This window comes from Sparus aurata, chromosome 7 (genome assembly GCF_900880675.1).
Source record: "Sparus aurata chromosome 7, fSpaAur1.1, whole genome shotgun sequence".
NCBI lineage: Eukaryota > Metazoa > Chordata > Actinopteri > Spariformes > Sparidae > Sparus > Sparus aurata.
In genome coordinates, this window is record NC_044193.1 from 25,627,868 (window position 1) to 25,857,366 (window position 229,499).

At 41.8% G+C, this 229,499-nt stretch overlaps 12 protein-coding genes and 1 long non-coding RNA gene across 37 annotated transcripts; 6 read left to right on the forward strand and 7 right to left on the reverse strand.

Annotated features, from left to right (window-relative positions):
* Positions 1–30,744: 30,744 nt before the first annotated feature.
* Positions 30,745–76,527, reverse strand: mib2 (MIB E3 ubiquitin protein ligase 2). Of its 9 annotated transcripts, XM_030422382.1 has the most exons (21): positions 76,379–76,527; positions 75,178–75,421; positions 67,003–67,173; positions 62,456–62,851; positions 60,767–60,938; positions 52,001–52,107; positions 50,393–50,587; positions 50,037–50,179; positions 49,600–49,707; positions 49,385–49,489; positions 48,439–48,601; positions 47,668–47,801; positions 45,536–45,684; positions 44,818–44,974; positions 43,553–43,707; positions 37,778–37,904; positions 37,419–37,679; positions 34,688–34,866; positions 34,387–34,580; positions 34,216–34,281; positions 30,745–33,632 (listed from the first exon to the last, which is right to left on the reverse strand). In XM_030422382.1, exons 3-21 carry the CDS (start codon positions 67,010–67,012, stop codon positions 33,391–33,393), a joined length of 3,063 nt encoding a protein of 1,020 aa, XP_030278242.1. In that variant the 5' UTR covers positions 67,013–67,173; positions 75,178–75,421; positions 76,379–76,527; the 3' UTR covers positions 30,745–33,390. The 9 variants fall into 9 exon arrangements, with proteins under 9 accessions (XP_030278242.1, XP_030278245.1, XP_030278239.1 ...); XM_030422385.1 differs by lacking the exon at positions 75,178–75,421; XM_030422379.1 differs by lacking the exon at positions 67,003–67,173.
* A 1,664-nt stretch (positions 76,528–78,191) lies between these two features.
* Positions 78,192–83,253, reverse strand: ubiad1 (UbiA prenyltransferase domain containing 1). Its single transcript, XM_030424396.1, has 3 exons — positions 83,037–83,253; positions 81,241–81,859; positions 78,192–79,153 (listed from the first exon to the last, which is right to left on the reverse strand). Exons 2-3 carry the CDS (start codon positions 81,800–81,802, stop codon positions 78,666–78,668), a joined length of 1,050 nt encoding a protein of 349 aa, XP_030280256.1. The 5' UTR covers positions 81,803–81,859; positions 83,037–83,253; the 3' UTR covers positions 78,192–78,665.
* A 2,324-nt stretch (positions 83,254–85,577) lies between these two features.
* On the forward strand, positions 85,578–96,507 carry mmp23ba (matrix metallopeptidase 23ba). The gene is made up of 9 exons (XM_030423343.1): positions 85,578–85,632; positions 85,996–86,426; positions 89,953–90,089; positions 91,252–91,391; positions 91,878–92,045; positions 92,176–92,340; positions 93,886–93,996; positions 95,908–96,034; positions 96,110–96,507. Exons 2-9 carry the CDS (start codon positions 86,292–86,294, stop codon positions 96,282–96,284), a joined length of 1,158 nt encoding a protein of 385 aa, XP_030279203.1. The 5' UTR covers positions 85,578–85,632; positions 85,996–86,291; the 3' UTR covers positions 96,285–96,507.
* A 1,127-nt stretch (positions 96,508–97,634) lies between these two features.
* Positions 97,635–111,357, reverse strand: cdk11b (cyclin dependent kinase 11B). 11 transcript variants are annotated; one of them, XM_030423341.1, is made up of 20 exons: positions 111,298–111,357; positions 110,238–110,368; positions 109,593–109,732; positions 109,372–109,499; positions 109,133–109,274; positions 108,475–108,611; positions 107,980–108,105; positions 107,765–107,863; positions 107,311–107,442; positions 107,164–107,238; positions 106,186–106,403; positions 106,003–106,093; positions 105,794–105,915; positions 105,593–105,698; positions 105,304–105,425; positions 104,205–104,312; positions 103,718–103,834; positions 102,453–102,601; positions 99,264–99,453; positions 97,635–98,249 (listed from the first exon to the last, which is right to left on the reverse strand). In XM_030423341.1, the coding sequence occupies exons 1-20, from the start codon at positions 111,341–111,343 to the stop codon at positions 98,157–98,159; spliced, it is 2,472 nt and encodes an 823-aa protein (XP_030279201.1). In that variant the 5' UTR covers positions 111,344–111,357; the 3' UTR covers positions 97,635–98,156. The 11 variants fall into 11 exon arrangements, with proteins under 11 accessions (XP_030279201.1, XP_030279200.1, XP_030279202.1 ...); XM_030423340.1 differs by having other exon boundaries at positions 108,475–108,647; XM_030423342.1 differs by having other exon boundaries at positions 109,133–109,277.
* Positions 111,358–112,070: 713 nt separating this feature from the next.
* LOC115585167 (uncharacterized) lies at positions 112,071–113,381 on the forward strand. Its single transcript, XR_003984670.1, has 3 exons — positions 112,071–112,255; positions 112,411–112,561; positions 112,933–113,381. It is a non-coding gene; the product is annotated as an uncharacterized LOC115585167 (long non-coding RNA).
* A 3,801-nt stretch (positions 113,382–117,182) lies between these two features.
* Positions 117,183–122,814, forward strand: szrd1 (SUZ RNA binding domain containing 1). Its single transcript, XM_030423346.1, has 4 exons — positions 117,183–117,336; positions 118,700–118,749; positions 119,628–119,897; positions 120,678–122,814. Exons 1-4 carry the CDS (start codon positions 117,289–117,291, stop codon positions 120,778–120,780), a joined length of 471 nt encoding a protein of 156 aa, XP_030279206.1. The 5' UTR covers positions 117,183–117,288; the 3' UTR covers positions 120,781–122,814.
* A 104-nt stretch (positions 122,815–122,918) lies between these two features.
* Positions 122,919–141,751, reverse strand: atp13a2 (ATPase cation transporting 13A2). 3 transcript variants are annotated; one of them, XM_030423329.1, is made up of 29 exons: positions 141,590–141,751; positions 137,820–137,896; positions 137,204–137,371; positions 136,289–136,347; positions 136,121–136,187; positions 135,952–136,031; positions 135,698–135,775; positions 135,548–135,617; positions 135,294–135,428; positions 135,123–135,189; positions 133,876–134,004; positions 133,017–133,178; positions 131,194–131,304; positions 131,004–131,050; positions 130,706–130,894; positions 130,413–130,619; positions 129,989–130,099; positions 129,688–129,844; positions 129,432–129,543; positions 129,204–129,328; positions 128,937–129,115; positions 128,474–128,566; positions 128,167–128,246; positions 126,859–127,011; positions 125,088–125,184; positions 124,613–124,836; positions 124,358–124,509; positions 124,064–124,236; positions 122,919–123,225 (listed from the first exon to the last, which is right to left on the reverse strand). In XM_030423329.1, exons 1-29 carry the CDS (start codon positions 141,600–141,602, stop codon positions 123,058–123,060), a joined length of 3,483 nt encoding a protein of 1,160 aa, XP_030279189.1. In that variant the 5' UTR covers positions 141,603–141,751; the 3' UTR covers positions 122,919–123,057. The 3 variants fall into 3 exon arrangements, with proteins under 3 accessions (XP_030279189.1, XP_030279188.1, XP_030279190.1); XM_030423328.1 differs by having other exon boundaries at positions 133,876–134,007; positions 141,590–141,750; XM_030423330.1 differs by lacking the exon at positions 141,590–141,751 and adding an exon at positions 138,731–139,074 and having other exon boundaries at positions 133,876–134,007.
* A 1,398-nt stretch (positions 141,752–143,149) lies between these two features.
* On the reverse strand, positions 143,150–147,359 carry LOC115585165 (succinate dehydrogenase [ubiquinone] iron-sulfur subunit, mitochondrial-like). The gene is made up of 8 exons (XM_030423344.1): positions 147,159–147,359; positions 145,936–146,069; positions 145,736–145,821; positions 145,496–145,632; positions 145,224–145,340; positions 144,910–145,011; positions 143,794–143,916; positions 143,150–143,699 (listed from the first exon to the last, which is right to left on the reverse strand). Exons 1-8 carry the CDS (start codon positions 147,219–147,221, stop codon positions 143,619–143,621), a joined length of 843 nt encoding a protein of 280 aa, XP_030279204.1. The 5' UTR covers positions 147,222–147,359; the 3' UTR covers positions 143,150–143,618.
* A 1,652-nt stretch (positions 147,360–149,011) lies between these two features.
* Positions 149,012–159,808, forward strand: LOC115585496 (ATPase family AAA domain-containing protein 3-A-like). Its single transcript, XM_030423903.1, has 16 exons — positions 149,012–149,310; positions 150,775–150,851; positions 150,980–151,081; positions 151,188–151,247; positions 151,330–151,399; positions 154,238–154,403; positions 154,578–154,647; positions 154,790–154,945; positions 155,142–155,198; positions 155,301–155,426; positions 156,001–156,125; positions 156,364–156,415; positions 156,501–156,571; positions 156,679–156,846; positions 157,185–157,293; positions 157,383–159,808. The coding sequence occupies exons 1-16, from the start codon at positions 149,121–149,123 to the stop codon at positions 159,120–159,122; spliced, it is 3,339 nt and encodes a 1,112-aa protein (XP_030279763.1). The 5' UTR covers positions 149,012–149,120; the 3' UTR covers positions 159,123–159,808.
* Positions 159,809–160,850: 1,042 nt separating this feature from the next.
* tmem240a (transmembrane protein 240a) lies at positions 160,851–181,334 on the reverse strand. The gene is made up of 4 exons (XM_030422465.1): positions 180,391–181,334; positions 179,889–179,995; positions 174,226–174,434; positions 160,851–162,171 (listed from the first exon to the last, which is right to left on the reverse strand). Exons 1-4 carry the CDS (start codon positions 180,445–180,447, stop codon positions 162,017–162,019), a joined length of 528 nt encoding a protein of 175 aa, XP_030278325.1. The 5' UTR covers positions 180,448–181,334; the 3' UTR covers positions 160,851–162,016.
* Positions 181,335–184,566: 3,232 nt separating this feature from the next.
* On the forward strand, positions 184,567–190,489 carry otud3 (OTU deubiquitinase 3). 2 transcript variants are annotated; one of them, XM_030422462.1, is made up of 8 exons: positions 184,567–184,755; positions 185,817–186,039; positions 186,734–186,882; positions 188,385–188,497; positions 188,627–188,749; positions 189,047–189,179; positions 189,410–189,597; positions 189,778–190,489. In XM_030422462.1, the coding sequence occupies exons 2-8, from the start codon at positions 185,834–185,836 to the stop codon at positions 189,940–189,942; spliced, it is 1,077 nt and encodes a 358-aa protein (XP_030278322.1). In that variant the 5' UTR covers positions 184,567–184,755; positions 185,817–185,833; the 3' UTR covers positions 189,943–190,489. The 2 variants fall into 2 exon arrangements, with proteins under 2 accessions (XP_030278322.1, XP_030278321.1); XM_030422461.1 differs by having other exon boundaries at positions 184,600–184,755; positions 185,736–186,039.
* Positions 190,490–191,322: 833 nt separating this feature from the next.
* On the reverse strand, positions 191,323–198,519 carry bcas2 (BCAS2 pre-mRNA processing factor). Its single transcript, XM_030422463.1, has 7 exons — positions 198,320–198,519; positions 195,071–195,163; positions 194,907–194,977; positions 192,915–193,076; positions 192,782–192,832; positions 192,598–192,678; positions 191,323–192,497 (listed from the first exon to the last, which is right to left on the reverse strand). The coding sequence occupies exons 1-7, from the start codon at positions 198,410–198,412 to the stop codon at positions 192,371–192,373; spliced, it is 678 nt and encodes a 225-aa protein (XP_030278323.1). The 5' UTR covers positions 198,413–198,519; the 3' UTR covers positions 191,323–192,370.
* Positions 198,520–199,776: 1,257 nt separating this feature from the next.
* On the forward strand, positions 199,777–228,182 carry trim33 (tripartite motif containing 33). 4 transcript variants are annotated; one of them, XM_030423062.1, is made up of 21 exons: positions 199,777–200,399; positions 206,471–206,589; positions 207,431–207,590; positions 208,670–208,802; positions 210,136–210,252; positions 210,414–210,528; positions 211,232–211,378; positions 211,941–212,058; positions 212,349–212,644; positions 214,474–214,668; positions 215,697–215,753; positions 216,003–216,203; positions 216,495–216,627; positions 218,439–218,502; positions 221,073–221,223; positions 221,439–221,851; positions 222,004–222,115; positions 222,197–222,271; positions 224,186–224,338; positions 226,301–226,351; positions 227,400–228,182. In XM_030423062.1, the coding sequence occupies exons 1-21, from the start codon at positions 199,820–199,822 to the stop codon at positions 227,622–227,624; spliced, it is 3,615 nt and encodes a 1,204-aa protein (XP_030278922.1). In that variant the 5' UTR covers positions 199,777–199,819; the 3' UTR covers positions 227,625–228,182. The 4 variants fall into 4 exon arrangements, with proteins under 4 accessions (XP_030278922.1, XP_030278923.1, XP_030278924.1 ...); XM_030423063.1 differs by lacking the exon at positions 226,301–226,351; XM_030423064.1 differs by lacking the exon at positions 215,697–215,753.
* The last annotated feature ends 1,317 nt before the right edge of the window (positions 228,183–229,499 follow it).

Consider the following 229,499-nt stretch of genomic DNA (forward strand, 5'->3'; position numbering starts at 1 on the left):
TCTCATCCTGGCAGATGACTTTTTTTTTTCAATGTTGCAACACACAGTTCGGCCTCTAATAAAGCGCCGTTGTCAAGTCTGTTTCGACAGATGTTTTGTGGAATGGAAGAAAGGAAAAGCCAATTTTTCTTTTCTTTTTTTTTTGTCTGTTATTCGTTGGTGGACCTCTCAGGCCGCTGTCTTTGTGTTTGCTGAGTGATGAAAGGCTGATGGAATGCTGCTCGGCTCAACCTGAGCCGACGCCGTGTGTGCAGAAGGTCACTGAATCAGCCCTCGTTTACTGAATAACGTGGATCATTCACAGGTACACCGCGTGAAATCCTCACACCTCAGGCTCGCATTTTCATCCACATTATTGTACATTAAAGCGGTATCTTATCCATTAAGCAGTCATTGTGCATTGTGTATTAAATGTAGGCCGATATATACTTTGTTAAATAGCATCAATACCGGAGAGTTCACTACATTTCTGTTTAAACCAATTAATTTTAGACCTCTCTTCACAACAGGCGACTGAAATGAGAGAGAAACCCACGTGAAAAGAAGAGACATGATTGTGTCCTTCAAGAAAGAAAAGGTTTACAGTCATCCTGCATGCACCGCAAATAGTAGAGCACAAGAGAGAGAGAAAGAGAGAGAGCGAGGGGAGGGAGAGGGAGAGAGAAAGAAAAGAGAGTCTCAGGGAGGGAAAAGTTCAGGAAGAGAAGGTGGAGAAGGAAAATGGAGAATGCACCTGTAACCTTACCGTCATGAAAGGTACCCCAAGGAAAGAATGTAACAAAACCGAAGTAAAGTGAGTACGATTGGAGAGAGGTGGAGGGTGGGTGGGGGGGCTGAAAAAAAAAAGAAAAAAGAGAAAAAAGGTCTTGAATTTCCAGCCCGCTGCCTGAGAACGCTCCGTCTTCCTCCTGGTCAGTCAGACCCCATGAAATGAGAAAGCCAAGCAGACCTGCTCTCCCAGACTCTATTTAGTTAATCATCAGCATTATAAACCAGTGCTGCAGGCCCTCTGAGGAAGAAAAGAGGGAGAGAGAGAAGGAGTGAAAAAAGATTAGCCCAGAAAATTCAAGCTGGTAGAGACAAGCTGTGGAAAAAAAAAAAAAAAAGAAAAGTAGAGCATGTCTGGTGTTACCTTTCGAGATAATCTAACCAACAACAATTTTTCCTCCATTAGTCCAGATACTTCCTCCTCTGCTCCTCTGGCGGTTACATACAGCAGAATGTGTCCCATTGTTGCACATGGCGCTCTGCAGTGGGAGTCTCAGCCGCTTACGGCTGCCCGCGCTTTTTGCCTGTTGGAAGTGAGGCGTGCTCAGGTAACTCTGCCCTCTGTGCTGGAATGTGACTCTTCCGTGAAGTCAACAACCCAATAGGTAAACTGGCCTGGCCCTTAATCAATAGTCGCTGTCTTTGTGAGAAAACAATGGCAGGGAAACCCAAAACCTTATTTAACTCGGGGGGCCTTATCTCCGCGCAACCTAATTGGGCCTTCAGACTCCTGAGGAGCAGCCCGCTGAGCGTGATATTCAGGCCGTGATGCTGCTTATCATCCAGCTACTAGGATGTGTTTCTATATGTATACCCGGTAGATTTACATTTGTAAAGTTAAAGGCTAGTAGCTCCTCCCCTTGTCCTTTCACCTTTCTGTTTTGAATATTTCAAATTAAGGACTAAAATTTTCAATAAATTTGAATATGAAAACTGTCCATCCTGCCCCTCTGACAGGTTCTTTTTGCACTTCCTGACTTTTGAAAAAAAATGTAAAAACTGTAAGAAATTTGAAAATTAAAATGATTAATTATTAATTATATCCATGTTGACATCTCCCTGAGGGCCAACATGGGATGTTACATCTGTTAAAGTTAATTAATGCGGAAAAAAAGAGAAGAAAATGAGTTGACTCTCATTACCTAATCCCCCATGGCCTCTTAATGATAAAAGTCAACAGTTAAAATGTTAGCATAGCATTAACTTAAAATGGCCCTGGCCCATAATGCACTGTCATTCACCCTATCAGCTGAATCAAACCGCAGCTTTAACTTAACCTCTCACCCCACCAGGTGATAAGACCTACAGTCCTCTTTCATTTCCGGCCTATGACTCAAGCGCGAGCAAACAACATAAAAAGAGTCCACCATTAAATCCCTCTTTCTGCTGAAATTCTATTCCCGCCCTGTTTCCATACACAAGGCCGGGCGCCCAGCGCTCATGTGACTCGCAGCTATTCAGGTGTATGAAAGAAAATGAACAAATGTTGCTCTTTCCACCAATCACAACCTTCCACCTTGCGCTGCAGTCGCCGCTGTACAGTAACACGGTCGACATTTTCCCTCCATTTTCCCCCTCTCCTTTCTGGACTGAAACAACCCTTTTCTGCTTAAAGAAAAAAAATATCCTCAGAGCAGCCGAGAAAACTTAACACCGTATCTCCCGTCTATCTAAGAGCCTCTGCTCTGATAAGTCCAGCGCTGCTGCCGTCTGTCCTAACATGCAGCAAGAGCTCAGAAGGCGAGGAAAACGGATGAGCAGACATTTTAGGTCGGACACACATCCCCCTTCATAACAGACTTCCCTTTTCTCTTTTTCGTTTCAAATCTCTACAGCAAAAAGCCAAAAAAACTAAATGAGCAACAGCTAATTCGTGGAAATAAAAACTAGAGAATATCTTAAAGGCTTTACGGTTCAACAGGTTGTAAAGAAAAGTTGCTAAACGAGTTCTGAAAACTCTTTAACATATTGTTAAACTAATAAAGGTATCACTAGTATATTATTGGTAATTGGTAAAGCTGTTTCATACCGTTGACGTCTCCTTCGAAAGTGCATTTAACGCTCTAAAAGAAGGAGTCAGCCTCCGTCTTCATATCCTTTGACAAGTCTGGCAGTTTGCCTTTACCTGCCCCAACTGGTCTATCCAGTTTAGGAATGAGCGTTGGCTTCTATTGTTTCCTCTTCTTTCTCTCGCGTTAAAAGGAGCCGGAATTCGATACACGTTATTTTTGCTTCCCATCGAAACTACCTCGACCCTCCTATACAATCGCACGATCGCAGAGGTGCCTCGCGCGATGACCTAATTTGTCTAGTCGCACATTTCCTGATCTTAGCCGATGAGCGAGCGTCCGCAAACTTTTAACTCTAGCGTCGCTGAGCAACAGGTTGTGACGACAGCTCGAGCCCTTAATGATGGAGAATGAAGACAAAGAAGGTATCACGTTTGTGAATTTACCCCAGTCTTTCCCAGGTGCGGTCACCGAGCCAGAAACCGAAGACAAGAGGCATCATTGTATGAGGGGCTCTTGACGCCCCGTTGGCTAGCCTTCCTCTTTCCTGCTCCTGCTGAAGGACGGTCGACCTCTGGAGTGGCGGTTTGGAAGAGAGAGAAAAAAAAGCCGTCCCTTTCAGGTAGATGCAGCCGTAGAGCCAAACCCCCGGAACAAACCCAACCAGTTTGAAGCGCGTCAGCTCTCTTCCTTCCTGCAGCCCAAGCAGAACTTGTTTTTTTCCAGGAGCTCCCGTCTTGTCGCCGGTGTTCGACGGTTAAGCTCCTTGAGAAGACAGACGCTGAATTTGTAAAGGGCTTGGTTTACATGTAGCCTGACCCCCCCCGCCTCCCCGTCTTCCCCCACAGGTGTAATTTTCAGGTCGCAGCCAATCTCCTTAGCCTCTGGCGCTCACAGGTGTGTCCCCCGCGCTGTCTTTAGCCAATGGCGTTTGAGACGAGACCTCCCCCTTCCTACCCACCGACTCCCACCTCACCGGTTCGCTCACCTCTACGCCCCCACCCTCTCCCTCATCAGCCCCCAGGTACCTTGTTGTGTGTTTTTTATGATGTCAGCTCAGGCTTCTGTGGGAACGACCTCTTCTGTTCCTATTACAACACAGACAACAGCTAAACCACCATCACCCTCAACTGCCGAACACACCCATCCTGTCCAAAGCAGAGAAAAATGCATCATGAGGCCGACACAAGCATTCAAAAATATGTATCTGAGAGGTATTATCACCTGCATAAACCTTTGCCTACTTCTGTGCTGTATAAGCCCGCCTTAACCTGAAATACCTGCCCTTTGCTCTTCATGCCTTCCCTCTTTGTGTGTCCACACACCTCTTTTTGTCCTCACAATAACCTGGCTGGGTTACAGCGAGAGCGGCAGGTGAACAAAGTGCAGGTGAGTAAAACTTGAGAAAGACACACCAGCAGTTTGAGGTCAGGTTGAGTAGTTGGAGATGTGTGTGTGGGGGGGGGACACTGACAAGGGGGTCAGAGGGGCTCTTGGCCCCCAAGGGCAAACAGGGGGGCCTAAAGAAAGCCAGGATGGGGTTTGGCTGGATGCTGGGCGAGGCAGCCACTTTCGGTCTCGAGGTGTAATTGTCGGGATTAGTCTCTCAACAATGAGCACAATGCCAGAACCGTATCCTGTTTCAGCAGGGGCGTGGCGCAGGTTGCTGAAGAACTACGCTGGCAAAGATGGAAGAAGGCGATTGTTTGAATCTATAAGCTGTAAAGCAAACAGACCTCTGTGAAATACTGACCCAAACTGCAGAAAAATCACTTATTAAACCTCAATCGAAGAGTTTTACCTTTAAATTCTGAGATAGTTATTACATTAAAGGTCTATGTTCAGCCTCAGTTCCCTTTGCACTGAGGATAATGAGCTGATTCAGGCTGCTTGGTTATCTCTCCTCACAGGTCTGCAGCACCTGTTTCCCCCCAAAACTCTGAATATTAAAACAAGCTGAAAATCTTTCCTGTGTTATATTTAAGCCTACAGTTGAAGAAAATGCTTCTAGATAAACGATTATACTTTACAATTAATGAGCTGTAGAAGCCATCGTTTACTCTCCCAGCCCACCAGACTGAGGCCTGCTCGCTGTGACAGGAAGTCTGTGTTTGAGCATAAAACTCTAACCTGTCATGTTTTTTTTTGCAGATCCTGAGTGAAGCTCCTGCTCTTCAAAGGAAGCAGTTCGCAAATTGCTGTGCTCTGAAAGGTTTGCTTTGTGTTGCCTTTACATTTGCATACCAAATGAGGTTCGGAGTGAAGCACAGGGGCCTGACCTGAACTTATTTGGGTACTGATGGCTATCTGGCTGGCCTGGTCACGCAAGGCAGGATGTGAGGACATCCATCAGAGGCGCTGATCCAACAGCCTCAGACTACGAAACAACCAGAAGGAAATACATCTGCTTGCATACACCTGCTGAGACTCCCCAGCTGCTAACATGGGGCACTTGAAGGCATCTGAAAGAAAATGTGAAGTAAATTTACAGAGCCAGTGAGGTGTCATGGAGGGAAGTGAATGTGTTGTAAAAGATAACTGAGTCATAAAAACTTTGATGACACAATTGTCCTCCGCTTCATATAAACTTATTATCTGGTTTCTGGATCACTTCATGAATGTCTTCTTTGTTGTAAGTCATTTGTAAAGATGCAATATTTAAACAATTACAACAAGAAATAAAATGAACTAAAATTGTTAAGTAATTACAGTAAAAGTTTGATGTTGAGTCAAAGAAATTTAAAAAAGATATATATGTGTTTTGTTGCGGTTATATCTACTGAAGTTAGCATGCTAACCAGCTAGCCCTTTTCTCCCAGCGGTCCAAAGCTCCTGTGCTAGCAGTGTAAACACCAACACTCCCCCAGTAGTAACAGAGCTAACAAGCTAACAATTATTCAGTTGACCAAGCCGGCTAACTTCCGGTTTAGCGCCCCGCTAACTTGGATGGGAATAAAAAATGTAATCTTGCAGTTCTTCTAATCTACACTTTCCAAATTTTATTGAACCAAATGGTTCAGACTCTGATAGTGAAGCGAGTCATTTTGCAGGGTTGTGTAGCTAAAAAATATTGGACACTCTTTTACAGACACTTCTTTCACAATGTAAGCTTATGACAAAAAGGCAACAGTGCATCACAGGATGATGTAATTACACAGTTTGGCCACTAGTAAGACTGGCTCAAAGCCAGGCACTATTCCTGGGGGCTTGGTATAAACAAAATACTGTTAGCGGCAGTTAACATTTACTGTGGTGAAAAGCTGCCCCATGTTGTTGGAGGTACTAATTCAATTCTTTGCCAGTTCTTACATATTAGACCTTTAGAACTTTTGGCTGACTGGATGTATGCACCCCCTCATTTATTTGTACTTTTTTCCATCATTATTTCAAAAACACAACTTTTTGCACAATGATGCACACATAGATTTCCTTTTGTTCCACGTCATCTGGCATCCTTTGTATAAAACAGACACACAGAGATACATTCCTTTTTTCTTCGAAGGATACTTATAATCTGCCAGTTTTGTAATTTGGCCGGTGATTTATGATGCACTTATCCCTGACTCACCTCCCACAGCTTCAGTTCTTGGTTTTACGTCTTCACTGATACACTGTAATCCTGACTGGGTCGGTGTACTAGATGGATCTTCAGTCCCAGATATCCTGAGGATTAAAAGATGAGATGGGGCGCACCATGCTCACAAGTTAACAAGAGACTGTGCAGCAGGGTTTTATATGCATGCATTTGCCTGTACAGTAACCTGACAGCAGACGTGTGGATCACGGTCTGGACCCATGCCACAGCTTGTCAACGGAGAAAAGGAAAACAATGACTCATGTTTGTTTTATCTCTCACCATGTGCTGTTGCAGAACATTTCCATGTAGCCCTTCACTTACTGCATTCAGTATCCAAGGTGACCAGTAAAGCTTGATGTGTGTCTTCCCTCAGGCCTTTAACTGGAGTCATGATGTCGTTTTTTATGGTGCTCAGCCAACTGAAAATCTCAACACACACAAAAGGTGACCTTGGAGGACACTCTAACCCATCTTAAACACAAGGTAGTCTGAGTGGGTGGTGTTGACCCATGAAACATATCCACCAACTACCACTTCATCATTTTGTTGGATCTCTGAGCACACTGTGTGTGAAGGCAAAAGCACACTGAAAGCAGGTGCAATGCGGAAAGAAGGAAGCACATTCAAATATGTAAAACGTTGTGGTGCCATTTGTAAAATTGGTTAGTTGTGATGTAAAGCAGTCAGTGAGTCAGCTTGTGGTAAATTAATTACCAAACACAACGTCTATAAAGGTTATAAAATAAATGTTTGCTAAGAATTTCATGGCAATCCATCCAAAAGCTGTTCAGATATTTATGACCAAAGAAGGTGACCTACAGAAAGACACAACCAACATTGCCTTCACTATAACCCTAGCTTTATTCCTTTAGGGGACTTCAAATTGCTTGTAGGAAGGCTGATGAGACAGTCTGTGGGGGTCTGCACATGTACATAACCACTCCTATTCTATTCTTCCTTGCACTTTGTAGTTTGCACTATACTACTGCAATTTTTTTTGTGTTCTGTGTTGTGTCTCCTGTATGTTCAGTTAGTCTGTAACTTTGTGTTTTGCTGCTGCCTGCCTGGAACAGGTCTCTCTTGTAAATGAGACCCTGGGTCTCAATGAGATACCTGTATAAATAAAGGTTAATAAAATAAATTTAAAAAAGCTAAAATAAATGAGATAACAACTCCAGGGTGAAAAGTATACTGTAGGCTAACACAAGTGGACATCATGCAGGGGAGGCTGAAGATGTGATGGGCAACCCCCCCAAAAAATGAAAGTGCTTAGTGCTCTTAGATTCCCCTTCGGTAGATGAAACATTATAAAGTGCCCTCGAAGTAGTCCTTTCAGTGGACAAAACATGGTGAAGTCGCCTGTCTTCCCTGTAACACATATCACGCTGGTGCAGCACCACACACAGCCGCTGCCCTTTTTATTTTTTCACCCCTGCCCTCAAACCTCCTGAGTCTGCCACTGGGCTACCTTATTAACTATGACAGTGTGACATCTATCTACATCTATGCTTAGAATTACGCGTCTAAAATGTGGACTCTATATTGTTACATGACAAAAGGCACTGTGGAAAATAAGTATTACACCTACACCTATAAATGACACAGGACAGTGCAAGTGACATTAGAGAAAGGTCTGAGTCACAACACCCTGAAGAGTCCTGTGTAAGTCACAACTCCACGAAGATTAGTCTCAAGACTAACAAAAAAGTCAGACCAAGGCAAGTCTGAGTCACAGCAGCAGCAAGACACAAGCTCGAGTCAGCAACCATATGACCAAGACAAGTCAGAAATTGCAAAACCAACAAGACATGTCGTAAGTCTCTTTTTAAAACAAGTCTGACACACAAACCCACGAGACAAAGACAAATTCAAATCACACCAACACCAACAAGAGACAAGCCTCATCCCATGTACAAGTTTCATAAAACGAGGGTTAGGGGTTGTTTTCAGCAGAGTTGGAACGGAGTTTATGTCATGAGCTGACATTTCCAATGCGGCGTCTGCAGCTGTGGTGATTTCTCTTGTACTACAGTGACACTCCAGGTATTTTCAAAATGCCATTTGCCATTTATCTGATGGAGGTGGAAAAGCACTGACGATTGCACTTCGTTCACAACTCCATGCTATCATCACACAAGGAAGAACACTGCTTTGTTACTTGTTGCCGCGCAAGCATGCACTGATATTAGAGGAGCTGTACCAACTGCAGCAACTTCGCTGCTGGACTTTGATTACATTTCAGGTGTCATATGCCATCAAAAGGAAGGATGCAACATTGAAATAGGACAAAATGTTGTCATGCACAAATCAGTAACAAAAGTGTATGTTAGCGAGCTAGCTAGTGCGCTACCGAGACATCAGCAAACATCCACGTAGATCCAACACTTCTTTACCCTACCCCTCTATCCAAACTAGAATCGGGACACCCAGTCCCTAAACATAAACATGCAAAATGGAGGTGTAGGTCTACGTGGTAGAGGTATGGGGTTTATAGGGATTGGGGCCAAGTCACAGCAACCAGAATACCAAGACAAGACCCAATAACACCACCCACAACAGACAAATCCAAGAGGCAACACCCACATGACAGAAACAAATCAGAGATGACGGAAAAACCATCTAAAGACTTTAATTGATCTGAAATAAAACTGTACAGCCCAGTAGTATTTTGGGTCCTCACATAAACACTGAAGATATTACGTATCACATATTCAGAAACAAAAAAAAAAAACCTTCGCCAGTGTGTTAACTGTATGAATATGGGCAGAAATAGATTAGAATAATTAAACTTGTAAATGTACAATGTAATGGATGACAAACACCTTTTTTTGACGGGACTGTATGATGATACTTTGCTTCGTATGTCTTGTAGTAAAGAGACACCTCGTACTGTAAACCAGACAGCCCGTGAAACTGATCTGGAACAATATCCTGTGCGTTATAACATATTCATCACTGATGAATAATGAATAACAATCTTTCCATGGTGTCTGAATGGTCATAGACGACAATGTAAAGCCACCTATGTGAGCCGTTCTCGTAGGTTTTCCCAACCATGCGGCCTATTGACTCCATATGCAGCATCTGTCTGTTCCGTCCTTTCTGTTGTTTTATCCACCTGTCTCCTTGTTCTGGCCTTCTGCTCAGGTGACTATGGGATAATTACAGAGATTTACATTGTCTTAGAGGAAATTGGAGGACTTAGCCCAGGTGTGATGTTTAAAGGCCCCTCATTACACTGATCAGCACTCAACCACTGATTTCTACCAAGTCTCTCGCCAATTAGCTCCCTGTCTGCCCCGCTGCCGGGGCAGCAAAGCCCCCCTACCACCTTATAGTAGATGAAGAAAGTGTAGAATGCATAATTTTTGTGCATGTTTTTCTACATTACAATATTTAGTATTGTAAACTGAACTTTTGCCTTTGCCTGGCCGTGATGGGAAACAAGCCTCATGTCTTTTCACAAAGCCAGAGAATCACCAAGGGAGCAGCGCGCTCCGTCTAGCAGCCACAGCCGTGCTCTGACTTGCGGCCTGCCACCAGCAGCGAGTAATTGGCCCCAGAGGATTTGGGGCGGGCTGGTGTGTGCGGATGGCGCGGCCGTATCCCATAATCTCCAGTGGGGCAGTTGCCATGGAGAAACGAAGTGAGGCACACCAATTATTACTGCATCTTATTCCACAACACACCTGTTTGGCTCATCTGCTGGTTTAGAAACAAACTGCTGCTGTGATCAGCCCAGCGTCAGTGACAATGGAGTAACACAGAGTGACCAAACACGCCTGAACATTGTTCATAGGAATCATACTATTCTGCGTGAAACAACATTTAAATGCATCTCTTTGAGCAAAAAAACACGCCTGTTTGGAGAGGTACTTTGCAAGCCGAGCATCACATCAAACACAATGTTCATAATGTGCATATCTGTGAAAACAACAACAAAACAAAAACAATAATTCCTTCAGTGTTGATATACTATAATGAAAAACCAGTTTTAGTTAGTGAAGATTAAAAACTAAACCAACTTCAATGACAACCTAACAGGATGTTATTCAAGATCCTGTAACTGAAGGCAAACATCACCACCCCGACCTTCACACGCCACACTGCACACGCGTTACACTACTTTCTGCATGGCACGGAATATTTGAGCTGGCTGTAACTTTTTGTGGAAATTATACTCAACAATTAAAAGTTATACGTTCTTTGTGAGGAAATTCGTCCATCCATGCTATGTTCTCCGGAAGTAAAGCCTGTTTTGTTCACGCCGTTAGCTAGTAAGCTCAGTAAAGTGTGCAGCCGGTGCCCATATCAGCTGACTCTGCCCGTACCAGGAGCTCAGAGCGCCGGGTGATGTTTACAATCGGACCTCCTGAGGTACACAGTGGCTAAGGGCTAGCTGGATAGCATGCTAACTCCAATAGATATCCCTCCAACAGAATACATACCCCTTCGACATAATGTAGAAAGGGATTTTCTTCACATTCCGTTAAACACTTTTGAGTGTTTTAAACTACAACTCTAACATATTGCACCTACAAATAGAATTTGGCATAATATGTGATTTTCGAATACATCCCCTGCTTCTTCTATTTTAGACAAAACATCCAACAAAAAGAGCGGAGGGACCAGGATTACAGCAGCAGTGACATGTCACAGTGTATCAGAGATAAGACCAGTCTCATCACGCTTGTCCTGCTGAATAAAAGTGGCGCTGATTCTCATTTTTTGTACCTGGCCTGACTGAGAAAATGAAACCTAAGGGAGGGGCAGTCGTGGATGTAAATCTGGTCATCATTCATGCAAATATTAGTCACCACCCAGGTCAACGCTGCATAATGTGCAGTGACAAAGATGCATTGTTGCTGTCAGTGAGAGGCAAATCCTTTTAAGTTTTTGTTGGTGAAGTTCAGCTTCTCTCAGTGGATCCCTGTCTCATGTGCAGTCACTCACTAACACACACACACACACACACACACACACAAACACACACACACACCCCCACACACCTAAGTTTGACTCTCGTTGCCTGTCAAACACAGCTGCGGAGCCACTGATCGGGTTCAAGTTTCAGTCATTCACTGGTGAGACGTTAAAGTTTGTTTAGGAAATGAGCGTAAATGCTGACCTCAAGGTCATCGTTCATTGTGCCCCACTTTTAAAATAGCGTGTCAGCCTCGCCTGCCTCACTGCCAGAATTGGCATTGTGGAGCTTTGAAGGGTTTGTATGTGCTCAGTTTGAGGGCATTATGAGGCGCTATGACAGCGTACCGTCTCCAAACACACCTGCCTGTTTCATCCAAAAGAGTCTCTGTTTGGTCTGGTGTAATTAGCTCAATGTGTAATGTGTTTACGGAGGCATTAGCATGCAGCGAATGACAATGATTTTCAGGGGAAGAGCTATTTATGCTTCAGTCTGTGCTCATATTGAAGTCATCCTGGTATGTAAATGATGAATGGCACCAACAGAAGGTGAGTGCCCATCACACGGACCTTTCGAGTCCTCAGGGCAGAGATCATTTAAAGGGAAACGTCATTCTCTGAATTTGTACGTTTGGCTGATGACCAACATTGAGTTGTCTCTGTGAATTAACACTACAGCAGCAGAAAGGCTTTGGGAAAAAAAAACTTTAGCACCATAGCTTTACCACTCCATTTAGGGCCATAGCATGAGGATCTTAACTGGTTGAGAACAGTGTGATGAAATCATAGCTTTATCATGAGAAACAGACGGTTGCTTTGAGGGTGACAAGGATTGAAATAAAGTTACTGCTGTTCATTTTGATTTTCAACGTCTGTCGAACTCCATATTCCAACATCATTTGTGTGGTAACTAGCATTTGTCAGAAGGATTTCTTTGCCCTGCGTTAGATGCCGGTGTTCATTTACAATTGGAATGGGGACATCATGTTATTTTTCTGTAATCAAGTGTACAAGTCGTTTTTATCAAAGAAATGACACCAGGAACTAAGAAGTCCCTGAAACGAAGGTGGGAACCAAATCCTGTTTGTGTTTCCTCCACATTTACAGCCATGACAACAGCTTTGTTTGAGGCCTCGAGCGGCCCGTTGACAGATGTGCACCTGATAGGAATTTGACTACTGTATGAATGTCAATGAATACTACAAGAAACATCCTCCCCTAGTCCTAATATCGATACTACAAGGGAAGCATTTGCTGTCTAACTGTTTGAATGAATGCCGCTGTTGTTGTAGCAGCTTCAAACGTTGTATTCAACCAGTCAGGTGAAACTTCACCTTAGCTATCTGAAGGTGCTACCTCTGGAAAAGGGACTCTCTGATTTGATGTAATAATCAGATTTTAGAACACACTCCAACAGCAGCAGCTGTCATTTAAACACCTCAATCTCAGTATCTCAATTCCTTAAAGTATTTGAACACTAAACCAGTTCTTTAAGTTACAGATTTTATTGGTAAGACAGGTCAAATTAATGTGAGTTCACAATGGCAGCAAGTCATTTTTTCCATTTTGGATCCCAAACAACAATAATATGTTGTTGTTTTTTTTATCTGTGACATTTTCTGTTTTTTACTTTACTCATTTCTTGATTTTTCTCTTGGGAAAGTGTTCAGTTAAAACAGTCACACTTTGGTGAAACTGGTCACAACTGCTGGACGTACTTTGCAACCATGGACCGAGTTTAGAGGGAGACATTGTTTTATTTTAAGGGGACACAAGCCGAGAAGATCAGGATCCGTTACAATAGAGTATTTTCAAAGAAATTCAGTATTTACCAAGAAGAACTGGACCACCTGAGTCAGTAGGAACTGATCACTGACATCAATAATTGTATGAGATACTTATATGAGATACGTATATGAGAATTTGTCAGCTGTATATACAGCTTACACACCATTAATGACTTAATATATCACTTTATTCTAAGTTTTGAAACTTGAACCAGATGCCCATCACAGATCTAATGGAGCAAACATTACCGAAAACAATAGGTCAGCAGCTACGGACTGGGTTGATAAGGGGTCATAAAGGGGCCAAACAAATGTTTTTAAGATTTTCACACATCATTTTCTGAGTCTGACTTCTTTCTAATGCATTTATTAGGTTTCTCTTACTGCTTGTTCTTTGTAGTGTTACAACCTTTCATGTAAAGCACAGTCTTTACGTCTCACTGTTCGATACAAACCCGTACAGCACGCTGACTGTGTGCCGGGTATCGGCTGATCTCTCCCACAGAGTGTATCATGGGGTCTGGCTGCAGGGCAACAGCAGGTCCTGCTAATGATGCAAGATGTGTTTGTGATGTGGAGGCACTCTGGGGAGGCAGGGTTCAGGTGAAAGCACAGCCAGGAAGTGGCCCACTGGGACCAGTTACTAAGGTGGAAACACACGGCACCCCCACTCCCACCTCCTCCTCCACCACCACCACTCCCCACCTGTCCTGCACCTCATCACTTCCTCTGTGTGTCAGGCCGAGAGCCACAGCAAAAACAAAATGTGTAGCGGACATTTTAAGGTGACTAAAGAAAAACGGAAGTCAGTCACTGAAATGTTATTTGAATAAACGCGCAGGTGTCATTTTAAATAAAAGAGAAACACTAGAATGTAATTTCTACGTGAGTACACTTCCCAGAACTCTCCGAATCAGAAACAAATGTTCTGGTGACCTGGTAAAAATGTCCCTTTTCTCTGTTTGTGTTTGATAACAATGCAGCACAGAAAGCCCTCCTGCTCACACTATTACATACAGCGCACGAGCAGGTAGAAACTGTCGCTGATGGTCTTGTACATTTATGATTATAACCCTGATATCTCCTATTAAAAGTCAGTACTCTTTCTCACAAACAGGGACAAATTAAGAAGCAAACACTCCTCTGGTGATTTGGCCCAAAGAGGCTCATCCCATTTCAACACCCATGATCTGAAGTAAAAAGTTTGTCCATCATAGTTCAACGTCCAAGACAATCGAAAAACTCAACAGTAGCTTGTTTCTATATACTCATGTTTAGACAAATCTTTGATTTACTGGATCTACTTGTTTATTATTGTTGATTTTTCAGTGCTGCAATAATTATTTTCACAACGGAAATCATGTAATTCTACTCAGGAAGTAGCAAACAGCAACAAACATGAACTGCATAAGTCACACATTTACTTATAACAGACCAATTTTGCTGTTTAATGTTTCTGTATCATATAAAATCATCATGTAAGCATTGTTTCTCATCACTGTCTGTTGGCAGTAAATTACTGCTGAGTAATGGAAAAAAAAAGGTTGCAATTAAATGAGATTTATTGCTATGACATATTTACTCTTCATGGTTATGCTGACGGCCAAGGCCAAAATATACATCTGACCTCAGCAACGAGTAGGAGAGGGAGATACCAAGGCCCTCAACCTACAAATCTGACAGAATGATTCAAGGGTAGAGAAAATCTGTAGAGAGGGCCGAAAAAGGAGGTAGAGCAACTATCCTCACTGACTATGTTGATTATTATAACGGTCGACGTGAATAACGAGCAGCACGGATTCCTTCTCAATTGAAAGTGGCACTTTTGTATCACCTGAAGTGAAAGTGCACCATATCTTATCTATGCAGATAAAGTCAACGACTTCGGTTACATCTGTGGTTCTGTTCTCCATGCAGACACTGCTCAGGTGACCATGAGGCTTCAACTCAATGTGAAGAAGAGTTCAAGAAAATTTACCTATTTAATTATATATGGAGGACAAAATGTGCACAATTGTCTTGTTGCACCGACTGGCGACACTCTTTGTATTATTTGCATATATATTAACCAGACATGTGATTAAGGTCATTGGGTTCAAGTCTCAAGCAGGTTCCAAGTTATTTTGTTCATGGTTAAGTCCTTAGTTAAGAAAGTCTGATCTCATTATAGAGAATGGACCAGGTATTAGAACATGTATAATAATGATTTTATTATTATTGTAAATGTGTATTCTAATTATTGATATTTAGTGAAATAATTTTAATCAAGCACAAAAATAAATAACATTACAAAAGCTCATTTTTTTCTAAGTTCCTCAATCAAAAAGTGTTTCCTCCCCATCCCTCTTAAAGGGGCAATATGTAAGGATTGGCCGCTTGTTGAATTCACACTTAAAACATACCTGAAACAAGACTTGCAGCTAACAGCCCAGAGTGGGAGCTTAGAAAGTGTTGGTGTTAACATCACCAGCACAGGAGTTGGAGACCTGGTTTGGCCGGGGCTAGCTGGCTAGCACGCTAACCTGATATCTAACTAGACTTCTCTGCAACACATTACACAGTCTCCATAATGTCATAACTGTTATTTCGTCACATCCAGTCAATAATTTTGTTGTTGTTTGTTTTTTTTTCGACTTCTTACACGCTGCAAATTCATCAACAGTGAAATACTGACAGCCAGACAAAACATCATGTCTAAAGTCAAGTTGCAAGTCATCAAAACAGTGACTCAAGTCAAACAGAGTCTAAGTCACACTTACTCAAGTGCACATCTCTGCTATTTACTCTTACCTTCTATTTCATGAACTACAGTTAAAATATTTGATTTCTACAAAGGGGTGAGTGGAACACAGTTTAATATAGATCACTGTTGAATAGAGCCATCCCAGTCTGGAAAATCCCCATGTCAGCAACCCAGAATGACTCTGACTCTGTCCCGAACTTATTCGGGTTAGTATGCGAGTAAATGATTGGCATATTTCATTCTTTTGTATGAATCAGGAAGAAATGGGTATCAAAGTCCACGGGTCTCTCTGCATTACAGCCCTGTCACTATGCGAGAGCTACACATTAACACATTCAGCTCTCTCAGAGCTCGGCCACAGTTTTACAACCCTCCGTACACACCCTGTGGATTTGGGCGCCACTTTGTCAACATTGCATGTTCATCCGGCCAATGAAAAAGAAGGGACACGGTCCCGTGAGAGCCTATGGGAGAGCAGGTGCCATGGAGACCAGCTGCTCGTGCAACAGCGATGGGTTGGACGTGGTGAGGGTGCAGGTAAAGGTGGTATTGCTCCACTGACCTGGTGTGATGCAGGTGTTTTATGGCCAATGCACTGTACACAGCAGTGTGTTTATAGAGTGTGGTATCAGGAAGAGGCTGGTGTTAAAGAGGCTTTGAATCAATATCCTGGAAATTAGCACACTGCAGACAGAAGAGCCCAAAACACATCCAGTGTTCCATAAAAAAAACGCTTGAATTTGCCTCCGACTGCACTTCACCCCTGTTTCTTCTGGGTAAAATATGAGCGGAGTTTGCCAACGAAGCCCCTGTCTGTGCATTTGCCCTCAGTCAAACATCCCTGCTCTATTTCCACGCTGTTTCCCGTCAGCTCGGACGGTACAGATAGACAGACACTCTATAGATGTGGGAACTCCTCCAGCTTTAACCCCAGCTGACCTACCTCTTGATGAACGTGACCTCTGCCCCCTCGGAGGATCAACCAATCACTCCACCTCCTCAGAGACAAAAGCAGGCCGAGAGGGAATCTTCAAACATGTCGCCCTCGACTCCTATCTCCTCCTAAAATGGGTCAGAGCGGGGAAATCCAGCTCATCCAGGGCCGTGAGACACACCGTATTTGAGATGTGAACTGGGAGAAAAACCAAGGCAAAGATGTTGGCAGCTGTGATGTGTGTTGAGAGGAATGCACCGTTGTTATCACTCACTGAGTTATGCAAGAGTGGTTCGGTGGAAACCTTTGCCTGGTACAGTGTTGGGCCTCAGCCTCCTTATGCACAGGCTAAACACACACTCAACGGCATGCTGGTACACACACACACACACACACACACACACATCACACACAAAGAGCCAAGCAGATCATGCCCTGAAGATTTTCTAATTACCCTCAGTGAATGGGAGGCAGTCAGACACAAGGAGGGCCGACCACCTGGGTTATCACACATACCACCAAGACTCCCCGTCCTTCCTCCAAATATACTATTTTTAGCTTTCATCTATGGCTTTGTTTTTTCCTCAGAGGGCACGAGGTGTATGTGAGGCATAGCGAGGAGGATGCTTTGGTGTAACTTCGCAGCCCGAGCCAAAATAAAACCCTCTTTTCTTTAAAGCTTTTCTGCCAGCTGCTTCGCCCTCACATCCATCAGTAGATGTCTCAGAATAAAAAATTAAAAAAAAAGAACAACTAGTGACTGACCCGAATGAACGGAAGCCTTGACATTTAAGAGTAAACGCTCTCAAATCGACAGAGGATAAAACGCCGTCATGTGATCGGCATCGAGGTCAGATGTTGTATATGCGGCTACAAGCTTCTTTTAGGCCATAATACCTGACACTATGACTGTCTTAAAGCAACATTATGTAGAAATTGCGGGGGAGGCGGAAGAGGCTGAGACAGAGATACCTTTCATCCTGTTACAACACACTGTGCCATCAATGTAACTTGCGAGGTTGTTTGGAGGTGTAAATGTTAGATATCCCCGACCTTATTTCGGGTGCACATTTGGAGGCGACGGGGCTGTAATCTGCCGCTGGCCCGCTGTCGAACCCCCAGTGAACCAGCAGGAATATTAATCCAGCCTCGCTCACCAGGTACCAGACGAAGGGTCGAATGCCGTAAACTGAAAACACCATATTTTCGGTAAATTCTTTCCAGAGTCTGTCACAGTTCTCTGAGAAAACTATCTGCCGGAACCGTGTGATGTTTAACACCTGTGGCTGAAGACTTTTGTGTGTTCTCAAACAATTTTGCCAACTTTTTTCCAAACCCGGAGTAGAGAAATACTTCGAATGCTGAACTGGAATCTTTAAAAAAAAAACCTTTCAGGACATGTGGAGTGCAATATCTGTGTTCAACAGATCATGGATCACAAGATTACAATACTGCCACACTCAAACTACCAGATACAATGCGCCAAAATGGCTGCATGCGGCAGATGTTCCTCCTCTGCTGCTGTGCACTGTGTCACACAGTGGCGACGCACTGAGGCACCACCGCACGCTGACATATCAAAACTGAAAATAACATACCACTATATATTACTATCGTTGCATTCATTGACATTCAGCACCCACAAGCTTTATCAGCAACGGCTAAGACACATCGAGGTGGAGAGGTTTTTTTTTTTCCCCCTCTCAGAAACATTCAGAGGAAGCGAGCGAGTCCGTGGTGCTCCAGAGGTTCAACTCGGCGTGGTAACAGGCTGCAGCCCCGGGGCCCACGGGAGCTGAATGGAGTGACAGTGAGGTGAGGAAGAGCCGTATCAGATGAACACATGAAAGAGGGAGGGCGCTGGATTTAAGGCTTTTTTTGTTTTTGGGTTTTTCAAAGGAGACAGCTGTCGACTGCACAAGGCTGGGCTCTATTCATGTGGGGGGGGACCGCAGACAGAGACCACGCCAACGTACACACACACACTTCAAAGGGAGATGTGCGTGCGTGCGTGTGTGTGTGTTTGTGTGTGTGTAACCCAGAACTTCTCCCGGCAGATTCACACTGTTATTATCAGCATTTCTTTATTCAAGTAATCAGAAGTGCATATCTGCTCGCATAGCTGTAATTTCATCCATGTATTATTTACACAGAGAGCGTGTAACATCCACAGTGTTGCTAGGTGGTGTAGCTTACCTCCAGCACTCAGACAGGACTCAGACTTTAAAGGAACAGTCCAACATTTAGGGAAATACCCCCGTTTGTTGCCCTGCTCTCCGTAAACTTTCATCTCCGTGTCCAGTACAGAGAACATGCTGCCTGAGCTCGAAAGACTGGAGGCACTCATTACTGTCTTACTCACACGCTACATCTTGTTCATCCATCACACATGGAAATAACATTTAAAAAAATTAGGGATTAAGGTCTAAATGCTCTTAGTTAACCCATTTATTTGTCCGGCACTTGTCGGCAGGCCCCAGGCGGAGGGACGCTCAAAACGAAACTAGTTCGTACGACATACAACAGACCATGTATGCAGGAGTGACACTCAATGGCAAGGCAAAAAGCCCATTGTTATGGAGAGGGGTTGGGTCCAGGCGATGAAGTGAACTAACGTGTTTAATGCACTCTTTTTGACAGTCTTTCCTCAAAGCTGTTCATGACGTTGCAGTTGTTTGTGCTCATGGAAAAGTGAAGGAAGCAGTTGAGGGAACGATGAAAAGACGCTTCAGAGAATTTCACGTCCTTTGAACGATCTCACCAGAACGACGGGCCAATCGCTGCACAGTGGGAGTGACTTCCCCCCCCCCAGCACATACATTGTCAAATATACTTTTTTCCAGTGCTGTTGATTTCAAAAGCTTTTTGTTTTTTTGTTATCTTAGAGTCATAGTTGTATACGTTTCTTGATAACAGATAATTATGTTTAAAAACTGTCTGACATTATTCCCCCAGTCTTCCATGCTCTCGACCCAAACCATCGTCCCGCTTCACCCGCTGCCTCTGGACCTCATCCCCCCATCACGTCATCACTTTGTTTTTTGTCCTCCAGATTGCAATACAACAATATATGACCAGTGCCTATTTGTTTACTCACACAATATCATGGTAGTCCATTACTACATCTACTTAGATGCAAACTACTTGTGTACTACTCTTACACCAAAGGAATACATTAAAGCATCCTTTCATAAACTATAAAGTGGGCTTGAAGTACAGAACCATTCCAAAGTTCACTTATATAATTCACAGGGAGGTAGCAGGACGAAATAAAACATAGATGTAAACTAGCTGTGTACTCAAAGTTTACAGATCTTACACTTAAAGTATACATAAACTAAAAAAGTGGGGAAATTGGTTAGCACCATGTCAGAAAATAGACCACTTTAATAGTTACACAATTCATAATTGTATTATTATAGAACCCAGGCAACTTAGAATTTTATTACCACTTCTTAATGAATTGTCCCCCATCTTTACTATCTCCCATTTAGGCTATAGTTGAGATAATTTAGTTAACAATGGGTGAAAAATGACTATGAATACACTTTCACCAGCTGCATTGAATATCCCTGTTGGATATACAGACAGTCAAATCTGTCTCTACTCTGCCTGAAGCAACGTTTCTCTGCTGTGTCATCCATCACTACACCGGTCTTCAGTTGATATTTGCATTTAAGGCAAATCAGCCAGCGTCTCTTGGTGGGAGTGATGGCGTGTCCGGAGCTGTACTTTTCTAAACCACAATGATTCACAGCAGTCGTAGCGACACACTTCTGTCCGAGCTTCAGTTTTTACAATGACTATTTAGCTGCGATGCGCCTGTACATCACCATCAAACTCCTCAAAGTGGAGCTGTTGAATGGCTCAAGTCAGACTAGTGGACGTATGTCAAACAGCTGTAAAACAACTTTTAATAGACTATTGACACAGGATAATACAGACAGATTATCACTGAACATTGTGTTGCTAAAATTCAGTTTGAAAGTGAATCTGCCTGTGGAGGTTCACACTCAAGCCCCCCTACTCCCAAATATTTCACTCGTATTTTCCTATGCAAATAACTTTGCATTGACTGAGCGGATGCAGTACCAGCTGCAGGAGACAAGGCTGCTCTGTCATGCTCACGTCTCTTCCTGACCTCTTTTGTTCAAATCAAACCATGATGCAAAACCGGGTATAGCAGCAGACATAGCTAATTCAACTTTTGTCTACTACAGCTTGTACAAGGAAACTGACAAAGTCAAACCAACAGTGAACCGCGTTGAACTGCTCAGTGAAAACAAAGTTCACCTTTTTTAAGGTCCCACACAAAGAAGTGTCAGCAGGAGCCTCATCACAAAATGATGTCCTGTGTGTCCTAGCTTAAGTTTCAAAGACAGGAGAAATCCTTTTACAAACATTCTCTAGATTCGGCTATGTCCTGTCTCAGACTGTGCGTTTTATCTTAATTGAAGAAATCCTAACCACAACTAGTGTAAACTTGACTAGGGCTTACGACTGCCGCTTCTATCTGTGTCTAGAATGTAGGCAAGATTTACTTGGCTAGTTAGCTTGGTACAACAGATAAGACAAGACAGGCATTACATTTTTGCTCCAATGAATCTGTGTGTAAGCTTCTTTGACAGGTTAACATTAGTGTTAGCTTGTCCAGGAGGCTAATATCTGTGTTAGTTTAAGGCTAACATCAGTGTTAGCTTCTCAAACAGGCTAATGGCAGTGTTAGCTTCCCCAACAGGCTAACTGTCTTAGCTTCTACAAAAGACTATCAGTGTTAGCTTTTCCAACAAGCTGACACCTGTGCTATCTTCTCCAACAGACTAACATCAGTGTTAGCCTAGCTTCTCCAATTGGCTAACATTAGTGTTAGCTTCTCCAACAATTATAGTTTGAGAAGTCTTTCAATTACATTGTTTTTCATGTTGTTCTCTTATCGTCTTATCATCACCATATTGACCTAACAACGGTGGTGCTGCCATTTTTGGCAGTAATAGTCACTTTATCACAAAGTCCATGTTATCCTAACTTAGTAAACAGTTATGACCGTGCTGTAGGTCTAATAGCCAATTTGCGATCCTACGATCTGGGATGGGTTAAGATGTAAAGCTGTTAGGAAACATGTTCCCAAAAACCTAAATGTATTCTTAAACTGAGATAAAATAGGATTCCAGACTTCAGGAGCTTCTGTTTTAAGATTGCCCGAAGGTATTCTAAAACAGACATTATCTGGCGTTACTTATGGTTAATAAACAATTTAACAGATTGGACTTTAAATCACTACAGCATATTTCCGTTTAGGTCTGATAATCTCGGAAGAAAGGGCAACACATGTAATCTGGGTGTCATCAGGCCCTTAATTACCATGCTTCCCATCCACTTTACCCATCTGCTGTGGTGGGTCCCTCTACATATGGGCTGTATTCTCCTATAGGAGATGTAATGACCACCTTCTTAACAAATCCGCAGTAGCTCAGGCACTCTGAGCCGAGGCGACAGCAGGCTGACTACAATGAGGGCAGGTTGGAGGAGAAGGAGGAGGCGGGTGGGGTCGCAAGTTGTGGCATGGGTGAGCTATTGAAGTGTTAAGCAGCAAAACAAAGGTGAGGTTGGTCTGCAGGGAGCTGAAGAAGGCTATGCATTGAAAACATGGCTGCCCGGATGACTTATGTCACATTAGAGCAGTATAAATGGGAGAAAAGTGTGATGTGTTCTTCACAGACGCTCGAACACTCACAGAGAAACAAGCATGTCATAAGCAAAAACACCTCAGACCAAAATTAGACTATGCCAGCGTACCCAGAGAGTTGAGCTGATCTTGGCTGATATTGCATCAGTGGGAATTCCATCATAGCAACCAGGTGCCTGCAGCCAGCCCCGGAGGATGGAGAGAAAAACAAGCTGCTCACAGTGTATGACAACAGCTTCATCATTTCAAATGTACAAAAAACTCCTTTCTTATCGTTAGACGAATGTACGTTTATTACAATTTTTTTTACTAGTGGTGCTCTGATTTGGATTCAACAGCAAAGAATAAAATCACCCTTAACCTGAGGATCATTAATAATTAAGCTAAGGACAAAGAATTGACTGTGGCTGCCAATAGTCAGTCAAAGCAGGAACAGAACACAAGTCTAGAAAGGTTAAGATTAACTCAAAGTCATAAACAGCGCTTCATCTTTTGGCAGCACATTCATGCAGCTATTGTCCATGTCAAACACAGTTCCCCTTCTGGCTGTACGCTGGTATGATTCCTCAGCAGCAGAGCCTCAAGCTTCTCCGATAATCATGTGTAGGACAGTCATGCGATGAAGTAATGACATCCCTCCAGGGTAACACTTCATTATAAGGGCACGAATCAGATAGTTAAGTAATGCCTAACTGATGCATGACTTTATGTGGACAAATCCCACAAAGTCAAAGAATTTTTGTTAAAGGTGAGATACAGGAAGTCATGACACGCCCCGTATTAACTAATGCGTTTAACCATCGTTAGTTAAGCATAAACGTAAAGTTTATGATTTGTACCTTTATTGTAAAGTGCACACCATCCCTGCTCTTGTTTAAGGTGAAAGTGTGGCTGTTTGTCTATTTATCTACTGATGGTTGTGCCCTCCTGTCCACATGACCAAGTGCCCCCTGAGCAAGGCATTAAATCCCTAATAGAGGCAAAATGCAGGTTGCTTTAGGGAAATGGTTTTTCCAAATCAGTGTAATGTAATGTCACCCTTGGGTGTTGATGGCTGACGGGATATGGAGTAAGCGTTGATTGGCTATAGAGTAACGACACAACGGTGTTCAGATTGCGTTCGTGCGAGCCTCGCTGTCATTGAGCGGTTCTGTCTGCCATCAGGCACGAGATCTAGGGAACGTTAACTGGAGATCCAGTCAGGCGCTGCTTCTATCTGCCTTTACATCTCCATTAAAGACTGAGTGAATGTATAAACGCACGCCTTGACTTGTTGGCTGTTTGTGGTTGCTACTCCAAGGACAACACTGCCAACAATAATACCGCTCTAGCATTTTCAGTTATTCACATGTGCTCTCAAAGCCTCATCCACACTAATGAAATCACCAGGGTTATTTTCATTTATTTATTTTTTTAGGATTTTAGAAACTCTCCAGCCACAGAAGAAACTATACAGCTGTTTTTCATAGACTGATCCTCATTCGTCAAATTGGTCGAGTGCCCCTTTAAGTGACAAGATGTATTGAAAGCTAAACATTAAGTAGGACTCTGACCTAAAATAGGAGAGCAATCCCTCTTTAACAAGCTTTAAAAATCCCATAAATCTCTGTATCCATCCTCGGTGAAAGCCATTTTTAAGTACTTGTGTGTTCAGAACCATTGCAAGCAGATATTTTGTCCATTTTAGGCTGCGCAGCCGACAAAAGTAATAACGTGGTTGTAGCAATGAACTTAAAACGTTCAGTTAAACATCATCTTGATGTGAACAACCAGTGCACGTCATTCTCCAACCGTTTGGCTCAAAGCTGTTTGTGTGGTTCTGCCATCTTTTATAATCAACTTCTGCTCTTCTCCCCTCGGTCCTGTTGCTGTAAGGTGAAACTCGGGCACCCCGCAAGGAACACTCAGCAGCAAGCAATGACACCATCTCCCTCCACCCAAACCACCACACCGCCTCACAACACAAACCACATCAGCGAATCGTCAGTGACACTCGAACTGCTGCTGATTTTTAATTTTTTTTTGCTCATATTGGGAATGAAAAGCGACCGATGCGGCGCAACCTGTTGATGGAACAACAGGTGTTTAGTGACAGTGTAAACAAAGCCACCTCATCTTGAATTGCTGGTTTCTTCCAGCTGCAGGGGAGTTGATTCACTAAACCCTACGCTACGGAAAAGTCCTGCCGTCTTGTGTTATTTTCCACCAAAACATCTAAACCTGTATAAAGTTCATAGACAAAGAGGGCAAAGACATGATTTCATCAGATAAGATCTCAAAGAAAACATTCACCCTGAATTTATAATGTTTTAATAAATGTTTTATAAAGTAGATTCGAAGGGTTTCATTACATTTTGTTGGATGTTTGTTTTATGCTGTAATGGTTAAACTCCAGGAGGAAATGTGGACTCAGTCTGGGTGCCACACCTTTTGACAAACAGCAGAGTCTCGGGGGATCACGACTCTGCCAGCAGCTTTGCACAGTGCGTCTCTAGCATTCAGCACATTTACATGTATGCACCAGATTAATAATAAATTAGTTTTGCCCTAATCGTAAATGCTCCCTCAGTTTTTGTTGGGTTTTTCTCTGGAGTCGGGAATCAGCAGAGATAGCTCTGAAATATTTATGAATCCTCTGCTCTGCTCATAACGTGCAGAAAGTGCAAAAGGAGGCAAATTCTTCGTTTGTCGTCTGTAGAACAAGTCACCTCAAACTGCTGCAGTGAAAAATAAATCATATTTTATCGTGCCGAACATGAACCCAATACTACAGCAAATCACAAAAAGTCGGGTTTTGTGTGACATGAATTACTGCCGCGCAAACATTTCAATTTAAGCCGTATTTTTTCTTTTACAGGGCCGAAAAACTGAAAACATTTATTTACTTGAAAGTGAAACTCTCACCAAAAAGCAACCAAGGCTTTATTTGTGATTGTATATGAGTCAAACCTTCGTGTAAAAGCATAATTACGACAAAAGAGGCACTTTTAAGATGTACCGTAGTCTCAGTTGCTTTTTGGCAAGAGTTTCACTTTAAATATCAACAGAAAGTGAAGAAATAACAGTTTTGACATTTTTACGTCTCTGTGCCGTATTGAAGAGATACCTTCTGAATTTACCATGCTAACCAGCTAGCCCATCTCTGTCCAAAGCTCCTGTGCTAGCACTGTAAACACCAACACTCCCCTGGTGCTCTGAGTTCCCAGTCGGGACCGCTACCTTCTTGGCTAACTGAGCTAACTAGCTAAGTGTAGCTACAGTTAGCAGCACTTAGCAGTTATTCTGGTGATATGCTGCTCCCCATTTGTTTTAAGAATGTATTTGACATTCTTACATATTGCAGCTTTAATATCAACTTCAGAGGAGGTAACTACATAACATTTTTGAACTTGAATGAAGAGCAACTTGCAAGGGGCAGTCCAAGAGCACAGCTGTAACTGCTAACAAACACTATGTCATTGTGTTGCCACCTGCAAACACTGGTTGATGTTACCCCCCCACTGTCCCACCTCTGATTCACTCCTTTGGCTTTTTTATCACTCAGCTGTGATAAAACATTCAAAACTCAGGGTTCAATGACTGGTCAACAATGAGTATAACATGCAAACCAACTGGACCTGTCATTCACCGTAACTGAGCAATAGTGTAAACATTGGATGAACGAGCCGATTCATTTCTTTAAAGCAGCCAGGCGCTATGATTCTTAGCAGTCGTGACTCAAACAGTATTAATGATGTATTTGTTGGGGACTATTTTCTTGTGCGGATTAGCACACATTAACAGTATAAGTATAAACTGCAGCAGGGCCGTCTATGTGTGATTTAACATGAACAACCTTGTGGTAATAAAGGGACACCTCGACCAGTGCAACAACACTGCGGCTCATTGTTGGCTTTTAATAGGTTCTGGTTAACAATGGAGCTCTGTGGCACCACAGAGTGAGATACATCAGGCTCTGGCTGAACAGACAATTCTTGTTTGTGGGATTCATTGTTGGACTTTGGTGTTTTCTGGGATTTAAAAACAAAAAAGAAAAAAAAAAGAAATTTAAATCACAAGAAACCTTACTGAATGAATTTCCAAAAAAGTTCTTGTAAACCTGCGGCTTGGTTTCATGCTGACAGTCACTGACACTGACCCACAGCCTCCGTCTGCCAGATAATATGATAGAGTATATACACAGTAAAAGGCATCATTCACATCCATTAACCCCGACAGCTCGGTGCTAACTGTGAAGCTGTGGGTCAAAGTTTGATTTCTTTTAGAAAGAAGGCAGAGTTGTTAAAATATTCAAACCCTGAGCCGGAGTGAAGAGAGCTGTAAACGATAATAAGCAGACTCGAGCCAATTGTTCCCGAAACCTGTTTTGTTTTTTGGGGGGTTTTTTTGTTTTGCAACAGGAGATTTTCAGTTCAACTGTACTGATAAGATGTTGTGCAGCGACAGTTGGCCAAGTGAAAACGAGACAAACCTCTGATAGTCCTCCGAGGCTGCTGGACCAGATTTTTGTGTTCTGTTCGCGATATATCAAACTCTTTTTAATCATTTCGGTGAGATATGTAGCCTAAAACCTCTAAACAAAATGATCCCGCCCTCGTTATCTTTAGACAGAAAACAGGAACAACGGACTGAACACCAGTCAACAGTTAAATTAATCTGGCCAGAAAAAAACTTTAAATAGATAATGTGTAAAAATGATTCAATGTCGAACCTCCCGTAGAGAAGTCACCGCTTCCTTGTTGAGCCTGGAACCGATGGATTCCTGTTAGATTACAGGAACATAAACAAGAACTGCTACAATAATGCTGTGTTCCTCTGAAGGAAATACTTTACATACATGCTAATTTACGACGGGGGAGAAAACATCTTTTCACCACATACATTCCAGGATGAGAAGCGCTCAATATGCCCTTGTTCACTTTATATACAGATGAAATTTCACCTCTCTCATTAGCTGGAAGACTGTGAGCAGAGGGAAACTGCTAGCCTGGCTCTGTTAAAAAACATCAGCTGCTTTATGGCTCACAACTGAGTATCTTAGATCTTATAACATCATACCAACAGTGTAAAAATTAGGTGGGGAACCAGCTAGGCACACGTTAGCTTTATTGTGAGCTAAGCTAAATGCCTCCTGGTTTTCATTTGGCATGCTAGGCTGAAAGAAATTGAATTATACAGAGGAAAAGCTAGCACGACTCTGTCCAAAGGTCCCAAAATCCATATAGCTACTCGCTAAACTTGCTAATTAACACGTATTTACAAAAACTAAAAAGTGTCAGATTGTGGTATTAGGGGGTTCAGGTTAAGTTAAGCCAACAAGCTGCTTGTTGTAGCTTCACAGAGACATTAGAGTTCTTATACTTAAGGCTAACTCTCGACAAGAAAGGAGAGTTTTTATTTTTTACTTATTGTCAAAAAAATACAAAAGTACATACATTTTAAATATTCCATTACTTGTAGGCCATTTAGCCTTCAATAAAAACACATCTTCTTAATCTGGCTGAAACCTTTGATAAGGTTTTATATTAAGTTATTAGGCTGACTGATAATGGCCCATAAGGATTTGTTAAGCCAAACAAGGTTTTAATCTCGCTTTAGATCCAGTCACTGCAAAAAACCTGGGTAACTGCTAATAAATACATGATAAAGTAGGCTATGTCTGAATCTTAGTAAGGCAACAGAAAATCTTAGGAACTTTGCTTTGCTTTAATAAACAATTATAGGAAACTCAAAAGTCTTTATCAATGTTCCCTAAGCAGTCTGTTAACAAGCATTTAATCAACATGTGTCGACCTTTAAATACAAATAGTCATCTGATAGAAATTTCAAGGGCCTTATTAGGCCCACCTGTTATCTAATCTGTTTGCTTAAATACATTCTGCTTAAGTTAGAGTTTAATCAACAAAAAGACAGTACACACTGATGACCTGAAGTGTCACCTTATTCACCTTAACCATAATATTAACAGCAGTGTTGAGTTAAATGCACAGTGTAGGAGTAGATGCAGGTACCAGGGTACCAGGAAAATACTGAGGGAAAAAAAGTCAGTTGGTTACTGGGAAGGCAGCCTCTGCACACATGGAGCTCAGGAAGCAGTTCTGTGACCAAGTGCGCCCCCTGTAGGACCCTGAGAGTGATGGGCTGATGTTCCTCTCCTCTCTTCAGCTGTTGTGACCTCAAGCTCCATGTTTAGTCCTCTAAAGCCAAAAAACAAAACAAAACAAAACGTGGATGTAAATCACATTTTGTGTGTGTGATGGTAAAAATGATTCAACAAATTGATAAAACTTAAGAAAAGTTTCCCCATGTAGATTTGGGGATCTTTATCGACTGATATTTTTATGGCCAAACAAATCAAATAAACAAATTCCGAATAAACTAAATTAACGAACTGACCATAAAGGACGACACAATTACATACTGTTTGACTTTGCTTGTATTTGGCGGACCCTGCCACCTTTATAGCATCAAACAGCTTGTTTTTTTTTAAGACATGGAAAAAATCAATGTTTCTGAGTTTGTATTATTACCTCAGTTATATTGTAAATATTAAAACACACTGAGTTGGAATTTCTCCTCATAACCTGCATGGTGCCCCTTTAAGCATGACAGGCTCGGTTAAGGCGGTGACCTCCGAGAATATCTGCATTTTCTTACACATCGTGCTCATTTGTTTTCATTTGTTTGTCGGTTAGATTATAATCAGTGAGGTTACATAACAGGAAACATTATTATATATACATATATATAGTTTGGCATGCATGCACCACTAGATGGCGCTCTTGTCACATCCTGTCCACACAAGCTCTGCTACTCTTAAGCCACACACGGGTGGACAAAATAATAGGACCATGTAACCTGCAAACACAACAGTTTGTTATATGTTGCTAACGAGGGGCAGAATCAGTTTTTTGTTCTACTGTTTTAGATTGTATATGGTGGGCAATGACATCCTCCTGATGTCCTCCTAGAAAATATATTAGAGAACTTAACGAATGAGAATTCATCACAAGGACAACAAGAAGAACAGCAAATTAATACAGCAAAATTAATACAGAGGAGGTAAAATAGAAAACAGCAACAAGAGGACACTCGGCACATAACATTTAATTTGAATATTAAAAATCTAATCTAATGCCACTTTCTTCACTATAAATACAGAAAAATCCTTATAATGGCAGGAAAATGTATGACCTTATATAAATGTATAAATCTTATAAAATTAATATTTTTCTTTCATCTTTCATGTCTGACTTACTTAGTCACATTTTAATGTTCCAACTTAAAGAGTAATTCATCTGTAAAGTGACCCTGTTGCATTCTTGGCTCACCAACACTTCTTGTGTTAAGATTTGCGTAGATTAGGTTTAATTTCATATTTTCAAAAGTTCACGTGAAAAAACATACAGGTGTCTTTTGCTCAATATTTTCCCATAAAGACACAAGGGGAAAACAGACATTTGTTGCAGATGTGTTGTGGCGCTGTAGCTTCTCCCAGTGTTCAGGGCTGTCATCCTGTTCTCAGAGAAGACGTCACGGCTAAAGCGCTGAGTCATATGCCAAAGCCATCTGAGCCGTAAGACAATTAGGGCTAAGAAGTGGCACACAGCAGCATTTAACTGGAGACGCTGCACAGATACCGACCAGACTAAGTGTGTTAGAGCAAACACAACCTGCGCGCCAGCTGTTTACCTGAACTTGCGTGGGAGGGGGGTGCGAATATGAAATAGGTTAAGAAATGTTAAAAATATATATTTAACATTCATTTTCTTGTTCCTGTTAATTCAGAACATGTGTTTACATTTCAGTCCAAACTGGAGTCAGGGGGAGGATAACATTGTTCACTTTATAGAAACCTTAAGGTGCTTAAGATGAGTAGTTACCACTTTGATTTGGGGGAGTTGATTTATGAATAAATTACAATAATATACACTTATTATGATTCTTTGCTGCATCTCCCAGCTCTGCGCAGCCAGGACAGAAACCCGCTTGTTCATCTCACAGGACACGACAGGAAGAGCGCCTTCTTCCTCTATCTTATTAAGATACCAATATGTTTGTCCTCTTCACGCTGGGTTTGAAACGGGGGAATGTTAATAGATAGAACGCTTCACATCGTCACCATAGTGTCATTTGTTTAAAGCAGGAACCTGGTGAAATCTCATCAGTGGCTATGATTTTTTTTAATATATGAGCCAAAACATTTTCATTCAAAGTTCCTATAGGCAGCCTACATGTGTGAGACAATTTAAAGATTTCTTCTCAAGATTTCCCGGAAAAGAAGAAGAACCAAAAGAAAAGCCCCGACCGTGCCAGCTCCTTAGAAAACAGTTCCATATTTATTGCAAAATATTTTTTTACAGAATACAACTGAAAAAACATCAACAGAGGAGGAATGGACAGTAAGGCCAACATCAGAACTCCAAGAGCTGAAATGTACAAACACCAATAATAACTTTTGCTGCTTTAATAGTAATAGTTGTTTTTTTTTTATACATAAATTGTTTCACAGCCACCTCCTTCAGGGGGAGAAAAAGAAAGAACTCAAACATCTTTCCCATTTTTTTTCTAAAACATTATTGCCTTTGCCTGTAAACCAACCTAGATCACCAACGGACGATGCTTAAAATGCTGAAACCTCTGTAAGAAACTTGTCCCTTGATTTGATAATGTCTCACAAAATATAAATATATATACTTGTAAAAAGCTCCAAACAATACGGGACCGTCGCGTTTTCAAAGTGAGTGTTGCGTCACTTGTCATTGAGAACATGAGGAGGCTCAGCGCATTACAGCTAAAAGTTAGGAGGCTAACACCATTAGCTCAACTTCTAACACCAGTAACTGAGTGTGCCGAGATAACACTTTGGATCTTTTAACTAAATAAAATATCAACGTTTTGCTTTTAGTTTACTCACACTGCTGGAATAATTGAACCCTCGCCTGAGCTTGGAGGGGTTTAGCGTAGTGCGTCTACATAAATTCGGGCGTGCATGCCCATGCACATCCTCATGCGATTTGGCACTGATGTAAAAGTTCTTTCCTCAAAGTAAACCGTGTGGTAAACACGTCTCAGTCTCTCCAGCTCCTTCTCTTACATCTTTTTTCTTTACACATTAAAAAAAAGGCAGAGTGAGACAGGATACATATTTTTTTTTTTCCCCGACATTCAAATGTACATCTTTAACATTGGCTCTCCCAAAATGTGGGATCTAATAAAAACAAAAAAAAAAACCCCTCCTGTCTCCGGAAGTTCAATATAGAAAATAAAAATTAAATAAAGATTAAAATAGATAAGATTTTTTTTTTCTCATATGCATAAGCCCTTCAAGAAAACACACCAAAACATTAGAGGATGAAGACGATGTACAATCCAGAACTCCAGAGAAGAGAGAGGGTTTGTTTTCTTCTGACACGACTTGACTAAGAAGGTAGACGTGAAACGAGAGGTGCAACGCGACAATGTCTTGTTTTTGCCCTTCTGATTCTATATCTTACAATACATGTGGTGGATGACTAACAAAACACGAGTATCCTCCTTTAAAGTGTGAAGCCGCTGCTGGTCGGGGTCTCTACACCGGCCGAGTGACAGACAGACTGTGGTCTTCGGACACGACCCGGCAGAACGACACAAAGCTTTCTTTTTCTCAACTGCGTCTGGGAGGCTCTATGGACCTTTGTTTTTTGGGTTTTTTTTGCGTATTTTGGAGGAAAAATTTGAGTTTTGTTGCAGAAACTCTTCTACAAACATTCGTTACACTAATGAGAATGACAATTTGAAGGTTGATAAAGTAAACTGAGTATTTCTTTTGCCATTTTGTGTCACTATGCACGACTTTATGACCGGGTTATTAATGACCTTTTCTTCCAGTGACCCAGCACCAACATGATCCGACACACTGTAGCTCTGTAATGTTATGTGTGTGTGTGTTTGTGTGTGTGTGTGTGGGGGGGCTCTTTAACCTTTTATGGATATCACAAGTGCTATCAATGATTTGATACCCTGAGTAGAGGACATAGGCTTGGGGTGAATTTCAGTAGAAACAAAAACATTTTTGCCAAGCAAACGCCAACTGAAATAAAAAGACATTACTAAGTAATACCACCTTTCACACATAAATAAAAACCATACTTATCGGTACATTAGAAACCACAAATGTAACCAGAGAGAAATAAAACAACAACAACGACAGATCACCCATGACAACACAGTCATTTTCAGCTTTACAATATGCATATATTCATGCATATATAGTGTGTATTTCCCCTTGCATACAGGCGAGTGGTTGGGGACTATATAGAGAGCCTTTAGTTATACCAACTCTCTCTGCAGAGACTAACACTGATTATTAAGAGATCAGTACAAATGAGAGCAAACATAATTCACGGGACAGGCCGGGGGGGGAGGGGGGGGGGAGAAGACGGGCGGACTGATTCTGCGCAGCCTTGTAAACAGAGGAGGCCAGACAGCCAGAGAGAATGATGGGTAACAGACATCCACTTAAAGCAGCAAAGATAGGACAGATTACAGGAGGTGGAGGCTGAGTGGGGCCGAGGAAAAAGAAGAGGCAGGGGGCCGTTTTCTTTCAGATTACCAATCAGACTACTCAAAGCGGAAGCATCACCTCGCAACGCCGCCTTCGTCTGCTTCTCGTCAAGCTCGGCGGAGCGTCAGTTCTGACGCTGAACATCAAGTTACGTTCCTGCTCAGGTGGGGAAATACTCGAAATGTAACAAACAGTAGACTCTCAGCGATGTAACACAGCGTCTTATAGTAAAGCAACCTATGGGCTGAGTGAGTGTTCGATCACTGGGTGTGGGGGGGTGAAGCGGGAGGGTGCGACAGGCAGATATACGGCTCCGGGTTTTCAAAGATATAACCTCTGCCCCCTTCCACCCTCGCTTCTCTCCAGCCCCCGCCGACATCCTGTTTGGGTCGGTAACAGCAGAGAGGACAGAGATGCTCAGACAAATAGCTGGATCCGCTCGCGGATGGTCTGCCGGCAGATGGGGCAGGTCTTGAGCGCGGCACTGCAGTCGATGCAGGAGGCGTGTCCGCACTGGAAGACCAGCTTGATGTGGTTGTCGATGCAGATGGGGCAGGTGATTCGCTCCTCCATCTGGCGGTAGCGAGACTGCAGCTGCTCCAGCAGGTTGTGCTGCTCCGAGTTCTCGGTGCCGGGGCTGCAGTCCACTTCTGTTTGGTCTGTGGGAGGGGGGGGGAGAACGATGACATATGTCAAAGCAATAAACAACTGAATCCACAGACAGTAACTGTAGGTTATTATTTTCCAATGTTAATAAAAGCTTTGCGAGGTTGTGCTACTGGTTGAAAGATAATAAAGCTGAATGCTAAAGCAGCCATGACCATGAATACAGCATGATTCAAAATATCTGAGAATTTCATTGGAGGCTCGTCCTCGACACAGAGGTGCTTTAATCAGACGCCTCAGGAACAGTGATCACTGCTCATACAGAGACAAATTCTAAAGTCTGCACAGATGAGACTTTAAATTCATTAAAGAAACTCATGAATTAACTAGGGCTGCAAATTATAATTATTTTGCTTGTAATTCTCACTATGGATCAGTCAGCCCATTATTTTCATGATTCATTGGTGAATCTTTTAGTCTATAAAATGTAAAAATAAAAATAAAAAATGGGGAAAAGGCTTATTGCATTTTCCGAGAAGAAGAACACCTGTGTTGTTTCGTTGGAAAATGTGTCATCACATCCGTGTTCTATTCACACATTCCAAACAATTCTAATAATACGAGGTTTCTTCTTACCTTGTCTAATTTTCTTGGTGATTGTGACTTGGCATTTGATGCATTTCTTCATTCGATGAGCACACTCTGTTTACACAAAGACAAGGTCAGCGAAGAGGTAGAGAGGAGATACAGAACACAAGCATTTTGACCAAACGTGGACTGATACATGCATGTCGAGCCTCCACCCACCTTCACAGGCCACACTGTGCTGGCAGGGGCAGAAGAGAACCAGCAGTGCCAGCTCGGAGCAGATGAGGCATTCGCTGGGCCCTGGCGGTGTGGGAAGAACCAGGTTGGTCATGGTGTTGGGCGTCGTGTGGACCCGCCGGAGGCTGGCACTGCTCAGGCCCTGTCCGCACGTGATGGCCTGCAGACGCTGCAACCTGTCAGGCAACAAACAACTATAACAACGCACAGATGCATCTTGTTTCTCACAAACAAAACTCTTTTTCGTGATGAATTTTAGCGCCTCTTTTAAAAGAGGTCTCACCTGTGTTTCTCAGAGAAGCTCTTGATAAGCTGCAGCATGCCGCTGTCTGCCACCAGGTCCAGGGGACTCTTGCCCTTGTGGTTTGCGTAGTTGATGTCAGCACCTTCCTGCGCTAGAAAACAAGCGATGGCTGAACCGACGCTCAGCTCGGTGTTCCCCAGGAGGCCTGAAGCGTTCAGCTGTGGACACACATGAGGATGACAGGAAGAGAGGATGGGGAAAATGAGGGAGGGAGAAGAAGTTGGAGTTAAAACAAACACTACTCGTATTATAAAACAATAATAAGGCGGAGCACGGATCATGTGGGCAGAGTGGGGGTTGAGACAATGCATTTGAAACTTAGGTCAAGGACGCAGGTGATCGCGAACAACAAAAGCTAATTAAAATGAAACGAGGCTGATGCATAAACTCAAATCTAATCAGCACTGAAGAACTCCTCCAATAACTCATCTGCTGACAGCGGCCAAAACAGTCAGGCCACCTTCATGCTTCTGTGTTGTGTGTGTGTATTTGTGTGTGTGCTGGTTTGGCAGGTGCCCAGGATGTTGACTGGAGCTGCAGCGTTTGCGGTCATGTAGACTGGAAAGGACATTCTCCGCCGGTGCGATGATATCAACGCCGACCGATGTAACAGGAGTTTAAGTGCTCGTATAAAAAAGTGCTGCACACAGTGCGGAGTCGAGCCCTCTCAGTGAGGAATATTTAACTAGTTCTTGTGGGTAAACGGCTCTCTGGGAAGCATGAAGGTGATTTTTAAGAGCTTTGACCTCTGGTGGATACCAACAATGTTAACATCCACTGAAGAAATCCTTCAGCAGGTGTAAAGTTAAATATTTTTTATTAACGATAGGAGTGCTTGTTATGTTTAATGTGAGCGTTTTGGCTTGTGAACTTTCAATTCAGACTCACTGCTCTCTTCAGCAATGTTTTCGGTGAGAAGGACTTAGCCGACTGTAGCGACTAGCTGGCGAACATAATGGAGCATTTAGCAGCTAAAGATCCAAATATTTTTCACAGGAGATGGTGGAGACCAAAGCAGGGCTACAGAGTGAATATTGGACTACCATTTCACAGGTCACCGGACCGCTATTGTTGATCTGTTCCCGCTGGATGTATTAAAAGGAGCGATTAGCATATCAACTGTCCAACGGTCTTCCCCAAAATGCAGAAAAAACGGCCGCTTTAATGATATTACTTGATAAAATCAGCGTATCATATGACAATGTGAGATCAATGTGACGATGTAAAGAGGTCACTGACAGTGATACAGAGAATTGGCAACAGAATCTACAGCTTCGCTCAGTTTCAAAGTCAATTTCAGCTCATTGTTCCTCTCCCATGCTGCAACTTCACAGTTTCGATTCGCTCTCACTGCTCTCCCAGCATTGTTTCTGGCCACAGCAGGAAGCGGTTTTCAGTGAAAGCGCTCTAAAAACTGTAAACAACAGCAGACAGACAGAAGGTTGTTTACGTCAGTGTCAGTGTTCAGGGCCCAGAAAATTAATTAAAAGTGGATTTAATGTTTTGAAGTCCGGCAAATAATCATATGCATCCTCCACGTTTCATTTAAATAAAATGTCTGTTAGCAGCAGCATTGCCCTTTGTTCATAATGAATACAAACATTGCTGTGGGTAGTCGTTGTTGGCTGCAGTGGAAATACACAGGATCTCCCAACCACAAAATGATTCACAGAGAAAAAAATGGGTGAAATTCAAAATGTCAAAGCGTCACATTAAGATTAGACCGATCGAGGGAGGCCTGAGGTCAGTAAATCTAGTTCCTCTGAGGATGAATACACCACATGGCTTCTTTTAGATTCTTTGGATTGATGGAGCGTGCTCCTTTCCAAGTTCAAGACATCCTCCTCTAGGGAAGGATGACATGATGTGTTTACACCGCACTCCTAATTTATCACAGACATTTCAATTTGATCTCCCTCCAGATCTATATTTCTACACTAAGTGGGCCCTCTTCACCTCTCAAGCATTCAACACTTTCTCTCTCTCTTCATTCCACCACCGTTCTCAACGTCTTGCCAGCACTTTCTCTTGGAGCAAGAGAAGAATATGAGATTAAAGTCAAGGTAAGGTGATCTTCAGTTCTAAGAAAATAAATCCGACACGTTGAGACTTTATTGCGGTATAACCTTTTTCTCTGTAGATGTAACGGCTGCTTTAGCGCCACGTTAGTTCACTCCCATCTGAGCACTTTCTCCTCAGTTAACCCCTCTCTCTTGCCTCGTTTACATAATGAAGCAAAGCCCTTTTTACTCGGTCATCACCCTGTCCTTGAATTCCACCAGACTTCCTTTCCCCGCTCGTCATTCACCTAGAAAGCCATCTGCTTTATCCAAGATTAACCCCCCCCGACTACAAACAAACATGTTTACGTACCTTAACTCTTAATTTTGTTTACTATTCTCTCCTTGCTTCAATATCAGGTCTGCTCTTATCCCCTAAGTCCTTATTTACCCCCACTATGAGTCTGTTTTTACCTCCTTAAGACTGCATTAATCCTTTTTACTCACCGTCAGTCTGTTTGCCTTCCTGTTAGTGTCTATTTACACCTCATTGAAGCTTTATTTACCACTCTTTTAATGTTTCACGTACTCTTCCTTTAGTCCTCTCTATTTAGTGTGGATTGTCTCTTTAGTAACCGTCTCTTCTGGCTTTATTTAGCCGTTAGTCAACAACCCGCCACCTCCCCTGCCGCCTCCCCGTCTGCTCTCACCCTGCAGTAGAGCGATGTGGTGGAGCAACCCTCGCCGCTCTCCTCTGTGCTGCTGGTGCCCACGGCGGGGCTGAGCATTACGTTGGCCAGCTGCGGGCGGAGGAGGGCCACGTGCATGGCCGTGTCTCCGTCCTCGTCCTCCATGTTGACGTCGGCGCCCTCGGCCACCAGCAGCTGCACCAGTTCGGTGTGGCCCTGCGTCACCGCCAGCTGCAGCGGCGTCTGGTTCCGGTTGTTGCGGATGTTGATGTCGCAGCGTCCCTGTGGAGGAGGAGCAAGGGGGGACAAAATTGTAATGTTTTATCAAATGTATTAAAAAGATTTTGTGTTCATTCCACACGTGAAAATCGTCAGCTCACTTCCTTGACGAGGATCTCGGCCACATCACGGTGGTTGTTCAGGGAGGCCAGATGCAGCGCGGAGAAGCCATCCTCCTTCTTAACGTCCACCAGCTGCCGTGCCCGCGCCAGGATCTTCTCTGTGGCCCTGCCGCCAGGACAAACAACGCAAGACTCCATTAGGCAGAGAGCACAACACTGCTCGCGGCTTAAATTAGGAACAGTTAAGTCTGCTATAGCTGCCCCGCTGCTTCTCAGAATATGAAGCTAATTTTATTCTGCGCTGCAGTGTACTTTACACGGGCTTGGACGGAGACGCAGCTGCTGTGGAGCTGCTAACAAGCCTTTCTAACGAGAAAACAGTGACACAACAGGCGGCCACTTCGCACCAAATGCAGCCAACTGACCTCCTGATGTTCCTTTAATAGTCCACTACCCAGAGTGTATATTGCTGTTTTAAGCTCATCCTCGCAGCTTTCCGCTATACTCGGTATTCAGCCAGTGTGCTATAACACAGACGGAATATCACCAACAATTCAATCATCACCTGACAGCTCGATGTCCAAAACGAGGACGTAAGATCGTCAAATCTTTCAAGGTCAAAAATGGTCCCCATCCTCTTTTGTCATCCATCTACTTGTGTTATCATCACACTGAGGGATGACAATTCAGTCTGAAGGATTAGATCACATTCGGTGAAGTGAGACTATTATAACTTTTTTGTGTGTTTCGCGCAGCGGGCCGATGCTGCAGTGTGAGGCCAGGTTGCACTGTTCAGACGTCCTCTGCTCCGTAGCTGAGCTTGCTTTATGACGTGTGAAATTGAAGCCGACAGCCTTAGTGAGCACCCGGGAAGCCGGCATGCCACTGCGGAGGCTCGGGTACGGCGTCACCCAACCTTTCTATGGATGTTAGGACACTTTTAACGTTAATGAGGTAGATAGATGAGGCTGGTGTCAATCTCAGTCGCTTGTTATTCACCCTCATGAATGAAGACAAAAATCTGATGTGATATAATCTAAAAGTACAAGTCAAGCGAAGGCAAACCAGCCGTATAAAAAGAACATTGTTATATAACAAAACACTGTTGATAAAAAAAAAGTAGCTCATGCAACAGGGGGAAAAGAACGTCCCCACAGAGGACATGACTTTGAGCTGGGACACAGATGACAGATGTAAAAATGTTAAAAATGGATCGGACCCTATAAAGACACGTTTCCTTACAAGTTTCCTTGTTAGTCTCTTGGTCGGTCAGACTTTATTATAACCATCACTAATAAATGGTAAATATAGAGTTAATTAAACTTCAGCTAAAAGTTCTTTAACTGTTAACAAACGATGGAATTATAAATAACACATTTATTAAGCAATTATAATTGGTTTCAAACTATACTTCCAGCAAATGACAGTATTTATGGTTTCTTATCTACCTAAAATTGCCACGCAGTTGTGTTACGTACAGCCCATGATGTATCTGTGTCTGCACATTACTTGTTTTCTCGACTCACCAGCACAACCTTTGACAAAATGTTTAAATATGGTTGCAATACGTACTGGGGAGGAATATGTTCTATCTACCTTTCCTTTTCAGTTATTACGCAATGAAAAAAATAAATAAAAATCTCTACCTTTTCAAAACGCTCCAACAAAAACAGCCATAAAAACAACAGCATCATCACAGACGAATCTGAAACAGTGTTGTCATTCCTTTATTACACCTTATGAACGTGCCGCTGAGAGAACGACGCAAGTGCAATTATTTTTCCGTCAGTGTGAAACGGGACAGTTTTTATGCGGCTTTAATTATAGTAACTAAAAAATTACAGCGTTTACAGGCTCATTAGCAGCAGATCGCTGATACATTTTAAAATTCATCACAGAGGTCCAGACCGCTGAGAGTACAGTATGGTCGGGATCTCCTCTGGGCGTTTTATAAGCGATGAAGAAGAGACATTGTGTTGGAGGTCACTGGTACCTGCAATGCAGCTCCGTCTGTGTGTGTGTGTGTGTGTGTGTGTGTGTGTGTGCGCGTGTGTGTGTGCGGTGACAGTATTGATAGAGGGAAATATCGCTCCTGCTTTAGAGTTGTCTCCAGGCCGCCGTTGTGAGCTAAAGAGCTCACCCTCGCAGGTCTGAGGCAGACACGGCTGTGTGAGTGTGTCACCTTTGTGTCCACGACGCCTCTCTACATTATTTCCATAATCGTTACTCCTGTGTGTTCATGAATATTCAGTCCTGGGCCGACATTCTGGGGCAGTTTTGTACAAACATGCCTTTACACACAACAGCTAGAGGGCACGCTGGTCACGACTTCTCTGGAGACTGAAGTCATCGTCTGGTTATTTTTGGGAGTTTGCATCATGCTTGTTTGTGAACTGCTTCTTAATCGAAGCTTGATAAAAGCAGGAGAAATGCACCGTGAAGAGTACCAATTACGTGACGTACTTGCGAAATCCGGCGTGTGTCAGACAGTTTACATTTTACCCTCAAAAGGCTCAGTGTTACTCCAGAAAGACAGGATTAAATAGGGAGAGGATGAGTTGGAAGAATGGAAGAAACCGCTGTGGAACAAAAGGGATCTGGTGAAAGCGAGGCGCAAACAAAGGAGCTTCGAGGAGGTGGGATTAGATGGAACAAATTCAGCCAAGTATTACTTCTTTTCAATAAATATAACACACAGACCGTAACCGTCCTCCACGTCCATTTGCCTCTTCTGTCAAGCTGAAAACTCAGAAAGAAATCTGGCAGCTTGCCCCGTTTCTTTTCTTTCCCAGGACTGTTTGTGAACTTGGCCTCTTGCCCCTCTTTTTCCATTTCCTCACAATAAATAAATACTCTAATAAACAAAACATTCTCATCTTTCTGTCACACAAAAAAAACAACAGAGGGCCACAGCTGCTCGGAGGAGCCTTACGACAGCCAAAACCGACAAAAAAAAAAAAGAAAAAAAAAAATCACAATTTGCTAGGTGTAAATTAAAGGTGGATGAATATCAAAGAGCAGAAGAGTCAGGAGAATCTACAACCACAAAATACATCAGATGAATTTTGAATTTACTCCACAGTGATTAATCTCATTTAAATTGGAGGTAAACTGTGATGAGATGTGTGTACCCTCAATCCATTGGCTGCACACGGTCAAACTTCATACTATAATTGGTATTAAAGCCAGAACAAACACACCTGGGCTGTATCATTGTAGTGTAGGTCTGCCGGTGATATATGAATGAACCGGTGGAGCGAGCTAATCCTCAACACTGTAAATCCTGCGTCCCTACTTCTGGCGCAGCGGCTGATGTCAGGCTAAATGAATGCTGGGGAGTGTGGCCTCAACTCCCAGCACTGCACATATGACACTTGCCAGAACAGATCGGACATTTTATTAAATGACTGTCTGCCGCGGCCTCTGCTCCCCTCCCTTTTTCCTCTCTCGCTTGCAGTTATTGCTTGCAGACTGTATTTTTTATTCTCCGACTCAGTCGACATGAGCGTGTGCACTGCCCTCACGTACACGTCTGTCCCGGTATTATAACTGCGATTTCAAAAGGCGAGTAAGTTGGCTGGTTGTTGGAGTGATGAGGGAATGTGGGGTGAGGGGTTTTTAATGGCTTGGTGAAGTTGCTGGATACCGAGTTGTGTGACAAAGCAGCACTTTTTAGAGGCGCCTTTAATTCTGACGAGTCCAAAGCACACCTCCTGATAAACCACACCTGTCAGGAGGACAGATTATCTTGTCAAAGGAGAGAGAAAAAAAGCCTTGTGTGTGCATAAAAGGAATATTGTCTTCCTGCTAGAAAAGTGTTTGTAGTTTTGTTGAGTTAAGCACTTTAAAACATTCCCTTGATGAGAATAATGGTTTGACTTATGCTCTCTGACTGGTTTAGTACTTGACAGACTGGCCTGAGTAGATATTGGAGAGTTTGTAGGCAAATAATCAGAGGACCAATCCATGGTGATCGACTCACAGCCTGGAAATCATTACTGATGACAATAACAGGGTTCCGGCCCTTTTGGAATATACATTTTGTGAAGATATTATCTATTAAATTTGAGTGAAACCTTGAATGAAGTGGCATGGCTTCTGGGAGGAAATTTATGTTGGGAGCTGGTGTTTTTTTTTTTCATCCGTGCTCTGTTTCCTTCGTGGCACCTCTTTAAAAAGAGCCAGGGATGATTTTCCATTACATGCTTTGGTTATAATTTGGGAAGGAGAGTTCATACGAGGTCGTAAAAGCCCTGGAGCAAAGAAGAAGGAACCTCACCATGGTCAGGGCAGACTTGGGGCGCTGTGAAAAATATCAACTCCAAGACGTCACTCAAATCTGTGAGGGAACTAACTGTATTTTATAACACAGGTGGAAAAACTGACACTTTCTCGATCGTCCTTAATTCTTACTTCTCTAGAAATAACTCGGACATGATATTTGAATAGGTCAGAAACTGAACTTAGGACAAACTTTAGAGGTTGATCTGAGTCACGGGCACTAAAACGTAACATTAAGATTTTAAATGAATCAATAACATCGTTTTAAAATAGAGTACTACTGAGATACATTCACTTTCGGTGCTCTCTCTCTACGTTTTCGAGGCTATTTGTGGTGTGTGGGAGCCGGTGTGATGCAACTTGGACAGAGGAGGACACTGGCACACCAAAAATACAGAGTTGTGTTTGAGGCACGAAACCTTATCATTGTGAGAACATTCAGCCATGCCTGGTCAGTGCGCCATCCAGGCTGAGCTTGTGATTGAGCACCTCCAGTGTCAACCAGCCTAAAACCAACAGAGTCAAGAGACAATGGAGCCTTTGTGACAGGTGTCAGCCAGGCAGGCCTGACGTTTGGCCTCGAGCACCTCGGTGTAGAGTGAAATGGCTGAGCTGATCTTTCACCAGCTGCCTATTGGTGTCACTGAGAGGTATTCAATATAGCGAGCCATTTTGGGAAGGAATACAATCAAAATCTTTGATTCTTTCGTTAATATAAAATGTGTTCTCTTTATCCCTCTCAGTAAGCACTGTGACAAAACCCACAGCCAAGTCAAGCTGTGCTGAGTAGTTCTTCCCCTGGGAAAATCATCTTCTAAAATGTGCACAGTTTGTTTGGATTTCTTACATTTTTGTCCACTCATGAAACCCAGGCCTCTGCATTGCTGAAAAATGACAAGACTAAATGTAGTTCGGGAGGAATCTGAAGGACAAGTCCATGTTGAGGAAAACAGGATGCAAAAGTAAATGTTGCATTTTTGCCTGATATTGACTGCCAGCCTGCTGACAGCAGCAGAAGCTGTGTGGGAGATGAGCTCTATCTGTAACGGATAGTGTTGAGAGTTGACCTCTGAGTCCTCATTTAACCCCCCCCCCCCCCCCCCCACACACACACACACACACACACACACACACACACACACTCACAGAGAACCATGATTTCCATTCCTCACATCAGAAACTATAAAGAACTGAGAACAACTGAGCAGCCTGACAATAACACATGACACCGTTTTTCTTTTTCTTTTCTTTAAAGCGGGATTTTTCTGGTGCACACATGCTAGATTTAAGATGGGGACAGAGAAAAATATGGCTCTTATTTGTCCACATTAAGTGGCTAACAAGCTCATATGACCTCCAGATTTGTGTTATAACTGTAAAAACATATTTGAAATGACACTAACGATCCTGAAGACCATGACAAGTCTTCCACTAATCCCTCTCGACTTCAGTATCTAATTCCACTGCTTTTAACATGTCTGGGTCATCCAAACACCAAAGTTTTAACAGGTTTTGCATATGACGTCTACTCACAGTTTGTTTCCTTTGAGGGCAGCATGGTGCAGCAGGTTGAAGCCTCGGTGGTTCTGCTGGGTGAAGTCGATGTTGGGCACCAAGACCAGGATCTCTATGATATTGCGGAAATCTTTAGAAATGGCGTCATGGAGCGGTGTGTCCCCGTATGAATCCTGATTGGGGGAGAAAAGCAGCACATTGAGTGGGGCTGTTGCACATATTGGAATTAAACTAGTTTTGCAGGTTTTTGAGACATTTCTTTGGGCATGTTGAGACATGACACACATGTTCTGAGCCTGAGTGAGAGGAAACACCTCTCCACACCACCATATAGCTGTAGCCTGTGGATATACAAATGTTGCTATGACAAGGGAGCGTTTTTGTTATCACTCTCATGTATATATCCACTTCTAATTATGAATGTGATAAAATGTTGTGAATTGCACTTGAAAAAGGAGGTGGAGGTGAAAAAATAAGGAGAAACTGCGCAAAATAAATGAAATCATGGACACTGCAGTTCTTCCTGCGCACTGTTTTGCTACGCTGAACAGCCAGTCAGAGTGACTTCTTACAATGACGGGGTCCGCCACAGACGCTACATGTTCAACCGGCTACCGTCATAAAAAGGGCTGACGCACACCAACGGAGCGGGTCACAGCGCAAACGGAGTTTCTATCATCTATAAATTATTTACGGCAGCTATAATATCAATGAAATCTAGACCGCGCACACTAATTATGGGTCTATATTAGCCGTGTGGTGGATGCTGCATTTCATTTTGACTGTATGTGACACACACAAAAACAAACCCTGGGCTGCTTCTTCATGCTTTAGTCGAGCAGCCTACTTCTACTCAGGCAGAGAGAAATACAAAAATATGCAGTCAATGAATGCCAGGCACGATGGCAGACATGTTAGACAGTCTGGAAAATACCCTGAAACACACACTAAATTGAATTAATGAGGCTGAGGGCTGAAGTGAAGCGGTCAAATACCCTAAATGTTTCAATTTGTGTTTACAGCTGCATGAAAGGACAATGTGTGAGTTACTGATGACGTGACCGACACTGTAAGAGAAGCTCAGCTCCAGAAATATTCTGTTGGCTACAAAACTCTTCACGCATGGGGGTTAGTAGATGATGACTTTCATTTTTATGGTGAACCTTTCCTTTAAAGTAATCAAAAAACATGTAAGGTGTGAAAACATGGGAAAAACACACTAAATCTTCAATGGGGTTAATTAAAGGCCAGTCTTTAGTATGGGACACTCTAGGTCCTCTCACCTGGAGATTGACGTCAGCCGAATGTTCAGTTAGCACTCGCACCACGTCGGTGTAGCCCTTGTTGACGGCAATGTGGAGCGCCGTGCACATCGAGTTGTTCAGGAGGTTGATGTTTGCCCCCTTGCTCAACAGCAGCCGTGCGATCTCTGCCTGATTCCTACAGAGAAAGACACCATAAGCAGAAAAAAAGACAAATACAAAGATTATTCCTCACTGTTATATGGTTATATTGAGTGATTCAACCTGTCTGAGCAGTGCTTTTTATTAAGTTCATTCAAACCAGTGTATAAAAGCACAAAAGCTTATTCTAAAAGCCTTCTGGGAGCTTCACAAAGCACAAGGTTTGCATGTTAAGTTACTCTTAGTTAGTTATCATCATCTTTTTTTATAGCCTGCTGCCTCGTCTGCACGGTGTGCCACTGCTACAGGCCAGTATCCATTCCCGTATAGATTTTGTCAAACTTCCTGGCCATGTGTTAACATCCGGAGAGGATGAGATGTGCCTGGCTTATTGGACGTCACTACTTTGAATGGATTATCACATTACAAGGAAAGAGAACGGCAGGAACTCTACTGTACATCTGTCAGTCACTTCTCTACAGCCACAAAGATCTGAGATGCATCCTGTTCAAAACTCAAGTATGGGCTCTGTGTGTGTGTGTGTGTGTGTGTGTGTGTGTGTGTGTGTGTGTGTGTGTGTGTGTGCGCACGCGCTCACCCGAAGGCAGTGTAGTGCAATGCAGTATCGCCGTCTTCATCCTTGACCTCGATGGAGCCGTTGGCCTGCAGCAGGGCCTTCACCACCTCCATGTGGCCTTGGTGAGCAGCGACCTGCAGTGCAGTTTTGCCCTGGTTCTTGATATCCACCTGCCAGGAACACAAACGCGGTCGCAGATTCATTAGAGGCGGCGATGGTGCGGACGCGAACAGAGCTGAAGATAGACTGGCTGGAAATAATCTGAGCATGAACAACAGATATGTTCGTCACACACCCGATACATAATCCCAATTAGTAGTGGTCATCATCCCCTACGTACAAATGTGGTCAGACACATGGCTAAATTAGAGTGGCAGCAAGTAGAGCGCAAACCTCCGCCAAGGCCCAACAGTCCCCTTTATTTCGATCAAGCCTAAGCCACCCATATCTGCTTAAACATAATTTAACAACCACTAGGACAACAAAATAATGCAGTTGGGATCATAATCTCCAAAACAATAATAAATTAACTAAAAAAGACTGAAAAGTCTGTAAAGATTGTGCTGGTCCAAAGATTAGGAACCGAACCGCTTCCCTCCAGCAAATGAAAGCTTGTTTTTCTCAGTGCTTCACTTTTAATATGAAGATGCCAACCAGATTATCATCACCATCTTGTTGCTGCTGTTTACATTCACCTACTGTAGACGGAAGTTTAGCATACACAGTACAGAATTATTTCCTGGGTGTGTATGGACATAAATAACTACATACAGTATATGTTCCATGTTTGCGTAGCAAGAAAGAAATACAAACTTTTTTTTTCGTTATGCAGCAATGTGTTGTACAATGACAAGAAATAACCTTGTTATTTTGGACTTTGTCAGTGTACAGTTTGGATTACATATGATTACAGATGTGAGGGTTAATCCGTGTTCTTCTTATCTTGTTGGAACAATCATCATTGCAGCGAATATTTTGGTTTGGGATCTCTCGATATCTTCCTGTTGCGCAAGCTGCACAAGTCGAAATGAAATCGGGCAACAGACAGAAAAGGCCGGGCACGAGAAAAGGAAAAAATTACAGGCTGCTTCTTCCGTTCCTCCTTAAGCCAGACCTCCTCACCTCTTATATTCTCCTCAATGACAGTACAGTGCCCAAATGGCTAATAGTGTGTATGCTGGTAGACAACATCTAAACACACACGCACACCTTTTTTGCACAATCCCTATCCCAGTAAGAGTCAAATTCAAAAGCATTGCTTGGTTGCAGGCCTCTGCCAAAAACTGAAAACAGAGTCCAAAACTGATTCTATCCAAGACCGGCCAAAATCTGTTTTACGCCTCATAAAAAACTCTTTCTGCTGTGAATTGCATCATTTCATTTATTCAAATAGTTTGTGTGTGATCTTATTAGTAAAAATATATAAATATAATATATTATAGCAGTGAACATGAAAGTCAATTTTACATCTATTTCCACTGCAATACATGTCATGTTTGATGTCATTTATTAGCGTAATTGTGACAGTTTTGGGGAATGTACTCTCCCTTTCATACACAGTAAGACATAAAATAGAGGTATAGGGGTATGCTTCACAAATCTCTTAAACAGCGAAATATATTATTTTTTCCCTAATCATCTCAGCTCTCTTCATCGTACCTCGCCCTGCTTTAATTTAAACATTACCAGTCTAAGTGGGTCTTGATCAAACAAGCCAAAGAAATTATAAGAAGCATTTTCCAAATTTATTACCAGGCACACATTTTACTGACAATGCCATTTCCACATTTTTCTCTGTACATCATCTGTGTAAATGCTGTCAATTAAATGCTATGTATGTATTAAAGAAGTTGTTGCCTCTTGTGTGTGTGCAACTCTAATATGGAAGAGTGGAAATAAAAAAAAACACTCTGCCCTGTTTTATGGCTGAATGCAGCATGAGTCTAAAGTTTTGAGGGATATTGGAGTGGTGTGTTGTGAGAAAATTTGGACAGTGAATCAGACAGACTGGTGTATAAAATGTCCCTTGCCTTATCTGGCTCACTAAGACTCTCTGGCCCTTAAATTCCCCACCCCCAGTCTTGGTGTCCTGGTGGGAAGAGCTCTTGGAACGAGCAGTGGACTGCAGCAAAGAGAAGGAGTGCTGCACTAACCTTGTCAGGATACTTCTGCACCAACTCCCGCACTTTGTTGGCACTGCCGTGTGCTGCCTCGATGACCAGCCGGCTGGGATTGTCCTGCTCTGTGGACTGGGACAGCAGCTTCTCCAGGACTGAGATGACAGTACCTGAACGGATACATAGGTAGATGGGGAAGGGGCACAAAAAGTGAGACACAAAGGATAGATTTAGTTTAATCTGTTTAATGTAAAAAAAAAAAAAAAAAAAAAAAGATTTGAAATGGTGCCGTAAAGCCTTCCAAGAGACCAAAATGGTAAAACAAAGACACACTGGTTAATAGGTTTGTCAAAGATGGGCTTAGGAATGAGTCAAAATGTCCCTCCATGCAGTAAAATTTGGCCACACACACACACACACACACATTGCTCTGTTGTCCCATCCACAGAGGTGAACACATGCACAGAATAGATTAAGTCATGATTATGATGAGAACGTCTGACATGATGACAAATGTCGGCTTTGCTGCAAAAGCCTCTCGCTGTCAACATGCAGGATTGTGACATGCTATAGAGAAGAACATTTCCAAAAATAACACCAGGTATACACACTGCTGAAAAAAAAAAGATGCAGACAGGGAACGGCTGTGATCATAAAAGCCACAGTTGCAGTTTGCATGTGAAAGCATGCATAGCAGAGACAGAGCAGGAATGAGGGCAGGGAGGAGGACGAACGACTGCTTGACGGAGGCAAAGCTGGAGCAGCAGCATTAGAGATGAAGCCCCCACGTCCCGGCAGAGGCCTTACTTCCAGATTCGTTGGGATTCTCGGCCGTCATGAGGTTGGCATCCACCTCCACAGGCTGGGCTGAGAGGCACGCTGGGTTAAATGTCCACGTCTGGCCACCGAACGCCACCCGTAGGTCACCGTCCGCATACACTTTTAGCACCTTCCCGACCTGGCCAAGCACCTAGGTAAAAAAAAAAGAGAAAAAAAGTTAGGTAATAAAAAAAAAACAAGGCAGAAGGTTGACACTGACACATAAAGAATAGAGTGTGGAAAAACTGATTGACCAGGAACTATTCATGGTATTTAAGGCCAACTGCTGTGCCTCTCTAATTTAAGTAAATAATGAGGCTGCATTTGAGGAAACGGCTCTAAACTTGATTAGTTCCTGATGTACGCCCAATATTCAGGAAGTAGGTCACTTATTTCAGAGGGGTGTCTGCCAAATAAAGGGTTTACTTTAGCAAGTGACACAGCTAACTTCACGCACACACACACAGGGAGTAACCTGAAGGTACCTGAATGCAGAGGTGAGACAAAGTTATCAAGTGTCTCGCTTCCAGATAATATCCACATCCAGATAATGCTTCATCGGGATCCTTTTATAAATCTCGCCTGAAAACCTATGTCTATATAAAAGCCTAATTGTTGTGAACATTTGATTCATTTTTTCATTGCTACTTTATTTGACCCTTTTGTGTTATTATATCGCTCTATAAATGCAACTTTAAACCGTTTACCTTGTTTGTGAACTATGCTTTGAAAAGCACAACATAAATAATGTGAAGAGTCATCGGCGGGAAAACCAACAAAGAACCTAATCAACAAGTCATCATGACCTTAGACTAAAGATTTGTGTTTAGATGATCAGTTTCTCAAATCCAAGTCCTGTGACTCGAGAAGACTCCTCTGCCACAGCATGAATACAAAGTATCAGAGTGTATATTATCAGGCTGAATGAGCATACGGGAGCCATGCTGTCAGTCCACTCTCCGTGGCCTGCCTGCAGTCTCTTCACACTCTCCATGTCCTCCAATACTCTTACTAGCTCGCCGACTCCAAAAGTGTTCACCTAGTGGAAAGAAAAGGCGGACAAACTGTTAACAAACATGTTGCGTTATTAAAATCAGCTGAAAACATACTCGTAATCCAACTGAATCTCTTATCTCAGTAACTCAGTACCTTGGTGAGGGCCCCAGGATGGAAAGTCCAGCGGATGTTGTTGCTGTACTGGACTCTGACATCTCCTCGGTCAGTGATTCTATGAACAGTCCCGATCCGACAAATGTACTGCGAACACAAATAGGCTGTTTCACCCTGGGTCTCCCTCCGCATGGCTGTGACCTTAATGTTCCCTTTAGCAGCTGTGATTTGAGAGTTGGATGCTCTGTTTCCTTTCACTCTGTTGCACGCCAATGACCATCTGAGCCCCACACATAAATATTCTGTATGCTACGTTCAGGAGGCACATGTGCAACATAAAGAGTGCAAAGTATAAAGAGTTCATTGTAACTAGGGCAGTTCACTTTGTACTTTTACTTTACAGAGGAACCCAACGGGGAGTTATGCAAAGCTGTCTACTGTTATGTTTGTGTGAGCTGTCTGTCTTTCTATAATACCTCAGCCATTTTGGGGTTCCAACCTCCGTGACCCTCCTGCATCTGCCGCAGGATGTCCACCTCCAAGAGACATTTAACCTTGTCGCCCTGCTGGAAGGAGTGGCCGTCAGCACTCTCCTGGCGCTGCAGCTCTGCGTGCTCTCCTGGATTGAAGGGTGTTAGCATCAACAAATTAGCGGGAAAAAACACACCAATAGTGTCTACATTTTCTGCAAACAATCATATTTACATCACTGATATGTTAAAAATACCAAATGTACCACCAAACAAGTATTATATAATGAAATATTCCAGAGAAATAAATATCTTAGATTCCTGTTTCAATGCACGCATGCTTTTGAATCAGTCTTTCTTACCTAATTTTGGTAGATGGTCTTTGTAATAGAAGCCTCCCTGGCCGTCAGACACGTATTTGAGGTCCACCTTGCCCTTGTGTCCCATTCGGTAGACATTGGTGGTGCCATTAGACCAGGTGACACTGGCCACGCTGCGGCCGGACTCTGTGTCCCAGCCGCGAATGTCCACTACCTTCCCAACCTTACCCTCCCCGCCTACACACACGCAAGGAAACAATAATGGATCAGTGTGTGGGAGAAAGGGGGCGAGACAAAGCGAGGAAAGATGATCCATTAAAGAAAGGGAAGATGTTAGTTTAAGAAAGTCGATTCAGGTCAGTTTGATCAGGGGAAAAATGGGTGAACAGTGTAAACATGCAATCATCCATGGTTAAAAAGTTGACAAGCACAATGTGAACACATGAAACAAATGAGATGACAGAGACAGAGGTGTGTGAGAAACATTTTCTCTGCAGGGTCACAAGTGTCAAAGTCAATCACTTCTGTTTTCTGGCACCAGCTCAGTCTTAATGAATCAAACACCTGACAAAACACCATTCCCCTTCTTGATTTAAATACAAAAAAACCCCCCATCAAATTAAAAAAGAAGAGGAACCACCATTAAATAAAACATTTCCGCTGCCACATTATTAGGCCGCATGTTTTATCATAAGATGATTTCAGACCTCTACATCAGGCTTTATGATGTTGAGCCATTAAAGTCATCAGGCTGCCTCACTGCCGAACCACACCAACTAAACCAGTGACCCGTAAGACTACATGGTGGGCCGGGGGTTTCTGAGCATGCTCAGAGCATCCCATATGCACTTACACCATTTAAGGTTGATGAGTGACTTAACCAAACCCCAGGGTGTTGATTTCAAAGACACCAAAAGGACATTTTGACTCATTCGCTCTAGCCCAGAAAAGGGAGCATTGCTATTCTCAGAGACAACCATGACCCCAGACCAGGAAACATAGAGATATATTAGCATTCCTGCTTTCCCTAAAGGGAACAATCAAGGGCTTTCATTTGGTCTGCTGATGTGAAAGATGTGCATTCTATTACTATTCAAGCTATTTTCAACCATCATGTGAAAGTGAGCATATTTCTCAAAACAGCAACAGAGTGGACTCGTCCTTTGCCACATAAAATAAAGCCGAAAACATTCATGGAAGCCACCAAAACACAATTCGCAACACAATCATCTACTTTCTCAACAGCCGTAAACTACATGTTGGCCGAAGTTGCTTCTCACTCTGTGCCACCACGCAGGGCTGGAACTAGAAAAACAAAGGAACATGAATGTTGCTGAACAGGGACGCTGCAGAGACACACACATACAGGCACATCTGTGGAACAGACTCAGATGAGTCACTGGCAATATAAGTGCATGCAGACACATACTAAGACGACATTTTGCGGGTTAATGAGACGTGAGGTTAGAATGTTATTATGGGTTGTGGATGGTGAAACACTTTGAAGAGGTACAGCTTCATGGCTCAAGAAGGTAGGGGGCCTGCTGAGTTGGCAGGGGCAAGTTAGTGTTCAGGAACAGACCTGAACCCCCCCCCTCCCCCGCACGCACGCACACACACACACACACAGACACACACACCACAACTCACCGTCTTGGTTACCCCAGTCCCAGTCAGGTCCACGAACCACTTTAACCCCCTGGAAGATTCCTTTGAGGATGATCCGCGGGAGGTTCTGCCTCGGTGCCAAGCTCACTCTGTGATAAGAGCATGAAGACACAGCTGAGCAAACGGCTCGACACACCATCTGAGACAATGTGGCCGTGAAATCCGTCAAACAAAACTTTTTAAGTGTGCATTAAAACCCCAACAAAACATCCCTTCTTATATTAAAGCCAGCAATGCATGAAAAAAAAGCAAATACATACAAATGTATTTGTCATGTTTGTGAATGTCCTTTGTCATTCATGGAATGTGAATCTTTACAAACGTTATTATACACAAATCAAGGTAAAACATCCTTGATAGCCAATGGACAATAGGTTGCCCAACCCACACTAATCAAAAATCAAATCCAACAAAATGCTGCCTGTCACACAAGCTTCCAATAACAGATGGACAAACAGTCCATTAACAGATGGACAGAACAAACAGATTCATCATGTGCAACTAAAAGCTGTCATACATAAAATAAATATGATGAGACTCAATATCCCCGAGACTAAAGTCTAACATATTCATGTAGCAATGAAATAGTCTACTGTGTTCTCCTGACAACTGACCGAAAGGTACCTCGCAGTACATGTGTGTCACAACACGCTCAAGATATTTTCTGCCCTATAAAAACCTCAGAAACCATAACATTATCTTATTTTCCTCTTTTATTTAATTTACTTGTACATGATTATGCATCGAGACCCCTCAGGTCACTTGGGACAGGTTTACTCAGTGTCTCAACGATCAAAACCAAGCAAGCTGAAGCACTTTCCTGAATACCTGAGGTCCACTAAACAACTCTTGATTAAAATCAGGGCTTAAAACATTTCCGCTTAGTAAATAGATCTATAATTTCATCTTCATCTGTAAATATTCTTCGCATTCTTTCTTTCTTTCTCTCAATGAAATTCTATGCCCCTGTAAAGCATCTTGCTTTGCCTTGTCTGAAAAGTGCGATATAAATAAACTTCCACTGCCTTTTATCAGCAGCCAGCTATCTGCTTCATGTCATCTGGTATATGTACGGCCTCGTGTGTACAATGTTAGAACATGGCAGCCTCTAAAAAGCGTACCAGGTACAATTTAATGATAACCATCCTTGATGACTTCTACTCTCATACTCTGTTTTCTGCTCCATCAACTCACATCTCATTAGTGAGCGGTCTGTTCTGGAGTAATTCTTCCACAAGCAGGATACAACTCACTGTACGACAATCTCCTCTTTCTGATACAATTCCATGATTGTCACCAGTTTAACTTAAAGAACACAGACAGAAAGCCTACATCTGTGTCAACACTCTCCAACCTAACACAGTGACCAACAACCGCAACAAACAAATTCTCAGGTGCTTAGGTGAGACAATCCTTACCTTATGGTAAAGATTTGATCAGATCTTGGTGCAAAGGAACTGCCAATTCCCATACTTTCTTGACGAGATCAAGCTTCCATTCAAACCCAAGAGCTTTCTGGATCGACTCAAAGTCATTAAAAGTCCAGTGTGATCAAAAGCAGAAGAGCCCTGTGAGAGCTGTCATCCTTAGAGAGTCTGTAGAGGCTTTGCTGCTCCCACGTGTCTCCTGCACTGAGCTTTTCACTTATAGTTAGCCTTGGCTAATGTTATCCCCCATTATTTGCCAGATTTTTCCAGGTTCCTGGGATCTGCAGCAGGAAACAGCCAACTTGGAGCCAACTAACGGTAAATCTCAGCAAGGGATTGAGCTTGGGTCTGCTTTGAGAACTGTGTGACAACAGAGCTTTGAGCCTAATCCCTGGATGACAGAGCTATCAGAAAGCAGGCCACCTTAGGGCAACGCACACAGCACGTATATGCTTCCATGTGTTAATGTCTGTGTTGAAATACACCATAACGGATGCAAGAAAAACATGCCGTACATACAAAGTAGTACTGCATGTTTCATACGGTACAATCCCACTGCTCTGCATTGCTTCCATGCATTAAATTGCTTGTATTGCTTTGTTTTAAAACCTTTTTTTTGGCAGGCTATAAATTGTACAATTGTGATACCACTAATTAAAACATTGCTGTTTATAGTGGAGTACAGACTTCCCGAACTCCTAGTATTAGGGGCCATCGAGAGAATGTAGCAGGCAGGGTCGATTTCCTGATGACACAAAGCACATTTAAGACTTTAAGGAGTGTCTGAATCGCTACAAAGTGAACTACACAGCTGATGACAGGAGAGTCAGTTCACTAAGAGAAAAGACTATTCTTAAAACCAAAATGATTCAGTAATGGCGAGCTACGTAAACTGACAGATGTCTCTATTCCATGACAGAGAAGGGTGACCTCAGTGTTGTTGACGTGTTGTTTCTTAACGCAGCTACTCTGAGAAAGGCACCAGCTCTTTCAAGGGATCAAGATTTCTAATCTCACTCGGCCAAATGTTATCCTGCTCCCAGACAGGATGAGGACAGGAGACCTACACCTACAGACACGGCAGCCGGGTCAAAGTCAGCCAAGGGTTGGCTCTACTGTCTGAAATTAAGGAGATGGAATTCACAGAATTACCATTTGTTTTCAGGAAACAAAAGCACCAACAAATTCACAAGATGATAACAATTTACATTTAAAAAAATAGTAGCTGTCAGGGACACGGTGAGGCTATGAAATTGTGAACTGATGCCAGCTGTGGGTGGCATGATGGCACCCAGCTTTCACCACAAAGTAAGACGGTCCTCATTTACAAGGTCAGCCCTGCTTGCATTTACAGTTCTTACTGTAATGTGCGTGTGGTACTTTTACTACCGTGAAAAACGCAAATCCAGACTAGAGCACACTATGCTTAATTAGACACATCTCACTTACATCAATACATTGCTTTGGTCCATATTTCACCTACCACAGCGACACAATCATTTTCAAACATAAGTGAAGAGTTTAGCAGTTTCTGGTGGGAGTGGAAATTAAGAAGAAGTGCAAGAAACTGCACACATACATGTCAAGAAATGAGCTGAGTAATTAAAAGTTACTAAACTACAAATAAAATTAAGTGGAAATTTTAGGCTAAGTGACAAGAGAAAGACGCAGGAAAACTCTGCAGGCCAGCAGCGGGTTTGTTTTGGATGTGCCTCAGACGTGACTTCAGGGTACATGGATACAATGGAATTTAGGCGGTCAGGTGGGGCAGTGTAGCTTGATGTGCAAAGAAAGGATTAAGCATGGAGTTGACCTAGGGACTGCATGTGTGTTGTTTATGTGTTGAAGAGCCGATTAACCAGCTGCATACCACACTTCTCCTCGTAAGCATATGGTCCACACATATGCTGCCCTGAGCACCGTCGACACACACGTCTCAATGCATTATTCAACATACTTAACCAAATGCAGGACATCATTTCATAAAAGATTATGTCATCAAACGCTGGAATTTTGTATTTTTTTCGGCAACAATTATACTGTAGAGTTCCATAAAACTAATATGACAGAATTAGATTCATTCTAAAATGAAAATACTATAAATAATGTGTATTATTATGTTATTATTACATTTCTTTTTTTATTTAAATAACACTTATAAAGTTGAATTCCACTATGTTTTAATAACACTAATATGGTTGAATAGTACAGTACAGTCTTACAGAATCTGGACTGCTAAGACAATATTGCAACCACAACTGAATCAAACTTAAGACCTTAAGATTCAGTGACAAAAAAATGCCATAAAAGGTGTTGAGGGAACGCACAACAGTCGTGTGTTGTGTACACTGGTACACAACTTACGTGCCACTCGTTTGATTGCACCCTGTATCTACTATAATCTGATACCTTCTATCTAATACATGTCTTCCAGGAAGTTGGAAATGTAGAGATGCTAATCTGCACATCTGACAATGTTAGCATGCTAATCCAGTTAAATCTGATGTAATTACAATGGAACACTTGTGTACAGTACATCCGGCTCACGGTCTCACATCATGTTTATGATGGTACAGCTCGAGTGTCAGCACGCTGCAGCAGTTTATAGTGTTTACACCTTCCCATTGTCCCCTCAGGCCACTCATAAAGTTTCTGCCTGAAGAGTGTCTGTAAACTACAAATAGATCAACCCTGCTTGAGATGCCATTAAGCCCTCACACATGTTTGGTCCACATGAAAGGAGCCCTGCTCAACTATGCCGAGCCCAGACCCAAGTCTCTCTACATCAGTCACTGCTGGCCCAACAAGCATCGCCACTCACAATTGAACCGAGCTAAAACCGCCTGTTCCAGGCAAATATCAAGTGTGTCCCATGACTGCCAGATAATAAATTAGTCTTTTGAAATGCTGTCAGTGAAATATGGGTCAGTGTTGTCTGGAAATAAAGAAGTACTGTGTGTTTGGCAGCACATAGTTTAGAGTGCTCCTCTATTTCATTCATCTGATGAGAAAAGAAGCGACTTTCATGTGATGTTCTCCCTGATGTACACTCTGTCCCACTGCTGAGAAACAATCGCAATCCATTTTCACTGAGATTATGTAAAGAAGGCTTTGATAAGTGGATTAAGAGGGCAGGCGAAGACTGAATGTTGTCAACTCAACAGAATGTATGTTTATATGAGTAGCAGCAAGCTGTGAAATAGATTGATCAGAATCTCTTTTTTGATTTACATGTACAGTATATTATCTGCAGACACTCTCTCGTTTCTTTATCATAACCAGGCAAGCTCAACACTCACTATGAAGTGACAGCTAATGCAAACAGACTAGATTAATTATAACATTTTGATGTAAAAAATAATATTTGATCCAATGTGCACACAAACAGATCAAAGGTTAGCAATAAAAAAAAAAACAGTTTGTTTGAAAACTTGGACATAGCTAAAAAAAAAAGACAAAGAATAATTACAAAACGTATTTAATATTTGTAGTTGAGATTCAATTTCATCCACAGTCTACAGCTTCAAGAAAGGTTGAACCAGTCTGTTAAATATCTACCTAATTTAACACCACAGTGTAAAATTCCAAAAACATATATCTGTTCTCAGATATTTAATACTTGCACAAAACATGTTTCCTAACAGCAGGAACTTCAGCTGTAGTACAAATATAAATAGGACATAGGTTGGGAAATCAAAGGAATAATTGGAAAACGCAGTGGAGCAAAGTTCGGCTGAATAAGTTCATAACACTGCTGCCATTAACCAAATATGGACCTTGGACACTTGTACACAATAGTACTCAATAATAATCACGTAACCAACTTCCAGGCTTCTGTATTAATACTCTATACCCAAGTTGGACTGGTGATGAAGATTTCATTCACACAGCCTTCAGCAGAGTCTCAAGTGTTTCATGCCACTAATGAACATTAATATACCATTCATGTTTTAGACTCTGTTATAATAATCTCCCTAAGAGGCATTATAGAGAGAGGCCCAGTGTGTTATCAGTGACGTTGATCCATTCAGAAGTGTTGCCTTGAATGGAGCTACATTTTCTCAATATCATTCAGAGCAGTGAAACTAATTACAGAGATGCCAGCATTTTGAAAGGCTATAGTCATCCATTTATGTAGTAAATGGACTTCACTTTTGCAGTGTTTTTCTACTTTAGGAGACAAAGTGCACAACCAATGGTCTCTCATTTGCCCATTCACACTGGGCTGGCCCAGGAGGGTCTTACGGTCTTACCCGTTTTTTTTCCTGCCATAATCATCTACTCGGACCTCAAACTGATCCCCACATTACATTGCCTAAAATCAAATATGTTTGAAAAAATTCCTCTTCATCTGAGCCCTTATTGTCCCCACGCATTTTCAACACAAAGTGACCCCCTTTGGCGCCACATTTGAAGAAATGTGTTAGTGAGTCTCACGGTATCTTACAGTTGTTTCTCATTTTTAATCTCATGAGTTTTATATAAAATAGATGTATTTATTTAAATGAAACATTCATAGGGATTTGGTTGTTTTTAATTGGCATTTTAAATGATTCATTACAAAGTATCTTTTGCTTACCAAAACTGTAACTGCAAGTTAATCCACATTTTACCTTTACCTCAAAATGTGACCCCAATGTCACACATTTAAAACTATAAAAAATTTCCTCCACTATAACACTACAGAACAACAGCAAATTCTTACTGTAGGAATGAGTATTACATGTCTAAATACAAAAGTGTCTCAACCAAAAGTCTTTCTTTAGACTTATTTTTAGTTTTCAAGGTTTAGCCTTGTCTCACTCAGATGTTGGTGTCACAAACAACCTTTAAATAAACTCAGATTAAAGTTGTGGATGTTCATAGTCTCAAAGCAATATTTGACACATTTATCCACAAAGGCACATTGCTGTATTTCACTGTGCATATTTCTAACCAATGTCAACAAGGATGAAACACATCTCATCTTGATCTTTGAGTTCATACAACTGTTTTCTATTTTATAAATGATTACACCTTGTTATACTAATGTGTGTGTGTATATATATATATATATATATATATATATATATATATATATATATATATATATATATATATATATATATATATATATATATATATATATATATATATATATATATATATATATATATATATATATATATATATATATACACACATATATATACACACATATATACACACACACATTAGTATAACAAGGTGTAATCATTTATAAAATCTTACGGTTAAATACATTTAAAAAAGAGCTGTCAGTGAGAACAAATGCCTATTTGTTCAGCGTGCACAGATGGGAGGCAGCGGCCTGTTTCGAGGGTCACACAAACACCTTAATGAAGGACACTGCTGAGCCAAACAACATTATGCCTCAATGACAAATCAATACCTCAGAAGAGAAACTAGGAGACGGAATGAGATTCCAGTTTCTGTCAGAAGGCTAAATGATAACTGCACTATTTTGACTCACTGGCAGAGGCCAGGTTTCACTGAAAGCCAAAATCTGTGGTCTGTGTTCTGAATCTGTGAATGGTATGCAGGTCCATTCTAATTGAAACCAACAGAGTCAAAATGGTCTATTATCAAGGAGAACTCAACCAAAATTCAAAAACAGATTCATGTGTAGTTAGAAAGTGATCGCAGAAAAGGCTAACAGGAAGTGAAAATGAAAGCAGCAGAGATATGACCAGGTCAACATTTGGAGCTCGGTGTGTAATAATAACTTTGTTCCGCTGTTAAACTAAACCAATCAGAACTGAACTCTTGAACCTCGTCTTATCTAACCTTAACCTGAAGATGTGATCAAATCGAAGCTTAACGTAACAAGTCAGGAATTTAACCCCTGTTCACACCATTCGTTAATGGAAAATGAATGGAACAGTGTTGGACCTGGACCAGGCTAAACTATAGAAGAAATCTGGGTCATACATATCACCTCGTTAAAATGAGAACAGGCCATCCAGCTGACATTCAGACAGTGCCTGAAGCGGTTTGGAGCTTTACTGTGAACTGATGCAGAAGAGTGGATTCTGAAGGGAGAACTCACTCCAGTAAATACGGACACTTGGAATCAGCTAAGTTAACTAAACTAAGTTTATCCACAGTGAGGACAAGTTTGGTTTGCCTAAGTTGACTCAACATGCAGAAACTATCACGGATTACAAATGTGGTACAAATTTTCAGAGCCGCTTTTGTTTTATAAAAACATTATCTACGACGTATTTCAACAATCTCAAGCTGTAGCTAGTAGAACAGCCTTACTTTCATTTTTCTGTTGGCTAGAATGGACTGTGACTGAAAGAAATACAATGAAGCCTAATTCAACCGCAGAGAACAAGGGCTATTGGGTGAAAGCTTCAAAAAGGAAAATGCAAATGCAAATGCAGAAAATGCTCCGTGCAATCCCTTCAAAATAAAGCAATGACCTAAGAAAATCCTGCGCGTATTGCTGCTAGAGCTAATCGATTAATTGATTAGCCAACAGACAGTTGGTTACCAACAATTTAGACAATTGATGAATGATTTTAGTCATTTTTCAACATATGCTGGTTCCAGACTTTTATATGTAAAGATTTGTTGCTTTTCTTTGTCATTTATGGTAGTAAATGACGAGTCTGGGTTTTGGACTGTTGGACAAAAGAAGCAAACTGAAGATGCCTCTTTGGGCACGAACATAATACTGACTCCACAATTGATCAGTAAGTTGTGAAAAGAAATCGGCAGAATAATAGATAATGAAAATATTTGTTAGTTTTAGCCCTTCTGATGGTGTGAAAGGATTAAAAATGGTAATTCTACCTGTATTCAAACCCCTGCTCATGACAAAGGCTTAAGGATAAACTGAAGCTGCTCTTCTTTGATATTCCCATGTTAAGAAACAACTCTCAACAATGTTATCCCACTCATGTATGCTTACACTGTAGGCTAATATGGCTGACCATTAACTTTGAAAAAAGTCTTTTGAAAACAAACCCTCATAATATCTAGCCATGTCACTGAGCCAGGCAATATATTAGTTTACCAGTAGAAACACAGCAAACAGACTTGAACAAAAGGGTCAAACATGATGATACTGCTGTAAAAAGCCTAGACCTGCCTGGACCTGTAAGCCTGTATAGACGCACACCAGACTAATGAAAGTTAATTGGAGGAAACAACACTAATAAGGTCTCACTTCCTATGAGCGGAACAGGATTTGAACAGAGCAAGCTGGTCAAACAGAGACATTGTACTGGACGACACCGTAATTAATTTAACAGACAATCAGTGGTTGCAGGGCAGGTGGCAGTGCTGTACTCACGGCTGGGAGTGTGCTGTCTCGTATCGCTCGAAAGCGTGGCTGAGGTCGTGCTTGTTGTTCATGTAACACTGGGTGCACAGGTCATAGTCAAAGCACACTTTGCACTTCCACCGCATTCCCATGATGCCATGCTTCTTGCAGCTGTCGCAGATGATGTTGGAGTGGCGCACACCTGGAGGGGAAAGACAGGTAGTTCAAGGAAAGTGAGCAGAGGTTAAATTCCTGTCATACCTGAGGTTTCTATTTCTATTGTATTTCGGTGCAAAGAAAAACAAATTCTGAGGGACTTGTGTCTGGTATCGCAGGATGCAAATACTATTCTACGACGCATCTTCTATATGCAAGCCACTAAAGCATACAAGGCATATGTCATGTCCTTACCAATGCAACTTATCACGAAGGCTAATATCATGAGATGGAGTAGAACTGAGGCACAAACAGCATGACAAAAATATCCCCACCCCCTTAGCTCCTCATCTCTTCTCCTCCTCTTCATTCGCTCCATTAATTGAAGGGCAAGCTTGTGAGGCAGAAAAATGTCGCTTTATATGGAGTAAAATGCTAATGAGTCCAGCGTTAATGTGTGTGTCATTCAAGTCCAAAATAGAGCTGGATGGCTGACGATGAGAGACAGCCTTTACTGTAACGCGCTCATTCAAAATGAGCTTTGTGAAAGCTGCACGAGCCACCACAATGCCAAACAGGCCCAAATATTAAAGATAAACACGTGGAGACGGCTTTTCAACAAAAACGTGTGGCCACAGCAGCTGACAGGGAAGCAAATGAGGACACTTTTTCTTTTACACTTCTTTAAAAGTGTGTGTTTAAAGCCTGGTATTTGTGTAGAAAGTGAACTTCTGTGAAACTCTGAGACCAAAAATGACAATGACCGGTCAGGTCAGGGCAAGTGCTCTCACTGCTGACCACATTTTAGAGTTGATCAAGGGCATGCGGGCAGCTGCAAATTGATTGAATTGAAACACTGATGTGACTTATTATGCTTATTAGGGATGCACCTTTAGTGCAATCCTGGGCCAATACAGATAATGATGTTTAAAATGGCTGGGAACAAAATGGCTGACAGCTGATGCAGGTACCTTTTTTTTGGTTGCAGTTTGTTTAAATATGTATTGTTATTAATCCCCCCTCTTGTGCCAGGAAAACAATAAAATCTTCATTATTAATAAAAAAAAAGGATTGTAATGTATTGAAGTCATGCGGCCCTTCATTCTGTTAAGAGCACAAATTCAATCATACAAATGTTGGAGACAAATTTAATCTTTACTTCTTCACATGAAAAATAATCTTTTTTAAAAGACTAACTGCTTCAAAAGTTTTTTTTTAGCCTGCTGTACAACTAATAACTCAATCAGAAGATTTTTTCAGTACAATATCAAGGCCAATAAGGCCAATATCTGGTAGCCCGTCCGATCAAGACACATTTTGTCTTGATCGATACCAAAAACTCAATTATTAAATTATTGGTCACATTTTTAGCCCCTTTTACTTATTCTTTGTTAAGATACTTCCTAATATGTGTAATTATTTAACTGGTTTTGGACTTATACATTTTATATATCATATATTAAATATCGTTTTGGTAACATATCTAGCCTAGGTATTATAATCATACTGGCACTCACACTGAAGTAGCTCTAGTTGACCAGATGTTTTAGAATGTGTGCTTACCAATTTGAGCATTATCATAAAGCAGCAGGTCGTAGGAACCCTGGTAGCCTGTGCGGTAGTTGGTTCGTGTTCCGCTGTCCCACTGTACCACCACCGTCTTGTCTGGCGTGGTGGTGCTGCCCTGCCGTCCAATCTCCACGACAGTACCTACGTGGCCCTCGCTGTCATCTTGGTTTCCCCATTTCCAGTCCAGGCCACGCACCACACGCATGCCCACCTCCATGCTGCCTCTGCTGGGGCCTGGCCTGGGGGCTGAGCGCAACGGCCGGGGCCTGGCAGCGCTGTCAGTTCCGCTGCTGCTGCGCCTCCGGGGCTTATGAGGGATGGAAGTGGCTCGCACCGATATTGCAGTCAGGGAAGGCACCAGGGATGTTTCCGGGAACAGATCAGGGGTGACTGGAGGTTAAAGAACATATAATTCAAAGAGTGAAAAACACCGCAATGACAGGATACTACAAGTACAAATGAAGGGTGGAAAAGTTAGAATACTGTCATCTTCTTTTACCTAATCAATATGAAACCTAAGTAACAGCTCAGCCTTTGCCTACTTGTAGAGACTTTTGCATTCATCCCACTGCTTTTAAACAAGGAAATCACACAGCCAGTGTGTTTTCTGATGACATGTCTGTCAGTGGCTGCTGAGGGACTGTAAAAGCAACACACCATATGTCTCATTAATTTCATAGCAGTGTTTTTCTCTTTGCTGGTGGATCATTCACTGGAGGCCTTGCTGTGTATCATGGCATGCTTCTGGAGAGAGCAGCTGGGCACAATTGCTATGCCCTGCTGCGCTAATCAAGCCCTGACCTGATGCACACACACACACACACACGCACACACACACACACACACACACACACACACGCACACACACACACACACACACACTCTTAGATCCTTGGCTGGACAGTTTATTGGCTTCATGTCCTAAAACTCAACTACTTAAACCTGACTTAAGCTAGTAATCTTAAGGTTGTAAACATCTAAACTGCATATCCAGTCTTAATACCAAAAGTTTGGACTACTGGACAAAAAGTTTAAGCTCCCATTCTTCATCAAGAAAAAAACATCTCAAGTGGTGGCCATTTACTGATAACACATCTCAGGTGTCCATTGTTAATGCTACAACCCACAGCTGAAATCCTGAAATGTTCTCAAGAAGACATGAAATAGTTAAACGCTTGTCACAAAGACAGGCATAGGAGAACTCACGCATTCACACCCTCGACTGATGACTCCAGTGTTTCTGAATGAATACCACTGGGTGCTAGAAACAAGAACTAAGGAAGAGAAGCAGCATTTATGTGGCAGCTTGAGTCAGCAATATAGATATAAACTATTGCTGAGTAGCATGACCATCAGCAAGACATCCAATCGCATCCAAGATTCAAAACACATTTAAAGCACTCCTTGTTGATACTGCAGTGCTATTTCTGTCCAATCAGACAACAAAAGAATCTTTATGAGGTTGCAGAAAAGGAAAACTGCAGGCTTGTAAAACTGAAGGACAGTGTGTAACATTTGTCCATATGTACAATCGCTTTAAATAACAGCCCAACAGAATGCACACTGTGGTTGTGTGCCTGTGTTTGTGTCTTTCCTAAAACAGTGTTTAACGGACACCTATAACATTTTTCTTTTTTTTCCCCTTTCCTTCCGTGTTTTATATTGAGTAGTTTGTTGTGTATGTAAAAGATCTTGAAAGTTAAAAATCCCACAGTCAGCACCAACAGGAGCCCCTCTCTCCCACAGAAAACACAACGGCACCATGTCACACATTTATGCCTATTACTCACAATAAAGGTGAAGCACACTGGGGGCTGAAAAAATGAGCGGTGGTGGCTCAGGTGTGTGTGAGCTGACCAATCAGACTGGGTTTTTCGGGAGTGGGGCCCTAAACAGACAGGAGCTAGGACGGTAGCTAATCTCCCTGAAACAAACTGCTGAAATTCAACCAGCTTTGTAGCACTACAATTGCTGTAGCAAAATCAAATTAATAATGGTAAACTTCTTTGTTTTTTTGCATTTACTTGACACAAAACACGTCATCTGGCGGATTTTAGGTCTGTTGCACACATTGCACAGATGCAGATTGTACTTGCTTTTTTGTATGCAAGAATCCTCGGACAAAAATAACACAATCAGATCTTCAATCTCAAATCAAAGTGTAAAATATGGCAGTGCCGAGAAATACTTTACCAAGATTCTGTTACTACACTACCTAGTTCTGATTTAAAATGCTTTAAGAAACATTGTAGTTGACCATTTACTTTTAACAGAGAAAGATTGTGAACCATGTGGCCACAGTATTGTTCCAGTATAGTAAAAACAGAGGCTGAAAGAATTGAGATCAAACTGTAAAATTGGGCAATGTTTTCAGAAATATTTTTTAGAATTATTTTTCATTGTAATACCATATTTTTTGTTACCAGCTTGCCGCCATACTGCTTCCTGTATAAAAATGGATGATGAGCGAAAGAAACGCACCGCCTAACTTGCAGTGCATCAGCCATCAGCCTCTTTAATAGCCCAGTGCATTCTGACTGTTGTAGGTTTTCTATCTTTTAAGCAAAAGGGAATACCACAGGCCTTTTTCTCTGAAAGCCCAGTTTTATGCAAGGGCCATCTTTCCAGCAGTGAAATGCTTCTTTTAGTAATGTTTAACAAGGCCAATGCGCAGACAGACTCACACCGACAGGTCCTGCTGTGTATTAACACCCCACAGGAATAGTAATACCGAGGGAGTCTTCACATGATTGTAATAACTTTTCCAAACATAAAAACCAACGTCCCCTTTCCAGCAACATTAAGATGACAACAGCCCGGGAGTTACCATGAGTGTCGGAATCATTTATGACCCTCAATCAAATGGTTATTTTTTTTACTTGTACAGTAAAAAGACAAATCAGTAATACACTTGTATGATGTGACTCTCACCTATGCTGTATGTTTACATGTAGTCAAAGAGCAGTGCTTACCCTGAAATCAAGTGCCATGTTTGTCAAACAAGCCTACACATCTGACCACATTCCTCAGCAGATGGTGGTGTTAATCCATCATTTGCATGTTTACAGCCAACATTAATCTTAAGTGGAACGACAAAGAAGAGACTTGAGCGTTTTATTTGGACAGCAAATATTTAGTCAATGATCTATAAATGCGGGCGTAGACAGAAAACTTTCAACATGTAAATGCTGTTCTAAAGTCTATCTACATTTGTGCGAATATAGGCTGAAACTCACCAAAGACCTTCCATTTATCTGGTAACCTTCTCCCAGTATGGTTTGAGCATAAAGCCTTGATAGAACAGTCACAGGGTTTGGTTAAAAAAAAAAAAGTTCAATAATAGGGCAGACAGATGTCTGTACTGCGGCTCTGAGATTACACTAGCACGCTTATCGAGATTACAATGTCATTTTGGTATTAAAAGGCATCTGGTTAAGCATGAAAACATATGGGATGTAGGGATCAAATGAGGAAAAGCCGGCTGCTTATACTCAATTTTCTGTCAAAAGTGACAGCTTAGCCTCTTTTATGTATTGAAATAATGTCCCAGCCAATGATCTGACATTTCAGCATGCAAACAGAGGAGCTGTCACAGGCAGTGGATGGCTTTGATGCAGCTTGCAGCATTCTGGGTGTGAAAGGATGTAAAAAATGCCAAGTAGATGTTTCAATAACTGACACTACAATCATGATCAATATCTCAAAATGACCTAAATTGTTCCACACTAAAACCTTGGGAGGAGAAAGAGCATTACTTCAAATATTGCAGTAGAGCAGGCCTACAATCTAGCATTCTGGTTCGAGGAACTGTTTTGTAGACACAGAGAAAAAAAGAAAAAAAAACTCGACCTACCACCTACATTTAAAACTGTTCTCCTACCCACCGCCTCCCACCCAGCTGCCCCCACATTGTGCTGTTCCAGAGAGAATTCAAGCCTAGCACGCTGATATCTTATCATTATTAAATAGACCAAGACTGGTACTGACAAGGAGACGCGGCAACTGGGGGATTCAGGGGATGACTCCACCTACACAACAAGCTCCTACCATTTCTTACTGTTGGCTTTTTCATCCGGTGAATAGTGTGAATACACACTTCAAGCTGCACTTGGCACCAATATTCAGTAAAAACACTCTCATCTTCTTAAATCCCAATGCACAAGATTTTTTGGTGATGACAGATGGCCACTGCCAGAAAATAAAAGTGAATCCCAAAACAGAAGTGAGGGATTACTACGTACCGACAAAGCTATTACCTCTTATTGAAATTTGGGACCGCTAATGTGTGAAATAAAGCAGCCTCACTAGCTTTGAAAATCACAACCCAGCAACTATCACGGAAAGAACACACAAGTTGTACCAATTGAAACCTGTCAATTCAATTTTTAATTAAGTTTTAGAAGCACAGCTAGAGGAGGTATTTGAAAAGACTTCAGATGTGAAAAACATTCACATTCTCCACAGTGAAAAAACACACGTATGGTCTGAACAGTGTGTACTTCAACTGCACTTTTCGTATTTACACTTCAATGTTTACTTACGCATTTCCATATCTTGTGTTCTTGTGTGTAATGTTATCTGCAAGGACCAGCAGGCCAAACTCCACGACTGAGTCGATGGACTTGGTGGCGAAATTGGTGTGGACTGTTTACGCGTTGACTGACAGGAGCTCAGGAAAAGCTGAACCTAAAATCTCTGCGATAACCAAGATGCTGCAATGAAGACAACAACGACCATTACCAATAATAATATCCAATAATAATCAACAGTTTTCTTAAAGGAGGTATTACATAACACTATTTACTATTATCAGTGTCCAAATGTCAAATAGGAGTGTGCAAAATGACTTATTTGAACTGGACACAGTCAGCTGGTCTTAGATGTTGTAATCATAATGATTGGCGAAAAAAAAATCATAGTTTATAGATAGACTGAGGCCTAAAACAGGCACGATTACAGCTCAGTGCCTGCAATAACAGATGGGCTGGCTTCAGTCATACAACACTGCTGAGGGCCAATCTGGGAGGGCAACGTCAACCTCCTTCACATAAACAACCAGACAGCCGTTTGGCCACAACACGAATAAACACACGACCATAAACAAATGCACACAGTAAAAAATTGCTCAGCAGTATTATGTAATGACCGTGAAGTAGGTGTATTATGCTACTGAAGGTTCAACTTGAAAGCTTTTCTTTTGGACTACCTCTCATGGCATTTAAAAGATCGATATACAATGACAATGTCAAGAAATCATGAAAAACTATAGATAAGAGCCCGGCCAATATATTGGCCTATCACAGATACATCCATATCGGCATACATGTTGCCCATTGTGCACCGATATGAAAATGTTTTTTAGAGATAATACTGCAGACGGAAGTTGCCTGGGGTGATTCATACTTTCCCACTGAACTTTACCACTTCAGTGCACTACTGTTATTTAGACAATACACTGTGTAATTTCCTGTTACATATCTTTGTCAGAAGAGTTTTATAATAATATGTTATGAATCATTGCAAAAAGTCCATATACTGATACTGCAGTATTTTACTCCTTTATATCGGCATGGGTATCTGCCCTAAAAAGCAAGTATCTGTCGGCTCCTATTATGGATGCACTACAAATTAAAAACACAGCTAAAGTGAGTGTATAGTGTGCAATCAGGAGACAGTGTGAGATCGTAATGCTCATGTGCAACTGAGGTACTGCACCACTTCATCTACAGCAAACTGCCTTTGTGGTGTAAGCCACATCAGCACATTTCCTCTCAAATGTGACCAGGGGCCACACAATGTAAAATGTAGCATAACGCCGGTTGACTGTCAAATGAGGTGTATCAATTGCATTGGGATCCCACGTGATCAGAACCTCAAAGGAAGCAAGAGGAAGTGAGACAGCGGATCTGTGGCAGCATGTCGTTGGTCTCCTCTGAGAGTGACCGTCTGGTTGACGTGATTAAACAAGATATTTCAGAACCATCTGTAAAACTATCTACAGAACACGGATGTTTCGCTGAGCAGAAATAGCATATTTCAAATTATTTACCCAACATGCAGGTAGAACTAGATCAGCACACTGATAATAACCCCTGAGCAGCTTCAAAATGAAAAATGAGTCAGGAGTATTATTATTGGCGGACCCAGTGCCATCAGATACGTGATACTGTGAGAGGCAGCGAAGACCTGTATATCCTGCGACACGTGCTCTCACCGGCTTATATCCCTGCTCTAATGTCTAATAAGAAGAGGCTGTTTGCCTGTGCTGGGTTTTTCATATCACTGTCACTGGACCCGAATGCTTAGCAAAGTGAAAATCTCCACACAGCGACCTATGACTTCAGCCTCATCAGCTTTAACATCAGAAATGAGTGAAAAACCTGCTGAAACTGGTTCAAGTCGGACACATCTGGTGGCCAGAGGACTTTGGGGAAAATCAATAAGGACCCTGAGTAAACAACACATTTACAAAGATTTCTCTAGAGTGGGTGACAGGCCTAAAATAAGACTCTAGATTTTCCATGTCAGGCCTCTATCTGGCCTACCTACTCTCTTTTTTTCAAACCTCACTCCAACAAGTGCTGTGTACTGTGGAGTGTGGAAATTCACAATGACCACGTTCAAATAAACAAACTACAACCTAACAAATACAACATGTATATTGATATCTGAAATTGTTTCTTGACAGCTTTGACCAAAAGCATCCTTACAAAGCTCTTTCGAAATTTGCAGAACGATTTCAGCTCTTTATATAATCAGGCAAAAGGAATGTGTTAAAAGATGATTTTCATTTCACATTTTTCAAATGTGTTATGAAAATACACCAAGTTTTAGGTTCACTAGAACAAGGGAATATTTTAAGGAAATAGTTAATAAGTGTATTGTCTGTCAGTCTATTTTAACCAAATGTTGGAGGGACTGAGATAAAACTAGATTGAATTAGAGGTTTAGCAATAAGTCAACAGATCAATTACTCAATCAAAAGAAATCTTATCACCAACCATTTAGATAATTGATTTATCGATTCAGCAATTCTTCAAGCAAAGATGTCAATTATTTGCTTGTACCAGTTTCTTCAATAAAATTTTTGCAGCTTTTCTCTGTCATTTATGACAGAGAATTGAGAGCCTTTGGGTGACTGTTGTTTGACAAAAGAAGAAATTTGAAAGATGTCACTTTGGGCTCTGGGAATTGCAATCAGCATGTCTCGATTGATCGATCGCTAAATCGTGGAAATAATCCGCAGATTCACTGATAATTAAAAAAATCACAGCCCTAGACTGAATAACGGTTTCATGCTACATATCAAGCTTCACTGGATGTAAAAATGGCTGCAACAACAGATCTAAAAAGCAACTTGATACCAGCAGAATTGTTCCTCTCAGCAAACTTCATCCCTGGAGCCTTTTACAAAAAACTCTACCACAGCAAACCACACTCCCTGAGAACACTTACTGTACGTCTGATGACACTGTGCTGACATTATCACATCAAATTTGAGTGGATTATCATACTCACTCCCCACGATCTTCAGCCCACATTTGAACATGTCGTCAGCTGTATGATTCCAGCGTGCCGTGACACCACGAGCTCTGCTCCGCTATTATCCCAGGTCAACCAGCAGCACCATCTGAATCCTGAGTGCTATGATGCTGTAATCCTACTAACAGGGGAGTCAACACTTTCTGGCCTTTTCTTAGTATTTGGTTTGGTGTGAACTTTGCTCTTTGTTTGGGAACATGTGGTTCTTTTCTCCTCCTGCTTTTTTCTGACAGATGTTGCTCAAGGACTGGACGACCTTAATGCCTTATCTGAAAAGAGGGATACTAGCTGAGTAGGGTAAAGAAATAACTCACAAAAGAGCTGTGTTTCAGTTAAAGCTCCTGTTTGTAAGATGGTAAAACTGACGCTTTGGGTTTCCCAACTCGTCAGATACTGACGCTTTAGGATTGTAGGTCGGGTCGCCCACCATCTGAAAGCGTCAGTATCTGACGAGTTGGGAAACCCAAAGCGTCAGTTTTACCATCTTACAAACAGGAGCTTTAAATACATTACTTTGTGTAATAATGGGGCATTGTTATGTCACACAATCAGTACTGAGGGCACACTTTGATAATTTCTGGTGTCTGCTAAGGCTTTAGCCTGGTAAAACAGGCTAGAATCACCTAAGTGTAAGATCAAGCTGATGGGCTCAGTCCAGGCCTACACCTCAAGTCAAACGTGTTTTTCAAATTCAATATTGAGTAACATGTTGCCACACGCACACTATGCTCTCAAACCCAATTTGTCCCAACTCCACCTAAAACAAACAAATCAATCAGTCTTATCTCGGCGGCCGGGATAGGATCATTTCATCAGTGCTTGACATGAAAAACACTAGTTTTCTCAGCAACACAATCACCCTCCTTGAATGACTCCTAAACTATATGATTAAAAACCCCTCACTGATCCTCAAAGCCCCATACCCACTGTCTATGAGTAATAAGTACCCCGTGTTATAATAGTTACATCTAATTAACTCATTCACATCTAACCTAGGCACTAAACATGCTACGATTCGATTATCTGCAGTCCCTCCCTCAATACCCTCACAACAGATCCCTGCACTACTTGCACAACTTTGACATCACCACACATGCAAGATTATTGAGATAGAGCCTCTATAGGTCAACATTTTTTGATCATCACCAGTGATAAGAGCAGCCAGGCAAACCAGACGTCTGCCCGCCTGCTGAGCACGTCTACTAGCTTTACTACTGCAATGACATGTGGCACAAATTGTAGCAGCATGGCCATGGATGTGACCGGCCTGCACGCGTGTTGTCTTTGCACATGTGTGAGCAACAGTGAATTCCAGCCCATTTGTCCACTATGACAGCCAGATGAAAACAAAAGCAGCCATGTTTGTTTTTTCAAGAAAAAGACACTGTAGGGCTTTTCCCATTTCTTCTTCTTCTTATCTAAACCGCCAGAAACAATACTGCCCTACCTTGAAATATGAACAGCATCACCACCTGGATCTCTCACAAGAAAGACGTGCGAGTATTACCCAAACAGACACGACTGAAACGGCATCAGCTGACAAATAAAGCATATCCTGTTTGGCTGCTTTACCTGTTGTTGGTACACTGATGTGCAGCAGGGTGAATAGAGAGACCGACAAAAGGGAAGCAGCTCCTACCTCCTGCTACATAAACACATCAGATGGTGAAAATAAAAGAATCTGCTACCAGTGGTCCTACCAGCTTCCAGCGAGGCAGGGAAAAAAAAAAAAAAAAAACGCCTCCTCAGGGCTGAAGCCCTGTGCTGATGCGCTCCCTGAATGAACTGGCCGAGGAAGAGGTAGAGGAGGAGGGGATACAGGGGGCGGAGGAGGAGGGCAGCCAGGCCGGTATTCCAGAAATGTGATGTACAGTCGCACAGTCTTACAGAAACGGCATCCTGCTGTACAGCCGGGCTGACGAGGATCAGAGCTGGAGGAGGCAGAAGAGAGAGTCCTGCTGCTGAAGGATGCACCAAGTATTTAGTCCTTTGTGCGTTGTGTCAGCAAGGATTACCACCGTGGAGGAGGAGAGGAGAGGAGAGGGAGGAGAGGGAGGAGGATGGCCAGGGAGAGCGGCTGTGCGACGAGCGCTGCATTCAGGTTGACGCTCCCCTGCTCCTGCATGAAAACAGGCCAATGGGCTTTGCTCCGCATAGGACTCCTCTGATGCTATATTCCATCAGCAGGGACGTGAGCACCAGCAACTCGCGTGTGAAGCCGACACACTGTGTTTACTGATCAATATGCACGAACACATGCGCACCAAGCGCCACATAAGGATGCACGGCCCTCTCTTTCATAGCCCGTGGGGACACTATTCGCTCTGCTGCCAATGAGCAGACAGGCACAGGACAGAGGGGAGGGGGGAGGGGAGGTACGATTCGGGGGGAGGGTCTGGGTGTTGTTATTTTTTTAATTTCTTTTGGTAGGGTGTGTTGGGAGGGGGAGAAAAAAGGGGTGGGGTTGGAGGAGAGTTTGATGAATGGGCACCTGCCATGATCCTCAATTTTTGCCGAAAACTGGTTTATGCAACCACTGCTGGTGAGCTGGCAGCACCACAGTCTCCTCCAGGCGCGCACCGAAAGAAGGAGAGAGGAAGATGTGTGTGTGTCCGTCTGTCCCAATGAACAATGGTCCTCAATGTGACCACAGCTGTGGGAGACACGGACAATATGGTTCCAAAAAACAAGCCGGGACGCCATTCTGTTTACGCTGGCACACACACGTGAATGTACAGCTGGTGTTGCCATGACATGAATAACCAATGAATTAATGGGAGCTTAGGAAGTGGTTGAGGCACAGGCTTATAATGCAGTTCATTACACCGCTCTCCCATCTTGTAAACAAAGCTGCTGCTGTTCATGTAATAGACTTGTTGGTCCATATAAAAAGGAAGCTCTCATTCACACGGCGCCGCTTTCAACAGACAGCGACACACACACACACACACTCAAGAAACATGAATATGGCAGTCATCAGACTAAGAGGACTGCTGAAATACGGGCTTGCTGCATGCTGGGATAGAACTGTCAGGTGTACCTGATCAACAAATCATTGTGGCAGCTCCTCATGCACTCAGCTCTATTCCTGTCCTGTGTACTCTGACCCCGACTGCATGAGCTACCCATCATTACTGCACAGGATAAAAGCCCGCATCATCTATGCGTAGTGATTTCGCACCTCACTATCATGGTATGTCACCCTTTACCTCATGTATCAACAACACAAATCCATGCTAACTTTTCTGGGCCGGCTGCTCCAACTGTACACATTCTTACTGGATCCACTCACAAACTGCTGCCATTAGAACCGAATATTTTCACAAAGATCAATGACGTTTGTTCAGTCTAAATCAAACTGGATGACTCGAAGGTGCCGACTCTCTCAGGACAGCACGCTTACATTTGCCACTCAGACTGTCATCTTAGTAACTATCAACAGGACTGGCTTGTGGCCAGAAGGCTGTTAGTCTGAATCCACGGTCAAGCTGGGAAGATCCTGGTAGGAAAACTGTGAGCAAATTATCATCTCGCTTCATCAACTGCTGTGGAATGGAAAGCAGGCCAAGTTTGGGTTCTTCTTCTCTATTTTGATCACTATACGGTGCCATTTCTGGAAATTCAACTGGGCAACTGATTATAGACAATACTACAGGGTGGGAATGTCTGATTTCAGCAGAATCAGATACCTGTCAAATCGATGCATATCACGTTGATCCAAAAGCAATGCTAACGTACTTTGGTCATGCAGCAGTCCAGCTCATTCTTTTCCAACATTGTCCGGTGAATATATGAATAGGCTAGATATCTCAGTATAAGTCAACCATTGGTAGCAGCCTATATCATCATGTTGCCTAACAAACAGGCAGAAATCAGCAGGTCGTTCATCCACAGTGTAAGACTGGCTGTGCTGGTAGAAGACAGGCTTTAAGGGCAACTCCACCAATTTTACTGCTTATGTGAGAAAGTTGTACAAAGCCCTTTCTGTGGCTCCAGAGGAAGGGGCATGTATTCTGATAAACCGCCGCAAGTGATGTGACTCAGTTGCTTGTTGCATTGTGGGTAAAGCACCAGGTTTTGAACAAGATGAAGAATGCTTGGAATAACAATGATATATCTCTTCTTTCTACTGGTTTCATTTAACAGCGCAATACTGCTCCATCAGTGGCATCCAGTAGATATACTTCTCGTATAATAAAGTAACAGTACTGGCTGCCAACCAAGATTTTAATCTGCACTCGTTCAAAAACAATATTTCATTTGTTTCACACGAGCGCTTGAGTGACCTTGAAACTATTTCAAGAGGCTTTTCCACCCCAAAAGGAATTACGGACCTGATTCCAAAACAGTAGGTGATGTAGTGAGATAAAAACGCTGTAAAAACTACTACTAATAATAATAATCATATTAATAATAATATAACAATGCTTAGAAAAATGAAATCATTTTCAAACTAACTGTGTTTACCATCAATGGTTCGTGAAAGTGTTCCTTAATCAATGTGGTAATATCTTTAATACAGTCATATGAACCTCACTCCGTCCTTGCTTGAAAAAACTCTTTTGAATTCAGTGTTGATTGGAAAATTAACGCATTCTCTTTTAAACGTGTTAGACAGCGTCACAACGTGTTTTTAATCTGGGTTCTAGGTTCACCTGGAAAACAGAACAATCTGAAGAAAGTGGTAGCTCTGCTTTCGCCAATCCCTGTCAAAAAACACTGGTTTTGGCCTGTGGCTAACCATACTTGTTACTGTGAAAACTGTTACTGTACTCTGGTGACAGCTAGTGTCAAGATACATATCTGTATATCAAGCCAGTCTGTTAGCCAGTAATGTCTTTTTCTGTAAATATTTAGTCCAATTATTTCCTTAATTAGCACACGGTATGTTTGACGAGTGGCATGTAAACAATGTAAACATTCCTCATTCAAACATCTGCTATCATCCACAAGCTACTGATTTACTTGAGCCTATAGTTATGGTGTGCATATCTGTATGAAAGTTAGAATCTCCTAGTACATGCTCTAGACACAGGGTCGGGAGAAACTATGTAGATTTTCTTTCCTTTAGTCTTTAACTCGCTAAAAAAAAAACATGCTTGGTAGCATTTATTGGAAAGGGTCCATGTAGAGACCAAGCACACAAGTACCAGAACAGACACAAAAAGTCTTACCTTCAGAATTTCCACACAACATTTCCCCCATTTCTTCTCAGTTGCAATCAACCGATGGCTTCAGTGTCTCTGGAGCAGTAAAAACTTCTGTGGTGCAAGCCAGTAAGTATTTCAAGCTTGATTATTGTGATTTTAGATGTGTTGAGCAAATAAGGAGCAACAAGACAAAGCTCTGGAGTAGGTGTGGCTGAGAGCAATCCTGACTGACCACTTGAAGCTCCAATGTGGCAGCTGCAGCTGGACTCTGCTTCACCAGCAACAAATGAGCAGAAACATGACAGGTGTGAAGGGTTAGGTCTCGTTTACCAGCTACAGCACTTCATACAGAATACTGACATGTCTCTAGCACATGTCAGTTCGGCACATTACTGCCAGACGCAGGAAACAACTGCAGGCAATTATATATCTAACAGTGCTCGATGAAGGGGTTCAAGTGTGTCTTCTAAACCCCCTATAATCCTGACTTGTTTAGCTCGAGTTAGGTGTCAGTTGTGAACAAACGAAAACACAATGTGAAGTACAGGCTGACAACTTGGCTGACAGGTGACTAATACTGTCACACAACCATGACACCCCACAGGACAGCTAACCGAAGTTAGCTTACTTGCTACTCAAGCACAAACCAAGCAGCTGTCTGTTCACTCATGTGCACGCAGCGTCACCACCAAACCTCGTTCATAATTTATCCATTTAATTATATTGCTCACTGCGAACGGCGCTTATACGATATAAAGAAGAGAGACGTTTGACGAACTGTTACATGAAACGCATCGGTTCAATCGGCAAAGATTTAACCACCGTTATTTTTTGTTATAGATGATGTCAGTTCCTAAGATTACCAACAAACGTTAAGAACCGGCTCAAGCTGCCTCCCATCGCCCACCATAACATAACGTTAGCGATATTTTGATTAAGGAATATTTTTGACAGGCGAATTAACTGGCTGCGATGTATCTCTATAGAAGTGAAGCGCTCCATGAAAATCCATTATGAGAAAGCGGTATGCTGTAACATATGACGACAATCAGGGTCACGTTAAACTGGCTAAACTGTGAACTGAATTCTGCGTGGCTTCATAATAAGATAGGGTGGTGGGATTGTGCGTACTACTAGCTTGTAAAACGTTGACGCTAGCTAGCTAACTCATGTTTGGTCATCCTTTATTGGTATAAAAAACGTCTTTCGTGGTGTAGCTACTTACCGGACCTCTGTCAAGAATGTTTACTTTGATGTTAAATAATATTCCATGTCGCTGTCCACCACCAACGCTGACATGGCCTGTTTTAGGACAATTAAGTGTTTACTATATTGAAAGGTTTTGCAGCACACAGCCATGACAACACGCCCATGTGTTACGTCACTATGAATGCTGCCTTCACGTGCTCCTCGTAATAAACATGTCCTGAATTCAGCGACGTTTGGTTTCAAGTAACCGAGTCGAAGAAGAGAGGAAACATATTGTCAGATGGACGTGCTTATGCTTGTCATTACTGTTAAATTAACCTCCCTAGCCAGTGTTATAAACGTAGTAGAGGTAAGTGTTTGATGTGTATGTATTTTCAGTCAAATACAAAAAACAACAGCACAGAAAGATGACACAAGTTTCCAAGTCTGGGGGGATTAGGGTTGGGGTTGGGGGGGGGGGGCCTTCAACAGTCAGCCATTTAGCTGGCTCATGCCTCAGGCATGATGTGTGTCCTTCTCATTTCTCATCATGTTGAATTAACAAAGTGCTCCATTCATTTCATGTCTGCAAAGATGATTATAACAACATAGCTGTTATTTAATTTCACAACATGATCATGATGATATAACGTATATTCTGAAACACAGTCAAAGGCTGATGTGAACGTGTGTATTAGGTTTTTTTTTTTTTAATTAACCATTAACCATATTTACAACATGGGAGTGGCAATTTCTAATTAATCCCCCTTACATGTCTCAAGGCTGTGGGTGGAAACAGAAGCACTTCCAGAAGTGCAGTGAGAAGTCAGGTCATTATTAAAATGAAGCTTCTCACTAAAACCCTAGTAATGTATTTTTGGGTTTATGTACTCAAACAATGTGACTGTAATGAGAAGGCAAATGTGTGTGCATATGATTAAAGGACAATGAACAGGACACGCCACAGGACTGAATGCAAATTAATATGAATATTAAATCAGATTTAATGATTACACAAGTACATACTGTAAAAGCCGTTCATCTGTCTTTGCTTTCAGCTGTCTTCTAAATATAACCCTCTTTAAATAGAGTTTCTGAAAGATGGCATAAACAACCATATGCTGTACATGACAGGTCAGTAAAAAAAAGGCAACAACTCAAAGATCAAGAACAAATAATGAAGGTCTAATGAAAGGTTGTGTTGCAGATGTGGTACATAGCCATATCAAAGTGTTGTAGATGTACATTAAATTTATTACTGTACATTTTTGAAGACACTGCACGTGCAAGTAATTAGACCAGTTGCACTAACATTTCTGACCCTACAACTGTGCATTTTACAGGTGTTACGCAAAGCTCGTGAACGTTTCTTTGCATGTTGGCTTAATAGTTGTCCAATACCGCCCCCTGCTGATGAATACTCTGATACACAAACCCAGTGTTGCTGAATGTAACCTTTACAGATGAAGTGACTGACATTTCATCGTCATTGATCATTAGTAGTTTACAGTATGCGTTTTACAGAATAAGGGTGGCAAGTTAGCCATCACGTCGTAGGTAATACACAACATGACTAAAATTAGGTCCTACATTTAAGGTAAAATTTGGAATCCATCTAACCAGTCTGACAGCCACTTAGCTAACCCTAACCTTAAATGAAACCTCAATGTTTTTACATGTTTGGATATCTATTAACCATGTAAATCAACACTGTTCCTTCATTTGTCTTGAAACCAATATTCAACATCAAACTGCCCACTTTGCAGGTTATACTTTACTGTCGTATTTGTTTAGGCCGGTAGGACACCACTTCAGCTTTGATTCAAAATGAAGACATGTTACATCAGCCATCAGCATCTGTGAGTTTTATTACAATCCAATGAAATACTATTTGGCTCTCCAGAAAAAGAAGAGAAAAAAAGAAACACAATGAACAAATGAACAGTATGTACCATACAGAGAGTACAATGTTGAGAATATGAGCATAATGGTTTATTGATGATTTTAGGTGTCAGTGTTGCGCTGTAAAAAGAAATACAAATATGGCCACTGTAGGTTTATTGTCTGTCCTGGTATGATAAAAATGTCATCTACCTCTACAAATGACACCAACAACTCTTACTTTTACCAACACATTACAGCAGGCTTAATACTGAAAGAACATCTGATTATGCCTTCAGTCACAGAGGGCCTTAACTAAATGTCTGTTAAACTTATAAATTAGACAATAAATTAAAACTTGTGAAAGCCCTCAGATAGCGTCGTACAAATTCAAAACTAGTCTGTATTAAAAGAACAAAATGTCAAATATCAAAGCTAATTAATCACAGTAACGGCAAGCTGCCAGGAGGTGCCAAAATAATCCCGAACACGTAGAAAAGTCCCATTAGAAGGTTGAGCTTGGCCGTCTTCTGGGGGATCTTGGCATAGCACCTGCTACGAAACTGCTTCTCCAGGGGGAAGGCCATGGGCAGCGTGAGCAGAGGCAGCGCCATGCTGATGGTGTAACGGGTGGCGAGGATGCAGAAAAGCACATAGGGGACGAATAGCAGGAGGTTGTAGAGGACGTAAGACAGAGTGGGCCCTACGAGGATGGCCAGGGTGACGATGCCCGCCTGTTTGTCAGAGTCCATGTCTCTAGTGTTGTTGCTGTGGAGGATGGCTTCTGTGTTGAGGGCCAGCGGGACGGCGTACACCAGCGGCAGCACCGACAGGTAGCCGACCTGCACTGCATGGGCGAACATGACTGCCAGCGGGCCAAAGGTGATGAGGATTACCACGTCTCCCAGGGCCACGTATTTGAGGCCAATGCCTGAAGGAAAGAGTACTTTTCATTAGTGGTTGCTTACGCAGTGCAATTAAATCCTGACAGTAGGTATAGCCTGTTTTCACTGTTTCATTCAATCTCTGTTTCCAAATGTGTGATGTACTGAATCTCACAGACAAACTCTGAACAATCACCAATACAAGTACAAATATGAGTGCGAGGTATACGGATTACTATTAATATTAATTTACATTAATAGGTTTCTCACTGAGTGTGCTAATAATTAAAAAAGGAGTATACCAGCAAGAAAGGACTGCATTCAAGTTTGGGACAATAGAGTTCCTTTGCTCATTTGTTTTTGTTTTCTAAAGAAAAAACAATGAGGCAAATCAATGCTGCAGCGTCTTTGATATCCTAACATTCAGTCTTCAGTATGGGTCAAACTAAAAAAAACACTGGATCCTACATTTCCCATAATGCAACAAATATCTTTTCATTCTGCCTGCTGAACACAAAGGTCTGCTACAATTATTATTTTATTTCATTTTATTTTTTTCTAGGGCTGGGCAACATATCAATGTTATACCGTTATCATGAGAGGAGATGTGTATAATGCACTTGTTACAATCAAACTTTGAAAAGTGCCACCAACTGTATTTATTTATTTTTGTTTTAATAGTTTTTATTTTATTCTTATTCAAATTGTTATTTTATTCTTTCCTTCTTATTTCCCTCTGTACCGCTGTGTTACCAGTGAATTTCTCCCAAGGGGGATCAATAAAGGAACATCTTATCTTGTTATTGTCATCATTTCCTTTTTAATGGCTTTATTGGACAGGAGAACCTGAAGTGTGACAGGAAACAGGAATGAGAGGGGGGGGGGGGGGGGAATGACAAGTGGGCCACAGGTCACTGGGCCCTGCGGCGAGGACACAGCCTCTGTAAATGGGACGCACACTCTACCAGCTCATGGGGCGGCCCACCAATATTAATCATTGGCTGATATTGGCCTGTCAAAGCAGTATCAGGTTATATGTTGTTCAATATGCATTGATATTAAACCTACTTTTTTGAGATTACAATAAAGAAAAAGATGCCTTGGGGAATTCAAGTTTCTATTTTAGAAATAGAAAATATTTTATATTTAAAAATATTATATATTTCATATTATATTTATATAATATGTTGTTATCCTATTATTCCAATACTTGTCTTTACCTTCTCAATCGTTCCTTACTGATGATTTACCAAAAAATGTATTTCGTCACCAAGTCCCCAATTAATCCGATAATTTATTCTGGCAATAATGCTTAGCCTCACCTTTTCATTGAACTTGATCAGGATAACATTAATTAGGTACAGAACACACCAACACAATATTAGTCTGAATAACACAGTAACCCTGCAAAAGAAATCATTAAAATAAGCTGCAGGATTCTCCCCGTTTTTTCAAATGTAAATACTTCTCCATCTGTAGGGAGTGATGAATCAACACTCAGAAAAGCACCTCACCACATTACGGAATGTAACACATAAATGTCATACTGCCTTAAAAAGGGCCAGTTCAACAAAAATCCAACAAACTGTAGCTCAGTTGGTAGGGTCAGGAGCTGTTGCTGCTGACAGCATGTGTCAAATGTAAAAGTAATAATTCTTTCTTTCTTACCATCTAGCCATGCAGATAGTTTGAGTTTTATGTGTGCAGGTTTTCAGAAACATTTGCCACCAAAGACAGAGTGTTTGACATGTACCATTTCAGTGCTTTGAGCAGCAGAAGTGAAAGTCACCTCTGCTTTTTACTCGCAGTGGACGAAACGTTTCATTATCTCAAAACCTCGACACGTAAATCTCAGACTATTTGCCTTGATGGATACCACAAGTGGTAAGTGAGACACATTCTCTTTTGTATAAAACTGACCAAGGAAAAATGTCCTTACCAGTATTCGTTTCTTTGTCCTTTGGTATAAACATATGTCAGAGTGACCACAACGGTAAACATGAATGTGCTGTACCCGTTTTTACAACACCAACATTTTGCTTGCACCTGGAGCCACCGGCATGCAGTGTTGCAGAGTGAATCTTAAACCTAACAAGTGTGTGTGTGTGTATGGTGAAGTTGATATTTAACTCACCTCCAGTGTACAAAAACGAGCTGGAGAGTCCCCCGAAGTAAATAAGAGCTAGGTGCTCCAGTCTAAGTGTGGACAGGAAGTAGAGCAGGGTGGCACACAAGCACCCTAAAGAGTACAACAATGCTCCGAACATAACAACATCCTGCGGTGCCAAGATTTCATCCACAAGAGTCCTGTCATCACTCTTCTTGTGGTCAATCCCTTTTGAGAAGTCATAGTAGGTGTTTACGAGGTTGCCTGCCCCGTGGACTACGAGGACAGCCACCGCGCACACCAACAGGATGACCAAGTCCACGGAGCCATCCAGTTTGTACGCCAGTGCGCTGCCGAGGGCAACTGGCGTGAGTGAGGCGCTGAAGCTCCACGGCCTCAGCGCCAGCACGTAGGCCGCGCACTTGTGTCGCACATCTGAAGCAACGCGGGCCATCCTGGACGTGTGGTTAGTGCCAGGAGACTGACTAACCAAGTTGTTCAAACTAGTCTGCCATTGTTGGCCGTTGTGACCATTTGATCCAGCCAGCACAAATGTCTCTGCCCTGCTATGTCTTTGCTCTTTGGCCATTCCTCTGCGAGGCGTCTACAGTACCAGCAATGTTCCCAATTTCAGAGCCTGGTGTTCCTGCAGCAAGAGAAGTATTCAATAAAATGACAACACAGCACAGCATTGATACAGGCTAGAACATTACTCCTGTATAAAGTAAGACTGAGGTGCAAACTCCAATACAATATAGGAGTGATAGAAATGTGCCTGTTGAGTTATTAGGTAACAGTATTGATCAACGCAGATGCTTTCAGGAGTTTGGCATATTTCGTTACATAAAACAAGGTTACGTCATGTTTACATAATGCGAAGGTAGTGAGGAAAGTATAGCATTGGCATACAAAGGCTCAGTTATCACAGGTGATAACATTATGTTAAAAAGGTGCAACACATAAGAACTGGCCAAGTTGAATTCGTGCTCCAGATAAATTTGGGCAGCATATCTCCAGCGTACCTGCTTACTGCTGCTGACTGTATTCTGTGGACACATCCTATAGACTGTAGCTACTGTTAGCTTGTTAGCTCAGTTAGGCCTGCAGCATGCTAACATCAAAAGATATCTCTTCAGCACAATACATAGAAATCTTTGACATCACGTCAAGGCTGTTCTTCCACCACACTCTGTTGAGAACTTCATTTTATTATTGTTTTAAAAATTCTTACATATATTGCACCTTTAAGATTTTTAAAGATAAAAATGTGAATTGCCCTAATTGGGAATTTCCCTATAGATGTCTACAGTTCACAGTCCTTTATTTACATAGTCACTTGATTCTTCTTTATTTCGTCCAGACAACTTAAGACTATTCTCAGACTTGCAGACGTCGATATGTTATAAATTCTCTCGCAAAGTATATTAAGTAAGATTATTAACAGCATGGTGACTGTTGTTGCTGCAGCAGGTGAAAGCAGGACATCTGTCACTCGGGGAAGGGTCAAACCGCGGCAGTGCTGTACCGTTACAGTAACGGTGATGGCAGCGACTCTGAATACAAGTCAGGTGGGCGGTTTTTAAACTGAACCAAAACTGGACCTTACTTTAGCTTCCCAATACACGTGGCATTTCGTAAAATAAAAAAAAACGCACTCAAATACTGAAGAAACTACTTTCGGGGGCCAGCAGGTTAAGGACACCTCAGCCGGGAGGGGCAGAGACAGCCTCAAGCTAACTACTGAGATTATGGGATTAAAGCTAACTGGTAGCCACCGAGCTAACAGGGACAGAGGGGAGGAAATGTCTGACAGCAGCTCTTACCTGTTACGTCTTCACCATCCGACACAAACTGGGCTTCTCTCCGCTTAAAAACATAGTTCTGAGCCCGCTGAGCCTTTTACGATGAGAGGCAGTGAGGTAGCTTACGTGTCAACTTCGAGGGTACTTGACTGGTTGGCCACTGTAAACCCCGCTGCACCTGACGGGCGCCATTTCCTCCTCCAGAAGTGCAACAGCGCACAGAAGTCGAAGAAACCGCATGAGGCACAATGGTTCCGACTACCGATTTGTTCCTACAAACATGAAGAGTGCTATTTAAACATTATTATTATTATTGTTGTTGTTGTTGTTGTTGTTGTTGTTGTTGTTGTTGTTGTTGTTGTTGTTGGCACAATATGAAAAATGGACCAACACAACAAAAATTATACAATTTATACTGAACCTAAGTGAAGTACAATAGTTTCTCGGCAGATTATAAATAACAAGGGCTTGCAGTAGTTTGTGCATTATTTTATAAATGTGGTTATGGTCAAGGCTAGGGGTTAGAATTACATTATTCTTTTCAAATAATTTATTCTGGCAACAATAACAAGCGTTTTTAGTCACCACAGATCACAGTTTATATTTGTGTAGTTGAACAGGGCCATAATTGCAGTTTACACTTTTTAATGCCATCATTTTAAGACCACAAGTTTTAGTTATTCTGAGATAACAGGTGGTTGAGATAAACTATCACAAGAAAACGGCCTTAACCATCAGAGTGAACCGTGCCATGACATACACACAGAGGCCCACCATCAGGAGAGGCAAACCAGGCAAATGTTTGGGACCCCCAAAAAATAAATTTGGGAAAAGGGACGTCTGATAATGACCACTAATATTGGCACATTTTCAAATGACAACATGTCCCATAGTGGCACTATGCTGCGCATCACTGCTGCCTCAAAATAAATGCTTAATGTTCTCAGGATCACTGGCCTGATAATGTGGGTTATTTACAATTCAGCAATTGATATTTATATTTTAAAACTCTAATAATGTGAATGATATACATTTTAAAAAGGTTTAGATAAAAAAAAAAACTTTAAAAGGTGCTTGTTGGAGAATTTTTATGGTTAATTTCTTTCAGGGAGAGGCTTACATACAGTGGTCAACTTAAGCCAAACTGCAAGAAATCCATCTCAGTGTTGGTGGACTGAGGGTAGACTGGAGGCTACAGTGACTCATTATTGCCTTTTGTGGTACAAAGTGGTGCCATGAGACAGGACAATACTTGAGCTAGCTGGTTAGCCTGCTGACGTTTATTAAATATCTCTGCATAACAATACTAGATGTTTTTGGCTCAACGTCAGAGTTGCTATTTCTTCAGATTCTCTTGAGAATGTCAGTTGTTCTCTTTTTTTTTTTTTTTTTTTTTTTTTTTAAGTAACATTCGTACCTTGAAAAGACATGTTCTATTCAGTATACCAAAAGAATTTCCCCAGTCTCTGGAGACAACCATGTGTTTTGCCCTTAAGTTATTTTGTGGGCTAATCTGACACGAATGTCTGAATGTGGTGTGCTGCTTCCCAGCAATTGTTTCCAACCACCAAAACTCTCTATTAGGACAAGAAAAAAAGTTGACTGCCAAAGGAAAAAAAGATTTATATTCTATTCAGAGCTGATAGAGTGGCCCATTCCCTGGCTGTCAGTGGGATGAAAAGTGGACCTGCAGTTTCTTTCTTGTCTTTAATAAATGGAAAGTGGCAAAAGCTGCTGATGAACAGATGTAGGTTCAACTGCAACATTTCTGCGTGCAAAACACCTGTTAATTCTTTTCTGATGAGGCAGACAGGTCCATTTCACAACAAACACTTTCACTTGTCACAGGTAGGAAAAGAACAGGTGTTTGTAAATTCGTAATTAGAAATGACTGTTCCATTAACGTTTCCCATAAATCAAACCAATCACTCAGCACGCACGCTGCCAGGATCGTGGAACTTAGAATAACACTTAACTATTACACCTGTGCTTCTCCTACTTTTAATTGCCAAGAATGTAAGTTGCGACCAAATATACTTTACCATCTGGGCCATGACTATTCCTGCAGACGACAGTGGCATGCACAGGGCGTGAGGTGTCATGGAAGAATGATGGGGCCTCATGATATAGTATAAACATCATATTGTGATTATGCTTGATAGATGTTGCGATTCCAAATTTAATCATGAATACTGGGATTAAGGGATCATTTTTGTATCAGTAGAAAAAACTATTAAAGGAGACCTGTTATGTTTTTTGTTTTGTTTTTTAATTTCCCCTTGTGCCAGATATTTTCTTGTGCATGTAAAAGATCTTGAAAGTTTAAAAAGTCCACACCATCGGGGGCTCCTTTCTCCCACACTGCTCCTGAAATGCCTGAAACGCCTCGTTGGGGGTCCCGCGTTTAATTCTGTGACTTTGTGACATCATAATATGTCACCATGTCACACATTTGCATAATTTATGGCTATATTCATATTCGAGTTGGGGAAAAAAAATGACAGAGTGACGTGTGTGTGAGCTGACCAATCAGAGCAGATTTGGTATTTGTGGGGGGGAGCTTAAAGAGACAGGAGCTAAAACAGAGCATGTCAGACAGAGAGGGAATACAGAGCAGGTAATTATGAAAAAACTGACGCTTTTTTGATAATTAAGCATGTAAACCTAATCTAGTAGTACCAGCATGATATGTCTCCTTTAAGGAAGACCTGCAGTATTTTGCAAGATAGGCCTCAGAGCAATATGTAACCTGCAGGATGATGGCCTGTTTTGTCTGTGCATGCCACAGTGGGACAGAGTGAAGACAAAACTACTTTCCTCCCCAGCAGTATAACATAAACCGCAGAAAGTCATGTTCAAAACAAGCCATCAGATTCCGCTTTAAGTGAGCCCTGGCGGCTACAACAAGTGGTTTTGACGGACAGAGCGCGTTTGGTTTTCATTAGATTGTCTCGACACTGACCCCCTGCCCCATCTACAGTAATATGAAACCAGCCCTCTGGCAGGCGCACTGTGCGGAAGAGAGAGCCGAGCGGAGCTGATGCAGTCTGCACTGCTTCCACTACCCGGTCCGCAGGCTGGACTGCGCCGCCGCCGCACTCAGCACCAGGAGCCACTGTAACACAGCACCGGAACGTGCAATGGCCAAGACGCTGTGTTGACACGAGCACCAGACGGTGAATCTATGTAGTCTTCTCTGAGGGATTATCTGTGTGTGTGTTGTTTTTTTTTTTAGTTGTTTTTTTTAACTTGTCCTGGAGGTGTGATATCGCAGCCATGATGTGCTATCAGACTCCCAGAAGTTTACGCAGAGGCGACTGGGGCTTCGCTCCTCTGCTGGCTGCTGCTCTGCTCAGTCTGCTGGTCGCAGGGATGCAACAAGCCACAGCGTTTCCCTCCTGGAGGTTAGAGGTATGCTGTGACCACTGTATGACATGTAGCAGCTGTCACCGCAGCTCGAGTAGTTATTAGGTTTTATAAGTTTTTTTTATAGTGTCCTTTATAGTTAAAACAAAAAACAAAAACATCACGCCAAACTCCATTTAAAACGTATGTGACTTAACGTTTAACCTACGTGTCTGTGACGCTACATTCTAGGATTGTCATGGCTTGACATCTCTTTTAATCACTCAAAGCCACTTTTCAATTCGGCACACACAGCATTGTATTACACGCGGCGGCACTTAATTCAAACAGTAACTCATTGTTGCAGGTAAATGCCTCAATTCACAATCGAATGGCCTCCAAATAGAAAATATGTTGAAATAAAGTGATGCTTGTTGGGTCTTTTATACCCCGAATTCACCACAAAAACACTGAGATTAAAAAGCTGCCTCACCTTGAGTTATTAAAGCTATATACATTTCACAATCATTAGAATAAAACGTAATTATAACGTTTTTTGATGAAGTATGGTCTTGAGGACAATCACAGGTAAGAACAAGAGTAAACGTAAGATTTTTTTTTTTTTTTTTTTTTAAAGGAGCCTATCATTCATGTAATCTTCTTTCACTGTTATTATACATAAGTTACCAGCTTTTAAAGACTTTTAATAAGCGAGCCACTGTCCATGCAATTTGAATCATTTCTCAGAACGTATCATTAGTTGGACATCAACGTCTGAAATCACTCAGTTATAGCTCACCCATGGCAGTATGCATCATACTCAATCAATGTTCGGTCAAGGTGATGAAGTTAGAGGAGTACCATATTTAGGTCGGGCTTTGGACCGGATCCCTGTACAGTAATGTCTTGCCTGAATTGGATAAATGTGTTACTCCATCACCTCCACCCGCTCGCCGTGATACAGAGCCTGACGGATAACTTTATGTAATTTCCTTTGCCACACGCTTTCATTATGTGTCCATCAAGGAGACCGCTGCCTGGGATTACATAACTGCCTTAGATAAGCTTCTTGTGGGCAATACCACAACGCATTACAGCATCAGTGATGGACACACTAGAGAGTAAATGTATCAGTAAGTTAATGGAGTGAGGTCAAAATGCAGTCAAAGATCATTTTCAATGTGTTTTTTTTTTTTTCATATGTTTACTGATAATGATAGGGTATTTGTGAGCAGAAGTTCAAATCACAGTGTGTATGTTTTAAAATGATAGAAAACAGCCATTGTTGAACCTTTCTGAGGCTCACGGTAGAAGTCATAATCCCCGTTTAAACTGTCTCTGAGACTGAGAGGTTAAACTCTTCCAGACTCTTCCCCCCATGCAGGATCTGCGGGGACTTGTCCTCAAATGTTTCTGCCCTCCGAGTCAGCGCTCACCACTGGTTTCGAGGTTTAGTCTAGCAGGCTTGTTTCAGCCCTTGTGGTTTACGGTTCATCTTTTTATCCGTGCCAAAGTGTGAGATTGGATTTGCAGTGGATATAACGAGAGGCGACGCGGAAAGAACTGCGCTGGCCGTACTACGTTAAACACCTCATAAATCACCGAGCACAAGACTCCAGTGTGTTTGCTGCCGAGGTCAAGCAAGCAACTGTCGCACAAAACAATGACCCGCGCGCATAGCGTGGTGCAGGAACGTTATATTTAACATCAGAGGAAAGAGATGTCATCAAGTTCATTCAGGACAGCAGTGTGAGACAGTCTGCCAGACTGCCTGCCCCTGTCTCACTATTTTGGTACGGAAATGAAGGAAGTACCGGATCTATTTGTCTTGACTGGGCGAAGCAGAAACAGGAACCAGAGGATAGGGTGTAGAATACAAAGTGAAGGGTGTGGCTTTGATATGTGCTCTCCATCTTCAGTTCCAGCTCAGAGCCATAGGTCCAACGGGTTACAGTGAAGCCAGATCTTCCTTGCAAAGGCTGTTTTTGAATGATGTTTTTGTGTTCTGATGATCAAATTCAAGTAAAGATTTATGATGTTTGTAAGTCAAAAAGAGCTGAAGACAAAATCTTGAAAAAGACATCGAAACCCTGCCTTTTCTCCCATCCCCACACACCTGGCAGTGGAGGTTTGATAGCTGCGCAAACTGGCCGTGCTCGTCTGTTTCGGAAAGTTACAAAGCTTGACGGACGCAGCCCCCACAGTTCCGCTGTTCAAAAAAAAAAAAGAAAAAAGGTGGAGGAAGTCTCAGACGCTGTTGGATGACCAGACAGGCCCTTCAGCCTCCTCTTGTCTGCATCCTGCGGCTTCCTCCATCTCTCTCTGAGGACTCCCGTCCTTTGTGTGTCTTTGTAGTCTCCACACAATGAGTCCTACAAATGGAGAGCACGCACATGTTTGGACGGTCTCTCCGAGACGGTATTCACGACGGTTGGACAAAGTTGTGAGAGCAGTTTTTTAAAAAAAAGAGAACTTGAGAGGGATGTTTGAACTGTGATGTCAGACGCTGTCACAGCTCCACGCACCTGGTCGATCCCTGGGTAAAGTCAGTGTGTTCGTACGATCGTCTTCTTTGGGAGAACTTAAAGGTCCCATATCGTGCTTGTTTTCAGGTTCACACTTTTAATTCAGGCGTCTTCTGGAGAATGTTTCCACGCGTCAGAGTTCAAAACAGTATTGTTCTCTCGGCGTTGTTGCAGCACCTCTATTCAGCCCTCCGCTGGCACGGCTAACGGCTGAGCAGAAGGGTCCGATGAGCTGAGCGGACGAGTCTACCTCCCGTTTATCTTCACACACATAAACGTGGAATAATAAAAGATTTTGAAAAGCAATACAATTCGGGATAAAGATAAGAGAGAACATTGCATGCAAACAATGATTTTAAAAAAAGTTCATGTAATAAAAAATGGATACAATGATAGCAATACCACAGTAAAATTTAAATTGGTGTAAGCACGGGGGCAGCCGTCCTCTGCAGGCCTCCACTGCGTCCATTAATTCCTCAATTACGGGCCCGTCGTCAGGCACTGTGCCTTACTTATCAGTCTCCATTCACATAGTTATGGGTAAAGGAAGTACTGTTGCACATTGTAAAGAAATCAAGGGTTCATGGACAGCTGTATGTGTCTTCAGCAGTTTTTCCGTTTCAGCGTACGCCTCCTTAATTCCTCCGTAGATGTATCAGTTAGGACACGATGCCTTCCTGCTCTCAGGCACAAAATGGGCTCCCTGGACCAGAATTGTGGCTCATGCACCTTCAGGTGTTGGAAAGTGGATTTATGAGTTAAGTTACCATCCCCATAAGGAGTTATAGATATTATCAAGTGGTCCTTAACGTCGCAGCCGAGACAAACCACAACTTAACTTCAGTCACAGAGTATTTATGAAGGTGCTGAAATGCAAAGCACCCATAGACAGACACTGAGAGCTGGAAAAAAAAAAAAAAATAGCCTAGCATCCAGGTGTGGTCACATCATACTGTATGTTTGGAAAGCACTTTTTACTGCTGACCACAATGACCATTACAATCTAATTCTGTCCCTAACTTCCCTTCAATGCGAGGTGACTAATTAAAGGTTTTTCTTTGTCCAAGGAAGAAGCTTATACCACTGTGTTGCTCATCGGAATCCGCAAAGAGGCCCGCTCGCAAGTGCTGCACCTCTCCAGGAACAAGCGCTACACCCTCACCCGGGAGCAGCTCAAGTGGGACAAGTTCAAGCTGACATACAAGTACTCATTTGCAATTCTTCCTCCGAGCAACGCAACAGCGCAGTACAGTTGTAGAAAATGGGAAAGGGAAAACACATCCTCGGAGAAAACTCCAGAGAGTTAGACTGATGTTGGTTTTGGCAGAAAAACACAAGGACAGATATTTTTCGGTTGAAGCGGGCCAAGTTAAAGTTCCTGAGATCAGACTGCTGTCGGTGTGGCTTAGTTGCACCTTAGTGGAATCATTTAACTCAAATTCAATAACTTCTCAATGTCTTCTCCTCTCATGTCCGTCAAGACGACCATTTTGGACCAACATGCGTCATCTGACAGTGATCACTCTGCGCTTGCAACCCCAGAAAAGGGAAAATAAAGAAGCATATGGTGGAATTTCGCACCCGCACTGCAGCCGCCTGGCCGCAACACATTTGGATTGTGTTGTGTTAACCATTTGGAGAAGATCCAGCGATGCTTTATTCTTTCTGGAGCTGGGTGACAAAAGAGCCTGTAAAGTTTAAGGAGATTGGGTTGAACTAAAGAGATTCCATCACTGGGTTGTTTAGCAGGCCAACAAACTTATAGGAGAAGTTCAAACAAAAATAAAAATTTGGTCATTATCTTGTCCTGCTCACGCTGATGGAAAGTCAGGTGAAGTTTTGTCTCAGGGCTCCTGGATACTTCAGTTACTCTGTTTTTGTGGGGATTTTTGCTGAAATGTAATAAAAACAAAACCCAAACATAAACAAACATTTTGCCTGTTTTTTAACGTTTCAAAACCATCCCCCTGTTTCCTCCCCCGACTTTCCATCAGCATGAGGGTGATTAATAATGACTGCATTTTTATTTTGGGGTGAACTTATCCTTTAAGTGGCCTGGAAACGGAAAATGATCCAAATTTCAGTCATTCCTGCGTTACTGAAATTATGTCTTCATCTCTTTCACGTTGACATTGGATGGCACCAGCTGATCGATATCTGGTTCTTATTAAAAGCACTAATATCAGTCTAACCCTCGCCGAGATATAAGAGAATATCAGGTCTCAGTAATGGAGCTGTACTTGAAGTGCTTGTGGGAATTGTGGTCTGTCTGAACAGTAGCCATTGTGTTTTGGCAGATAGCTCGTCTGTAGTGGAATGTGTGTGGAGACCAGTATTAACTACATAATGCTGTTGTTTCTGAGCAGGTTGCTCTCCTTCCCCACTAACTTGATAAATGCCAGCGACACGCGTCGGGGCTTTGCCAAGGCCTTTGGCATGTGGAGCGATGTCTCGCCGTTCAGCTTCAGAGAGGTGCCAGCGGACCAAGAAGCAGACATTAAGATCGGTGGGTACTCTGCATGTGGCTGTGTCAGGCCCCGACAGATGTTCCTTGGCCCCGGGCTCCGGGCTTCTCCTCTGTCGTTACTGTATTTCTCTCCGTGCTGTCTACGCCGAAAAGTCTTAGCCTCCAATCTCATTAAATCACACCACCGCAACTATATTACCGAGCTTATATTCGACATGATTCACAATTCCGAATGAAAAAAGTAAATGCTTAACAACTTCCATACATGTCAGCCCATGGTGGAGCGGTCTAAATGATGCTTTATCGGTCCCTTTGGATGCAAACTCCAGGGCTCCTGCATAAATTCTCGGTGACAGTGAGAGGGATGGTTGTCATCCTGCGGGGTGAAGGCTGAAGAAAAAAAGCTCAGCCTATAGCAATCCATCATCCCCCCCGCTGTAGTCAACGCGGAGCAGAAATAATGGGAGCGAGGGTTTCCCTCCTCGGCTCTGAGGTATGTGTCTCTCTCTCTCTCTCTCTTGGCAGGCTTCTACCCCATCAACCACACGGACTGTCTGCAGTCGCACTTGCACCATTGTTTCGACGGCATCACGGGAGAACTGGCTCACGCGTTCTTCCCGCCAACCGGTGAGATCCACTTCGACGACCACGAGTACTGGATTCTGGGAAACATGCGGTTTAGCTGGAAGAAAGGCACGTGTCTTTATCTATCGCGATGTTTAACCCGTGAGGTGATGGATGCGCCAGACGCCGACCTGGACGGCTCGTAGGGGGTTTTGCGGCGAACTGAGAGAGAAAATAATCAGAAGTGTCTGTGTTGCAGGGGTTTGGCTGACGGATCTCGTCCATGTGGCGACTCATGAAATCGGCCACGTCCTGGGACTCATGCACTCCATGGACCCGAAAGCCATAATGCACCTCAATGCAACTCTGACGGGGCGGAAGCTCATCACACAGGATGAGGTGTGGGGTATGCACCGTCTCTACGGTACGATCTTACGCTTCCTCCCAGAGCACAAATAGAAACATTTTGGGCTTTGACATCTGCTAACACACCTGATATCGTTGTCAGTCACCCAGGGAACTTCTGGAGGTTGTAAACGAGTCGACTTGTTTGGCCTCGAAGTCATTTTGAAATTCATCCAAAAGTAGAAGCACTAGATTAGCTTCTAGATAGAATGGAAAATGTACAAAGGACCTACGCTGCAAATCCAGTTCTAATGCCGGGATCAGACTCGGGGTTTTCAGTAACAAAAATGCATTGCTCATTCTACCCTAAGATGTCTGTCATAGAGGAAAAACAACTGACGCAGCATCCGAGAAGCCGCACGACATCCAGAGCTCTGTTGGACGACCGGGCCAACGTGCCAAGTGAGAGCGAGGGACGATGTTGGTCTGGTTGGTCCCTGGCACCGCCTTCCCGGTCACGTGCACTTCGTGAAAGACAGCGAGCTATGATTGGTCGGGCTCCAGTGTATCGTCTGTCACGTCTCCCAGCCAAGACAGGGCAAGAAGTCAAGAATTTAAAGGATAAGTTAACCCAAAATCTAAAATCCAGTCGTTATCTGCTCACCCTCATGCCGATGGAAAAAGTCGGGTGAAGTCTTGTAGTTCATACAATATTTCTGCAAACACTGTTGCAGTATTCACCTAAACTACTGAACTAGATTGGGACTAAAGAAAACAACGGAACACAAAGAGCATAAAATGGCTCCATGCAGCTCGTCCGGAGCAATCCAAGTCTCGGGAAGCTCCGAGGTCCTAAACTGATTTGCAAAGACGATATTTACACTCTCAGGCGGTCAAGCTCGTGCTACCACTTCAGACGCTTTCAGCCTAGCAGCTTACAGTGAATATTTCAATGTTAAAAGAGGTTGAAAATAACATCTTTTCAAAACAATTTAGGATAGCAGGGTTTCTTGGAAGTCTTGGATTACTCCAGACGAGCTGTATGGAGGCGTTTTTGTTTACTTCAGCCGTGTAGCAGAATGCCGTTTAGCTGTGACGCTCCAGAAATGTTTTGTGGACCACGAAACTCTCCCTGACTTAGTTTCCGCATGGCCGTGAGTAGGTACTGACGGAATTTAGATTTTCGGGTTGAACTTCTCCTTTAAGCGATGGCTTAATCCGAGACAGTGACCATCTCAAAAGGCAATAAAAAAAAAATGCCCGTGCATTCTGATTCCAGCATTAGAAGAATTAAATCGAGCTCCACTTGTGATGAACCAGTAGTAGAAAAACCTATGACCCCATTTTTGGTGACATTTGGCCAGAATGTAGACCACAGTGTTCGTCTGACACCGGAGGCCAACGTGGCATTAATGAATTTCGTATAAACTACTCATGAGTCAACATTAGTGTGTATTATGGTGAGTCATTGTCATTGGAACCAAAAGTTAATCAGCGATCCAAATTCCTCTGCCGCTGACTGAGAGCTGTTGTCTGATCCCTCTCCTCCTCCTCCTCCTCCTCACTCACTCACTCACTCCATCTTCTCTCTCTCTCTCGCTCTCTCTCTCTCTCCCTGCTCCAGGATGTTTGGACCGGTTATTTATCTGCCCGGCCTGGGCTCGGAAAGGCTATTGCGACAGCAAGCGCAAGCTGATGCAGAAGCACTGCCCCTCCAGCTGCGATTTCTGTTACGGTAAGACGCGGCAGCAGAAAGCAGAAAGCAGCAGCAGCGGTCCAGAGGGAGAAAAAAAAAAGAGAAAAAAAAGGTTTTCTCTCAATTGAGCAGCGCAAGGAGCCGCTGTGAACCGTTTGCCAATGGAGCAACGGGAGCCAACAGGTCCAGCCAGGCTGAGCAGCGATGGGGGTTTTCAGCAATCTGATTTGAGGGGAGATTACACTTGCCACTGGAGGCGTTTGTGTGTAGATCTGGAGGATACCAGCATCCCCGGGGAGCCAGTGTGTGTTTTGGCTCTGAATTCAGACCGAGCAGACCAGGTACCTGCTGACTGTTGGCCGTCTCAACGCTGAGCATTGATAGCACATCAACAAACTGACAGCTTGGGCCTCTTTAAGTTCACTGTGGGACTCACTAGCACTGTGGTCTCCTGTTGCACAACAGGAAATGGTTCCTCTTAACCATCACAGCCCATAGATTGTTGTGGCTTTCTGCGATTTTTTTATTTTTTATTTTTTTTGTCAGCAACAAGGGACAGTGCGGAGAGAGGCAGGAGGATACGATTCCTGGCTCACAGTAATCTGTTCCTCATTGTTGATTGGGAGACGTTGTACGGCTGTGGAAAATTCCTGAGTGACTCCAAACCGCTGGAATTTCAGACTGTGGCTTGAGGGTTAGAGACACACAAGGTCAATTTGGATTTTTGCGGCATTAACGAGAGCGACTGTTTCTTAAGCAGACTTTCGAGTTCGATCACGAGGCGGTTCTGTTGTGTTTGTCAGACGCCAGATGGGAGATATTATATTGATAAGACAGCCGCGGGCGCCAGCAGGTCAGAGGTTGTGAAAAGCGGAGCGTATTCAGTGTCTGACGTCTGTATCAAAACTCTCGACAGTAATCAGTGTTTCCGCGAGGTGTTTGCGAGGGAGAGCCGTTACATCTCCGAATGATGTAATACTCTGTGGCTGCAGATTATCTCTTTTTTTTTTCTTCTTCGAGCAGATTCTTCTCAGATGATTTTTGTATGGTCAGGATCATTAGAACTAATGTTTGCGCGTCTTCTTTTAAGAGCATACGCTTAAAGGATACGTTCCCTCAAAAATGAGAACGTAGTCATTATCTGCTCGCCATCACGTCGACGGAAAGTCAGGTGAAGTTTTGCAGCCAGCCAAACATTTCTGGGGCTTGACAGCAAATCAGCGCTGCAGCATTCTCCTTAACAACTGAAGTAGATGGGGACTTGTTTGAAAGTGTAAAACAACAACCAAAAAGAACATATAATGGCAGTTTACACAGCTCAGCCACGTAATCCGTATCCCCGGAAGCTTCAAGATCCCACATTATTTTGATAAGACAATTTTTACACTCTTATTAAAGCCGAAATCTTCTGTAGCTGCTAAGCTAGAAGCGTTAGCTAAAACTTCATCTCAAGTGGGAGCAGGGGCTTGACCACAAGTTGAGGGTGTAAATAACGTATTTTTGAATTAATTAAAAAGGAACATAAAAGGGTTGTCTGGTGTAATCCAGTCTCCAGAAGCCCAAAGGATCCTGAATTGAAAGGATATTTACACCCTTATTGTGGCCTTTAGCTTAGCAGCTTCAAGGAAAATTGTGGCTTTAAGGAAAGGTGTAAATAACGTCTTTTCAATTTAATTAGGGACCTCGGGGCTTCCGGAGATTTGGATTACGCCACATGAGCTGTATGGAGCCTTTTTGCTTTTTTCTTCCAGTTGTGTTTTGCATTTAAAACAAGTCTCTGTCTACCTCAGTTGTTGGGGAGGAAAACCATTTAGCTCTGAAGCTCACCCAACTTTCCATTGGTGCGTGGGTGAGAGGATAAGCAAATTATCACTTTGAGGAGAACCTTGTCCTTAACCCACTGATATTTGTGTGTCTAATTTTGCAGTGTTTCTACTCACTCCCCTTCAGAGTTCCCGTTCCCCACTGTGGCTCCCACCCCGACCCCCCTGAGGACCAAACACAAGCTGGTCGTCGAGGGCAAGAAGCTCACTTTTCGCTGCGGGAAGAAGATAGCGTCGAAGAAAGGCAAAGTATAGTGAGTATCTACCCTCCTGACCGCAGTGACGCCACAGTGCGATTGCACCGTCTCAACGTCCGACTTCTGTTTCAGCTGGTACAAGGACGGGGAGCTGCTGGAGTACTCTCACCCCAACTACATCTCCCTGAAGGACGACCACATAACCATAGTGGCCAACGCCATCAACGAGGGCACATACACCTGCATCGTGAAGAAAAAAGACAAAGTTCTCACAAACTACTCGTGGAGAGTACGTGTGCGGTTCTGAAGGGCCCCCCCCCCCCCCTCCGTCGGCTCCTCTGCACACTGAACAGGACACATTCACACACGTGGTCACAAAGAGACCTCATTCACAAGGGCACATATGTTTTTTTTTTTTTTTTTTAAATACTGTTTCTCCTGTATCTTCCACGTATAACTGTCTACCATCGATTATCATGTGTGTTAAGGTGTTTTGATATGTGCAAATAAATGTTCTGTGACAAGGAGAATCTCAGTGAAAGCATTACCTGACTGTGAAAAGCTGCTCATGACAGATGTTGCGGTTTGCATTTTTTTTTATTCGGTGATGAGAGATTCTTGCGGCTCTCGTCAGCTGTTTGGGACAATAACTACATCTACTTTGGATTCATCCAGCCTGGATTTCTTCAAAGCAGCTGCTGCTTTAAAAAAAAAAAAAGTGGGTTCCAGGGCCACCCAGGAATCTGGAGTGTCTCCAGCACACAAATGGGACCCAAATAATGATCACCGTCATTCAATTCAATTAGAGAATGTATAGGAGTGTATTCACAGAATCTTCCACTGAAGGTCCCTGAGGAAAAGCCACCTCCAAAAAATATCCATGTCCCCGAAGTGTGTCTTTTTATGGGCCTGAAAAGTTACAGAAGCCTTTGCTTAGATGCATGCCATTTGAATAATTTACGCACTTACCAAACTAAGCAACCAAAGCCAGAATAAGCAATGTTGTCTACAGCCTTTGGAACTATTTGGACCTTAAACCGCATATGGAACACCTCAGACGTCTAGCTGACTTTACTAGGCTCGCATCGAGGCCAGCAGTCTGCCTCCAGAGACGGAGCAGTCAGTTCCACTCGCAGCTCCCCTTCCAAGCTTATTCAACACATCAGGTGTAATAATCTGCAGAAGGGCTCCGGTGGGGGCAGGGGATAGATAAAACTGATTAATGAACATTTCCATTCGGTGCTGGCTCTGTACGTCCCAAGACGAGGGGATTTTTTTTTTTTTTCTGCACCCGTTCCAGTTAAAAGCGGCGAGTGGTCTTGCAGGGAATGAAACTGTACTGTTTATTTTTCTTCAGCCCAAAATCAAAGAATTTATTGGTTTAATTCAGAAGTCGCAGTGCCGTTTAAAAACAAAGGCAGAGTGAAGTCTGGGCCTCTTTTCCCTGAAAGAACAAAGTACTGAGACAAAGTGTGCAGTGCAAAGCATGACATCACTTTTGGACAGCGACTACCAAGCCGGGTTCAAGGCTGGATTTCTTTTTTTTTTTTTTTTTAGAGGCTCGACTTCCTTTCATTTTTTTCTCTGCTGGCAGAGTGCGGTTGTGTTTGCATAGCTTGGACGGAGATTATAAATATATGGAAAACAGCAGACAAAACAAAGTTTCAAACTTTATTTCTAGCAAAAACATCGTCCCCCTGTCATCAAGTGGCCTGACAGTCCTAAGTCGATCTCTAACATATTGTTGGATGGAAACACAGCCAGTGCTGCATCATTATACAGTAGCTCAGGCAGCCAGGAAATACCAGCCATTTATAAAATCTGGTCCTCTCTCATGAAATATAAAAGGGAAAATAAAACAAATGTCAAACGTGAGAGCTAAACTCCTAACAGATGTATGGTTGTCTCCTCTTTAAAAGCTTATATGGCCACATTTAAATGGTGAAATGGCTTGAAAATAAAGAGAAGAAGAGATTCTAGAAGTTCAACATGTTTGAGCCACCAGTCTTGCTGTGAGACAGTCCTGACTATTTGGTAACAGTTGTAATGATCACATATTGATCGGGTTTACAGTTGTAAACCAGCGACACTGTCCATTTCCAAAAGAACAACCGGTCCCAGAACTTTTGCTCTCTTTCTTTCTTGACGAGACAGCCAGGTGTCCCTGCAGGTTTTGGGCTCAGAATTTGAGACTGAATCCTGGACCGACTGCAGACGCTCCCTGGTTGCTGGTCGTCAGGTGGAAGCCTGTGTCCTTTAGGTCGTCATCGCCCTGCAGAGATTAGGGAAACAGGTAACCCATAATTAATGTCCACAGTCAGTTTCCACCGTTTATTGTTTCATTCTTTTTATAGAACTGATCAATCCTACACTGGCTTCCAGGAGTTGAACGATTCTCCAAATCGTCAATTTGATTTCACTTTTTTAAGGATTTTAAGGACGCAATGTGATTCAAAATTAGATTTGATGTTCTCTCGCATCTGGAAAGACTGTAAAGATCAACTGATCATTGGTTTTGTGCCCTGACTATTGTCCAGTGCATTTTCTAATTCTTCTTTGAAGAGATACAAACAACAGCATGACTTTATACTGGTGGCTTAAAGTTAGGCAAATTGAAATTGAAAAGTAAGAGACTAAAAATACAACTACACACAGCAAAAAATAGAAATTCAGTTTGTTACAAAGTTTGGATTCTAAAATATGTCCGAAGTGAACCATCTTCCCAAAAAAATCAATAGATGATCTTTGAAAAAGAAACTAAACCCAACATTGTTTCAGCCTTTTCTTTTTCTTCTTATTCAGGTGCAAATAAGTGGACGGGGGTGAAGAAAATACTGGTGGAATCAAAGACCTTGCTTTTGATTTCTATGAGTGAAACGGAAGCTAATTTTGATTGATTTATCATTTAGAATCGAAATCGTAACCCTGAATGGTTACCTTTGGGAAATTCCTTAACAGGAATAGCTTCTAATGAAATCTGTTTCTAATTAAAACTGACATAAACCATCCTATACATTTGGAATTAAATGGTCATGTGTTTGTAGGACAGCAAATATCAACACTAACTTTCAGCGAAATATATCAATGTCTGCCTTAAGCTTCTGGGTGGGTTAGGATCACTGCTGAAAACATTAGGGACTAAAGGGCGCTCATCATGGAAAACACAAGGAGGAAATACCCAGACACAAAGCAGAAGCCTGTAGGTCTGTAATCTCTTTAACACAGACAGCGTTCAGAAAGCCTGGTAGCTGTATGTAATGGAGAAAGTAGAGCCTAATGTCCTTACCAGGTGACTGTAGCCCAGGCCTCCCTCGGGTGGACGAGGACTGGTGCCTCTCTTCACCCTCTGCTGCTCGCTCTTGGCCGGCCAGGTGGGGAACATGGACGGGTCGATGGGTAGCGGCGTCTCGCGAAAGTACTCATGCTTGAGCCCCTCGTCTGATAAGATCCTCTTACTCGGGCAGTAGGTGAGGAATCTGGAAAACAGTAAATGACCGAGTTCATGTGGAGATGTAAATACACAACATTTGTTTAAGAAGCAGAGGATTGTTGTGTAGACACTGATTCCTTATATGAAAACCTGCGTGTGTGTGTGTGTGTGTGCACGCAGTACTGCTTTAAAAAAATTACATTTTCACTTTGAGAGAAGTAAGAGGTAACCTGGCTCCAGACCCCCGAGGTCACTCTTCTACAATTTTTTCAACTATTGAAATAGGCCTGGTGTTTAGCTCATTGACGGACGTTCCTCCAGTTGGAAAACCAATCAGAGCTTTGTAGGAGGGTTTTACTATTGAGGCGTCATCTTTCACTGCCGGAGCCAGAAAAAAGTGACAAGAATACGGACAAAAAAATGACACAAACCGGGATGAGATTGACGCAAGTTAGCTGAACATCGCATCGACTGCTTCTGTGCTGACTAAGATGGTTCTGTATGATACACATTTGATGGCTGCGAATGAACCAGCCGAGGTTGATTTGATTATCTAGAAGTGTAGGAATCCCCATCAAGAAAAATCCATTAAAATATATACAAATATGGCCTAGTGGAGAAAATTTTTATATCAGTTGTACTCACTAAACTACATCTAGACAGTGGGGCTGCGTAAGATTATCTTCATTATCGATTAATCTAACAATTAGTTTCATGCTTAATTGTTAATGGTCAAAATGCATTTTAAAAAGCTCATATTAGAGGCCAAACTGACAACTTCAAACTGCTTCTTTTGTCCATCCATCAGTCCTAAACCCTTACTTTACCATCATAAAATACAAAGAAAAGCAGCAAAGTAGGAATTTTTGGACATTAATGCTTGAAAAATGACCGAAGCAACTAACCAATTATCAAAATAGTACCTTTTAATCGACTCATCATTGCAGACAATCTGGACACAAGATGCAGCCCCGACATGAGGGGCCAGTGGGTTTGTGCAACGAGTCCTAATTGTATATGACAGGATCAACACAGCATAATGGGGAGCTGCTCAATTGTGATAATTGGCTTTCTAACCGTGTCTGATGGGAATCCTCCACGCATGAGCGGGGTCAGTGTGGTAAATGATTAACACCCGCCTGACAAAACTTCATTAAACAAATCCTTCAAGCTTCTATGTGGAAGGAATCCCTGAGAAGGTTTGCTGACTGGGATCAGACTGACACCAGCTTTATGACACACTGAAAGGGACAATCCTCCTCTTGTGTTCAGATCATCATTTTTGTTTTGAAATTCCAAGAATGTGTGCTCTTCTTTACACCTGTGAGCCTCCTCCTCCTCCTCCTCCTCCTCCTCCTCAGGACCCCACAGCCCTACTGGTTTTCACTTCATCCATACAGATCTATCTCTACCTTGGATAAGCGTTGGGGGTACCTCGTTACTGGTCCTTAATAGCGGGCCTGTGTGCGTGTGTCGACTCACTGTCGCAAATGAGCAAGAAAGCACAGCTGGTATCCATATCGGTAATGTTGAAAATGAGTATTGATTACTGTTAGACTTAGCTTTATATTCTTAACTGGCAACAACGTGACAATGCATCTAAGGTGACGTTGCAGAGTAATGCAAAGTAATTTAACAAGCTGTGTGGTAAAATATTGTCTATGGGCAGTAAATAATTTAAAAGTAAGGGGCAATGTGCAATACATCTGTATATTTGGAGAAACGACGCCATCACTTCCGGGACACGAGATGAAGGAAACTGGTTATTTAGAAGGATAAAAAACCAGCAGTGTGTGCGACCAACCCCATTGTGGAATCAGAAATCAAAGCCCCTTCAAGGCCCTCCTCAGGTTGGACACCAAAGGCCCTGATCTTTAAACTCTTTCCTACACAGGGGGGTGTGATATTCCAAACAGCTATGTGATGTCTACCTGCCAAACTCTACCTCTGAACTTCTGCTAAGCTGCTCTCACTCTGTCTGAAGCTTTACAAACAGCACTTCCTCGATGTGTTGACCTCCTGCTGTCTGAATCTGTCCCTGGGTAAACGTCTTGCGAGTCTTTTGACAGCTGGAAGGTTTCAGCTGCACTGGACAGGCGCCAAACTTCCACTGAACCGTGATCCCTGTGGCATCACAGTGGACCTCCTGTTACCATCCTCTGCAGCTGTGAGGTAACCCAGCCGTATGGTTTTGTCATTTACAGGTGTAGGCATAAGGGCGCTGTGGGTGGGTGAAGATCTGTGAGGAAAAGCTCGTCTCTGTTCTTTGCAGCTGCTAAACAATGCGGATCGTCGGAATGTGCTCGAAAGACTTATGAACCCCATTACGCTGTGTGTGAAAATAGTTTTCCGTGCTAAATGTGTGTTTTCTAAAACATTTTCCTGTAGTGTGGAGCATCACCATGGTGAGCGTGTGTGTCTGTGAGAAATGGAACAAGGAGATGGAACGGGGCTGCTGCAGAGGCATGTTGATGAATTACCAGTCCGCTACCGTTGTCATGTTTTAAGTCGGCTTGCCAGAAATGCACTGAGTGAATAAAAAAAGCTGGAAAGAGGAGCAGACTTTGACAGGGTAGCAATGCGTTCATCCAAGTAAGGCAATTTCCACTGCAGGAGTCATGCTGATTGTAGCTGCTATTAGTGTTCAATATTTGTCTTTCATTGATATTCACCTGTGTTTCATCAATATTGGATGGAAAATAATTCCATGTCTATACTGATTTTTTTTTTTAAGACTATTTCAATATTTCCAACCTTTGAGAATTCCACAAATTACCCCCAAATTATGCTGAAAAACAGTAAAACCATTGAAAGACATTATTTCAAGCTGATGTTTTTTTTCTTCGTAATTTCCTGGACGTAATCATGTCCTCATCGTGCCTCATAGCTACAGTGGTTCTGTCAACAGGCAGTTCTCCACATACACCTACAGTCACACACAGACAGAAAACCGTTCCAATACCACAGTCAGCCTGGCTGTAGTGAAGCAAAGGTGCAATGAAGCGTGCATGAGGTGTAACGTTGTGTGAAAAAGAAGAATCCTACTTGTTCATGAGGTCAAACCCCTGGTCTGAGAGCAGTGCTCCAAAGCGCTTTCGCAGGTTGTTGTAGGGATACTCTGTGAAAGTCATCTTCTTCACAGCGGGCAGCTCGCTGTAGCCAGGCCAGATCTTCTCGCTCGGTGACCCCAGATCCTACAGACAGCGCACGCACAAGTCAGCAGAAAGCATACTGTTAGTGCGAGGAGAAATGGATATGTGATATTCCCACTTTGGACAACGTATTCATCAAAAACAGACATAAACCAGACCTAAGTACATTTCAATACTTTAATATATCACTGGTAAAGACTTGGGGTGACTTGGGAGGCCCAAATGACATCAGTCCACAAGGCTGTCATGCTTTATGGAGATCATCTACTGAAAAGCGTTCAGCCTACTATTAAGAGTTTTTCCACGGGTCTGGTTGGTTTGCTTTAGCCACGCTGTGTCAAGCCATGATGATGACATGTAAGGGATAGTTGCGGTGGTCCTACTTAGCGGCACAGCTGACCAAGGCCAACCCATGATGGTCTCCTCCCTTTAGTCCACTCAACAGCTGAAAGTCTGTTTTTAAAAGCCTCTTTTCCAAGACTTGTGGCCTCTGAAATTGCCATTCCCAAAAAGTTGTGATGCTGTGTAAAACATAACTAAAACCTGACTCCAATCATGTGTTTTGGAATTCAGGCTGCACCTGAATATCTGAGGATCTGAGTTAATTTTACTCCTGAGTTCCTGTTTGTAGATATTAGCCTCAGTTTACTGCTTGCAAATTGTTTTTGTTTATAAGCAGAGCTTCATTAGCTGTGACTTAAGGTCCGCTTAAGAAACAAATTAAAAACAGTTCTTATAGACCAAGCATGGACATATTCTGCACTATTTGGTCAGTTGATGGTTTTTAAATATTGCAAGTAGCATTAACAGCCACAGTGAGCTGAAAAGGGCTGGAGGCAAGAGGCTCACACTTGTACTACACACCTGCAACATGTCATCAAGGTAAACACCTTTCCCTTGCTGTGGCTGATCACAGCATGGCTCATCACTGCTTCCCCAACATATCATGGAAAAACTAGATATGGTGAGCATCCAAGTTTCATAATAACTTCATCAGCTGGGGTAACATCTACCAACAGCTCCTCCCTGTGGTGCACTGCAGAACTCCATGCTGACCTACTCTGACAGTCGACACACTATAGATTTACAGGCTGTAAACAGAAGAGTTTTACCCTTTACGGTGAGGGTTTACATCATGTTATAAATGGGGGTATTTACCTTGAAAATCTTGTTAATTTGGTCAATTTCAGATTTTCCAGGGAAGAGAGGTTTCTGGGTGAGGAGCTCGCCAAATATGCAGCCCACCGACCACATGTCCACAGCTGTGGAGTACTCCTGCAGAGAGAAGAACAAACACCGTGGCAGTCCGCAGAAACAGAAAGTAGACGGTCGGCCTGGCACGCTTCTACGCTGAAGTTGTGTGTGAAAGTGGATGTGCTCTGATGGGCTGCTGGACCTCTGCCGTCTGGCTGTGTAAATCATACACTGTAAAACTCAAATGGTGTTTCAGTGGTATTTGGTATCGTATAAACCAAATACATCACAGATGTTGGAAAAATGTCTTTCAGGTAAACCAATCAATCAAAATGATGTAACCAAATCTATGAAAAAAAATCACCTCATTATGTGTAGTTTTAGCTATTGTTTGGGCGTTTCTCATCTGGTTCCTGTGAAGTGTGGCAGTAGTGTGAACTTTAATTCTCACCTTAGCTCCAAGCAGCAGCTCTGGTGACCGGTACCACAGGGTCACAACTACAGGGGTGTAGGGCTTCAGGGGGGAACCGTACTCTCGGGCCAAACCAAAGTCACCAATCTACAAAGACAGACAGTTGGCACACATGAACACCACCACATTTCATGTTGGGTAAAAGAACAATGCTTCAGCATTAATATCATTCCTCTACAGGTAGTTATTTCATGATCCTCTGACCTATCATATGGATTTAAATGACCATACACGCTGGGTTACAAGATGCAGTGTGATTCATATTTTCTATAGTCAGCTTACATGAAGTTCAACAGACAAATGTCAGTGAAAACTCGGTTTATTTACACATGGACTCTCTGTGACGTTCATTTAGCCAGAAGTTCATGCTCTAATTGACTTTTAGTAATCATGTGTTGTTTGTTCAACTGTGCTGTACTAGCCTTGGAGAAAATTGTCCATCATCAAAAGACAGATTAAAGGAAACACTTTTTAGAGTTTCTGAGCTCTACCAAGCTATCTGTTGATTGTTGACACGAGAAATATCACTTTAACCATTTAAGGGTTTTTTTCCTTTCGCTATACCTTTTTTTGGAGGTAATGTTTAACCAACATTATAACTCCCTATATCGATTTGCTTGACCTTCCAGACCACAGGTAAAACGTATGGTTCTGATTTGTGTTTAAGGTGAATGGGACACTGCTGGACTGAGCATGCTCATGCTGAACATGAGTTAGGAGAAATTCAGGAACTTTCTCATACATAAATTACTCTCATCTCAATCACAAAGACCCATTTTCTGGTACTAACTTTTCATAAAATAACGCTATTGCAGAATTTTAATCAAAAGCTGCACATGTGAGTATCAAGCTGTGCAACTCGTCCCCAAGAACCATACAGACGTCTGCCACTGATGTCTAAGTAAATTCAAAAGAAAGTGAATGCTAAACCTACGTCATTCTCTACACAGACATTATTATAATTATTCAACTTTGGTGGAATACAACTCTGTACTTGTTGAGCACCCTGAGGTAACAACCAAGTACCATAGCCCCGTCAGTTTGAAGGGCCTGAGGGCGATCCACAGTTCAACCGTACCTTGAGGATACCCTTGTGGCTCAGCAGCAGATTGGACGTCTTCAGATCACGATGCAGGATCCAGTTGTCGTGGAGGTGTCGGACACCTCGGAGCAGCTGAATCATCAGAGTCTTTACTTCACCTGAAGGAACAAACGTCATGCTGTTTGTGAGGTGAAGGACAGACATTTGATGCAATACCAATATTAAAAAAAAATATATATATATATATACACATACAATTTACTAAAGACAAAACACCATTTTATCCCATTCAAAAGGACCAGAGCCAAACAATTTCTGATGTTACCTGGCAGGAAAGGCTGCTTCATGGTCTCCATCAGACTCTTCAGGTCATGTTCTACATAGTTCATCACAATATAGATCTTGTCCATATTACTTCCAACAACGATTTCCTAAAACAGGTGAAAAAGGTAGGGTTACATTTAGAAGGGACACTTAAGGATACACAAGTGCCAATAAACGTGTTAAATAAGCAAAGACCTCTCACCCTGACGGTGACGATGTTTGGGTGCTGAGCTTTCAGGATCGTGTTGATTTCTCTTAAAGACGTGATGGGGAAACCCTCTTTCTCCTTCTCCATCTTCAACCTTTTCAAGGCCACAATTTCATCTGCAAACAGGAGACCATTATCATTATTTCACCAACTAACTCAAAGTGAAAACAAAAGAAAATGGACCTACATGTTAATTTTTATACCTGTCTTTTTGTCCTTGGCTCTGTACACCACACCGTAGGTTCCCTCCTCTATTCGGTTCAAACACTGAAACTCCTCAACACTGCGACAACCCTGAAAAACAACACGCAGTCAAACATGCGTTAGACGAGTACAAATCCATAAATAATGTGTGGTTTGGCTGGATGACATGTGTTGGCACCGACCTGTAAAGCAGGCAGATATTTGGGCAGCTCTTTCTTCAGCTCAACCGGTGAAATCGGGGGGGAGTCTGGGATGTAGTTCTCTTCGGGGGTGGGGGAGCGAGAGTGAGTTTGAGACTGAGGCGTGGGGTCACCGTCTCCTGCTTCTTCATCCTCCTCCTCCTCTTCCTCCATGTCCTCACCGCTCTCCTCAGAGTCATGATCGAAGCGGGACTCGGGCACTGTGAGGCAACAGGTAAAGGCAGTGAAGGGTTGGTGAGTACATTTGAGCTGCTAGAAATGCTACACATGAGATTAACTTTAATACCAGACTGACACATTTTCATTTGTGGTCTTCTTAAGGACCATGTTTGTATTACCACACAGTTCACTATTGTTGTTTTTATGATGCCATTTGTTTCATTAGATATTTACTGTGTTAACTGACGGTAATTCAGTCAACTCATAACATTGGCTAACGTAAAGCCTCCTGTTAGTCCCCCCTAACTGTATGAAGGTGAAATACAACATCGAGGAGTACCTGTTTGATGCTCAATTTTTAGTTCTTGTCTGGTGTTAGTGCCTGTATAACTGACATCAGATTGCAGGTCTGTGTTTTTATCTCTTGTTGGCAGGCTACCTCTTTGTTTGCATTTGGTTCACAGATTGTGCCTTTACGAATCCTGCAGAGACGAGTCCTGGCAATGCATTTTATTAACCTTCAACAGAAGAGTAAGGAAATAAAACTCCCAAATGTTCAGCAGACATAGCTTTTACTGACCCAGATGTGATTTATGCACTTTCTCTACTGGCCACGTACCTCTTCCATCTAAAATGATTTCCAGATCAAAAACTGTTTACATATAAAATGTTTAACAAAACTGAACTCAAATAACTACAATTTAGTCCAACCGGAGGACATTTGGATCATGAGAATATCTTCCTCTCAGATTAGAAATAAACACAAATACTTTCAGTAAAACATCACACCTGTCCACCCACCTGCAGGTATGTGATTTCCATTTTCCCTCTCGTCTTCAAAGTCATCGTCTGACTGCTCGTCCTCACTCACGTCCTCTGAAATGGAGTAGGCCGCAGTGTTAAACCCGTCAGGTTGTGTAACATGACACGATGAAATGACACTTTTACCTGCACTCTGCTCAGACCTTCCTGAGCCTGAGCCAGACTCTTCCTCCCCCTCTTCTTCACCCTCAGTCTGGCTACTGGAATCCTCTTCGTCATCGTCATCATCCTCCTCTTCGTCTGAGCCCGATCCTGACACTAGACAGGGTGAGTAAGATATAGGAATTTTTTATTCAAATGTAATACTGAAACTGCCACTTAGTTTTGCATTGGTGGTTTTGTGTTTGCACCGGTTCACTCCTGGAGTGCTTCTGATCCACTTATCTCTTCTTGTAAAGTTCAAAGCTATAACTTTAACAAACGAATGATTATCCTCATCCAGATTTCCTGATTATAATCTGGAGTGAAGTCCAACCAATTAAAACCATGTTTATCCATTAACAGTGATAAAGGAAATGGACAGCCTGTGTAGTACACCTTTGTTGTTTACTGGTCATAATCAGTTTATAACTTCCATTACCTATGGACGATTCTGCTGTGCTGGTCTTCCTTTCGCTGTCACTGATGTCCTGGAGGTCTGCGAGCAGGTCTTTGCCCTCTGGCTTCTCCTCCTTCGAAGCTACACACAAAATGATGATGCAGTATGACCTTATCACACAGGATACAGTTAAGCATAAACATATTATAAGAAGATAAGAGATTTTATTAAAGGCTGTTAAATAATGGCAGACTCACTTGCACTTTTCCGTGGTTCACTGTGTTCAGATCTGTCTCGGGAAACATGGGTGGGACTTCGGCTGCGGTGACTTTGTTTTGGTTTGTCATCATACTCATCAGGTAGCATCCGGTGGTGAGACGGCACTGTAGACAGGAAAGCCTTATTAATGCATGCTGCAGGTTTAGCATCACACTTCACAGGCTTTAAAAACACAACACTTATTATTGGTGAAAGGACAGAGACTCTAAATGCTTGGTATTGCTTGGGCTTCAGGAAATACTATATATATATTTATATTTATTTATTTATTTTATTTTTTTCAAACATTTTATATACTTGAGAGTAAAATGAAGGTATCTGCAATCCATTTTACAGCTGTATGACTGCCACTGAGCTGGAATTAATACAAGTTAAGCAGAGCTTAGCATAGAGACTGAAGGCAGAGGCGAAAAGCTAGCCTGGCTCTATCTAAAGAGAAAAATATGCCTGTAGCCAGCAGGAGGTTCACTGACCATCTCGCCGAGCATCTCGCTCTTTGCGTCGCTCATCAGCGCGCCTCTCTCGATCCTTCAACTCTCGTTGCTCTTTTTGCTGTTCACGCAACTTACGGTCCCTTTCGCGCTGGCGCTCAAGTTGTTCTAGCCGGTCCCTGTGGTCAAAAAACCCAGGATCATCCAATCGAGGTCTGTCCAGACAACCAAAAGGCCAATCTTGTCATTTTGGTTATGTTTTCTTTGGGTTGTTAAAGCTTATTCAAACAGACAGGTTAGTTTATGAATCACAGAATTTCTATTCTAACTTCACAGGTGTACTCAATGACAACACATTATGAATCTGCCCCACATGGGTTTGCACTGCAGTATGTACATGACTTAACTATGGTCATTTTTAACAATGTTTTGTGTAACTAACAGATGCTGTAATAGCTTAGCTATAGTTTTGAGAAAAAAAGAAAGGAAATAAATGTAGATTGGTTTCTTGTTGCTCAAAGACTTTAACATCCTGGCAAGAAAATAATTGAAATGACACTCAGTTCATCAAAACATATGTTGACATTCAAAAACATGGGTACTAGTTCATTTAAGTGGTAATCAAAAGAATGACTATTTCTGTGCCTGACTTAATGCCTGCTAATCTAACAGATGATACTTTCCCAGAGCTGATGCTCACCTCTCTCTGCGTGAATGAGCTCTGGCCTGTTCCCTTCGTTTCTGCCTCTCCCAGTCTCGCCTGGCTTTGTCTTCTTCCCACTGACGCTTCCTGCGCTCGCTTTCCCGCTCTTTTTCTTTGTCTTTGGGTCGAGCATGTTTCCCTGCTGAAGAAGTGAAAAATCATGAGTGGAAGCAGATTTTTTTTTCAAATAAAAAAATAAATTAACCAAATATGTTGTGTTCAGCTGTAAAACACACCTCCTTCGGCAGAGTGACTGCGATGGCGTCGTTTATCTTTTCTCTTCTCCTCCTTTCTGTGGTGAGATTTGTCTTTTCTTGCTATTTGCTGTGGAGGCTTGATTGCTAGTGATTCATCTTCCTCCCCCCTGAATAAATGCAAAGAAAACATTTTGAGCCACTGTGCTGCAAAACATTTTCAGTCAACTTCAGTCATGTTTGCTTCCTACAGTTACAGCTACCTGTCCTCCGTTGAATCCTCCCTTGTGTATGGGGAATTACGAATTGTTATTTCCATCCTTTGATCCCGTAGTTCGCCTTCCTCCGGAGTGTCTCGTTTGGCTTCCCGATCATCCGCCTGTGGAACAAGGCCCTGGCTGAACTGTGAAAGACAAGGCGGGCAGAAAACAAGGTTGAATCAAGAGAGGGAAAAATATTAAAAAGTTCTCAATGGGGAATAAAAGAGTTAGTGCAAATACCATATGTGAAATGTTGCTCCCGCTGCTGAATGTCAAAATTTGAACACACTTTTGAAACAGAAATTCATTATTTAAAAAAAATACATGCTTTGTGCTTGTTTTGGTGCAAAAGCTTCTGACAGAAAACGGCACACTAAATTCTTATATCAAAGCATAAAATAATGATGAAAATGAGAATAGAACAATACTTTTTGCCAATGTTACAATGATAAGATTTCTAGGAATAAAGTCATGCACTCACGCATATATTAATTATAGAATGTGCCATTTCTTCTCTTTATTTTTTAACATATCATGATGAGTTTGAATATAACAATTGAATAACGAATAACACTAACAGACAATGAGAGTGATTAGGAATTGTTTTTAATTATCATACGATTCTTCTAATGAGTCTGTCATACTTACATTTTTCTGGCGCTTGGGGTCTGTTCTCTCTTCTAATTCTCTTCTACGTTTCTTCTCCTGCAGGATTTCGTCAAGAGTTTTTACTTTCCAGGTCTCCTTTTCGTCCCCCATCAGCGTCCAGTCTCCACTGCCTGCTCCACACAAACACATACAACATGAGTTCATTACATGTCATATTAGTTCATCTTCATTTGAATCTTCAAAATGTTCACTTTGATTATACAGAACAAAATGAAGCATTATTACAGTCTCCCATTTATCTTTCACTGAAGTTGTCAAAATAACACCACTGGTCAATATTATTAGTTAAGATCTTCTTTTAGTCTCTTTCAGAGTTGGCTGCAGAACCTCCAATTTACTTCTCAGGTCAGGACAGAATTTATTAAGGTTTTAAGGCTTTGCTATAAACTTGGTATCTAGTATCTGCAACATAACTAACACCTTTTGATAGATTTTCGCTCGCAGTTTGACATATACACACTCCAGCAGGCAGCTCTCCAAACGTTGTCGGCTAATTGATATGTAACAGCACATAATTGAGGGGTAGACTCTATTTGAATTCTTCTGAGTGAAGCGTCCCATTATCTGCCTTTTACATATTAAAGTTCAACTGTTCATAACATGTCGTATGTTTATCATACGGCGTATTACAGCCGTAACAGGTTGTAACATTAGCTATTAGCCCGCCGATAGCCAGCTCATGTTACATTTGATTCTAAATAAACAAAGGATGACATTGTATGTGAGCAGCATACAGCAGCAGTATATCGAGTATAATTGTAGAGGAGTTTCGTTACTTTAAACGACAAACGCGCAATGTTGTGCGATAAGCGACGGATGCTAACACATTAGCTAGCTAACGCTAGCTAGGTAAACTAGCATGGTCCAGCGCTGCTAAACAACTTCTGCGGTGAACTAGATGATTTAAAAATTAATCGATAGCACAGCCGCTAGAGCTGTGGACTAGAGCGCACATAAACATGTCCGTGTTTGTATTTAGAGGCGTACATCAAGTAAATAATGAAAATAACCGCGGTGCAGGTGAAATGGTCACACAAACCTGAAGTATGCGCAGCGGTATTTTGGCACACAGGAAGTGTCGACATGTTAGTAACGTCCGTAAAACTTCCGGTGTGAAACAATAACTTCCTATAATACAATATAATATAATTTAATTCAAAAATATTATATTATATTATATTATATTATATTATATTATATTATATTATATTATATTATACAAAGAATAAAATGGAATAGCATGGAATATCAGATAACATCAGATAATATAGCATAACATATGTGGGCCCTGCAGAGTGAGAACAGAGCAGCATTTCTTACGATTGCTAAAATTTAGTTAAACTAAAATTGTGCTAAGGTGCATTTACTCTTTCCAATGTGCAAATGTAATGTGTTCAAACATACAGAAATCACAAGGAAACCGTAAGTTTTTCTGCTTCACCGGTACTTCATATGACATAAGAAGGTCCAGTAAATCATCACTGTATTGATAGATTAGTATATTTAGGATAATAACATGAGAGAGTAGCTGAGATTCCTGGATTTCTTCTCATTCAAAACTGCAGAGGGTGCTGTCATTCCAGTACGAGCTGTGACGCAACATGTCAAACCTCTGATCAACTCTTTGAAACAACAGAGTGATACTACTGCTGTTAAACCATGTCACATTTTCATGCACGGGAGGAAGTGTTGTGAAAATCTACAACACTAAGCTCTTTGCTTTGCAGTCAGCTATTTGCGCAGGATGTGATGTAACCAAAGACGAAAAAACCTCAGAATTTAAATTGCCCTTTATCACTGAGAACGACTCATATAAACACAAAAGCAGGAGTCCAGCCAGTGGATTTATGACAGGATGACTTCACTGAACACATGAACTTTGGCCTGGGTCTCGTATCAAGAAGGTGGCATGATTCTCTCAGTCTTAGTCGTGCCTTTAAAAGAGCTGGAGAGCAGAGCTTTCTACGAAGGCTGTTGACTGTTTGACACACATACGGGTGAGCACACCTTGAATAATCAAATCAATGCTTAGGAATCTGATTATTTTAGTCAAGTGGTCGGATTTTGCTCCTGGGCTGATTCAAAACTATTATTCTTCTTATCATGATTACGTGAAACACATTTAGTAATATTTAAAGTGCATTACATACAGATTATTAAGGCCTCCAGTCAGAAGATAGACCTCTGAAGAGAAGAGTGACTTCCCAAATGGAACCGGACGGTACCAGCAGCGTGCAATATGATCGCTGGAACGAGGACAACATCAACATGAACGTTGAGGGATCACAGTCTACAATGACGAGGTGAGGCAAACTGACAGCTGAAAAACAAGATGCAAGGATCAAATATAAAGTCTTCATATTATTGAACATTTTCAGAAGGTACTGAGAGGAAAATACAGAGTTGTAGGAGAGATGTGGGTGAGGTAAAACAACACACTGGAACATACATGGATAAGACTGATTCAGTGGGTTCAGTGGGGTTGAAAAAAAGGTTGATTTCACGTCACAATATCTGAAACTTGCTTCTAAACCCGATCAGTTGAATGCTAAAGCGACGGTAGGCTTCTATAGTCAAAATAAAACGTGGTGGCACCAGGTCGTGAAATAGTGTCGAAATGATCAACCACATGCTGTCTGACCGGACCCCGCCTCTATTTCTGCTCCATTCACAGGATCTACAACAGGCTGTGTGTCGGCACCACTGGGAATGTAGTGAAGTCAGTTGGAGCTATGGCTGCACTGGTGTCCATGTACATCATCGGATACGTGACGGGATACTACGTCCATAAGTGCTCATGATGGAGCCCTGCTGACAGAGAAGAGCAGTCTGAGATTCTGAATAAACCACAGGGTTGAAATGTTTGGAGCGTGCTGATAATGTGGCGTGTTTTATATTGAAGTGAAAGACAGAGGCCTCGCCATTCTGTGTGACATGAATTTAACGTACGTATATAACGTAGCAGGACCCACATGTAAAGTCTTCCCTTTGGGGATTTGAGAGTGTGTCTCCACATCATGCTTTCATATATACATGTATGTATACGTTTGTATATATGACGTATATGTGTGTAAAAGTTCGCAAATTCTGATGTCTTAATAAAGCTGCAGTGTTGCAACCATGCATCAATGCGCATCATTTACTGTGTATCCACTATCACAGTATTATTATTGACCCTATACTGTAATCAACACATGAAACACACTCTTTACTTGGTTATTGGATGTTTTACATTTTGGTCTGGGCTGGCTGCTTCCTGTGAAAAAGAAACAGCAGCAGCATGTTTCAGGCTGGCAGAGACGCCTCATGATGACTCACTGACAGGTGACAGAGGGATGTTTCTGAAGGCTGTCAGTTTGTCTTGGTTCAGACAAACCCGGGGGGGTTTCTGACCACGTCAGGATCCACGCAGGGTGGGCTGATTTGGCAGCGACATGGGAGATGATGGATGACGGCGTGATTTCTTCAAAACACTAACCTAGACTTTATCAACATGAGATCTAAGCCTGAGCTGAGAGCTTCACACAGCCCTGCAACGAAAACTCACTTCTGCATTTCAAATGAACCGACCGCTTAATTCCTCACACTGTGTTTTGTCTGATGCATTTCATCCCCTTTTCATGTGGCAGGCCTGGTCCAGATGTGGACCACAGAGATGTTTCTGTTTATCACAGCCCTGAAATATACACCACTGAGGAAATGTCATCTGCCACTCGCACTGTGGCCACATGTGACTGGATGTTCAGTGCAGGAAAGGAAAGGTGCAGACAGCAGACCTGAGGGTTTGGGGTTTTAATTTCAAGTCACCTTTAACAGCTTGTCGTTTGGCTTGCAGCCTTCATCGGCGTCAAAGAACATTTTAAGCAATATTATACAGAAAACTGCATTTTGTATGGTCTGTGAAACACCACTGTCACCAATACAAATCCCAGGTCTGTAACAATGTGTCAGATGTACTGTAAGTGCTAACAACAATCAAAACTCATTACGTCATAATAATGTCACGTGTTGAAAACTTGTATGTTGACGTAAACATGTATGAAACGCTGTGATCCTGCCCTCTCACTGAGGGTACACAGTGTCTGAGACAGAGACACCACTCACCCTGATGCAACACACTGTACCGCAAACATGACTTGGAAGCTGTTATTTTAAAGGGACACTGCAACATCTTGGGGCTGAAATTCAAATTCTGAATTCCAAAATGTACAGTATTAATGACGTCATAATAAAAACTCAGAAATATTTATTTTGTCCATAACTGAAATAAGCAAGCTGTTCTCAGAGGAAAATAGGATCCCCAGAAAGCTGGTTGAAGCTAGAAAGGTGGCAGGGTCCGCCACATATAAACAAGGTAAAACAGTAGAAATTGTGGTTCCCTTTAATGTTCATCGTTTGTTTATCCAGCTTTTTCAATCATGAAACCAAGGACAGTTTGTTTATTTTGTCTGGGTGGACAACAACAACAACAAAAAATCAGTCAATGTAGATCTTTCTTTCCTGATTAAAATGTATCCCACAAACTACATAGTGCACATGTAAGGTAAAAAATATATATATGTTGCATTAATACAGTTATTGTTATCACTGTTGTCACGTAATAGACTTTTGAAGCCCTTATGGATCCAAGTGTTTTTGGTGCCCCGGTAGGTTCAACCATCAGGACAGAATGTCGGCTATGCACACCAGATATCTCGTAAGCGGACGGTGCTTTCACATGACGGACTTGGGCCAAGATCCAAGTTCACTTGACACCACAGCCGGGTCATTTGATTTGTGTGAACACAAGTGTACCATACCCCTTTTCAAGTGTACCCAAATTGTACCCGGGTCTCCTTGAAAAGGTGGTCCCGAGCACAGTTCACGTGTACTCGGGTAGGGTGCACATTGGAATCCTTTTTTAATTGATTTATTATTGTTTATAAATATGCGTACATTTAATATAAGATACTTTAAGAATTTCACTCAAGTAGCCTTCTATTTCTTAGAGTTGACCTTCACTTTTTCCAAAGTCATATTTTAACACAATTTCTTAACTTTTGCTCGAGTATGACTTTAGGGTACTTTTTACTGACGCGGAACATTAATCCAGCAAATTTATGTGACAAAACATAAAAATCTCAAGCTCCAACAAGAAGTGTGCCTCATAACAAAACTTGACCTGCATATCATTCGGGACACTGAGTTCATTTCTATTTTATATCAATATCAGCCTCATAACATCCGGACCAAAACACAACGGCAGCATTAAATTTGGAAGTGTCTCTTATCTGAGATCACAATTATGATAAGGAGGAAGCAGGCAGTATAGAACTCCGGTAGCAATAAAACAACATTTCTGTGTGTAAGCAGTGCTAACAGGTCTAATCAGGTCACAGGCTACAAAGTTCAATTAAAACTAAATACACACTTTGTTGTAATGAACCAGTCTAGATTTAATTTCCAATAGGCCCTTACAACACAGTGTAGACAACTGATGAGTTTAACATATTTGTATGACTTTATAGGTCTGCTTTACTTCACTGGATCATTAGGATAACTGAGAAAGGACACACAAGCACATTTACATCAGTCATGTCAATTATCACAATTAACAGTTTAACATGTGCAATCTGTGCTCACACTATAACTCACCCTGTCCAGTACTTTATGCAAATGTATTAATAAATAGGCCATACTACAGTACTGAGTTTCAAACTATACATCACCAGCAGTGGCGTGACAAACCCACACTGCCCTCATGTGTCCAAACAAACAGAAACAGCCGTATCGCAACAGGAAGGAAAGCCGAGAAAATGTTTTCTGTGCGCCAACAATCCACCACAAAATATTTTTAAAAACATGGCCAAGAATATCAACTGGTAGTGCTTGGAAATAATGACAATAATGACAAAGATCCAGTTCTAGAAATACTGCCTCTGAGAGGACTGAAGACAAACTGAGCCGGAGTCAAACAATAAAATGGAGATTTATAGTAATCTCTGAGTTTGAATCAGGATCACAAGTATGGATAAAACAATCTCAGTATAGGTATATAAAAAAATCCTGATAGCAGCACTGTAGTGTATTTAACATGCATATGTGATCAAAGGTGGTGTCTGACAGCTTTCAGTAAAAATACTCATATTTGGCTTAAAATTCTCAGCGTACAACGCAACGCAAACATATTGATATTCTAATGTTTTTAACAACACCCTGAGGTCTGGGTTAGTTATTTCACCAGACAGATGCTTTGCTCGTATGTGCATGTGATGTATGACAAACTTTTAAAGAGAAATTCTAAAAGGAAAAGAAATTAAAAAGAAAGTGACATTAGACAAAACAGGGGTGTGATTCAATCTCAACCTCTCCTGACTCACATACAGATCAGAAAACCTATCCCTTATCCCTAATCTGCCAACCAGGAAGGATTCATGTTGTTAACTGTGCGTCCGAAGACCTTTGACCCCTTGATAAGTCTGCTGTGACAGTAAGTTCAGCGCCACAAGTGGAGCTTTGCCTCTTCTTATTCAGATTGTTTCAAGAAAGAGATGCTCTGCTTAAAATATAAACTTTTATACTGAGTGTTGTTGCCAAATCACCCCTAAATGTCACATTTGTTACGCTTTTCACAACAAAAGCTGCATTAGCTGCAATCGATTAGTCAATTATTATTTAATTTCTGACTATGAAATAATAATAATAATAATAATAATAATAATAATAATGTTGTTGCAGACCTTTTTTTTTAATACAGAAGGAATGCTGCAGCAGATAAGGAAGTGGTCGCAGATTTCCTCACACCTGTGGCATGTTTAGAGCAAACAGTAAAAGCACGTCTCAATTTTTCTTCTGCTACTTCTACAGAAGTTTGTTCTTCGTTTGTTGACACTCTACCGAGACGCAGCTAGCCTCTTTAGGTCATTTCTAATCAGCTGTGTAAAGGAGCATCATGCGGTGGGGAAATCCGTCAGTGTGATGTCAAAGGCTGCGGACAGCCGAGAGGCGGATCTGAAGGAGCCCAGAACAGCGTGTGTGAGCAAAATGAAACATGGATGAGGAGGTCGTCGAAAGTTGGGAGGAAGCTGCTGATAGTGGGGTAAATAATGAAAGGTTCAATATACCTTCAGTTTAAGAGGGGGTTCCCGTTTGGTAGTGTCTCTGTAATGACGTGGTTGTTTTTGGAAGTTCTCAAAACGTTGTTCCTCGCACGGGCCAGCAGTGTAGCTAAAGCTAGCGTTAGCTTTAAGAAACTTGGCGAGCTAACGTCAAGTAGCTAGCTAGGTTAGCTAACGTTAGCGAGCGAGACAGGCTTAACACGGACCAGCAAAGTGACGTTGACTTTTTCTAACTGATACCGAATGAAATAACCCGAGTATATCTGTTTATTAGCTAACGCTGACCGGCTAATACATTTACATGGCGCGAGCTAAACCCACGAAATTAAAGTTCCTGCTGAAATGCTTGACGTGAGCAAATGCTAAGCTAACCATGGCTAACATGGAAAATGTGTCTAATCAATGTTGGTGTACTTATTGGTCAAATTTACATCCCTCGCACAAGACAACTAAGGCCTCTCACATGGCACACACTCGCCTTAATTTCATCCGGAATGTGTATTGCGACACTAACAACCTTTATGTTGGACACCGACCACCGCAATAACGATTAGCTATCATTAACGGAACCCTTCTATAGGTGACTAACGTTAGCTTAGCAGCGATTTAGCCACCTTCGTTACATCGAAATGTCCCTGTAATAAAGTGAAGATAAGTAGTTACCCCAACTTTGCGAGAGCAAAAGTCGTACAGATTGTTATAATGGGTACAGTTACCCTTACATTTTGGTTATTTTAAGTTCGCACATTTTTTGTGGATCCTGGCTTTCACTATGCATACTATGATATCGGCTGACCGAGCGTGTTAACTTTGTGAGTTCATGTCGCTATTTCACCACTCCAAATAGTTGTTGGACAAGATTTTCGGCCATGTTGTTTGGTAAAACCCTGTCCTCGAGCTAGTTTTGTTGCCAAAATGGCAAGTTAGTACATTTAGCTAATGCTAACATTAGCCGTCGTCGCGGTACTTTGGCAGCCTATTGCTAGCTCGTGACGTCAAGAACGTGGCGCTGAGAAGAAGTTGGTCAAGTTTGTCAGGCTGAAGTTACAGATAGTTATCATCTTAACCTTCTGGTGTTAGTCAGCGTCAAACGTAATTTAAAAACGATCCTTCAATCTACCTTAGCAATTCTCGCTGGCAACATCAGCAGATTAATGTTAGCTAGCTGAGCACTCTCTGTTATTACTTGGCAGCTGTCCTACACATGTATAAATAGCTTGTAACTGAATCCTGTTTTCCAGCCACTCTCTGACTCGCTAACCACCTCTTCCTCCTACACCAGATAAATCTGACCATGTTGTTTGTTTACATTAATGCATGTTTGGACTATCTCTGCACTTACAGGAAATGGAAAAACGGTTGGAAGAGAAGCTAAGGATCAGCCAGAGAGAAAAGTAAGGCTTGAAGAAAAGTGGTCCCAAATGTGTCACATTTTAAAATCATCACTTCAATTTCCATTCAGAGCCATACTGCTCATGTGTTTTCCTGCTCATGTGTTTGGCAGGCCTGTCAACGAATACCCTTGAACATAACATAACCTACATAACATAACCTAAGAAATGGTACGATCAAATTCTTCAGTTCAACTTACAGATGATATATAACAAGAGCCAGTTTATTTCAAGGGATGCACCGATGAGATCCGCTAACTTTATTTTATTAGAGTGGCACTGGGCAGTTTTGGAGAGGAAATTCAAACTCTGAATTGTAATATTTACAATATGAATGAGGTAATATTGACATGAATAATAAACAAGCTGTACTCAGAGGAAAATGTGGTCCTCAGAACACAATATGAAGCTAGTAAGGTGGCAGGGTCCGTCAAATATTAACAAAAGTACTTTAAAACAGTATGAAATGGTTTTATCCTTTTAATGTTGACTATTTTTTTATCTATTTTTTTCAATCATGAAATCAAAGTTTGTTTTTTAGACATTTAAAATCAGTCAATGAAGATCTTTTTCCTCTGATTTAAGTTTCTTCCCCAAAACTACATAGTGCACCTTTAATCTATGAGTTCATGTATTCATATTTTTGAAGTGAGCTGAAACTGAATTTCAGAAATTGTTTAAGTATGTAATTTTGCTGAGGAGCAGGAACAAACTGAAATCGTAATAAAAGTATTGGGGTTTCTGTTCCTTAGTCTTTTGGCCATGCATGCATCATCTAAGCTATTATTGGCACCTCCGCCCCCTTGTAAAAGTAATAGCCTCTTCCTGTCTGTCATATTACTAATTTTTGCGTGGTCTGCTTCCTGTCGGTCTGCTTCTAGGGAGTCCAGTAATAATTCTCAACGATCTCCATTGAGGACAACCATGGTGATACAGGACGACTCTCTACCAGCAGCACCCCCACCTCAGATACGCATCTTGAAGCGGCCCACAAGTAACGGGTCATTGGGATCCCCCTTGAATCAGAACAGGCCCACACCACAGGTCAAGTCTCTGGCCCAGCGTGAGGCAGAGTACGCAGAGGCCAGGAAGAGAATACTGGGCAGCGCCTGCCCAGAGGAGACGCCTCAGGAAAAGCCCAACACTGACAGGTAATCATCTACAAATATTGACAGTTTAGAGGTTTTACTTGCAGCTTAATGAGGCCTTGCTTGAGGGCTTTAGCTGTTGGTGTATTCCTGTAGTTGTGTTTAAGACTGTTTAACTTTTTGTGTGCCAAGTTTCCAACCGAGAGAAGGCCAGCTAATGAATAGGTGCTATTTTAAGGCTCAAAACCAAACAAATGATCAAACCTATATTTAAAACTATAAATCAGCCTCTCCCACCAATACAACTGAAAATCATAATAAGAACTAAAGCAGATGCCACTTAAAAAATGGGACTTCTTCCAGCTGAATCCCTGATGAATTGTCAGAATCCACTCATCAGAAAGGATGTGGAGAACCCAGCTGACCTCCCCTTCTGATGTGTAACTTTTGCTTTCATTTTCTAGACTACAGCTGGCAGGGGCACACTGCTTTTAGTTCTGCGTTTGACTTGGCAGGGTTTTGATTAACAGGAAGTGGCGCCTAAAGTTAATCACAAAAAGCTTTCTGATGCTGCTCTGCAGTATTTCATTGAATGGTTCTTTTCATTTGTGTTCAGTTGGGTTGGATTTACTGTGCAATGTGCCAAAATGAATAGAAAAGCAACCGAGAAACTCAAAGCCAAGAGGCAATACTATAACTAAAATCATGTGTGGATACCTGTCTGTTGGGAGACTACAGGGATTTGGAAATTAGGACAGTCCCGGAAAAAGTTTCTGCCCAGCAGTTGGCACGTGTTAAAGACTTCTGTCTCTAATTTATTCCTGTCTCCTGTCTTTCTGCTAGGCCAGGGCGCAATAACTCTACATTGCCTTCAGAGGACACCAGATCTAACAATCACAATGTGGGGCAGCCAGATGGCACCCAAGGGTTCCGACAGCACAGATAAGTGGGCCCCGGGGCCACCCAGCCGTTGAGGGGAGAGGGATCGAGGGCAAACTTGAGAGCAAAGACAGCAAAGTATCTTAAAACTTCCTTCCTGTGGTTCCATTCTATCAGACGGGCTGCGAGTACAGCCACGCTGCTGCCTCCCACCATCAGTCGTGTTGAACTGACAGGGAGCAAGGAACTCCAGGAGGAAGTCGGATGGAAATGTGCTCTCTTCTCCCTCCCCACTCCAGTCTGTTTGACACTGTGATTATGGACATCTTCTGGACTCACTGTGATGATCCCTTTAAGAGAGGCCCCTCACCTCCATCTTCCTCCTCCTCCTCCAGTCCCCAGCCACTCCGCCTCAGGACGCCTGCAAGGCGGAAGCAAAAAACTCAAATGGAGGGCGGCAGAGAGAGGAGAAGTGACGGGCCATAGCAAAATGAGATGAGCTGGTTCCTGGGCAGCAGCTTCTCCCTAGCAATAATACCAGATATCACTTCTCAAACCTTTACACATGTTTTAAATTTTTCAGATGTTTGTTGACAGTTTTTATCTTTTTGTTTTCTTGCTTGTCTTTATTATCAGTGCTAGGGATGCTCTGATAACTACAGTACAGATAAAATAACTTCACATCATACATACACCACAAATAACCCATTCATTAAGAGTATTTAGAATTGAGATTTTTTTAAATAAACATATCTGCAGTTTTTATGAAATGGGATACATTTGGTTGGTGTTAAAACGGTCTAAAATGCTACGTTTCGGTTTCTTCTTACAGTTAAAACTCAGACACTCAGTGTCGCAGCTCGTGGTGTCTGGACTGGTACCTGCCCTGTAACTGTGCTGTTAGCGTTACCACCACACGGCTATTATGTAGACTGCCATTTGTTTTTAAAAACTGAGGTTAAGGGTCATGTGTGTCAAGATGTTTATCCAACAAGTTCTCTTAAAGCTATGTTTTTTTGATTTTAAGCTTTTCAGCTGTCTTCCTTGGACTCTAACATCATTATTTCTATTTAAAAGTAAAAGCAGAAAAAAAGACAAAATGAAAATAAGATTATGGATTTAAGTCCATTTTTACTTAGTAGCTTTTCTGCCTTTTTGTATGAGATGGCAGCAATGTCGGAGCAGTATTTTAATCGGAATGAACCAAAATCCCATTTTAGAATCAACGTGTACATATATCAGTTAATCCAGATGTCATTATGTGAAGGTGCTGGCAGCGGCTCGAGGGGGGTGTCAGGTGGGGGAATGAATTTACTGCTGTACTCGACAAGCCTCTCTGTCATATCTCCAGCTCGTCAGCGGTGTGCTCGTTTCTTCATGTCCTTCATCGACGTACAGTACGTAGGAACTCAGGTGCAAGTGAACGAGACTGAATGAATGAAATGAACTAAGATTGTATTTTTCCAGCGGGTTTGATTGCTCAAACAGCAAATGTCCGTATTAAAGCTTGGGCTGGCACTTTGATAGAAACAGTGCTGTAGAGTGTGCGGTGAAATGTAACTGAAATGATGTCCCAGGATGAGTGAATGCCAGGTTGTTTTTTTTTCTTTTTTTGTCTGTTGGCATCTGGGTTGTAACAGAACAGAAACGGGAACGTCACCCCTCGTGTGATTGGTCAGTGACTGATGGTCCTCTGCTGAAATGGATCACGGAGACACAGCTGTATGTGAACTGACTGCCTGGCTGAGTGACCAGGACCATTGTGCCCAGTAGATGTTGTTAGTTTTTCACCTTTTTATTTGTTCAAACAGAGAAGAGATCTCGAATAAAGCCATATTCAGTGGTGCACACCATCAATAGAAAAGTTATTGTAATGGCTGAATTCAGCTTGTGCCTCCTGTATCACATCTTAACTTCCTGGTTGTTGATTTTTGTTACTGTAGTTCAAGAAACTGATCCAAGGGGGAATTCACAATACTGGTAAGAGATTTTAGTTCAGGAAATCTAGAGCAAGAGACGGACGGGTTTAGCTGAGCTCTGAGTGAGAACACAAACTGCCTGTAAATACTGATTTAATAAAATGATTTGCAAAAAAATGTCACTTGTTTTGTAATGCGTTTTCATTTAATTGGCTGCTGCTTTTGTCCCAAGCAGCCCAAAATAACCCCCAGTGACCACAGCTTCTTGATAGAAAATATAAACATCTTAAGTTTAGATAAAAAATAGTTTTTATTAACACAGGTAAACATGACTTTGCATTATTGGCCAAGCTGTGGATTTTGTGGATCCACTGCATTATTTGGCTCAGGTGACTGAAAGAGTGCCACAGAGGGACAGGTAATTGCTAGCTAAGGCTGATGACTGTGTGGTCTGTGGGGTACAGGGGTTGATTAAGAGGCGGCCATAATGGGGAGTTCAACAGAAGGACGTCCAGACGTTTGTACTGTTTCTTTGACTGACGCTTCCCCCACAGTGACCGAAGACAGTTCAGGATACCCACATCTATCAGCGCCTGGGGGACAAACACAGCAACTCAACAGTTAAAAAGAGCTTTTATGAACATACCATGGGATCATCAATTTGGAATGTGTATCAATGATGAAGCTTGCAGACATTTTGACATGAGTTACTAATAACACTGATGATGCTTTGTTCCATTCAAGTGTCCCTGTAAGCCTTGACATTTAGCCACAACATACAGATAATAAATGGAAAACAGCCATTTATTTTATTACATTTATTTACACCTGCTCTTCTCAGAATGTGGCCAAAATGTGAAATCACCTATGTTCTCCTTTGTCTACACACAGCATCTGTTTCAATGTGTTTGGATTGGATAAACTGCGGTGAGCATAATCTAGTGTAATTACATTGCAACATATACTGAGTGTCCCTGAGAGCCATAACACAACATCCATTAAAACACCACAACATTTCTGAATTGTCGTGTTCTCTGAAATGTGTATTGACCCACAGGGCCACCGTAGAAGAACCCTCTGGAATCCAAAAAACAAATGGCAGCTTTAAACAACAGGAGTTTTTCTGCCATGAAAACATGTCACCATTACATTTTACAGCAAGTGACATGAACTTCAAATGACCAAATTCACTTGTTTGTTTATGAAGGAGAATATTTCAAACATTTTGAGTCCATTTGCAGCCTGTAGGGGGTCTTCTAAGATACATTTTGGTTACAGTATAACTTTAATGTTAAGTCATGGATAATCCCTACATCAGTTATATCATGTGACAAAAGTCATGTGTCTCATCTGCTCTGTGTTGGAGCTAATTAATTAAGCTCGCTATTCATGTAAGTAGACAAATACAAATAATTGTCCATGATCACTTACCTCCACAACAAAACAAATGAGTAAGTTGAGAGCAGCCACGGCGACGAGCAGCATTTTAAAACCCATGTCAGTGAAGTTGTACATTTGAAGGTGTTTACAGACTAAAGGCCCAGGATACAACACCAGCCAACTCATCAGGCCAAAGAGGACGAACAGTATACCGAGGAAAATCACTGCAAAGATAAGAAGAACACAAGTCACATCTGCGTTCAGAAACTTTGACACAATTCTATTGTAATATTATATTTAATCCAGCTGACAACAATGAACAGCAGCATCCTTGGAATGACCTACGATTGTAGAAGAGAGGTTTCTTGTGAGGGTAGCCCTTGGTGACCACCACAGCCATGATGATGTACTGGAAACCTGCCACGGCGAACACACTAGCGTTCTCCATGTTGGGCAGATTGGCTGCTCCATAAACCGTTGAATTGAGTGGAATATACCTAAAAAATACAGGGAAGGAAGTTTTACAGTGAATTAAAGTGTGTTGTGTGTAGCTTTGCTCCTGGTCCTTCTTTAAATCTGAGATAATGTATTTTTACTGACCAGTCCTGTGAGGTGGTGATGAAGAGCGCAGACAGCTGGCCCAGGATGACCATGCAGGTGTGGATGAAGATGCTGCCCAGGACAGGCACAGTTATCAGACTGGCTGGGGGTCTGCGGGGGTGCAGTTCCTCACTGGGGCCTCCCCTCCCCATCACGATGGCCAGCACAGACACCACAAAAATGTCACAGACCAGGAACTGCAGGTCCGCCATGCTCGTCTTCATCTGGACACACATCAACAGGTCACATGTTTCAATGAGAGTTCTTCAAGCAATACAAAGAAAAAATCTAAATATAAAAAATATATATATATATATTTATTTCACAAAATCTTTATCTATTTATTTATTATCGAACATTTTTAGATTTCCATACTATCTGATCAAAAGTGGACTTGACAGAGATATGAGTAAGTGGCAGCAAAGAAAAACGGCCACATTGAAAGTGAGGGTGAGAGAGCTCCACTGCTACTCACCGTGTAGAGGGTGAGGACGGAGCACAGCTGAATGAGGCTGTAGAGGGCCATGTATCTGAAGAGACTGAAGGAGGTGACCAGGGAACATCGGCCCTCTCTGCACAGATGAGAGGGGAAAATGTGTTATTGTTTCTTGTGCTACACAAACTCCATAACAGTCCTGGGGTCCGTTTCACAAAGCAGGTTTAGTGAAAACTCTGAGTCTGTTAACCCTGAAATGAGGGAAACTCTGAGTTTTCCGTTTCACAAAGGGAGGTAACTCAAACCAGAGAAAGAGGGGTAACTCCAGCCTGTTTCACAGAGAGAGGTAACTTAAGCTCTCGGTCAGTTACCATGGTAACATACTCTCTGAAACTAACCTGGTCGGGACCAGGTTTTTCTCAACAAACCTCGAGTTTCTCTCTGTCTCCGCCCTCTTTCAGCCACACACGGTATTTGATTTCCTCATTCATTCAGTCAGCAGGCGAGTTTTGGCGTAGTATAGTTCTCATTGATCATTGCAAAAATCAGTCAGTAGGCCTACATTCAAAGTTATATTAGGTGGCGACTATTTTCACTACCATGGCATGTCCTTTTGATAATGATCCATTGGATGAAGGTGCAGCATTACTGCGCAGAGAATTAAATATTCGTCGGGAGATGATTATCAGACGCGCATAGATGTTCTTGCATTTCCAGACAATTATCTTTTTGAGCGGTACCGTTTCACGTCACAGTCCATCATTTACATACACAACCTAATCCGTCCTTACATTTCCAACATTACCAACCGAAGTCATGCTCTCACACCCCAGCAGATATTGTGTGTTGCGCTGCGTTTTTTTGCAAATGGGAGTTTTTTTTATACAACTTCGGAGATGCAGAGCACTTGAGCAAGGCAACTGTATGCAGAGCGGTCACAAAAGTGTGCCTCGCCCTGAAACGGCTATACCCATTTTTATCATTTTCAGCTCCTCTGCCTCCGTTAGAGGTGGCGGTGCTGGGCCACCACCCGTCTGTGTTAGTTTAAATAGGCTTAATTATTTAACAGAACATGATATAGATGAGAAGACATTTATGTGTGTGAAAACAGCATTATGTTGGGGATAAAACAACTGTACAGTCACACAGCCACTTAATATTTACTTTACAATGTAAAACATGATCAAAATGAGGTACCCCCATGAGATTATGCCGAGGTCTAATGTTTTTATGTTTCATCTTAAGCTGCAGCCAAGTGCGCTTCTCAGCCGGGGTTGCACCTAAATGAAATAAATTAATAGGCTACCACTCACGCAGTTTCCCCCTGTAATATTATTGTGATTGCAAAGGACTTCATTTAAAATTACGCATTGACCCGAGCACCAATGTTCTCCCACGCCGTCTCCCTCTCTTTTGCTGCTGCAGCGGTGTTACACTTCCTTCTAAAAACGTGCTCAAACTCACTGTATGAGCGCATTAATATTTACATTTCCAGTGGGGTGAAAAACGTAGCCCTCCTCTTCCCCGTTGCCATGGTGACTCGTCGAATCAGGGCTCCATTGATGCTGTCTTTTTATACTTGTGGTGCACGTGCTTAACTCCAGGTTAAACTACTCCGAGTTGATCAAACTAACTCAAATCAGCTGTTCTGGAACCGAAAACTCAGAGTTTCCTATCTCAGAGTAGATCAACTCAGAGTTCAGGGTTAGACTCAGAGTTTGTTGAACCTGCTTTGTGAAATGGACCCCTGGTTCGGTTGGATTTCATTCTTTTCTAACTTCAAATCTTTAAACGCCTCCTATTTCCTCACCTGATGAGAAGCGGCACACAGCTGATGTTGTCAGTCCTGGAGGTGAAAGGTGAGGCGACTGAAGCCTCGGCTTCAGACAGAGAAACTCCGACATCAGCAGATCTCAGAGCCCCACAGTCATTGGCCCCGTCGCCACACATGCCCACCCGGTAGCTGTATTAAACAAACAGGTTTGAATAATAGTTAGTGTCTCATTTAAAGTCAATAAGTATTAACCAGCAGCACTTTACAATTTGAATTAAAATAATCACAAATACTGCACGGATTTTACATATATCATGCAACTATGGGAAGCCCCTGACTTCTAGTGCATTTGATGTATATCGATTCAAAAAATATACATAAATATATATATACACATTTTCTCTCCAGAAATACATTACTTTTAATTCACCAAAGCCATTAACTTTACACCAGATATGTTCACTTTATGCATGTGTATTTAAGCAGTGGAACTGGTTTTGTTTTTGGTAAATTTTAAGTCTGAGTTTTTACTTACGATTGGACAAGGGAAATGCCTCAGTCTCTGTCCACAAGTACACAGGTATTTCTTGAAACCCAACTTGTTCTATTCGTTTGGGCTTTGGTACACATGTAAACAACATTTTAAGTCACTTACGAAGCTTTTGGAAAAGTCATTTCAGGGTGAAGAAATTCAAAATGTCAGCTTTAAGTGCTTTCGTGTATACAATTTCAGAAAAGAGAGACAAAAAGGCTACAGATTTAAAAAAAAAAACAAAAAAACAATGTTTCATGTTTCACTGCCTCATCATTTCCGTCGTGTTTTCAGGAGGAATTCCCTGATGCCTCATTCGTAACTGGTTCCTGTAACATTCATTATGTAATAGAAACTAAAAGTAAAAGTAAAAATGGTTGATAGTAATTTCTGTAATTAAGCAACCAACCACAGAGGACATGATCTGCTTCCTTATTACAATAACATGTACATGCTCAGTGGACATTAATGGTCTGTGATAAGCATTTTCAGATGTGTTGTATGGACAGATATAAATAATGAAACTGTTAATATCTAATCTATACAGAGATTGTTTTTGCTTTAAAACTGCATTTTTGATCAAATATCTGTGTGCATGTGGACTACGACTCAGACTTTTGTATGTGACAGTTTATCTATTGATCCACTTATCCACATCTTAAGTATTGGAACAGCAGGTTAATTAGGGTTTGATTTTCCCCAATAATCAATTCTCTGCTGCCCTCAGTGTATTTCTGCTCTGCTGGGTTTATTTTTTACTTTTTGTCCTTCCTCTGAGTTCCCCATTGTTCCCCTTTTGTGTCTGGACTCACTCCAGCTTCTGCAGCTCCTTCACCAGCTGGGTTTTCTGATCAGGAGTCATGCGCGCAAATACAGTGGTTCGCAACAAAACCTGCAATGACCAAAAAAGGACGGCAAAGGATCACATCTTGACCTGACTGACATCATACATTCATCATCTTTCTTATTCAAGAGAAAATGGTGCTGGAAATAAAGTCTGTTAGTCTAATGAATCTGTTTGAACCAAAATATAAGTTAATCATTTTCCTTATCACTACTCTCCCAGTTATCATATCCACTGTCAGACCATTCCTGCTGGGAATATATGACACACATTACCTTTGGCAGATACTCGGGGAAATGGTCACAGAGGGCAGCAAAGGACTTGCCACTTATAGCCAAGTGATAGCCAAAACCACTCTGGTACAGGCCCTGAGGGGAGAGCAGAAAGGCATCAATAACAGCGTTATCTAATTAATCATTAAACATGCAGAGTGCAGATGAGGACAAATATTAAGATTCCATTTCAAATCAAACTTTATCATTGTGCCTTTCAGGTCCTACAGCATTGCTGCGTTGAAAAAGATCCCACTCAGTTATGACATATGTTGAAGTTCATTCCCTTAAATATTTATTCTTAAGTAGCAAAATCATGGCTTTAATCCAAACAGCGTCACAAGCACAGAACTGTCACACAGCAACCTTTCTCCTTACAGTTGAGTCTAAGGCATAAACAGAATGAGAAGCAGTGAGTGTACAGGAGTGTTGTGTGTGTGTGTGTGTGTGTGTGAGCAGGACCAACCTGAGTGATGACCTCCACCGAGCTTTGGGCGGCCGTGGCCCCTCCGTCTTCCAGGTTGAACCTCAGGGTGGGCATGGCCTGGGCAGTGTGGGGGGTTGCATTGACGAATATCACCTTCTCATCTGATCCCACCATCCCACAGCTTTTTGCTACATTGACCGCTGTTAAAATGTTGTCTCCTATGTGAAGAAGGACAAAACTAGATTTAACAAGACCTTGATGTCGGCAACTTAATGGTTTTTTATACGAATACAAAACAACTCCCACCAGTAACCATGATGCTGCGAAGTTGTGCAAGTCTCAGGATGTTAATGACCTTGGCACTCTCCGGCTTTACCAGGTTTTTCATCATCAGCAAGCCCAGGAAGTGCATGTCTTTTTCTACCTCCCCTCTGTGAAAGACACACAGCTGTATTACTCTATGTTGTGTTTACAGCGCCATTTCTCGGAAACAAAAAGGTCTCTGCCACGGAGCTAAAAAGACTAGGTTCTCACCGTTCAATGGTCCTGAAGTCTGTGTCACTGTCTAATGGTTTATAGGCAAGTGCAAGAACCCTGAGGCCTTCACTGGAGAAGCTCTGCAGCTTTCCTGAGAACTGCGCCGGCACTGCAAGCATAAAGCATCCCTACTTGACGCTGACAATAATTGACAGGAATTGGTGATAAGATAATGTGCATTTATAATGCTGAACTATACAATTACATGTGAACTAAACATTATCATTTTCATTACTGATACTAAAATACTGACCGGTTTCTGATAGGCAGAGGCTAGCCACCATCTCTGGGGATCCTTTGATGAAAGCGAGAGCCAGGTGTCCCCCGCGGGCCACCGTCACCACACTCATCCTCTGCAGGGTCGAGGAGAAGGCAAACCTCTGCACAATGGCCACCGCCTTCCTCGTGGACTAACAGCAGAATGGAAGGGAAGAATACCAGTTATGTATAAGTGGAAACTCTAGACAGAAGTTGACATATTATGTATAATCATTTATAACAAATTAGCCCCATTGATCAGTCTACATGAGAGTCTACATGTCGGGGTAACTCACAGGTCCTTGAGCTGAGAGCTGTCGAGTTGGAGGTCTCATAACAGCCAAAACTCTGTGGCCTCCAAACTCTGCATCCAGCGCCTTTCCATCTCCCTCAGGCTCCTCAAGTGTCTGGAAAATTAGATACAATGGAAAGATGTGTTCAAAAGCGTTTTGAGTAGTCAGAAAGCACCATATAAGTGCAAGTTCAAGATCTAATACAAGTCTAAGATAATGGTTTGAATTACCAGAAGTTCACATGAAGATAACATATTGTGACAATAGATTGCAGAAGGCATTGAAAAAAACAAAACAATATTTGAGATTTAGGTTTTAAAGTTTCAAAAAGTATTGTTTCAGCACAAATAGTAAACATTTTTGAACAATACTAAGTCCTAGTCAAGCACCTCTTGAAGTAAATAGAATAAGCTTCATGGTGCCATACCCAACCAGTGGACTCGACCATCTTGAGCTCCAGAGGGTCTCCCAGGGGCTGATCTCGCAACAGCGTCACAGTGTGACAGCAGGCCAGGCCTGTGAGCATGTTCCCTGGGGATAGGAGGCTGGGCTCTGGGACCAGCTCAGAAAAACCAGCATGTCCCCCCTCCATCACTCCCCACACATCCAGACCGTCCTCCGTAAGAGTTCCTGTCTGAAGAAACAAGGGTACTCAGATGAAAGGCGACCTCAACATGTCAGGCGGTCACGACTGTCCTCCACACGTCCTCACATTCTCACCTTGTCAAAGCAGAAGACTGACACCTTGGCGCAGATGTTGATGCGTGGCGGACTGATGCAGAAGACACCCTGTCGCTTCAGTCTGCGCTGAGCGTAGATAGTGCCCGTGGTGATGGCAGCTGGCAGGGCAGGCGGCACCGCGATGGTTACGATATCCAGGCTCCTAATTATCAGCTCCTTCCAGGTCACCTGAACACACATTCAGACACAAGTGAGCAATATCTCTTCCATTTATTGTTGCAATGTTAAATATAGACAGGCCAGAAATAGTTTGGTCTTTGCATTGTAGTGCACTTACACCGGATCTGAAGAGGACCACGAAACTGTAAATGGTGCCACTCAGAGCTGCAGAAAGAAGGAAGAGATTGGAATTGCTGTTGAATTATTTTCCAAAAAGTCTTAAGTAACTCAGCAGTAGATAGAGAGAAATTGTGCTTCTTCATAGAGTTTTTAAACAAAATAAGGCCGGTCTCTGCTAAAGCTCTTACCAACACAACCCAGGATGAGCAGGAACTTAACAGAGTCTTGGTAGAAGCGGAAGTTGGTCGGCTGAGGATACAAAATGGAGCTGACCAGGTTACCTTTGGCTGTGAAAAACCCTGTGGAGCAGAAATGAAAAGGAGAACTAGACTGACTTGAAGAACAAATGGTAAGTTTTCAAAGGCGCCATGTGGAGCTTCCTTGTAAACGAACAAAAGTTATGTTTATATTCAGTGTTATTCACTAAAACACATTGTGTGTGTCCTTAAAGTCCGTGTAAAGCAAATTCAGCCATTTTCTTCTAAACACATTAAAAAGGTCATAAATGTATTTCCTTAAAACATGTTAAAAGCCATTCAACCATTTAGAATTTAATTTTGGAGCTAGGCTCACAAACTGTGTTTCAACATTTCTATGTTCAGGATTTAATGGGCGGGTCAGAAATCATGGCCGCGTTAGGTAACGCAACTTTCTCAGAAGGAGTATTGCGCCAGTGTAGGTATCCCCGACAGAAATTGTTTCCTCTGGCCGCGGGAGCGCGCATTCAGTCAGCAAAGGCGGAACAACAGCGCTGTGCTTGCTTTCACCCAAGTAAATTAAAACTAACAACAACTGCATTGTTTAATTCAATGTTCTGATGTTGTAATTATCTACGAGGTTTTGTAACATGGCCCACCCATTAAAATAAATGATTTTATTCTTTTGTACGTCGTACTAGTACTGAACAGAAAAACAAAGGTAATAATTTCCTCATGTGATTTGACATATAACATGCAATTCACGTAATTTAAGTCCTGGTATGGAATTTGTCGAACTAAATAAACGTTGATATCCAAAATCAAGACCACTGTGATTGTTTTCTGGCTTTAATTACGTCTATTAAATCTACTTAACTCGAAATGTACTATATAGACAGATGAAGCCTGACCATCAAATGATTTATTTTGTGTGTTCTCAGATACTACTCTATAACCTCTGTGATTATGAGCAAGTTTCTTCTCTTCAGCCAAAGTTATGGGGGGAAACATATTATTTCAGACTGCCAGAATTTGTATCCAGGTAAACAGTTTCTTTGGAACAAAATGTGCTCATTCATTTATAGGCGAATATAAATCACTTTTTTATCATATTTGTCTTAAATCCAGTTCCATTATAGCAGGTAGTGCACATCCTGACACTGTTAGGATATTACTGTCAGATACTGTTCCTCCTCTGTTCAGTATGAAAGGAGGGCTCACACATCTTTCAAATTCACACTCCTGACTTCTTTCCCCACAACAGATAAGTCCTGTGATTTCAGGCTGATGTCATTAAATTTGACCATTTAAACAGGGGGAACGCATCCTGACAGCTTGGAATATTACTGTCAGATACTGTTCCTCCTCTGTTCAGTATGAAAGGAGGCTCAGACATCTTTTAAATTCATACTCCTGACTTCTTTCCCCACAACAGATAAGGCCTGTGATTTTCAGGCTGAGACCTAATTTTACATACTTGGCCATTTTTCTAATCTTTCAAATTTGGCTCAGTGGTCAATGACACATGTTTCTGTGGTGTGACAAACAAGCTTTACACGGACTTTAACTTCTTACAAATGTGTTAAAAACAGTTCCTTCCTTATAAACTCTGTGCAAAACAGATTTTTTTTATATAGGAAATTTAGAAACCTGCAGAGTTTAGATCCATGCACAAACAAAAGCAACACAATGGTGACCTGAACTTAACCACGCTGTTCAATATTGCTACGATGTGACACAATTTCCAGAGGTTTCCTTTAACCGACAGCTCACTATAAGGTTAACTATTACAGATCATAATTTTCTCGACTCACCAGTGCTTGTGACCACAGCAACAGCACCGCTACCTCCCCGCCCGCCTCCTTTTGCCTGAATGAGCTGGGTGCCACAGAAGAGTGTGTGTCGTCGCTCAGTCTCTGAGCTGTACATCCGCTCAGCAGCAGGCAGTGGGGTTTTCAGCACTGGGACACTTTCACCTGGACACAGGAATGATGTGCTTATATGAATACATGTACTCCTCAGAGACTGTATTTGAAGATTTGCAAATGTTTTTGTCCTGATGCTGGACTGGATTTGATGGATGAAACTGGATTTGGAGAATACACTGATCCAACTTTCACTCTAGAACCATATGTAGCTAGAAAATGGGAGGCGGCATTTTCTTTCTAAGTTGAAGTCATACTGAATTGCTTCGGTTTCACATATCATAGATGCTATTTGGAGCTCTGGATTCAGGCTTTTGTTGCCACATTAACTGCATTTTTCCCTTTTACTGCCCAGAAATGCCAATTTTTGTTCATTTCAGATTTAATTTGGTAAATTGATATACAGAATGTCTGAAGAAATTCATGTACCAATTTTACTGACTGGTTTGAACCCTCACATACAAAGGGAGGAACTAGCACCAGTTTGCAGTCATCTTAAAAAATCACTTTTGACGACCAATTTGTGACTCCAATCAGCCTCAAGGTCGCGACCTGACCCAATTTAAAGTGTTTTTCAAAAGCCTGAAAACTGCTGCAACGCAACATTAAAGTTATTATATTGAGGAAGCCCAGTGAGGTCTGAGGGTGTGTCATGGGCCGAGGGATCAAGCAGATAATCATAGAGTTTAAGTTATAAAATATGACGCATCTTTGCAGCTGCACTCTGCCTGGTGGTTTTGAGGATCACCTGTGAGCATGCTCTCATTCACCAGACACTCCCCAGCCAGCAGGGCAGCATCACAGGGCAGCAGCAGACCTTCCTGAGGGATGATTATACAGTCACCGGGGACCAGGTCCTCCGAACTCACACACTCCTCTACTGAGAAAACACACAACTAGAAATGAGTATCATTTTATGGGTTCAATACAGAATGACTAGACAGAAGCAGTCTGGCTTTTTTTGGCCTATTAAAACACAATTACTTCCTGATTTCCCTCTGTATCTTTACTCAAATTAACAAGAGAGTTAGAAGAGACTAGTACATGTTCAACGCAACACAATTACTGTGCAACTGCAATCTCTACGAACTTTTCCTTAAAATAAACTTTTTTACGTTCCTGCAAATTTCCAAAATAAAATCCTGAAATAATCACTGATTTCATTCACCACAGTGCCACTGATCCGTGAAAACCTTTTTTTAATCCGTGGTTCAGAACATTTGAATTGTAAAGATGTAGAACTGACAACTACAATGCACGGAGAGAGGTACGAGTTAAACCACCACTTGGGAAACTGAAACAAGGTTAGTTCCAGTAATGCACCTATTTATGGAGAACGGATGGCAACTATTATTGTCTACCATCTCAGACAGCACCTGGCTATGGTATCAGCTGGCAACTCAATACCATGTTTTACGGTTTCGGAGGCCCTCTGAATGATGGTTATTTATCACTATATAAAACCATGCCTGCAAGTCAAAACTATTACCCCCCCACCAAAGCCAACAACTCATCAGGAAACTGAGGTGGTCCAGAGTGTTTCGTTAACATCAAGACTGTCTGCTCTCACACTGCACTCTGTAATCTAATTTAATTATTTTCTTCTACATTCTTAACAGTGTTTTTGTTTTGTTTTTTGGTTATTTTGGTTTTTATATGTGTATATATGACTATGTACATGTATATGTATATTGTGTTTCTGTGACTGAAAGTATTGTATTGTATTTTTTCAATAAAAATATTTGGGGAAAAAAAAAGACACTCTGCTCTCTCTCTGCTCACTGCCTTGATCCTTTAGCAGGACAAAACTCTTTCCATGCCAAAAGTCTTAGCTATTCATTTTGTTTCAATAGATCTGCCACTGCAGGACTGCAGGATGAGTGTTAATGCCAAGTGAACAAAATGTTCCTAAAATGTCAATCAAGTATCATATCCACAAAGACAGAGAAGAAAACAACTATAAAAATAATTCACAAAGCATCTGCATATACTCACCTTCTGAGTTTCTCCTTATTGTGACGTTTGTGACAAGCCGTGCCATGCTGCGAAGAGTGACGCTTTGCTGTGGAGGAAGATCAAATAAGGTTTGTTTAACAACTCCTCTAACCATTCTGAGGTCTAAACAAATACATTATCATCAGATCAAGTATCCAACTGTAAGCTCACCTTGCGAATCTCATATAGTGAGATGAAGATAGACCCAATGGAGATGATGAATATGCATATGGCGTAAATATAATAATTATCAATCATCCACAGGGTGATGCTGAATAACTGGAACACATAGAAAGGGTTGATGACCTGAAGATGCAGATAAAGACGGAGACAAAAAGGAAGGCGCAGGTTCAGTTTAGTAAAATATGACTTCACACATTTAAACATCAAAATCAGAGGCAGTATATGAAAGACCGATTTTTTACCTCTTCAAACAGCAGTTTCGTGTAAGGCTTCACAGGCACATCAATAAGATTTGGCCCATACATGCGTCTCCTGAAAGAATTCATGTCATGATTTACTCAGTCTGATGTTCAAGAATAAGTTGATTTCTCCAATCATGCATCCTTTCTAACCTCAAGCTCTGCTCCAGGTGACTCAGGCCCTTTTGGAAGCCATACAGGTTCTTGCAGGTCCAGTCCTCACTGAGGACACTGCAGACCAAGACAGACGGTTTCAAACATTATGGTTAATAAAAAAAAAGGTTAACAGGAAGAAATAGTTGGCTGTCTATACATAAAAAACAAGTTATATTTAAAGATACAGCATGAATCCAGCTGTTCAACATTCAGTGAAATGTCATGTGTTTCTGGGTTTCCTGTTTCAGTACCTAACACGACAGAATGCTCCTTTTCTGTCCAGCCAGATGTAGCGCAGTCCTTCGAACAGGTAGTAGCGTAGCAGGGTTTTCTGAAACACATTAAGGTCACTTTCAGTCTGGGAAAGAAGATCCCTGAGCACATTCATCTGTAAAAACCAACAGTTTGCACCCCCCTCACCTTCTCCTGGTACAGCTGAACTGTATCTCTCCATTCAGTGTCCTCCAGCTCTCCCAACAAGTCCAAACTGAAACGGACAAACAAAGTAAGCTTGTTTACTTTTATCACAATTTTATCAGACGTGTGCATGGTGTTGAAAGGCTAAAAGTGATGAGACATGTAGCTGACCTGCCCTCCTCCATCTCCTCAGTGAGGACCTCCACCACATGCTGCTGGCCGAAACAGTCCTGAAGAAAGATAACACAAAAATGCACAACACAGCACATCTGTGATTGTTGGAAATGAGGCACCTGACCCACCTAGAAAGAAAGCATCTAATGAAGTAAATCAGAGACAAAAAGACAGAATAATGCTGTAGACATGGTCCTCTTTTACATCTTGCACTTGCATTCAGACAGTGACACAACCAACACATATAAGTCTAGGTATAAATATGCTTAGTTCATCTTCAGCAGCATTGAGGGTGAATGTGTGTATGTATGGTAAATGTGCAAAGTGGAAAATTGAATCCACCGTTATACTCCAGTAAGTACGTGTGAATCAGACTGATGGTGGTAATACCAGTCAGAAACTGCTTAAGAAAGACGAAGCATTTCCTCTAAACTGACTGAAATCTATGTTTTAAGGTAGGTATTCTAAATTGCAGCTGCTAGTTCCTCATCATGTGTGCTGATTGTCAAAAAGTACACTTTTTTTGGCCATTGTGGAAAAGACTCTGCTACACTAGTTCAGACATTAATATACATTAGAACTCAAGTGTATCTGTCAAGGTTAGAGCAGTACTTTAAAATCAGGAAGTCGTTTATACATAATTGAACATTAAGTGAATATATAGACTGGACTGAGAAATTAACATTTCCAGTGCAGCTTTTATAATAGCTAAGACAGCTCAATCTAATGTTTTATGAACTGGGCAGTTACTGCCATTATGAGATTGAACTCCGTCCTGTTTGCGTCTTAAAGAACATAAAAAAATGAATGTAGGACAAGGTGGCACACGGGTCAGCTGTAATTCGTGCAATGCCGAGAGAACTCCATTTTCTGCAAGTTTCAAATCTGAGTAGGAATTAATTATTTTCTCACTCTGATTAGCAGAATATCTGCCAAAGCCAGAGGGCAGGAGCAGCAGCGGGCGAGGACACCAAGCCTCGGGCGCCAGTGAAACACAATCAGGAGGAGACCCAAGGACAGCAGGGCAGCCAGGCGACACAACCACACCCGCCAGCGCACCCACTTATACCCCTGAGCATCCTGGTGAGGCAAAAGGAGTCAGACAGTCCCGTCAGATTCAAATACAGGTTAATTTCCATACAGCAGGTTCATTTATCAGCAGTCATACTGAGATAAAAGAAAAGCCATATTGCGGCATAGTGATACTTGAACCAAATGTGGCAGAGATATTTAAAACCACTGGTTCCTCTGAATCTGTAACTATATCAGGGTTATAGGGAGCCATGCACATCTCTAACTTCTAACTTTACACGTGCAGCTGACAGGCGTCATTCTAGGTTTCAATTCAAGCAAGCGAAGCAGACGACCGCAAGCGCTTCAGCCTGTCCACCTGTCAACAAAGACACTTGTCCTTCACATAAAATTGCCAAATTTTACCAACTTTTTTCCTCTTTTCTCGTCTCTTTATTGTAATCTTTATTTGCAACACTTGTGGTCGATTGAGCAGAAACACCGTGGAGGTTCTTACCATGTGTGAATCAGGGCTGAGCAGGGGGTCTCGTGGACTGGGCGAGGGGAGTCCGCTCAGCGGCTCCACCACACTACCTACAGGTTACAGGTTTGGCACCATTAAACACAACAATACCTCTGCTACAACATACACGTGGACTGACGAGCACAATCACACCCTCGGTCAATATTAACCCTCAACTCAGGCTTCTTCATACAGCATCTGTCACAGAAACACTCAGCCTGCAGCGAGGCTGAACCAACACAAGTCAAAACTAAAATAGAGAACAGTCAACAGAATGTGCGAGGTCTGCACATGTTAACAATACATACAAATCAGTAAAGAAAAAGTAAAATCATCAATCAAGCTTTCTGGTGACATGGTTAACCTCACATCTTCTGTATAAGGTCAGTGGTGGAAGATAAAAACGTGGCAGGTTTTGTGTGTACAGTGATAATTTATAGAAGGTATACACTTCACGGCTGAGTGATCAGACACCCCTCAGACCTTATAGCACTGCATTTACAGTTTGCGTCATCGTGGCTATCACAGTGCTTTGGGATGCTCGAGTCATTTAAAAAACCCTCTGTAACAAAACTATAGTCAGATATGTAAGCTAGTGGGAGATTCAAGAGCTGCCATCAACTGTAATAAGGTCAGTAAACCCGACGGAAATCACTTCGAGCTCCTCAAGAAACATTAACTTTTAAAGGGCTGCAGACGACAGTAAAATGCCTCGTACAGCCTTGTAAATTCGCTTTAAACTCATAGCAAAGTCTATGTATACATAGTACACAACCGCAACGCAGTAAAGCTAGTTGTTTGTTTAACCTGATGCTCGCTTCCGCTTCCAAAAGACCTGGAAAAACGTCGAAACGAAACCAAATTCCTTCGTTCGATAAAGACATTTGAGAGGGCACAGAGCTTACCGTCAGTCGAGACCGGAAGTCTTACATAAATATATTCCCAAAAGTGATAAAGTCGGTGTGCCGAGTAAGTTAAAGACGAGAGCTGTCGCTGCTACAGCCCAGCTCCAGTCCGGCTGCGACAGCCCTCTGTGTCTGCGGTTAACCTGCGCGGTGCCTCGAGCGGCTGCCACCTGTCTGAGATACCTGTCCGACCGGCTGTGAAGGAGGCAGAGCTGAACACGAGCCCCGCGGCAGTGTGTGGCAGCACAATAATCCAGGGTCAGAAATGCGGAAAAAGGGACATTTAATAGGTTTATTACAGACTGTTGGCGTGGCTGGCGCTCGCAGACAAATGGACGCTAGACACAAATACAAAGATGGTAGCCCGCGTCTGTTCTGTGGTTTATATCATAGATGCGTGGTTTCTTCATACGACGACGCCGATAAAAACCCATAAAATAGCCATTTCAGCAACACAAAAGTCACAGGTGTCGATAAATCTTTGATAGTATTACTTTCCCGTTATTATTTTTTTGTCATTAAACCATTCAGATGTAAACGAGTTAGTTAAAGGTTTCCTCATGATAACAGATTAAAGTAATGAAAATGTGCATTATTTCTGCCCTGTGGCTGATGAGCTGCTGTATGGACATTAAAGGAGCAATATGTAGTTTTATTGTTAACAATATTAATGAGGTAATAATACAAACTATGTTTTTTTCCCATAACTGAATAAAAAAGCGATTCTCAGAGGAAACTATGGTCCCAAGAACACTGTTTGAAGCTAGAGAGGTGGCAGGGTCCGCCACATATAAACAACGTAAAACAGTATGAAATTGTGTCGTCCTCTAAGGTCAGTTTGTTTATTAAGTTTCAAGATTTTTCTCCTCTGATTTCAAATTGTTCCCGAAAACTACATAATGCACCGCTTATCTACATACACAGCATAATACATTTACGCTGCACAGGGAACCAAAAAACTGAGTCATCTGTTTTTATCAGATGATTGTAGTATAATCATGTGAACGCTTCTCAGGATGTGGGAAACTGATATTTAGCCAGATCACATGCCTGCTTTGTTCTAACTAGGCCAAACTCTACCAAAAGTCACCCAATCAGGTCTGCAATCAAACCTTTTTTAGTTCAAAGTCACAATTTGCTGTGTCTTGCACTATTTGGAATGACCCATCTGAAGAAATGTCTACTTGACAATAAAGCTACATGTTTTCCTTAATGTCCAATTGAAGTCCAGCTGGTTTTAACACAGCCCACTTAAATAGACTGTCTGAACACACACACACAGGAATTTCAGGCATCTGAAAGTCATCCATTATCCTCCTTTTAATTTACCCTTGTCCCAGGCGCCAATCAATAACTCTGTTCAAAAGGACTACCTACATTTGGAAGAGAGGAGGACTCCCAACAATGCCACAAAGGATATTAATCCAGCTGTCCTAAGAAAGTCCAGGCTTGCAGTGTCACTGTCAGCCCGAGCATTACACAAGGGTAAACCTTCTGGTGTGTTGAAAAGGGGGAAATGTGGAGGCCTGCAAATGAATGGACAGGCACAAAAAAAGTCATCTGAGCTGAGGCTGCAGAAAAAAAACAACAACCTCAGCCTCAAATTCTACACCAGCGACGCCAACAGCTAAGGTCAATGGCCTGTATACGCAATGGTTTGGGAGAGACCTTCAGAGTTTAAAGCTGCGCTGATCTATATGTCTAGGTTGATAATGAGGCGCATGACTATGTACTATGTGAAAGGGGACGCTCATAGTGATAAGCCCAAACACAATTACTATTTCAGAGCCTTTCAGCTCCTTGGCACAGTGACTCAGTCTTCTCATCAGTCATCAGTGTCAATTTTGTCCAGCTGTTCTCAGCTAAAAAAGCTTTAATAAACCCACTCTACGCTACCTGACCAATAAAGTGACTAGCCAGTGAACATCAGGGAGCATACAATCAATTATTGCAAATGTAAACATTTTATATATAACAATATACTTTTGACATGTACCTATTCTAATTTTATTTAATTTTTTAAAGAATTGGGACCGAGACATGGACATGACATTTTATTCCCCCTAGAGACCAGTTTGGCATTTCTGCACAGCAGTCACTTATCAGCCTAAGCAATTAGTTATAGCCGATCTGTGCATAGATAATTAAGGCTGATTTACCTCAGATTTACCACTTTAAACGAACCAGTTCTCTGACCAGCAACCCACATGGCAGTAATAGCAGTTATAGCAGCAGCAGTTACTGCTTGTATTAGGACGTGTGTTAGCAGTAGCAGGGCAGCAGAGACGTCCGTTTCTCGAATGAGATGCTATTGTTGACTTAAATGTAATTTGAAATGGATAATTCACTGTCAACTGTGCAAATACAACATCCGCATTGGCCACTAGAAGTGAGAATGTTTTTCTTCAGCAAAGAGGTGGAAACTACCCTTTATATTACACCTCGTTTGTACTGGTAGAGCAGTTGTGATGTAAATTACAGTGGAAGGGTAGTCTTGAAGGGAAATAAAATACTTATTAATTTCTTAAAACAGATTATGTGATTTTCCCCATTGACTGCCAAATGATAACAGTTGTATTAAGGACGGAGCTAAAGCAGAGTTAATTAACCTAGTCTTTCAACACGTACACTAAGCAGTCGTAGCGTTTGTTCATCCCAACAGAGGCCAGAGAAACAGGTACATTTCGTCCGCAGACAGTCAGCAGGTTACTCTGTCACTTATCGTTTGTCAGCACAGAGCAGACTTCAGCACGAGCTACCGCCCTCCGCGAGCTAACGGTTAGCAAACACATCTGTGTAGCGGTACTTCTGCAGGGAGTGAAGGGTTAACGTCATTTAATAGCATTCGGCCACACTCACCACGCCTGTCCATTCTCTGGTCAAGATGACAGCCTGACCATTACCTTCTTTCACACATCGTAGCCGCAATGACAGACTGTCTTCCAGACAGCCAGGCGAGGCTCTTTCAAAACATCCACCAGCTATCTCAGCCACAAACTATCTCTTGCTACGGCAACTCACGTGGTCCATAAGGGTCACAAGCGTGTCCATATGTAGAATGCGCGACACGCTGATGTCAGACTTCTGCATTAGTGGTGTGAATCACTGTTCTGTTTCTCCGAAAAGCTCATTTTATCTATGTGAAAAGTATTTTAAAATATTTTAAAAGTCCTATACTAGTTTAATCAAAAAACTATATATCAGAATTCGACCTATCTTTCTCTGTCCCTTCAATGCCTTTGCCAATCCTACAAATACTGATATGTGTTGGACATCCTTAGCAGTTATGAAATGATTAATTTCATGGCTTTAAACCAACTAAACTGATGTACTCTATAGCTTCATTATTCATTAATAAGAAAAAAAACATTTGGGTTGCCAGGTTGTCTATACCTTTGGCTGGTGGATATCCCCCTCCAGCATTATACATACTTTATTAGAAGACAACAATTATTCACCTGGACTGCAATATTACTGTGTTAACTGGAGTTGGTCAGTGAGCTCGCCCCAAACCATAACCATTGTATTTAGTCCTTAGCCTCGTAAGCATATTCATGGGTAAGAAACTGCATTACTTAATCAGAATAAGCTATGATACTCAGGTTTCCTTTAATCTGTTTAGCTCATTGATGAAACCAGCTTTGAAATAAGTTACTGCAGAAAGCTGGGAAGAGTCATAATTCAGTGCATGGTCATATACTTCCCACCTAGGCTTTTATTGAGTTAAATTAATATCAAATCTCATGAACAAATGAAATCACAATGTTATTGCACAAATAAAAACATTGACCAATCCTGGCGCACCCTTATTTTGGACAACCAACATTTTTTATTCCTCAAAGCAGGTCTAATATGTAATATATGCCAACACTCTCCCTGTAGTGAGGTTAGCTGCACAGCTAACCAAGCTAACTGTAGCTACAGTCATGGATATAAGCAGTTAGCAGCAGTTAGCAGCAGTTAGCGGATACTCTGGCGATATGCTACCCCTATTTACCAGGGGTGAGAATTCAAGTTGTCCAGTTCTTCACATAAACTTCCAACGATGGCTTTGCTCCATAAAGTTTCCCAGTAATTCACACCAGTGATCCACTTAGGCGCTTCAATTTCAGGGTCACGGGTGCATTCTGGTTCACTGTCACACTTCCATGGCCTACTGGGACACTTGAAGACAACAGAGCCATTGTGCATGCTGGTAGCAACACTTTTTCCTGCCATGACAAGTCAAAATGTCTGCTTTACAAAAGGTTCATTATGCATCAACAAAAAGATCTGAGATACTGTCTTGTTATGTTATGTTACTTTATACAAGACTCATCAGATATGAAATAAGGTAATATATTGATATAATAGGAAAGTATCTTGTTACAATGATACATGTATTTTTGTGTGCCTGTTTGGCAATCAAACATGTTTTAATAGATCCTTCAATATTGTTTATTGCAATAGCCAATCAACAACAGTTTAATTATTTCCTTATCCGAAAACATTTACCCAACTGCCATAATGAGCTCAGCACATGTTTAATGAACACATAATTAAATATTTACAGCTTGAATACAATATTATGGGCTTAACCCAAGGAGTAAGTACAGCAGAGCCTTGTTTTTTAACTGTGCAGACAAAAAGCAGAAATGTGGTCCAAGACGTTGCAGCACTCCACATATTTCCCTTATCAGTTCTTTCCAGCACCCTGTTCCCATGCCTCCCTTCTTCTTCTTCTTCTTCTTCTTCTGCTCCCTGATACAATCATACTCACACACATCCACACCATCACATCTCACACACTCATGGAAATCATGTAAGGTGCTGATGCAGTGAAAAGAAAGTTTGTGGTTGGCTGTTCTCTTCTTTTTTTTTTTACTTAAGTGAAGGTCTTATTCTTCAATCATGTAGCTGCTGCTTTCTTCTCTTTGTAAGTTGCCATCATTTTCTTGATCTCCGCAATGGCCTTTCCTGGGTTCAGTCCCTGTGGAGACATGGGTCGAACAGACAGTGAGAAACTAAAACTCTATTAACTCTGTGAGAGTGTGTGTGTGTGTGTGTGAATGTTTTTGAAGTACCTTGGGGCACGTCTTGGTGCAGTTCATGATAGTGTGGCAGCGATAGAGAGAGAAGGGATCCTGAAGTTTAGACAGACGTTCCTCAGTGAATTCATCACGGGAGTCAATCATCCACCGATATGCCTGCAGAACAATATCACAGTTGTCATCTCTTGTTTACTTGCTCTATTTTGGGGGTTTCAATGGTAGTAAATCAATTAAAAACTAGTATCCAGAGTGAAATATCTTCCCAACTATTGAATGGATAGCCGTGGAAATTGACAGACACCCATTCCCTTCAGAGGATCGATGTATTCAAAGCTTTTCTCGACCTTTTTAGGATAATTTCAGACGGATTTTTGGACAGCGCAGCCTTTTCTTCTACATGCACTGTAGGTAAGTATAAGAGCATGTCGAATTTATGTAGTCCAGTGCAGAGGTAGGTTTTATGTAAGAATATGGTTATTAGTGTGAATAAGGTTCATCTACATTTTACCAACAGAAACGTGTAAGTATATAGTAACTAAAAGTATTAGGTTTAGTGGTGGGGTATAAGATTTATAACATCAGAAATGTGGACATTTATTCTGAAGAGCCTGATGCATTTCCCAGGCCACAAAATTAAAGGGCGGATACATGAAATAAGATAAAATATTTGTGGCCATGAAGACCATACAAATTCAAATTTAAGAATATTTAATGAAGTTAAGGCCTAATATTTATAAAACTGAATTTAAAACATTTCAAAACGTTTTAAGTGATTGGACACTTAATGTCTTAGCTTGTAAAATGCTAAATGTATATGCAGGCTACATGTAACATCCAGTCGTTCCATGCGTTCAAATTCTGACGTCAGCATTGAGCCTAAAGCACAGGTGAGCTTAACAGCTGAGGCTGATAAAGTACCTCAGTGTACCTCAATGTGACCAGTGGATAATCTGGTTGAATATTAACAACATGGCCATTGCTCTGGCACCACCCTCTGGCTAGAGTTCATATTATTTGCCCATTTGTGGTGGGGATGTATCAAATTTTTCTTTCCATCTTTCCACCATCCAATGATTTTGGTTGTAAAAATGCTCATTTACCCATCTGTACTGTGGCTCTGGAATAAAACCACAACGGTATTTTACCCACCTGCATTAGGACAGCAGGGCCCAGGTATTTGTCTCCATTCCACCAGTAGCTGGGACAGCTGGTACTGCAGCACGCACAGAGGATGCACTCATACAGGCCGTCCTGTCGGGTGAAGAAGAACAGCTTATTCTGACGGTCTCTTCGCTCCTCTATGACTCCACAGGCAAATCTTAGACAGGATTACTGTACTAAACTATCAACTGTAAAATCCGAGGGGTTTAATATTCTCTGTGGCCACGATATGAAGACCTTGCACATTGTGTTAGATCATTTATGGCAGGTCAGAAATTCTTGCAGTGAGTTGGTTTATTTACCAGTTTCTGACGGTCCTCCACTGACTGGAAATACTGCTCTTTTCCCTCTTGAGTTCCATCCTTCTTTTTCAGGTAGGGCTCGATAGATTTGTACTGTGCATAGAAGTTGCTCATGTCCTGGCGGAAATGATGAGAATGAGAACTTGTTACTGGCACCTATACAATTATTAAATGCACCACAACAATTCATGTAATTATCAGTTATGTCCATGCTCTAGTGTTCATGTATATGTGCTGTAATGTGGAATGTAAACTACACTTGCAGTACTTACAGGCACCAGATCTTTCACCACATACATGTGTGGGAGTGGGTAGATTTTGGTCGGTTTGCTTGTGTTGGTGTCAATTTTGTTCAGACACGCCAGGGTGTTGCCTCCGTTTATGTTCATGGCACACGAGCCGCAGATCCCTGAAGAGAGGCACAATCAGTAGGTGACTAAACAGACCTGTTGACATGTTTATTTTATTTCATATTTCATCCGGGTCTAAATATGTGCACGTTTGTTCCTTACCTTCGCGGCAGGAGCGTCTGAATGTGAGTGTGGGGTCCATCTCATTCTTGATCTTAATGAGGGCATCCAGAACCATGGGACCACAGCTACATTAACAAGAGCATGTCAACAGATTATGACACTAATTATGTAAATGTGAAAAAATTATACAAAAGTACAGCTCAACAGTCTTTAGTCCAAAGAACCCGATCATGACTTACGTGTTGAGATCAATCTCGTAAGTCTGCATCCGTGGTTTGTCTCCGGCAGAGTCGGGGTCCCAGCGGTAAATTTGGAACTTCTTGATCCTGGGTTCAGGAGCCGGGGCGGCGGCAGTTTGAGCATACCGCACCATCTGCATCACAGACATAAATAATAGAGGCACCATATATGGATTAAATATAAATGTCACATGCGGATTCTACAAGCCATACAATTCACAACATTGTTGAACAGAAACGGCAGGATTTATGTGCAAGGGGACACATCATTATGTGAACTAGCGGCTGGGTACACCAGCCAAGACTAAAATCGGAAGCACTTGGTAATTCAAGTGGCAGACTAACATAATAACACAAAAGTACCATGAGGTCAAAACAACCTAAATATAGTTTTGACCATTGCATATAAGCCTTTAGTATCCACATGTAAACCATATATAATAAAACAAAAAAACATGATATGGATATTATGAAATGCAGAAGAAAACAATGAGAATCTTTAAGACACACACTTTCAAGTTATACATTAACATAATTATATTTTATGATGTTGTGGCCTGCTCCAACAGCATGATAGTTTACCCTTTTGCATAAGAGGTTATGGAGTCTCCCCCTAGTGGTAGACTGGCGGAACTGTCGACAGTGTGTTACATCACTGTGCAGTCGCTGGTTACCTAACTGACTCTTTAAGGACAATGAAGCGTGCACTTCAGCACAGTCACTCAACTATTTCTATACAGCTGTGAGAAGTAAACACTTATTTGTGTACCCTCAATGCTTAGAAAAGTTCAAAACTGTGTTATATTTGTGAAAACTGGAGGGAGGAGTTGCACAACAGCTCAGCTCATTCACTTTGGGGTTTAATAAGCATTTAGTAAAGTATAATGATAAAAACTATGACACATCGAATGTTTTACCTTATATATATTCATACTAATGTCTTCCACACTTTACAGTGCAACAGATAGTGCTAGCAAAAGCCTCTTCCAATGTTCTGCCACATTTACACACACCTGGCCTGGGAGCAGGGTGTGTTATAACAGGTCGTAAATGGTAAAGCTCGTAACGCACATTTTGTAGTATACACTGACTAAATCATACTTTAGGCCTGTATATTGATTGTAAATCAAAACAATCACCGAACTGTGAACAGAACACTGTCTAAAAGTAGCCGCCCAAGACACACGTCTGTTCTTACACTGAATAAAATGTTTTGTACTCACCACCATCATGCCAGAGTTCCTGATAGCCAAAGCATTTCGACTCAGGGCACAAACGGCCGACATCTTCCTGACTGAGTGTGTTACTTGTTAATAAACACTACACTTCACCACAGATCAGACAGGACGGTTCACTTCTGTCCAGCACGCCGACACCGACACCCTGTATGTAAGCTTAAGCCCCGCCCTCAATGTGCATTCACGTGACGTGGGGCACGTCCCGCGTCATGACTGTTGCCTTCAGGGTCCTCGGAGAGCTCCTTCACCCAACCGCCCCACCACAAACTGACACGCAGATACTTTTTTCTGCATTAAAGTCTGCATGGAACGACTGGATGTTACCAAGTCTGCATTATTAGTGAATATTGCTTCGGTCATGTTTCCATATGAAACACATTCTTCTGTAAACTGAGTCGTAAGTGTACACATGACTGTTGACTAACATATATATCCGATAGTAGTGAAGGCACCATACGTAAGAGCCTCTTTCACAACTCTCATTGCTGTAAACCAGGGTCAGTTACATACTGTTTTTATCTTTAACTGAAAAAACAGCCCTATGCTGGTGGTGTCTGCAATTAATTTTAACTGGGCTATGATTATGATGATTATGATTTCCCTTTGCCCTATCTCCCAATCGTTTTTATTTGATGTTGATTCATGGAAAGTGATTACCTTCTACTATATCTGGTCTTGGTATATTTTCATTATGTTCTTTTGTCCTATTACTGTCCTCTTTGTCTCATTATGTAATTTTTCAGGCTATCTTAAACAAGTACCTTAAATTGTATGCTATACTTACACATCGTTGCTTAATATGTCCTTGACCCATCCAATTTCTTATATTAAATATGTATGCTTTATATTTGCTTTATATATGCTTTATACTCATTGTTGCTGCAAGATTGAAGTAAAAGCAAAGAAATCACTTCAGTTTAGTCTTAAATAATCCACTTTTGATATGTATAACAGTGATGTACTGGCATCCAGTCTTTTCTCATTTAATATGCATGACATCTCTGGGACAGTGATGCACACAATAAGCTATTCTGATGGTAATGAATTTGAAGGTCAAATTGAAAACGAATATAGATTAGAATTATTTTTGAATGATCTCCTTCCATATGGTCAGTCAAATTTAACATTCACTCTCCAGATTAGAAATAAGATTTGCCCTTCATTTGTGCCTTTAGTGTACACAGCCTTTAAGGGCAGCCAAAATATTTTCCTGGCTCGGACTCTCAAATATGTTACACCTCATTTCCCCCTAAACGTTGTCCGATGTTATTCATTTCACTCTTATATGTAAAAACAAACAAACAAACAAACAAACAAACAAACAAACAAACAAACAAAAAACCTCTATAATCCATTAACACACAAATAAAGCGAAGACCCCCGGACCTCACAGTGATAATGCGTGGCTAATGAATGGATGTATTGGAACACATCAGATGCAGCCGCGCCTACGTTAATGTTTTCATATTTCAGAATAAAAGCATCAAATTTGTCAGCGGATGGAATAATTCTTAGATACAAAGCAATCACTTAACATTGACGACATAGGATACAACTAGTATTCCTGTATAGGAAACAAATGTCTGACTTTTCGTTTTATGATTTCTTTATGTCTACTTTGATGCTCTAAACATTTTGTTGCCATGGATACAAGACAAAGTCAAAGTAAAAGGCCACATAAACAACAATACGAAGATGTTTGTACAAATATGCATACTATGATCAATTCATTCATCATTCTTCCTCTTTCCACTAGATTCCCATTACATATATTGTTGCAAAAGGACAGTAATTGTCGTTAATAATTATTTTTATTTTGAAGGTCTAACCGGAAGTTCTTCACCTTTTGTTGAACTTGTCTCTGGTCCAGCCAGCATGGACTAGAAACGACAGTCGAGGCACCCAAACTCAAAGTCTTGCCTGTTGCTCCGACACTTTTGAATCAGCATGTCGTGGCTCTTCGGCTGGGGGAAGGGCTCAGGGTCTCCGCCCGCGGAGGAGCAGACACCGGCTGGTGAAGGTGCCGGGGGAGCACCGGGTGGTCCTGGGGGAGGCAAACCCGTGGACAAGTGGAGCAACTTTGATCCGACCGGGCTGGAGAGAGCTGCAAAAGCTGCAAGGGATCTCGACAAATCACGTGTGTATTCACTCTTTACCACCATTTACAGAGTGAACTACTGTCTTTCATTACTCCTGTGCCATAATGTATTTATCTTTTAAGTCTAATATTATTTTCCTGCACGTGACGAGCTGTCCCATGTTGGCACGTTGTGTTCTTTTCCTCCCTCGGGCCGAATTCCACTCAGTAAAATAAGCTGAATTAATTGTCTCAGAGACGAGTGTGCACACTCTGGACATCATGTTGTATGAGCACTGCTGAACCCTCTGGTGTTATTCAGTAATTCGGCGCATAATAAATAACATTTAAAAATGTTTTTTTAAGAGGTTTGCACCCACCAGACACCCACGAAAGGAAACAATGAAACAACTTGACCCGACTGTTAACAAAAAGTTTTGCCTTAATGGTGTGTATTCAAACTTAATCCTGAGACTTCAGCAATGCTTAAGTTTGACGACTCGGCTTGCAGTTCTTTACCTCGGGCTGCTGAATAACTTACAATGCTGAGCACTTGCTGCACATGTGCTAGCCTACATGACCTCCACAGCCTGCAGGAAAGTTGAAGAGTTGGTGGGCGTGTCACCGAGCGGACAGGGAACAAAGTGTCCCAGCTTCAAGCTCAGTCCATCACCTGTCCCACACCGTCCCTCCGTGTCAGCATGTGCACATGAACATGCTTTCTGCTGTTCACTGTGTGTATTTTTACCCAGCGTGCGTCCGTCACAGTACATGTTAACAATAACTTCATTCCCCTCTCAAGCTTCAGCTCTGCAAGCACACAGGTGAAAAAGTTCCGCTCTGCATTGTCTAGGTAAAGCTCTTTAAACGGGGCATTGTGTAAGAATTTTAGTTGAAAGCATTCAGAAATGAACCAGAATGATCAATATACTGTGAAAAATAACAGTTTTCACATCTGTGTATTGTGCTGCAGAGATATCTACCGAAGTTAGCATGCTAATCATGTAGCCCCCATCTCAACCCAGACATCCCATTCTGTAAACACCAACACTCTCCTGGTGCTTCGAGCTCCCAGTTCGGATCGCTATAGTTTCACGGCTAACGATGATGTGCTTCCCAGTAACTTTTCTGAAAGTCAAAACCAAAGGAGATTGAATATTGTACCGCTTTTCTTTTGAGCATCACAACCCCACAAAATGACACATTTCAATGTCAGGATTTGAGTCACTCAGTCCAGTCACATTTGGAAAGTCAAGAAGAGGTGACACAATTCATTTATTTTATCCCCCTTATAGTTAGCTGTGCACAAAGCCGTAAGTTAGCCGGCTTGGTCTGCGGTCCAGGTATTTTCAGAGCCCGGAAGATGAGTGTCCAGCAATAAGACATCCTTAAAAGACTAAATGTAACAGCTGGCCGATTCTTGCATATTGCACCTTTTTTTTTTAAAAGTACAGTATGCTGTAGGCAAAAGTGTAACCATAAGCTGCACCACACTGCATCATTTCTTCTGACCGATTTCAACAGGACATGCCAAAGACGCGCTGGCACTGGCTCGTATGCAGGAGCAGACCGTACAGCTGGAGCATCAGAGTAAAGTGAAAGTAGGTGTTGGAAGAGTTGGAAGTGCCTCTGATGTGATCTTGTGATCAGCTGATACTGTGTACCTGCTAAAACCTGATGTCGGTGAGCTTAACACAAACCAAACCCCCCCCGCCCCCAATCCCAACAGGAATATGAGGCGGCCGTGGAGCAGCTGAAGGGCGAACAGATCCACCTGCAGGGCGAGGAGAGACGGAAAACTCTCACCGAGGAGACAAAGCAAAACCAGGCGGTATGGGATCAACACTCCACACACTGTACTATTCTGACGGTGAAACAAATGTAATACGTATTTTTTACATGTGAATGTAATGAATACTTTTCTCTATCACCTCTAGAGGGCACAATATCAAGACAAACTTGCCAGGCAGAGGTATGATGATCAGCTCAGGCAACAGGTAAACCCTTTCGAAATGGCCACTTGAAATGAGTGCTTTAATTCCTGAGTGGAGCGCTCATCATATTATTTTTCTTCCACAGCAATTCATGAACGAGGAGAGCCTTCGCAAACAAGAGGAATCGGTCATGAAGCAAGAGGCCATGAGAAAAGGTGAAAGATAAAAAACCAAACACACACTTGAATATACACCTCATTCACCCACTCATAATGTCACGTAAAAAGCTCCTTTATTATCGCACTTTAGGTTGCAGTAAGTAGGATTTGTGCCGCTCCAAAGCAAAGAATGACCCTGATATATCTGCAGGTTGTTGATCAGTACAGATGACTCAGCGATTACGTGGCTCACTGTGAGATTTGTGGCTCTCTGGGGGCCTGTACTCTGCGTTAGAAGAAAGCTACCCAACCCGGTGGAGTTTCAAGACACCCACAGCATTACACTAGTATCTATCAGGCTGATGAATTGGCACTAGACATTTGCATTGGGTCTCTGCTCCAGTTAGCCACTCCTTTTAGTTCCAAGGACAAGGACACAGGGTAGACCTTATTTAATGGTGTCCTAATAAGTACATAAACAAAAATTAGCAAATAGCGCAGAGGCACATACAGAGACAACAAGCTGCTTTTGTTTTTGATGGATCTCATTGATTATATTTGAGGTAAGAATTGCAGTGCCACAAAACGGCACTAATCAGTGTTTCTGTATTGAAATTTGATCAGACGACTATGTACAGTTTGAAAGGTGTCGCTCCCAGTGAAACATGGACTCTGCAGTGTCATTCATCACTGTTTTGTTTTTTCCGCCCATAACTATACCGTTATGGTTTAGTCCATCGACAGTATATAATATGGACGGAGCTTCTGGGCCTGAAAAATGAAGACGATGCAGAAGGGCCTTAAACCTGCGTTCTTTCTAATGACCAGCTCCACTGGTTGCAGCATGGATTCAGATTGTATGTAAGCTTATGAGAAAATGACCCCATTCCCACTTCCCGCCGGCAAGGCACAAGGCAGCGTCTGTGATTTTTATCTGAAACATATGTTGTACATCGCTGACCTCATGTTTCACGCCACCAATGCACCAGAAACAGTTGTAACAGAAGAGAAAACAATAGACCCATTGTGAAAGAAGCATCTCGTAGCATGTTTAAGTAGGATTTTTGAAAAGGGGGTTTTGGACTTTGGTCAGGACACACAACTCCAAAAGAATGTCAATGTTGCGTTGTGTTTGCTAGCTGCAACATTTGGCTGAAAAATACAGTATGTCAGCAACATGTTTACAATGTGTTCTGCTGCCCCCAAGTGGACATTAATAGGCGTATGCTACTTTAACTTTTACTAGTGCAGTGCCTGTAAGAAAAATGTGTTCCTATAGAAAAGTGGGAGGTTAAGCAGCTTTTTCATAGATGGCCAAATGAGGCTGTGTTTAAAGGTGGGACGTCAGGGATATTTAGGTTTGTTGTGAAATCCAATATTCCAGGGTATAATTGGCCGTTTTTGACTATTAAAAACTATTTACTTGGTGTCATTATTTTTTTAGCACAACCTCACATGTGACTGTAGAGTTATTTTTTTTATTTTGACATACTGTATTAACACAATGGACCTAAAATCACAAAAAAAACATAAAATCAGAGTATAAAAAGTTAGATTTTTTTACTGTGAAAACCACAAATATGTTTACAAACCATTTTTTATTACTTATAATGCAAATATAAATTGTTGTTTATATTATATGTGCATACATTTTAAAAATGTACCACGTTACATGTAACTATTTACATTTAAATGCAGGCAATGCTCATTCAGCAGTCTCCTAATTGTTTTGACTCATTAAACAAAAAACTGACTCCACTACACGCTAAACACTACATAACACACTAACTATACACTCCCAACATGCTAAATGTCACAAATCTCTCAACTCTCAGTATCGCTGTCTGTCATTCATCTGCTTACGTCCCTCCCACAACTTCCTGTTCCTCAACAACCAAACTTGCTGCTTGGACACTTTCGTGACAAAAGCCAGTTTTTACTGTTTCTTCGGCACCAGACACAAAGCAAATGTGATGGCAATGTTCGCGAAAAAGCGTGGCGGATATTATTTACCCCAAGTCCAGTTTTGGACATGCCGGTGAGTCCGGTCCATCGACTTGATTGGGAGGTGGGCCGTGCCGCTAGCTACACACGAACATCCACAGATCTGATTCCACTTTGTTGTCCGCGCGTATCCGGATCTCCTCAGACCTGAACAGACTCGATCCGGACTCTTTTAGTCTCATTAATACACAACAGTCAGTTTAGATGCAACGAACAGAACGGGACTGAACCGCCGGCAAAATCCCGGTCCAGCTCGCGCCGCTACAGGTATAAATCTGCTTGTTTCTTAAGGTGGGGGGTCGCGGTGGGCTCTGCAGTGATTGGCTCTGGTGCGCACGTGACTGTTGTGGCTCCTGTGGACAATGCTTGTGGAATTTGTAAAGCATTTATGAAATAATTTATGAACGGTATCATTGCAGTCCAAACAAATGCGAAGTGGCACACCCTTGAACCACGCAGCAGCCATGTTGAAACTCTCTGGTCAGTCTGATCCTGATCCGCAGAGATATTTGAGGAATACACACACACACACACACACACACACACAGACAGAGATTACTTGCTTTTATAGAGAGATTTATACACAGTAGGTTTACTGATCATACAATCTCTCATTGACATCCTGTTAAGAGTTGTACTCAGGAGTTCAATACAGGAACACACAGAGATATTAATTGAACAGAATAAGATGCAGATTGATATTATATATTATTTTGATATTTTATCGCAAGTAAGAAAATGCCATTACTGAAAGGCTGATGAAAAGTCACATATTGGAAGAGCCTGTCAGTTGAAAGGACCTGTATCGTCTAGTTTATGATGTTAAACCAAGTTGATTTGAAGTAGGTCAAATATTTTTTCTTTATTAATATCTGCCTCCTCTCCTCCCAGCTACCATTGAACATGAGATGGATCTGAGACACAGGAACGATCTGCTTCGCATTGAAGCGGAGGCAAAAGCCCGTGCTCAGGTGGAGCGGGAGAACGCAGACCTGATCAGGGAACAGATTCGCCTGAAAGCTGCTGAACACAGACAAACTGTCCTTGAATCTATAAAGTGAGGGCAGAATGACTTTCCACTTTCCTTAATCCTCGGAGTAACTGGCATGTTATCTTCTAGCATCTCTCTCAGCTGGAAGGAGGTGTTGAACTAAAGTCCCAGAGGGCAGCAGCAAGTGTGGCTGCCACAGTGGAGGCAGTCGGTGTGATAATTGTGTTTTGTTCCTGGCAGGACGGCAGGAACAGTGTTTGGGGAGGGATTCAGGGCCTTCGTCTCGGACTGGGATAAACTCACAGCCACGGTAAATCCATGTCCTACCTGTCACGCTTTGTCACACTTTGGTCACAGGAGGACTGCAGAGGATTATTGGACGCAGTTGTCTTCCTATTTGACATGCCGCACAGTTAGTTTGAAGATGTGTGTGTTTGCTTTTTCTGCCACAGGCTGCCGGGTTGACCCTGCTGGCAGCTGGAGTGTATTCTGCCAGGAACGCCACAGGGGTGGCCGGGCGCTACATAGAGTCTCGTCTGGGCAAACCCTCACTGGTCCGAGAGACCTCCAGGATAACTGTTGCAGAGGCCATCAAACATCCAATCAAGGTCACACATACCAGCTAATCCTGCCAAATCGTCTTGGTTATTGTTCATAGCCTCAAAAGAAACTGAACATTTGAATTCATCTTTAGAAGAACAGAACAGAGTCAGATTTCAGATATAATTCCTGTGAATAGCTGTTAACCGATTTGAGCGAAAAACAAGTCACCATGAAATTTCCTCTGTTTTCCTCTGTTTTTAGACAACAAGGCGTCTGAGAAGCAGACCGCAGGATGCCTTGGAGGGTGTGGTGCTCAGCGTGAGTCATTTGCGTTTCATTGTTCTTGCCGTATTGATATATTCAAATTTCATGACTTTGTGAAAAATGCTGAATGCTGTCACTTTGCTGTGGATCTCACAGGCAGCTTTGGAGGGACGTGTAAGGGACATTGCCATCGCAACTCGGAATACCAGGCAGAACAAAGGCTTGCATAGAAACATCCTGATGTATGGACCCCCAGGAACTGGAAAAACTCTCTTCGCCAAGGTATGGTCAGACCCCTATTGACTGTCTTTTTCTTTTTTTGACATTTTGTGGCTCTAGTTGATGTTTAAAGATGAGTGCAGGGACTTTCTGTATTAATAAAAGCACATTATCCTCTGACTGCTGATTTACATACTACAGCATTGACCAACCATTACGACAAATTCATAAAAGTCCCTGTATTTATTGATTTAACACTTGGAGTAAGGTCTTTTTTTACGGGCAAAATCTCGGCCCACGGCATGTACTGTATTATATTTTTCTGGTTTTTGAATCAATAGAAAAATAACTGAATTCTTAGCACAAGCAGTTCATGACTAAACACAGAAAATACCACAGCAGTGACTGGTTATGAAACATTTCTAGTCCTTACAGAGCTTAAAGATTAACCTGAAACATTTACAACATTACAAACATTATACAATATTTACTTAAAAAAATTAATGAAAATCTTAAAGATGAAATTCCGTTAGTTGGTATATTTTCAATTCATTTAGCTTGTTAATATTTTTAAGATTGCATTTCTATTTTGCCTCTCTGTGCCTGTTTGAGCAAAGCTCTTTCCATTACCTTTCAGAAACTGGCTCTTCATTCAGGGATGGACTATGCCATCATGACAGGTGGAGACGTGGCACCCCTGGGGCGTGATGGTGTCACTGCCATGCACAAGGTGTTTGACTGGGCAAGCACCAGCAGCAGAGGGTAGGGCACGTTTAATTTCTCCAGTCACTCAATAAATTAGTAATTAGTCCTTAGTAAACATGTATCAGCTGTCAGATATTGACTTTTATATTGACTATTGACTGAAGTTCATTAGTATGGACTGTATATGTTGTTAATGCAGAGCTGCTGTTATTCAACTGGCTAATAACATTAAAGGTCTTTCAGAAAATGGCAGCTTTTGAGCTCATTCTCTATGGTGTTCTCTGATTCTCTGCAGCGTCCTGCTGTTTGTAGATGAAGCTGACGCGTTCCTGCGTAAGCGATCCACTGTGAGTTCAGCTGCAGTCCATGTGCACAGTGATGGTGCCCTGTGTTTTGATCATTTATTCATGAGTCATGATTTTTGTATTGCAGGAGAAAATCAGTGAGGACCTCAGAGCCGCCCTCAATGCATTCCTTTACCGCACTGGGGAGCAGAGCAACAAGTTGGTATCTCATGTTATTCCGTGTGCATGGCTGGGTATGAAAAGGTCATTGCCATGACTGAAAAGGTCACTGGCCGAGTCTAAGTGGTCTCATTTTCTCTCCACAGGTTCATGCTGGTGCTTGCTAGTAACCAGCCAGAACAGTTCGACTGGGCCATTAATGACCGCATTGATGAGATTGTAAACTTTGCGTTACCGGGTCTGGAGGAGAGGGAAAGATTGGTGCGCCTGTATTTCGATAAATTTGTGCTGGGTCCTGCCACTACAGGGAGACAGTGAGTACACTTATTGTATTTCAATAACAGCTACTGTTGCTGCTCCGTTGCAGAGGTAATTTACTACCGCAAAGGAAAGCATTGGTCCCTAGAGGTCGCCTTGCTAGCTCAAGTTGCTTAATGGTGTATATAATGTATTCAGTGCTGAAACCAAAGTGGTCTCTGATTCTTTACTCAGAGCTTTCATGAAATGGTGTTTAAGTCCTCGAGAGATGTCGTACAGAAGCCGTTGCAGAGTGTATTGGTCAATTGAAACCATTAAATGAATGACTGATCAATGGTAAGAAACAAGCTAAAGCTCACATCCTGTACAGATCTATTGTGCTTTAACTCAACAGGCGATTAAAGTTGGCTCAGTTCGACTATGGCCTGAAGTGTTCTGACATTGCAAAGCGAGCAGAAGGCATGTCTGGTCGTGAAATCTCCAAACTTGGTGTTGCCTGGCAGGTGGGTAGAAAAGTCTGTTGACACAAAATATGAATCTGCTTCAAAACAAATCCAAAGCCAAACTTATACTGAAACTGGTTTCCTTGTAGGCTGCTGCATATTCTTCTGAAGACGGAGTTTTGACCGAAGTGATGATTGACTCAAGAGTTGATGATGCCATCAAACAGCATGCACAGAAAATGGACTGGCTGCTGATGGAAGCAGGTGCAGGGGTTGGCAAGGTCGGTGTGCTCCTCCCAAAGGAAATGGCTGCAGGGATCACAGCCCAGGAAGCTGATTCACTTGGACAATCTGAAGAGGCAGCCCCGACCACACAACAAGTCCTTCCACTCATTGAGGTTGTGAGCAACGCTGCCCAGGCAGAAGCAGCCACTCTACCTCCGGAAGTGGAGGCAGAGGCAATTCTCAAAGAGGCAGCCACTTTAGTTAAGGAAAGTGAAGTTGTTGCAGAGGCAACTGAAGGAGCAGTTGAAACCATTGTTGAGACAGCTACTGCTGTGCCATTGGTGCAGGAGGTTGAAGCCATTAAGGACCTGACTGAGGAGGTTACAGGCACAGCTATAGCTACTGACACTGTTGTTCCTGAAGGGAAGGATATTGTCGTTGAGGTTAAAGAGGCTGAGGGTTTACTCGATTCTGCTGCCCAAGAAACTGCTGCTGTGACCAAAGAAGAGCTAACTACTGATGTAGCTGCACAAGAGATTGAGGCCACAGAACTATTCAAGGAGGAAAAGGATGCTGTTGCACACTTGGAAACAACAGTCTCTGCTGTTGCTCAGGAGAAGGAATCAGATGCTGTTGTCTCTAATGTTGTCCCAGAGGCAGAGTCAGCTGCCTCCTCTGTTGATGGTGTAGGAGTTGAAGCCAGTAAGGCTGCTGAGGCAGAGGAAGTGGCAACTGACGCTGCAAAGGTTGCAGAGGAAATTGCAAACAATGTAGCTCATGTGACTGGGTCCATGGCAAACATTGTTACACAGGCTGAGGCAATAGCAACTGATGTGGCCAAGGTGGCTGATGCTGTGGCAGCCGTTGCTGAAGAGGTAGAGGCAGCAGTTACCAAGGAGGTTGAAGCGATGGAAAGTGACGTTGTCAGGGAAGCAAATGAAGTTGTAGTAGAAACTGAGTCTCAGACATCGGAGGTTCCTAAAGAGGTTGAAGTGTTAGTGACAAATGTGGCCAAGGAGTCTGAAAGTACTGCTACAGAGGTTGTTAAGGAGGTCGAGCCTGTGATGACTGGGACTGCTGCCAAGGAAGCCGAAGTCAACCTGGCAGAGGTTCCCAAAGAAGCAGAGGTCACCTCAGCAGAGGTTCCCAAGGAGGCAGAAGTCGCCTCAGCGGAGGTTCCCAAGGAGGCAGAAGTCGCCTCAGCGGAGGTTCCCAAGGAGGCAGAAGTCGCCTCAGCAGAGGTTCCCAAGGAGGCAGAAGTCGCCTCAGCAGAGGTTCCCAAGGAGGCCGAAGTCGCCTCAGCAGAGGTTCCCAAGGAGGCCGAAGTCCCAACAACCAAAGAGTTTGATGTTGAGGCTACAAAAGATGTGAAACTGCCTGAGACTACTGATGTTGCTGCAACTGGAGCTGAGGCGAAAGCAACAAAGGCTACAGAGGAGTTGGGGACCGCAGCAACTGAAGTAACAGATGAGACAAACTCGGCAGCAGTTCCCAACATTGAAACCAAGGTTGATACAGAGACTGTTGTGCCAGAACAGTCTGAGAAACCTGAGAGTCCAGCTGCAGAGAAGTCAGCTGCCTCTCAGACTCCCAGCACTGAAGAAGCAGAACCCAGTCAATCTGAGAAACCTTCTCCACCACCCAAGTCTAGTCCAACAAAATGATCACTTTGAATCTGTGATGAAATGGTATTGGTAATTGTGGGCTGGGGTAATTCTTAAAAGTTTCTATAAACAACACACACTGCCACTACATGTGGCACTAGAGCAAGAGAATTTCAGATCAAAAACAAATGAAACACTAACTGTAATATTGTGGGACACAAAAGGCGCACACAGAGGGTGTGTGTCTTTGTGTTCAGCCTCTGTCTGGACTCAGCACTCACCAGAGACTCCTGTTATTTCCCTTCAGTCTCTCTTCTTTATCCCCTCTTGTCTCTGTACGTTTATAGAGTAAATGACCCCTCCAGTCAGCAGTCAACATGGCCAAAGAGACTAATTAATGTTGCAGTACATAACACCTGAGAATGGAGGTCTGCCCCTCTGTGGCTGGCTGTTGCAGACGGGTTGAGAAGTGAGAGTGGAGATGATTCTACTTTTTAATCCCAGTAAAAAATAAACTCTGAGCTCTACTCCTGCTCCGGATCAGAGGAGAATCTGGTGTCAGAGCAGGTGTTTATTCCTCCAGAAACTCCGGCTCTGCCCGGCTTTCTCCTCCAGAGCTCCCCTGCACTCAGAAGGTTTCTTTTGGCTCCTTAGTCTCTTCTTTGACTGGAATGCCATGATTAATGTAATGGATTGATTATGGTCTGTATGTTTGTAGAAGTCTGAATAAAATAATGTGTAAATCATCAGCTTTGTCTGACTGTTTCATTCCACTTTTTTTCTTTGTCTCTTCTTGTCACTGTTACCATTTTCAAAAGCTGCGTCTGTCTGACATTTTGAAAATGTGCCCTCTAAAAGGAATGTTCTCCCATGTTTGCTGACCAGTTCTGGCAGGAGTTCAATTACACGTCTGCAAAATGTTCAGAACATTTCTACCCTTGCACTTGTTCGCAAGAGTGCTGGTGCAGTTGAGACCTGCCCTTGACAAATATTCATTCTTAAGAGAATGACTGTATGCTCTGACAGACCCTTATTTGACAGTAGTTTGAAAATACTTTAGGTCTGACAATTCGACACTAGATCCACAGCAACTGCCTTAAAAAAACACTTTTTACATCAGTGTTCGAGATTTGTTTTATCTGTTGCTGCTAGCGAGTCGGGTGTTAAACAAAGACAATGTGCCAGGTGGCTTGTTTGACATGAGATTTATTTATTATTATATTATTATTTTAATATCTTTGGCTGTCAGGTCTGACAGTACAACAATTTGAAGTTGTCAACTAGGCTAAAATTGTATGCAAATATTTTAGATTACACTACGACTTGAAAATTTAAATTTGATGAAAATACTCGTTGGTTTCAGTTGTTCATATTTTTCAAAGAATACTTCACATCATCATTACCTGTGTCGGGTAATATTTGGGACTGTCGATGCATGCTGAAGAGCTTTTACATGTGTTATCTAAAGAATACCCAGCCAAGGTGGAAGTGCTCCTTTTAAATGCCCTCGATGTGACTGGTATGTGTCATTTTGTGCCAGTGTACAGTAGTGAAGGGCTGTTCTCAGTCCCATCCGGATGTCATTGGCATTGTTAGTCATTTCAGAAGTGTCGTTAGTCAGCGCTTGTGAAATTCCTGTTTGAATTATAACACGCGGTGCTGAAGTTGTCAGCAGGACCTCTCTGTATAATCCTTCTGTTGTCGCTGCTCTCGAATAACCTCTCGCTATGAGAATGTGTTTCTCGTCCGCGCTCACATGATTGGAATGACACAATCAAACATCAGAGGTCACTGTTGTGCTTCAATGGCACTTTTAATAAAACAGACATTTCATCCTCACAACAGCAATGTCTGGACAGAGAGGACGAGGGGGGGGGCTGGGTGAGGGTTCCCTCTGCTGATAGGCTGGTTGCTCCTGATAAGTGAGAGGGAATTGGATAAAGAAAATTGAACTGTGCTGTCGAGCACAGTGCGGGGAAGATGGAGGGGTGTGTGCGTATTTAACTGACTCATCTTGGCTGGCATTTGTTTCTCCTCCCGTGTCTACTAAAGAATGATAATATAGCAAAGAGAACCCCGACCACAACCGTACACGCTCCCCTCCCCCTCACGTATTTACAGGAAAAATTAATACATTCAGTTAATTCACTAAGTAACAAAGCTAATTAATCTGTGTTTTTAGCAGAAATCACATGGTTTCACATCCAGTTTTTCAAACGGACTCGTCCTCCTGTTCCATTCCTATTACTCTTTACGCACACAGTCCGTCATTGGGTTTTCTACTGATAAACGACTCACACAAAAATCCCCCCACGCACCCCCTTTTAAAGACTGTTAAATCCCACTTGCCCGTATTTATAACTATTTACAGAAGCAGCAATCTAACCATCACAAAAAACCCACCCACCCACCAGACTCATTCGCCCCCCACCCCACGCCAACAAAGTCCCACTCCCACCCGATACGGAAAAAAATTAACCTGACACCTGTCTTTGCCGCCCCGCTCCATACGCTGCCCACATCTTACCCTGTTCTAAAAGAGCATGCCAAGTTTAACAATGAACACAGAAAATGTCTCTATACAGAAAAAACACCCTTAAAAATGTTTTTTTTTTTTTCTTTTTCTTTTTTCTTCCTCCTCCCACAATGGTGGACATGGACATAAGACAAGATTTCAGTGGCAACAAATAATCGTCATCTTGCTCCATTTTGGGATTTTTTTTTTTAGTGCTGACAGGGGCCAGGTTTAGTCATAAGAAAGTCCTGTCGTGGGGTTTTTAAGGGGGCCATGTTATCAACAGTGGGAGGGCAGTTTTCCAGGGTCTCTGAGGCAACAGTTGGCCAAGGGGCAGTTTTGGGAAGGGGGATCAAGAGGTTTTGGAGAGGAGAGAAGGGGGTTTTAGGGGAGAGGGTCTAGGGTATTTTTTTGTTGTTTTTTTTGTCGTTTTTTAGAGTCAGAGGTGACGGGGACTGGGGTGGCCGTTGTGGTAGAGCTTCTGCTTGATATGGACCATGTTGCCGCTGGAGTCTTCCAGCTGTCTGAGCTGGGCTCGGCGACGGAGGTCTCGAAGGTTGCAGAACTGCGGCAGCCATGACCAGGATGGGGTATCTGGAGGAAGGAGACGAGAAGCAACAGGGGCAGGTGTTAGTGTGACCAACAGCTTATGATGACCTTTTCTTAAATACTACTTGCTGGTCTGTATCCACCTCTGATGGACACAAACTTGAATTTGTTCTAATGCAGATGATGAGCCTAAAGTAGAAAATATACTCTGCAAGCTGCAAAAAAATAAACAAATTTCAAACAAAGCAGGAATCAAACACTTCAAGTGAAGCAATTGAAATTAAAAAAAGCTTTTACATTTTAGAAATACTGCGGTCATGAGTCCTGCTCGCAGCTTTTAAGAGTAATTCTACAGTAGCCTTCTAATAATACTATTTTATCTGTTTCATGTATTTAGAAGTGACTCTTTATATAAATGTTACAAACAAAGCAATCTCGGAACCCCATACGCCATCAGCTGACAATAGTTTAGCCTCTCGAGGCAATGGCCAGTGTTCCGGGGGTTCTGTCACAGCCAGTGGATACGGGGATAACATATATCTAGGCCAAGACTTCCTCTTCTGTGTGTAGGTCATTGTTTACTGTGCGATTGGCAGCTTGGGGCGCTGACATTTATAATCGGATTATTTCACAAAAAAGCGAATGCAATGCGAAATCGTCGTCAGAAAAGGGCCTTTGGGTTCCGAGATGGTACTTCTGCTAACAGGATATATTCACAGGGCGGCCATTTTCCTTTGACATCATGTGCGAAGCTCTAATGTTGTACTGCAGTGTTCCAGCTCATAAATCCAATAAATGAATCTGACAAGCTTTTATGATTTCACCACTTCCTTATTGATCAGCAGCTAATAAGGCAATGCAATGAAAATCCAGAGGGACATCGGCCACATTTCAAAATAAAAAGACATAATTAAAACACATTTTCTTTCTATTAAACACCAGTTATCGTTAACATTCAGCTCCCATTACTTTCTGATAGTGTTGGACTTCAAGAAATCATATGAAATCTTTAAATTATTTCAAAAACATTAAAGCACAGCAACGAACATTTCGGACATATTAATTTAAGCCTATTAAGGAAGTGAAAACATACTGGATGTAATTAATGTTTGCTTTGAAGTGGCTGACTGCTGACGTTAGCTCACGGTTTATCAAATATGTTGTACCTTGAAATATGGCCCCAAGTCCCCCTCAGACTTTGACTATCCATCATCTTTTATGGGGTGAAATGATATAAATGTGTCAGATTCCATGTTTATATGACCTGCAACCTAGAAAACAGCAGAATAACATAATCCCAGCGTTCAAGCTTTGCAAGCACTGACACCTAGGAAGCAGGTACCTGTACACAAAATTGGTGGCGATATACAATAAGCAATGTGTATTATTTTTTATTTATCACATACCACATCTGAGGTCAACTTTAAATCACATCACACACACAAAACGATTGGTGATAAGGTCTAAGGCTGTAGCAGACTGGTTAGCTGCCGCCCTGACCGACAGGCACCAAAGTGAGTCTAAGCAGTTTTTTAAAAGTGCAATGTGTAAGAATTTTTCTTTAAAACATTGAACAAATATCCAAAATTATCAAGGGAATGTGAATAAGTATCAGTTTGGCATTGTTTCAAAGACGTCTATTAATGTTAGCATGCTAACTAGTTATCCGAGGCACTACTAGTTGTGTCAACACCAACACTCCTCCAATGCTCCGAGTTCTCAGTCCGTTCATGCTCAGGTCAGCTAATAGGACCACTAGCTGCGTGGCTAACTGAGCTAACGAGCTAACAGCAGCTTCTGTTAGCAGTATCACTCTAGTCATCTGCTGCCCCCTATTTGTTTGGAGTATGAATTCAACAGGTGGCCAGTTCTTATATATTACAACTTTAAGCACATTTTTTGGGGGCATTTTGCCTTTTTTGACAGTTGACAGAAGGGAAAGACAGGAAATGTGGAGTTTAAGGTCAATGACAGTCATGTTGAGATGGAAACCCTTGAAAGATCAGAGTGATTATTTAACCCAAACCATGATCTTTGATGAAATCAAGGATGGCACACAGCAAAGGTCCCACCCAGAATTGAGCGGGGGGAGTTAAGATGACATCATACTTAATGTGCCTTAGATACCTTGGTCATGTGTGTGATCAGAATGAGATCATTTCAAACACACAAATCAAAAAGAAAAAAGAACCCTCTACATCCGTAATGCAACAGACAGTACATTATCAAAACATGTCACAAAATTAATTCATTCTCTGCTCCCCTACTATGCTTCCATTCACAGGCATACATTATGAAGTGTAACAATAACTGCATTACGTGGCTTTCTGTTAACCAACACTGTGTTGCTTTTGTAGCCGTGCCGACGTGAGCGCAGACAACTGAACGCAGGCTTTCAGAGACAGCACAGCTCGACGGCACACTTGTGAGATCAAGACACACAATGGTGTAGAATCCCTCTTAGCCTGGCTTTTCTGGCTCTAAATCCAGTTAGAGGCAGACAAGACACAACAACCAGCGACACAGAGGGCTGACTGATTTCCATGTTAATGTCAACGACTCCACTTTGACTCTCATTTTCTCCTCTAACGTTGTATGTATGGATTTAGCGCAGCTGAGTTTGACTTGACATTTCGTCTCTCTCCGACATGATCCCTTTTATTGTCATGCTAGTTTTCAGAGCACAGTTGATGGTCTAAATTCTGCCTTTTCTGCTCTGACATGAATAGAGTTTCTGAGTGACATGCATCTCAAAATTTAATCTCTCACGCAACATTTAGTATTTTGGCAGGACGGGAGAGTTATACAAAAAAAAACATGGCCCAGAATCCAACGCTGTAAGGTTTTTGTGTCTCTACGCTGTGAAGCATAAAAGTGAGTTATTAGCTCGAGCATCGGCAGCTGTGGCGTTTAATATGTCTTTTAGCCACCGGCTTCATCATAACTGCAACTACATTTAATTCTGGGAAGTAAGGGTGAGCTTTTTACTGTGAGGGCAGAGTGACAGAGACGAGATAAAAGATTGGGACGTGGAAAATGTTGGATGAGGATGGCGAACGGCGTCAATCTCTTCAAGTGCACCGCGGCGTTGCCCTTGATTCTTCACATTTGTGTTTGGCTGGTACACATGTGACATGTTTCCTTGCCTCGTTTATCTACAGTCAAAAAATGTTTTACAGGTGAGATGAAGGTTGAACCCTCATTTTACTGTTTCTGACCAATTAGGAGCCACCGCGAGGCACACACACAGAACACTTGGCCGACCCGGCGAGAAATCAGTGACCGTCTGGGAAACAAAGTGGGGTTTCATGAATGCGGGATGTAAAAAAACGTGAGGAGGGGAACGGCGGAGCAGACATCCGTGCTTGTCAGGTTATAAACCGGAGCCGGCGAGGCGCAGCGAGGTCCACAGAGACAGCCGAGAGAGGGAGAAGGAGGGGAGAGCCCCAGACAGCAAAACCCAGAAGCAAATGGCCCTGCTAGAGGATGAGCGAGGAGGGGTGGCGGCGGTGGTGGTGGTGGTGTAGTTGGGGGTGGGGTGAGGTGTTGGGACGGAGGGGAGGTGGGGAGGGAGAGAGAGTGAGTTATTTATAGCTGTGAATGGGTATGCTGTCCACAAGGACTGCTCTGAAGGGTATCCAAAGGAAAAGGGGGCAACGAAGACAGGTTTCTCTCATTTGAATAAAAGGATGGAGACAGGGATGGGGGTGGAGGTGGAGGTGGGGATAGAGACAGTATCATGCAATTCAGGGAAATGGGAGGTGAAGGCACAATTGTTAAGCTATATCTTTGAGAGGAGACAAGGGTCAACGCTGAACGCCGGTCACAATTTTCCCCATCTGTGTGACATTTTTTTGTGTTTCTCTTGCAAAAAGAAAAAAAAAAGGATTCTGGTATCAGACATTCACAGCACATCAACGATAAGAAGAAAAAAGAAGAAAAAAAAATTAGTTGCAGCAGGAAGCATTGTAAAGGAAATGGCCAGGAGTAGATTCAATAAGTGAAGAGGGAGGGGAGGAGGAGGAGCTAGAGGTAGAATTAGGAGGAGGGGAAAAAAGCAATGGGAATCAATGTGCATCTCAATGCACTGTTCGTGTGTGTGTGTGTGCGCTCGCGCGTGTGTGTGTGTTTCTCACTTGCCATTCCAGCTGCTCTCTCTCATTCTATTTATAGCTCTGGAGGAGAGAGTGTGTGTATGTGTGTGTGTAAGTGGGGGTGGGGGATGTGACAGCATCTCCATCCTGCACCCATAACACACACACACACACACACACACACACACACACACACACCCTTACCGCTCTGTCAGCCTCACCTTCACTCCTCATATCGGGGAGGCTAAACGAGTCTGACCTAGCATCAACGTCACAGTCCACACACACACACACACACTGTGAGGCGAGGGGCATTCCCTCCCAGTACAAAAGGAAGAAGCCTATATACCCCACTCTATAACTGCCACTAATGAATATGGATGCTCGCTGCTCTCTGGGTGTTTTTTTTCTTCTATGATCATGTGTTTTACAGTGTTGTACTAATGCACCGGAGAGCACGGCGTCGTTGCACTCGCTGCTGCAGAATCACCCACACCTCTCTGCAAACCGAAGCTTCAGCGATTCAAGGCCTTTGTTCAATGTTGCAGCTCCTAAAAATCACCCAAAAACAAAAATCCCACGTGATATTTTCTCTCCTGAAAGCCGTCATTAGCTTTATTTCGACCTTCCGCGTCAACCACCATCCTTTTATTGTGTCTTGAATCTTCCCCATCCCGCCTGAGGCGCTTTTCCATGCCGGTCCAAGTATCCAGGTCACACATCACCTACTTTATCGTTAAAAGTGAGGATCCAGGCCACCGCCGCAAACACAGGCCTGCCCTGACACTGAGCATTGCAGAGAGCAGAGATAGACCTCCTCAACCTCCAAATCCAGATTTTAAGAGCTTCGGCTGCAATATTCAGTATATCTAAATTTAGCTAATTTGTGCCAAATGGATGCAAAAAAAAAAGAAAAAAAACTTTGTGAGTGTCTCCCTGTGGAGTTTGATCCTAGCTCGGGTGGAAAAGCCTGCAAAGGCGCCATGATCGTGAGAAACTAAGATGAAGAAGAAAAAAACTGTAATCCAGAATGCTAATGCTCGGCTCATCAGCGAGCATCTTGCCAGCACGCGGTGATGAATCGTCTGTGCTGTCTTCAGCAAAGCGCCAGACTATGAGGGATTTCATGCTGCCATGTCATGATTTCACACGTGCGTCTAATAGCTGCTTAGCTTTAGCATCACTGAAAGCCTTTAATTTTTCCCTTTGCTTGTGGCTGCACAACCACGCATGGCAAACGCTGTTGGTGAACTGTACGCCACATGTTCCGCCAAATTACGCCTGCCGCATTGCTCTACCCTCGCTAAAGTAACACGCATCCTTCTTCCGTCAGCAGGAGATGGCGAGAGAAGTTTCACGAATATTTCAGAGAGAGCGTTGACAGGAGGCAGGAAATTGAGGAGAAACTATCACACTTGGATTTAAACACATGGTATGTGGGAATGCAGCTCTCAGCAAAGCACAGCAGATGGTGGGAGTGAAGTCATTTCTCAGTCTCTGGTCCTCAAGCCTGGTTTGAACCAGTCTTGTGTATTCATAGACGTACTGTATCAGTGCCACACGAAACCAATGCTTGTTTGAAAACCAGTTTGGCAGCTTGGCTCAGTCTTCTTGCCAGACAGCAATTTTTAAAAAGGTGCAACGTGTAAGAATTGGCCTTCATACTAGCCAGTGCCAACTGCTGCTTACTGTATTCTCTTTCAACATGTATGACTGTGGCTACTGTTAGCTTGATAGCTCCGTTAGCTGCGCAGCTAGCCCAACTACCACAGGAGCGTTGGTGCTTTGGACGGCTGGCTGCACTGGTTAGCATGCTCACGTCTTCGATTTCACATCGAAATTATTATTTTTCTACTCTTTCTACAACATTTTCTGAACTTAAATTCTTACATATTGCACATCTAAGCTTGGAGTTATCTTCAGTGTAGACTGTGACTCTGCACTTAGATATATAATCCACATTTTACACCTCATGTTTAATCGCTGTAAATAAATAATTTCTTGATATATTCCCACATCTTTCTTGTTTTTGTCTTCTATGGATGTAATCTTGAGTTTCATTTCACCTCAACTGTCTCTGGACTAAAGCAGAAAATCCATGCAGACAGAGAGCGACGGGGCTAGAGTTCACACCAGGACCCTCCTCCAGTGATGTGACAGCGCTAACCACTGAACCAGTCAGCGGTTTAACTGCTCCCAATGACTGGACATTTCTGGGGCACACGGCTACTCCCGAGACAGAAGTAATAACGTTAGTGGTAGAAAAGGCCCTGCACATGTGATTTTAATTGTTTTAGATAATCCAGGACTGTGTGAGCTTGAATGCTATCCTCCTGATTCCTGTTAGCTTTGTCGGACGCGACACATACAGCCGTTTATCACTGGGTGTGCTGCAAAACCAGGGGCCACACTTATAAAAACAGACTTACAATCAAATCTGATGCTAAGTATGACTTAAGCAGAAATGCAGTATGTATAAGTAGTTGTTTATAAAACTTTACCTTGATGTGGAATTGATCTTATGTCTACTCAGATTCTTGACTTGTAAGTGATTTTCCGTCTTGTTATGTGGGGGCACTGGAGTTTGGGTTTGCGCCCAAGCCTGTGGCGAACTTTGCAGGAGCGGCATGCAGCGGTGACACACTCCCAAAGCTACATGTTGGCTCATCCTACCTAATAAAACACGTATCCTTCGCTTCAATCTCCCCTACCAATGGCGTACGTCTCATCTTGTCTTTTGGTCCATGGCTATTTCTGACTTAATCCTCATTTTTGCTGGCGTTATATAAGGGCTAATCACAAAGGAAGGTGGCATTAATTTAAAGCTGATTTGAGGTGTGAAAGTTACAGATGGGATTCTTAAAACCTGCATATGAATCAAGTGTAAGTAAGCCGTCAGACCTGTTAATGACAAGTTCACGTATGAATTTAACAACAGTTTCAGAAATCTTGATTTGTGCTGGTATGGTGTGGCTTCTACTCGTTCTCAATAAGGCTTGCAAATAGCACATGTTTGTGTCAACAGCTCTGCGCAGCAAGACAGCAAAGCAGCAACGATACCAACAGCTTCATGAATAATACAGATGAATACATACATATTTCAGGTGGCTTGTTTGGACGAATTTGAGTAGAAACTGTACTCTGCCACACTTAAGAACTGTGAAAAGATTAATTTTGTTTCATTTTAATTAGAGTTTCGACATCATACCTGCTGCCTGCAATCCATTTAAGGGGGTTCCCCCACCCCTGCCGCTACTAAGTAAGTAGCACAGGCAAATGGAGCGAAGCTATTTTTTTCAATTTATAAAATCTGGTGAGATCATGTTAGGTCTGGTATAGCTGTGCCCACCTTCAACCAGAGGGGAGGTCTAATCAGCAACACTTATTGGAAACACCTGTGGGCGGGGCCAAATAATAGGCCTTTTTGCATCATGGACATTTTGACATGCCACAGTAGGAAAAGCACAGGTGTAAATAATAAAATGAATCATGGCTGAATAGGTGAACTGGTTTCTGGCCTGGTTTTCATCCTTGGTTCTTAAAAAAAATCCTGTCCAATTAAATCTCAGTTCAGAATACAATATAATAAGTAGAACGCATTCCTCAGCCAAGGTTCAACAGTCTCCTTTAATTAAATCCAGCCCAATCCAAAGACAAACCCGATATCCTGTATCAGTCTTAAATCTAAACCATCCATAACTGCTTCTTATTCTTAATCTAAGCTCACCAGATCTAGAATCTGCATCAAATTGTGTTCACTCGTGGATACCAGCCACCTAAATATCAAGATCAATGCATTATTCCCTGAGAAATTAACAGAAATCCGGAAAAACGCCCTATATTGCAATGTTAAAGAAAGTCAGAAGAATTGCTTTGATCCCTCCCTTTATCCGGATCCACATCGAAATTCGCATTCTGAAGCCTCTGTTCATCAGTATAGTGGAAGAGTAACTGTACATTCATGTATAAACTTATACAAAGTCCTGTTAACAATCACTATTTAGGTCATTTCTGCCATTGCATGAAATGCAAACTCATGTAAACAAAGAAATAATGGTGCAAACTCTGATGTCACAAGCCAAAAAGCAAATGAAAATGGAATGTGTTTACACCTTTATCCTGTAGGTTTTCCAAAGTTTCAATTTCTGGTGACTTAAAACAGCTTGTGTGTAGGCGAAAGGCCAAAACACAGAAAAAGCTATTTTTAAAATATTCCTATTTACATGTGAACAAGGCTTAATTGTTGTGGTATTGTACCTAAGTAAAACATTTTTTTTCTTCTGTTGAGGTTGACACGCCTCTTGAGGAGTCCCCCAAGGGTTTATCTTGGGTCCCCAATTATTTTCATTAAAATGATCTTTTTGGGGTATTGCATAGCTGACACACTGTTTTTAAGTCCAATTAAGTCTTTACCTGTTAAGAACTAGCCTCTATTTTGTATCTCTGCTCGATAATTAACAGAGAGTATCTCTGTAACTACAAGGTCTAATTGAACAATCAAGGTATCATAATAAAGGGAGCACTTGAAATATTTGTTCAGATGTGTAAGAATATATATATATGTCACCGGGTCTGAGCAAACAGGTTGGCACACAGCATAAATGAAAGATTTTTTTTTTTTTATCATTACAATTTTAGAATGAATATCCTTGAGGAATGATGCAGCTGCAGCTCCAAATCTCTCACAAAACATCTGAACAATACCTCTGCCAACTGTTATGCTAATAATGTGACTCAGAACAAAATGAAAGAGGTTTTAGTACAGAGCACACTGGCAGAATCTCCAAATGTGCCATTTTGGCACATTTTAGAACCATCTGTGCCATTGAAAATTTCTCAAACTATATATTTCACTTATATGTTATCATAGGTACTCAAAAAATAGCCCAACTGGGCTCTACTAGGGCTCTACAAGTTAAGTGTTATAGATGTAACCCTGATTATCTCATGTCTCTCATAATAAGATGTGAATGTCTAAACATTTTATGGAGTCAGAGATCCTAACAATAATCTCTCCTAATCCCTGTGCTAGTGTTATGAATGATAACATGTGTTGTCTGTCTAGCTTGTTGACCCACATGAAGGCAGAAGCCCATAATCACAGGTCTAGTCATTAGTTCAAGTGGTGTGTTTCATTTAACTTGGCCAAAACATTTGTTTTCTTTTATTTGCAGCCTTTGAGAGGGTCATTCATGCTTTTATCTCCTCCAGGCTTGATTGTTGTGACGCATTTGTGTTCTTAGCAGGAGAAATATCAACTTACTACAGTTAATTCAGAACTGTGCTCCCAGTGCTAATCATTCTCTCCAGGACAGGTGACCACAAATCCTTGTTTCCCTTCAGAGACTGCCTGTCAATTGTAGAATTGATTTTTAAGGCTTTCAGTCGGCTTATTTGTCTGATTTGTTAACCCCAAGAGAGTCTGATTGCTGTTTGAGATCCTCTTTCAGGACCTTCAAGTGAGTCCCATGTCTCTCCTCATCACCATGGGAGACGTGTGTTTACTGTTCTGGTCCCTCAGCAGTGCAGATCCATGCGAGAGGCTCTCAGGCTTGCACAATTAGTGTCCTCTGTTAAATCCTCAAACTCATTTTTATCTTCAGCAGCCCCTTTTTTCAATTTCATTTACATGTAATTTTATTAATTCTGTTTAACACTTTCACCATTTCAATAATGCAGTGTTATCTTTTCCTGTAAATCTCAATATTATGTGTTTGTGTTTGCAATAGAAAAATTCTTTATTAAACTGGGAATAGACAAAAGAGATAAAGTTATTTGCTTTAACTATTTATTGCCAATTTGTCTACCACCGGGCATGAAATCTTCTGGGAAAAGAAAGGCTGACTGCCGATGTAGTCAGGCTGGCAGCCAGGCACCATTTCTATCAGCTTTCACATCTCCATTCAAGACTAAATGAATGAATAAGCTCATGGTTTGTCCTGTGTTGTTAGTAGCAGTTAGGTTTTCTAAGGAAAATGAAAGGTGATAATTGTCTTTGTGACAGTAATACCACCTCAGAAATGCTAAATGTTGTCTGTTCTCACTTTAACGTACAGTCATGCTTAGCTACAAGTCAATTTTAAACTTTTGTAGCATTTAACCAACAATAAAAGTAAGTTATGATACCATGGATGCTATGATCATGTATTTAAATTGAGGGTATTGCTATTTTGCCAGTTAGCCAACTTGTACCCTGCAAAGCTGTTTTTGTAGACTTCCCCTTGAGGTTTAACTCACCCAAGTGTTAATCTGGGTCCGCATCATCTGCATTATTTCTATTCCTATTAATATTGTATTTCATTTTACTTCACTGCATTGCTTTGGTTGCTTTGCTCTGTCAGGCTTTGGCTTGAAACACTAAACGTTTGATATTTAATTCAAACCATTGCTGAAAAGGGAATCAACCAAACATGCCGAGAAGTGATGTTGTCTGTCATCAGCTGAGACAAGGACATAAACTTTCTGTGTGGATCAGTGATAACTCAACATTTAGGCTAACAGGCTAACACTGAAGGACCTGCTGGAGCATCTCATGTAGTGATTACACTGCTGTGTTTCATCATAATTATCTTAACTGTGGATGAGCAGTTTGTGGAAGAAACAACAGAGACTATAAAAGTGTTCTTTTAAACGTGCAATATGTAATAATTGGCTACCTCTTGGCAGCATATCACCGGAGTAACCACTAACTGCTGCTAAATGTAGCCACCTATAAGCCTATCAGCTCAGCTAGCTGTGAAGCTAGCAGTCCAGACTGGGAGCTCAGAGTGGTTATATAAGTATAAGGGCTAGCTCGTTAGCGTGCAAACTTTAGCAGCCATCTCTCCGACACAGCACGTAGACGTCTTTGGCATGGCGTCAAACCTTTTATTTCTTCACATTCCTTTTATAATTTTGGTTAAAGGGGTTCCGTGGAACTTCCGTGTTGTGCTGGACGATCGCTAGCCTATTTTAGCGTACTCCATTTCTAAGCTTACGTTAGCTACTGTTGCTCTCTGTCAGCGGCACTGAGACGAGCTACTTGAGATCGGCATAAAGTTATATCCTTTGGACTGTCATGGAAAATCAGATCAGTCCTTCACAAAGAAATCCACAGTCCTGCAGCTTTGAACAACTTAAAGAGATCGTCCATAGGCTTATAGGCAACCGAGAGAGACGGGGAAGGTCTAATTTTTCATGGCAGGTTACGATCCGCTCAAATGGCCAATAAAAAAGACATTTATGCATGTAAATTGCTACTAATCATTACATAGAGCCCTTTTATTTTTTGAATACGCTAACCTTAATTGCTATCCTGAATTTGTATTAAATGGTAGTAACAATCACATCTGTTTTATCACACCTCTCTCACTGACAGTCGCAGTTCTCGTTAAGGCTTGATTTTTTTTGTTTACGGATTAAATCAATTTGTAATAATATATGCAGAACATAGTAATGACACTTAATGATGGTGCTATTACATTAGCATAACGACTGCTGCTGTTTCCTGAAAACAAATTAAGAGGATGTATCCTCGCTGTCCAAAAAAGGAGTCAGCGATTTTAAATATAGTTTTACCTCAACTGATAGGCAACATCTGACTCATCACGCAGTTGGAAGGTTTAGCTGTGATTTTCCAAGAGGTCGCAGTAAACCGAGAAAAAAAGAACGGCGACTGGAGCCAAGTTTGGGCCAAGCGATGGGGGGGAAGGTCATTAACCAGAGCTCCACCAACTGCTGTGTTAACCTGGCAAGCTCTTGCACATACAGACACATGGCGGATAGATACTGACACATATATTTCAAGAATTTTGCTCATACCATTTGCTGCCCAGTTCCCGCTTCAAATTACAGATATTGTTAGTATTTTACCTGTCAAAATTTAGATTATTTAAGGCTTTGTTCCTGTTCCATGCTGTGACCTGTTATTTCCCGCATCCACACGTCACCACACACAACTGAAAAATACTTTAATGACATTTTAGGGATTGCTCAGCAGCAGACCAGCGGATAGTGTCTCTCTTACCGTAGTACCGGCTCGCCCTCCAGGCCCTTACGGCACAGTGTAGCACTCCGTCCAGCCACAGCAGCAGCCAGCTGATGCAGAAGCCAAGCAGCAACCCCAGCATCAAGTCCATCTCCTGCTTGGTCACACTGTCACTCACAAAGTAGTTCTCTGATGAGTCCACCAAGGAATGGTCCCCATCGTATGGGATTACATAGTGGACATGATGCCTGGGGCGAGGACAGACAGGGGAAGATGATGAAAGTGTTAGATACACTGAAACCAACTAATAATCCTTGAATCCTATATATAAACCTGTCCATCCTATATGTAGATATTCTATCTCGGATGATGTCCAGAGATTTCTGTCTAAATTCTAATCAGATTGCACTAATCCGCACTTTGCTGGACACCCCCCGAATCCCTCTCAAGGACTCTTGGGTGTCCCCAGGCTGCACTTCAGGCAAGTTTAAGAAGGCAGACTTGTATAATAAGCAACACTCCACTACCTCTTTCACTGACTACTGTTAAGGAGGCATAATACAATATACTAACAGGTAAAGGGCATACCTGCTTGGTAAAAACCTTTCTGGATAGATTATATTTTTTGCCCCGAGTGTGCAAGGTCGTGAGTTATCATAAAACAAGCATTCATTTCGTCAAAGTAGACTTTTTCACATCTTTTGGAAAGTTATCCTCGATCCAAACAGGTCCCGAGTAAAGCGTCTCTTCCAAGTGTGAGAGACATGAGAGGACTCAATATAAATCCAATTTTAATTGTTTTCCCACAACTCCACAGGGTGTGTGATTGCTGCTAACCAGGTGCTCACACCTCGCAGGAGAAGAAAGACGAGCTGCGGTGAAAAATATTGAAATGTTACGCTGAGAGACGGCCAATTTAAAGACGACTGATTGGTCGTAGTAGATCAGTGAATGCATCACGCTGCATGGCAACACCACACAGTGTAGCTCAGTACATCAGCTCCTAAAGCTACAGATCAACAGTCATCCAGTCCCATACACCCACCATCCCACACACACTGTTCACACTGGTATTACTGGCCCTCCTGAAAGTGAACGGAGACTTATTCCCATCTAACAACAAAGGCAGCTGTCTGACAAACATTGTACGGGAAACACAGTGGGAGCTGAGATATTTAACTGCTGGAAGTGAGTACTGACACACACCTCTGCTCACACACTTTGGGACTTAATACCGATAACACATTTGGACTGATGTGGGTTTTAAAGGCCATTAAGGCTCTCACGAAGAGTACTCTGGCAATTTATTGCTGCACTTCTGTATGTTTGAAAGATATTCGGGAGGCTGAATTAAAAAAGAAAAAGGAATGGTCAGAAATGAGGGAGCAGAGACCGAGATATCACAATGCTGACTCTTCCTTTAATGTAACCAGTGATAGTATCTTTGAAACTACACACCCCCAGTTTTGCAACACAAGCTTCCAACATGTTGAAACAAATGTCTGCTCTGCTTATCTCTATCTCTCATTGAAATTACACCTGATAATTCCATCCATTCCATTCCATTCCATTCCAATCTTAAATACAAATTCTTCCTCTTTCCTGTCGTACTTATCCATCTAGATTGCTTTGGTGTGAGTTGCCAAGCTTTGGGGATATTGGCCAGAGAGACGTCTGCCTTCGCTTAAAAAAATTTAATTAGGAGGAATTCAGCTTGTGGTGGTTGAATAACCAAAAAACAATGCATTTTAAAAAAAAAGTCTTAAATATGACCTGGTTTATTCAAGATAAGCACACAGATCTTGTTGTGAGCAGTTTGATGAGGGGACTATTTTCCATTTACTGAACTATACCCACCAAATGTATCACAGCGCTGAGGGAAGCGTGTGTCTACTGATGGTAGAGAGGCTTGCTATGGAGTAGATGCACAATTCCCATAGCATTAGCTATCTCGGTTAACTTAGCTTAGCTTCGATTGAGAGAAAGTAGTCCTGAAACTGCTCACAACAATGTCTGTGGAATATTTTGAGTAACCAGGTGAGGATTTCTGGAAAGACACACAGCTGTTGTTTTTTTTTTTATGTATTATTTTTGGCACTTTGAGCTACACAAGCTGAGTGCCACCTCGTTCCATTACACTGATAAGAAGGCAGACATGTCGATGGCTGAAATCTCCAAAACTCTGCAAATCACACCAAAACAATCTTGATATCTTTCGGTAAGAGGAAAAATCTGTTTTTCTGATTCTGGGGCGAACCATCCCTTTAATACCCAGTGTCTACTGGGTCCTTACCACTACAATGCACTGGAAGTTAACTGGAAGTTTTACTTGTGTGGTGTAAATTGAAGGAGAAGTGAGTACGCAGAGCAGTTCTGGACTGAAAGACTCCCCACCTACAGAACTTCATTAACAGAAAACCCACCCATGCCGGCTGATTGACAGGTGATCTCTGGGAGGTGCAGTGCGGAAACACCACAGCACTTAGTCCTGAATATGTAGGGGAGGAAAAACAGATCTCGCAGATTAGCTGCTTAAGTATCTTACTGAGGAAGTAGTGGCGCCACATGGGGGATCAAACCCCCTGTTGGACCTCGCTAACTCGAGCCATTCAACCTCAGAGATCCATTAACACCAAAATATTTCCTAAAAAAAAAAAACAAAGCTATATGACAAGCCAAAATCTTCCTCCAGGTTTCTTTCACTTCCCTGAAGGAGGCTTTTGGCCGAGTGCCTGTGAATAAAATAAAGGTTTATTCAATGCTGTCTCTATTCCTGTAGACTGACTGAGTCCTGTGCATCATACTGTATGAGGTCGCCTTTTCTGGTATGAAAATGTTTAACTATTTAGTATCTTTGTAAGATTTAAGTTAAAAAGCGCCACAATTAGAGAAATTTAGATCATCTTAGGCCAGCTATCCTCCGGCCTCTCGCAGCAACATGACACCAATAAGCAGGGTGCACCCAGCAGCACGCACAGCTCCACTTCCTCCGGTCTCGTCCTCTGCCACGGAGGCAGTTATTGTAGGCCAGGCTTCGGCCCGTCAGAGAAGCTACAACTACATCCAAAATCAGAGCACAGACGCTGCCAAATAAAATGACACTGGCTGTGTCCTCGAGGCTGATAAGGTGAGCGCTGTGGGCGTCACGACACCTCCACGCCTCACGGATGGACGGGCAGGCGAGTGGAGCTCAGGTTTTGCTCTGTTTAGCCACGTATCCTGTGTTTCTGCTGTTTATGAGAGAACAGAAGAGTGACTCTCATTCATGGGGGTGTTTCCAGGTCAGTGAAAGGCATTGTGGGTCTTGCAACCTGAGGGCTGACTGTGGTTGGAAGTCTGATGGTTTCAACAGTGCCTATGCATGGACAAATACTTACAGTGGAGGAAAAAATATCATTTGGGCATTATAAATATAGAAATCGCTGCTTAAAGGTTTACTTTGTAAAATAGCTGTCAGTTGAGTCTCATTCCCAACTTGTCAAACACCGGCACTTTGGGTTTTTCAAGTGGTGATACAGGCGCTTTGGGTTGACAAGGGTCATTATTTGAAGTTTGGGAATGCGACTCAACCAACAACTATCTTAAGAAGTGGACCTTTAAAGGACAAGCCTACCCAAAAATGAAAATGTAGTCACATCCCAATGCCAATGGAAAGTGGGGGGGGGGGGGGGGGGGGGGGGTTTGTAGTCCACAAAACATTCTTGGAGCTTCACAGCGAAACAACGTAGCAGCATTGTCCTCAGCAACTGAAGCAGATGGGGACTTGTTTTGAAATGTAACAACACAACTGAACTCTAACGCTAATTGGCTCCATACAGCTCGTCTGGCATAATCCAACACTTTCTGAAGCCCGAAATCCCAGATTGATTTGAAAGGATATTATTGACATCCTCAACACCAGTCGATCTCCTTGCACTCGCTTCAGATTCGGTGCGTGCTAGCGCTTCTAGCTCAGCAGCTACAATGAGGATTTCAGTTTTATAAAGGCTATAAATGAGGACTTTTCAAAGCAAATTGAGATATCTAGGTTTCTTGAGACTTGGATCAGCCTGGCCGAGCAGTGCAGAGACATTTTACGTTTTTTGCAGTCGTTCTTTTCACGTTTTAATACAAGTCCCTGTCTACTTCACTTGTTTAGGAGAACGCTGCGACGCTGTTTTGCTATGAAGCTCCAGAAATGTTTCGTGATGCATGGCACTTCACTAGTAATACAAGTAGATACTAACTCATTTTTCATTTTTGAAGTCTATTTTCTGAAAAATCCTGCTGGTATTCACAACCAAGCCCCTTTTGGCGGTATAAAAAATGACACAATTGTCAAAATATTACATATCAGTGGTACATCGCCTCATGTCTTCCAACATATGTTTTGTCTTGATCAGTCCATATCACCTCATATTGGTGTGCGTGTGTATGTGTGTGTGTGTGCGGGGAGCCTCTCCAAAACTTTGTCTCAGGATTATATCCCTCACTGACAAGCAGGATCTAACAGCACCTGATGATGACCCATTTCTGGATTTAAAACACACACACACACACACACACACACACACACACACACACACAGTGGAACTGGCCTCTTAATGCTGCTAATGAACTGCTTGTATCAACCCCCTCACTGCAGTATGCACACTACACACTGCTGTTTGCTCTCAGTGTGCATCTGTTTTCGGGGCTCGCAGCAACAAGCATTCCTGTAACACTGTGTGTGTCCTGGTGGCTGTACAGGAGCTGTGGGTTTGCCTGCAGGACAGTGAGTCAACCAGGATCTAATACTAGGACAATATATAGGTGTGCATCTATTGGATAACAGGACTCTTACTTTAAATCTTGCTCCAACACTGTTGCCATACCCTCAGGCACTTCAGACCATGAAAACACACACAACCGCACGCACGCACACACACACACACACAGGCCCACTTGTGTCTGCTCATTCACACAGCCCACATCCTGCTGTATCGCATGCTTACTGCTGGTGGAGGAAAAAAACGCATAATAAAGCTGATTATATCCGAATTAATTTATTAATGAGTGTCTTGCTGCTGTCCTCCACCCCCCACTTCAAGCTTTCCTCTCACCGTGACAGCAAACAGCAGGTAGGCTCTGAGATGAGCCAGCTCCGCCGGCCCTCCTCAAGCCATAACCACTTCACTTCCAACACTCATATGTTCGTAATTTGGCCCCGGAGGAGGTTTTTTTTTTTTTTTCCCCTACGCTCGCCTTCGCCGTGTAGGCCCCTGCGTGGACCGCGCAGCGCACTTGATGCTCAGATTGTTTTCAAAACGGCCTCGTAGCGCTCACAGTTCATTACCTATTTATGGCTCCGACGCACACCTTCGTATATGCAGCAAAGAAAAAAAAAAAGGCGGCGGGTGTGTGGAGAAAAGAGAGGAGAAAGAAAAGAAAGAGGGGAAAAAAAACACACCGCGACCGAACGTGTCACCGTGTTTTGCGTCGGAGCCGACGGTAAACGCGCGGATGAGAGCAGCAGACGGGCTGGTGGCGGCTCGGCTCGGCTCTGCGGGGGCTTCACCGCCACAAAATCTTCGAGGCCTCTTCAGCAATTAAGAATTGACGGGGCTGGAAGGAGGAGGAGGAGGAGGAAGAGGAGGAGGAGGAGGAGAGGGGGGGGGGGGGGGGAAAAAGCACACAGCACCATGTTTATCCCAAATATATTGTGCGAGGGTGATGGCATTTACCTTCCACAGTTGCAGTGACAGACGCGGTCCTCCCCTCGTAGATGCGGTAAGATGTAGTTGTGAAAGCGATCCAGTAGCGCGTTCATGTCCATTAAACAGGCTATCGCCTGCAAAGAACCATGCGAGTCAGCTGGGACATGTCAAGCAATAGGCTAGGCTATTCCTGCAGACAGCAGAGGATGCTCCTCACCATCATGTCAGGATAAATAACAACAACATGGGTCATTAGAGAGGAGAGGAAACAGCCCTGGCAGATCCTCCCGATTCGAAGAGGGGGGACTCTTGCCTCGAAACGGACTTAGATTATTTATTTATGACAGCAGGTAATTATAGGTAGGCTAACCTACTTCCACATGTCATTGATAGGCCCTGCTGTGTGAGGCAGTCCCTTGCAAAAAAAAAAAAAAAAAAAATGTGCTACATTCAGGGGCATTTGTGACAATCTGATCAAATACTATCCTAATGCAGCTTATTGTGGCTGAGGGAGGTGAAGATGTCTTACCATTACAACTGAAGCACCAAGAATCATAAAAATCATGGTGGTTGTGATCATATGCATCAAAACTTCCAAACTGGCCGCCGTCCTGTAGCCCGGGCTTCTACCCGCGGCGGTGGAGACGCTCCGGCTGGGCTCTGGGCGCTCTGTCCCGGCAGGAGCCGCTCATGGAGCCGCCGCGCCGCTCCTGGCTCCCCGTCCCTTCAAACTGCCCGGTCTCCCTCCGTCCCCTCCTACACACACACACACACACACGCACACACACACACACACACACACACACACACACACTCACTCACTCACACACACACGCAACACACGGCAAAGCCCGCTCTCTCAGCCCTCACTGCGCCCTCTCTCCATCCAAGTATCCCCCCCCCCCCTCCCCGGTCGGTCGGATGCGGCTGCCGCTCGCTCCACGGAGGCAGTCCTCTCCTAATTACCGATGCAAAAGTGATCCGTTCTCCCAGGTGAGGTTTCTGTCTCTATCCCAGTTTGAAAAAAAAAAAAGAAAATCATAAAGAAAATGCAAGTGAAGGTCTCCCTTGATATCCTCTAACGGGTATCCTCTCCTCCTCCTCTTTTCCAAGTTATTCCAAACCGCGGCTGCGCTTCAACACCGGCGAATTCTCTCCTCCATCGGCTACAAGAAAAAAAAAAAAAAAAACCGCTCGATTTCAGTCGGCCGGGACGTCTCAGAGAGCTGCACCGACAGCTCCTCTCACGGCCATCGCCCTCGTCTTTCTCGGAATGCTTGATAACATCGACATGAGGTCCAGATAGCTCCGGTCGGGAACTAGACCCACCCTGCGCCCCGAGTCCAGTCCGGATCCCGCAACGGCAGCTGCATCAACGCCCGGAGCCAGACACGCATGATTATCCCATCCTGGCTTCCAGCAGCTACACGAGCATCCACTCCCACCTCTTGTGCGTGTGCGCGTGAGCGTGAGAGCGAGCGAGCGAGCGAGAGAGAGAGAGAGAGAGAGAGAGAGAGTATAGTGGGCGGTATGAGAGGGGAGATCTGCAAACTGCCTTTATGGCATCAGCCTATAGGCTCATTATTTATAGTGGATACCTGCAGATGCACTGAGCGGCTTCAGGAATGGCACTCTTCATGATGATTTAACCTCCTTCTCCCTCCAGAGGTTTAACCCCCTTTTAACCCTCTATACCGCCACTTGGACACACACACACACACACACACACACACACACACACATTGCAGTTCCTCACTTCCTCACCCTGCGCCATTCCTTCCTGTTTCTACACCAACAATCCGGCATGTTTAATGTTCAAAGTGTGTGTCTGAGAACATTTTATTAAAAATGGATAAGTAAATGAAAAAAAATATACAAAATCTTCATCCAAAGCCTTTTTTCTTTGGAATAAAACTCTGGTGGGTTTCTTTCTAGGGCTGGGCAATCTGGCTTTCACACAATATCACAGTTATATGTAGGTTACACGATATTTGTCTCAGTATTGTTTCTTCTTTTCTTTTCATAAATTCCAGGACTGGATGACAAAATCAAATGTCACTCTATCTAATGACCAAATTCGGATGCGGGTCAGTGGCGCCAGCATAAAGAAGGTGGGGATATATTTATGGTGAAGAGAGGGCACCTCACCACATGTTGTCCACTGGAACCGAAAGGCCACTTTATAATGTATCTACCATAGAGGCATCCAAGATGGCTCTTTCGCAGCATTCTTTTTTCAAACATCCCCCCCCCCCACGCATCTGATCTGATGCGAACATGTCAGATAAAACATCTGGACACTACAAATATGCAGCTTCATAAAACCATTAATTATTTAGACCCAACCAGGCGGTAAAACCAGTCAAAGCTGGGTAGAAATGTCAAGATCAAACGTATCCAGTAGCCCAACCAATCGCCCTCAGTAAGCGATTTAACAGCTGTGAGCTGAGAGAGAAATCTTTTTGAATGTGGCAATCCCTAAACTGAACAGCGAACACTGTTTCAGCACCACGGACAGCAACTACAGGCCTGCATGCTGTACACTTTCTGAATTATTGTAAAACCACAACATTTTACATGCATGTTATACTTACAACTAAAATAGAAACATGGTGACAAAACTATCAATAACCAGGCTCATGTTAGTCTACATGAAGTGTTGTTTGCTGCCACTGGCTTGAAAACATCTGCTGTCGTCACCCACAGGCACGCTGCTAGTGTTACTTAATTTTCGACCTCCCCCAGCGAAGGCTGCACCCAAGCTGGGCACCAGTGTAGAAGGATCTAATTAAAATCCACAGGGGGTAAAGTGGGGGTAATGTAAACATTTAATGGTAAAAGGACTTGAAACCTGTGCGTCACGATTATGAGGGCAGCTAAGAACTCAAAGCTGAATGAGCGTTAAGAGCGTTTATCATCTCTAAAAGTGGTCAGCCGTACGCTTCTAAAAAAGACTAACAAAGCAACCAAGATTAAAGGAGCTCTCCTCTTCCTTTTCTTCAGCGTGTTATAAAGGTTCTTGCGCATGTAAAAGATCTTGAAAGTTAAAAAGGTCATAGAGTCACACATTTGCATAATTAATGCCTCGCAGCTAGCTTGGCATGTACAAATTGATTCAGCGCGGCTGCTCTGTTGGTGTCAGTGGTGCTGGTTCAGGCATGTGTGAGCTGACCAATCAGAGCAGACTAAGTGTTCATCATGGGGGGGGGGGACCTTAAAGACACAGGAGATTAAACAGAGGGGAAATATAGCGCCGCAGCACTGGACAGTTTGAGAAAATTATGTGTTTTTTTGAGTATAACATGCATACCTATTCAAGTAGTAACTCAAAATAAAAAGATTGATCCTGAAAATGAGCATAATAAACACTCCTTTGACCACAATGAAGTTATTATTAACAAGCCTCGGGGCCAAGGGCCTCAGGAAACAAATGACCCTGTTTCTGGAAATATACGTACATTGCTGTTGACTTGGCATGTGCAAATATCTGGAAAACTTATATACATGGATTCAGCACTATCTACATGGCTTGATACCATTAGCAGTAGGCCAGAAAATTAGACGAACTGTCCCATTAAAGTCCTCTGTCATATGTACCTATAATAATTTTGTCTGTCTCCTGTGTTAACATCCCAAGTTAACATGTAATATTTGGTAAATAACTGTAAAATTGGGAGGGAATTTATTCCACTTAATCACAGCAACCTTAATGTATCAGCTGTTATCAAATATGCAGTACAGTTCAGAAGTTTGTCGGTTGTGCAAAATCTGGTTTTCATTATTAAAAGGATCTCTTACTGTACCATTATATTTCCTTCAATTGGATACTAGCATGGGAAAAGAGCGGCCTGACCTTCCTTCATGTCAAAGAAACTGTAAGTCTAAAAAGAGTATCAGTCTTACATAAAACATTGTGAAATGAGCTGACTTTCTTTGACATGGTGTACTATTTTCCTATAGTGTAATGATTCGATGTCGGACTTACTCACATACCAACACACACAAACATACTGTACATGTATTCAGATATAACATAAATGATTTGTTGTCCATGCCTGGCTGACCGCTCTTCTTTTCCACTCAGGTGACTGACGCTGATTGCTTCACATGAAAGAATGCTCACATATATGTATATGTATGCCTTCAGGCCATTACATCTGTGCATACACAGTGTCATCACTGACTGAGGTCTATAGTTAACCACACGCCAACTAACATCTGCAGATGTATGCCCTGTTTCTTTCATGCCAGCTGATTTGGTACAACCCTGTATAATGTTTCTACTTTTAGGATATTAAATTGTAATACCGCTTCCCTTCTGTTCTCTGATGCAGTTTTCTGTCTCGAGGCTGTGTTTTTTTGTCTCAGTGTGTCTGCTGGTCTTTTTACATTGCAAACATCCTGTTTATTGCTTCTCAGCCCACTCCTCCCCCACATTATTTTCACCAACTGTGTGGAGTCATCAGAAGGAGTTGGTGGTGGTGAGTAGATTTTCTAAGAGTCGACGAGAGCAGGAGGTGGAGGGATTTTGAGAAGCAAAATTTCTTTCAAGATCGTAACTCAGCCTCCTACTTTGTCCTGAGTCACAGTCTGCTATATGAAATGACTCAGAGCCTTTAAGCTTGTCATAATTATCAGATAGATAGATAGATAGACAGATACGCCTTGTTTCCATTGAATAAAACTGCCGCTACCATCATCCCAATAGAATCTCTTTTTAATCGCCTCTGCAGTTTGGCCCATGCCGCTTTCCGTACGTTTTGACGTACACGTACATACGTATGCGGAAACTCAGTTGTAAACAAAAACGGACAATCACTACCTTTCTCTTTTGAGCCAAAAAATTTAAAAGAACGAAACACAAACATATCTTTTGGAAACGAACGCGTTAAAGGTAAGAATCATTATATTATCTACGTCAAGTTCTTTAATAGTTTACTGTGTTGTGAGTGCTACAAACGGGAAGATGTGATTTGTTATGTAACGAGGGTTAATACCCAGCCGCTGGATGCTAGCTAGCTAGCTAGCTGTCGAACTTCATGTTAGCTAGCCGCTAACTGACCTGACGCCGATAATATTCCGTTTGTGTCAGCTAAAAAGTAACGTTACTCAGTAATGGTACTAGTAAGTACGAAATTACTAGTTTACATCAGTACTTCTAAGTAGTCCGCTAAAGTTAGCCATTAAATTAAACTTGACGAATTGCTATTTAATGTTAGCTCCAGTAAGACGTTGTGAAGAATATTAAATCAGTATAACAGTTTTTCTCACCATCGGCCACATGACATTTTATCTAAGACGGCACATCCCAAAACTGTGAAAGAATCCGACAAATAAGTATTAATGTCGTGTCATGACAGTTGGAAGCAGTCTTCCATTTGATAAACATTTGCACCAAACACCACTTCACTAAATGGGGATCAACTAGCTGTTGTATTTAAGTTTGGCTAACCAGTCACTCAGATAATATACATTTATCAAAACAGAGAGTGGCAGTTAGAAGTGTTAACTAAGCCTAGGATTATATTGGAACTAATGGTTGCTTATTATATTATTTATACTTGCAATTTGCACTAGAAAATCAGACAAAATATCTGGCGCATAGCTTTCTAGCTACTGTCCATATGTGTAAAATTGTCTAAGAAGAAAAATAAATGATATAAAGTGTCACAATTCCTGATGGAGTTTGGCATAACGTCTTCTACATCAAAAATGGACTACCGTAGCATGTACAGTATATCTCTTGCAAATTACCGCTTCAGAGAAGACTAACTCACTGAAATGACAACCTTAGTATGTTGTGATACTAAGAAAACAATATACCCTGTAATATATCGGTTCTGAACCCCCCCCCCACCCTGTCTTTTCCAATAGGTTCCAGATGTGTGGCAGTGGTTGATGCAAGCACTAGCTCATTACTATAAGAAGACATATTTTGGTGTTGTTGGCCCGCAGAAACGGCTGTAGCCAACATGTCAAGAAAACAGACGCCCAAACCTGTGCGGAGCAACAAAAAGAGTGAACTGGAACGCAAGAGGGATGAGCGGGCAGCGCGCAGGGCCATCGTGAAGGACCGCAAGAACAGGCCTCAGGATTGCGATGAAGGAGCAGAGTTTGTCAGTTTCTCCAATCAGCTCCAGGCTCTGGGGCTCAAGCTGAGAGAGGTCCCCGGAGATGGGTAAGAGCCAGAAAAAGACTGTGACGTCAAGCTTTGTCTTACTCCATGTTGTCCTCCACCGTCACTGATACTGAAACACATGTCTCTTGAATTGTATTACCTAATACATGAAGCTTATTTTCAAGCTGGAGACAGCTTTCTTACCATGAGGATACCTTGATAGATCAACATAATCTCTTAGAACACTTTGTGTACTTCTCCCGAGCTCACAGGCAATGACAGCGTACAGTTAACTAAACTGCAAGGTATTTGTAGCTGCATGTCTGCTGCTTATTATCGGTAAATGTCACAAGAGCTATAATTTGACAGGCCTCATCTTTGTTGAAACATAATTTGACTTTCCTCAGCTGACAACACCACTGTGTGCCATTTAAGATAAGAAAACAGCAAGGGAAATGTCTTTATGTCACTCTAGCTTCATGAAAAATCCCAATGGGACCTTAATTAACAACTATACAGTCTTGCATCTATCAGTCATGCTAACTACTGTACAGAAGGTCAGGGAGTCTCCTGATTTGCAGGACTTAAGTCATTGCTATTGGCAAGCACCCAGAAAAGTAATTCAAATGCTTACTCTTATGAATCTAATTTAAACGTAACATAACCTTCAGTCAGGCAAGAACCTTGAAGCTGAGGCATTTAACCATAGGCAGCCATGTGTAGATATACTAGTCATTGTCTTTGTTCCTTGCAGGAACTGCCTGTTCAGAGCTCTGGGCGACCAGTTAGAGGGTCACTCCCGGGGTCACCTCCGACTTCGGCAGGAGACGGTCCAGTATATGACGTCCCATCGACAAGACTTTGAGCCGTTTGTTGAGGACGACGTGCCCTTCACACAGCATTGTAAGAAAATTACCCAGTGTGTGACACTGAGTAAATCAACAGATTAAATTAAATACTCTGATCAGATAAGACTAATTTATGTCTCATTCACAATTGACTATTCTGTCATCTAGTGTACATAGGAAGTGCATTGATTTCAATGGGAAACAAATTTGACCAGCAACTATGCAGTGACCCCTGGTGGCCATCAGATTATCTTGCAATGGAGTGAAAGATGCAGTAGGTTAGCTGAGCTTTTAGAATTTTCAGTGTGATCTCAACTAAATATGACAAGTGTGAAACGTCCACTTGACCAAACATCAAATCCTCGATGTGATCAAAAGAGGTGGACTTGGCCTATTTACATTGAAACATGATTTGGTTTGTTTTTAGTGTGAGGGCTGTCACCAGAACTCCCAAAACAGAAAAACACCAAAATGAAATGAAATGAGGTAGTTTATGGGTTGAGGAGGAGACCATATGTTTACCTGACATCTGGTCTAATGACTTATAAAATAAGTAAAAATTCAAACACATTTCAATTGTTCTAAAAGAATAACTGTTTGAGGGCGTCAGGCGCATAAACAAATGTATAAACTAATCACTTGGAAGTATAAAGAGACACAGCTCACATAGTTGCTGACAGCGTATAGTATGTATGTCATGTATACCTATTTAGTGTGCTCTAATTCTTGCAACGTGAAACCAAAACTAAACAGCCTAAATATAGACAGCGAAACTAAAATGTGACCCTTGGTTCAGGCTGTCAGGTGTGAAAAGGCCCAAAGTTTCCCAGCCTTGGATTGGAACCCGCATATGCAGTTGATTGACAAAATCTGAGGGGCTGTTACTTACTTTCTGGGAAGGACAAAAAAAACAAAACCAATAAAAACATTTCTCTTGGGCACGATGATGTGGGCGGTTTTGCCAGATTTTTTTTTGTATCTTTAATGGATGATTTGCCGTTTTAGGGTCTCTTAAAATGTCAATTATTAATAAAACAAGAGAAGAAAAATCATTCACTGGTTAAACAGTTATCGACAGGTAGACATATGCGACTGTTGATGAAGGGTTGTACACAGACATTGCTTTGTTTTAAGATGCCACAAGGTGACAAGATTGGGAATCACTGCTAGTTGCATCGACCTTGACTTCATTTAGGAACACAGGAACTTCATAAGACACAGGAAGTAAGATAACCTATAGTACTAGGTACTAAATGGAGAAGGGGTAGGAGTTAATAAGCTAATGCTTCTTCCTGCTCCTTTTCAAACATACAAAGGGTTTTATCGTCTAGTGCTTCAAGTGTAATATACTATTCACATGTTTGAAATAAAGCATTCATTCATTCATTCATTTAGAAAAGCTAGTTGAAATGATACATTTTGCTAGAATGACATTTGTAAACAATTTAAAAACTTTTAAAAATATATGATCTTGTGATGACACTATAGAAAGTTCAAGCAGAAATCCTCTCATCACATTACCTGAAGAGTGATTATTTTTTGCGTCTGTCCGCCCAGTGTCCAACCTCTCTCAACCCGGTACGTTCGCTGGCAATGACGCCATTGTGGCTTTTGCCCGTAGCCAACAGGTGAGAGTGGTCATCCATCAGCTCAACACGCCACTGTGGGAGGTAAGGACAGAGGAAGACTTTCAAATGACATCATGTCATCTAAGATGCTATAATTATTATTATTATTATGTGGAATGTATCCCTCCTTATGGCCCAACACTCAGCTTATATGGGCTGTTCTCATTACAGATAAATGGTGCCGAGAAGCAGGTGTGCAGAGAGCTGCACATCGCCTACCGCTACGGCGATCATTATGACAGTGTGAGGCGGATTGGAGACAACTCTGAGAGTCCTGCCCAGCTCCGCATAGAGGTCTGAGACTGTAAAGTATACAATGGACCAGCATTTAGGAACAGTTCTCCCTCTAATCTTAAAGAAGCTGAGATGTTTTAGTTCATTTCAGCCTACCTCTTTAAATACAAGCTTTTGTTGCCGTGCTCTTATCCATTTATCTGTTCCTGTGCGATTACATTGATGGCCAATTTTGATTTCAGAGTACCAATTAGTGAACTCGGACACATTATAGCAAGAGGCAGAGGTTTCATATGACATCACAAAACAAATATGGTTGCCCCTTCACTGATATTTTCTCTCTATTACTGTTCCCAGAATCTACAGAACTCACGAGGCCAGCAGCGTGAGTTTGGTGACGGTCAGCGAGACAGACAGAAAAACCCTTCTCCCACTGCCTCGGAGGAGGACAACGTGATCCTAAGCTCCATCAAGAACCGAGGAATCCAGGGTCAGAAGTCACACTTGACTCATTAGCTGCTGTTAGAATTAGTCTGTCAGGGCAAAAGAGAATCAACTTTATTACAGACTTCAGAACCATCTTGTCTGTTCAGCTCAAATTTCCATGAATCTCATGAACACGTCAGCCTTTGATTAAGTAGACAGTTTGACATGAACAGTAATGACCACATCACACTGACTGCTCACTTCATGTGTATATGTGTGCGTTTCCTCCCTCAGGTGATGAGGAGAACCTGCTCCAGCTGAGTGCGGCAACCATCAATGCTGAATGGCTTGTCGGCTCCATGCTGGGCCAGTCCTGCCAGGGCCAGTGTTCCTCAGGATCCTGCCCAACCTGCAGAGCTGCAGCCACTGACTGCAGTGAGCCAAAACAGCCAGCAGAGGGCAGCAATGTACAAAAACCAAAGGTAGAGTCACTTTCTACAGTCTGTTTCTTTTGAACCCTTTCTTCCGTCATAAAATGTCCAGTCTTTATACTAGTATTTGAAGCCTGACTGCAGCATTTTCACAAACAAATATTTGATGTCAAAACAGAATCCAGTTAAATTGAGATTAAAGACCTTGCTTTTTGTTTCCGTCACTCCCAGGTATCAACCAAGCAGAGGAAAGAGCAGCAGCGGCAAGAGAAGAAGAAGCGTCAGGAGGAGAGGCATCGGCAGAAGTTTCTCCAGAGCAAAGGGAGTCAGGACCAGAACCAGAACCTGCCAGAGGCTGTTACTCTAGTACCAGCCCTCAACACTCTCAGTATATAGACTGGAGCATGGCCAAAATAACCCTCTGCTTCTCCTAGCTACCGGTGGCTGACGCTGTTCACAAAAGTTTTGCACATAGTCAGATTTGATTCAGTCACAGCGGACGACTTTTCCTCGAGAGAACACTCTGCGAACGGTATAACAGTGCCTGCAAACTCGAGTGCGTGAGATGTGTGAAAGTCGTAAAAAGATGAGAGAGTGAAAGAGCATGACTTTCAGTGTTTTAGCTGGGTTTCATTTTAGTTCAAAGGTAGGTGTATATAGAAACTCCTCCGATCTGGTCTGCCTACCACGCTACCTTAGCCCCTTTCTATGCTGGACATCTGGCTTTTCATGACAACCATGCAGATAATCTCATGCAGCTGGGCTTTTTAAAACGCCACAGATTTGAGTTTATATGGATTTCGTCTGTTCGGAGCGTTCTGTTTGTTCGATCTGACCGACGAGGGAAGTGAAAAGAAGAGTGGTGGACGAATGATTGTGTTATGCACACTGTGTAAGGAATGTGGCAATAAATAATAATAAATGATAATGTTGTTTTTCTGTGCATCAGATGATATGTTGCATATTATCCAGGGGGACATGTGTTTGTGACACGTTTTTCAAATTAAGAGATGCATTATACATTTTCATCATTGGTAGTGTTAAGATATTAAGTCATTTATTTACTAAATCAAAAATAATCTAATGCCACAAATGAAAAATTAAACAGACACATTTTAGCACGAGGCCATACAAAACAAATATGGTTACCCATTTGTCTAAATTATTCCCATTTATGTCAGAGCCACTCAGCCAGCAGTTAACCTTTAAACATAATGTGTTTACTGCAGTGTATGATGCATAAGCGGGCGTGAGGATGAATACAGTGTGATTAGTTCTGCCATCCTGTATTGGATCCCAGAGAATTTAAAGTCACTGGATATGTGAGTATTTAAGTGGCTGTTATTCTGATTTGAGATATCTCGGCCTTGCTCTTGAGTGATCAGTCTATAATTATAGGCCGTCTTTTTCGGTCAGGTTATTGTGATTTCAGTTAATGGCTTGTTGGTGATTTCTTAAATGGGGCCACAGCATTTCCATCTAAGAATACAGCTGTGATTTCTGACAAACTTTGTTGAATATGCCTGCAGTTGAAAAAGAGAACCAGGGAAGAGAAATGAGTCAAAGCGTTTGACTCTGAGGCCGCCCATTATGATACTGGGAAGGCAGAGCACACTGAGCTTCAAATAAATATATCAGATATAAGAACGGAATAGAATAGCACGGCACAGATTTCAAATATCAAACAAAAGTTCTTACAAAAATGTAACATATGCAATCTGACTAAAGTTGTGTTTAAGTAAACGTATCTGATATGGCAAAAATCCGACACACAAGTTAATGTAAGAAATGTTCACTTTATTAAATCGGCATAAAAAAATGACATGAACAGAAGTCAAGGCAGGACTCACAGAGATAACTTTGTCCTTGACAAACTATGTACACTTACTTATAAACACACCCTTTTCGGTAGGCAGACTCAAAACGTGAAACCTACATGCTGGTATGACTTACATTTTAAAGCGAGATTGTGTCACTTTTGCTGGTTCTTGCAGCATTAATGGAATAATGTTTGGTGCCACTTGTAAGACAAGTTAAAAAACTGATGCTTTGGGATTGCAGGACGGGTCTGTCTATGTCTCAAATTACAGTTTTTGACGAGTTAGGAATGAGACTCAAATCACACTTTTCCTAAAAATAGCACAACAGTGGCATAAGAAGAAAATAATCTTTAAGCCAGCACACTGATTCGGTTATATCCGGTAAACAATACCCACCAATATCTCAAGTTAGCTAACATAAGCTAGCATTGGCTACTGGTCACACCAGACTTAGTGAGGCTGTATCAACAAAACCTGTCAGTCTATTGAACTAAGCAAAGATGTCCTATTGCTTATGAATTCAACTATCCGTTTGTAAGAAAATGAATCTGTTTTATTGCAAACTGTACATAATCTCGCTTTAAACATCTGTACAGTAAAAAACAACCTGCTTAATGTGTTATTCCTGCACTGTTTTTACAGCAGAATAAGAGGCGTGAAATCTGGAAAAATGTGTGTTCTTACTGAGGTTTCGGGGAAACTCATTCTGAATGTCAAAGTAATTTGATGATACAGAACATACGCAGTTGCACATTAAGGAGATTTAATCTGCAAGAATAAGGGGCGTGAAATCTGTAAAAAAAAAAAAAAAAAGTTCTTACTGTGGTTTCAGGGCAACTCATTCTGAATGTCAAAGTAATTTGATGATGCAGAACATACGCAGTTGCACATTAAATCTCCTCCAGACAGGTTTCCTTCCCTCCTCATGTTGCTTGTTAGCCCAGTCAAACAAGATGACATCTCAGTTTGTACATCAGCGATATGAGGGCGACAGCTGCTGCGCTCTAGAAGTCCTGTCGGATGTTCTCCTTGTTTTCATCCCCCTGCTGTTGTCTGAGCTGAGTTATTTCATTCTCCAGCTGCACGATGGCCCGCTCGATCTCATAGTTCTTACTGACCAGAGACACCCAGCTGTTCAGGGACGGATACAGATGTTACAACACAGGAAGATCTAACCAACATATTCTCAGTGTGCAGTGATATAGACATGTAAAATCTTCAAACAACATACTTTGACTCCAGCTCTCGCAGTTTGGCTCCCCCTGCCAGCTGATCGTTCTTACGCTGCCAGTTTAAATCTTGAATTTGCTTTCTAGGTAAAAAAAAAAAAAAAAAAAAAAAAGGACAGTGGTTAACATCAGAAAACTGGTTTCATAACTCTTTAAACTAACACGAATGTACCAGTGATCGCTCACCTGAATTTCTGAAGTTCCTTTTGAGCCATCTCAATCATGAAGGCCAGGTTGCTGAAGGAGGAAGACCAGACAACATGTTAGCAGTTATAATGCAGTGAGCAGAGGGGAGAGATGGCTGCTGATGGTCACATACTCGTTGTAGACTTTCCATGCGTTGGTTCCATACTGCGACATGAGCTCCAGGTTCTCAATCCGGACTGCCTGGTGCTCAAGCTGGGCCATCGAGTTGTTCACGCACTCCTGCCACGCTGTGATGTCATTCTTCTGACCCGCTGAGGGCGCTGGCAGCTCATATCTCCACAGGAAAAAAAGGTCAAGATGATAGGATCAATATTTTGAACAACAAATCAACGATCAAAAATATTTGTAAAAAAGTCAGAAATAGACCCCGCCAATTATTTTACAAGAGAAACAGAGTCTAACTTTGTATTCATCATAAATTCAGTACTGTCAGTGTTTCAGTTTTATGAGCAGTATATAGATATTTGTGCCAAATGCAACAAAAATTCCTCGCAGCATTCATCGCGTTCACAAGATGTCAGGTTCCAGTGATCTGAAAAATCTAATAAGTTCATCCTTGTGTGCGAAATTTGACGAAAATCCCTCAAGGGGGTCGAGATATCAGTTCATGAAACAGGAGGTCGCTGTGACCTTTAACTTTTGACCTCCAAAACCAGATCAGTTCATCTCTGAGTCAGAGTGGACACTTGTGCAAAGGAGGAAGAAAGTTCCTCAAAGCGCTCTTGAGACATTGTGTTCGCAAGTATTTCCCAGACGGACAACCTGAAAAAACCTATATAATGCCTCTGTCCCTGGCTGTTGCCACCGCAGAGGCACAACAAATAAAATAAAAAGCAGGCAGGAAATCACCTGCATACACTGAAAGTGACACACACTTCCCCCTGAGGCACTTTGTGAGTTCACATTTCACAACACACACACACAGTTTTAGTTTTAACTTTGCTATTAATATAAACTGAATATCTTTTGAGTTTTTGTTTGACAATTTGTTGGGACAAGACATTCCAAGATGTCCCCACCGGCACTTCTTGAGGGCATTTTTTGTTATTTGCTCACCTTATACAACCCGAATGATGAAATGAGAAAGTCATCCTTAGATGATTCGATAGAGAAAATAATAATTGTTGCTGTTTTAATTCTTTAATTCTTATTCTTATTTAATATCTTATTTGTGTGACATTACAGGACTTCTTGGTGTCTCGGCCTTGACACTCAGTTGCAACACACATTGCAGCACAAATTTGTAGGTGTATTTCGTAACTTCCCTAATTGGGTCACTCTGTTCACGTTTACTTTTCAAGCAGTAATTTGACTTCCGGACCTTGAGCAATACTGAGGTCATAACCTTCAATACCTTCAAATATATCTATCACGAAAAATAATGTAGTACCTCACTGAATAATATTTTAAAGCAACATTGTGTAACTTTTTTTTTTACCCTAAAATAACAGTTTTCATAACCATTTTGTCTTGTAATTGGGTGAGTGGTGTCCATAGCCCTTTTCACACAGAGACCCTGCATTATCGGCACAGCGAAGGCTCGCCATTTCTCTGCCTTTGTTTGCTCACACTGAACCAGGCTGCAGCGGCGTAAAGATGCTCCAGTGTGTCAATTCAAACAGGACACCGGTGCTGCGGATCCAAAAGGGGTGTGACGGTACACATGACTTTGAGATCTGTGTGGTTTTTTTCAACATGTTTCTCCTGGTGTCCACCTGTCAATCTAAACATGTATCCACCAACTGTTTATAATCATGTGGATGCTGTTATAATGTCTAGTGATTGAGATCCTGATCCGTCATACATCCTGGAAAGTGACAGTTAGGGTGAAAGTTCCCAAATATGCAAGTGGGGAATCAACTTGCATGTAGATTGTTTAGGGAGTTCTTTAGCCGTAGTTGACAAGTGTTTACGGCCATGACTTGTTTACTTCTACATGCAAGTTTTCAACACATAACACTGTTATAACATAATAGGTACTACAACTTGCATGACACTCTGTAGCTGTGTATGTATTTAGGTGCCCACAGAGGCCTGCAGATCTGTGAGGTGTTCTGCTGCTCCACGTGTGAACACGGGCTGGTGCAGGATGATGTGAGTTTACCTCTTCATACTCAGGAGGTCCATGGGCTGCCGAGCCGCCAACCGCTCAAATTCGTTCCTCATGATTTCTGTCTAAAGGGCGATAACAAATAAGAAATGCTGTCATCTCTGTCACACTGGGTGAAACTGTGACGAAGGTGTTAGAGGCGTGAGGGGTTAAGTCACCTCAAAGGTAGCAAAGTCCGGTGTGGGCAGGTAGCTCAGGTAGTTCTTGGTGGGCCGGTATCTTCTGGTCTCCTCCTCCACCAACGCTGCAGCCTGGAGGCCAAAAGATAATTCAGTGTTTACACAGACAACACTGCTGCGACCGAGAAATTGGCTGAGAATAGCCGTATTTGCACTTATTTTTTAATGCGGTCATCTTGAGATCACAAGGAAATTATTTTGTTATCTCGCGAAAACATGCGTTGTAATCTCAAGATAATGAATCATTCGCCCCCATTCTAATGGGAAAACAAAGGTCAATTCCTCCAATTAATGTTAATCCGAGATCAGTGGTGCCATGCCAGCACACATAGATGGCCTCTTGACAACTGTATTAACTGATTTAAACCAAAAGAATGCTGGATCAAGCAGGATTCATTATTAATCAACACAATAATTAATGATGCAGTAATCATAGGCAGAAATTGCCCATGCAGGACAAATCCATACAGCACATACTGTTTAATAACCACAGCTCTCCGAGGATACGAACCCGACATGGCGTTTGGTCTAGTCAGCCTGTCTCGATCAATATTTGATCACACCTAGTTTGCGCTTTTTCACTCAGCTTCCTAATATTGACACATGCTGAGTGTCACAACTTATGATGATAAGTCATACTGAATTAATATGGCTGTGACTTGGATTATTATCGCTTTATCTCAACAAATAAGCCTTCTGTCTTCTCGGGTAGAGAAGATATATGAACATGTTATCCTGAGAAAATCAGGTTGAGATAACTAGATCAAAAAAATAATAGCAAGCAACAGCCTCTGTGATGGTTTTGAAATCCAATGGTACAGGTGATTTTCGAACTGGCTATTACAGCAGGTATCAAGTTGAATTGGATAATTAAACACCACAACATTTTTTCATTGTTTCCCATAATTCTATAGATTCACATACACACCCAACATGGTCAGTTGTTTCATGTCTTCAACGGAAATTAAAGTTTCATTTAGTACACAAAAATTATTATACCTGACTAAGAGCTCAAGTATTAGTATACATTTCATTGTGATATCCTGGAGTGTGTAGTTTAAACTGTCTTAATATCTATAGACAGACTGATGCGACATCCCTGAAGCAAAAATTCAGAAATGTACCAAAAGACAAAGTATATACATTTTTCTTTTTTTGCATTTTTGTTGTAGCTCAGACCCAGATTTAAGTTTTCATGTGTACCAGCTAAGACATTTCATGCTGTAATAAACAGTTAATCCGGTTTCTTTTTTGTAATTCTCTTGACAACTGTAAGCTGCCTTCACCTAAGATCTTTAATGCTGCTGCCACCTTGAGACTCTATTGGCGGAGTCAGGTGTGGGCTTAGTCATTAACCTCTAAATTAACAACCATCACTGGAGACAAAGACGGTGGTGACAAGCTGAACTGCACAAAGAGGGCACTTCATGTACGTCACGGTGAACTTGCACCACAGTGAACTTGTTTTTAATTGGTAGTCAAATTGCAACATATTGTGGTTCGCCAAGTCAATGGTCATAATAGATTATAAATAAATGTTTTTTTGGATTGTGTGATGGAATCACATCTGACCGGTACTCTACATATCTGTGTTCATATCAGCACTGTAGAGATCGCTTTTCCTTGACCAACTCATACTGGTTGTGAAGTCTGTTGGAGTTATCCAGTCTGCAGGGAGCCAGTTGAAGTGAATTTGAATTGTGTCAATGTGACTGAAATAATGCGCACAATAGCATAATTATGTGTACCATCGCATCTGCAAGTTATTCAAAGGGGTAATGGTGACATATTAATGTTAACCACATTAATTGTACCCACCACATCAGCCTCACCTGCCTGTCAATGTCAAACAAAGGTGCAACTTGAAACACTTACTAAAGGTGCCAGCATTCGAGTGTACGTAAAAGGTCTTGTTCTGTGAGCTGTTCCTTAGGAGCCAGTAACCACAACCGCATTCATCCGACAAAAACCTCAATGGATTTACATGTGGTTTGAAATATACACTAAGGTGCCAAGAATTGACGAGAAGATGTTTTGACATGACATAGCAGGATGAACACGTGTGTGACCAAAAGCATTCACTGAGTGATCATGCACAACCCCAGGACCCTGGAACTATCTCACTCAAATGAAAGGCAGCCATCATTACAGTTTTCCTCTTGTGCTGTTCCTGCTTTGCCAACTCAAAACGTCTGAAATGTCTGTGAAAAGGGTCTATCGAACAAGAAGCGCATTACTTTCAATATTGCAAAGAGGGCACCATTTCTCATAGTCATGAGATCCTAATTTTGGAATAATGAAATACTTTTTGGAATTATCAGAAGCGGTAAACATGGTTCCCATTTCAATTTAAGAAGTCTGAACCACTGTGTCACTAATAATGGTCTATTTATCTATTAACCTGTATTTCCACCTTTTTGAAGGACAGGAGCATTTATTTTATAAACAGCTCACGTTGTTTGCATGTTTCTTGGCAGCAAGCCAAACAGTATGTCACTTTTTTTTTAACCTTTAAAAAAACAGCCTCCAAATCATTTTGATGGCACAGTGTCTTTGCTTTGTTTGAGGGGGTACTTGTTAAAAGACCTGGGATTTGTATTCATGAAAGTGGTGTTACACTCAGAAACTGTATGGGTCACCGAATAACACAAAATGTCAATTTCTACATAATGTTGCTTTAACTTGGGCCCCAACTGTCTTATCTTGAAGACATAATACATTCAATCGGATGACACTTTAGTTCAAAGCAACACATAGTAAGTGTATTCAAGCTTGAATAGATGCAGATCTCATCATAACAAGTCATAATTAAGCGATAAGAGCTAAACGTCTTCCTCTCTTTGGTGAATGCAATGCACTTGCATTTAAATTCAACAGAGCCATCATTAAAATGACTTTGTATAGTTTGGTACTGTGCTGTACTGTACCACAAGCCATTGCTGCTGTTAAAGGCATTGAAAAACGTACATTTCCTGCGCCTGTTCGCAGGAAGTTATGATGTAAAGTGTATTACCAAGCGCCGGCTAAATAATTCGCTAAACAGATGAGCATGCTTAATGCTAGAATAACCAATTGTTGGCTAAATAAATGTTTAGTTTTTAATCTTCAAGCGCCTCATGACAATACTAAAATGTTCATGGTGCCTTCACCACCTAACATTAGGTAAAGCATGCTTAGCTGTTAGCTAACACGCTGCGGTTAGCATATTCTCTCATAAAGTTTACTCACCGCTTCTCTGACACCTGCTGCATCGTAACCTTGGTCAAAATATGGCAAAGCATCGACAAACACTTCACCAGCTACTGAAGCCGTTCCAGCCATTTATTTACCAGTCTATATGGTCGAATTAGTTTGAATTATGTCTCCCTCCGATACAACAATCTTCCAGCTCACTAAAATCGTAGCTTCCGTTGTCGACCTTCAAAATAAAAGCCTACAATAACCCTGAGTTTTGGTAGTGACGCCTTGTGGAGTGGAGTGCAACTGCTGAGTAATGACGCCAAACAGTACAGACGTTGACATGACATACCCAAATAAGAATGTAAATACACTGGTAAAGGTTTTTGCTTTGTATTGTTTTACATTTATCTCATAGACATATTAAAATCAAAGTTCTAAAAAAGTGCATTTGTTTTTCTTGTTAGGTCCAACTTTACAGGAATGGACACTGTGATCCATCAAGCACAAAGATATGTGACATAACCTATGCTAACAGCTCTCTATACTGTGATATTTAAACTTGTAGAGATGACAGTTATAAGACTGATCAGCCCTAATTTGTTTGGTTAGTGGACAGATATTTTAAGTACACTCAGTTGCGTTTGATAACTTTTAAGCTATGTACCGGCATTAGTTTCAATAGTATTCAATGGCATTAGTTTCAGTAGTAGTGGGCTCGACACCTTACTTTTAGCCAGTGATCATGATCCCTAAAAAACTGTGTTCTGATGGCAAATTTGAAAGGAAAGACAGATGTCTATTGAAAGTCATTCTTTTCAGAGCAAGTATTAGAGATGTACTAAAACCCATGCATCCCTGAGTACACAGTGCCAGGGTACCATTTAGGACAAGGCCAATATTCACTCCAGCCTGTAAGCTCCTCAACCAGTCAGCTTTCATTATGCTAATTAATGTGGCGCTGGATGGCTGCAATGTTTTTTTTTTCACTGTCAGCAGTCTCTTTAACTGGGCTCAGCTGTTTGACTGTTTTTCTGCCACTAATTCCATTACAACTCACACAGCTGACCGAAAAGTCTGCCAAAAATTCAAACTACAAAGCTGTTTTAGCTGATGTGCAGATGTATTCATACACGCCTTAATTTTGTACTAAACTAGTTTTGATTTCAAACTACATTTAAATGGGGTAATTTAATAGCAGGTGATGTACTTGCTGACAAAAAAAAAATAGCCCAGATGCAGGCCAGCTGTGCTGACTACACACACATCCCTCCCTCACTCTCTCTTCTTCTGTCCTTGTGATGTCGGACAAAGAGTCGCAGGAGCAATGTATTGTGATATTTTAACTATCTATCTATCCAGAATACTATTTTTTACTAATGAATTTATATTGATCATCACAACATGTAAGTCAATAGCATTTATGATAGAAAGATAGAAATATCTATACAAGCAAATAAAGTCGGCTCTTGGTCAACGTCATGACGTAACGCACGTATTCCTGGTTCGAGAAGTTACGCAGGACGTGCAGCGGTTCAAAGAGGAAGGAAGATGGCGGATAACAAAGGCGAGGAGGATATGGAACCGTCTGCTGATACGGACTCAGTGCCTTCAGCGCAAGAAAATGAGCCACCAGAGACGAAAGTCGAAAATGCGGTAATAGTCATTGAAGAGAATACAAAGGTTGGCGAAGAAACACAGTCCAGTGATACTGTTACCGAGGCACCTACACCCACTAGCGACGGAGGGGACGCTAGCAGCGGCGGAGCTGCCGCGGCTGCGGGAGGGGAAGACCAGTGTAGCGCTAGCAACGCCGCCAGTCCGGCTCGCTCCAGCAGCACCAATGCAGAGCCAACGGCGGCCGAAACCACGACCGCCGTGGATGCTACCGGTAGCGGACTCACCACTGAAATGTCCCCCCCTCCGACGGCTCCAGCGGCCACGCCGGTATCCGCTCCCATTAATTTATTGGATACGTGCGCAGTGTGTAAACAAAGTCTTCAGAGCCGAGACTGTGAACCAAAACTTCTGCCTTGTCTGCATTCGTTTTGCCTCAAATGCATCCCGCAACCAGAGAGACAGATAAGTGTACAGATGGCTGGACCACACGGGCAAACTGACACACACATAGGTGAGTTTTTCTCGAGAAAGTAGCTACCTGTGAACAGTCTTCTGCGCTGTCATCTGATGTTTGATCAGATGAAATGCTATCTGTCAGTAGGTAATGCTTGTAATAGTTGAAGGGGCAAACTTCAATTCCCATTTTCGTGAAAATTGAGATAGTCTAATAGACGGCTAGGGGGATTACTACACCTAAACACACTCATGCCTACCGACCAGGGAGTTGAATTTCAGACTTGTATTGCACAGAAGAGGGTGGTGTGTGTATCTGTGGTTAAATACACTCTCATATCTCCTTTAGGGACATCATTGGTCCAACCGTTGATCGCTTCTCCAACAGTATTAAACAGGTGGCAGTGAGTGATATGACACCAAAACCACCAGTTGAGTTTTAACTGGGAAAATGACTGTTAAGTCACCATATGCGTGTGCCGAATCGATGATGGTTCCGAAATAATTTGCATCAGACTTCACTTTGTCATACTTGCCAGAATAAATTGTAAAGCAATATTCATCTGACGTATTTTTAATCGCTTTCTGGCATGCCAGTCTCTCTCTCTCGCTCTCCTGGTTAAGCTATTAATTACATGAAAATGAACAGATGCTGATCAGGCAATGTTGATAATGCACCACTTCATAGTTGGAAGCAAGTAATCAGAGTAGAGAAGGAGGAGGAGTAATGTTAAGAAGTATTCTTACAGGATTCCTTGAGATCCAGATGTCATGTGTACATGTTAACAGCATGTTATAGATTGATACATGCTAAGTTACATGATGTATCAAAATACAACTCTGGAATATGTCTGTACTGTTATCTCTTCTCTGGTAATTATTATATCTTTACCCTGAAATTAGGGATGCACAATACTGTTTATTTTTAAATCATATTGTGGGTATTTGTAAAGATCTTACAATTGTGATTTGATTCATGGTTTGTGATTTGGTTAATAATTTTTGCATCTCAATTTAGATTTTAACTGAAAAACTACTAAAATCTCAATTTGTTGTGGGCCATACCAAACAAACATGTAATCGTATATCTGCAAAACAAGATTTGTATGCCAGGGTATCACCACAGCACTACAACACTTCATTATAATGCTGCTTTGTCACAACTGTAACTTTTACCAAATATTGCACACTTAAGGAATTTTTATATTGCGCTTGGTCATTCATTAAATGTGAATTGATAGCGCAGCCCTGCTCGAAATGACAAAATACTTTGACACAAATGATGAGATCCACAATTCTCTTTTTTTTCTCTCAAAATTTTCTGACAAAGTTAAGTCATAACTACAAGATCAGTTATTTGTTTTTCTTTGGTGAGTGGGATTCAATACAATCCATTATTGTTTAAATGCACACACACTTGTCTTGTTCATGTGTTTGCTACCTTATTGAAGCTTAAAAGATGCTCACATCTCACTTTCTGCAGAGTAGCCTCTATGATGTTGATACATTTTTTGGAAGCTTTATTATCAGATACCTGGCAGGAGTCCCAAGAGTCAGTCAACAACAGTTCAGCTGGTGTACCAAGAGCTTCACTCATATAGTGAGCAGACTTAGACTACAGAAAAACTAGTTTTGGTATTTGGAGTTCCACTTCCCCTCAAATAAAACAGATGAATACGTGACTGTCTTACTGGGAACTGTTCAATCAATTATCATCCTCATAAAGCCTCTCTTGAAGGGTTATTTTTTAATTAACCCTGAGTCTTTGTTTTGATCAGGTGACATTTTGTAAAACACCTTTACAGACAATATACTGGCAGATATCTAGATTCACTACAACATCAGTCTAGAACTGTCCTGAGCACTAGCAGTGTACACAAAATAAGTGTAAAATTTCAAGTTCGACAAGGGGAACTCCTACAAGTGACTCTTGTTTGGATCTCATATTACCCTTTATTCTCTAGTTTTTATCCACATGTGTGGACTTTTGCCTCTGTAGAGTACCTGCCACCCAGCTCGATATAATTTTATTAGTCTCGGTCTCAATGGAGAGTTTTAATATCACATGGTCCAAATGCTGTTTTCAGGAATTGCATTAGTATTGGTTTCAGGAGAGTTTCAGAGTCACATGGTCTGAATTGTATTAACAGCGCTGCCTGTCACCACAGAGGATTGCTTCTTAGTAAGGCTGCATGATGTAGTAAAAAAAAAAAATCATTTCACAATTATTTTGACAGATACCATGCTTGCGATAGGATTGACAATTTGTGGGAATTACACTTTTTTGGATCACAATTTTTCTTTACACTAAACTTAATGTATTACAATCATAACCATGTGAACATTTTTGTGGTCTACAAAAAACATGTTTTATTACATGTGGAGAACAAGAAATGTTGGCAACAGCATCTCTGTAGCGTTACAGCACTTTATTATAATGATTGTCGCATGTTTGACTTTTTTATAAAAAGATATTGCAGCTTATGCAAACTGGATGTTGACTTCTAGACCACATTGCGATATATTTTGCGATATAAAATAATTAGTTAGTCTGAAGCCCCATATTACAACATTTCTTATTAGTTAACATGAAAGTGAATTATACAGCATTTTGTACGATCTTTTCAAACTACTTTCCTCAGTCTGTGAAAGTCCTAACATCTCAGCAAATTATTAATTCACCTAATCCACTTTAGCAGTTAAATCCCACTAAAAGTTTATTAGTAACCAGATGTATAGCATTGATTAACGTGGCTTCACATAAAGGATTACAAAGTATGCAATTCCTGCCCTGTAGCCTGAACACATATTCAGGCTACTGATTGATAGTATAGATTAAACTCTGTTTGTTACCTGGTGAGAGGGAAGCTGGCTGATAACTTATCAGGAGTTATAGTATGTGAATATACACATAAAATGAGGAAATGTAAAAGCCAGGTGAGTAAACTGCTGATATCGGAAGCAACTTCCCTGCTACCTATCTGTACCATCTAATTCATTCATGAATTCACACTCCCTTTTTACTTCCCCCTTGTAATGTCAGGTATAATAGGTGGTAGCAGCTTGTTAATGTGACACCCTGTGACATGCGTTTTTGTGTCTCACTAATATAGACCTTAAAATGGATCCTTTCAGGTGACTGGACAATGGTTTATCAGATGCAGACATAGTTAGATGTGCATTAACCTGCACAATACCACTTCATAGCTAGATGAGTTCTGTTTTCCAGATGACATCACTCGATGCTTTTGTTGTAAAACATATTATGTCAAAATAACTAATGACGACAAAGATACAAATGACTTTCAACTAGACCAAAATTCCTATTTCATATTTTAATCTTGAGCAGAGTTAATCAAAGCTTAATTTTTGGTGATTTCCATATTGGAATTCAACATGCACCAAGCAGAGATGTGATGATATTTTTCACCTCTGCATGATATTTGATGTCCTGTCAGATTTCGCTCTTTTCCTGTGTTTTGAGGAGATTTAGTATTATTTAATCCTACTGTAAGCTGTGGTTACAGCTCGCTCTGGTCCATCAGTTGTACTTGTGGTACCTAGCACATGCTTAATGACTAAATTGATATTTGGCAAAGCAATAGTTGTATTCTGTCAAATGGGCTGTCATGGGCTTAAACATGCATATAGTCTTGTTTAGCCCTCATTTTCGTTACTAGAGGATTGTGCTGATGAATGTAGTGAAACACAAACCCCAATCCTGTTTATACTAAGGTTTTAATTGTGGATGCTCATTTGAAGGAGGAGGGGGTACACAGGAGATATAGCTGAGCAAGGACTGCTCCAGTTCAAAGTGACAGCTGCGTGGCACATTTGTTTGTGTGTGTGTGTGGTTTTAGGGGTTGTGTTGATTCCTCAACGCAATCCCAGTCCAGCTGCTCTCACAGCCAATCACTGGGGGACCCATGCAGCTGGAGCTCACACAAACCGGCTGTGTGCTGCTCAAGCCAGTGTAGTCTGGCTCAAACCGGCTTAAACTGGTTTTTACCTCAGCTAGAGGAATGAGATATTATTATTCTAACTCAATTTAAATAATTTATGTGAAGTTTAAGCTTGTGCATAATATTAGACTTTAGAAAATAAATGCCAACATTAATGTGCTGAAATGATTATTTGTTGGGGTGTTTGATTATAGCAGTAATTCAACTCATTCCATTAACGAAGCAAACTAAAGTGATTAAGTGGAATCAGTCCTTGTTGTTTGGCCGAGTGATTTAATATTCTCGTAAAACTGCCAAGGATGACAAGATTTTATCTTTTAGAGACGAGCACTAAATCAATTAGCCCCAAATTAATGGACAGGAGGTATCCCATGGTGCCAAGAATTTTTTGATAAAAGGAATTTACCTTAAGGAAATTATGGAAATAAGCAGAAAGTCTGCTGTAGGCCTCTTATTATCTCTCTTATGTATGGCTTTTTCCCGCCTGTCCAACTCAAACGCAGACAGCCTCTGTATTGGACACCTCCTTTTCTTAATAATTTCAGCAAAGACAAGACAAGAAAAACTTGTGTACCATTCATCAACAGATCACCACTTTAGGCATCAAGATAATCTCACTTAAAGATCAAGTTAATGGATGAATTGTTTTTATTTGTGAGACACACCAATGTGTGTTTATACTCAAAGGAAAGTAGCCAATCTTTTGATCAATGTTACTTGGCAGATAATTTCTAAAAACCATGGTGAAATTAGTTTTGGGATGGATGTTTAAGAGACTGACTTTCTGGATCAAGTGGCATCTGTCACCCAGTGTTGACAGTAAGATGTCACTTTGATCACCTCTTAGTCCCTGCTCTTGAAATCAGGTTTCATGAGAGAACATCAAGCACTGGCCTTCCCCTACTTGTGAAATTCTACTAAATTCGTTTCATGCAGCAACACTTATTTTAACTGATACTATTAAATGTATGTATTTACATCACAGGAATATTTGATTAGAAAGTTATTGCAGTTTTTTCATTAGCATCCATGTGATGAGACCCAGAGACTCTAAATTAGTACAAAATCGTGTTCCACTGGACAAATAGGACACACCTTTCTCTATGAGATTTGAGTGGTTCTTCCATTTATTTTTTCTTTAATGTCATATGACGCACCTGTTGGTATTTGTTCATTGAACACATTGGAATGCTGTATTCCTTTCCTTTGTGCTCTTTTGTCCTTTTTGTCTTGTTTCTTTGCTGCCCTTTGCCTGCCTGAAACCTTTTTAATGGTTGATGCAGGAATGGATAGGCCAAAGGAAGGGAGGAAAAAAACTCTGCTGAGTGCCCTTATGTGATCAGTTGTTATGTCCTTTCTTGATCAGGTTTAAGAATGGTTACGTATAGGAATGAGTAGTCTTATGTCTAGTTAACATTTTGAATCAGGCAAAGAGGGCTTTATTATGTGCAGGCATTCTTGCGGCTGGTTTGTACAACAAATAGCCAGTGTTGTGCTAATCCCTGGGACCTGTATTTTCCTCTGTAGTTCCCCCGGTAAACACACCACACACCGGCATCTATGGCTCTTGACCATTTCGCGGTTTGTCTTCTGGGCTCATACTTCTCCTCCAGAGCCACTCTTTGCTGTCAAAACTGTCTCTATGCTACAGAGAGAGAGGATGTGCCTGGTGTCCAAAGGGTGGGCTGCCCCTACACAAGCAGCAAATTGGCAAACCCTGCCTTGCCAAAACCAAGTAATGTTAGTCCTGCGTCCAAGCTTGGTGTGTGTGGAGGGGAAGCCTGCCCTGAGGACACCCGACCTGTTCACTTGTGTAAAAGCTTTGCAGGAACATTTCACAGAATATTGCAAAGGTTTTTGAAAGATCCTACGAAAGTACATCTTAAAAAATCCAGCTAAAACCCTAAGCAGGACTGTTTTTAATCCTCATTACTTTAGAGTTAAGCAAACAGGTTCCCTTAGAGTTAAGGGAATGACAAGGTAGAGCTTCCTAAGAATTCGGATAAAAGTGTGATTGTTACAGCTTGTTTGGCTTTGTTTTCATTTTTCTTCAAAGATCATCCATCAATTAAATGTCACTAAGCCTTGAATTTGTGACCCACTCTTTGACCTTCTGATTCTTATTTCACTCAAGTCCCGCCTTATTTTCTGTATCTTCTGTCTTTAGTGAATGTTATGCGCTGTTCGGTGTGCCACCAGGACTACAAACAGAGTGACATTATTGACAACTACTTTGTAAAAGATACCACAGAAGCCACCAGCACGTCCGATGAAAAGGCTGCACAGGTATGTCAGAACAGTTGGCCTCATGGTTATTTTGCACATAATTATCCTGATATGCTCATATTTTATTTTTTAATAGAATGAAGACAAGGCAAGGTCTTGTCCATGAATCAGGCCAGTTTATCTAGTTATGCACAAGTTAAGTTTAATACACAACATATATAAATACTAGGAATCAGATTAAACACTAATCATTGTATAATCCCTTTTTCCAAATATATGACAGAGAATTGGTTTTGTTTTGATTGCTCTGGCTTTCGTTTAGTACCACCAAATAAACCACACTATTCCTCTCTTGATCAATTACTCCAACACAATTTTTGCATTGTGCAATCATGTTCACATTTCCAGTGAACCACTTGATTTTAGAGAACCATTTAGTCACCATCAGACCACAATTTTCAAAAGATTGCAATACCTGATACTTTTTTACTTAAAAAAAGTAATGCTTATTCATAGAATACATTTTTGAAGAACAGTGTTGACTTAAGACATAATTATACTAATATCAAATGTAAGTGGTACCTGGTGGATTACTTTTTGGTTAAATTATTGCTATTAGAATTTGTTTAGTATGACAATCAACATGTAGTTTAGGCTTCAATATACCAAACTGGGGTTTCTATACAGTTTATGCAACTATTCACTGAACTATCAATATTAGAAAGTTAGTACTTTGACATCAGACATGTTCCTTCCCACCTGGAAGTGTTTACATTGTCCTTAAACAAGTACTGGTAATGCAAGGCATCAGGATTGAGACACATTGTTAAGAGTTTCCCATGCAGCACCAATACTGTTATATGTAGAGTTCTCTGATGCATATTGGTGAAATCTTCTCAAGGTGTGCACAAGTTGTGAAGATAACGCCGGAACCATAGGCTTTTGTGTGGAGTGTGGAGAATGGCTGTGTAAGACCTGTGTGGAGGCCCACCAGAGGGTCAAAATTACTAAGGACCACAAGATTCGCACGAAGGAGGATGCTGATGCTGATGCTGCCTCAGGTAAGATGGCTGACCTCCATGGTGAAGGGCAGACCGATGTTTACTGAAGCTAAAACTGCAGAATTCTCAACAAGACAAACCGTAGTTGAAGCACAGTGAATGTGCTGCTGCTGATGGGGTGTTGCCATGGTAACAGTGCTGCAGAGTCGGGTTGCTGATATGGTAACTCTTGCTCGGGGACTATACATCCTGAGGCTCTACCCAGACACAACTAGTAGGGCTTTGACACAACTTTCTTTTCATGTTGATGATTTGTGACTCTCATTAGCCCAGTGGCGACTTTTTGGAAAAGAAGGAATATTACACCTCCCTTTTAGAAAGACAAGGCGGCACATTGCAGCCTTTACCTTGCGGTAAATGTGCCACCTTATCTATCTAAAAGGAAGGTTTAATATTCCTTCTTTTTCAAAAAGCTGCCACTTGGCCGCCACTGGGGTAGGTGTAAACATGTGACATGACGTGAAGCCCGAAATTGGGCGTGAACAGTGAAGCAGGTCGAATTTGTCTCCAAAATAAGAGTTTTACATTGAACCCCATTGGAGTTTAGAACTAGGTTCTTAGCGGGGCGCTTTTAATTTGAAAGTAGCGACCGTTAGTAGCTTGCCGCTACAACAACAAGCCGACAACGAAGACAGCTACAGAGACCAAGGAGATGCTAGCATCTCCTGGATCTTAGCAGCTTTCCAGTTGCTCATCTTCACGTCCGCGAATGAAGTGATGGACTGACTTGTGATCAGCTTTTTCCTGGTTTTAAAACTCCCCGGCTGTGGGTTGCACAACACTGCACGTCATCAACACCTCTGCCCATCTCACGCAACTGCTGGCACATCGACGGCTCGGATTTACATACCAATGGAGGTGGAAAAAAGTGTAGCCCTCCGAGGCTTCAAATTGGCGGACACAAACAGACCCCCAGTGTACCGCTTTCTGTCTAAATCCACGGATCTAGCCACAAAAAGGGTGGCCAATTGGCGGGATACGGCGCCCAGCATAAAAACGGCTGATCAATTTGCCTCTATAGATGTTTCTGTTTGTACAGATGAGCATCAGTGACATTTTTTTCTCTTGTGTGTCTATAGAGTCTGTCAGTACATCAGGACAGAGGCCTGTTTTCTGTCCCGTCCACAAGCAGGAGCCCCTGAAACTTTACTGTGAGACCTGTGACACTTTGACCTGTAGGGACTGCCAGCTGCTGGAACACAAGGAGCACAGGTAGCTCATCACCACACATCTAAACTATTTCTAGTTTTCTCTGTCACCTGTCACCTTCTCTGACTGGTATGGTACTGATATTTTATAATGTTTATGTTAATTCAAATTTGCATATTGGTTGTAGACTGGTTTACTATGTTTCAGACCATTAAATACTGTTTTCATACAATCAGCATTACTGCTGTCAATTTCCCAAAGCACAGCAAAAGATATGTGATTGATTTACTAACGTAGCTCATTTCACTACATTATGAAAATCATTTGCAGGGAGCGTAAATATGCTTCAGACATGTAATCCATCACAGTGGAGCATGTGGTCACCTTAATATTTGTGTAACTGGGAGTGTGACTGTGCACAACAGCTCTTCTGCAAGTCCGACCACCAAATTTCAAGATGTCTTGGTGATAAAAAGGCAGTCAAAGTAGCGGATACAATTGGCCTAGCAATATAGTCCTGTATAAATTTTTTCCCCCCACATTTGTCAACCAACATATATTTATGTAGCCCATTGTCTGTCTTGTCAAGTCTCATTGTCTGTCTTCAGACATTGCATGTGTTAACTGGGGTGTTAGTCAACCCAGCAGGCAAAACCTAACTACATAATGGGAAAAAAGGATTTAAAACCTCAGGAAAGGCAATTCCTCCCCCATATGCCCTGTGATATTTCAGTGGCATTTACCGTAATTGAACAAAAAAGCTCTGGAAAGGTCGGCTATGCTAGACTACAACATATCCACTACTATAAAAGCCAATGCGAAAGTCCAACAGACGATTTTCTGATGACACCGCTGTTCTGTGCGTCTTTTAGCACTGACCACAAGTGCATTTGGAATCATATCTCGAAAATTCTCTCAAGGTGTTAAATCAAATCAGGCATGCAGGGAGCCGACCTAAGTTATCAGCTGGTGTACCATCCGGCTCGCTGTTCTATATTTAGAACACCATATAAAATCATCAGTGTAAGGTTGGTTTCCAACAAAGCAATTGGTAGATGATATCAGCAGTTTAAAATCCTGAAATCCAAAATCCTGCTGGTTTTTTTAATTTTAGTCATCTAATCAGGGATTGATTTATATCTTGCAAGGTGAATGGAAGCTCCGCTTAGATGAACAGAAAATTAATACTTGGCACTAATGATTAAAGTGCGAACATTCCCAATTGACAAGGGGTCTTCTTTTTGGCTCGTTTGTGAACTTCTGATGACATTTCATCCCTAGAGGCCGAATGTTAAAAATGAGAACTGGGGTCAAAAAATACACAGTTCGTAAAATCGTGCTCATTCAGTTCATTGAAAGTTGTCGATTATTGTTAGAGTGACTCTTCATCTGTCAGGTACCAGTTCCTGGAGGAGGCTTTCCAGAACCAGAAAGGCGTCATTGAGACCGGCGTGAACAAACTTCAGGAAAAGAAGAACTACGTCCATTACTCTGTCTCTCAGGTGCAAAGCAGGTGCGGGTTTTTCATCATCAACCTCCTCTCAATTATTGTCTGTTGAGATACTCACTGTATGTTAACACCTGACATATGCAGTCAGTATGTGTAATTGTGGCCTATTTCTGTAAAACGATGTGTGAATTTTTTAAATTCTTTTTTGTATGTTTTTCATACAGGTTAAAAGAGCTGAATGAGACACATAAGAAGGTGGAGCATGAGATTAAAATTGCAGTATTTACTCTAATTAATGAGATCAACAAGAAGGGCAAATCCCTACTGCAGCAATTGGAGGTAAGAGAATATTAATAAAAGGCGCTTGGATTCACTGCTTCATGAGGTGCTGCAATGTCATTAAAAAGATAATCAGTACCTTAATTGTAATGGATTTTAAACAACAGTTGTTGGGTTAATATACGGAACCCTTGCGTGTTGACTGACTGTCGATGAGCTGAAACATACGAATGTCACTCATAGAAAAACATGCTACTGATATTACAGCACAATGTGAAAATTTGTTTTGTAAAAAGCTTTTGTGTAGTTTATGTGTCTAGACTGCACAGACAAATGTGATGAAAGATTATATAGAATATATCTTGATTTTTTTATGATTCTGTTTACTAAATATTTCATCCGATTAATTAAAAATAGTTTGAATTTTATCCTCCTGCTTTATCACAACTTGGATGTGATTTGTTTTTCTTCACTTGGTTCCATCACTGAATCCAGTTTGTTGTATATTAGATTCTGTTATACTTGACTACTTCTCCATTAGCTGTGCTGTGATTTATTTGATTGTTTGTCTGTGCTGCATTCTATTCTGAAGCACTCCAATAACCCAAAGCCCCCCATAGGGATCATTAAAATTTAATCTAATCACATCTAATCATGTGATCGATCTCTACACATACGCTTCCATCTTTATAGTAGCTTTGAAAGTAATATGGCATGGGCAAGGCTCTTTCATTTAACCAGATAAATCTCACTTTCTGTCCAGAGTGTGACCAAAGAGCGCACTATGAGGCTTATGGCTCAGCACAAAGATACCACCCAGCTGGCCCAACAGATCCACCATGTGCTCAGCTTCTGCTCCTGGGCCATCACTACTGGGAGCAGCACGGCGCTGCTCTACAGCAAGAGGCTGGTATGTTTCTCTTGAGCACCAGTTTTTCAGTAGTTTAAGAGGCTAAAGCCTACATTGTGTGTGATCACGATAAAGCGTTGCATTCAATTTTGGTTGGATCCAGTATTTTTACTGTACCTAAGAAGTGTCACCAGTTTTTGTGTTAAATTCTGTATTTGAATGTTTAAGAAGCGTGTGCAATAAACTCAGATGCAGGGTCTTATTTAGCTGTTTGGTCATTTGCTGCCCTGGAAGTCTGTATTAGCAGAAGTTTAGGAACATGTCATTTTATTTAGAGTACAGTATTGACTCAGCCCTTTCTACTATCTGTTGGTAAACTTGCAGAACCAGCCTTTTTTTCCCCCCACATTATGTTAAATTTTTTTTTTTCTTTTGGGCTCCAACATGACACTTTTTCGCCACGTGGAATCGACTCCTAACCACAAGACCATCAGCAGATTAGATAATTGAGATAACTTAATGTGGGATTGTTGGGTAATGCTCCCAAATGGCATGTTGACAGATAACTATTTGTTGCTCTGAGATAGCCAGGCTTATTCTGTGTGTGTGCACATGCATGTAGATCCTGTTCCAGCTTCGCCAGCTCTTCAAAGCTCGACTGGATCCAGCGCCCCAGGCCAACGGAGTTGTGCGCTTCTTCTGTGATCCCACATTCTGGGCCAAAAACGTGGTGAATCTAGGTAAGAGAGGCCTATTTCCTTATTATCCTTCATCAATCATTAATCTCTTGTAAATAATGACTTTGGGTTTCTTATTGATTTATTCTAATCAAGCTTATAACTGAGAACCATTATAATTTGCCCTTAAGTTCAGATAGAGGCTTGCTTTGCTGTATAATAGCAAAAAACATCATGAAAATGAAGCAGTGAGCAATTGATCAAATTGCCCTGCTGCATAATCAATAAAGGAATATTTGTCTTGAGCAGGTGCACTTCTTGAAATTGTTCTGTCTTTCTTCCTCCAATTGTAGGTAATTTGGTAATTGAGAAGCCACCTCCTCCTGCACAACCGCCGAATATGATGGTAGGAGGCCCGCCCATTCCAACAGGCCAAGGCCACCCCGGCAAACACCAAGGACAGATCAACCTGGCGCAGCTCCGTCTGCAGCATATGCAGCAGGCGGCATACGCACAGCAGAAGCAGCAGCATCAACAACAACAACAACAGCAGCAGCACCAACAGCAGATCCAGCAACAGATGCGCATCGCCTCCCAAATGTCCCAGCAGCACCCGAGACAGGCAGGCCCACCTCTGGTTCAGCAGCAGGTACAGAAAACATTCACTAATCAATTTATCTCTGTGAAATAGAATGGACCTTTGCTCAAATTGTTTGCTTGCGTGACTTGTCCAAATATACTGACTTCTTGGTGCACCAGATTGGATAAGCAAAATCTCCCACTGTTTTGTTTTCCAATAAAAAAAAAATATATATATATATATTTATCAATGTATGTAGCTTTGGATAAGATTCTGTCCAGACCGTTGTGAGCTTTATCAGAGTTTGTCTATTATGAGTTTGTCATAATGGAGCCATCTGAAGGGATTTAGTGACACATTTCCATAAGACTTAATCCAAGATAAAAAAAACAAAAAAAACAAACAAAAAACAACAACATGTGGGACATTGGCTGAAATAGAAGGTCTTTGAAGATTTTTTTAAAAGGGTTCTTTCTCAGTTTTTTTTCCTCTTAGACCATACCAGTGTTTTTCATTTTTCAGGTCATTAACTAGAAGGCACTCGCTTAACGTTGTTGATGATTATTTTCAACATACATTTTTGGATTGAGCTCATACCTTCCAGAATCTGTCACAATTAATTACAATACACCATGAAATCAACTTGCAGAGAGTTTGAACTCGATTGAGATACAGTAAATGGGTTCTTACCTTTTATTTTTTGGGTTTTTTTTATATATTGAGTGAAAAGTTACCAGTGGTTTGTTAAAGGGACATCTTACTATTCAAGATAGAACCAGCAGAAAGCATTGCTAGCAACAAGTAAACAAACCTGGGTGGTGTCAAAAGGATAATTGACACTTACAGACAATGGGCCTCATTCACCAATATCTTCTTAAGAATCTTCTTAGATTCTTTCTTAAGTTGTTCTTAAGAGGTTCCTTAAGAAAACCCTACGTCAGATTCACCAACTCGTTCGTAAGCCTCAGAATTGTTCGCAGCTGTGTTCTTACATTGATGAAAGCCGCAGAAGCAATATATATGCCATTGTTTTGCGGGCCTTGGATGGAGAAATGCCACGTATAAATAGGGTGGGGGGGTTACTAATTGATGGCATGTTTCCAATTTACTTGATTTATCTTAAATCATTGGCACATTTAATTTATTTTAGAATTTAAATTCTTTGTAAATTACCAAAAATATGAAATAAATAAATAAATGAATAAATATGACAGAATTATCACTGTAATATTGCATTTTATTGAACTACACAAGAGAAGAAAACACAACCATGCCAACATTTCGGCACTGAAATATGCGTAAGAGTACTCCTGAGTGTTCGTAGGATTTGTTCTTGCCTAAGAAAGAATCCTAGATAAAAAAAAATTCATGAATGCCACAATCTTCCTAAAATCTTCGTAAGTGGGACTTAAGAACTAATTTGTTCGTAAGAACGGTTCATGAATGAGGCCCAGTGTACCTATCTCAAGCAAGAGTTGAAGTCTCTAGAAGTTGGTTTTCATTCTGCACTAAATTAATGAAAATGTAATGAATTCATTAGCTCTCTTTCTCTTCTTTTTATTTGGTCTTTAAAATGTTTAATGGCTGTGATAAAAGACAAGAACCCATAGTGGTCTCTTAAGGTCACTTCCAGAAGTAGATACAAACTATTTGATTTAGTGTTGTTCGAACAGGGGAAAAAATGACTCATAGCATTTGAGAAGCTGCAACCAATGAGTATTTGATACTTCTCAAGGATAAATGCCTGAATTGATGATTTGATAATTAAAGTCTTTGGTTGTTTTCTGTAGATCAGTGAATCCATAAATCTACTTTTCATGTCAGTAATAATATGTGTTGCTCCTATAATTGCAAGACTCCTCTGTGTATTTGTGTGATTTTTCTCTTTTTTTTTATAGCCTCCAAGGCTCATCAGTATGCAGCAGCTACCAAGGGGGCCTGGGGGCATCAATGGTGGGCCAGGTCCCCCCATGTACCCTTCCTCCCACCATATGCGTCTCCCAGGTCCACCACAGGGCAGAATGCCTACGGCTCAGCCGAGACATAATGGCCAGCAGTACCCCCCCATGATGCAGCCTCAGCTACAGAGACAGGTCAGTACAAACATGCTCCGGTTTCACTGCATAGAAATCAACAGACGATTGTCATACATTTGATTTTGTTTTTTGTGTCTAACAAAATTGTTGCTGTTGGATTAACTGAAACTAATGTGCAAATGTGACTAATTGTTTAACCCAAAACATCAGTCTTACTGTAATAGCAATTACTATAGTGACACAGGATGACAACAAATGGAGCCTAACAGCCAACCTCAGAGATTTTTTTTTTTTATATCTAATGCAAAACGATAAATGAGAAAACCAATAGACATAGAAGTTGGATGTTGTAAAACATTCAAAGTCCAGCATTGTTTACATCTATGTTTAGTAGCTTGCAGCCTTTTTTCTTGCATCTCAGTTGTCAAATTGCAGCTTATCTTGGCTTGTTACCACCACCTGTAGATCACTGGAACAGAATGACACTGTTGACATGACTAATGCACGTATACATGTTAACCAAATGGGGACACACTCTGAGGAAAAAAAGCTTCATGGCTCTACTTGAGGTCTAAAACTTCACCGGGAACCTATAACTTGCATATTATTTGTCAAAAGTAAATTGAAATTAAAATGTTATGTCCATTTTTACTTCAGTTTCAGTGTTCTTGAGAGTGTACTGAAAACAATACATACATGTTTGATTTTGACAGTAAAAATGGAATTTCAAACATAAAAACATATTATTAAGCATTATTTAATGGAAACAAATCGCTAATTGATTTAGATTAAATTACTTGAATTAAATAAAGAAATACCTAAACATCCCTACACAAGACACAGGTGAGCAGAAATAAACATAGTTGCTCAATCAAAACATTTTTTTTACACGATTTACTGAGCATGGTGCAAATGTACTTTTTCCCCATTTACTTCACACTGCTTTAGTAATGTATCTATACATAAAAATCTGATTTTTTTGCTCAAGTCAAATAACATGTACAGTATAAAATGTACATTGCCTGCATGTGAGACTAGGTAAGAGGAACCCCCACTATATCCAGCTCCTTTTTCTTTGTGTCCAGATGTCTATAGAATCTGAGATGAGCCACCAAAGGTTTCGTTTCTTACTACAATCGGGGGTTTGGCACCTTTTTCCTACTTTGTTATTTGTGTGTCTTGTGCAGCATGTGTTTTCATCCAAATGCATGATCATGGAACTATGTTGTTTTTGCCACAAAGAATATTTTATAAAACTGCGTGAATGACCGTGATCATTGTTTCTGTCCTCCCTCCATTCTTTCCCTCCTTTTTTCCCTTCTTTCCTGTCATTGTCCTTCCTCCCCTCCATCCTATGTCCTGCAATCTTCCCTCTCTCTTTTTCTGTGCAGCATTCCAACCCGGGGCATGCAGGCCCTTTTCCAGTGGCGTCCCTACATAATGCTAACCCCACAAGTCCCACCAGTGCCAGTATGGCTGGTGCCCACGCTCACCGCAGCCCTGCCAGCCCCATCATAGGTCCCATCGAGCTCATCCCTTCCGTCACCAATCCTGAAAACCTGCCCTGCCTACCTGAGATCCCGCCCATTCAGGTGCGCATATTCTAACTATGTTTCTCTGATTCAACAAGGGAAGGATCCATAACACCTACCAGTTTTAGATTTCTGCTGGCCAAAATATTTTTTTGAATTGAATTGAAAATTAGAAAATAGAAACATGTCTATTTATTTACATGTTTGAACAGGCAGCATATGAAAAAAAAGTATGATGTGGTGCAGGACTAGACAAATGTAACTCTGGCAAAAATTTTGGTTTTCATCAAACATCTTTATTTTCACAAATGCATTGAGCTTTTGAGTAACATAATTTTCTGCCATCATTAGCTGGAGGATGCAGGTTCCAGCAACCTTGGGCACCTTCTGTCTCGTTACATCACAGCCAGTACACAGCATCAGCTCGGCTCAGTGGACATGAACCCCTCACCTGGACTGTCCACACACTCTTCTGGATCTTCAGGTACTCGCATGTTCAGGAAGAGGCACTGTCTTTCACATCTATGAGAACTTTGAGCAGTACTACTGGTACAAACATTCATGGTCAAAAGTTTACCTACACTTGTAAAGAAGAACATCGTAAGTGGTAAAGTAAGGGGCTTAATTCAGGATAAAATTGAGGATTTTGAATGACCTTTCAGAGTCCTGACTTCAAAGCATGTGGACTGAGCTGAGGAAACAAGTCCATGCCTAGAGGCCAACAGATTTATTTGAACTTCACCGATTCTGTCGAGAGGAATGGGTAAAAATTCAGTAATAGGGCTAACAGAACTTGTGGATGGGTATCAAAAGCACCTGTTGTAGGTGAAAATAACCGACTTTTAAACAAATATTAGAATTACTGTATGTATACTTTTGACCCAGGAGATTTTTTTTTTAAAGATTTTTTTGAGGCATAGACAGACTTTATTTGACTTGATAGACAGGAAAGGGGAGAGAGATGGGGGTGTGACATGCAGTACAGGTCCTCCGGCTGGATTGAAACCAGGGTCCACTGTGACGTGGCATGTGCTCTAACCACTCGACTACCTGCACGCCGGCCCAGCAGATTTGGTCACATTTTCAGAAGACCTTTCATTAATTCATTATTGAAACAAACTTCATGCATGTTTTTTGTAACAAAGTAGTATGTATTCCACATATTCCATCACAGAAGAATGAGTAGAAATCTTTGGAACTCGAGACTGCCATGATATGCATACATGTTATTTAAACCTTTCATCATGACTGTATGTCAGGGGTACTCAAATACAAATGTCAAAGGGCCACAAAGACCCTAATGCAAGTACACCCTTTCAAAAATCAAAAACCTTCCTTTCAAAGATCAATAAACTGTTATTTCTAAAGAATATTTAACATTCGAATTGGAATGTGAAGAAATTTTAAATATCCTAAATAAATAAACAAAACAACCAGAAACAATAATTAAAAAGGACTCTCAGTCTCTGTTAGCAAAAATTGCACTTTAATTACACACAACCAAAAACAATAACCCTAACCCTTTAGTATGTTGTCTTTCACGCTGTACAGTTGTGGAATTGCCGTTTGTGACACGTATGTTCTCCCAGGCAATTTTTACTGACTGTCAAATGTTTGTAGCATTTGTCGAAATTCCGACTTTTCGACGGTTTTGAAGGGCTGCATCTCTTTAGTGATGTAGCGAACTACACTGTCTGTGAGTTTACACCATTTTGCACTGTCCTGTTTGTATTTTGTTTGTCGACTAAACGCCCCAGTGATTGTGGACTGTTGGGAAGACCGAGATGGTCCCTCTGTAGCATTAGTTGTAGTTTTTTTCCCAGCTGGGAAACCGCGTCGGATGATTATGCTTTAGGTGCAGATGCATGTTTGTTGTATTGCCGCTTTTAGTTGCTACTGTTTTACAACAAATGCAAGATACCGGCTCGTCCAGGTTAAGTGGTTCACCACGGTCATTTGGTTTGAATCCGAAGTGCTCCCACACTGCAGCTGTCGCGTTCGGTTTTGAAACCAATTCCATTTTTGTTTTTATTCCGTCAAATCTCAACTTTATCTCTGCTACCTCTTGCTATTCCTCACGGAGCTCTCATGCTGCACTCTGTGGTACGCCAGAGGCAAACAAACAAGCATGCAAATGGAAATTGATTGATAATTGATTTATTGATTATCGTGACAGGCCTAGGTGCATCCCTACTTCCTAGGTACTCTGGAGAAATGAAACTGTCATGTACTTGCACAATAAGAAGTGATCACTGTTGTTTCATCACCTCTTTCCTGTCTCTTATCTATCTGCAGGTCTGTCGAATGCACACACACCAGCACGACCTTCTAGTACATCCAGCACAGGCAGCAGAGGGAGGTATGATGACCCCAAGCTGTTTTAACAGCAAACACCCTGTAAACATTTCTAGAAAATTTACTGACCATATCTTTAATTTGCCATGTGTTGGGTAAACGTAGCTGCATGTTACGGAGGAAAATGCTTAGATTTGCTAGTGTAATAGAAACATAGGTAGACTGTGAATGTTTGATCATTGAATTCACAGTTTCTAAAGGGGTATTCATTTGAGGTTAATTCTAAACTCAAACAATGGTTGGTGGTTTAACTTGATATTGCAGAGCACTTTGTCTCTCTCAGCAGTAACACCACTGTTATGACAAAATAAGTGTATGAGAATGAAAGACAAAAGCATAGGTTTGTGCAAAGAGTGTCATGGAAAAAGTGTGAAAGACATTGGGTACCACTTTACAAAACGTTAGATCAAAAATCCTGTATGTTTTGCTTCTACCATCTCTCTATAAACCAACCCACCAATAGGCAATGCAAATCTTTGCCAAGATGCTTTCAAATTCAAACTAGGGATGGGATATCTGTTGAAAGATACATGAGATGAGGGAAGGTGGGTTGTTAGACAGTTATTTTGTCTCAACTTCTTGTAGTAGATTAAATATCAAGTCGCAGAAGTTATTCGTTGTATTTTGTACAATGATAAACAAAGTCTCTATCTTGATCCCTGTATATGGAGGACTAAACCTGACTTAAGTATAAATGAAAAAAACAATAAATACATAAATAAATGTATAAATAAATGCATACATAAATACATAAATAAATGCATAAATAAATGAATCAATGCTGAAATAAATGAATTAATAAATAAATGCATGAATAAATATACAAATAAATACAGGAATAAATAAATAAATGCATATATAAATAAATACATAAATAAATACAGGAATAAATAAATAAATGAATAAATAAATGCTTTAAAAAAATGTATAAATAAATAAAAGAATAAATAACAGAGTAAATAAAATGCTTTATATTTATTTCTACATTTCTGTTCACCTACATTTATTTATTTCTATATTTCTGTGTCCATATGTTAATGAGGTAGGAGGTCCTGACCTCAGTCAACATCATGATTGGTCGAATCGGAGAGCCAGACAAAGGCAAACGATTCCCGATCCCAAGCCTTGCTCCCTGTAACGTTGCAAACCAGCTCCAATTAGCTTAATGGCCTCGAGCAGTGTTACAGATTAACTGGCGTTCATTTTAACTGGTGAGGGACTCAGATGTGCTGGTGGTGTGGTTTGAGAATCCCGTCTGGAGAGGGGTCCTTGGCCATGTCCGCTAACCAGGGAAAACATTCTGCTCATCAATCCAAGTCATGTATATGTGTATTCGTTTTGACGTGGCTTTAACACTTCTATCCACAAGGAGACGCCGGGGTCTGCGACCTGTAAACCACTGCTAGACGAGCTCTACAGAGCACAAATTGTCCAAAAGTGCGTGTTGTCTGTCTCATATCCTTGTCGTGAATGTCTGTACTCTCAAACAACTCATGGGTGGAACAGTCTGAGGCATTTGTTCATGCCGAGCGGCTCGAGAGCAGCGTGGAGACCGCTGTTCGCTGTGGCGCTGAGAGCGCAGCGTCCAGGTTGACTTGTGACACTTGTTACCATTGAGTATTTCTTTCATTCCGTACTGCATTCAAATGGTTACTTAAAGCCATCATTCAGAGCCGCATACATCGTTATTAAGCTGAAGCCAAGTTAGTGTTAAAACTATATACACTGTCATACAACCTGCTCGTCAAACAGTCTGCAGAGTACGTTGACATCCAGCCCGAACTCGACGCGAGGTCAGTCAGCTATGGCAAAGCGTGAGGCGCCCAGATCAACCTGTGTTACAAACACCTGTAGCGACCGTCGACCATGGTTCATAGGAAAGCCCAGACATGTATCTCACTCTTCTCAAGGTATAAGACCCCGGAATCTTCGTGTGGATAGAAGTGTTCAAGCCACGTCAAAACGCATACACATATACATAACTTGGATCGATGAGCAGAATGTTTTTCCTGGTTATTGGACATGGCAGAGGACCCCTCTCCAGACGGGATTCTCAAACCACACCTCCAGCACACCTGGGACCCTCGCCAGTTAAAATAAACACTAGTCAATTTCATTACTAAACCAGAGCTACATAAATAACAAATGTCAAGGTTAGTACCTCCTACCTCATTAACATATGGACACAGAAATACCAAAATGAATAAATGTAAGTGAACAGAAATATAGAAATAAATGTAAAGCATTTATTTATTCTTTTATTTATACTTGTATTTATGCATTTATTTATTTATTCTTTTATGTATACATTTATTCATGCATTTATTTATGTATGTGTTTATTTATTTATTCCAGTATTTATTTATATATTTATTTATTTATTTATACATTTATTTATGCATTTATTTATTTAATTTAATTTAATTTATACTTAAGTCAGGTTTAGTCCTCCATACCTGTATGGTCGAAGTGAATGAAATGATTTGAGTCATAATTAGTAGTAAGATCTGATATTATTAATTAGTTTGCAATTGCATTAATAAATTCTCTATGGTTTGTTATTGTGTGTTTAAGCTGTAGCTCTGCAGGAAGGGCGGGGACGGGAGGTGGAGCTACGGTGGAGCAGGTGAGGGTGAAGCAGGAGCCTGGTACAGAAGACAGCTACAGCTGCCCAGCCTCTTCTATGAAGACGGAGCGGGGCAAAGATGCCAGGAGTGCATGCATGGTATGAATACTGCTCATCAGTTAGTTTAAAAGAAGCTCTAGTGTTTGCAAATGTGTTAACTAGAAATGGACATTATTTAATTTTTATGCCTCTGCGCCAGGGCCAGAGGCATTATGTTTTCGGGTTGTCCATCTGCATGTACGTCATAGGTCAAAGTCACAGATTATCATACCGTCTTAAAGTGGTCTAATGTTTTTGTGTGCATTTTCCTCCAGATGAGCAGCCCAGAGAACAGCCCCCTCCCTGTGTTGGGAGCCATATCTGCAGGCCAAGATGCTCTCAAGGCTTTAGGGGAGCGCATCAAAACAGAACCCCAGTCTGAGACCCCTTGTTCTGGACTAAATGGCTCATCTCCTTCCACTACCACTATGACCTCCACTACCTCGTTATCCGCCGAAAACAGCAGCAGCGTGGCCGGCACTTTGCTCACAAATGGAAACTTGGACAAGGGGACAGAAACCAAAGGGGGGCAGTCAGCTGGAACAGACAACTCTGGTGGGAAAGAAGACGATCCCAATGAAGACTGGTGCGCTGTCTGTATCAACGGTGGTGACCTGCTGTGCTGTGACCGCTGTCCCAAAGTGTTCCACATGAAATGCCATGTACCCACCATAAAAATCTTACCAAAGTAAGTGATCAGTAAAGGTGATTTATTTTTCTGTTATGGTGATATATGTTTATGATATATGTTTATGACTTTCACCTCTGTTGCACAAAGCCAGGGCATTTCCAAATTTATGAACATTTGACAACTGTGACTTTATTACTTTTTCATCTCAGGGGTGACTTTCTCTGCACATTTTGCCGGAGTCTCAACAGCCCTGAGTTGGAGTACTGCGAAGACAGCCGGAAGATCATTGGAGAGCAGAGCTTGAGTCCTGAAGACCAAAGGGTCAGTATAGCCACTGCACGCTCAAAGGCCTTTTCATGATAAGAATGAGGCAGCTGATTTTCTCTCCTTCTGTCTCTGCAGAGATGTGAACGGCTCCTGCTTAACATCTTCTGTCATGAGCTCAGCGTGGGTTTCCGGAAGCCTGTTCCTAGCTCTGTAAGTAGCTCTACATGACACACACAAACACAGACAGATCACTCAGTTCCACTACCTGATGGCCCTCATCCTGTATGTTCTGTCCTGTCTTTTCCTTCTATTTCTCATGAGGTGACGAATGTAATTTCTCCTCCTGCTTTTTTCAGTCCACATCGACTCTCGTCTTTGTGGCTGTTCTGAAACAAAGATTGTTAAAGTACACATGGTTTTCACAGATTAATACACGTTTACTTCATTGCTGAATCAACTGCACTTTAGTTCAAAGTCCAAATGCTTAGTCTTTTGCACACCAGTATTATTTAGAAATGCTCTGAAAATACCTGGCAGCTGTTTTGTATCCTGTGTGCTGGAATTGTGTTTTATTTTATTGCATGCTGTACTATATAATTTTTTTTTCCTGTGATCAATAACTGATTAGTTTGTTGATTAGTCATGGCTTTTTTGATTAGTCAGGCTCAATATTTTTTGAATTCACACAATATTCTATTCAACTATTACATTAATCACCAACAATTTTGATAATTGGTAAATTTGAGTGATTAAAAAAACTCAAACATTTTCTAGCCCCATTCACACTGCCGTTTGGATGCGGGGATTCTGCGCCATTTCCCTGCCTCCGTCCCAGTGTGAATCTCCTAGAGGTGGCCAGGGGTGAAATTTCGCTCTGGCGCTGATGCACCACTGGAGGAAGTATCAGGGGCGCATTATTGGCGAACTGAACCAGTGTGAAATGATAAGCCGGCTGCGCGTATAGAGGGCGTGTCGATCGGACAGTCTGATAACTGCACAGGTCCCTTACTCATCTTAATAAAGAAAAATGTCCCACAAAGCAAATTCACATGACCAAACAAAAGTAACGTAGTTACTGTAACTGTCTTTGGCAACTTCTGGTCCTCCCGACCATCCTACCGACTCTTCATCACATTTCTGCCCGAAAAACAGCATCTGCCACCAGCAAAAAACTTTTAACTCACCGAGTGTATGCAATGAAAATAAATCCCTGTGACGGTCAGTCCTCTGGACCGACACTTCAGTGAACTTTCCCCTGGAAAACAGCCTACTTCCTTGCGAGTGAGAGAGTCAGACAGGTCCTGTTTACTGATGGCGTTTATTTAATCATGTAATTTAGCATGAAAAACTTAACTTCTTGTTGTCGTCCTATGTTTGATGGGTCAGGACCTCAATCTCTACACATTATAACAGCATCCATATAATTATAAACTGTCCACGAGTTTAGATTGACAGAGGGAACACCTGTGAAACACCTTGAAAACACACCGATGTCATCATCATGATCTTTAGGAGCCGCAGCGCCGGCTTTCTGTGTGAATTCACGGCGTTTCTTCTTTAAGGCGGAGATGCTTGGCTCTGTGTGAATCACCATCGGCGGAGAATTGGCGAACCGTCACTGCGGCGTTAATGCGTCTTCTCCTCTGTGAAAGGGGCTATTGATTCCAGCCTCTTTGGGGTTTGGGAAACAATGACTGACATATGTTCCCTTTTTTTGAATTGGATATTCATTAGTTGAAACCCCATTGTTTAGCAGTGCTTACCTCTCGTTGTGTGTGTGGGCTTTCTTGCATGTTTTCCTGTACTCGCTCCACAGTTCCTGGCTGTCTCTACTGTAAAGCTATCCAATAAAGGCCAAAAATATAGACGGTGCAGTACATTTTGATCTGACCAGTCACTACCTGTTTGTGAAATCCCTAGATTCCCTGCTAGAACTAATATTTATGCATCAATGGTACCACTAACTAACACCCCCATTGGTAAAGAAATCATCTATCCCCAAAGATAGTTATAATTCCTAGTTATATAACCTTAACCTTCGTTCTACTGGCCTTTGGAGTCTATTGTTTCTGTCTAACTGCAAGCCACATTGTTGCAATTGTCTAACCCACTTTTTTCAACCAGGTGCCGAACTACTACAAGATTATCAAGCAGCCCATGGACCTGAAGAGGGTGAAGAAGAGGCTGCAGTTACGGAGCTCCCAGTACTACCAGTCTGTTCAGGATTTTGTGTCCGACATGCGCCTGATCTTTAAAAACTGTGCCAAGTACAATGAGGTGAGCAGCATGAGTCTTGAGCCTGCTTTGGGAAATGGCATCTGCTTGTGTGTGTGCATGCAGACAGGATGACATGAATTGAAGTTTGAATTGCCACCAGCTAATGACATAGCTTAGATACAATCATTTCACTATTTATATGCTATACTAAATCACTAATAATGAGTCATTTGCTGAAATGTAAGTAAACAATGAAAAAAACAGATCAAATAGTGTCCATATGTCTGTGTTTGATACAGCATCACTTCAGTAAGGCCAGTGCAAACCAATATATTACTCCAACCTTGTCTGAAGACACAGCCATTAGTGAAGAAAGTCGTGCTTACAGCCTGCAGTGTGTGTCCAGTTTTATCCACCTACTAACACTGGCTGTTAAAGGGAAAGAGTGTAAAGGCGTCATTGCTTTAACTTCATTCTGGCTGCAGGAGTACTGTCTGAATCACACTGATGAATCACAAGTTTAGGTTTTAATGGATGACAGTGTTTACTGAATTCTTTCATATTTCATGTCATCTTTAAGTATATTCTTATGGGGGATGATATTTGAATGTATATTGGATGTATTTATTTCCTTAGATTCTTTACATGTGGATGCTGGTGTGGGTATCAGTTCAATAACTTATCATACCATGCACCTTCTGTGTGTATTGGAACACAGTCTTGCTTGATATGGGTCTAGTATAAAGTCCTGTGTACATCATCATGTATTGTGCCTTCCAACCACACGAGGGAGCTTCTGTTTCATCAAGAATTGAACAGTGTGTCAAGCCAGACTCCCCGGAGACATCACCATTGGCTCATGGTGATCTTAAAGGCTCTGAGCTTTGCGGGACAACCTCACCATATATATAATGTTCTTATCTGACCAAAATTAACAGCAAGCCCGGATCTAACTTGGGAAAGATGTTAATGTTTGAGACACATTGTGTCATTTTAGTTTAAACAACCTAACAATATAGAGCAGAAAGACTTCATCAATGTAATGTAATTAGATTACTCAAGACCCTTTTGCTTAAGTAATGAGACTAGAAGGAAGTCCTTGTTCAGAGTGTTATTACCCATGGCAACAAAAATAAAGGGCTAGACTGAAGATGGATTAAAGCTCTTTTTATTGTTTAATCTTCCAATCAAACAAATCTTATTACAAAAAATTGAATTTGTATGATGAAAGAATCATTTTCACTTTAATGACAGAAACTTTCTTTAGACATTTCTTCTGACATTTGGAGCAGCTTTGGTTCTGTCTTTTGTGCAATTAGTCAATCTAGGTAGGGTAGGGTAATTTTGCTATGTATCTAAGCCATTTGTATAAGTGTGAGAATTAGAAAAAGTTCTGATTACCTTGTCCTGACAAAATATTAAATGTTAGCTAAGAAGGGCCGTCCTGTTTAATGCTGTCCTTGCCAGGAAAGATTTACCTTTCAGAGCTATCAGAAGTTATGATGAAGAGCTGTGGAGAACAGCAGTATTTAACGCACTTGTTAATTGAGGGCTTTGATAATGTAAATTGCATTCCCACTTCAAGAATAAACTATATTCAGTCAGCTACAGTTATATAATCCATGACTGATCCGTTCCTGAGATTACATTGTAAAGACTACATTCTTGACTAATTCTCTCAATATATAGAACCTTTTGAGAGCTAAAATTTGATTAATAATGTGTATATATAAAGAATATGTTGTCTTTACCCCCAAACTGAATCTGAGATTATTAAAACAATTAGCATTAGTTTCTTGTAGTCTATTTGACTAGATGGACCTAAGAAGACCTAAGACTGAGTGCAGACTTGACTTGCTGTTAATTTCTGCAGTGCTTAGTGTTGCGCACCTTGTAGACCTGAGCACAGTAGGCTGTAAACAGATTTCTGATCTGTTCTCTAACCTGCCTGTGCTGCTGTGAACTCTTTTCTTCCCCCTGCTGCTTCACTGTGTTTGTTGTAATGTTGTTGCCCCTCTTTAGATGTCTCGAATAATCCAGGTTTATGATGAGGAGAAAAAGATTAATACGCAGGTAAGACGTTTCAAGTAGAGCACATATGTCCTGTCCCCTCCCACTGACGCTCCAAGAAATGTTTTTGCCCTTTACCTTAGAGAATCATGAGAAGAAGACTTGGGCAGTCGTAGAGTTTCAAACTATAACAATTCTACATTAAATTTATATTATACATTTTATTATAATGAAAGGTGATAACATGTGATAGACTGCAGGGTGCCTGGAGGTCCTGGTAGTGTCTAAAGATGTCTCAATGTGTTGATATTTGGTTATATTTACATCAGAGGTCTTGTAGCTTCTTCTGTCAGAACTGCTTGGAGGTGCTGTTTCCAGCTGTTTCTGTGACTTCGCGAAACCAGCAATCGAGACATACACTTCCATGTCATGCCGTGATTGGTCAGCTATGTAGATGTGAGACAGTACACAGGGTAGGAACTTCTCTTTTCAGGGTGTGACCACATGAATGGCTCATCTAGGATGGATTTTAGTTCCCTTAGCTTTCGGAAACCAAGGATGTACTGACTGTGACATCACAATCTTTCCCTTAATGTGATTGAACCCCTGGGTTAGGACTTCATCCACTGTAGCTGGATCAGGGGATGTTGGATAGCAATAAGGCTTAATTATTCATGTAACTTCTACAGAATTGTTTTTTTTTTTTTGTGTCAGTGGATTAAAAAATTGGATGTTTTTAATGTTAACTTTGGTCTAACTGGTATTAAATGTTTCTAACAACGTTGATGATTTAAACGTTGTTGGACCTGAAAAAAATAATTTCAAGCCAGCCTTTTTGAAATGTTGAAACCTCTCTGTGAGTTGTGGAAATGCTTCATGGAGCCACAGTGGGAGAGCGCGGCAGGATATCTCTGCAGCAAGGTTTAGCCAGGGCCACCCTGCCACCAGGAGTGTTAACCAGATCTAATTTGTCTCCTCATTCTCCTCTTCCTCCTCTCAACCTCAACCTATTCATCCCTTCTGCTCAATGGTATTCTCACACCCGCTTCCTCCATGTCACTCTTCATTCTCTTCCTCTCCCATCCTCTCTTCCTCCTCCTCTTTTCGGCAGGCGGGATCGGAGATGGCGATATCCGGCGAGGCAGTGAGCATGTACTTTGAGGAGAAGTTGCAGAATATGTTCCCAGGGCAGAGCTTCCCTGAAACGCCTGAACCCGAGGAGACCGCAGAGACAAACGAAAAGGAGGACGATGACACAGACGACTCTGAGGACGACTTCATACAGCCCAGACGCAAACGATTAAAAACAGAGGAGAAAGTGCTCCACATCAAGTGAGAACCACCCTCAAAAGAGACAAGAGAAGTGAAGAACTGTCTTCCTCACATCCCACACTTCTCTTTTGTTTTAGGCAGCAAACAAAAAGGACGAGACTCGCTGTACAAACTGCTTGTTTTATCTCATCCTTGCCTTTGAAAGAATTACTGTCAACTACATTATACATCTGCCTTGATCAGAACTCGTGAGGACAGAAACATAAAAGAGCTGCATTTCCTTCTGATTTCATGGACACTCAAGAACTCGTTTGTACAGAGTTTGAAGTAGGACTTGTTTTGCAGTAGTTTGACGAGTTTTAACGGTTGGTCCCTTCTTTTCTATCATACCTTTTCATTTGTAGATTTGTTGTGACAGTTGCTTTACAAAACATTTAAATTCCCTGTTCCCAGTTCTCAATGTATTATATCTATACTTTGACATGAAACCTACCAAGTATTTGTATGACTTTGTGGAAATGTTATGTAAATAAGAGAATCTAGCCCACTGAAGGTATTCCTACAGTATAGATGTTTGGGTGCGTCATCAATAAAACCTGTTCTTGAAATATATCAAAGAAAATGTGTGGTGTGGTGTGGTGTAGGTCTGGGGTGGCAAGAGAGCGGCTTAAGAAGCAGTTCAAGTAAATGACCAAAAATGACAACAAAAACATGTACTGGCATACCCTTGTTGGTATTTAGCCATGTAAATAATTTTAGTTTCTTTTGTCATGATGCCTGTTTTGAAAACTCCCTCATAGTGGAGGTGGATGGAAACACATTTGTGGTGCTTAGAAATTCACAACTACATCCATTCACAGAAATAAAAATGGTATTATCTACACCTGTGCTTTTCCTACTGTAGACAGTATTTTGGTAGACTCTTAACTAACATTACTATACATTTAACAAATACAGTCTATTTTTTTTGTTTTTTGATGTTTTTAAGCTTCACAATCAACGACTTTCATAGATGGTTTAAAATACCGTTTTGACCAGTGATTATCTTAAAATCAGCAAATGATATAAATAGGAAATACTGAGTCAGCATGGGATATCATGACTACTATGGAGAGTATTAAAGGGTAATTTCAACAACTCTGCACAGTGTGTCTACAGGTCTTGGGGAGTACTGCTGCATATGAGAAAAAGTATGATAAAGCCTTTTGTGGCTCCAGATGAAGCTGCACTGAGTCTGATAAATTGCCTTCAATGATGTAGCTCACCAGCAGAGTAGCATTTTGGGTAATTTGGGTCCAGATTTTCAAAAGGAAGAAGAATGTTGGGATTGGTAACGGTGATATCTAAATTTCTGCTGTGCAAACTAGTTGTCTGTCTTTTTAACTGTCCAATCAATAGGAGTACAATGCTGCACCAGTGGACTGCTTTCCAAACCCTGGTGCCAACCTTACCCATAATACAACTTAGCCACTCAGTGACATCACTGAGGGCATTTTATATGCAGCTTCCTGTGGAGCCTAAAAAATGCTTTATTCTACTTTTTTCCACATATCCAATAGTACTCAAGACCTGTAAAAACACTTTAATGTATAAATCGCTGGAGTTACCCTTTAAGCTTCCTTAATAGGTAGAAGGAATTTTTGGCCTTCTTAGGCATCATCCTCACGATGGGAGGACAAAAAACTGACTGCACAGACAGATAAAACCAGCTTAGTAACAAAACAAAGTGAAGAATTTTATGGGAAATGCACACTTAAATTAATCCAGTATTTAGAAAAAGTCAGTATTAAAGTTGCTTACCAGTGGTGCAGTCATTGTTTGTTTCTAATACGTGTGATTAGGGGCAACGAAACTATGTTGGTGGCCTTTGTTAAAATAAACTTAATACATAGTGATTACATCATAAGATATTGAACTTGGCAGTTGAAGGGAGAGGTGG

What these genes read in the sequence shown, in the direction of transcription:
- mib2 (XM_030422379.1), bottom strand. Translation starts at nt 75,208, where the DNA reads ATGGGGGAAATGTTGTGTGGAAATTCTGAAG. An exon ending in ATCCTGGGGCCCTCACCAAG is followed by an intron (nt 49,490 to 49,599) that starts GTACTGAGTTAC and finishes TCTTTCCACTAG; the next exon opens with GTGAACACTTTTGGAGTCGG. An exon ending in CACCAAGAAAATTAGACAAG is followed by an intron (nt 33,633 to 34,215) that starts GTAAGAAGAAAC and finishes CCCCTCCCACAG; the next exon opens with ACCAAACAGAAGTGGACTGC.
- ubiad1 (XM_030424396.1), bottom strand. Translation starts at nt 81,802, where the DNA reads ATGGCCAAAGAGCAAAGACATAGCAGGGCAGAGACATTTGTGCTGGCT. An exon ending in CTCGTTTTTGTACACTGGAG is followed by an intron (nt 79,154 to 81,240) that starts GTGAGTTAAATA and finishes TCTTTCCTTCAG; the next exon opens with GCATTGGCCTCAAATACGTG.
- mmp23ba (XM_030423343.1), top strand. Translation starts at nt 86,292, where the DNA reads ATGATGTGCTATCAGACTCCCAGAAGTTTACGCAGAGGCGACTGGGGC. An exon ending in GCGGTTTAGCTGGAAGAAAG is followed by an intron (nt 92,046 to 92,175) that starts GCACGTGTCTTT and finishes TCTGTGTTGCAG; the next exon opens with GGGTTTGGCTGACGGATCTC. An exon ending in TCGAAGAAAGGCAAAGTATA is followed by an intron (nt 96,035 to 96,109) that starts GTGAGTATCTAC and finishes CTTCTGTTTCAG; the next exon opens with CTGGTACAAGGACGGGGAGC.
- cdk11b (XM_030423331.1), bottom strand. Translation starts at nt 111,343, where the DNA reads ATGTCGACACTTCCTGTGTGCCAAAATACCGCTGCGCATACTTCAG. An exon ending in GAGGATTCAACGGAGGACAG is followed by an intron (nt 109,500 to 109,592) that starts GTAGCTGTAACT and finishes GCATTTATTCAG; the next exon opens with GGGGGAGGAAGATGAATCAC. An exon ending in GCTCATTCACGCAGAGAGAG is followed by an intron (nt 108,648 to 109,132) that starts GTGAGCATCAGC and finishes TTGTCTGGACAG; the next exon opens with ACCTCGATTGGATGATCCTG.
- szrd1 (XM_030423346.1), top strand. Translation starts at nt 117,289, where the DNA reads ATGGATGAGGAGGTCGTCGAAAGTTGGGAGGAAGCTGCTGATAGTGGG. An exon ending in AGGATCAGCCAGAGAGAAAA is followed by an intron (nt 118,750 to 119,627) that starts GTAAGGCTTGAA and finishes GTCTGCTTCTAG; the next exon opens with GGAGTCCAGTAATAATTCTC. An exon ending in GAAAAGCCCAACACTGACAG is followed by an intron (nt 119,898 to 120,677) that starts GTAATCATCTAC and finishes TCTTTCTGCTAG; the next exon opens with GCCAGGGCGCAATAACTCTA.
- atp13a2 (XM_030423328.1), bottom strand. An exon ending in AAGGAGCTGCAGAAGCTGGA is followed by an intron (nt 127,012 to 128,166) that starts GTGAGTCCAGAC and finishes TGTTTAATACAG; the next exon opens with CTACCGGGTGGGCATGTGTG. An exon ending in CCGTCCTCACCCTCTACACG is followed by an intron (nt 124,837 to 125,087) that starts GTGAGTAGCAGT and finishes ATGTGTGTCCAG; the next exon opens with ATGAAGACGAGCATGGCGGA.
- LOC115585165 (XM_030423344.1), bottom strand. Translation starts at nt 147,221, where the DNA reads ATGTCGGCCGTTTGTGCCCTGAGTCGAAATGCTTTGGCTATCAGGAAC. An exon ending in GGAACTCTGGCATGATGGTG is followed by an intron (nt 146,070 to 147,158) that starts GTGAGTACAAAA and finishes TCTGTGATGCAG; the next exon opens with ATGGTGCGGTATGCTCAAAC. An exon ending in GCCCTGCTGTCCTAATGCAG is followed by an intron (nt 143,917 to 144,909) that starts GTGGGTAAAATA and finishes ATTGTTCTGCAG; the next exon opens with GCATATCGGTGGATGATTGA.
- LOC115585496 (XM_030423903.1), top strand. Translation starts at nt 149,121, where the DNA reads ATGTCGTGGCTCTTCGGCTGGGGGAAGGGCTCAGGGTCTCCGCCCGCG. An exon ending in ATGATCAGCTCAGGCAACAG is followed by an intron (nt 151,248 to 151,329) that starts GTAAACCCTTTC and finishes TTTCTTCCACAG; the next exon opens with CAATTCATGAACGAGGAGAG. An exon ending in AACTTGGTGTTGCCTGGCAG is followed by an intron (nt 157,294 to 157,382) that starts GTGGGTAGAAAA and finishes GTTTCCTTGTAG; the next exon opens with GCTGCTGCATATTCTTCTGA.
- tmem240a (XM_030422465.1), bottom strand. Translation starts at nt 180,447, where the DNA reads ATGCATATGATCACAACCACCATGATTTTTATGATTCTTGGTGCTTCA. An exon ending in TGTCACTGCAACTGTGGAAG is followed by an intron (nt 174,435 to 179,888) that starts GTAAATGCCATC and finishes TCCTCGCCCCAG; the next exon opens with GCATCATGTCCACTATGTAA. An exon ending in GAGGGCGAGCCGGTACTACG is followed by an intron (nt 162,172 to 174,225) that starts GTAAGAGAGACA and finishes TCCTTCCTCCAG; the next exon opens with ATACCCCATCCTGGTCATGG.
- otud3 (XM_030422462.1), top strand. Translation starts at nt 185,834, where the DNA reads ATGTCAAGAAAACAGACGCCCAAACCTGTGCGGAGCAACAAAAAGAGT. An exon ending in CGTGCCCTTCACACAGCATT is followed by an intron (nt 186,883 to 188,384) that starts GTAAGAAAATTA and finishes CTGTCCGCCCAG; the next exon opens with TGTCCAACCTCTCTCAACCC. An exon ending in TCAACACGCCACTGTGGGAG is followed by an intron (nt 188,498 to 188,626) that starts GTAAGGACAGAG and finishes TTCTCATTACAG; the next exon opens with ATAAATGGTGCCGAGAAGCA.
- bcas2 (XM_030422463.1), bottom strand. Translation starts at nt 198,412, where the DNA reads ATGGCTGGAACGGCTTCAGTAGCTGGTGAAGTGTTTGTCGATGCTTTG. An exon ending in CAGCAGGTGTCAGAGAAGCG is followed by an intron (nt 195,164 to 198,319) that starts GTGAGTAAACTT and finishes TTTGGCCTCCAG; the next exon opens with GCTGCAGCGTTGGTGGAGGA. An exon ending in GCATGGAAAGTCTACAACGA is followed by an intron (nt 192,833 to 192,914) that starts GTATGTGACCAT and finishes TTCCTCCTTCAG; the next exon opens with CAACCTGGCCTTCATGATTG.
- trim33 (XM_030423062.1), top strand. Translation starts at nt 199,820, where the DNA reads ATGGCGGATAACAAAGGCGAGGAGGATATGGAACCGTCTGCTGATACG. An exon ending in CTGGAACACAAGGAGCACAG is followed by an intron (nt 208,803 to 210,135) that starts GTAGCTCATCAC and finishes TTCATCTGTCAG; the next exon opens with GTACCAGTTCCTGGAGGAGG. An exon ending in CACCTCTGGTTCAGCAGCAG is followed by an intron (nt 212,645 to 214,473) that starts GTACAGAAAACA and finishes TTTTTTTTATAG; the next exon opens with CCTCCAAGGCTCATCAGTAT.